The sequence below is a fragment of the Dermacentor andersoni genome, chromosome 1, assembly GCF_023375885.2.
Source record: "Dermacentor andersoni chromosome 1, qqDerAnde1_hic_scaffold, whole genome shotgun sequence".
NCBI lineage: Eukaryota > Metazoa > Arthropoda > Arachnida > Ixodida > Ixodidae > Dermacentor > Dermacentor andersoni.
Window position 1 is genome coordinate 142368692 of NC_092814.1, and position 208141 is coordinate 142576832.

Genomic DNA, 208141 nt, shown 5'->3' on the forward strand with positions numbered 1-208141 from the left:
TGAGCCAGACATTGCTTTCTCGGGAAGCCACAGTGTTCAGCAAGATAATACTTAATCTTAATGCTTGGATTAACTTTTCACTGTCACTCCGGAACAAGTTCTGAGTGCGAAAATGAAGCCACTGAGTGGTAAGGCAACGTGAGATTCCATGGCATCCAGAAAAACGCGCAGGTTTCGAGATAACCGCCACAAAATGAGTGCACCTTTGTGATTAATAAAGTTTTGGTAACTGGCAGGTTTCAAATTTACCACCAAAATGCACACGTCCAAACGAACATCAAGATACTTTAGTGAGTTTATATTTACGCCTTGCCAATATTTTAAAAACAAGCTCAGCGAAGGCAGACGACCAATGGCAAAGGGAACTTACGACCGAACAGCTTTGTAAATACGGGCCCTGATTCACTGCCGCGTGAACGTCGGCGCAGCGAAACTGATGTAAAGTTTGTTGGCGGCGTATTTGCGTCCGAGCTAAGAGCAACCCGTTTTTCCCCCTTGAAAATCAAGTCTGCCGCCTAGCGCTGGCGCTGGACAGCAACAGCAACACCAATTCACCTGATAACACCCCCCAGATACACAATTTGATTTCACGAATCCGACTGCACTTGGAAATTGAAGAATTTAAAAAAATATATAAATCAAGATTGTCTGCAAATTCTAGGTGAGCATGTACTTGCATAATTTCAAGTGAGATCACCGCCAAATCGTAACAGTCTTCCGCCGTATACATATACGGTCTAGGCAAAACGTAAACTAAAATACTGCATGCAGATCTTGTGTTATGAGTCGGCAACGTAAGTATACTCAAGAATATGGGATTAACCGATTAATCGGTTTTCTACAGTCTCTTCAACTAATAGTAGGCTCTCTAAATATTTCGACAAGAACTATCATTTGGCTTCACTTCAGTACTTTAAATATATACGGGAAATTTGTGTGAGCAGGTGTAGTTTACGCCGACGGATGCCTGCGATATGATTGCGTTTCGCGCCCTGACGCGTTCATAGAGCTCATATTCACAAGTCATCACGAACTCAGACCAATAATACTCCCGAGTGTGATTTGCATTTTCCCTTACATAATAGGCCAGCGTGCTATAAACTTCAATAATAAATATTTTTTTATCCATCTTTTTACTACTAGTACTATCTGATTTTTATTTAGTGTATTTTTATTACGAGTACTTGCAGAACTCATTCCGGATGTTGGTCTTTTGTTTGTTTATTATTTACCTATAGTGTCACTTGTCATTTTTATGGTCACGGTTTCGATTACAATCAGACGTAAGTATTTTCGGTGTTAGACACGTAAAACGCTGGGTATGAGTATGCTTCACTTACACTGTGGCTTCACCCCATACGTAATCTTATAGTGGAGAAGCCAGCTTTGTCGAGCACTTTCTGGCGAGGACACGCACGCACGGTCTTTGTGATGCAAATGCACACTGTCGACTGCCTTTTCGACGAACATCATTATTTCGAAATGACCCGTATAGCGAAGAGGTAATCTTAGCCTCGCCACACTCCTTCGCATGTAGTTTGAGCGCCGAGACAATCGAAAGATTTACAACGAACTTGCCCGTTTAACGAAATAATAATGAGCCTTTAATAAACAAAAATAATAATGAGCCTTTAATAATAAAAAGACTTTCATGAAAATCGCGCTTTCACAGCTTTCACTCCGTCGAACTGGCTTTACTTTTTTCTCTGGCTATTTATGCACTCCAGGCACTATGTGTGTGACGCTGAAGCGCTACGTTTGTGGCGTCAGGTCGCTGGCGGGGCTAATGACACCTCCTGGAAGAGGATGGCACGGACTTTTGTTTGAATTTTGAGCCGCTTTTGCCACGTTACATCGGTCTAATAATTTGTAAACACTATCGTCCCCGCGGGACCTAGGCACCACGCTCGTCTTTTTGCAATGCTCATACATTTCCCGACACTAAGCGTGAAGAACTAACGAAAGGATGAATACGTGCCCAAGGGCGCATGTACGTATATCACAAGCGCGTTCTTACGCTAGAACTGTTCGGGAGAACAGACGCCAGCCTATCATGATGTTCGACATATGATCAACGAACGCCAATGGTAAACAAAGCTTATGAAAGAAAAGCTTCGTGAATTGGGCCTCATGTCTGTAGGCAAATGTGTGCAGAGGAAAAGGAAATGCGCCAATTGGAGGCATTCACACAGACGCTCACACGAGCTATGGCCCCACCATAAAACGCAAGTAATGGACTGAACGACTCTCGACCACTTGCGATACAATCTGTGCCCCCTCCTCATGGAGTATTCATACTGCGCCCCAGAACTCGTCTGGCCGCCAATACGGGCCCTAGAATAGCCATGGTCTGGTGATGTCTATGATGTCGTAGGGAGCTCTGCCAGCCGGGGCGGCTGGGGAGTAGGATGCCGGTTCAAAAGCAGCCGCTGCTCTTTCTGGTCAAGTGTTCGGGAGCACAGTTCGAGACGTGCCGGAATTTAGTCTTTAGGGGTCTATAAGTCTCGGCTTAATTCACACTATAAGTTCTCGGCTTTGATGTAGGTATCCCTCTCACTGAATTGAATTCTGGGGTTTTACGTGCCAAAACCATGTTTTGATAATGAGGCACGGCGTAGGCGGGGACTCCGCATTATTTTGACCACCAGGGGATCTTTAACGTGCCCTCAATGCACGGCACACAGGCGTTCTTGCATTTTGCAGTGAATATGGTGTTGCGCTGCTAAGCACGAGGTCGCGGGATCAAATCCCGGTCGCGGTGGCCGAATTTCGATGAGGATAAGATACAAAAGCGCCCTTGCACCCCATTCGACTCCAGGTGGTCAAAATTAATCCAGAGTCCCCTGCTACAGCGTGCCTCATTATCATATCGTGGTTCTGGCACGCAATACTACAAAATTTAATTTAATTAATTAATTGGACGATGCCCAGAATAGCCCCCATGGCCACAGATTTCCTCTAAGATACGGCGCACGGGCCCTGCATGCGCTCAGCCGCGCGAACAATCATTCGCAGCCATGACGGGTAGACGAGCGGACGAGCGCTCTGCTACCCTACAGCACTGTTATCCAAGTGACCTGTAACATTGGGCGCGCATCAAGCCACCATCCTTGTCGGTTCCCCTTCACGTGCTTTCCATAGCACCCAAAGTGCGGCCACGGCGCGTAGTCTGTCCGGATACGCAAACATTGCGCCTGTTCATGTTCTGTATATTTGTTCAATAAACAAATACCAACAGCACTGCGCACGAACCACTGAAACGTCCGTGCTTAAATATCAGCGACTGAATGTGTCCACAAGGCGAACGGTGGGCCCAAATATAGGGATCAGATGGTCGCGCGAAAAAGACCGCTGGCGTTTTTCCCACGCTCCGCGACTGACACGACTGTGAACATGGCGCGGCTGCCCCGGCGACGCTGACGGCACCTCGCGGATCGAGCTCAGTACGTATTCCCTATGCAGGCTGTCCCAACTATCATGCACCAAGTCTTTAAAAAAGAGCGATCGCGTTACTCAAAGAAAACCTGTGCGTATTGTTTCCAGCACTGCATTAGCCACCAGTAATTTTTTCGCTACTTTTTCGCAAGGTAATTGTAATTATTTTCCAACTCGAGAATGCTGTAATAATTAGCAGATTATCAATGAGGCATTTGTAGGAAGAGCGAACGGACATCTAATTGCGGTATATTCAGCTACGTACTAATTGCGTACAAATTTTTTCTGACTGATAAATAAACCCCGCTAATTATCGAAAATGCGACGTAACTGTGCACCCACCCGCACCATGAAAGCAGCGCCCTCGAACAGGCTCCCTCTGAGTTAGCCAGAACGAAATGAAGAAAACCATCGTGATCGACCTATTGTCTCATCTACCGCGCCCCGGCCGAAGCAACACGTCGTATTTGGTGTTAATTGGAAACAAGCTGTGATAGCTGTTGTCTTAGCTAGATAAAGTGCACTGATGGTTCTTTTTTTTAAGCCTAACACCACAAAGGCGAATTGACAACGTCAGTGCAAAGGTTTTAATGTTCGTTTTGTCTCGTCCCATTCGCCATGTCCTTCTCTAATGAGAAGGAGGCAAACATGATCTTTGCTTTGGGAGCTGCAAATGGCAACAAGAGGAAGGCCGCTACGATATATCACTCATGGAAGTCTGGTGGTAGACAAAACACATCGACGATCATCAGAAATGAGGAAAACTTGAGACAAACCGGCAGCTTCAAGAAACAGCGGCGTAGTACTCCATTCCTAGGAGTACTCCAGTCCTAGCCTACGCACGGATATTCTAGCATTTATGGCCTCAAACCCTCATGCTAGCGCGCGGGAGATGGCCGCCCAGGCACCACTTTCCAAGTCAGTAGTTTGGAGGATTCAATGACTCGTCCCTTCACCCGTACCACCTTAACTTGCACCAATGCTTGGAAGATAGGGACCTGCAGTGTCGTCTAGATTTCTTGAACCCACTCGACCTCAAGAGCAACCACCTCGATGGTCCGAATAAATGTTCTTTTTTCTCTCTCTCTTGAACTGAGTCCTCACAAAACTCAATGACTCACTGGACATTTTGTGAAACGTTATGTGCACAGATGAAGAAAATTTTTGCAGAAACGGCCAGGTAACTTTGCATAATGCACACTATTGAAGTGATTCCAATCCACACTGCGTTTAAAGCGCACTCGGCACCAGTACCAGTGGTCGTTCATGTGTGGTGCGGAATTTACGCCGGTGCCATTGTGCCCATCTTCTTCGATCCCACACTGATTAGACAGCGTTACGTGGACGAAATCCTTGAAGGAGTGGTGGATGAGTTTCTCAGCGAAGTCCCGCTGTCACATGTTCCACTTCTGTGGTGTCAGCAAGATGGGGCACCAGTATACACAGAAGCTGGCGAGCACGAAACAGGCTGGAGGCGACTTTTCATGCGCACTTAATTGAAGGCACGGGCCTGTCAATTGGCCGGCTAGGTCCCCTGACCTCTCTCCACTCTATTTCTTTCTTTGGGGTTATGTGAAAGATCGTGGTTACATGATCGAGACGACGACGTCAGATGAGCTCACGGGAAGGAGCTCACAGGAGCACATTCTCTAGGCGGCAGCTGGTGTTCAACGGCGCTTACGAAAGCACACATAAAAATGTGTGCGTGCGTGCGTGTGTGTGCGTGTATGCGCGTGTAGGTCGTGGATAATGATTGCCCAAACTCCTGAATACCAACAGTTGACGTAAATTTGGCATTAAAGCATAAACTGACTCATCCTAGTTATTGGGTTATCCATTAGAGAAACTTCGGTATGACTAATTAGAATCCTAAATGCAGCAATGCACTGAACGTCGACATTACAAGATAGGAGCGCTTCAAAGGCGAAATTCGCCTAGCGATTATAGCAAGGATACTTACAGTGTGTGTGTATATATACAGGGTGTTTCAGCGAGATTTTAAACATTCTATGCATATTCCATTTCTTTTCCCGTTTCGTCTGTAGTCAGAGCGATCATTCGGTCGCGTTACTTCGGCCGGCTGTTGGGGCTCCTTCCGTACAAATATTAGGGTGATGCGCTGTCTCAACGAGAGAGAGAGAGAGAGAGAGATAGCAATGGAGATAGAGTCCGGTTTGCTACTCTACACTGGAGCTGAAGGAAAGAGGGAATATAAATAAGGAAAGAAGAAGGAAGTGTTGACTGTGTGTGCAGTGAAGCACCGTGACACCAAAGTGGAGTTCCATCTATAGCTGGTGATCTGCGTTGATGACATCTGGGACAACCAAAGAGCCAGTGGTTATGCCCGAATAGGAGGCGGTGAGTGAGCTATGGGGCTTACTGGAGACTTGCAAGCACTGAATTAAAAACATCCAACAGTTGCACTGCACTTCGCCCTGACGGAGCATACAACTTTAAAAAATGTTATGGGGTTCTACGTGCCAAAACCAATTTCTGATTATGAGGCATGTCGTAGTGGGGGACTCCGGACATTTGGACCACCTGGGGTTCTTTAACGTGCACCTAAATCTAAGTACACGGGTGTTTTCGCATTTCGCCCCCATTGATATGCGGCCGCTATGGCCGGGATTAGATCCCGCGACCTCTTGCTCAGCACCCCGACACCATATAGCCACTAAGCAACCTCGGCGTGTCAGTATGCAACTTGCTGAAAAGTACACGAAGGGTATTGATGAGGGACCGAAGCATTACAACCACTTTCCGGTCTTCTTCAGACAATTTATCGGGAGTCCGTGATGTGGACTCCACCGTGGTGCGCTGCATCCTTTGATGTGACTGTGGCTCCGGCTGTTGCTCCGGCTGTTGCTCCGGCTGTGGCATTGGCTGTGACATCGGCTGTGGCCTCGGCTGTGGTACCAGCTGTGGCTTCAACTGTGGCATCGGCTGTGCCATAGGCTGTGGCCCCGGCGGTTGTGGCGGGAACTGTCGCTTTGGTAGCGCGGACCTAGCTTCAGTGTTGGTGTTGTGTGGCACGACCTTAGAGTCGACTCCGCCAGGCCTATGGGGCAGAGGAGGAGGAGTTGTCGGATGTAGCGCGCTCTTCACGGTGGCATCTGCGTTCTTTGAAGTCGGACGGCGTCGGGAGCGTCGCTTTCTAAGGGCCGCAACAGCTTCCCGACGAGACGAACGGTCTCTCGCCATCTGCTTCTAGACATCCCCTTCCTTCTTCATTTTGGGGCAGGCATTTGAGGTAGCATCATGGGACCTAATGCAATTGGGGCATTTGAGAACCGTGGCTACGCAGGAATCTGCAGCGTGGGGCTCTGCGCAGAGCGAGCAAACTCTCGTGTTCTCGCACACAGCGCTTACGTGCCCCAGCTTCATGCAATTGCGGCATTGGAGTGGCCTTCGGATAAATGGTCGTACGGGGTGTCTAAAGTGGCCTACCTTGACGTGTGAGTTAAGAGATTCGCCCTTGAAAATTACCTTCACACAGCTGGATGCACCGAGACGAGACACGTGAGTTATGGCAAAGCCATCAACGGCTGGCTTCACTAGTATAGGCAATAGCGCTGGAGATGGAGACATTCACGTCGTAGATGACATCAGTAGTGGTGTCACTGTCCAGAGGAATATACGAGCGGACCTTCATGTCGCCAAGTTCCGTAAGTTTTCTCAAAGTTCGCAGTGCAGTCTGATGTACGACGTCAATTGCCAAGATATTTTTTAGTGTGTTAACTCTGACGTCCGTGACTTGATTTGGCGTCACTGCTTCAAGGAGCACCGAGACAAACTGTCTGTTGAGTCACCTCAGGTTGTCGGTACCGCTGAATATATCGCAGTTAGAGGTGATTCGGGGGGGGGGGCTAAGAATGTCTTAATGGCACTTCGATAATTAGGACAGCACTTCTCGAGTTAGCAAATTACAATTACCTAATTAAACATCAGTAACGAAAAAATTACTGGCGGCTACTGCACTGCACTGTAAACAATATGCACTACAGTTGCTTTGAGTAAAGCAATTGCTTTTTTTTTTTTAATCTTGGTGCATGGTAGTTGGGACACCCTGTATATGCTCTGAGCTTATTTATTCCTTTAGGTTTATGTATACATTGTAACATTTGCCGTTTCTTTCTTGCTGATTATTAGAATATAGTTTTAGCTGACCATTTGCAGTCCGTTACGATCAGGCGCGTGTGCCCATTCAGGCTGCAAAAACCCTCCAAGTGGAATCACTAATCAGCGTGTGCGAAACCGCAGTCCCGGCACACTTATCTCAAACGTGAAATAATGCAGTCCACTGCGGTTTAAGCACGTGGAGTGTGAACAGAGAGGACAGCAAGCGGAACCATGGAAACAGCAGCATGCATCATACGGCTTTTTAAATTGCAGTGATTGAAGAAAAAAAATCCGAGGACACCTATGCACTTATGAGTTGTGAATGGGAAAGCATTAATGTCCAATTGAACGCTGCTGAGCCGTCCTTCGAGTTTTGCGCAGCGAGTAATGTTGTCGAGTTTATCTGCGCGGCATATTATTTACTTTTGCGATTAAATTGGTGCGGGCTATTTATTTTTGCAGTTTCTACGTTCTCACCATGCTACGTAGTCGAGTATATTAAGCGCATCGAATTCCAACACAGGGGCAGTGCGCATTGCACGCGTTCTGCTATGGCTGAATACGGCGCTGATCAAGAACTCGGCCTGCACATGCAAGCCTTAACGGAGCAGAGCGGGCGAATAAGAATACCCGCTGTCACGTTAGCGCGCCAGGTGTTGTGCGAGGGGGACAGGGAATCGCATCAACGTGCCCCTGCCTCTTCGCTCGTTTTGCTGCGTTCGTCCGCTCCCTTACTTCGTCTGCGGTGTACTGGCGTGGACGGCCACGTTTCGCTGCCGCCGAAGTTGCGGCCGCCGCCGATGTATACATGGGCGCTTCAGACTCCACAGCGGTACACGTGCTGCCCGAGCCAGCAAGCAGCGGCAGCCTACAGTGCAAACGCCACGTGCCAGCGACGTCCTGCGCGAATAGAGACCGAGGAAACAGCAGCGGCCACCAAGGCCAGCAGGCGTGCGCAGCAGCTAAGCCCAGTGGGGGTTAAAGAGAGGCGGCGATACCACCTACAATCATGCAACACCTGGCGAGGTAGCGCGGCAGAACGTGTTCCGTTTCGCCTGATCTGCTCTGTTAAGCGGAGCTCGTGACGTGGCGTTGCAGCCAATGGGAATATAGGTACTGTTTCGCTGCTACAGACGCAGGCTTTTTCGCTCAGTGGACCATTTGACGCTTTCGCATCAATAAAATAAAATGACCGCAAGTATAAACCACACTAGCGATTATGTAAAGGAATGCCGAAATATACATACAACAATTCCGTACAATTAGTGTTGCGAATCAACCCTATGAAACGACCTTTGTTTTGAATGCACAGTAACCTTTCCTTCTGCCGCAACCCCTTCAAGTCCTGTCAGCGCTGCCCTCGCAAGCCCCGTCGTATGTTATACCAAAGGGGTCATTGAACTGGCAGCGCTGGTGAAGTTGTTTTTAGTGCGTAAATTTTTGACTACGGGTCCATGTGCCGTCACGAACCCTGCTGTGATGACGGGCTGCACAAATAATTCGCTTGCTTCTAATATACACCAGCACTTGACTTTCTGCATCGTTGAGCTTGTGGTGCTGGTAACAGGCAATGAATTGCGATAGCTCAGGACGCCCTGAATGCCGATCAAACCAGGTACACTCTCTCAAAAGCTGGCGCACATTTGATTACTCTGAGCAGGGAGTCTCATCTCTTTCCCACCCTTGTTACACGCTCTGGTAGGTGCATCCGTGCAGTGGCTCCGAGGGCAACGAGTGGCCAGATGCACATACAACCGGGGTGCACAAGTGTTTGTGCTCTGATACGTGCGCTAGGTGCATCTTTAGCGTTCTGTGTACACGAGAAGTGGTCATATGATGGCCTCAGAATTTCCCAAAGTAATCCCTATGAAGTTATCAAGACCACGTGTATAAAAAGGCCTTTACAGTTGTTCCAAAACTGGACGTATGGTTGGCTGTCGCAGAGGCGGCGGCGTTTCGGCCCGTGCTAAACCCATGCCTACGATCTGCTACAGTGACGGCTGCTGGCGGTGCTAAACGAACAACTTCTTGCTGTCACCTTGATGCAAAATATGACGCTGAGAAATGCGTCTATAGGAACACTTCACGAGGCGTGTTTCGCTTGCTGCCACTGATGAAACCATTTTGGCCATATGCGGCGTCGTTATACGCTTTCGACAAGATATAATAATGCAAGAATACAATGCAACACGCAGTTATAACAAAAACAAAATATATGCTTTATTGATACCGGGATCCCTTTAAAAATGTTCGAAGAAATAAGCGGTCGGTTAAATACACACAGACGCAATATCCGCCTCTAACAATTCCACATATACACTTCAGTTCACTCATTAGGGATCACAGGGTCCACATGTTCACGCTAACATGCGTGGGTCACACCTCATGAACGGCCATAACAGAGCGGTAATTCGCGACAGAAACATATAGCAATTGATTCACAGTGCCGCGACACAATATAACAAGCAGGCACAAGTGTTGCTTTGCGAGTCATCAGCAACAGCAAACGCCCCGCAACGTTGACTTGCATAGCAGATACTCATAGACGTACACACGTTCAGATATGCGAAATCAACGCTTCATTGCACGAAAGTAAAACTCCTCATAAGAGAGACACAGGCACAACAAGTTTAGCGCTGAATGTTCTACCGTTTCTTCACGGCGGGTCACAAAAGAGGGGTGCTACGCTCGGCGCTCAACAGGAACGTTATAAACACTGAGAGACGACACATGTCATTTTAAAGTGTTTGCTGTACCTTGCAGAGAAGCACTTCGTGGCATTAACCGGACCAGGAAGCGAGCTCACGCACAAGGAAGATCCGGATACTGAATACGGCCGCTCAAAGAAAACGACACGCATCAAGGAAAAGCACGCCCACTGATGACAAGATTGCAGCAGGCATGTTTCCCTTTTTGTTCTTTTACATGAGAACAAAAATAGCAGGGGCTTTTGTCTTTTCCTGCGCACAGCGCAGATTATAAAGCCAAGGAAATATAAACTGCTCGAATGTAAAAGACCGCACCCTCGCACGGTCAGAAATACATGTACAATTGGTCGGAAATATACAAGCACACTTGTGAATCACCAGCACAGTAGCGTCAGCATACCTAGAAGAGCTAGACCTAGCTCCCAATGTTTACTGCGAAAGCATATGCTTTGGTCATACGTACAGCAAAATAGAAACAACTGAAACTAGCCCTATATTGTGTTCTTGCAGTGATCACCGTAGACTTTCAAGCAGGAAGCTTCGATGCACATATATTTGCAAGTAACGCTTGTTCAGAGTATGTGTACACATACAATACTTGAACCTAACTATAGGCTTATCTTTCAAGTTTCTTTTGTCGACGCTTCGGTTGATGCTTAGTTTATTCTCAAAACACAACTGTCTCAATAAACAACACTTTCTAGCCGCGCTCTCACTGATTTCGAAGATATCTTAAAGGTGAACATGCAGCGAGTGCAGATACATTCTTGAATACTACAGCTGCTGCGAAAATTTCATCGTCACCGCAGTGTAACTGTGTTATTGGTTAAGCGGACATTAATAATAAACATTCAGTGCAGTGCAATTCTAAGTAATTAGCTTGAATGCGTCAACTTTCTATTGCTTCCTTTGTTTCATATGCATCTATTACAGTGTTCAAGGTCGTACTTAGGAAACGAGCCCATTCCATAAAAGTTTCGTACGGAGAACACACTTCAAAATCGACTATCGACCAAGATCACTAAAGAATATGGTGCACAAACGTTTCGGCAAGGATGCAACGAGGAAATGCCGACGTGCGCATACTGGCGCGCGACGCCGTACTATCCCTACCCGCCGGAACTGATTAGAATATACCGGCGGGCTGTCTGCAAGGTTTGAGTACGGTGGGCATGTAGTGAAGAGCAGCCAGGTGTTAAACTCCTTCACGCATATCTGTCGCCGTCGTTACTTCAGCACGTGCTCAGGATCATGTAAACAGAGCTCGCTGCGGCCTTTCCATGCGCATGGGCAACGTGAACTCTGGCCACGATGACACAAGCGCGGCAGTCCTCACGTCAAATTGGGGCGGGGAAAAAGTCGCATAGCGAACTATGTTCCCTAACTTGCACTGTCAGGAGAACTCCAATGGTTTTCGGTATTCAAGGCCTTGAAAAACGTGATCCTTCCTTGAATGCTGAACTTGCGCGGATAATGATTGCCCAAACTCCTGAATACCAACATTTGACGTAAATTTGGCCTTAAAGCATAAGCTGACTCATCCTAGTTATTGGGTTATCCATTAGAGAAACTGCTGGATGACTACTTAGACTCCTAACTGCAGCACTGCACTGAACGTCGACATTACAAGATAGGAGCGCTTCAAAGGCGAAATTCGCCTAGCGATTATAGCAAGGGTACTTACAGTGTGTTGTGTATACATACAGGGTGTTTCAGCGAAGACTTTAAAAAATGTTTAAAAGTTGCGTGTGGCAAATATCACAATTCTAGTTCATGAGCTGGTCTACTCGAAGCGCTGGACAATACTTGCACAAAAAATTTAGATGCAAAATCGACCAATAATTAAAAATTCATTAATTAAGTTTGTAACCAATTACATTATGGCCCATATTGCAATTTACAAATTCTAGCCGTGGCGTTCGCAAGGCGGATCCACTTGTAACGAATTTTCAAGATGACACCAGCTTCGAGATATAAATTCCCGAATTTTGCGGAGACATGCATTGGCGTTCCAATTAATTTGCTAATAGAACGTCGTTTCATGCACTGAAGCACACAAGTAACTGGAACGCCACTGCATTTGTCCGCAAAGTTCGGGAATTTATATCTTGAAACTGGTGTCGTCCTGAGAATTCGTTCCAAGTGGATCCGCCTTGCTAAGTCCACTGCTACAATTTATAAATTGCAATATGGTCATAATTAGCTAAAAAGTTAATTAGTGAATTCTTGTTAATTAGCCGATTTTGCATTTCAATTTTTTCTGCAAGTAGTGTCCGCCGCTTCAAGTAACCGGCTCATGAACTGGAATTGATCTAGCTGCCACAGGCAACCTTTAAAAAATTTGAAAGTGTTCGCTGAAAGTGTTCGCTATTTTATGCAAGATTAATTATTTACATCTATGCGGCAGTTTCCGATAAGCCTTCGCGAGAGATGCTTGCCAGTGATTCGCTTCCTGCTATAAATTAAATCGTAATGCACTGAGGGAAATAAAGATAAACTTTCAGTATAAGAAACATGATAAGCTCTCGCAGGGAATTTTAGTGAACTGAGAGGTCCGTCTGCTCATCATCTCTGACCTGAGGTGGGACCTTCTGCATCACTGGTCCGAGAAGGAAAGACCACAGCGATGTTGAAAGAGGTGTTATTAGATTTGTTACTTAGCTTCATTACGTCATTTTATAAAGCGAGCTTTATCCCTTGTCAACCGAACATAATAATGAAGGCAGTTCTTGCAAGCCTGTCAGTGGCGAAGCGAAAAAACCACACGGGAAGCGCTCTGTCGGAGCTTGGATTGTTACCCAAGTAGGCCACGTCGGCGCGCGTTTTTTTTTTGTTTTTTTTACGCAAGCGCAACTTCCCGCAATCACTTGAATTTCTAATAAACACACGCCAAACCTTTAGCTTCATTAGCGGTGATATAACCTGCTGTTGCAGTGGGCCATAAAACATCTCGCGCATAAGGCACCCTGTAACTTGTGACCAGATTTAGGAAACACTGCGCTTTCAGTAATACAGGTACTTTATTTTTGTTGTTGTCAGACCACGATATACTACCATATAAACGCCCAACTGCGAGTATGCATACATATGTACCACTTGCGTCGTGTGCCCACTCGTTCCAAACAAGCACTGCAGATTGGCCTTATACGAGAATCACAGCAGCATGCGTCTGTTCGTCATTGTGTACCCACAAATACTATATAAAATTAAAGGCCAGGTGGACATGGTCCACTCCGCTTCTTTCGTGTTCGCAGAATGAACACTAAGCCCCATGTACCCTTGCTCGTTGCTGGCATGTTAACACGAGATTACGAAATTTGTTTTGCAGGTTACTCCAAAGGAGATAAATGTTTCATGGGCCTTTTCCTAACGCCTATTGCGCATTTTTGACGTCAGCGTCTACGCATATTTAACAGTAAGGACACACAACGTTTGAACAAGAAGAAAGCATTTAGAAATCACTTTTCTTGTTTCCCAATGTTATTCGATTCTTACTGGTCTTTTCTTGGGCTCATAGAAGCACATCGGCAACGAAGATTGGACATGAACACGATTCACAGAAGTAGTGGTTTGCGAGACTAGTGCGTTTCCCCACATTAGGTTTATAATAACCACCACAAATACGTGTTCATATCGGCGATATATCACCGTTATGAAGCCGTTTAGATTGGGCTAGCGCGTACGTCAGCAACATAAATTTTATCATTAACTCTTAAAATAGCTGTAATGACATTTCCTGACAAAACGCGATGTGTTGCAAGTAATCTCTAATGATAATAAAAACACGGGGTGCGGGGAGAACAATGTACCTTTGGCACACAAAGCTTTTGTCACACACTACTACTAGGACTTTCAACTACAAGTCAATTTTACTCTTCTCCGCGTGTATATAGGTGACACTGAGGCAACTATTCGGTGACACCTTTTCAGGCATCTTACTACTAAAATAAATGAATCATATCTCTAATTTTCGAAGATATCTGTTTACGATTTGACTCGCGTGAAGGAATTTGAGGATATATGAATGGTCATACCAAGTGGAATCATAGCCATATCTTTTCTATAAGCCCGAGTCTCTCTGTTGTGTAAGCTGTGACTTTTAATATAACCCTATTCTTGGTGTTCTAATTATTATGCTTGTTGTCCTTTGTATAGCATTACTTTTACTGTGACATTAGTCGAACCATACTTCGCTACATTGAAGCAGTTAAATTCTTCGCTAACACGTGTTCAAAGCCTATTCCAAACGTATTAAATTCGGTCTTTCGTCAAGTCACGAAAAAAAGTGGTGTAACATGGCAGCGCAACTAGTGGCACATTATAATGGCAAGTAGGAATGCAAACGGTAGTCGACCCATCGTTAAAGCAGGAATCATAGCATGGTGGCAGGAAGAGCACGGTCTTAGCACAACTCATAATTCATTCACTCAAGTCTTCCATGCCAAGAACTGCCTCTGTTAAGTACTGAGCTTCTCATGTAAAAGATTCGAGATCAACTGTTAATTTTTGCTAAGATTTCGCAACATTCAGATGAGTAACTATAACTCCACCATGATTTCGCAAATAAACTTCACGACCACCATTCACAATGCGAGCCCATACGCCTGTATGAAATGTTACACAAAAGTAAGTGAGTAAGAAGTCAGAAGCGAAGCACAACTCATACCCCTGACACATGAGCACTCCAAAGGTCTTTCAACTATATAGGGAACTGGAAAGGCGTTCACGCAGCGTCACACACGACAAATGAATATATCCTTTTATGCAAATGTCCTTTGCCGAAAGGCAGATATGCTAACTCATTTATGGGCTCAAGTGTGTAACGTCGTGAACAGCCCTTCAACAACAGAAAACCTGAGGAAACACAATGGTGCCTTATTTATTATTTTCGTGCTTGAAAAAGAAAAGAATTTTATGATTATGAGTGAGGCAATTAGTCTGGAAGTGAATTTTGACTACAGTGATACTTTCAAACAGTCGTAGCGGTTGCCACAATTATGATCGCCACCGTCGCGTCATATTGGCCGTCGGCAGTTTCGTTGCGCTACAGGCTTCGTCCGAATGTGGCTTACATGGGGCAGCATAATTCGCATGGTCTCATCGAAAGTTCCGGACCATAAGCGACGCTAACCTCTGCTGTGAGAAGACTAAAATTAATTGACCATCTTTTTTTTTTCATATATTTTGCGCTGACTAGATATACATATTTTTTTTTACGTTTTGTCAGTTTCAGTTTAAGGAGTAGCGCCATGTGTTTTGCTGCGCCGAGCCGCGCGTCAGCGGCGAAACTCCTTTTCGCAAGGGGACCTACAGCCGGAAAGTGGTTTAACGGAAAGTGGTTTACTTCAAAGGACTTTAGTTGTCAGGGGTGTCAGGCCGAGTACTTAACTTCAGCTCGCTTTAAGTTGCACAGAAAAAAGCCAAAAGCGCGAGCACGCATGGAAACATCCCGCTTTGAATTATTCTACCTGCTACTACTCAACAAGTGAAATAATAATGCCGGAAAAGTTGCATTTATCCAAAAGCGAGATCAACCTAAAAATTGAGGCAGAGGTGAAAAACAAAGCATCAAGCGGCTTCTTACATGAAAACGTCGGTACACGGTAAGGTGAGCTAAACTTGAGCTACGCGCACGGAAAGCAATGCATACAAGCGAATGGAGAACGCTCGTCAGATCACTCTCGTGGACAGAGAGCTCGCGCTAGTTCTAAAACTTTTTTTTTTTTAGATCTCCCACATTCCGCTCGAAGCTACTCTCCAAATCGAGAATGGTAATCGCGAGCCATGGTAATCCTCACACCTTAGACAAGAGATAAACTCTATTTGCGAAAGAACAATGACAAAAATAAAAATAATATATTTGGCAGCATACTATAGATCATCTCGTTCCAGCCTTTGTACCGTGACCAGATAACTGGCAATGCAAGCTGGCTCAGAAAAAATCACATGCAATACAGCCGCTTTGACGTTTCCGAAGCTTCCCGGCCGCAGCTTCGAAAAACCGTGGTCCATTACTTTCCCTGTGGTTCATGATCGCTGGCCGTCTGCTAGAGAGAGTGATATACCCTGAATCCTATGAAACATTCGGAGTTTGTCAAGCGTTGCTGGCAAGCGCCCATGCGCTAGACGCCGTGCCAACACTTCTCGTCCCATGGCCACTGCTCTTTGAGGGGCGGGGAGTCGGACAGTGGAGCGTCGGCGCTCGGAAGCGGAGAAATCCAGCCGCACGTCGTCCCGATCTGTCCAATGGTGACGGGTCGAGGACAAGGCGCGAAGAGTGTCTTGGATGTTTGAGGCAACACGGTGGCGGTTCCGCAGATGAAACGGCAGCTTCCGATCACGATAGCTGAATATGTGAAGCGGGTGTTTAATCAGAGCGGACAAGACTTGGCGACGCTCCGCAGGTAAGGGAAGCCTGTGCCGAGCCCTGAACCGAATAGAGGGACGCGCGTGGTAGTCGCTTGCCCAAGGTACTGTAGCAGGTGCTTGCCCGGACGTGGAAGTGTACTTTTGCTCTTTGTCGTTGACACTTGGTGCGCGGCCTCCTGCAGCGCCACCATAACCATAATTATTCCAGTTATTCATAGACGGCGAGGCAACCTTGCGATGACTATTCTTGTGCGATGAATGATGCGAAAAGTGATCGGAAGACGATGATAATTGCCCGCCGTTATTGTCACTTGGCGAGTGATGGTACGTATGATGGATGAAACTGTCAGATGAGTTCATTTGAGCAGTATTATGAGCATATTGCGATCCGTTGCTCGAGAAGGAGTCAAGTTGCTTCTCCTCAGTTTTTTCAGCCGAAGGCTCGATAAGTGTTTGATCCCCCGACGACGACCGAGTCAACTCCGGTGGCTTCCGTCTGTGATTCGATGTCGAAGACCTTGGGCCATCGAGGTCGAAGGACGACAAGTAATGCTTGCAGCATTTGATATTAAGTAAGCGGGCAGGAATGCGCTCCGAAGGCGCTGAGCAGAAAGAGTTGCGCAGGGACCGGGACAGTCGGCGGCGTCGCGCTTCCGTTGAGCAACTTTGTGTGCAAGGCGCGGCACTGCGACGACTTCCTGCGCAACTGTTTTTCCGCTTCTTCCTGGCCGGATGCTAGGGGTTCACTTTGAAGCGACCACTGCTGCCCTCGTAAGGGGTAACCACCTGCAGAATGTTCTTGCTGTGACCGAAGTGCCGGATCCTGTAGACGCCAGGTGCGGCATCTTGAGGGATTTCCCACATAACTGTCGCCTCGCTGTGCCCCAGGATGGCCGAAGTGCGGCGCCAGTAGAACCTGCATTTGCAGAGAAAGCACAGCGTCAGTGACGTTTCTGCGTGCATTGATGTATACGTAAGCAGTTTTTGCCTGATGTCCTAACGAACCAACGGTTTTTCCTTTTTCTTAAACAAGCACTTGGTTTTTGCAGGGTTCTACACTGCTGAAATGCATCACAAAAATGGCATTAAAGATTTTGACTTAAAAAAAAAGACTTTAAAGATAAGCTTCGCCACTCAAAGCAGACCCGCAAAATATTATACTTAACAAGAACAGCAATACATTTCACTTGTGAAAAGCTTGTCAGCTGAACCCTCACGAAAGTTTTTTTTTTTTTTTTAAACGAGTTGCAGCATGAAAAATGAGCGCGACAGAGGCCCACATATACGGCGTGCACAAACGCCCACTTGAAACCGTTCCACTTGGGAGCCGGCGCCTGACTACGTGACATGCGCGGTTCATTGCCCTATATATTCGCGCTGCAGAGGTCGCTTTCCAAAAGCACCGGAAAGACTTCGATTCAAGCACCCACATCAAAGGTTGAAGATGATGATGTGGTTTTTATAAAGTATTTAGAGCTCAGCATTAGGAGCGAAATAAAAAAATATATGTAAATCAAGCTATTTGTTCTTTTCTTTATGCAAAGCACATCATAAAACTGCCTCAATTCCTAAGTATAGAACTGTTAAAATAAAAATTATGAAGATTCCGCACACTGTGTGAATAAATGCTATGCGAATTATTTTGCATGTAGCTGGCTGTCTAGTACTGTTACGCGGGGAGTTCAGCAAAGTGTTGCCAGAAAGCACAACGTATCCGTGTAATGCGAGCAGTTCTGAGCGTGATGCGGGCGCGTGAGGCGAATGGCAAGGCGAATGCCCTACGACGATCACGGCATGACGGATGTTTTAGTGTACTCTGCCGAAGAGACGTTGCAACTTGTTATATGACTTAGGCCGATCGCGAAGGCGGTGTCACATAGCATCTAAAGGCACCAGCTGAACTGCCACGAGGGAAGGATGAGTGAAAATGGCAAGCTCTCGCTTTAATAAGCAAATAATTGCCGTGCGACGGGACGCATGGATGCGCATATCGCGTCAAGGAGCTAGCTTGAAACGAGAGAAGGAGAGTGGTAAGGTTATTATTCTCTCAAGACACGTATGGGCGTCTGTTGCCCAATGAGTAGACAGTTTTATAGGGTTAATATAACCTCTGGTCGCAGCACTTGAGGACCCTGGTTCAGTCCCAATATCACACACGCAATTTGTGTTTTGACGAGGCCCAAAAACGAGGCGAGACAGGAACCTACACAGCTGCCGACCTAACGCAAAGTGACTGACATAAAAGGCAAATAATGCTTCGCAGTAGCAATCAATCAAGTAATACCTTGTTTCCCAGTTGCCGTCCGTGGCTATAACTGTCCATGATTCACCATCGGCGTTCAGCTTTTCCACGGTCAGGTAAGTGCTCTCCAGCTAGAAGAATTATTACAATGGCATGGTTGTCTAGGCAGTAGACACCTAGTTTTTAAGAAAGATGAAAATGAACACTGTACGCAACTATAGTGCAATTAACGTCACTTGTGTGCATACTTGGACGTTTAATATGTATAGTGAAAGTAGAAGGTCGTAAAATCGTAACCACACAGTTGTAACGTAAGAAGGTTGTCCTCACCATCAAGTTGTTTCTTGGATGACCAGAGACAAACGTCACAAAGACTCGTTCTCCCTGAAAACAGTTAAAAGAGCTATTCAAGACCGACTTTTCTATTAGTAATGACACTAAAGCATCTCCACACAAAAGTTCCGCTTCTGTTTTCAAGAGCCTTTTTTTTTTTCTTTTCACTGATAAGCATTTCATTCAACGCTGTTTCCACTAGTGACCCAAATGACGACAGGCACTAAGTTCTAATTCTTCATCTTACCGACTGAAATCCACACATGGATGTGAATGACGCTGTATAGTGGAGGTTTGAGCAAGAACTAGCGCACGAGGACTGACCCTGTTGTACGCGGGCTTGACGTCGGACAGCACCTGGCCGAACACTTTTCCCAGCGGGGCGCCGTCGAAGACGACGCCTGTCTTGAAGGACACCTGCTTAGAGAGCAGGTTAGGCAGAGGAGGCCCAATTGGCCGGCTCGTGTTGGTCGTCAGGCTCACAGCCAAACCTTCGAATTGCTTTTGGTAGGCCAGCAGAGTGTGCGGCCCGTATAGCGTGGATGCGCCCTCGTAGCGCTGCACCTGCAACAAGTACGTCGCTGTGTAAGAGACAACTGTCACAACAAACGCATCACCAACAACAGGCGCTGAAAAGTGCCATAACGAACACTTTTGACATCTAAAAGAACGTCGTAAGTTCAGTTCTGATACAGGTCCTGCTGTAGCTACGGCCACGCTTCGGAAGAACCATCTTCTGTCTTAAGCACAGAGCAGAAAGTTCGACAATACTAGCTGTCTTTTCTTGTACGCCTGTCGCAACCATCAAGACATCAAGCGCACCATTACTTGCTTCTTTATCAATAAGGTTCAGCAACACAGCCCAGAAATATGGCCCATATGCCTCCATTTGCTACAGTCGATCGAGGTGTCCGCTGCACACTGGTGGCTTAAATGAATTGGCAACTAAGACCATCCTATAGCGAAGTCTCCTCCTTCGCAGAGATACTTAATGCAATTAATCGATTCTTGGCACCCTTAATGACGTACAGCGAACAACAATAAAGCAAAGACCTGGAGCCGAATTCACGAAGCTTTTCGTTCGTAAGTGCTGTTTTCCGTTCGTCGGCCGCTTTCGCTAATATGTCCGACATCACGATCAGCTGGCACCTGTTCTTACGAACAGTTCCATCGTAAGAACTGTTTGTGAATATAGGCCCTGATTTGCATTAAGAACCGCCAGTTATCATATATTTGGCGTAGAGTTAAAAAATTAGGCATTGTGGAACATCGACAGGAGAGCTAAATAAGAAGTGTAGGTACGGGGCGCTTTCTTTCATATCGGGCCAACCTATACGCACTTTGAAAATTGTTTAGAGACAGTTCGGCAAACTATACTTCCGTTTGTACAGGAATCGCGTTGCTACTTCTAGAGGAAATGTTATGAACACTGCTAGCGCTTCGCTGAGCCGTCGGCGCACCCACCCCGGCGGAGGAAGCGCGCCCCTATTTTCTATGAAATTCAAGCAAAAGTCTTCATTGAAAACATCTGTGACAAGAGGAGAAGCAACCTACAGTTGCAGCTGAAAAAACTGCTTGTTTTCTCAATTTCTCACTACATTTGGTAATAGTCAATTACCCCTATTGGGGCATAGGCAGGTTTTCGAGGGAGGTTATCGTCGCCTCACCGCACGAGCTGGACGTCTTGTGCAACAACGTCGTCAGCCGAACATCTATGGGGAGATTCTTATGCCCCCCCCCCCCCAAGCTGATAGTTACAAAAAACAAAACAAAAAAACAGACAAACAAAGCAAGAGAGTCTTTGGTTCGCAAAGGCATCATAGCAGCATCTGTTGTTTTGAAAGCGCCAGGCATATTTGAACTCTCAATTCTTCTGACTAATATCTAATGAAGCAGAGAAATATAGCTGAGAGCAGGTCAATTTAAAGCAGTGACGACACCTTGACGAAACCTTGCGGAGAGTGCTCTCCAAGACAATCTGAATTTTTGTCATTCGTTTGTTCGCACGCTGTTGTTGTGGACTTCGGAGGCACGACAACGCACCTGGTACTCCTCGTACGTGGCCACGTAATGCGTGTACGTGTTGGAGAGGCCAGCCAGGACCACCATGGCATCGGGGTCTTTCATCTTCACCACCTAGAAATATGCGAAAATGATTCTTAGAAAACTCGGTGCGGAAACCATACAATACTCAGCGGCAACTTCACTTGGCAATGCTGCCAAAGCTACGGACCCGAAGCGCTATACGTCGCCTCCTTTATGCAGTCAGATAGTAGTCATCTCTGCGTGTAGGTAACACGTTATTACATCACCAAATAGTTTAATAATTGAAACTTATATTACGCGCTTTACCTGTAAACACCAGAAAACTAATTTTAGCACTTCCCCTGTCCAATGTTTGTTTCTATCGTAGCTTTCCTCCCACACCCTCACCGCTAAAGAAAGCGTCTATGTTTTTACACGGTCATTATCTCCGCTCTTGTCATCATCGAGCATACCTGCTTGTGACGCAGAAGAGACAGCATACATTTGTTTGTTGAAGACGAGGAGCAATTTTATAGCCACTAGCTTTTACCTTTTATACGGGCCGTCAGAGTGAACGCGCACGTGTGTTTAAACTGCAGCTGGCGAGCTTGTCAGACTGCATGGATAGCGGCAGTGCAGCGACTGGGCTCAACGGTGCCCCGATACCCTAGCCCAGCAGTGTCAAAATACTAGGACTGCACATTCAGAAGGATTGGGGCTCGGCCTCACTGTGCAGTATGTGGTTAAACAAGGCGAGCAAGTGCTGCACATGATGCGCCGTGTCTCCAACCACACCAGATGCCTCAAAGAACGAGATCTGCTCCGGCTCCTTGACGCCTTGCATATATCACGACTCCGATACCACCTCCCCTACATGATATTACATAAACAAGACAACAACAAGCTTGACGCCCTTATCCGAAAAGCGACTAAAATTGTCATGGGACTGCCTCTCTGTGCAAACAGGCAGCTTCTCTCAGATATGATACACCGGAGCATCGTCGAAGAAATCATAACAATACACCGCAAATGCCAAGAGACTCTTCTCCCGCTCATTATGTCGACACATACTGCGCAGTATGGGTATCGAACCGCCGCCCCCCCCCCCCCCCCCCGAACCCCCTGCAGCAACCCAACTACTTCCACCAGCGACTAGATCTCATCATAACATAGCCCCGTTACCCCGACACAGGCACCCCGAACATGACAGTGCAAGCAGACAGCAACGAGTCGCATAGTACGTGCGCTACACCTAACAAAACTCCAAGGGCATGTACTACTACATACGTACACACACAAGGGAAAAATGCTCGACAATAGCCATGGTTGACCACTCCCTTCCTACCATACGCACTTCCCTCGTCCTAACTCGTGGCCACACAACGGCAGAGCTGCACGCTATACATTAACAAATCAGTGCCTCAGCCTGCACTGTCGGTTACTTAGAAGCCAACCGGGTATTTTCAGTAGCTATCTTCAAGATTCCCAAGCAATTACTCCAACCCGACGTTCCCGTCACGAGCGCAGTCCTGCGCGGAACAAGGACAAATATGCATGAGTTTCCGGCTTTCGATTTACTAATACACAAAACAACGGCTGATCAAGGTAAGCAAGCTGCTGACATGCGGTAGACACATTCACCATGGCACAGATATGTAAATAAATAAAAAAGGAACATGAACATGCAAGGACTCTATAGAAGGTTAACTAATCAATGTTCTGGAAGTTTGCATACACTGCACAAACCGTCTCAAAGCCATATTCTGCTTATTCGTCCGCAACCTCTCCGTCCCGGTTTAATAATAATAATAATAATAATAATAGTAATAATAATAATAATAATAATAATAATAATAATAATAATAATAATAATTACTCCTAACTTATAATTCATCTATCAGAACTTCTCAGATAAGCTGCATGCAAGGTAATAAATGCACATAGGGAGCTTTACGTCTCAGAGCCACAGTATGGCTACGGGACACGCAGAAGTAGGAGGAAAAGAGAGTGAGGGCGATGGGACTGCTGGAATAATTTTGACCGCATGGGTTTTTTTAGCATGAACCCGAGGTCAGCCCACGAGCGGTTTCACATTGCGCCCCCTAAGAATGCCGCCGCTGCAGCTGGGACTGAAATCCGCGAACTCGTGCTCAGTAGATGAACGCTGTATAGCCACTGGGTCCCCGCTTGGGACGGGAAGCATGCATAGCTGTGTTTTATACAGTCGTTGTGAATTAACAGAATACCTAAGGAGTCTACTGTGATCGCTCAGCTAAATGCTAATTGGGCTCTTTTGCGAACGTCATCCCCCTCCATTCGTCAACTGCCAACACACTCGACCAAACAGCCTCCGTGCAATACATATAATAAGCATGCGAGTCCGCGATAGCCAGCCGGTGATGAGCAGCCGTGCGTCGTATCATTCATTTTCTTTCAAACGGACTGCCGATGAACATGACCCGCTCTACCTTTCAAACAAGCCCACCATTGTTGGCTTTCACGTTGAATCACGGGGTAACGCGAATGCTGATACCGCGGAGAGGACAAAATATATTGAAGGACTGAAACATCGTGAAGTACGAACATGGGTGTTGCCCATTCGGCTTATGATTTTGGAAGCGAGGTATGCAAAGCCGCCTTTCTCACCGGAACATGCACTTAGTTTGTCTCAGTCGTTGTAACAACAAATCAAGAACGAACCCCATGAACAACGATGGCGTGCAAACAACCACTTACCCTTTCCACAGTAGCGCGAAGTCGTCTGCCAGACATGGTGCTGCATGTAAAAAAAAAAAAAAAAAAAAAAAAAAATCAAGAATAGTCGGTGCAACAGTTAGTGAACGCAGCTAGACAACAAACGTAAATATAAAGGCTAACGGGCTTCTTTGGTTCAGCTTTTTAATGCGTTCAGCATTCTTTGGGAACTAACCGCGATTTCGAATGACTGTCTAACCGTTTCCTGGGCATATTCCAAAGATAGTGCAGCTAATGCAGCGGTAAAATCAGCACGGTGGTGCGGCAACACCATGCCATAGTGTCGGTTGTAGGGGGAGGGTTCTCGCATCCTTCCCTCGTGACAGCGAGCGTTTCGAGACGCTGTGTTGAGACGCTGCGTCCGTTGGTCGCAGACGCCGCGCGGTTACCGAACTGGTCCTTGAGGAAGTGCGACTCGAAGTAGCGGTTGGCTCTCGCGTACAGATAAAGCACGGTGATATGGGAAGCGCCACCTGTAACACATAGTGGCACAAATAACCACCTCCCAAAGCATACCGAGCGAATTCTTGGGTAGCAACGAGGCTTGGCTCTTCATATTTTTCTGTAATAGGAACCCATTTCATTCAGCCGTTATCGTTGCGCTGAAGATGGCGTAAAGGGCTCAAAACAATTCGAGGAAAATAAATGGGGAAGATGTTCCTTAAGAAAACGTGCATTATATTGAAAGTTCAACTTCCTATACTCCTCTTGGGTACGACAAGTTGAAAGGACATTATCACCATGTTAGTGCACGTCCCATGTTAATGGCTTCAAAGGACATTTAACAAGTATAGAAAAAACACTTTTAAACACTCTACTTGCTACGCAGCAATGATAGATAGCCACTGTTGTGGAAAGTTATCACGCGCTGGAACTGCTATTCTGGATAGCTTTTGCGAAGCCGATCGTAGAGACACATGCCGACAATTACTGTGATTTGCAACGGTTTCAAAGGTACTTTCGTGATGAGGGCTGAAGTATTCAGAAATACTAATGACTTAGCAATACTCAAAGTTCCAGAAAAGTCGTAAGGGTGACATTTCAAACGAAATATTTAGTTGACGTCTTAAAATACTACTGAAACTCACGCGTTTAAAAATACAAACGTAACTAGGACACCGCGTTTGCTTTTCTGTGCACGCATGGAGCCCAGTTAAAGGAAGCAACGTTTTGGGCGCAGTTTAGACATACTTACGTAAACTCTCCAGGAGCCGCAATAATGTACAGCTGGCCGACTTTCAGAATTTGAGTAGGAACGATGCTGGCAACCCAAGGGTATGGAAAGTTCATCTGATGATAGAAGAAAAACAAACAGACATTTACGATATGTATTTCATCCAAATCAAAGTCTACCTGAAAGTGTTGTTGAAGATTGGATGCATTGATTCGGCCTCATTACAATATACTATCGGAAAACTGCAACAGCAAATGATCTGCCGCCATCCAGCTCAAGACAAGTTCTTAAAGACAAATGAAGAATTAAGTTTGCTGTGCCTGTAATGGCTGATCCCTCAGTTGTAACACATTAGTGTGGTGGACATCATTTGGCGTATTACGTGAGTAGAGGAAAATATTACTAATACTATACGCCATAAAAATTAGCGGTGTAGCTGTTTGGCCAAAACCGTAATAAATGCGAGTGCCGTATCATAATGGTTTTCGCAACACTAGCAGCCTGTCTACGCGATCATATTACGCAGTAGTACACGTATGCATGCCCCATCAGTTTACAGATTGTTGAGCGAAGCTAAAAACTTTAACACGTCAGTAAAATTTTGATAATAGTTGCCACTACGACAGTTATCCCAGACATCGATAAAGAAATGTGCAAGTAACTCTGGTAAAGTATATTGAATGCCAAAAAGACATCCGCGCTTCATGAAGAGCCACAAGAAATAAAATGCCGCGGCTACACTTCTAATAGAAAATGCATTTTCTTTTTATTAGATGCACTGCCTATACCTGAAACACTTTATATACCTACGGCATAAAATTAGCACCCCGGCAGCAGCGTTTCGAAACCGTTGGTGAACATAAAGCACTTTTCCTGATGCAAGTGGCAAGTACTTCCGCGATATCTCTTCACAATTAGGGTACTGACCAGCTACCGCGCTGGTGCTCCTTGTGTGCTGGTCTTGAAAGAACCTAATACCTCTACGAACGGCGCTACTTTTGCAGAAAATGCAACATAAGCTTTCACGGCCCTTTGTACGTCGGTAGCACTTGTAACACTATAGAAGACGGCTGCAAGAAGCTCACGCACTTACCTCGCCAACGGGTAGCAAGATGGGCTTCGGGTGATGGCATCTGATGGCCTCCTTCGACGGCGCCGCGATGAAGTCGCGCACGAAATTCCAGAATGGCGTGGACTTCGTCGTTGCTGCATTAAAGTCCCGAAGAATTCATAAGGCAAGCATTTTATGCTCACTATGAAAAATTATTGTGTGGCTCGCGGTTCGCCTATCATGAGATCTGGACCAAGTGGTCGAAGAAGTTTTTTTATTTTTTTCGACTCACGTTATATTTGCGACGACATCGTCAACTCCCTATGAACAAACTTTGTTTATTCCTAAATATTCATTTTCAGGAAATTATAACCAAAAGATACAAATTAATTGTGAAAGTCATTACGGTTTTGAATCAAATGAACCAGGCATCCGTGATGGACTAGGCATCCCTATGGCGAAACGTTGTCACAATTCCTTAGGTTTAGGCACATGACTGCACAGCCGACAACATTACTGCGAACTGAAACACTTGAAGCTAGCCTCGATTTCTTCTGATTTTTCTATTTCTTCATCCTGATTTCAAATATATTATTACGATATCATCGAGCGATGCTCAAGAAACGAGCCGCCGCGAGAACGACGATGAAGTTGGTCGGTGCGCTTGGCGCGAGCAAATGTCGGCCTGGCTGCCTGGCTCCAGTGTAAATAGCCTGCAAATTGCCTATTCTGTCTGTGTCTTTCCACACGCAACATTCTGGTGGAGGTCAGCGATCCCCGTCCTCACCAGGGAACTCAGAAGTGGTCGGCACACCGAGCTTGTCACCATGCCTCCCGGTGACGCGCCCACCTCTGCAACGGCTTCGGCTTGTCCCACTGCTCCAATCGTCACGGTCGCCCCACATCGCGACCCAGGTGTGTTCTCTGGCCTGGAGGGCCAGGATGTTGACGACTGGATCAAACTCTATGAACATTCCAGTGCTAATAACAGGTGGGACCCAACGATTATGCTCGCCAATGTCATCTTTTATCTCGGCGGCACCCCACGCGTGTGGCACCAAACGCATGACGACGAGATAACCGGTTGGGACAATTTCAAAGAGAAGCTACGGGAACCTCCTCGGACATACACCGTCGCTTATTCCCGCACCTTTGGACCTTCCGTTCCCTATACCACCCGCCATGAATCCACTGCCGCTGATGCTCCTGCTCCGAACCTTCGGTACAGCCGCTCGCCCTCACCTCAACGCCATCAGTCTCGTTCGCCCCAACCCCGTCGCTTCTCTTTGCCGCCTATCGCCTCCCGGATCCAGTCGGAAAACTAGGCACTGCAGCTTCTGGAGGTGAAGCTGCGTTGTCGACCCTGCCCTCAAATCCTCTGCTCACGTTACCCACGAACCGAAACCTTCTTGACGTTGACGTTGACGGCTATCCTGTCACAGCACTCATCGATACAGGAGCACATCTTTCAATTATGAGTGCTGCCTTCCGACGACGACTGAACAAGCTCCTCACCCCAGCGTCGGCACGCATCGTCCGCGTTGCGGATGGCGGTACTGTGCCTATCATCGGCATGTGTACGGCACGCGTCAGCATCGCCGGCCGCCACACTCCTGTCCTCTTCAACGTAATTGCTCATTGCCCCCACGACCTCATTCTCGGCCTCGATTTTCTCTCCGCACATTCTGCTCTTATTGACTGCTCTTCCAGTACCCTTCGCCTTGAGTTGCCGATGCTCGCAGAACCTTCTGACGCACCCTACTGCCGCTTACGTCCCACCGGCTTTCTTCGCCTGCCGCCAAAGTCAACAGCCTACATTGAACTGTTGTCTTACCCACCAGTCCCTGATGGCGAGTACCTCGTCACTCCTCTGCCCGACATTTCAATAAAGTATGACGTTACAGTGCCTCACAGTATACTTAATATTACTGGGAACCGCACTCGCATGCCTGTCTGTAACTTTGGATTGGCAAAGCAAATTCTACCGCAAGGTATTTGCCTTGCCACCGTTGATTGTCTCGGCGACCAATACGTGGCAGCGTTATCGACCGATGGTTCTCGCGCGCTTAGCAGGCCCCTCGCGCCAGCCTCGGGTGCCGATCCCAATATAAAGAAAATGGTTGCGACGGACCTGTCCTCGGCGCAGGCTGAAGAGCTTTGCCAAGTATTATCGTCCTACCGAGATATTTTCGACATCGACGATCGCCCTTTAGGCCAGACGCTCGCGGTCAAGCATCGGATTCTTACTGGCGATGCTACGCCTATTCACCGACGACCGTATCGAGTTTCTGTATCGGAACGCCGAGTAATTAAAAACGAAGTCAACAAAATGCTCGATAAAAGCATCATTGAGCCTTCATCGAGTCCCTGGGCGTCACCTGTGGTGTTGGTTAAGAAGAAGGACGGCACGTGGCGCTTCTGTGTAGACTACCGTCATCTGAACAGCATTTACAAAGAAGGACGTCTACCCGCTCCCACGTATAGACGACGCCCTTGACTGCCTGCACGGTTCCAGCTATTTCTCGTCTATTGATCTTCGTTCGGGATACTGGCAGATTGCTGTTGACGATATGGACTGAGAAAAAACCGCGTTCATCACACCTGATGGCCTATACCAATTTAAAGTAATGCCGTTTGGATTATGTAACGCTCCTGCCACCTTCGAGCGTATGATGGACTCCTTGCTCCAAGGTTTCAAATGGTCCACATGCCTCTGCTACCTCGACGACGTCATCGTCTTCTCGCCAACGTTCGACACTCACCTTGAACGTCTCACAACTATACTTGATGTATTTCGAAAGGCGAAGCTGCAACTTAACTCGTCCAAATGTCGTTTTGGCCACCGGCAAATTACTCTTCTGGGCCACCTCGTTGACGCTTCCGGAGTACAGCCTGATCCCGACAAAGCTCGCGCTGTCGGAGAGTTTCCGGTTCCGAAGACAGCCGCAGACGTTCGAAGTTTTGTAGGGCTATGCTCGTACTTTCGTCGTTTTATTCAAGATTTTGCGGCAATTGCTAGACCCCTCACTAATCTTTTGAAGAAAGGCGTACAATTCTCGTGGGGTACTGCAGAAGTCGCCGCCTTCTCTCGTCTCGTTACTCTTCTCTCCTCACCACCCATTCTCGCCTACTTCGACCCTGATGCCCCTACAGAATTGCGTACAGATGCCAGCGGTCATGGCGTAGGTGCCGTCTTAGCCCAGCGTCAGCATGCCCAGGATCGTGTTATTGCTTATACGAGCCGCCTCCTCACACCATCGGGGCGCAACTATTCCATTACGGAACGAGAATGCCTTGCTGTAGTCTGGGCGGTTGCGAAGTTCCGTCCTTACCTTTACGGTCGCCCTTTTTCCGTAGTCACTGACCATCATGCTGGCTCTCTTCGCTAAAAGATCCCACAGGCCGGCTTGGTCGATGGGCTTTGAGGCTACAAGAATTTTCATATTCCATGGTGTACAAGTCTGGCCACCTGCACCAAGACGCTGACAGCTTGTCGCGTTACCCTGTTGACGACTCTGACTCCTCTAATATTGCCAGTGCTTCTTGCGCATTCTCTGTGTCACAGCTGCTGCATTTCGCCGACGAGCAACGCCGTGACGCCTACATCAGAGCACTCATCGACCGTTTTGAGCACTCTCCGGCCGATGCTACTCTACGCCTCTTCGTCCTCCGCGACGGTACTCTGTTCCGTCGTAACCTTCATCCGGACGGCTCTGAGTTCCTGCTTGTAATACCTAAACACCTCCGCTCCACCGTTATAGAAGAGCTCCAGGACGCGCCAACGGCAGGACATCTCGGCGGATCTCGAACCTATGACCGTGTACGTCGCCGTTTTTTCTGGCCGGGTCTTACCCGTTCCGTACGACGTTACGTCGCCACTTGTGAAGTTTGCCAACGAAGCAAGAAGCCTTCCCAGCTCGCCGCTGGTTACCTGCAGCCGCTCGACATTCCTGCCGAGCCCTTTCATCGTGTCGGCTTAGACCTTCTCGGCCCATTTCCGGAATCTACATCAGGGAACAAGTGGGTTGCAGTCGCGGTGGACTACGCGACCCGCTACGCCGTAACCCGTGCTCTTCCGACCAGTTGCGCAACTGATGTTGCGGACTTCCTCCTACATGATATTATTTTGATGCATGGTGCTCCGCGTCAATTGCTAACAGACCGTGGCCGTACGTTTTTGGCCAAAGTCATCGACGACATCATGCGTGCCTGCTCAATACGGCATAAATTTACCACCTCCTACCATCCCCAAACGAACGGCCTCACTGAGCGCTTGAACCGCACCCTTACAGACATGCTATCCCAATACGTTTCCGACGACCACCGTGACTGGGACCTGGCTCTACCTTACATTACCTTTGCAACTGTTGGCTTTTCCCCCTTTTACTTCTTGTATGGCCGCGAACCAACGCTACCACTGGACACTGTGCTTCTGTCCGCCACAGCTTCAACTAGCGATTATGCCCGTGATGCAATCGCCCATGCTGACCACGCTCGCCAACTTGCGCGCGCTCGTCTACAAGTGTCTCAAGACAAGCAGAAGCAACGCTACGACCTCCGTCACCGTGATGTCCATTTTGTGCCCGGCAGCCTCGTGTTGCTTTGGTCACCTTCGCGTAAAGTTGGCCTATGTGAAAAACTCCTTGTTACACAGGTCCCTATCGCGTGCTCCGCAAAGTGACCGATGTCACCTATGAAATCTTTCTAGCCACGCCCACTACGTCCTCCGCTGTGACAACCAGTGACATTGTCCACGTCGCCCGACTCAAGCCCTACAACTCTCCATGCGCCTTGGGAATTTAACAGCACCGTGACGGTGCTTTTGCCGCCGGGGGGGTAGTATTACGATATTGTCGAGCGATGCTCAAGAAACGAGCCGCCGCGAGAACGACGATGAAGTTGGTCGGTGCGCTTGGCGCGAGCGAGTGTCGGCCTGGCTGCCTGGCTCCAGTGTAAATAGCCTGTAAATAGCCTATTCTGTCTGTGTCTTTCCACACGCAACAATATTAAAATAACACATCATAAGAAGCCAACAAACAATGACCCCAAGGAAAACATAGGGGAAATTACTTATACTTACTAATTGAATTAAAGAAATGATAAATTGATGGATATGAAAGTGGATGAATAAACAACTTGCCGCAGGTGGGGAACGATCCCACGTCTTCGCATTACGCGTGCGATGCTCTACCAATTGATCACGATGCTCTACCAAAAGATCACGTAGTCGTGACGCCTGCGGCAGAAAAGATGTTCCACATCCGCCACCTAGGTTTGTGAGTGGTAGCGCTGGCTAGCCCTCCATGGATTAGTTCTAGTAGTAAAACATAAATACCCAAGAAAGTGGATAAGAAAGCAGCGCCGCGGTAGCTCAATCAATCAATTTATCATTTCTTCGCTTATTATTCTATTATTAAAAATCGGGCCCCTCGGTTAAACCCCTTTCTTCTCGTTTATTAAATAACGAGGGCCTCGAATCCGGCAACATTGATGCCTTCAGGTAGCATAGGTCGGTTTATTGACCAGTTGCCTTCACCCTTCAGTTGCCTTCACCCAAAACGCAAGTTGATAGCCTTTAGCTGCGTCACAAGATAATGCAGCAAAACTTTGAAACACAAATAGAAATGAATTAGAAAGGTGTTAAGATCATCTCAGTCAAAGCTACCGGACTCTCAAGAGCGGTTTGGCGAGCCAGCGCGAATTTCTGTAGAAATTTCTGCCAAAAGGCGATCCTTTCGCGAGTACTAGGATGCATCGATGCTGGTGTTAGCACTCGACAAAACAGCGATAGAGGTCTGTAAGAGGGCAGCCGCGGACAGGGAAACCGTTTCGGAGAGTTTGGGTGCAAACCCTTCTCGACGCGACGTTATCTCGGTTTCCGCCACTGGTCGACCGCGGAAGCAGGAAGTGCCTAAATGGTTGCAGACTTCCGGAGTCACACTGACGCCTATGCACCAAGGCGGCGCAGTGCATGGGGCAAGTGAAGAAAGCGGCAAGTTCAGCCCGACCACAGCTGCTAATAGATGCTTGCATGCACGACGCCGCAAGTGCCGCGCCCCTGTCGGTCTTTGGTACCAAACTTGACATCTACACGACGGCCATATCCTATACGTCGTCAAAAGTCGAAGCCATGGATAAGTGCAATCGCTTGATCGTGCGCGCGTAAGTTGCTGATCACGCCATCTCCAATTAACGTTATGTGCATATAGGACATGCAAGTGGCCCTCCTATGTCCTGTGTGCACATAGTAGCATCGAAATCGTTCAATTTTCTCGTGACCATTACACTTGCTATACCAGCTGAGATATTGTACAAGTTGGTCGCCTTGGTACTCACGTATTGATTGAATCTATGGCGTCTCTCGTCGAGAAAGTATAGCGGCGCTAACAAATTTTAAGCTAATAAACCCAGCCCCCAAACGTTCACATCACATTCTTAAGCGTATACGTTATAAGCAGGGTTCTGAATTTTCGCATAAATCGGATGAAATTCCAAAAGCACTCAGTGGAGAGAATTATGCACACACCGATTTATGATAAAAACCGCAAATTAAATTATTCCTTGGCCGGCCAACCATCTGACTATTATCTCTTCCTCTATTTTACCTGGAGCTCTTCTGTAACAATGGTACTCCGCCATACAGACACCCTGAACCCTCTTGGCAGCACGGCATCGTCACCGAAATAATAAGCGCAGATGTCTGCTGCACCATAAAGATGTCGCTGCATCGAATTCCTTTCTCCGTATGAGCACTTAGGCCCGATTTCCATTTTCATTTTCTTTCAAGATCGTAAGGCGCAGAATAGTAGTCAGCCGGAAATCTTGCGAATTTCCAAACACTGCAAAAGAATGCGCCGCACCCATACCATAAGCCACATTACTTCTGTCCAATGTATCACCAGAAATTTTTCCTGCGTGTCTCAGAAAGCAAATCACAAAGTTCCACGCCAACCGACGTCTACTAAGCTATAGCCTATATCGCTCGAACAGTGCAAGAAATGTTTTGCGTCGCTGCTCAGTTAGAGATGGGGGATGGGCTCCCGTCATGAGTGTCGTATATTCGACTAAAAACCACGAAAAGACCTGCTCACACTGCGTGAAGTCGAACTGGCCCGGTCCGTCAGTCGTTCCTGCTGCAAAGCTGTAGCCCAACGCTGCAGTGCACGTTGTGATCTGAAAGAGTTCAATAAAGGGCTGACTGCACGCATTGAGAATTTTGCTCTAATATTCTAGGCTCTGACGGTGGAATTTAAACAATGCCTAATTAGCGCTCCGTGCGCCACACTGATGCAGGCGCTATACACTGCAGCACCGCAACCCAGCAGAAGACCTTGAGAGGTGCAGGCTTACGCTCAAAAGAAGCGCACACTCGTTTCAAAGTCTCAAAATCTCCAGCAAGCCTTCTTGAGAATTAACGAAATCTTACAACGTAATGAGGGGCGCATAACAATATGGCGAACAACCGTGGTATAGCGTACTAGCGCGTACGGGATGTGGGTGTGATGCATTGTACTAGAAAACAGCACCTGAAGCGTGCTGTAGTTCCATTACCAGGGGTTATCCACATTCAAGTGAAGCTGTCCCCGACAGTAACTCATACAATATGTTAACTTGGAACCAACCTGCGAAAAAAGAAAACTCAATAAGGAAACGGACATCGGTCTTGACCGCAGTGCTTCCGAAACGGTTAGTGGTTGAGAGCCTCACAGGTTCAATATTCCCTGCTCGAAGGACACGCAGAACTGGGCCCTTATTCATAGAAAGATGTTACGCTAGAATTGTTCGTAAAAGCGAATTTCGGCTAATATGAATGCTGCACATATTATTAGCGAAGACGGTTGGCCAATGGCAAAGAGCACTTACAAACGTAGCGAATTAGGCCCCTGAACTTTAATAGTTGTCGGTGACAAAATTTTCTACTGGTGATCCTCGAAGTAGAAACCATTATTCTTTGGCAACTTGTAAGCAATTTGAAAACAACTTGCAATGCTTGCTATTCATTAAGCATTCTCCTTTCTTCCTTACTTCTACAATGTGTAGATTTCATGTGGGCGAAAAGCCCTTCAAGAGAAAATATACGCATTTCATGCGCCGATTAGGGTTGGACAAGACACAGCATCTGCAACAACATCCAAGTCTCCTCTAAACGCATTGCATGTATGGATGCGAGTAAGATATAATCGACGAAAACCGGGTAGTTTTTCTCTTCCTATGCTGGCGCAAAGTGCCAAGAGCTAACATATTTAAGTAGTGGGTATAACTCGGCGTTTATATTGACCTGCAAACATTGAGCGTTAGCACCATTTTCGCAATACCTGCAAATACATTTTTAGATCTAACGGGCCGAAAAAAATTCATCTTCAACTTTCATGGCAAAGGTCCGCCGGCGCTTTATTATCACGAGCTCCAGCAGCTTTGTTTTCGTATGAAGGACTCACTGCTAATCATTCTGATACTGACTTTTTGTTGATGAACCTAAATGCGGCTTTCTCATTACAAACATTGCAGCCACTTCTTAAGGGCTCATATAGAATACGATTTCTTATAAACACACATAGTTCGACATGACACGAGCTGCAACACAACGTTTTTCTGTTGTGTTGAAAATATTTGCTGCAGATAAGCACGGCTACCAATAGAAAATGAAATTATGATTTATTCGAACTCGATCGTTCTGCTCGCGTGGACGCTTATAAATGATAAAAAAAGACGCATAAAAAGGAAATAAAAGACGGGAGGGCGGGAGCACTGCGCTTGCGTTTACCGGATCCGCTTCGTTGTCGCCGACTTCGTATTTCCCCATGTTCGCCCTCTGGTACGCGAATCCAACCGTGCCGGAGAGCTTTCGTGAGGCCGAGTGGAACAGGTCCTGCAAATCGGGAAACGTCGCGCTGTCAGGCGGCCGTCAATTCCGGCCGCACTTTGCCCGACACCAGCGCGTAGCCAACAGAACGAGGCGGGCGCGCTGACCGGTGCTGCGCGCGCCCTCAACGCGGCGCCAGGAAGTCGGCGCCGACGGCGGCGTCAAGTCGCCCCAATGTACGCAGTCAGCTTTCCACGGCTGCCAGAGGCACTTTTCATGAAAAGAAGTTGCGCTGCGTGCGCGCGTGCGTGTGTGTGTGGAGCGGGGAAAGCTATGGTTGTAGTAAAAGATAAAAGATACTGGGCCTGTTCACAAACTTTCAAACGCTATAACGATTCGTAAGAGCAGCTACCAGTCAATCGTGAAGTTACATTATTAGCAAAGGCGGTCGGCCAATGGCGAAAAGCATCGCGACCAAAAGGTTCTGTATATTTGGCCTCTGATGAGCCGGTTTTCCTCGTGTGCGCCAGCGCAGCGCTAATTGGAATGAATGGTTTTATGTGTACCATGAAAACAGTACTATACACTATCATAAGAAGGTACACCAGGCAGGGTGCGCATAAACGTAGGCTATTATTATAAATGCGCTAAGTAGGCCGTCAAAAACACAATAAGAGAAAGTACACACAAACTCTCCGTCCTCTTAGTGTGTGTTTCGCGATGTCACGCCAACTAGCCTCGTTATCTGATCTAGCATCATTTTAGGCTAGTTGATTTCGTTATCACAGGAATGAACAGTGCGAAATACGGAACGAAAAGGCAAGACGGGCGACACCAGCTCTAGTGCGGTCCGCCTAATCTGTTGGCCCTGTATTTCACGCGATTTAGGTTGACGAAAAGCTTCATCCCGGAAAGAGATTTCAATGTCCCAGCTTATCGCTGTCCCAGGTGATCTGTGTGCGACACAGTGAACGCCTACTGGGCACAACCGGCAGATTTCTTGCGCGCAAGCCGGTTATGTTCGATACGGGCTCGACGGTCGGTGCGTTTACCAACACTAGACTGCGAAAGGCACGCGCGAGTATAGAAGTACAGTGAGCTAGGGCGCGAGAATAGCGCATGAGTCTGCTTCAGTACAGAAGCTCTTTCGTTTTTGCAAGCATTTAGGCGTCAAGAAAGTTTCATTTTCTCGTATACTCTAAGCCCCAATGTGGGCGTCTGCGTCTATGACCTCCTTGTGCGTTTTCCATCAGCTCCACGACAGAAAAATAGAGCGCATTGAGTCTCGTCACAGCAGCACCTATGTTACTTCAGGGGCATGTAAGGAACGACGTGACAGCGGTCGACGTCCCTAAATTTATTCAAGGAAGGCAATGCAGAGCCGAGGGGCGGCTGCGGCGTCTACAGCCCAGTCGGTGAGAGTCCCGGTACAGTCTCCTTTCGTCGGTCGCGCTCTGAGCCACGTGAGGCGACCAGTGATGATGATGTAGCACGATGACGAACGGCGGTTACGGTTACGCTACAACTTAAGCTTCTTCTAGGAAGGCAAGACGATTTGCGCGTGGAAAAAATGTGCAACATTTGAGGCTCGCAAGAACTTTTCGTAGTAGGGATCAATCAAATTGATGCTATAGTTTATAGCATAAACGCAAGTACGGCTAAGATTTGGGTAGGGCTGCTGACCGCGTAATTGTGGGGATTAGGTTGCTTCATGCAAGACGAATAATTCGAAATAACTGAGGTGGATTTTACCCTGCAGTGGACATAATTAGGCTGGTGATGATATGGGGGAAATGGTGCCGAACCTAATCTGACTTTGTCAACATATAGTAAAGGAGGTTATGTTAATGTTTTGCGCTTACTTTGTGCTACTGAGAGCTTAAATATGCAAACACACTTCGTTTTCTTGTTTTTGTGAGAATCCAGTAACGCATATATGTGCGCTTTTTATGTGTACTTCATGGCACTATTTATGCTACGTTATATGTACAGCACACTGCCTGTCAACCTTATTTAGTTAGCTCCAATACCACTCAAGTAACCATAAGCCCGCTTCTTTTTTCTTCCTTTCTTGTAAAAAAAAATGGAATAAATTTCGAACTTCAAAGTAGTGAGCTGTGTGATTCTTAGCTGCATGCGTTGCGAGGTGCAGCACCGAGAACCCGTGCACGCCAATGCCATGACATGTCCTATGACAGTAATACACCAGTCAAACAGCAAAATACCCAATTATCAAGACAGGCTTAAGTGCGGGGTGGGGTATATGGATATGGAAGCAGAGCCCGCCACTCTTCTTTTCTTGCGTAAAATATGAAATATTTCTCCAAGCTCGTAGTAACGTACAAAGGAACGGAAATCCAGCGTGGTCGCCAGTATTGCGAACGGCGAGGTTTTGCTCGCTAGAACATGCAAACTGTATGTTGGTTTGCATATTGGTTGTCCAAGTCCAGAAGGGTAGTTGGAGCGTTCAGGAAAAAAAAAAACAATAAACGAGCGTCACTTAGCTTTGATAAAAAATGCGGGTAGGTGACATAACACCGAGTTTCGAAATACTGAAGGACTGTTAAATCAGAACATATGTCTGACGAAATCACGCTTCTGTTGTAAAATATGAGAAAATGGGGCGAAAACATGTTAGTGGCAACGCAGAAGAGAACTTCAGCTTAGTACGCAAGTTTAGCCGTATCCCCTACGCACGATACAGTGATAAGTTATTTGACAAGACAACATCGTGTTGCCACTGCGATGGCAAGGAACGAATACACTGAGAACGTCATGGCTTTACCGCCGCAACTTACCAATGCCTTTTGGAGCTGACGTTCCCCCAGAATTTTTGTGCTTTCAAACATGTCTTTACCGGGACCAAAAGCGATGCATTTCTCAGTCTGAAATTAAAAGAAAGAAGACATGCCTAATTACATAAAATGTGGCTGCAGCGGCACATGGCCAGGCCAATAAAAAAAATTCAATGTCCCGAAGCGCTGCCTTCGTTGGTCGACATCAATACATATTGCTCAAAGTGACAGGGACAAGGGGCCAGCAATGAAAGTTAATGTTCGAATTGTGCTATACAAGAACAACTTGCAGTTGCGCTTCAGTGCGCAAAGCATTGCAGGCTCATGGAGAAACACGCTGAGGTCTGTATGCCTACTGTGATCGACAAGTTAAATGCACTGCGCGCACGAGCTGTCACGGTGCCGTTTAACAAACCATCAAAGCGACTTTTGTCAACATTTAAAGATGCCTTCTCTAAAATGAAAAATTTCAACACAAGCGCATGTGGAACCGCCTGCACGTATATGTCATAATTAAATGCTGTCTCGTTCTAATCGGCTAAAATTGAAGCCATGGCTGTCACGAACGCCGTAGCTCAATGACACCAATTATGTCTACGATAAATAAATGTTACGACCCTTTCGTGTGCGTTCAAATGTTTTGAAGATACATTACGTCACCGGGTTTCTGGTAATTATCGCTATGCTAGAACCACCTTTTTCTGTTAACATAACCGCCCTGAAGAGAAGTATCGTGGTTGCTAGTGACTGCATATATTTACAAACTCTTATGAGTGTTACTAACTCTTAGTGATTAGTGCCGCACGAGACGGGCAGGGGGTAATTGATATAATTACTCTTCGTTGCTGTGGGGAGAAAAGCTACGATACTATAGAGGGAACAGCGACACTGTTGACGGATGTGGCATCATGCCGCATGCCGGCTGTTTTATTTCTGCCAGCCTATAGCTATCAACGATGCTGAATCAACGATAAAGTGCATATCACATTGACCGCAAATAAAGACGGGGACAGCGGAAGAGAGCACAAGAACAACACGGGCGGTTTTTTGTGTTCTCTTCCGCTGTCCCCGTCTTTATTTGCGGTCACTATGATATGCAGTAAACACCAACTAGGCCAAACTGAAGTTCTCCTGTAACGATAACGTGTCGCTTGCTAGCCGACACGAATGTTTGCAGCATACTAGACAAGTTTGCGCGGATAGTCCGGCCATTCAAGCAGCGAGCACACGCGTTAACCGTTTCGATAGGAGCGCTGCCAACTGTGATTATAACAACGACACATGTACACACGAGTTGTGTGTTGCGCCGCTCGTCGCCTTCTTGTTGTTTGTTTTGCGTCCCTCAGTCTGCGTAGCACGGCTAGGTTGTCATTGTACGAACACGTTCGATACACTAGCGAAAATTGAGAAGTGATGCCGTGTTCGGCACAGCACTTCTGACGCACATGCGTTCAATGTCAGCGCGAAATACTTTTTTATTATTTCTAATTCATTGTTTTTAATTTTTCTTTTATTTGGTGCCACACAGCTGAATCGTCTTACTCACCTATTAATCGGCGTGTTCGCTCGGCGGCAGATATCAAAGCAACAGTTACACTAGGATTTTGATCTAGTTGAATTACTAGCCCTATCGTTCCTGTCTAAAGTTAATGAGCAAAATGCGAACAAGGTGAAAGCAGGAGCCAACGTTTCGACAAGTGGACTTGTCTTCTTCAAGGCGAAACGTTGGCTCCTGGTTTCACCTTGTTCGAGTTTTGCTCATCGTCTTCAATTTCCATCTCCCGCCTTTCTTGTCTTTTTCCTGTCTAAAGTTACTTAGTCAATAGGCTGGCACAAATGTACTAGTTCTTTTTTTCTTAGTACGCATTATCTACTTATTTATTTTCATTACTACACGTTCAAATTTGGATTACGCATGGCGTGTTCTAGCTAAAATAGGAAAAAAACAAAGTGACAAGCCTCACCCGGCCGTTGCAAGTAGATTTCTCAAAATCGCAGGGCAGGCCCGTGTCGATGCAACGTGGCCCTTTCAGGTTGGGGGACACGTCGCCCTCGTTGGACTGGGCAAATGCGGCGATGAACGGACCCTGCAAACCCAGCACCCGTCGTTCACAGTGCGCACACACACAAGTGCATACTCGCCCCAACCCCATCCAACGCCTAAATAAACCGTCCAGGAAATCGAAAGCCCTTTAAAAACGCCTTTCGGTTCCAAAAGGGCAACCAGCGAAGCACTGCGCTTACGGTGGGCAGCGCGGCCCATGAAAGGAAGAGAAACGCTAAAGCGAGGATCTGTCATGGGTTGCTTGCGAAAAAAAAGAAAAAAAGGTACGAACAAACACACTACCCTCGGACATGTGACCATGAAATGGCAGTTATATAAGCGATAGAGAATTGGCTGAATGTGGCCGACCGGACGACTGTTTTAATGACTGCAAGAGTTTTTTTGCAGCTTGGAGAGTTGTGGGATATTCAAGTACGGGCGGGCAACTGTGTGCTCATATTTTCTGCAAAAGTAATGCATTCTTTTTAGCTCAGCTCGCAGTAGCAGAGTTAAGAGAATTAAATAATCACTGGAGCCTGGGTTTTGTTTCTAAGGAGCAGAGCTTAACTATAACAGAAAGTGCAAAACATTTTCTCGCAAGCTTGTGACAAAACATTCATCCCACGTGAATCAAGGATATCACGAAAACTGGTCTGGTCGACAGTGATCAAGGCACAGCATAACGGACACCGAGCACGGAAATCAAAGTTTAAAAGAAACCAACGACCTTTCGCTACGAGAGCCGAAACATTGTTTGCTTCTTTTAAACTTTCGTTTCCGTGGTCGGTGTCCGTTATTCTGTGCCACCACGTGAGTGTGATACAAACTTTCTCTTACGATTGCGAGGCGACTGTTAAAGAGCGTAAATGTAACACCTGATGCTGTATGTGGCAGAACAACTATTTCCGGTCACGTTCGCCCTATGGACGCAGCTAAACATTTCAGGCACGAATACTGCGCAAGCTTTGATGAGACACTCGCAGACTGGTAATCACCTAGTCCACTGTACAAAAAAAAAATTCAATGTTTCGGACACCGGTTTGTCAAATCTGCAGCCTCATAAATATCCTAGCCTCAGCTTTATTCCTTCAACCTCTAAAACATGGACGAACATAACGCGGCATCCCGGCCGCGGCGGCCGCATTCTGAGAGGGGCGGAATGCAAATGCGCTCGAGTACTTAAGTTTGGGCGCACGTTAAAAAACCGCAGGTGGTCTAAATCATTCCGGAGTCTCCAACTACGGCGTGCCTCATAATTATATCATGGTTTTCGCACATAAAATCTTAGAACTTAATTTTCAGAATTTGAATAAACATAGCGCCTTCACTGAAAGACCTGCAGGCTTCTTTATGTTGAGTGCGCTTTGCCTACAAATAGTTGAGCGCGACTTGTAAAAGCAATGTCTATTTCTGATCACACATGCCGCTTCCGCGAGCCTGCTATCTTGATAACCGATGCTCAGAGTTTAAAAAAATCATGAGGTTTAATGGCCCTAAACTGAACAGTTGGTTTTGAGGAACGCCACAGTAGAGGGCTGTGCATTCATTTTGAATACCTGGGGCGCTGTAACGTAAAGCTATTTCAGACTTTTCTATTCCAGTTCTGCAAGCAGCCATCCACGATTGATCCAAAAATGTTTGAGACACCACCCACGGTACCTGTCTGTCACGCGACGTCACGAAAACCGCGAGAACGCCCAATCTGATACAATATGGGCGTACTGGTTACGCATGATTAGACAAAACCAAAGAAAATAATAATTCCTCATTGGACGCCTTCTTCACCATTAGCGAAAAAGGCGTCGTTTGACCAATTGCTATAGGTCAAGCTTTTTCGGGCTGCGGCCTTTTTGCCTGTCTGTCACGCGACGTCACAAAACGGGGAGATCTCCCCGCGTCAAAGTGACGGGTGCGCGTTAAAGACACATTAATATGCCGAACAATACTGAAAAGTTTTCTGAATAGCTGGAGACTTCCCCGTTCCGAAAGGAAGAGAAGATGGCTGCGCACCTAACGCTGTGGCATTGGCTACTGGGAGCTGCCGGGGTAATGGCTTTATATGCGTATAATAAAAGATTTTGCGGGGCAGTATAACGTTATCGGATCAAATAGGGCACCACTGTAGGTTAAATGAGGCGTACAACTCCTGCGGGACCCGCCGTGGTTGCTCAGTGGTTATGGTGTTAGACTGCTGAGCACGAGATCGCGGGATCCGACCCCGACCACGGCGGCCGCATTTCGATGGGGGCGAAATGCGAAAACACCCGTGTACTTAGAATTAGGTGCACGTTAAAGAACCCCAGGTGGTCGAAATTTTCGGAGTCCTCCACTACGGCGTGCATAATCAGAAAGTGGTTTTGTTACGTAAAACCCCATAAATTAATTTTTAATTTAACTCCTACGGGGACGGTAGAGTATCCGTCTCCAGCGCAAGAAGACCGTGATTCAAATCCCGGTGCCACGCAATTCTCCACCGGAAAATACAAAAAAAAAACCGTGTGTTGATAAAATTGCACAAACAGGCCTGGAGTGCGGCCTGATCCCGGTGACCAGAACCGGTAACGCACTCTCTCACCAGAGCAGGATTGGCCACCCTGGTGCAGTACTTGGCCACAACCTCCTATATGAATACAACAATCGAACCCCGGCCCTCAGTCCCCAGTAGCCGCGAAGCAACTGACCACGGCGGCGGTCAGATCTGTGACGCTGCAGAGGGTGCTAAGAATACCTGGCTCCGGGCAGGCCGCCATTGGAATCTCAACCTGGCAACGTTTAACGTTAGAACGCTATCTAGTGAGGCGAGTCTAGCAGTGTTATTGGAGGAATTAGAGGGTAGTAAATGGGATATAATAGGGCTCAGTGAGGTTAGGAGGACAAAAGAAGCATATACAGTGCTAAAAAGCGGGCATGTACTGTGTTACCGGGGCTTAGCGGAGAGACGAGAACTAGGAGTCGGATTCCTGATTAATAAGGAAATAGCTGGTAACATACAGGAATTCTATAGCATTAACGAGAGGGTGGCATGTCTTGTTGTGAAACTTAATAAGAGGTACAAAATGAAGGTTGTACAGGTCTACGCTCCTACATCTAGTCATGATGACCAGGAAGTCGAAAGCTTTTATGAAGACGTAGAATCGGCGATGGGTAAAGTCAAAACAAAATACACTATACTGATGGGCGACTTCAATGCCAGGGTAGGCAAGAAGCAGGCTGGAGACAAGTCAGTGGGGGAATATGGCATAGGCTCTAGGAATAGCAGAGGAGAATTATTAGTAGAGTTTGCAGAACAGAATAATATGCGGATAATGAATATCTTTTTCCGCAAGCGGGTTAGTCGAAAGTGGACGTGGAGGAGCCCGAATGGTGAGACTAGAAATGAAATCGACTTCATACTCTGCGCGAACCCTGGCATCATTCAAGATGTAGACGTGCTCGGCAAGGTACGCTGCAGTGACCACAGGATGGTAAGAACTCGAATTAGCCTAGACTTGAGGAGGGAACGAAAGAAACTGGTACACAAGAAGCCAATCAATGAGTTAGCGGTAAGAGGGAAACTAGAGGAATTCCGGATCAAACTACAGAACAGGTATTCGGCTTTAACTCAGGAAGAGGACCTTAGTGTTGAAGCAATGAACGACAATTGGTGGTAACGCCGTTAGACAGGAAACCAGTAAGCTATCGCAGGAGACGAAAGATCTGATCAAGAAACGCCAATGTATGAAAGCCTCTAATCCTACAGCTAGAATAGAACTGGCAGAACTTTCTAAGTTAATCAACAAGCGTAAGACAGCGGACATCAGGAACTATAATATGGATAGAATTGAACAGGCTCTCAGGAACGGAGGAAGCCTAAAACAGTGAAGAAGAAACTAGGAATAGGCAAGAATCAGATGTGTGCGTTAAGAGACAAAGCCGGCAATATCGTTACTAATATGGATGAGATAGTTCAAGTGGCTGAGGAGTTCTATAGAGATGTATACAGTACCAGTGGCACCCACGACGATAGTGGAAGAGAGAATTCGCAACTTTCACGTACGGTGGCGCCGTCACGCGGCAGCGGCCGGAATCAGTCGAAAGATTATAACTGCCGCCCATTCGCGTAGCGTGTTGGTGCTGCCTACGCTTTTCCTCTATTTTTCGTTAATGTTTTAACGCGTTCAAAGCTCCAGCGGGATCCTCGAGGACACTTAACGTGCTCAGAATGAGCAACCATAGAAGTAACCGCATTTTTGCTGTGTGCCGCAATGCAGAAGTTATGCGGTAGGTGATGTGAGCCTTCACTCATTCCCACCGGCAGTGTCCATGAGGAAGAAATTGATTATTAAGCTGCGGATCGGCAAAGCTGTCACAGAAGCGATGAATGTTTGCAATGCGCACTTCATGTAGGACGTCTTTTTTTGGAGTACGGCTGATGAGTGACGATTACTAGCAATTGAAATCGCGAATAGACGCACCTCCATGAAGACGCAGGCATAGCAATGTATTATGCGCAGGGAAAGAAATAATGCGCAATCTTAACTCAGATGGGTTGTAGTATGATTGATGCTTGCGTTTTTGCCACCCATGCCTTTGCGGCTACGTTGGAGCGCAAACATTCTCCGTGAAGTCTTGTACTTGCTTCAAAATTTCTTGTTCTCGCTCATGAGTTCGTGCTGTGCAACGCCGGCTTGACATTCCACCATTTTCTAACAAGAGATGAGTTTCTCATTTGAGCATGGAAGCAAACTGGCGCAGGCGTAGAGGGACCTGGAACTCGTGCTTGTCGTCGTCTGCCACTTCGATGTGCGGCCGCAACGTGTGCACAGGCGCACATGACTGTACTCGTAAGGTAACAAATCCTAGTCCAACAAACGTTAAACTACTGTGCAGTGTTCGCGTAGCGAACCCTCAGCTGATTTGCGTGTATATTATTTTATAAAGATAACTGAAAGAATGAAGCGAGCATTACCGCGGACCGGTAAATATCGGCTATGTATTGCTCGATCTGTCTATATGCAAGACGTGGTAGGACTGACGCAGGCTGTTGAACTACCGCAAGACTGTAGCTTGCACAGCGCGCGTATAAAACGCAATAACTAAATTACAAGGGTGAACGGTCTTCGTATTAGCTCGCAAAAGCAGTCATATATGGGTTTTTCTTTACTTCTCGTGTTCAACATCCAGCTTTGTGAACACAGGCAGGGATAACTAGACAAGAAAATTTGGCTCACAAAACACTGCTTTTCACGCCGTCGATGTGAAGAACTTGGGTCGTGGAACACCAGGAAGATTTTTTTTTCTCGACACGGCGGCTTATTCAAGCGGTCCAAGTAACAACTTGCAGAGAGCACCGCACCGTAAAAAGGGTCATGGCACCCGTTCAAAGCGGTCGAATTAATAGATTAGCAAATAGAAAGCACGGACACTTCTCTTTATAACACCGTCGCGGTAAAACTGAAGCCACAGCTCATATAGTTTGCTTCGAAGCCGCGAAGTTTGCACGCAAAGGCCTTCAACAGTCACGGAGGGCGACGTGCACGCTTTTATACCGCCGCACACAAGATGACCAGCGTTTAGGACTTCCTCGCCTTCAAGCAGGCTTCGAATTCTGCGTTCTGCTCGCCCAATGTGAGCCATTACGCAGGCTAACGACTGCGGGCGTGTAAACTGAAGAGACATTTGAACATGACGACGCGAAACAACATGTCACTGAGCAAGACGACCGCAGCACTGCACCGATTGCTCTAGTTCTTAATCTCTCGGACAGCCATGTTGGATTTAAGGTGGCACCCCCTATAGGCCGTGAAAGTTGCGAATAGCCTAGAGGAATTCGAAATCCCACAGGTAACGCCAGAAGAAGTAAAGAAAGCCTTAGGAGCTATGCAAAGGGGGAAGGCAGCTGGGGAGGATCAGGTAACAGCAGATTTGTTGAAGGATGGTGGTCAGATTGTTCTAGAGAAACTGGCCACCCTGTATACGCAATGCCTCATAACCTCGAGCGTACCGGAATCTTGGAAGAACGCTAACATAATCCTAATCCATAAGAAAGGGGACGCCAAAGACTTGAAAAATTATAGACCGATCAGCTTACTGTCCGTGGCCTACAAAGTATTTACTAAGGTAATCGCAAATAGAATCAGGAACACCTTAGACTTCTGTCAACCAAAGGACCAGGCAGGATTCCGTAAAGGCTGCTCAACAATAGACCATATTCACACTATCAATCAAGTGATAGAGAAATGTGCAGAATATAACCAACCCTTATATATAGCTTTCATTGATTACGAGAAAGCGTTTGATTCAGTCGAAACCTCAGCAGTCATGGAGGCATTACGGAATCAGGGTGTAGATGAGCCATATGTAAAAATACTGGAAGATATCTATAGCGGCTCCACAGCCACCGTAGTCCTCCACAAAGAAAGCAACAAAATCCCTATAAAGAAAGGCGTCAGACAGGGAGATACGATATCTCCAATGCTATTCACAGCATGTTTACAGGAGGTATTCAGAGGCCTGGAGTGGGAAGAATTGGGGATAAAAGTTGATGGAGAATACCTTAGCAACTTGCGATTCGCTGATGATATTGCCTTGCTTAGTAACTCAGGAGACCAACTGCAATGCATGCTCACTGACCTGGAGAGGCAAAGCAGAAGGGTGGGTCTGAAAATTAATCTGCAGAAAACTAAAGTATTGTTTAACAGTCTCGGAAGAGAACAGCAGTTTACGATAGGTAGCGAAGCACTGGAAGTGGTAAGGGAATACATCTACTTAGGGCAGGTAGTGACCACGGATCCGGATCATGAGACTGAAATAACCAGAAGAATAAGAATGGGTTGGGGTGCGTTTGGCAGGCATTCTCAAATCATGAACAGCAGGCTGCCACTATCCCTCAAAAGGAAAGTGTACAACAGCTGTGTGTTACCAGTACTCACATATGGGGCAGAAACCTGGAGGCTTACGAAAAGGGTTCTGCTGAAATTGAGGACGACGCAACGAGCTATGGAAAGAAAAATGATGGGTGTAACGTTAAGGGATAAGAAAAGAGCAGATTGGGTGAGGCAACAAACGCGGGTAAACGATATCTTAGTTGAAATCAAGAAAAAGAAATGGGCATGGGCCGGACATGTAATGAGGAGGGAAGATAACCGATGGTCACTAAGAGTTACGGACTGGATTCCAAGGGAAGGGAAGCGTAGCAGGGGGCGGCAGAAAGTTAGGTGGGCGGATGACATTAAGACGTTTGCAGGGACAACATGGCCACAATTAGTACATGACCGGGGTAGTTGGAGAAGTATGGGAGAGGCCTTTGCCCTGCAGTGGGCGTAACTAGGCTGATGATGATGATGATGATGATGATGATGATGATGATGATGATGATGATGATGATGATGATGATGATGATGATGATGATGATGATGATGATGATGATAACGTTATCGAGACCTTTCGGCACGTATACGACATTGCTCTGCCAACTCTTCTTTGTTGAGAATTCATTTTAGCGGCATTTTTAACCTTCCGTTGCATGCCGCCACGATTTTCGACCAGCCACCGCAAGCTAAGTAAGAAGAAGCAGACCAATCACAGACACCGGCACCACCTTCCTCATCCGGTTATCTACTTTCATTGTGCTGGCTCGGCCCCATCGAAACTCTCTCCACTTGAGCGTGCCCTTCGCCTCTTTTCAGTCAATTAGATAAGAAAAACTGCTCAATGTAGGCAATGCTATTGGTTTCGAAATCTGTGGGTATTGTTAAGAATAGCCAGCTGCAGTGCAAGTTTGCCACCCAGTTGCTACTGTGGAAGCAACATCTGGGGAGCATCGCCGCCAACCTCTAGCCACAGCGTGACTAAATCGACTTTGTGTCGGGGAACAAGACGCGCATCCCCCACTCTCCGTCGCTTCAGCTAGGATGCGTTCGGTGAAGCAGGCTTTGTGCTGAAACCGCCGCCAACCTCTAGCCTCATCGCCGTTGTGACGGAATGAGTTCGGCGGGCCAACTATTGTTCCAAAACTCCCCAACGCGGACCTGATCTGCTACGGGTGCGCGAGTTGCCGCGGGAACGCCGTTTGGCGCTGCTTCCCATGCACCGACCAAGACGCAAGACAACGCGCTACCCGGAACGGCTCCGAGTTCTACGGGGCCCCTCTAACGTCGGTTCCGGACCTTCGCACGTGTGTGCATTTGTGTGTGTAGACCGTCCAGCGGGGAGGCGGCTAGTTTCCGATGACGAAACGAACGTTCGCATCACCTTGTATCGGGAGAGGACCGAGTGTTTAAAAACCGCTGTTGTGCGGCTGCTCAGTACATTCTCTCTCAAGCAGTCATGTTAGACTGATGTACTTTCTCAAACAGTCATGTTAGACTGATATAAATACTGTAAATAAACCCATATTCCTCGTTCTCGATGAGAAGCAGTCCTTCCCTTCATCAACGTCCTCAGCGTGGATAAGTTGGACGACGGCATGGGCCAGCTACCTTCTAATTCATGCCCGACTCCAATCTTGGCAACGGATCACGAGCGATGGGATTGAGCCCCCAATTCTGACAGTATGCGTCTATTCTCTGCTTCCCAAAAGCGGAGAATAGACGTTGAATAAGGCTTTATGCTTGGACAACAACGCCAGTAGGTCCTCCGTCTGCTGTGGCGTCATATCGATGTGGATTGCACTAGCGAGAACGGAAGCAGGAACCGCGTCTATAGCTGTAGGTGGTTGTCTTATTTCAATATTCAAGGCAAGCACAGAGATAGGCTGTGTGTCGACGACGCACGTGACAACAGCGCCTTTAGGAAGCAATATGGGCTCACTGGTTGTGTTCAGTACAGCCAAAGTGGATGTGCCCTTAGTGAAGCGAACAAGGCTGGGCTCTAGTGCAATCCCTTTGGGTAGGCAACGGGGTGACGGCACAACTAGAACGTCACCACTGGTGATGCCAGAGCTAACTGCAAGAAGTTGCTCGTAGCCAGATGCCACCACACATCTTAAGTGGAGGCGCCACTGGTACACGTCGTCTGAATTGTTGGTGTCTCTCAAACGAACGAGGCATTGTCGGCAAGAGATGAAATCAGACGCGGAAGAAAATAAGTCCCACCCTAGAATAAGCACGTGAGCACAAAAAGTCAGCACTGCGAACTGAATATGATATCGTATACCGTCAATGGACATTCGAGCGGTACACTGCGCCGATGGCCGAACTATGTCATTTCCACCACGTAGAAGAGGTCCATTGTAAGGTGTGGTAACCTTGCGTAGACGAAAGCACAAGTGAGTGTGAATAACGGAAACAGCAGCTCCCGTGTCAATCAGTGCTTGAAAAGTAACACTTTCAACAGACACTATTAAATTGTTGGCAGGGCTTCCTGGAGGAATTGTAGTCTGTACGAGCCATGCAGCTTTCGCTCCAAAAAAGCACCATCTAGTTTTTCGATCGGTAGTCAGGGGTGCGGCTGGCCGCCTGCAGGGGCGATGTCGAGCGTAGGAGAGGGGAGGGAGAGCGGCGACGGCCTGGACGGTAGTTGCGAGGCGCTTAGGGAGGCGGAGGCGGAGAAAAGGAGCGTAGTGCAGGTCGGAGCTCGTATTGACTCGGAGGAAGCAACGGATCTCTTTCGTAGGCATCGTAGCCACGGCGTTCGTCCTGTTGGCGTTTTCGACAAAACCACGATATACGGCCGATAAGAGCGCAATAACAACAAATTGGCCAGGGCGAACGCCAGGTAGGGTAAACTGCAGGGGCAGGTGCACAGGGTGCTAGAGACGCGATGAGGTTACGAGCAGTACCAGGGGCAGGAGGCACTGTCTGAATGAAAGCTGGTTCTATGGCCGCAACCTGAGCATACGAGGTGTTGGAAGGGCGCAGCTCGCGGCGTAGGCCATGGAGGAGAGTTCCTCTATGACGATGTCGCGCAGCCGAGGAACCGAAGATTGAGTTTGGGTGACGGGAGGAGTGAGCAGGCCATGAACTTGGAGCTCTTCGCGTATGAGAGCTCGAATAAGCATACGCAGATATATCCGAGGAAGGACGTGTGCCACAGGCGCCAGGGTGTAAAGAGATGGCCTGCAGTGCGTCTAGGGCCGCTATTTTGTAGCGATGCCTTATGCCTTATTCTATGCTATTCTTATCATCCACCACACACGGCCGCCTGATCCCGTTGATAATGTGGGCAGACCATCGCTCTGACCACAGGCATCGCTACGAAATACCGGCCCAGGAGTTGGCAAGTCGCGATGACATCGTCAGCGGTCGTGGGATTCTTGATCGCCAGTGCGTTGAGTGCGACGTGTCCAATGCCTTTGAGGATGTGACATACACGATCCTATTCTATCATGGCGGCGTCAACGCGGCGGCAAAGGGCGAGAACGTCTTTAATATAAGAGGTGTTTGTTTATCCAGGAAGTTGCATGCGTCCATCGAGCTTTCTTCTTGGCGACCTCAGAGAAGACGTTTGGCGCGTCAAAAATCTGCCTAAGCTGGTGTTTGAACGCGGCCCACTCAGACAACGCGGTTTCATGGTTAAGAAATCAGGTCTTGGCAACGTCAGTGAGGTAGAAGGCGACGTTTCGAGGATTGTGAAAGTCATCCCACCAATTAAAGTCACTCATTCGGTAGTAATTGTCCAACCAATCTTCAACGTCGTCACCACAGAGGCAAGTGAACATGGTAGGGTCACGCGCTGGCGAGTGGTGACGGTCAGTGAGGGAGCGTCCGGTTGGGCAGAGACGGTGACGCAGATGGCTCTTCTTGGGCCATGACGGCGGAAAGGCGGAACAAGCAGCGACCTGAGCAAAGCTCCAGGGACACTCGAAGTCGCAGAGGACCAAGGGGTCGAGAGCAACCTCGACCACTCGCGAGGCACCTGTTAAATCTCGACGCTTTATTCAGCGGGGTCAGGCGCTCAAGCGCATGACGCTAGCCATGACGATGAATATATGCAGATGAAGAACATGAAGGGGAACTATAACGCTCACTATGTGTGTGTGCGCACGCGCGCGCACACACACATAGTGAGCGCACGCACGCACGCACGCGTGTGTGTGCGTGTGCGTGTGTGCGTGTGCGTGTGTGTGTGTGTGTGTGTGTGTGTGTGTGGAATTCAATTAAATGGAATGATAAATAAATGAAAATTAAAGTGGATGAAAAGCAACTGGCCGCAGGTGGTGTACTAACCCACGTCTTCGCATTACGCGTGCGATGCCCTTAACCATTGAACTACCGCGTTGGCGTTTCCCCGGCTACTTTCTTGACTATTTATGCAGTACTAGTAAAAATAACCCTGGGAGTGTTAGCCAGCGCCACCCCTCACGGCCATGGCAGTGGCTGTAGAATACCCCATCCACCGCAGGCGTCATCTACTCGTACATATAATTTTGGTGAGTGCTGCTAAACCAACAAGAAATACATGACTGCATTTTTTTTTAAAGATAAACATGTTACAACTACTGAATAATGTGCCGTTTTTTTTTTGTCAACCAATTTATGAGTTGTCCTCTGCGAAACAAAAGCACCCGAGTTTCGAGCTATAGTTAATGCCAGGTTATTTTTTCACAACCTACCTTTCCGGGAAGATTCTTGTTCATCGTGTATTCGAACATGAGCTCAGCGTACCCCTTGTTGTCACCGCTGATGAGTAGGTTACTGTTGTTCATGCTGGTAGGGTGAACGGCGAACCAACTGAAATAGAGCGTGCCCTGTAAAACATTTGCAATAGCCCTGGAATTTTGAAAGGCGGTGTCAAAAGATATCCTAACGAAACCTCAAGATTTAGAGTGCCAACGATGCAAGACCAATTAGCCCCAACTGCGGCATTGTTCCTCGTTTCGTATCTACATTAAAATTGCGCGCAATATAGTGTTTCGTGATCTTACGTTTTTTAGATCCTATGTTTTACATGCCGTAGATAGTCGCTGATTTGCATACAGATGTTAAGCCATCCGCAGTGATGTCAGATCACGCAATCCTAAAAGCCTACACACGGTTTAATTGGAGACACTAATGCTTTTTCTCAAAGCTTAATTTACAATGAGTGCAACAACTTATATTCCCAGTTCGCGCTTCCTTATCCGGCGCAATTCCCAGCAAAGCAAGAACCTATAAAAGTGAGCGAAAGATATCGCCGAACACGTAAGATTAGCATCACTGCAGTTATTGTATCAAGTACCACGCTTGCTTAGGAATAAGAACTGCACGTTTATCAATATCCCTCATCTTCCCCCTCCCCTTTTTTTTTGTTTGTACTGGTAAGCTACTTCCGTTTTTTCTTGTTTCTTCTCTTTCTTTCTTTCTTTTTTTCTTTTTTGAAAGCACGCTAAGAAGGATAGGTTTTCTCTTTGTTCAAGAAAATTTGTCACACACTGAAAAAATTTTGATTAAAGAACATGAGTACAAGCTGTTTGACCTAAGTTGCGCCATCAGCTTTAGGACCTGAGTTTCTTCTTTTCCAGCCGACGCCTTATAACAGAGAAACAAAAGTGACTGACGCAAACATGGTAATTCCTTACTTTATCATCGCTACTGGGTTGTTCTGGAGATCGGTGAACTTGAGAAGCAGCATTTTCGTGTCCGTGTTGTTCTTGTACCTGCGGTAAAAGAAGCATTATGATGCGGCTGCTCTCATCTATGCCAAAAACACTGCACAAGAGAGAGAGAGAGAGAGAGAGAGATCTGTACAATTTGCTGCTGCAACTGCCAATTAACCTACGTCAAATTATACGAGAAGCTAAAATCTACGCTTTCGATTTGAAAGCAGTCATTCCGTGGAAATATTTTTCTGTTCTAGTAACAATAGAGCTCCAAAGAACTTTACATATAACTAATATTTCAGCCTATTTCTTCTGACGGAAAAAAAAATAGCAGCGGTCTGTGTTCCGGCCCATTTGGCGTAATATAATCACGAAGAAAATATCTAGTGCATGAAGAAGTCCAAAACCCTCAGTGCGTGAAGAAGTGACAGCGATAGGATTCACAACGTTAGCGCATTTCGGGCGCACTAATTCGTCGTCATCGCTCCTCTTCAAGCGTGAAAGTGCCGTGAGAGTAACACTCGCCGTTCGTAGAAACTTCTTGGTCTTAGTTGGTCTTAGTTCATAGATGCGGGAATGTTGGAAATGTTCGGCTGTTAAACTTCTTCGCAGCCTCGCTCGACGCTGTTAAGAATGGCGAGCTGCAAGGAAAAATTGCCACCCAATTACGACTGGGGGACAAGGCGCGCATGCCCCACTCTCCGTCGCTGCAGCTAGACTGCGTTCGAAGAAGCGGGCTTTGTGCTGAAAACCGCCTCCATCCACGAGCCCCATCTCCGTTGTGACGAAACGGGTTCGACGGACGAACTATTGTGCCCGAGGTCCCCAGCGCGAACCTGATTTCGCTACGCATGAGCAAGCCGCGGCGGGACAACGAGCTACCCAGAATGTCTCCGAGCTTCCCGGAACGACTCCCCTCTGTCGGCGGCTCCAGTCCTTCACACCTGTGTGTTTGCGTGTGTGTGGGCGTAAACGATACTGCGGAAGGACTCCCCTCTGTCGTCGGCTCCAGTCCTTCGCACCTGTGTGTTTGCGTGTGTGTGTGCGTCACCTTGTCGCGGGAGGCGGCTAGTTTTGCGATGACGAAACGAACATTCGCTGCCTTGTATCGCCGAAGGACCGAGCGTTTAAAAACGGCTGTTGGGCGGAGGCTCGACACACTTCTCTCGTGCAGTCAGGTTGGACTGACACACTTTCTCTTGAGCAGTCATGTTGGACTGATACTCTTTTTCTTAAGCAGTCATGTTAGACTGATTTAATTTCTGTAAATAAACCCATTTTCCTCGTTCTCGATGAGAAGCAGTTCTTCCCTTCATCAACGTCCTCAGCGTGTTTAAGTTGGACGACGGCATGGGCCAGCTACCTTCGAATTCATGCCGGACTCCAATCTTGGCAACGGATCTCGAGCGATGGGATTGAGCCCCCAATCCTGACAACTGGCTGACAGCGGTGAGATGGACTTTGCGACATGGTGCTGTATCTGCGGTGAGTGCTTGATTCTTGCTTTGACTCTCTAGGCTTCATTTTGTGGTTGTTCTGTTTAGAACTGTAGGGAAGCTAGATTGTTGTGTGTTAGCTAGGTTGTGTTTTCCTAGCTAGATTTAGAGAGCAGAATCAAGGCAGTAATGCAGCAGTCATGGGGTTAAGGACACTGCTGAGAGACGAGTTGTTGATTGTTGGTGAGGAACTGGGCCTAGATGTACGCGAGGAAATGCTAAGATCAGAATTATTGCATATCATTTCCGAACAGGCCAGTGAGGAAGATATTCAAATGGGATTGGAACTTCTCAAAAAGAGAGAGAAACGGGAAAGAGAAAGAGAAGAACGGGAAAGAGAAGAACGCGATAAAGATCGCGAGTTAAGAAAAATGCAACTTGAACTTGAAAGCAAACGTTTGGAGTTGTCTCAAGGAAGTGAAGGCGCTCTGGGACGATCAAGTGAGGCAGAATCGTACCGCATTGACAGGCTATTAAAGCCATTTGCGGTCGGGACCGACATAGGCTTGTTCCTAAGCAATTTTGAAAGGACTTGCGAAAAGATGAACTTCGGCCCGAATACATGGCCACAGCGGTTGCTGTCTATGTTGCCGTGTGAGGCGGCGGAAGTAATCGCCAGACTGAGTGCACAGGATGCATATGATTATGCAAAAGTTAAGGCTAGTCTCCTGAAGAAATACCGCCGTTCAGCCGAAGCTTTTCAGCAAAGGTTTAGGAGCACAGGCAAGAAAGATAGCGAGAGATATCCGGAGTTTGCATATAGCTTAAAGGCCAACCTAGTCGAGTGGCTTAAAAGCGCGGAAGCGTACGACAGCAGAGACATGATCATTGAATGCATGTGTCTAGAACAGTTTTACAAAACCATCCCTCAAGCTGTGAAACTGTGGGTGCAAGACAGAGGTAATGTAAACACTGTGGAAAGGGCGGCTGAATTAGCCGAAGAGTACGCAACCCGTAGAAAGTTGAACGCCGAGGAGGGAAACTGGGACGGTCGAAATGGACCGCGGAAACCATTTCCGTTCAAAAAGGGTGCGCAGACTAGACGATCGGAGCCTGTAGACATGGCGGAAAAGCCCGCAGAAAAGAGCGAGGAGAAACTTAACGGAGAAACCGCACAAAAAGAACAGAAAAGAAAATTCGAATCTTTTAGACCAATGCGCTGTTACAAATGCCACAAACTGGGACATATAGCTGTAAACTGCGAGAAGTCTAGCGTAGTTTTCTCCTACGTGGAGGAAAAGGATGAGAATATGGAACTTTTAAGTCCATATCTTCACGACCTGCAAGTTAATGGAAAACCATGCCGAGTGCTAAGAGACAGTGCCGCCACGATGGACATTGTCCATCCGTCTTACGTGACGGTAGATGACTTGACCGGAGAAGTAGCATGGATAAAACAGGTTGTAGAAGAACACAGCGTGTGTCTGCCCATGGCCAAAGTCAAAATCAATGGACCGTTCGGGGAGCTAGAGACTGAGGCTGCAGTTTCCAAATTTTTGTCACTGCAGTATCCTTACATCTTTTCGAATCGTTCGAATCGGTTACTGTGTGACAAAGGGCTCAAACTGGGAGAGGGCATAGTACAGGCATTGACCCGAGGCCAAGCTCGTAAGATCGCGGCGCTTTCGGAGGAAAATGCACACGCTCCTCCAGCGGAAGCAGAAAAGGGGATAACTTCAATACCCGAATCCGAGCTAGGCCCGAGGGACAAAAGAACAGTTGAGGAGAGCCTGCCAGCTGACCAGCTCAATGAGAGCGTAGCACTTGAGTGTCAAAGTTCTAGCCTGCAGGAAGAGCAAGCTGACGCACTCACAAGCGAGACAGGGTCGTTATTATCACCGGCCTCAAAGAACTTTGATCAGCTCTTACGTGTGGATAAAGAGCCACTGGCAGCTGAGCAAAAGAATGATGAGAGCTTAGCTAAATTACATGACACAGCTAAAGAAGGCATTGCTAGGCGCAACGTGACGATACATGAGAGAGGAGGTTTGTTGTATCGGCACTACAGAGATCGAAAGGGTAGGATTTTAGATCAGTTAGTCGTACCTACTAAGTATAGGGAGGACCTTTTGAGTCTCTGTCATGGAAATGGGTGGTCCGGCCACCTAGGCATAAACAAATCAAAGGAAAGATTGCTTATGGAATACTACTGGCCTGGCTGTTTCAAAGACGTAGAAAACTTTGTAAGATCATGCGACGCCTGCCAGCGTTCGGGTAAACCAGGAGAGACATGGAAAGCTCCACTGAAGGTAGTGCCCTTAATAACAGAGCCTTTCAGACGACTTGTAATAGACACGGTAGGGCCTCTTCCAAAAACAAAATCGGGCTACAGGTACTTGTTTACCATGCTGTGTCCGGCTACCAAGTTTCCAGAAGCAATCCCTTTGAGAGAGCTCAGTTCCACCGAAGTAGTAGACGCGCTTTTAACAGTGTTTGCACGAGTTGGGTTTCCAGCCGAAATTCAGGCGGATCAAGGGTCAGTATTCACCAGCGCACTGACTTCCACATTCTTGCAAAAGTGCGGGGTAAATAAAGTTAATACACAGTTCCGTGCATCACCCTCAGTCAAACAGTGCAGAGAGGTGGCATTCAGTGCTTAAGCGAGTTTTGCGTGCGCTCTGTTACGAGCACAAGGAGGACTGGGAGAACTGTCTGCCGGCAACTTTGTTTGCTTTGCGAACTGTTCCACGTGAAGCGACAGGGTTCTCGCCAGCAGAACTAGTGTATGGGAGGACACTCCGTTCTCCACTAAGAATGTTAAGAGAGATGTGGGAGGAAAGAGGAGAGAGTCCTACAGTGGTTGAATACGTGCTAAATCTGCTGGAACGGCTAAGCGCAACCCAAGAACTAGTCGGAAAGAACATGGGAATAGCTCAAAAGGACGCCAAATTCTATTACGACAAGAAAGCGAGGCTTCGTACGTTTAACGCCGGAGACCAGGTAATGATCCTCAAATCTCCAAGAAAGAACAAGCTTGAAGTTCACTAGGACGGGCCCGTTAAAGTGTTGCACAAACTTTCAGGTACTAACTATGCTCTGAAAATGCCCGGTCGCAAGAAGGAGGTGAGGATATATCACTGCAATTTGATGAAGCCGTATGTAGAGCGGAGCGGAGTCGTTAACTATACCATCAAAGAGCAGGATGGCACTAGTACCAAGTTTAAGGAGTATAGGGCGACCTCCAACTCTGAAATCGGCCTAGAAGAAGTAGTAAAACATTCGGTAAGCTCGCACGCTCTAAGACCCGAGCAGCTAGATGAGCTAAAAGGGGTGTTAGGGGAATATATCGACAGGTTCAGCGATCGGCCGGGTACAACCGAACTAATAACGCATGAAATAGAGCTGATATCAACCGAACCCGTAAGATCAAAGCCTTACAGGGTGTCTCCAAGACAGAGAGAAATTATGGAGGCAGAGATACAGCGCATGCTAGAGTTGGGAGTTATTGAGCCCGCTGAGAGTGACTGCACGTCGCCGCTAATACTGGTAGAAACCCCTAACAAGGACCCTCGTCCGTGTGTTGACTACAGGAAGTTAAATGCCATCACTAGGGATCAGCTGTACCCGATACCCAACATTGAGGAACGAATTGAAAGAGTTAGCGCTGCTAAATACATTTCAACTATAGATCTCGTGCGGGGGTACTGGCAAGTTCCCCTTTCAGAAAGTGCCAGCCGCTATGCAGCATTCATCTCGCCTGTAGGCACTTTTCACCCTCTCGCACTCAGCTTCGGGCTGAAGAACGCGCCGTTTAGCTTCTCTAAGTTAATGGATATTGTCCTAAAAGACTTGCAGGAGTTCGCCTTGCCCTATCTTGATGATGTGGCAATTTTTTCGGACAGCTGGGAACAACACGTATCGCACCTCAAACAGGTGTTCTCACGGTTGAGGGAAGCCGGCTTGACGATGAAAGCGGAAAAGTGTAGGTTTGGTTGTTCGCAGGTTACTTATCTGGGCCATGTTGTCGGTCAGGGCATGAGACGGCCGGCGGAGCTGAAAATAGCTACGATTGGAGGATTTTCTCAGCCGCGCACGAAAACGGACCTTCGTTCATTTTTGGGACTTGTGGGGTACTATCAACGGTACATTCCTAATTACTCGCAAATGGCAAGTCCATTAACAGACGCCCTCCGAAAGGGAGCACCAAGTAACGTACACTGGGATAAGGACAAAGAGAACGCTTTCCAAAGTTTGAAAACGCTATTGGTTTCTCGCCCTGTGCTTCGCGCGCCAGACTACACAAAGGAATTCATAGTTCAATGCGACGCAAGCGACAGAGGTATGGGCGTGGTACTTAGTCAGGTCGGCGACGATAACGAGGAGCATCCTATCCTCTATGCCAGCCGTAAACTAAATGTAAGAGAGGAAGCCTACAGCGCTTCAGAGAAGGAATGTGCTTGTTTAGTTTGGGCCGCACAGAAGTTGTGTTACTTGTACGGAGCGAAGTTCATCTTCGAGACCGACCACTGTCCTCTGACGTGGCTCAATCAAATGTCACACAAAAATGGCCGCTTGCTCCGATGGAGCCTCACTCTCCAAGAGTACAACTTCTCCGTTAGATATAAGAAGGGAAAGTTGCATAGCAATGCGGATGGTTTGAGCAGGCTAATTTGAATTCTGCGTTTGAGGGTCCCGCCTAAATTTTAGGGTTACTAGTGCTAATTTTATTAAGCGAAGAAGATCCCCTCTCATTTAGCAGCATTCCCTCCATGATTGCTGAATTCGTCAGCAGGGATTTGCTTCAGAAATTGGCATAGCGAAATGCAGCATTTTTTGTTTCTGCTCTTCTGTTGTTGTTGTTGTTTTTTTTTTTTTTTTGAAGCCTAGCGAGTCTAAGGTGAGAGCCAATGCACGTCATCTCGGCGCAGAGCCGTGTTGTGGGGTTCATTTTGCAGTTGCCTGTCCTTGTTGGATGTTTTGGGGCGGTGACATCAATACACAAGTGGTCGCTGCGAGCCAAGACATCAATCCCCCCCTGACCACCTGCCGTTCTCTTCCTGCCTAGCGGTTGTCAGCGCTAGACAGTCGAGATTTTTCGGGCCATGGAGGCGCTGTTAAGAATGGCGAGCTGCAAGGAAAAATTGCCACCCAATTACGACTGGGGGACAAGGCGCGCATCCCCCACTCTCCGTCGCTGCATCTAGACTGCGTTCGAAGAAGCGGGCTTTGTGCTGAAAACCGCCTCCATCCACGAGCCCCATCTCCGTTGTGACGAAACGGGTTCGACGGACGAACTATTGTGCCCGAGGTCCCCAGCGCGAACCTGATTTCGCTACGCATGAGCAAGCCGCGGCGGGACAACGAGCTGCCCAGAATGTCTCCGAGCTTCCCGGAACGACTCCCCTCTGTCGGCGGCTCCAGTCCTTCGCACCTGTGTGTTTGCGTGTGTGTGTGCGTCACCTTGTCGCGGGAGGCGGCTAGTTTTGCGATGACGAAACGAACATTCGCTGCCTTGTATCGCCGAAGGACCGAGCGTTTAAAAACGGCTGTTGGGCGGAGGCTCGACACACTTCTCTCGTGCAGTCAGGTTGGACTGACACACTTTCTCTTGAGCAGTCATGTTGGACTGACACTCTTTTTCTTAAGCAGTCATGTTAGACTGATTTAATTTCTGCAAATAAACCCATTTTCCTCGTTCTCGATGAGAAGCAGTTCTTCCCTTCATCAACGTCCTCAGCGTGTTTAAGTTGGACGACGGCATGGGCCAGCTACCTTCGAATTCATGCCGGACTCCAATCTTGGCAACGGATCTCGAGCGATGAGATTGAGCCCCCAATCCTGACAACGCCTATTCGTAAGTGCGTTCATGAACCGTTAAAATAATCGGCAAAAAAGAAATTCGCCCTACGAAGCCTGATTGGCGGACCACAGAAACCTGCCGATGATGAAAGGGATTTCTTTTCTTGTCAGTGCAGGTAGTCTGTAAGGCGCAGCACACCCACCTTAGTGGCTATGGCATTGCGCTACTAAGCGCGAGGTCGCGAGATAAAATCCCGGCCAAGGCGGCCGCATATCAGAAATGCACAAACGCCCGTCTGCCATGCAGTGCGTGCACGTTAAGTAACCCCAGCTGGTCCACATAAATCCGCAGTGCCCCCACTACAACGTGCCTCATAATGAGATCGTCGTTTCGGCATAGAGTTTCATACAATAAGTACTACAGAGAGCTCTGGCGCTGCGATCGTTCGGACACCATGGGAATGATGGGAAGTACACGCATTTGTCTGATATTCGTACTTCCGGATTCAGACGTTCTCGTGGCTTTGTTTATTACGCTTGATGTGTCTTCATTGTCCTGAATTTCAAAGCGATATGTGCTTTTCTAAGTGCAGAGTACTCGGCGAACACGCACAATCGCCACTAATTGCAATGGTTCAGACTGTCAAGCTGGCCAATTCGAAACGCGCCAAGCGTCTCAACACGCTGGCTTGCCCGCAAGAAATTAGGGCGTTCTACGCCGTGTGTCGTTGCATGCGTCCGTGGCGTAACGGTTTCAATATGGGGCTTCTGTGGTACAGGTTCCGTGCTCGAATCATGCCGTCGGACAATTTTAATAATGTTCATTTAATTATTTATTACACGGTATTTTGTTGCAAATGGCGAACTTACAAGGTCGTGGAGCCGTTCGAAGCCGACAGGACGAAGTTTAGGCAAATCCATATACTTCCCACAATTACCACGCTGGCTCATCAACTCCCATTGCAGCTTCCGCAGACATTAGCGCCAGAATTGCCTCTAGTAATTATTGTACGAAACTCTAAGGGTTTGCACGAGTAAAAGCCCAGGCTTTCTTAGTGCAGCACATACAGCTACCGCAATGCCTTGCGGGGCTGGCCCGGCATTCATGTCAATGCTCTGCGCATGGCGGGTTGCAGCGCTTCTTTCTTATCTCACTTTCTGCGGGTGCTCTGGCGAACGCGCTCTGCCCGCAACGAGGAAATCAGTAATGGTGCGAATTTTCAATGACGTAAAAAGAACACATCTTGGCGCTACAAAATGAAAACGTCACAAAAGTTCCACAAGGAAAACAGCGGTGAACATGGACGTTTCAGAGCTCATGCAACTCGAGCAGACACGTGGATCCGTTTTACCCCGCGCCCTCGTGAGCGCGTCGAGTATATACTCTTCTTCAGCCAGCTGGTTTGCAGAACGTACGTGAGACGATCCCGCGTCTCGCCGAAGGAAACGTGGTCGCGCTGCCACTATACGATAACACACACACACACATATATATATATATATATATATATATATATACTTTCGTCGATTTATTCCTGGTTTTGCTGACGTCGCTTATCCTCTGACAAGTTTGCTACATAAAGACGCACGGTTTGAGTGGACACCCGAGTGCGAGTCTGCATTTCGTCAGTTGAAGTTCCTGCTGACCTCCCGACCTATCCTTCGCCACTTCAATCCTACTGCGCCGACAGAAATCCACACAGATGTTAGTGGCGTCGGTCTGGGTGCCGTCTTGGTCCAACGTTATGACGACCGTCATCACGTGATTGCTTATGCAAGCCGCTCATTAAGCAAATCTGAACGAAACTACACGGTGACAGAGCAAGAATGCCTCGCTGTAATCTTTGCAGTTCAGCGATTTCGCTCGTACTTGTACGGACGCCCATTCCTAGTCGTCACAGACCACCATTCCCTGTGCTGGCTCGTGAACCTTCGCGACCCTTGTGGTCGCCTTGCGCGCTGGGCTTTGAGGTTGCAGGAATATAACTTCACTGTTTCCTACAAGAGTGGCCGAAAACATGCTGACGCAGACTGCCTTTCCCGTATGCCGCTTACCACGACGGACTGCGACGCAGACGATTTTGATCATCTCGTCGCTTCTGTGACATCCGCTTTTCCAGATATCGATGCGTTCAAAGCAGAACAACGGACAGACACCAAATTGGAGCCACTCTTCACTTCTGACCATTCAAGTGCAACAAGCAGCTACTGTCTACGTGATCGGCGCCTGTACAAAAGGAACTACTCAAGCACGAATGCACGCTTCCTTCTAGTGGTGCCGGAGCGTCTCCGGCCAGCAATACTTCAGGCTATGCACGATGACCCTACCTCCGGTCACTTAGGCACTGTGCGCACCCTTTATCGCATTCAAGAACGCTTTTACTGGCCCCGGATGCGACATTCGGTCGAGTTGTATGTCACCAGCTGCATACAGTGCCAACGTCGGCAACGCCCAACCACTGCCCCATCTGGTCTCCTTCAACCTGTGCCGCCACCCAGCTCACCCTTTCGGCAAGTTGGAATTGATCTGTTAGGCCCTTTTCCAAAGTTATCTAAGGGGAACCGCTGGATAATTGTCTGCGCCGACTATTTCACGCGCTATTGCGAAACGGCGGCTATACCATCAGATACCGCCACCGAAGTGTCGCTCTTCTTACTTCACGCTGTTGTTCTGCGACATGGACCACCTGGTGTTATCATAAGCGACCGGGGACGTCAATTCACGGCGGATACCATGGAAGAGCTTGTGCGTTTGTGTAACTCGCACCTCAGGCACTCGACGCCGTATCATCCGCAAACGAACGGCCTCACTGAGCGCACTAATCGAACAATCACCAATATGCTTTCCATGTATGTTGCTTCCGATCACAAGAATTGGGATGAAGTTCTACCGTTTATTACTTACGCCTACAACACCGCCAAGCACAAGACAACCGGCTACAGCCCCTTCTTCCTTCTATATGCTCGGCCGCCCCGGTATACGCTCGACACTTTCCTCCCTTTTTACCACCACGACAATCCTACGGTCGCCGATACGCTATGCCTCGCTGAAGAGGCTCGGAGACTTGCGCGTCTGCGGACTTTGGCGTCACAAGAAAACTCCAAAGCCCGCTACGACGCACGACATCGGCCGGTTGCATATCACCCTGGTGATCTCGTTTGGCTTTGGACTCCCACAAGGAAGCGCGGTTTGTGCCAAAAGCTGCTGGCAAACTACGATGGACCGTAAATTGTCATCGACAAAGTCGGCGAAGTAAACTATACTCTCGCGCGCCTCACGAACACTGGTAGACGTTCTGCTAGGACACAAGTCGTGCATGTCGCACGGTTGAAATCATGCACGCCACGACAAGCTAGTTGACTCGCCCAGGGGGCTTTGTCTGCGAGGAGAGGTAATGTTACGTCCAAGCGCGTAAAAGGGACGCGGGGATCATGAAGGGAGAAGAAAAGAAGAACGAAGACTGTGCAGCGGCCATTCCTGTTGTTCGTAGCCTGCCGTTCCTGCTCTCGCACGCCTAAATAAACCCCTTTTCCCCGTGCTTGTAACAACATATATATATTTGAATGTCTCAACAGAAGGTACACTGTTTATACGCACTGCTTCACACGCCGGGACTAATTACGAATATTGCTGGAGCAGCCCGACATACCGGTCCCTCGCGCGCGCTCCAGGCGTTTGCGACCTCATAGCAACAGCCAGCAGCAGATGCGTTTAAAGCGGGTCCCGGATGGTAAAATTAGACGCTTTTGCCGCGCTTTGCAGATCGTCACCCCGGTGCTCGTAACTTTTGTTTACGGACGTTTTTTTCCGCCCCTGGTACTCGTTTATTTTTGCCCGTACTGTTTATTCAGTTCTCCGGTGCACTTGTAGAGAGGCTCACCGCATCGGCGCAGTGACTAGCGGTTGGCTGCTCAGGATGATGTAGCGGAAGCGGCTTCGATCGCCCGCAATGACGATCACATTTCTGTGAGCGGAATAGCAATCATGCTCGTGTACTTATATGCAGATGCGAATTAAACAATTTGAAATGGTGAAAATTATTTCTAAAAGCTGTAATAGCTCGCATAGTATCTGATTTGTTTGGGCTTTAAAGTGCAACATTGGCGTTTTTTTTTTTTTAGCATGTTAGAACAAATGTCTTTTTAGTTAGATATATTTTTTGTCACCTGTACGGTGGGGCAATTCGCTCGAGAACTTGGAAATAAATTGAAATAAAAAGTATCGAAAGCAAAGATGAACTGGATATCTTGGACCACGACCTACTGAGCTCCAGACCAGCGCAAATGTCCCTTCTCCATCGCGCCTGGTCCAGATCAACCCTTTTGCCGCTTGGGACAAACGTACGGGCAGAGTGGCGCTAAGTAATAACATGTTCGCTTTTCTCTGCTTCCGCGATCTGTTCCAACACTCGTGCTGCCATTCTGGAAGCTACAAAGCGCTTGCATTGGCGGTGAATGCATAAATTTACAAATATAAAGAGAAAACAAGATTTGCGAGTGTTTGCGTTTGAATAGTGAGATTAGAGGAGGAGGAGCGATGCAAGAAAGATAAACTACCAGTACATATGGCAGACGGCATAATTTTTCCTTTCTTGCCTCTGTAAGAAAATGAAAAAAAAAATGTTTTGAAAGATTCATAGTATAAACTAGCTTTTTTTTAGTTGATTACATATACCCCAATGTCAGAGATGACATTATAATTTATTGCTGTGTGCCGTAAGGCAACAAGAGAGATGATCTGGCATAAGTTTTGAAAGTAATTCCTGCGCCCGATGTAACAGATCGAGTCTCTGTCAAGGAAAGGCGAGATTACTTTTTTTTTTTTTAGTAATGTTTGACGTCTCGGTAAGTTCAAAGCTTGCAAAAGGTATCCCAGTGTTTTAAAACGTGCCGCACTGCAGGCTTTGTGTCACGGAACTATTTTCAAACTGCGAAGCTAGCTTTTCTGTGTGGTACGGCGGCAGCATAACGGTGGTGCGAAAGATCCGTACACAGTGAAGCTGTACCCGTAGTTCTCCTCTTGAACTAACGACATACTCACGGGCAACTTTTAAGGCTTAAAATAAGTGGTAATCGTTCTGTCCTCGAACGTAAGTAGCGAACTTGACAAATTAAACAATGAAACTGTTGTGAACTTTACGAACTCTAAAAACACGGTGACTTAGTGTGCAAGAGCTGCGCGGTTTGTTACTGCGTGCAATAGGACAATGGGAGCGACTATTTAACACTACTTTACGGAGCAGCGGACTACACGCACCGACATTTTTTAGTGAACTTTTGGAGGCAAGTGACCGATCAAAGACTCGTGACATCACTGTCACTGTGTTCGCAAAAATCGTCAACCATGCAAGCAGTTCGTCACGACACAACAGCCGCCGTTCTAATCCAGCTCTTTCATTTTCCTGTGCTGCCCTCTGCCACACGCCGCTGAAAACGTATTGGAAGGGTCCCGGGGCTTTCACCGGTTGATTTGTGTACCTGCGCCCACGTTGACTGCGCGTCGGTTGTGCGTTTCGTGGATCGCTTCTTCGGGACAGCATGTCGTTCCTGGAAGCAATGCACTCGCTGATTACTGGGTGAACAGGCCTGAGTGCGCTGTTCTGCAAACAGTGCGGCCGATAAAAGCACGCTGAGTTCCGTGTCGCGGCACGGCTGCCTTGGAATTTGTCACTGATTTATGCACTTGGACACCGCTTTTTGTATTCTTCTTACACATTATTTATACATATCGCATATTCAAGAAGTCTTCGAGCGCAGCCTTCTGCGTCGGATTTATTAAAGCGGTGCACTTGTTTACACCGACATCTACAGCCGCAGGTCGTTGTTATCGTCAAATATTGTGGAAAAGGTCCATCGCTGATATGAAATAGTGTCAAAATATAGCAAAACATGCATATCTGCGCATATGTGCCATGGTGTTACACCCTGAGACGAGTCAATATGAGCGGCCAAACCACTTAAACAACGGCAACTGTGATCCAGATACATATATTAGGGGCTGTTAATTAACTCATTCTCGCTTTTCTTTAAAGGGACGCTAAAGTGAAAAATGATTTCTTATGCATCACTAAATTACCGTTCTACAACAGCAAAAACACCACTCTTACAACGATAAGACGTTTAGTAAGCCAGAAAAAGCGCAAAAACGAAATACGGGTGGCGACGCCTACTTAAGTTCCCGCACCTGGGGGCTGTGACGTCTTGGATTTTGATGGCATTTTCTAGGGCCTATTAATTATATGTAGCGGTACAGATTGACTACATTGTGTTCTAAAGGAACCAAATATTAAGCATGGCAAGTTTCGGGAACCTTTATTCGGCCAACGCGGCCCAAATGCGAAAACATACTTTAGAATCTCTGACGTCACGCTGACGTACCGGCGCTGGGATTTCGGCGCGAAATACTAATAGTGATACTTGGAACTTCATTTTCTCGTCTAATAATCAAACTATCTTTTTGAAATGACTGCCTGCAGGGTTCTCAAACAATGCTGCATTAGTCTAACCTGATTTATTGTTTCGCTTTAGTGTACCTTTAACTCCATCATACTTACAGTTTTAGCGTGCCATAGAGCATCTTTAGAGAAAACTGTGGTCGCATAAGTGTTCATTTGTAGACCGTCTTGTTCTGTCACGAAAACGCGCGGATACCATCGCTCACACAGCGTTGGTATAAATGAGCGAGGCGGTTGTTTATGCTGCTGTATACCGAATACACCGTCTCTTGTTTGCCGCTTGACGCAGAGGCAAACAGTGCATCTCTGAAATTTAGAAATGTGTCAGCAAAGCAACACGTACAGGCCCACCCATATACGTAGCGAATGCGACCGACAGCCTACAGGTGCGGTGACGTACAGATGTTGGCACAGCGCTGTGTCGCCGCTTACCGCTTATTGTGTACGCGCCGTGCGAAGTGAAGTGTAGCTGATTTCAAATCGCTAAGGCCAGAATTGAACTATAAAAGCAGTTTCGTTCGACCTAACTGCTTACATTTCAGTTCAGGTCCGCCGGTATGTGCACGAACTCGACGGCGCCAGGTTAACCTTCGCTGAACAGGATCGACATTGGCTCAAACTTAGTGGGCACGGCTTCAGAAGGTTAAAGCTTGTGCATTTCAACTTGGTAGGCGTACTTGACTCATTTTGAGCACGATTAATTATATATACAAGCGAAGACGCTGTCGCTATTGTGTTGTCGGTTCGACGGCCGATCGCGCGAGGTTCGGTCGAACGATGGTCGGCATGCTGATTTTGCCGGTGCCTTCGACAAGAAAGCCTGTCGCAGTACTACTCGCGCTCGTCGGTTGCGTCGTTGTCGACCTGGTATGATAAAAAAGGTTTCAGTGACGCACAATAGTCGCTCAATCATAGGAGTGAGCGTCTTGTCGGTCTCGTATCGACCGAGTGTTGCCGGGCCTTACGAGTACGTGCAGTCAGGAACGCGTTGCCACCACCGGCAAGTGAGGACCGACGCTGCAAAAAGACTTCGTCAGCAACGTGATGTACTTAAGTGTCTCCCAAGTGTAACGCACGGCTTTTCGTTAAATCAGCGAGCCATTCATGAAAGGCGGCAACTACCTGGCTCACGGTGCAGTCCGGACAACTCGGACAATGCCCTGGCCGCTTTCTCTTTTAAAGTGGAGTTGCGGTCTTATGCCCCAACCACTGGCACGCGCCGAAAGCTTCGGCGCGCGCTGGCAAGCGAACGCGTCGCTTCGCTTCGGCTGGAGGGAAAGGGCGCGCAACCACTGGAGACAAGCTCCGACGCACGCCGAAGCTCGCTCCTCGGCTGCGGCGCACTGTTGCTGGACTATTCCGTCTTCATCCGTCAAAGTCCGGCCTAAAACAGCCTGCTGTAAACTAAGCTTGAAAGAATAAGTTAGTGATCTGTACGCGCTTTTAGATATAAAAAACACGTTTGAATAATGAATATACACCTGCCGCAACAGTTCTTTATTTTTGAAGTAACAATAGTGTACAAAATATCGACATCAGCGCTCGCGCGTCGTCTGTCTGCAAGATCGCTTTGCAAACACCTGCACGACGATGCCATATATCAAAAACTGTTGCACCATTTCATTTTTTGGTAGCTTATTGCACAGCCAACTATGTAAGAATTAGGCGTGCAATGTATAACTGAAAAAAATCTGTGTTGGAAATATTGCCACGTAGTAGTGACGGTAAATAAATAGTGCCGGCTCAATCGCAACGATAGCGGCGTGCAATGTCGGCAATCGTAGAAAATCTCATCTGCGGGTCAAGCGCGTCGGTTTGCATACATCAGTCGTCGAAAGTTACAGCCTGTTCGCTGGTGCACGCGCGCCTTCCAGAAACTACTATACAATTCGTGTCGCGTATGCAATCAGATTAGCAAGGTTCGTCGACAACAGACAGAACCATCGATAACATTCGCGAAACTTCCGATACGTTCAGGCGCATCCTGCACCGAGAGATAACGTTTAACATTATTTAGCCGGTGAAATACGGTAACCAGATACAGATAAAGCATCTGTGTCAATATAATTATGCTTGTTGGTGCATGAAAGGAACGTGAAAAAGTGGGTTCTGAGAAAATCAGCAAAAAAGAATTGAAACACCTATAGCACTCACGAAAAAAATCTAGAATAGCTAAAATTTATGTAATTCGTAGCTTGTCTTCCCCCGATTCTTCATTCTGTTAAATCCAGCCCATGGATCACCTCTATTATTCTGGGTTGTTTTGATGCATCAACACCGCATCCGGAGACCTTCACATTGAGTGTATTGCTACAAAACATTTTCACAGTGTAAGGGCCATGTTCCATTGTAACTGGTTTTCACATGTCAAGTTTATCTTTATTTACATTAATGAAGTGACATACCGTCAGATAATACAAGCTTGAGAATTGGAGGGTTTTAATAAGGGTCTTTCGTTGCCCTTTGCCAAGTCGTACTATTGAAGCGCTTATTCGAATGTATGGGAGCAGCTCATTTGCACAGTATAAGAAATATATAAACAGGTTATTTTCACAATTTATACACTTCGTCAACACAAAAAAAAAAAATTGTTTTATTGTTTTCAGCCTGCTATGATGTTTTGACTGAGGAAGATATATTCAATTTGTTCTGCGAGGCACGCAATAATTGCTGTGGCATATTTTATTGCACAACACTGGATGCAGTAGCTAACCATTATTACTACTCAGACTAAATTAATAGCACAATGCATATGATCGGGCACATAGCATATTATTATTGCACTTTTTTAATTCATGCCCTTTTTTTAATTGCACAAAAGCTACTACACTGAAATATTATACTAGTACATACTTAAAAATCACGATTTTATACTACGATAATAATAATCATTCAAATGTTTATTGTAGTGCCCAGGAACAGCTAGAGAGCCTTTGTACTGGTGCACTTAACGAGCACTATGCGAGACAAAATGTACAGAAAACATGAATGTGGTAGACAAAAAAATGCAAGATAGAGAAACAAATAAGGAAAGAAGGAAAAGAGGAAAAGAGCAAAAGTAAACGGGAGTTAATCCTACGTGATTATCTACAGATACACAAAACACAGGAAACGAACTCTGAAGTATGTTTTGGAGTCGAGTCTTATACAGCACAATCTTGCAATAAGGCCAGGCAACGAATGTGGAATGCTACCTGGTATACTGTTGCGGCACGAACAAATGCATATGATCAAGAAGCTTTAGGGAATGCATAATGTCATGGACCACCTTATACAGGAACAAAAGGTGTGATTAAGTCTTGAATCTAGAGATGCGAGTTGAAGTATATTTGAGAAGGCTCAACTGTGGTCACCAGAATGGCAAAAGTGGTGCTTTAAAATATCAATTTATTCTGGATGCGTTCAATGAGGTCAGAATTAGATTTGCTCGTAGCACCCCCTCCTACAGAGGCATACTCTAGTAGTTGGCGGCACACAGCAGAATTTCAGAAACACAATAGGCGAGTGAAAATCATGCAATATACGGCATGCAATTCCAAGAGCGTGAAGGGCGTGTTGTGTAATTATCTATGTCAAGAGAAGCTTAGCATTTTATCGAAGTACACACCAAGATCTTTCATTTCATCGACCCTATGGAGTGGAGCATCACGTAGGGTGTATCAAAATTTCACATGGTGCGTTTTCTGCATATAACTTAATGTCATAGTATTGGAAGCATTTAGGAGTACTTATTGTTTCTGCACCAGTTTGAGAGTGAAAAAATGTCTTTTTGGAAGTCGATGCAGTGGTGAACACTGTTCACAGTCTCAAATAGTTGTCAGCACACAAAGTCATGCTGTTCATTTATTAAAATACTCTTAGCACTAACAGAAAGCAAGGAATCCAATATCGATTCAAACACTTTTGACGCACTGCAGAGGATAGATATAGGTCGGCAGTTAGTAACTGCACATCTAGCACCTGATTTGTGCATGGGCAATGTCCATGCTACCTTCCGAGTGCTAGAAAAGGTACTAAACTTTAGGGAAATATTGAAGATGTTTGTGAGAACAGGGAACAAGTATGCTTCCATACGTCCTAACCCTTTCAGATGCCACTTTATGCCGTTGATTGAAAAGTTGCTTTCACCCAATCTCTTGCATTTTCAGAATCGTAGAAAGTGTACAGCTGCAGAAAATATTAAGAATTTTCAATTGTTTAGCGAATTTTGTCAGGTTTACAAAATTTCAACTCCATGCGAAAACTCACTACAGGAACACAAAATATGAGAACATGTACTATTTCGTGTTTTGAAAAGCTTGAAAAGCACTTATACAGCCACTTGAAAATTATGCCTGGTGCATGATATTGTAAAAAACAATGAAAGAGGTGAACCCGCTACATACAACATACTGACACAGAGTAAGAACACCCAGCCGTCTAAATTCCCACTCATTTTGCTAAAACATTCTGCACGTTATTCAAAACTGCAGCACAGTTACAATAATAGGTGTTTCAAGATGTATGAAACACATTTTAGATACCATTACTTTCATCAGTGCTTTTGCTATTGATGCACTCTCCTGCTGTGCACAATTGTGTAGACAGCGTCTGAAAGGGTTAAGCTCTGCGGAAGAAATACCATCAACACCACAAGAAAGAGAAGGTTTAAGGCACTTCATACACTTGAAAACAAGGTTTTCATTGACTGATAGCGTACACAATGTGCCAGACTGAGAAGGAAAGTTACTTGAAGCATATTTCACACCATATGGCAAACAGAAATGCTCTGCAAAGGCACCAGCAGTGTTCGAGACAACACCACCATTTTCATGAAGAAGACGTACATATTTGGCACTCTTTTTAGAAGAGTGAGAGCGCACAAAGCTCCAGAAATATTTTGAATTATGTGTCACGCTGGCTTAAACACAATCAATGTGGTCGTAGTGATGATTCTAATAATAATAATAATAATAATAATAATAATAATAATCTTAGTGGTAACTTGGCACTCTAGACAAAAAAAAAAAGGCTGATGCCTGTATGTTAGAGCTTCTCATAACCAGCCATCTAGAGCAGGAATTTGCAGGATGCAGACGACACCTCCTTCCCCTCCACGTGCACACACACGCACACACACACACACACTTGCTCAATAACACAGCACGGCACACACGCACACATTCGACGGGTGCACAACACACAGGAGTACCAATTCAGTCTGGTTCCAAGGAAGGAGAATCCAAATGGCGAAGGGGGGTGAAGAGAAAGCTCTGTATGCCAGATATAATCATGGAGTTGCGGTGTCGGGCCATAGAGACACGATGAGGGCGCGGGCTGTGCTGACTACTTGTTCAGACGAACTGAAGAAACATTAGTGTTGTTCAAAGAGCTGCCAAGCACCCTGCAGTATAGACTAGTGCAATGTTGCGCTGGTATTGCAGGGTGTGCTACTTGAGGGGTTTGACGCAATCCTCGTAGGCTGGCATGAGCTTGCGACAACCGAAAAGACGAGTAGAGGGTGCGTGTTGTCCGGCGCTGAACAAGCTTAAGTCCGTTAGCGTCGCGAGTTTGGTACGGGAACTATACCGATGAGCAGTGCTCAAGTCGTGACAGAATGATAGAAGCGTAGAGTGCTCGGAAAACCTTACGTCATCAGGGAAGGGAGACACGGGACACAAACCCAAGAATGGGCCGATACTTAGATACAGTGCTGGTGACATATACGGAAAAGTTGAGAGAAGAGCTAAATGTTACACCCAGAATGGGAAGAGCCCGAACCGTCTTTATAGAGGTGCCTCCATGGAAGTAGGTTGGACGTGCAGCAGTTTTGTTGTGGTTGATACGCATGGCAGCGCTTTTCGCAGTGCTACTACAAAGTTTGTTATTATAGGCCCAGTCGTTCACCTTTACGGAATGTATTTATTGCAAGCACATATTCTGTGCATCGGCATACTGTTGTTGTGGAAGTGTTAACTTCTTAATCAAACACATTCTGCGCAGATGCATTAGTAACTTAGTTTTGAGTAGATCTTTGTCCTGACTACAATTTATAATATCGCAGCAAGAAACTTTTTAGTAGAAGCTGAAGGGATTCCAGCAGTTTAAGCATACAGACTGCACTCACACAATGCACTCACACCAGCTACACTTTCCATAAACAAAAAGTGAGATAAAAAAACCAATTACACTTTCACTGACTCAGTACTTGCTGCTTCTGAAGCAGGCATCGAAGCAATCATGGTATACGCTGCTACATGCATAGGTCTTGCATGATGCAGGTCCTGCTATGCACTGCACACGGGGCGCACGTTGCAAACAGATTTCTTTTTGCAGTGCTCAAGTATAAGGGCACACTGAATCAAACATGACTGCGTTGTCACGTATGCTTCAGTGCGTCAGTGTTCTTGATTGCTACACGAGCGATTTATCTCCAACTAGCCCAAAAGACGGATGCACTTGAAGGAAGTGAGTGAAGGAGCACAGTGAACTTGTACTGAACTGGATTCACATGTTGAATAGAATAGCGCACTCTCAGCTGAAACGAACGGCATGGCTGATGACGTACGCACTTCCCATTGTTCGGCTACTAGTGTCTTTCGCTTTCGGAAGTTATCTTTGCCACTGGAAACAGCGCAGAACTTGCCCGTTAAACTTGAGTCACCCGACACCACACGAAACACGCCGCGGTTGACCACCCCAAGTTCCACACGGTTCATTCACCACATCACACATCACACGACGTCAGTAGTGTCATATTTTAAATCCCTGCAGCACCAAACGGACCTGAAAATCAATTTCCTTCGACAGAGTTTCTCAGCTGGGTTCCTTCACTCGCCAGTTACGAACTCGATGGGCGCGCTAGGCCTACGCGTAACGTAAACATCGGCGATAGGCGAGTGCTGATTGTCCAGACTTCGGAGCTCGTAAACATGTCTCCATTCGTTTTGAGCACAACAAAATACACACACAACAAGCACAGACGTTGCGGCAATCGTGATTCGTTTGGCTGTTTTAGCAGAAGATCGTACCAAGCCCGGCGGAACCCAGTGGGCAGGTTGGATTAGTCGGCGTCGTTCGAAGTCGCTTCGGATCCACGTCGCGCTGCCACAACCCACGGTCGTCGGTCGGTCGGTGGTGTCGTTGTCGGCCTACTATTACAACACTGTCTTTGAGGAACACTGTCGCGCGCGTCGTGCGTCCAAAGAACTCGGACGATCGTTGGTGCCGGCGCCTTCGCACGGTCGGCCACCATAGGCATAGCAGCCGGAGGATTCGCAGCCTCCGATTGGTTGACGCTTGCGACGCGTCGCAGCCTCTCATTGGTGCACGCCGGCGCGGCGTCGCCTCGCGTCGGCATACTTCTAGCATCGGCAGTAGACATAATCGCTGCGCGTCGTCACGTTTCGCCGTGTTCCCGACCGACGCTGTTGACGCTTTGGCGCGTGCCGAAGCTTTCCGACGCGTGCCAGTGGTTGGGGCATTACGCTACGCACGTTTTCGGCACCACGCCGACATCGAGCTACCAGTATAATTTCAACGCGCTACACGGCACGAGTGTTTGCAGCAGCGCGCGTCCGAGCCCCCGCCCCCCCCCCCCCTTTTTTTTTCGGAGGACTTCCCAGCGCGCGGCCACGCGCGCGACCCTTCCAAAACGTTTCGTGACTAATCCGCTAGGGCACGGCGCACGCGCCGTCGCGCCATGAAAGAGGCGGATTACAACGCCGCCTCAGTCAACTGTAGAGTAGCAGACGAACAGGTCATAAAAGCGACGGCCAACGGTTGAACGAAAGTGGTAGCAGGCGGCTCCCATACAAGTGGGTTATCTGTGCAGGTCTGGAGTTCTAGTAGGTCGTGGCGTATACAGCCGCTTTATTATGACGTCAGAGAGTGAGGCCATAAAGGAAAGACAGGGAGGCTAACCAGTTATGACGTCAGAGTCTACCCTTCACGAACGCGAAGAGCGTCAGCATGAAGACCTCCTTCAAATGACATAGTTTAGCCATACGTGCCCAAAAGCTTCCATGAAATTCAATTATAGGTAATTTAATAAATCAGAGACCGCTCCATATGATGCGCATTCCATTAAAAGGTATGTGCACTTTGATGCCTACAGGCCGAAAAACAGTCCTTGCCACGACGAACACTAGCGCAAAACGACTACTTGGGAAAAACCAGCACCTCGGTCGCTATCGCCTGTTGTAGAAGGGGCTGACGTCAGAAAACACAGTCAGGAAAAAATAACACATTAGCTTGCAAGAGTGGGAAGCATGTACGATAACCTCAAAAATTGATTTTATTGAAACTACGTAATTTTCAGTCGTGCCGTTTGCTACACATGGTCAGAGTGCCAAAGAAAGCACGCAATAGAAATCTCGTTAAGATTCGGAGTTCCAAAAATTCGCAAGAGTTGCCCTTTTAAGCACCCCCCCCCCCCCCCCCCCCTCCACCCCAACCTACCTTTAGTCAGTTTATATCTGTACAATTACGTTTTCAGTCAACAACCTAAGTATCCATGTCTTTGCATGAATACTCCCCCTCCGCCATCGCGATCGCAACCGGTGATGTGAAAACACTCCCCAAGGCAAGATATACGCACACATGTATACATACAGTAGCGAAAAATTTACTGGGCGAAAGGACAGCCGTCGCCGCAGCTTCATTCGTGGAGCACCGCAAGTGTTAAGCGGAGATTATGTGTTTCGATACCGTCAGATTTAACTGTCAATTTGAAAAAAAGAAAGGAAGAAAAAATAACAGTTCCTTTGCACTAGGCTTTCTTTAACTTCATTTTTAGTTTCTTCATATACAGGGTGCACCACGTTAACTTGCGCCAAAATTTAAAAAAACATGCGAGTACCACGTAGCTATACAGAAGCAAGGTAGTATAGTTCGCCGTAGCTTGAAGCAAGTCAGACTACTTGTTGCATTTGGCCTAATTACATAATTCGTTATTATTAATTAATTAACTTCTGAAACATTACACTGAAGCAAGATCTTGAATGAGAAAATTGTCGGCCATCGTGAGAAATTACAGATCCATCTTTGTGTTGCCCTATACGTCTACATAAATGTTTTTTTTTTTCATGCTTACATACATACATACATACATACATACATACATACATACATACATACATACATACATACATACATACATACATACATACATACATACATACATACATACATACATACATACATACATACATACATACATACATGTCTGAGAGTGCATGCACGTACATGCTCGTCGCCCATTTAACTTCAGTTATGCGAATAGATAAAATGTAGGCCAAAGGTCACCGCGCCAACTTTCGTTAACCTTCTTTCTCCATGTGTGCCTTGATCTAATTCGTGATTACTAGGTAAAAGCCCTCTGCAGCCGTTAAGCGAAGAAAAAAAGGACAAATAACTAAGTGAATGAAAGAACGGAGCTTCGCCGCTTAAATAGCCCTCGCGATACCAGAGGCAAATATATGCGCTGAAACGTGCCCTCATTGCTTTGTATACCCTTGTACGTCACTGCGTTTGGATGCGTATGCTTATGGCAGCAGCGACCAGAAACCCATACAGCGCCTCTCACTGAAAGTATAGACCTTGCTTTACTGATTTATTTTTCGCTCAAAGCGATATGGTGAGGCACGCCGTAGTGGGGGACTCCGGATCATATTTCGACCAACTGGGGTTCTTTAACGTGCACTCAGTGCACCGTACCACAGGCGTTTCTGCATTTCACCCCCGTCGAAATGCAGCCGCCTGAGCCGGGCTGCGATCCCGCGCCTTCAGGCTGGTTCACAAGTTTAAGCAGACAAGTTGAAATTATTGGAAGAGCGAGAGTGACTTGTCCCACTGGCACTCGCGCACCAAAATAAATAAAAAAATAATAAATAAATAAATAAATAAATAGGGTGTGTTAGCGACTCTATTTTCACCTATTGTTTCAGCTTGTAACACAACGGCCAGCCAAGTATCACACTCGCCGGAGTGGCGTAGTGGTTTTGGTGTTGCGCCGCTAAGCCCGAGAGCGCGGGATCGAAACCCGGCCGCGGCGGCCGCAATTTGATGGGTACGAAATGCAGAAACGTCCGTGTACCTTGCAAAAGGTGCACGTTAAAGAACCCCAGGTGGTAGAAACTGATCCGGAGTCCCCCCCACTACGGCGTGCCTCAATCATATCGCGGTTTTGGCACGTAAAGCTCCAGAATTTTTAGCCATTTCGCCACATCACCTGTCCTCACCAAAAAGCAACGGCTTAAGATACGCAGCTGTTGAGACCAGAGCGAATTTACCTCGATGATAAGGCCTGCGTAGTTGACGCGCACTTCGAGCACGGCTTCTACGAAAAGTGCAACAGTAAGACAGCTTGATGACATTCTGGATGGCTCGCGCGAAAGCTGCAATTCAGATACGAGTACGCCCCAACTGATAAAAAAGTAATTTGATGGGCTTGCAAGCTGATCAGCAGAATGCCCACTTACAGAAGGACAGATAAAGAGACAAAAATGTCGGCGCCACGTCTTGATAGCGAGTATGTATGCGCGTGCGTATCTACTTCGAGCGGCATAATATACTGGCTTTGTCCGCGGTGCGTGATATCCGGCCAGAAACCTCGCCACTATTTCAGAAAGTGACGCAGAAAAAGTGCCTGCGCGTGTCGTATTCGCAGCCATATATCGCCGCGTCACTATTTGTGCCAACTACAACCTGACGACGACAAAGACGACGACCGGGCGGCTCGAGAGTACGAGAACGATAAAGGAAAATACGTTCTTCTGTGCTGGCCTTCATCCTGCACGTCATTCTCGAGTACAACGCGCTACTGTTACTTGCCACAATAAAGCCCCTGTGCTTCGTGACCTGCGACAATATATGCAAGCACGGACAAACTCTCTCCAAGCAACAAAAGGCCCGCACGGGGAAGCAAAAGCGTGGCGTCACGTATATGTGCAGTGCGAAAGCAAACGGTGCCCGCCGACGAAAAGGGCGGCCTAGCGAAGGAGGATATCTTTTGCTCTTTTTACTTTGCGAGACGCGCATGGCAGGAAACTAGAGCCGCATTCGCCTAAGCGTTCTGCCGTAAGAAAAACACTGGCGGCAGCCAAATCCGGCACATCGGACAATCAGCTCTAGCAAAGGAATACGCAAATGGCACGACATCTGGTCCAATCCTGCACAGCGCAACTTCAAGACGGCGTCTATACAGGGGAGGGCTATAAGGGTGAGAGGGGGGCGTTTCCCCCTCCCCTTTTTTTTGACTATGCGGAATTCTTAATAATCGTTTATGACAGATAGCATAATTGCAGCCCTTCTTCGGCTGGATTGCTGGAAGCGGCAGTCATTGCTTGCATAATAAATGGAAATGGCTGATCGACTAACATATGATGACTAATTATGTTTCTAACTAATTATTTTACCGCACATATTCCAATTCACTAATTGTAGCCGGTGAGTTTCCAAGGTGTATGCATTTGGAACGAATTCTGAGGATACAATGGGTTTCTAGATATGTGCCATGAAAGTTGCGGTAAAAATGCACGGCTGTTCCACATACCTTCTTTTTAAAACAAAAATGCATTGCAGCCAAAAGTAACTGGAAGGTTCATGTATTCCGTCGCAGACTTTGGGAATAAACATATCAAAACTGGTGTCATCCTGAAAATTCTTTCTAAGTGGTTGCGCCTTGCGATATTACCGGCTACAATTCGTAAATTGCGACATGTGGCCATAAAATAATTAATTTAAAAGTTAATTCGTGGATTTTTATTAATCAGTTGATTATGCATATCGATTTTTCGTGCAAATATTGACCGCCTTTGTGAGTAATCCAGCTAAAGGGCTGGAATTATGCTACCTGCCACAAGCGATTTATTTATTTATTTATTTATTTATTTATTTACTTAATTATTTATTTATTTATTTATTTATTACCCTCAGGACCAAGGACATTAAAGAGAGGAGTGAGTAACAGCAAATGAGAAAAAGAAACAAATATAAGCAGTAAAAGGGTAGCTATAGACAGTAACAATTCTGCATAGCAAAAAAAAAAAAAAAAAAACCCGAAGATCCCACGCACTGTGGGAATCGATGTCTTTCTGTGCTGTTTGCGTCCATTGACGGTATTTGGCGGTGATGTTGAAGGCATGTGACAGTCGTCATGTAATGTAAAATGTTACCTTGCCTGCAGCACTTGTGCTCGTCCGCGTAGTACAATGAACACAGATAGAAGTGTAATTCATTGATTCATTTACTCCAGAGAGCCCCAACTGAGCAATGCTTTCTGACCACGCGTTTTCCTTCTCCCGCGTTATGTTAGCTGAACTGCCGCGAGCGCCGAGGGGTACCACCCGTTTCCCCACTGCGTCGGTACGGGATCCGGATGTACCCATTCCCTGTCTCCTCTCTCTCTCTCTCTTTACTCCCTCTCTAACATTCTCCCTACCTCCTTCCTGGACGGTCGCTGCTGTTACGCGGGAGCATGTAGGTAAGCGCGGAGGCTCCTGCAATGGTTTGGCGAGGGTCACGCCTAATTACGACATCCTGACGGCATTGTTGCGTCCCCTAGGGAGCTTCAGAAAGCCCTGTGGCGTCCCCCCAAGGCGCGTAAGAGGGCATTGTGGCCGCGCAGTGGCGTAGCCAGAAATTTCGTTCGGGGTGGGTGGGTTGGGTGGGTGCTCATGTTGGAGCTCGGCCTGTTCCTTACATAATTTGTCGAGGGATCAAATACATTAATAATAACTGCATTGCCATTGTCAAAGATGCTGCAAACGAATTATTGGACGCTACGTACTGTCACGACAAGTAAAATATGTATTATTTCATAAAAGTATATATTCGTCTGTCCCAAAAATTGTGCCATTAACTGATATCAGTGCTTCCACATTTTCTATCTATTTATTAAATAAAGAAAATATCACAGGAACTATAGAAGTATATCAGTTCGAAACTAGCAAAGCAGTGCATGCCGCTGATATGATAAATGTAAAGGCCGTGAAAGGAACGAGTTGAAGACAAATATTTTAATGAAACTTTGTCATTCAAGAGCCTTGTTTACATTCTTGTACATATGCAACGGCCAGGGAAAAATGTCAATGACGCTGTCCTTCCTTCCAATGTATTGCGCAGGATCAGCTGTCACCGGTCGTGTATTGTAATTGCACCGAAATTATAGTCGCAACAGAGATCAAATAAAAAAAAGCAGGAGTTCTCCAACATAGAGATTAGAAGTGCGAAGATACAATGGAATACACAAATGCGAAGATAAAGCTTGATAAAGGGCAAAAAAGTGCCACTGGAAGCAAAGTTCACTGCATGTATCCACAAAACGTCCCGACACGATATTTAAATATACGTATAAGTCTCCAATAAATCTACGTATCTAAGCAGAATTCCCTGTATACAGGTTGTTTCAGCTAACTTTAGCCGGAGTTTAAAAATATGCTGATGCACTCTACGACGGACGCGACCAAATGCACGTTGCTCATTTTTGTATGTAGTGTGTCACGCTATTTCTTGTATTTTGCTTAATTAGACTTTTAGTCAAGAATAATTAACCAACTTCTGAAGTAACGAAGCTCGGAAAAAAATTCAAATTAGGAAGATTCGGAGCAGTTTGTAAAAACGCCCGAGTAAACAGCTTCTGTCTTTCTATCTTAAGCATTTGTGTATTTCAGCTTACTGATGATGCCCACGAAACACAAAACGCCACGTGACATGCCCGCTTGCACGTCGTGATTGCACTGCTCCCAAACGTTCCGCGCCCAAACAGCCATAGGCGCGCTGCCGCTTAAAAGGCGACAGGGCAGCGACGTAGGCGTTGGCTGTGCCATTTACGCCAACGATATGCTCCCCTCGTGACAGTTCGTAATAGCGATAAGCAGACGCGGCGGATATTGAAGCAACAAGTCCGTCATTTCGCGATAGCTGTAAGCTAATTGAACATCCCTAAATAAAATAAACTCAGTTTTCAGAAGGATAAAAATGGTAGAATAAGAGTATCCTAAATGGCCAGCCGCCGTCTTTCACTGAATTTACGTTTATTTTTCATGCGCTTTCCCAGCTTTCCCGAAGAGGTCACCTTCTGCAGCGATACAACACTGGGATCTTCTGAGATGGCTTGCTGTCGCTGCATTGAGCACCGTCAGTGAAATGCTGTGACAGGCTTCAATTATCTTCTCCTGTAAGGCTTCTGGAGTCGTCGTTTGCGTCGTGTATACGTGGTCCTTAATATAGGCCCACAAGAAAAAGTCAGGAGAGCTGAGGTCGGGTGACCTTGCCGGCCACAGGACAGGCCCGTTTCTCCCTATCCATTGCCCTGGGAAGGCAGCATCAAGCCATGCTCGTGCTTGATTGCAGCTGTGGGCTGGGGCCCCGTCGTGTTAATACCACATTACGTCAAGCCGGGCTAGCGGCATGTTGCAGCAGAAGTCTTCAACCGGCCCTTTGAGGAACTCAAATACCTATTGCCCGTCAGAGTGTTGTTAAAAAACACTGGGTCAATGACTGTGCTATCATATATTCCGCACCAAACGTTAAAAGACCACTGATATTGGTGGCGGAAACTTCCTAGCCAGTGGGGATTTTGCTCACTCCAATAGCGTGCGTTGTGGACATTTACTTGGCAATTTCGGGAAAGGTTCGCCTCGTCAGTCCAGCGTACCTTGGTGAGACAGTCAGAATCCTGCTCCTCCTGAATCAAAATCCAATTCGCAAAGTCGAGTCTCTTTTCGAGATCCCCTGACTCCAGGCACTGATGTAACTGCAGATAAGAAGGGTGCAGTACAGCTGTTTTCAAAATCCTCCAGGTAGTTGAGTTGGACACACCGAGTAGTGCGCCACGCTGCACGTATTAGCGTCTGGATTCGCCGCCACGAAAGACAAAACGTTGGAGCGAACCCCATTATTTATGACTGAAGCTCTCTGCCTCTTTCTTGTGAAGCTGCCGGTTTGCTTCAGCGACTCGTAGGTGTTGAATATTGTCATCGAGCTCGGTCTCGTACCCGGGTGCCAGCTTCAATATATTCTTGCAGCCTGCCGTCTCTGTCCGCTTGCAGCTCCTAGGACAAGGATCATGTCTACTTTTTCCTGGTTGGAAAAAGGGCATCACAAAATTGCTCGCGCTTTAACAGCGATGCACGATAATCTGTTTATCGCTGTCTAGAACTACCACCTACTACCACCACCACGTCCGTCAGTCGATTAAGGCAGCGCAAGCGATAACGGTTGCTAGCTTAAATCGAACAGCCAACGCTTGCGTCGCTGCCCTGTCGCTTTATAAGCGGCAGTAACCTATGGCTGTTTGTGCGCAGAACGCTTGGGAGCAGTGCAATCACGATGCGCAAGCGGGCATGTCACGTTGTATTTTTTTTTTTTTTTGTATTTTGAGGGCATCCGCAGTAAGCTGAAAAACACTAATAGCTAATAGATAGAAAGACAGAAATGGTTTATTCGGACGTTTTGCAAACTGCTCTGCAACTTTCTAATTGGATTTCTTTCATAGCTTCGTTTCTTCAGAAGTTGGTTAATTCATCTTGACTAATTATCTAATTAACCAAAACACAAAAAATAGCGTGACGCAGTGCATACAAAAGTGAGCAACATCCATTTGGTCGCTTCGTGTTAGAGTGCATCGGCATATGTCTAAACTCTGACTAAAGTGCGCTGAAACACCCTGTATAGTGCGTCAAACAAGGCAAATAAACATGGTGCGCAATCACAGATTCACAGATCACAGAATCCTAAGGTACACCCCCCCCCCCTTCCATCCCTCCACTCGCTCCGATGCATCGTGCGCGACGGAAGGCGGCGCGTTTCCTCCCCGCTTTTCTCCGTTGCGCACACAAAACTGACCCACCGTCGCCGGCTCACCCTCACTTCAAGGGGCTTAAGCTCATCCCCCCCCCCCCCCCCTTACTTCTGCTTTCACAGGCACTTAAGAGGAAGCTTTAGCTCGGGTGCTCCTATCTAAATACATGTAAAAGGAGAATTCATTTTTCTCGGCAACTACTGCACCAAATTTGACGGGGTTCACTGCATTTAAAAGAAAAGCTTAAAGTCTAGTGACTGTTGGTTTTGAATTTTCAATTTAGGTCGTCAAATTTTTATAAAAATTTGGCAAAAATCGAAAATTTTCAGAAAACGAAACTATCAAGTTTACAACTCCGTAACTCAGCAAGAAAAATGACATCGCAATTCTGTGAATTGTACCTGATAGCACATCTAAAGCGGACAAAATTGATATGTTACACATGAACCTCAAAAAATGGAGTAATGTGTAATTACAACTTTTGCAGAACCTTCGTAAACAACGTAACAAATTCACGTAAGATGTAAACTGACATATCAAATTTGTCCGCTTTGAATGATCTAATGGATGCCGTTTACAGAATCGCGATATCTGTTCTTGATGCAGAGCTATTAGCTTGTAAACTTCGTGCTTCTATGTTTTTCAAATGTCTGAATTTTTGAAAATCCTTTTAACAAATCTCAAGCCCTAAATAAAAATTCCGCTTCCAACAGTCACTAGAATTTAGCTTTCTCTCTCAAATGCAACAAATTTCATTAAAATCGGTCCAGGGGTTATCTCAGAAAAACGTTTTTGCGTTTTTACATGTATTTGAATAGGCCGCGTTGGAGTTGGGCCCGAGCTAAAGCTTCCTCTTAAGGCATGCGGCGCGCGGTGACGATGTTATCGCCCTTGGACTTCATACGGAGCATGACGGCGACGGCGACGACAGAAATGCGCCTTGAGTCCATGTAATTGCTAGTTGAAGTGAAGAGCCCATTACTTTCCGCAAAAGAAGTAATAAAATCGAACTTTCACCAAGCGGCAATTCGCTGCGCCAGAACAGCGTCCTTTTTTTCCTCTTGTGGGGCGGGGGCACCGAAGTGAAAAAAAAAAACGCAAAGGAAAGCATGTTGGCCACAATCGAATGCCTACTTTGGGCACCTAATGTGGCTACCGAAGGAATACCGAAGAAAACGTGAGACACTTGGTCCACAGAGAACCATATGTAGGCTGCTCGTTATCCTACACTGGTGAGACAAAAGACTTTCCAGAGAGGTTGCGATAACATCGAAATGAAAGTGATGCCCTCAAGCGAACGTGTTGCAATCCGTCGAGTCCCCGCAGTGGTGGCGGCGAGCGACCATTGCTTCTTTTTCTCGTCTGCTTGCCACAAAGCGTCCAAAACTCTGTGAGGCCAAAGTCCACTCGGCCAGAGAAAAACGAACGCGCACTGAAGTGCGCTGCGTGGTTGTCAGGGCAACACGTGAAAAACACATGCGCTCTGGCTGGCTGTGGTAGCCCGCGGTTAGTGAGAAGAAGAAAATTGAAGAGGCTCAATGTGTCCTCGCGAATAAATGTCAACGCAGAAAAAAACAAATAAGAACGTAGTTACTTTTGCTGACTTTAGTGTCTTGACATGGATGCATTGGCGCAGGTGAAGAAAAAAAATGTTGATATTATATATCTTCTATGACATGACGGCACAAATGAACCATCACAACGCTTCGTCTCATCGGACGTCGCTGCGTGCTTTGTCAAATTGTCTGATAGTGTGTTGATTTGGATTGTCTCGTTGTATCGTTCCATGTACGACTTTAGAAACGTCAATGCACCTTTGGCGTCCAATGTTTATAAGAACATTAAACCCTCAAAGATACGGAATTGAAAACCTAAAGCACGACTTTGTAGATGCCAATGCACCTTTCGCATCAAAAGTTTACGCGATCTTTATACCCATAAAGTTTCGGAATTGAAATCCATGCGCTCCGTAGATTCCGCGGCATCCGCGAGATGCCGCAACGAGCCCGCTCGCCATCCAAACGCCCGTGAAACTGTTCTCGGATGGGGCTAATGCGTTATGTGACTCCAGGTGCATGAGCGTTGCCACGAAATCCAGCTCAAGTTCACATTCTTCGCGCCGAAATGTATTTTCGAGCGTGAAAAATACATTCTAGACAAAATCCGGAATGATTTCCGGCGCCGGGGCTTGTTTTGATCGGCGGTGCATGACAGCCCAAAAAAATTTCGGGGGAGGGGGGGGGGGCTCAAGCCCCATAAGCTCCCCCCTCCCCTGGCTACGCCCCTGTGGCCCCGTTCTACCGAAATGTCGTCTTCCGCACCCGCGCCGTGTGCTCTCAACCACTCCCACGACGCGGCGTGCAAGGCAGCAGCAGCAGTGAAAAAGTCGAAGGAAGAGGCAAAGAAAGCTCGTGCATCTGCGTGTGTGTGCATGGCGCATGGCTGCAGCATCTACATACATAAATCGCGAGTTCCAAGCGCAAGATAATCTCTCTTACTGGCGCACGTAGTTCGACGTTCATACGTTGCTGTTGACATCCATGTTTTCTACTGTTGCGATTACCAGTTAGGTCCAGCATGATAGTCTACCTAAAATGCCTGTGTAGACAGCAATGCTTGTCGGTCGAAGTGCCACGTTAAAGCTCGCGAGAAGTACGCTTATTCCTTCGTTTTAAATATTTTTTTTTGTTGTGAACCTTTCTCAAGCTACCGGTGATCTTTCCATTTGGCTTTGTGGCTTGTTTTTTCTTAGTCTTACTGTTACGTGAAATGGTCTGCAAAGCAGTGCTCAAGAATGTCGCCAAAAGAGCGTTCAAAATGTACTAGCCGCTAAAATTCTCTACAATGATATTCAACGAGAAAAGCCAGATATATTACATAGACATGCTTGAAGCCTGCAAGATTAAATTATTGACGCCGCATATACAAGCGCTTGTCAATTAGTTTTCTTTTTCAAATGATGTACCCTGTTTACAATAGATACTGCCCCAGAAGATGTATACGAAGTCATTTCATTGCAACATACATAGCAAAGACAGACGCTTCAACAAATTGTGACCGCGCCACTAAACAATCTTCCAAGTTATTTTTAAGCATTTCTTTTTGTGTCACTGATAAAATCCACAATAAATGAATTCTAAGGATTTCACGTACGCACCAAAACTACGATTATCAGGCACGCCGTAGTGGGGGACTCCGGATTAATTTTGACCACTAGGGGATCTGTAACGTGTCCCGAGTGCACGGTACACGGGCATTTTTCCATTTGGCCCCCATCGAAATGCGGCCGCCGCGACCGTGATTTGATCACGCGACCTCGTGCTTAGAAGCGCAACACCATAGCCGCCAAGCCACCGCGGCGGGTATTCGTAATGAATATTTTCAAAGATGTAGGCCAGATGTAGTAAGCATGCATTGTTGAATGCCCGCAGGCATAAATTATCATGACAGCTACGCAGACAATATAAGAAATGTGGAACGGAGACCCTCGTTTACGTCGGCGGCAAGGAGATAATTGAATAGCTTTAAAAGAAATTAAATTCTGGGCCAATACGTGCCAAAACCACGATTTGATTATGAGGCACAAGCTAGTGGGGTACTCCGGAAATTTGGGCCACCTGGGGTTCTTTAACGTGCACCCAAATCTAAGTACACGGGTGTTTTCGCATTTTGCCCCATTAGAAATGCGGCCGCCGTGGCCGGGATAACTGAATAGCTTTTGAAAAATGCAGTTTTTTTTAGAATAGATGTTGGGCGTTATAACGTAAAGCTATTTTAAACTTTTCTATTCCAATTCTGCAATCAGCCCTCCACGATTGGCAAAAAAATTTTCAAGTGCACCCACTGCGCCTGTCTGTCACGCGACGTCACGAAAACCGCGATGGTATCTGGTATGGTATCTGGTATGATATGTGCTAACTAATTATGTATGATTAGACCGAACGAAAAAAAAATATATAATATCTGATTCGACGCTTTTTTCACCATTAGCGAAAAAGGCGTCGTTTGACCAATTGCTATTGGTCAAACGTTTTCGGACTACGCCCACTGTACTTGTCTGTCACGCGACGTCACAAAACCACGAAAACTCACCACATCAAAGTGATGTGTAAGCGTCAAAGGCGCATTAATATACCGAACAAAACTGAAAATTTTTTTTCTGAATAGCCGGACATTGCCCCGTTCCAAAAGGAATAGAAGATGGCTGCCCGCCGATCTCTATGTCACTGGCTTCGCGGAGCTGCCGGGGAGCATGGATTTATTTTCGTACAATATAAGATTTTATGTGGCCGTATAACGGTTATCGAGACCTTTTGGCACGTATACGACATAGCTCTGTCAACTCTACTTTGCTGGGGATCCATTTCAACGGCATTTTAAACTTTCCGTTGCACGCCGCCGCGATTTTCGACCAGCCGCCGCAAGCGAAGTAATGGGAAGCGGGCCAATCGCAGACGCCGGCACCACCCTCCTCATCCGGCTATCTACTTTCACTGCGCTGGCTCGGCCCCATCGAAACTCTCTCCATTTGAAGGTGCTCCTCGCCTCTTCTCAGCCAATGAGATACGAAAAGCTGCTCAATGTAGGCAATGCTATTCGCTTTGAAAGGAAAAGAAAGTGACATCCTATAAACGAGAAGCGCGTTTGATCGGGCTTTTCAAACAACGCTGCGGGCTACCGCCCGATGCTTGCGTCGGTGCTTACGTAAATTTGACGTCAGAAGATTGGAATAAAAATAGATTTGAATACTTTTACGCTATAGGGCCCATTGTTACGAACAGTCACCTCGTCCCAACGCACATGTCAAATACAGTCACTGTTGAAATTGCGTTAAAGCGAATGACTTTATTATACCCGCTCTATTTCTGTAAAAAACAAATTGTACATCCAATATTAGTCTGCTATGGAGATTTTCAACGAGGAAGGTCAGGTATTCGTATTCAAATTGTATACAGCGGCGCTGTATATAATTTTGGATGGACTTTCTGGCAATGAAATGCGCTGACTGCAGTGACTTGGAAATGTACTTTCCCACAACGTCATATTTTGCACGAATAGCGCAGAGCCTTCCTATATTTTATGTGAGAGACGCAAGAAGTCACAGACAACAAGGTACTCGCACTAATGGCAAATCCCATTGGGCGAACAGGAGCCCTCAAAAGCGTCCCCAAAGTGCACTCTCGCGCGTAGCTGCGTCCCAGTGGCAGAATAGGAGCAGTTCATTGGCCCCAGGAGTAGTCGAGAGCAGTTCGGGCTGATTCAACACCCTCTAGAGAAGTTAAGGCCTTCTGGCTGTTCCTCATCCCCCCCCCCCCCCCCCCCCGAGCTACGTCACGCAAAGGAGGCCCACATAGAAGTGTTCCGTGCAGCGTGCTACGAACTTACTAGCGTGGCAGCTGTGTTGAAAATGAGGCGCGGAAGACAGAGTGGGCGACGACGGCGATAACAGTTCGATTAGTTCTGGGAACCTTGCCGCTCCATGAATAGCTTCGGGGTTAGAAAAGTCTGGCATGCTGCGACATGCTTTCGAGCGCATTTTTTTTTTTTCTGGGCGTGAACCGTGTATGTAGTCTCTGCGCTTGTGCTGCGATTGCGGTTGTGTGTCCGGCAAGCCTTCATTGCCGCAGAATGTGGATTACGCTCATGCCAGGATATGCCTAAAAAGTGCTGCGTGCCAATTGCCGGAGCAATTGCACATCGGGGCCGAAAAATCATGTGTTCATGTTTCCGCAAGATGAATGACAGAATATTGGATGTCAATGCTAAGGCAAAGAAAAGAAAAGCTGAAACCCTGCTGAATAAGGCAGCTGTACCATTGTAAATAGTTGCACGAATGTTTTGTATCTCCATTGCTAAACTCATTTGAGGTGTTGTAAATATGGTGGACTGCGGTACTGTATGTAATAATGCCTCGAAGGCGAAATTACTCGTTTCACGCCTAATCTAGACTGGAATAAATACATGTGTCCCTAATGTGAAGAAGGAAACACCAGTGAAGTTGTCATGAGATATGTGTTATGGTGCAGTGCTAAGATTTTGTTGAAGGACTTTTGTGGTCGCATAAATGGCAAACTCTGACGCCGACGAAAAATCAAGGCAAAGAAGCTACTCTGAAGAAGAGGGCAGCACTGTGACTTTTCGATATAAGCCATGCTCCCTGTCATCATGTACCCGAAATTCGTTCTCAATCCTAAGGTTGAACCATTTCATTTTTTTACGGACGGGCTTTTTAATAATGCAGCGCGTAAATTGTTTTGCACAAACAAAATAATCTTGGAACACCCTCTGTGCTCTGCGGGCCATCTGTTCAACTATGCCTAAAAAAGAAACAATAACTGCGCTCCGGTTAACGTCGCACGTAAGTGCGCCATCCCTTCATTCAACCCGTATCCCCAAGCACGCCGCTGGCTTCCGTGACGTCACTCACCGAGCGCTCAAGCCTTCTGTTGCCGAGGTGGTGTTGGCAGATCCCGCGCGAAAAGTGGACAGCGGAGGAATTGAGTCACGTGGCGCGAAACTCGTGATAGATATCCTTTCACAGCGAAGCTGTCTATGCCCACCCTCCGGAAAAATCGTCGCGGCGAATAGAACACGCCTTGCGGCAAAGCCCACTTTCTCGCGAATGCTCTGTAGCTCTCAATCTAATGTAGGTATACCGGAAAAAATCATACTGAAATTGGCCGCTAAGACGACTCTATCATTACGCCGAGTTTCATTTACTTATCTAATTAGTTAAATCACAGTGAAGTTGTAAATGTTACAAAATTCCCGTCTGCGCTCATACATGGGCGTTGTGGGGTTCTCCTCCGTGCTCTTGGGACAAAGGAACGACAACACAGTAGTGCAAACAATCACAAGGGCATTTATTGCACCTTTCATAGATCAATGCCTGCTAGCCGAGTTGCTCTCCACAAAACATGCCGATGGGCGCGCGACAAATCTAGAAGTCCGACTCACCGCGACCGGATAGCGAGCGAATATGTTCGCCCCATGCTGGATCCCAACGCCTGGTCGTTCGCGCGTACGGTCACGCGAACGGTGGCGCGTTCGAAGGCGGCCACGCGAGACGGTCTCGCAGAAGCATGGATCGGCGCACGCGCGGCACGGCACGTCCGCACTGCTTGCTCTCCCGAACCCAAGAGGAAGCGCCTTGTCTTTCGGTGCCCAAGTAACCCCGCCTGTCGGCGGCGTTAGCAGCGCAACACTCACGCCATCTCTCGTACTGCGCCTCAACCACTCCGACCGCCCCGGGCGCCAGGCCACGCGAGCCGTGCGGGAAAACAACATATCAGGGGACGCGTGAGAGTCGCGCATCCCCACAGCGTCTACGCAGGGAGTATGGTCACAGAAAAGGGCTGTAACTATTGTTTTATCGAAACTATCCCGAAACAAATTATCTGAAAGCTAGCCGCTAAGACGACTCTAACATTACGCCAATTAAGTTTCATTTACTTTTCATAATTACGTAGTTCACAGTGAAGTTGTAAATATTGCGGAATTCCCATCTGCTGTCAATACATGGGCTTCTACGGGAGGGATACCGACAGCCCCATGTTTGTCGCTAGAATAAAACTCTAGTCCTTCCAAGTTTCATTCAGCTAATTATCTAGGAAGTATGCTCAATCGCAAATTACAAACAAACGTGTTTTGTTTCATGCACTGATTTGGACTGCGCCCCTGTCAACGCATAACGTCGCTCACGTTGAGGCTCGGTTTAACGGCCACCTGCGTCTAAACGGCGCTCCGTCGCAGCTGCGTCAACAACCCCTGCGTCTTTAGAGCGGCTTCGCAAAAGCCCTTCCGCGGTAGCTCTGTGTATGTATGACGTAGTGCGTGACATAGTGCGCGCCTGATATTTATTTGTATTTTGCATAAATGACATATACATACTTATGTATAGTTACATGCCAACAGAACTCTATACCAACATAATTTATGCCACCATAGCAGTTTCCATGGTCAACCACCTTCGCAGGTTGGAATACCTGCTCAATTGTTTAATGTTTGTTGTGTTTCCATCGTTTTTGTTCAGTGTGCGGCAGCAATGGCGGCTGAGAAGCCAAGTTCGTTTGGCCGCACAGAATGCTGGGAAGGTAAACAATCTGGTCACGTGATACACCTTCGCCCTCGCGTCTGCTCTCGGAGCGCATGGAACGCCTCAATGGGGGATCAAGCAGTCGCACTCTCGCTGCGCTATACTTCTCTGCTCCTCTCTGCCGCCGCTTTAGTTCTGCCACTGGAATGCACCATAAGCCACACAACCTGTGTTTCCGCACTTTATTATTGCTTTTTCTGCGTGTTCGGCTTAAGTACTGCCGACAGTGCTGTCGCGTCAATTAGTTAAAGCTACATTTATTTGTAATATCTTGCCCTGGTATACAGAAGGTAGCGTTCAACTGCTATAGCGGTGCGCGAATATTCAAACTATCGAATACGGCTCGCATATTCTTCGCTATTTAATTCGTATTCGATTCAAGAATTCAGTAGTCAAACTTGTCGAATATTCATTGCTGTTCGAATATAAGGAATGACAGCACTTGTTACAGTCTACAGGGAGAACGCCCGATGCACACGGCGATTGTCCTCAGTGATTCTGCTGCAGGCAAGCGACGGTTGCTGCGGAGAAGTACCAGTTCTTGGATGGATATATTTTCAACACGCGCTAAAGAAGAGGCATGACGAGAACGAAGGAGGCCGGACAAACGCTAAACATCAACTCATGTGATGCGCTGAAACCGGACACAAATAAGAAACGTCAGAAACATCGAACTTTTTTTTTTAAGGCAAAGCAGCGCTCGGGTTAAGCCGAAACGCACGTTATCTTCCATAGAAGAACACTCTTGTGTATTGAGAGCCAGTGAACTAGGCTGGTAGGCAAATATTAGGAGCGTTTTGCATTTAAAAAGCGGGTGATGTAGGTGTGTAGGCACATAACAGTCAAGTATCACACGCAAAACTACGGATATAGGCCTGGGGCCGCGTAACACGGCCTAATGACCGGATCTAACATATCACTTATCACAGTAACGTACACCGTATCATGCAAATATAAAACTCTCTATTTTGAAACTGAGTAACAACTTTTCTGGTCGCTTCGAGACTCGCTGCATGAGCCGAAGAGCTGAGGAGGAAGCTTCTGAATAGGGGTGTGCGAATATTCAAAAATTTCGAACACGAATAGAATAGTCCTTGCTATTCGATTCGTATTGGATTCGAGGTTTCACTAATTGAAACCATCTAATATTCAGTTCTATTCGAATATCAGAGATAAGAACTCTTATTAACTTTCGAGGGAGAGAGATTGAAGCAAGTGCAAACTGGTCCGAAGGATTATGCTGTATGACAGCCGCGGATCTACGGGCCAGATAAATTGTGCTAAATAATTTCCACTTGTTCAATAAGAATGCCTCCCTTTAGGTAGACTATATACGAGTTAGCATTCAAGTTGTCTCAACTTAGGCAAATCAATTTGTTATTTGGCCAATCTCACCATTTTCGCATCTCTTTAATATAATGCGGGATGCTGTACTATTAGACTCCTCTCCTTCAGAGAACACAGCCCTGTTCATGCATCTCGTGACGTGCTGTTCTCTTGTTTAGTTACTGCCGTTGTCATGGCGCACCAGATAATTGAAAGTCATTGTTTTTAATTTACAAGACCGTCAGTTAACGAGACGTGTAGATGCAAACGGAATTATATGCACGTTTCTGATAACCTAAATTACTCTCCCTCTCTTTTTTTTCACAGCGGACTCCACACGCACCTAACCATTAAAAAAAATTTTTGTTTAGTGTAGAAATGAGAAAATATTCGATATTCGATTCGACATTCGTAGGGCATCTTTCTGTAATATTCATATTCTACCCAAATCAAATTTTTCGCTATGTGAACATCCCAAGTTTAAAATTTTTTAAGGCTCGGAACATTCTAATTGACCACCGTACAGTTTCCTCGCAAATCGCTTTTCCCTGCGCAAAAACCACCCAACTTTGTACGGTTGCGATAACCTCTTGTATGGTACCGTAACGTTCTGGCGGTCTTTATTGCAACAAAAAAAATAATAATAATGATAAATAAGGCACTGCACATGTCCTAAGTCTCCCCCCCCCCCCCCCCCCGAGTCTGCCAAAAGAACAACGCATCTACTTACTTGGCCCTCTCCTCGGGTGGGTTTGCGTCGTAGGCGTGAGGACTGCGGTTGATGTTGGCGTGCAGGATCTCGCCTTCGCTCCAGTAGATGTAGCCCCTCCGAAGGCTGTCGTGTGCTTGGTCGATACTCTGCGAGGACGAGTCACGTCGTTCGCTGTACGGTCGTGGTCACAGTTAACGCGAGGTTGCATGCGTCACCTGTTGGGTTATCAGCTTCTGAATATTGCAACGTTATACGTTGTCTCACTTTACAGCACGATGTACGCCTCAGCGCGAGCACCCTACAGTTATTCGCGCTGCGGGCGAACGGGCACAACTGTTTGGCTGGCCTTTGAGTAAGTCACGAGAATTGCCTGTCCGGAACGGCTCGTGACGCTCGCAGCTGACATTAGTTGATCGTTAGGCCTCCACATGCAGCTGTTCTTCTTGGCATTGACCTGCGGCTACTGACGGAAATGAGTTCGTTCTCACTGCGTCCGAAGCTCTAAGATGAATAGATTTTCCTTGAAATTCCATTTGACAAGTTTAGAATAAACTGGCAGGTGCACTTTGCAATTCTGTCGCAGCGATACCAACTCGCGAGTACTCGACGGTTCACGCACATTTTACCTACGTTCTCTGCATGGTAGCCCACCCAGTATTTGCAGGGAGTTTGCATATAACACGGGGGCCAAGGTTTTCTTTCGAAGCCGCCGTGCTTGCTTAATGGCTGTGGTGTTGGGCTGGTAAGCACGAGGTCGCGGCATCGAATCCTGGGCACGGCGGCCGCCTTTTGATGGAGGCGAAATGCGAAAACACCCGTGGATTTTGGCGCACGTTAAGAAATCCCAGGTGGTCCAAATTATTCCGGAGCCCCCTCTACTACGGCGTGCCTCATCATGAGAGTGTAGTTTGGCACGTAAAACCTCATAATGTTTTTTCTTTCGTTTCGTAAAAAAAAAAAGATTGTCATTGGCCACCTACCTTCGCTAATATGCTCGGAATTGGCCGACGCCACTCATAGAACCGCTCTACAGCATACGAAGTCCTTTCTGATCACGGGTAGAACTGTCCTTTATTTTAGATCTTTTTTTTTTGTGAAAACCCATTTTGTCTTACTGTGGCAGGCCCAAACACATTCCTTATTAGCGAACGTGTGCTACAGGGGAAAAAAATTAATCGGCAGAAAATAGGCTAATTCTCATATCATATTTGGTTAGTCAGAAGACCGAAAGGCTGCCATTTTTCGTTGGCGCCAACTTCTGGCAAAGAAAGTTGGTGTCCATAAACAAACAAAAAAAGAATTACTTCTAGGCTATAAGCCGCGTGTTCTGCAAGTCTGTGCGGTCTTCGCCGCTTTGTGTCGCCGCCTGCGCTGACACAACGCCTCCATTTAGCCGCATATTTCAAAGAAATAAAGCTAAGAACCTGACGGCCAAGCCGATGTATAAGCACTACCTTTTGGGCGTGTCCTGAGCCATGCTTGCACATTGAGTCGAATTAAAGCATGCGATTGACCGATGTCCCTCGCGTCCATCCGGTCCGACCGTTCGGAAGGAGAACGCAACGCGAGGTAACTATGATATCCCCTCGGAATGCGTAGGTTTACCACAGGAGCAACGTATTTATCCCTAATAGAGAAGCACACAGGAAGATATACAGGACGTATAGGCAAGAAAACGTACAGGATACGTATAGAAAAGATCGTGCTGGTTTCCCAACGTTTGGACGAGACGCACCCTGCATATGCCGTCGATTTGTACGTCGGCCACCTGGCGGATGAAGCCCTGGGTGTGGATGTTGTAGAGCAGGTACTGCATGAAGCCGCCCACCGACGCGTGCGTGTGCGTGGCCGTCAGCAGGATGTTCTCCTCGCTATACAGCGACGAGCCGTACTTGTCCTGAAGGCGCTTCACCACCTGCAAAACCACGATTTCAGTTCAGTTCATCACTCTGCAGGAAGAAAAAGATTACGCACTTGCACCGATGTGTGCGGGTGCGCGTGCTTTTGCAAACGCAGTACATACGTCGCTCATGTGCGAAGCAACGGTGGTCTAATGAATACTATTCATTCAATAAAAGCAATGAAATGCAAGCGCTAGCGCAATAGCCACGCTGGCAACTAGAGTGTTAGGCATGGCCCACGTGTCGGTGGTGGGCTGTGGAAGGCAGCGAACGCGGTGGCCATACGAGCAGAGGATGTTTGAAGGGCCGGTGCTTCCATACCTTCCCTGCCCACATCCTGAAATTCTCGAATCAATATTTTAATTATACTGTTTGTTTGTTTTTCAAAAGTTTCGAAGCCACTTGGGGAGTGATAAGATTTGCCGCTGACGTTGTGGAAAGGCATTGTTTGTAAAGCCTGGTAGGCCGAACTTCAGGAGAGTGTCAAGATTTATTCCTCTAAAATTAAGGGGCTCGAAACAACTGAATCCACAGGGTTCCAGCAGACAACCTCACGCAGGTCGGCTCATAAGTACAACGGCTTCGAAACTTTTGAAAGAGTGCGTGCTTCACTAATGCATAGGTTGCATGCTGGAGCCATTTTCCAGCAAGACCCCGACTTATCACACAGTACGTTCAGGGAACTGTCGTCGTATTTTTGACAGCTCAGATAGACAACGTTTGCTATACATTAACAGTATAGGAATAAACGGGACATAGTAAATCGTAGCTTCAACAATGCGTACTTGTCTTCCGTGCGTTTCGGAGCTTGCACCGCCTCGCGACCAATTTCTTCTGCGCTTGACGCTAGCGCGCCCTTCGAGCAAGGAAATCTGCGAAAGCGGTTTTTGCATCCCACAAAAAATTACACGACGCTTATGAGCGCGCAACGCGAATGTTTAAGCGTTAGGGGGCTGTGGTGTGGGCTAAGCGTTTTCGCACCCGTTCTCGAGCTCGCGAATCGCTTGAAGGTCTGAAGGTCCTGCCTTCTTCCATGACGATCATCAGTGTATAAACGATGTTTTAAAGTGTTTTGTTTTACGGTACTACGTTTTTATCCGATGCTCGCGTGATCGCCGGCTTTCTAAGCATACACTAGAGCAGCCGGGTGCGCAGCAGCGCGCTGAGCGAGCCACAGCCACCGGCGCTACCGTATAGACAGCGTCTGTTTAACGCGACGCGGCTGCAAACGTCGGCGCCGCCACCGTCTCACGAAGCGAAAGGGGAGGCTTGACTGAGCCGCGCCAAAACTTCCACGATACTACAGGCGCAATGGGTTTGTTCCACCGCCCTTGATTCGCGGAGGGCAGCACCACCAGGTGATGTTCCAGGAAACCAAGCACTGCGTCACGTGACCGAACTGTTATCTCTAATTGGTGGAAGTGCACACGATGACACGTGCGCTAGCTTCCACCAATGAGAGAGGAGAGTGGATGAGGTCTGAGAGATGAGCGTGGATGTCTGCGGATGGCGACGACACGAGACTAAGCAACGAGCTAACGAAAGCGAACGCTTTAAAATCACACTTGAACTCCGCGAAACGTGCCTTCACGTGTCTATCGAAGCGATACGAGTTCACTCCCGCAGAAAAATAATGAGAAAGCTATGAATTCCGCACCGACAAAGAAAATCTGTATTATTTTCTCTGGCAAGAAAATCCATTTCATGAAGCTTCGCATTTGTGTAGGTAATTATGAAATGGCCTTCCGCGCTGGCTCGGATACTAGCATCGAAGAGTTTCTTAAATTGTTGTCGTGCTCTCTTTTTTTTCAACTTTCGCATAAGGTGATGAGAGCGATGCGGTGCTTCTATCGGGTATAAAATTGCGCCCAATTTGGGCAATATTAACATTAGCCAAGTCGATTGTTTCTTAGAAAAACAACCTGGACAGCATGCAGATGCATACGTTTCGATACGTAGATCATTACTTGGAATGCGTCCGGTCGCCATTCTGAAAGCTTTTAGTGCAGGCATTCCAGGCCTTCCTTTCATTTTTCAATTGCCAAAATATGGCCGTTTGCAATTTTTGCAGTTGCAAGTAATGTTGGAGACTAGCGTAGTATTTGCTGGGTAGGCTGCCTTGAATCGTTAGAGACGCTACTGAACTTCAACTGAACTTCAGGTCAGTGTACTCGATCAACACTAAAGAAGTCGATAGCTTTGTCTTATGTTCGGTCTGTTCTTAAAAAAAGCTTACACGCATGCCATTCGAGAAAGCTTTCTTCTTTAAACAGATAGACTTTTAGCCTCCCGCTTTCATTTTTACACACTGAGCGCTGCTTCTGAGAGGCTACTGAAGCTTGTAAAAAGTGAAGTAGTGTCCCGAAGCGCCTATCAAGGAAACCGCCGAGATGACACCAAGGCGAAATAAAGCGTAGCGGAACTCTGCAACACCATTAATTTCCCGCGAACGGGGAAAACGGGTTAGCAACAGCCGCCCGTTCGGCCTGAACTGGACAGGCCTGGGGAGGCCAAATACCACCATGTGAGGCGATGACGAATTTTTGTTCCATCCGTGCAACGGTAGTCGGCGGGAGACCTAAACAAAAACCATTTCAGCAGTAAAATCTGCACAAATGTCAACTAGGAGCTCCCTAAATAAAGAGCGGTCTTTGAAGCATGTTTAAAATTTTGCTTCATGTGCAAGCCGACGTCGTCTACCAGCTCCCCACGAGTTGCGGAGGTGTTTATATTGGCGAGACGGGGTGCTACTCAAACATATGATTAAGAGAGCATGAAAACCATTTACGCCCTGGTTCTAAGCTTCATCTGGGCCGTTCACTGAAAGTGTTGTAAAGGGGGACCTGTATTATTGATAGAAGAATTGCCGATGCAATTACATAGAGTGTCTGATGTAAATTAATTGTATACATATAGCAATTGCTACGAACGGGTGGATGCCTGATTTTCCCTTTATTAATTATTATCTTCACCTTGCGGGCTTCCGCAGAACTATTACGTCACTCTTGCCTTCGCTTCGAGTTGTTGACAAATTCGACTTCGACCTGCCATCTGCTAGCCGCCTGGTAAGCTCAGATGGTAGAGTGGCTGCCCCGGGAAGGCGGTGGTCCCGGGTTCGAGTCCCGGATCAGGACGAATTTTTTATCAACTGCGAGGTTTTTCTTTCGAGGAACCCGTATGGCTTTCCTTTGTAGCAATTGCTACGAACGGGTGGATGTCTGATTTTCCCTTTATATATTGACTTTAGCTAGTAACTCACGAGACCCTTTTTCTAAGAGTGCAGGGTCAACCGTCACTGCATTCTAACGATGTTTCCAGCGTCCGATTTATGAGGCTGTGTACAGCCTGCCAGCTGTCAGCCTACAACATGTATAAGGTACACACAGATGCGTCACAAACATTCATCACTGCGACTTTAGCCGAGGTCCCGGCGATACGCGCATGAACGGGTACACAAAGGAAGAATGCCTTTCGAAGGTTTCCTTTGTAGCTGGCTTCCTTCCCGCTACAGAAGCACGATGGAAAACTTGCTTACAAGAACCCCATTTTTGTGGCCAAATGATCAGCTCTAAAAGAGCGACCTTGTCAACTATCGTTTCTTCGCACGAGGTGTTTACACGTATTCTTGATATACTGCATTTGAAGTACAAGGCCTATATCTGGCTACAAGAACTAAGCACCGAATGCAGGAGCGAAATTCTCCAGGATATTTGCGCCTAATGAGGCCGGTTAGTGATTTCAAAGTATACTTGCGCTATCATGCAGGCGACACCATATTTAGCAGCACTCCAGACGAGAACATCTTTGTCACTACCGCCTCAGAATCGTTCGTCTCATTTCGAATACGCAAAATTACTTATTTGGTTCTCAGGGGTAGCTTTTTTTGTCTAAATTAGTATGTTCTTCACCAACAGTTTCCTAAAGCGGTCATCTGAACTGGACAAGAAAAGAAGTTTGTAACAAACGTTGGTTTCAGTCAACCTGCATATAACTGTTGGAGGCGAGAGTAAAGACTTTATTTTCTACAAGTTCCTTTCTCTTTGTCTCTCTCGCTCTGGTCGCGCGAGTAGAGTAAGTGCTACTTCGCCAATGTGTCCCTCATAGTCGCGGCGTTTCACGCCATTTGCCCTCGTATTATCTCGTAATTTCGCAATCGGTGAGTAAACTGTGAATGACACAGAATTTATGTCGAACATATGTTTCCAGCATAGTGCCGCTCGCCATCGGCGCCCCTATTTCACGCCACGCTACATATATCGCAGCTGCAACACGAGCCATGAAGTTTAGGCTTCCGAAGGTAAACCCACAGAACACATGCTGTGCAGTAATAAAGCGTGGCAGCGTAAACGGAAAACGCCGACGCTGGGCGACACCCCGCCGAATATGCGTGTCATATAGTATATGCTTACTGCCTGAGGGTTTCGTGGCGCTGTGCAATACTATATTTCCGTGTGCAGCAGTCTAGACGCCGCACACGACGCAACGAAGCCACCTGCGACGTCCCAACACGCCCCTAATCCTCCACGGGGCTTTCGCGCCCAAAGCAACGCGGCGACTTCGAGAGACACCATTCAGGAGCGGGATCGGTATTAGTCGTGGCCTCTTGGGGCTCCCTAAAGGGACGTTAGAGCCAACGCTAAATAAGTTAAGGCTGGAGGGTCATTCGTTCGAAATTCTGTCAGGCATTTCTTTAATGGAAATAGCGTTTCACTACTGACGCAGAAATTGAAGGCAAAGCTGTCCTCTTTGAATGGCAAGTCCCCGACCTCGGCAAAGATGGCGTCTGTCTGATGTCACGGTGCATAGGAGTTTACGCGTTTCTGCCACTGGCCCTTTGTGCGCAGAGGTTCAGTCTTTGCTATGGAATCCTTGCTTTTCTATTAGATAACAATTAAATTGTGCATTAAGGAGATGCGACGAAAATGTTTGACGCTGCAGCAAGCTGCTGAGGAAATTTTCAGGTGATGTCACCCCTCCTCGTTTGCATCTGCGCCCTCTGTAGCTTACAAACCTGCCGCGCGCGATAACACTCGCCTAAATTCCCGAGTTACAACTCGGGTATACAGCAAGCACAGACGCGAGGAAGATTTCTGCTACGGCGCCGGGTCTGCGATGTTCGAAAAACGCGCACTGAGACGCTCGTCCGAGTCCGCTGCCCGACTAATGTCATGACGGTTTGGTCAATGAACTTGTCGATGCTATAGATACTGGCAAGTTCACTGCAGTGGAAAGGGAGTGGTAAGAAGCACATTAAAAAAAGCATGGCATATGGTCATGTTTGTGTTATGAATTAATGCACTGGATTACAAAAAAAGAAGCAGCGAGAAAGCGCACGCTGAGAACGCCGATAAACATATAGTGCGACGGAACTCGAGGAATAATATTGAAACGTCCAAGAATTTAGAAAAAAAAAAAAGATTGAATCTTCGCGACGTCACATCACAGTCCCAGTAGGCGTCGAAGTCTCTACAATGAAATTATGTTTGAACAGCTCTAATAGCGCCCACGCAACAATAGTTGCTTGTATACTGTCAAATGCTCATATTCTGCGGCCTAAAGCTCATGGCACGGTGCGAAAACGCGCACGCGGCGAAAGCGAAACAGTGCGCGGGCAAGCATGCAGACGCGCAGTCGGTCGCTGCGAAGCTGTGCTATCGCTGCATTGAGGCTTCATTCTATTACGCTCCATTTAGTTATAGAAACACTATAAGAACATATTCCACATAGTTTGCTCTCAGCGTTTGCCTACCTTTCACGCAAGAAGCCGGTTTGGGAGACTCCATCGCGGCGACCGCGCACAGTGGCGTTCACTGTATGTATTCGGTAAAGAGATAGCGTCTGTAAACGATTCTGTGCTTTCAGTTTGCCCAAGATTATTATTTAGACAGTAAAAACCTTCTCTCGTTTCGAAAGTACCTACAGAAATGTCCGGGAGAGCTCCCGAGTGGTGTTTTCAGTCAGCGCTGACAGCAAGACCTATGAGGAGCACGCCGCGTGATCCCTCATACTACGCCAGCGAGGCGCTTCCGATAGATGGCGACTCCGTAACTCCTCGCCGCCAATACGGAATCAGCTACGTCACACGGGAGAGGGGGGGGGGGGTCGTTTTTGCGTCAAGAACCTGTGAATATACGAAACTGACGTACAAGCATTGAACTTTATTATGAATAATTATGAATATCTCGCAACTGAAGTACTCTAGAAGTATCAAACAAAGTGGAATCGTCTTCGAGTATATAAGTCTATGTCATAAAAGCGAAAAAAAAAAAAACGTTAACAAAGCTTTGTTACTTATCTACTTATTGACATTACGTGGCCGGCGAAGGTTGGGTCCGCCAAAGCGCATAACCCATTTCTGCAAACAGCATTTGGGTAGTTAGCACAACCACTTTATCAAAATTAGTGATGGTTTTTTGAAGGTCCTGTATAAGACCGCGAATGCCAGCGCAGTGTCTACAACGTTATAAAGCTGAATTGATTCCCGGCCGCGGCGGTTGCATTCAAAGGCTGGCGCAGTTTCTCAACGACGCTGCGACCCGAGAAAATGGGAAACGCATATATATATATATATATATATATATATATATATATATATATATATATATATATATATATATAGAGAGAGAGAGAGAGAGAGAGAGAGAGAGAGAAACAGAGACAACGAATAGAGAAAGAGAGAAACAGCCAATCTATCATGTCTGTCTTGTTCAATGATTTGAGCTTCCTGCTTTGATTACTAAGTTTCGTGAACTAAGCTAAACAAATAATAGAAACAGCCTAAGTGACTCATGAAACCCTGCTACGTAAGTCGATGCATCCCTTCCCGAAGAATAATGTCACATAATATTTCGTGCAATATGAGCGCTCGTTTTTATAGAAGCTCATTCGGTGAGTACAACGCGGCGCAGCCCGCATAATGCCCCAGACAGGTCACATAATTGCCAAGGAAGTTGACCCGTGGCAAATTAAAACCCCTGCTGAAACCGTTCCCAGCCTAGCAAACTGCTATTGAGGTCACAAGGTTGGCACCATTTGCGAAGTCAGCGCTGTTTACGTTACCCCTGCAGTTCGCGGTCGACGTACGACTACACGCGGAACGATTCACTCGGTAACTGCGAGCGCGGTTTGCGCGGCATTCGCGTCTACCGTGGGTGCGCGTATACGATTATGGCGGCCCTGCCGAAGTAAGCGTGTGACTGACCTTGCGTGAAAACAAGCCGGCCGTAGCGGCAGCCGAAGAGCGTGCGAAGAAAGCGGGAAAGGGAGCGAACGGAGAGGGTGGGATGGAGATAGCTATGCACATCCTAAGCGGTGATATAGGCTCATCAAAAAACAAGCGCGCTAACCTCGCCTTCAGGCGAACGACGGAATTTTCCTCCGGTGAGGGGCGAAAGCCCGACTTCGCTGGTTGTCGTCGCATATGACTTTCCCGGCAAGCACAAGTCCCAGTCAGTGTTTAGGCGAGAGTCAACGAAACCGCACCGCCGCCGTATCTGTCATCCGCTAGAGTGAGCGCTGTTTCGCTGTGAACCTTTTAAATGAGAGAAGGCCTGCCCGCTTCAAGCATCGACGTCACGGGCGAAGGCAAGGGATCACATTGAAAAGCATACATTGCCAAGCAGCGACGAATGCTTTCAAAATAGTAAAATTTTTGCGAGCAACATTTTGTCCTCAAGCATTCAAACCAAGCCTCAAAAAGTAAAGCGGCCCCATTGAAGTTGTCAAAAGGCATGTTCAGCCGTCCTGCAGAGCTCTAATGTCTGTTCGCTATAGGTCTCCAGCAAGCCCTCTAGGAATATCATTCTGTTTCAGCGTAAATCGGATATTTAGTGCTCCACCTTGGCATCTATTTACTCGAAAGCCACAGTGTTCATCTCCTCCCCCTATTATCTGCACTGCAACAATGCTAGCAACTCTCGCCGCCAATGCTTCTTCATTTTTTCTCAGCTGTTATTCATACTGAAGCTCTATTTTTGCCTTTCGTGTTTCAAATGTTGACCACCCCGTTTCACCTTGGATTGCTTCATTTGCTGAGCTGTCATTCCAGATGACCTGTCCTTAATTTCGAGGCTGTCATTGGTGTCTGATCCCTAAAACACTGCATTTTGCAGACGCTATTCCCGGTAGAACATTGCGCCATGTCACATTTCGCGAATTACATCCTAATAATAGTCACCCCAATATACCCTACGCTTCATTACTGCAGCATTTTCATTTATTGCCTATTTTCTTTCTCCCTCTGATCTCTCATGCAGTTTTCCCATTATTTAACCAGAGACCAAGGTATTTATACCTCATTACCACAGGTACATTCCACTCACTGCGCCATAATTGTGTTGCTTTTCATCATTATACCTGTGCCATAACCCCCAACTTTTCCTCACAAAAACGTAAGCCTAATGCGATATGCCTCGTCTCTCCAAATTCTCACCAACTCTAGAGATCGGTTCTATTGCCTGCCGCAAAGAGGAGCATTTATCAGCTCTGGTGATAGATGCGCCTCTAGTTCGCTTAGTCGTCCGACAGGATAAATTAAAGCCTACTTCGCTGAATTCTAGCTTTCTTGCAGTATCATAGTGACACATAACGTTAAAGCCGAAAAGACGGCTTGTACAATCAAGACAAAAAAACTGTTCTTAAACGTTTTGTGGCTATGCCTTCCTTTTAATATTATATTTAGACTATATGGTGATGCTGCACGCAAAGTTTACAGTGTAGCTGGCATTGCGAATCGATGCAGTGAAGAATATCCGCACGAAAACGTACTCTCCAAACACCCGCTCTACAAGCTGACGAAAATTCGTTGAGAGAACCACTGAAATTATAGCGCAGTAAAATTTCGGATGCAATGTTGGAAATGTGACAGATGATGTGTCATCAAAGTGACGGCTGTGCGCGCCATAATTAGGCACGCTGTGAAAAATTACAAAAATTCCATTTGCACTTTGGAGTTGTGTCGCGTATTGAACAGAGGTACATCGTCTGAAAAACACTGGGCTTATCAAACTAGATTGAAATAAATTTTACTCTGGTGGAGACATGTCGGCAAAAAGTCACAGTTATAGGTACTTTGAGGTTGCCGTAGGAAATTATTAAAACTGTTCTACTTGGCGCTCTTCTAGATGCTTCCACGGGTACTGAAAAGTTAGTGTGCCATTCATGAACTAGTATAGGCATGTCAAAGCGAAACCTCTCAGAAATAAAATCTGCGTCAGGAGGGACATGCTTGAGAAACGTTAGAGCTGCACGTTTATGGCGGACTAATAAATTATTATCGGAGGCTTTAAACCGTTCCTTCGAGAAATCCATTACGCTTCATAATTGCTAATATAAGCGAACGACCCAGTAATATTTCTGCTTGCAACTCTTCGCACCCTCTACGGACATAATGAACCTTCGAAGATATCTTTATAGGATCGGAAGTATTGATATTAGAGCGTTAACTAACAGCATGCGGTATGCATGTGACTGTGAGTTCTGACTCTCCGCGGCGCGAGGAGGCAGTGAGGAGGGCACACGAGTGCTAGGAGTTTTTTTCACGGAAACCGAGCGCTGCGGCCTCCGTCTCATAACTCTGCTTCCCTGGAATTCGGGTTGTGGTTCAGCGAGGTGTACAAGCGTGCTGGTTTCTTTTTTCGAATGATTCAGTTTTAATCCGTAGGCATGCACTGTTGTATCGTGTGAACAGATGCACTAGACGATAAGTTGTTAGACGCAGTAGGTGACACGCACGCTCACCTGACGATACCTGCTCTCTCACTTCATTCTGCAATAACTATGACGAAAATATATTCCGCTAGTCTGAGCACGAGGTCGCGAGTTGGGTTACTGGCTGTGATGAAATTGCATGTAATAACGCCCACGTGCCGAGATTTCGGAACACGTTAAGAGCCAAGGTGGCTGAATCTAATCCAGAGCCCCCTCCACTATATATGCTTTCATAACAGTTCAACTTATATTCTCGGGACGTAAAAATAAATCATTCTACAACGCTCGTGAGCTCGGATAACTGTAAGCCAACACGAATGGAGCCTCAGGCTGCGTCCGTATAGTGTCTTTCGTGAATCGCTACAAATTCACTCTCTTGAGATCCGTTGCACGGCCTGACCTTCGTTACTGCATGAGCAGTAGAACGCAGCCAAAGGGGAAAACCTACTGTATATCTAGCGGCAGCATATTGGTACGCCTCGAACGCTTCTCGCCAGTTGCGCAATATATTTTCCAATTTCGCAATCTGGGAGCTTGATCGAGTCGAAGAGGCGCCTCTCCTGAGAATCGGTCGCCGCGGCTGTTTTCTCTTTAATTCCGTCATCGCTTTCGCGTGGCCATGGCCACTGACGTCATACGCCTGCGTGCGCCATGTACTGCCGATAGGAGCCCCGTCACTCTTTCCAGCCGACCAGCGTCGCCCGTAAACATCGGCGCCATAAAAGCTGCGGAGAAGGCAGCGTTTCAGGCGCGGAGCGCTACGCGATGGCACGCATGCCCGCCGTGCCGAACATAGTTCGTACCGGTGTCACACGGGGCACTTTCGGTCGCGACTGTGCCCAATCGAGATCAAATTTCCCGATCACGATTGGCTCCATTGCGGCGGCTGAGGAGGGTTGCCAATCACGAACGAGAAATTCGATGCGGATCGAGCTCGATCGCGATATAATGCGGCTCCGTGTGACAGTGCATTAAAACGCTCCTTAAGCGCACTAAAAATGCAAGAGAAAACATAGATGAGGTGATAATTATGGGATCACCTAAAGTGACATCAGGTGAAATTTTCACGTGCGCTACGCCATGTTCGAAACTCCCCCTACGTGATGTACAACGCGCAGGCGGATACATCTTCGCGAAGGACGAAACCACAGACGTTATACAGATACGGTACGTTTAAATTTGGCAAAGCCAGCACGCCAGAACCACCAAATTCTGTAAAGCCGCTTCTTTACAGTTATCACAACATTAAAATAATTGAAGCGGCATGCATTCTATGATGCCGTGAGCACAAAACGTGCACTACACCATCTGTGAAAGTGACAATGGCTCGAGAATTCCCGCGCCTAAAAAATTACAAGCTACAACTTGCAAAAACAAAAGGAGGGTACGTTTGTAGAAACAAGGCGCTGCAATTCTCAGAGTACTTATTCAGGCGTATTGCATAAAAGGTGGCGTTCGTTCGATCTCTAGCGCCCCTTCAATGCGCCCACCATAGAGCTTCGTATAGATTTTAGCTGTCAAGAACAGCGTCTTTGCTAGCAACACTGCATTCTTTGCGATGTCCTCGTGTCAAAGATACATTGCCGTTCGTCTAAGAGCATTTCCACTGTACAACGCGGAACATCCTGAAGGGACCTTACTCCCAACAACGAAGTGGCGACTGCAGAAATGCTGCCGCTAAGGTTGGCAATTGTTGAAAAATTATTACCAACTCCTTAAAAACCAAAATGTTTGCCAGTAAGGCGGCGGTCACGTTGGCTGCAAACCAATTTTACGCTTCGCTTAAAGGTCGGAGTGCGGCAGCACATACGACGTGCTCAAGTGCGCTCGTTTCACAACTACCCCGCGACGTACGCCTACTCTGCGCCGCTGCTGTAGCGCAACGCTTTCGCGAAAAAAAAAGCAGTTGGTGTCGTCTAATAGCACCTGCAATAACGAAATCTAATGAAAGCGTCCCTGTGACCGCATATGCCCCGTGCAGACGCGTAGTACGCCCAGCAACGCGCTTACAGCAGCTCGCTACTTTGTTGACGCATCCGGTGTTTTTAAGTATTGTTATTATTGAAAACAAACGTACTTTCGTGATGTATGTACTGTACAGACGAGTAAACATCCGCAACCTTGCGGAAGGCGCCAAGAACTTCGTTCAGACCCGCCGCGATAGCTCAGTGGCTATGGCGTTGCGCTGCTGAGTTCAAGGTCACGGGATCGATCCCGGCCGCGGCGACCGCATTTCGATGTGGGCGAAGTGCAGAAGCGCTCGTGGACTTCAATTTAACTTAAGGAACCCCCGGTGGTCAAAATTAATGCTTAGTCCCCAACGACGATGTGCCACATAATCATATTGTGGTTCTGAGACGTAAAACCTCAGATTTTCATTAATTTAGGTTTTTTACATCGACCGCCCTCCTCCCAAGCAGACATAGTTTACTAAAAAAAAAATACGGCCTATATACTAAAATGCAAACCATGGTAGAAAAGAAAAATGTTCAGAGGCTCTGGAACAACGCCGATATCAAATGACTATCGCTACCTAATTTAGCTACAAAGGAGGAGGAGCATTCCTTGCTATTCCTTAACGGCACTGTTAGCCTTCACGATGCATATAGGACCAACTGATCAAGAGGTTTACGTTGACAGACGTGAAGATGTGGGCCAGTATGTCCGATTACGTCATGTGTAAAATCGACAAAGTAAGCGTTGAGAATCCGACAAATGCTATAACAGCACCTTACCACTCCAGCACACCCTTGGAAGTAAAGCGTTTTGACATGTCTCTGCTAAATAACAAACGAAAAGAAATGTTACGAGAGACTTTTGCTCCTGTAGTTTTCTTACCACGGACGCGCCACGTGATACAGAAAGAGTCCTGTCCCGCAGAATGAATCACAATTGCACTCTTGGCCGATTGCAGGATTGCAGTAGGTCAACACTGCTCGAACGGGTCAGTGTTTGAATGGGCGATTGCGGTAGCATCGAACGGCAGGCGTAAGATTAGTGGTGAATGGTTATTTGGCTGACCGCTGACCTAGGCATGCGTGCAACTATCCTTAATGTAACAATCGTGTGTTTAGCTCCATAAGTAGATAGACTGGGAGGTATTAGAACACTTCGTATAGAAGAAAAGGAAAATACGAGAGCGCAAGAACCCTGACGTTGGCACTTTAAATACGAGTTTACATATCTCGAAAAAAAGTTCTTTAATAGCCATTTTTGTGACATGTCGATGCGACCGCACCTTGTGCACTTAATAATTTGTGGGCGCCTTCCGCAAAACAGTGTTAATTGGAGTGTTCTGTTCTACGTGCTTCTCTCTTGGGGCCTTCGTCTTCATGGCGCAGTTAAGGCGAAAGCCTTAGACGGCTCATGGGATGAGCATTTAACCTTCCGGCGTTACGCCGTGTGCGGTTATGGCCCCAAAATCCAATGATAATAACATTGGGAGTCGAACCCTCGACCTTTGGTGGAAGTCGAACTCGAGACCTTGGGGCTAATTACGGCAAAGTGAATTAAGGCACAGTTCATTGGGTTAGAGTTAATTAAGGCACTTGAACCCGGGACCTTTGGAAGTCGAAGTTGATTAAGAGACAGTTAATTAAGCAACTCGAACCCACGACAATTGTTCGGAGTCGAACCCTCGACCTTTGGTGGGAGATGAGCCCACAAACCTTAGTGTTAATTAAGGCGAAGTTAATTAAGCCACTCGAAGCCACGGCCCAACATGGTGATATGGGCAAACCGGCCATATCTCCAAGTTGGACGCTAACGACGCTCCAAGACGATAACGTTGCGCAGCAAGGCTACAACTTCCGCGCTCTCCGGTACAAAAGGCGAAGCATGAGGCGTATACAGAACACTACGGTCCAGTTTGGGCTTCAATGTTTCGCTCACAGGTGCGCTTTGTTTTACTTCTGATGCATTCAGAATGTGTTTTTATCAGTCAGTCAGGAACGCAGCCGACAAAACCACGCTTCACAAGTTTCTGTAACTTCAGAATGCCTTTATTTAACTGTCGTCTCTGGAAGACGTCAAGCAGACAAGAAGGAAATTTCGTGAATTCTGTGTGATTACCAGTTATGAGCCTACGCACGATTATCCTTTCGTTAAGAGTTCGTGTTTTTTTATTGACTCTTTCATTATTTTCTTAATTTTATTTTCAAAGACTAAGACAAGTAGAAGAGACGTTTGCCCCGCATTACTTACTGGACGTCAGCGCCATGCCAGTGTATGCGAGAGTAAAACACGAGCCACTTCACTTCCGCTCACGTTAACAAGTCCTTCTCATGGGACGTTGTTAGTTTGTGCGCATGTATACTGTGATTCTCTGCGATAAGAAGATCACTTTATCTCTAGCGTGACAGCATCACGTGACCAACTGGAGTGTCTGCAGTTAGGCACAGGTATTTGAACAAGACACTGTAGCAAAAACAGTATACAACGCAGTGATATTTTGTGATCTTGGCATGCAAGGCGCAAATGTATTGAACAACGACAAGGGTGCACTCACCTCGATTTTCACGATGTCGCTAATCATGCCGGAGTCGACGTTCACGATGACTACCCTGGACTCGCCATGTTTTATGATGAACGCCCTGCTGTACACGCGGAAGTGGATTCCGGCTGAAGACTGGCCGGTTTTGGCGTAGCCCAACTGCAGCAGCACATGACAGACCAGATGGCGCGTCAGCGAAGGTTTGTTACATGTATGAACGTACATGCATTTACATCTATGAGACACCAAGACAATATACACTATCCTTTGGCGACATTGAAGAAAACACAGGTCCCTTCTTCACACGGAAATGTCTTGTTTGGAAATCATTAAAGCTCACTCAGCCTGCTTAAGGTTTTTCCTGAGTGCCCTCGAGTATTATTAATACCATGTTTTAAAATTGAGAAAGTTATGTAAGCATGTATCGCTGCACTAGAGGCGATACATTGCGTAAGCGCACCTGCAGCACCTCAAGCAACCTGCAGCATAATCATTATAGGCCATAAAAACTACATTATGGGGTTTTACATGCCAAAACCACTTTCTGATTATGAGGCACGTCGTAGTGGAGGACCCCGGAAATTTCGACCACCGGGGGTTCTTTAACGTACACCTAAATCTAAGTACACGGGTGTTTTCGCATTTCGCCCCCATCAAAATGCGGCCGCCGTGGCCGGGATTCGATCCCGCGACCTTGTGCTCAGGAGCCGAACACCAAAGCCACTCAGCAACCACGGCGGGTCATTATAGGCCATAGCGCATTAGAAAAACAGCACGAAAAACATGTATTAATTCACTCAATATCAACAATTCATTCGGTCCCTTTCTAGTGGGCGACAAAGCAAGAAGAACACTTAGTTTCGTGAATGCTGTTATTTTATGGAAAGTGATTTACAGAGCATCATTACAACCAGTACATACAATGTTGTCGCGATGGGAAGCAGAGGCTCCATTTTAGCATTTATTAACGTAATCGCCAAACAAGGCAGCACGCCTTTATTTTTTAATTACTGTGGCGAAACCTATCACTGCGAGTTTTGACGAACAACAATGCAGAAAAGCAATTTGAAAATTTCCTCTTAGTCTTACTAAACAAATATATTACCGACAGTAAGGTTTGTTTAAGACTACGAGTAAGCCCAATTTCCATGCTATTTTTGTTAGGAATTACTAGCGTTCTTTGTACGAGCTCTCTCTATTCTCAGCCCGCGCATGACGGTTAGCGCTGCCACTGCGGCATCGTGAAAAGACGCGCACACCTGTGACATGTGTCTTTTTTGGCAGGATATTTTTGTGGAAATGCGTCGCACTTATTATGCACCTTCAGAGAACCTTTGCGAAAGAAGCAGGCTAAAATGTGGGACAACCATAGGCTGCATACATGTGGGCCAACAATCAGTCGCTTTAGCGCTTCTGAACAATGAGCGTTATCTTAGCGACTGAAACGCTACCATAACTTAGCCACGTTACTGTTAGTCTCATGATTAAAAGGTGTATAGTTCACGCTTTCCTTCCCTCCCTTCTTCTCCACCCTTAAACTGGCTCTATTAACTACTACACACAGAACAAAGCAACAGCGCGCGCATTAGATCCCATAGATGAGATGAATATTTACAATTAGTATTAGGGTTATAATTATATTCGAGTGCTGATTGGTGTGCTATCGTTTGTTACCGAAGCTTTCCCTCAAGTCTAAATATTTTAAGGCAGTTGTCGTGTGCGTATCATGGCTACGCACGCTTATATCGCATTCCGTTTCTCTACCACGGGTGCGCTTTAAAACCACGGCGCTGCAGTTTTTGCTTTTCTTTTCTTTCTTCTTCTCCGCCCTTAAACTGGCTCTCTTAACTATACTACACGCAGAGACAAAGCAACAGCGCGCGCATGCGATCCCATAGATGAGATGAATATATATATATATATATATATATACATATAGAAAACTATCAGTCATAGCTCTCGTAGTATAGCCCTCTGGGCCGTTTCCTTCTTTTTTTTTTCGAAAGTAGTCCTATTAGGGTTATTATAATTACACGAAGGTATTTCGCCCTCATCAGCAGCAGTCCTTGGTATAATTATTCTGGCGGCTAGCTTCCCACGCTATGCGTGCCGCCATCGCACCTGGTTAAGCTTTTCCTAGACGCTAGAGTTATGCTTTGTCCGCGCAACCTTGAGCGATCGGAAAGCGCGTTTCCCCCTCTTGGCCGGCGGAGAAGGGATGCTTCGTTCCGGCCGCGAAGCTCTCCACATCTCTGTAAGGTGCCTTGGGGTGGTCCCGTGCTGAAGATGCCCTCTCGGTGAGCGCATATTTCCCCCTCATCTTTTAAGAGGTTCAATACATACAACCATTTGTCTCGCAAACCAGATTTTTTTCATGGGAATTTTCCACGTCTCAGTAATTTCTCTCGTCGTATTCGAGTGCTGATTGCCGTGTTATAGTTTGTTTACGAAGCTTTCCCTCAAGTCTAAATATCTTAAGGCAGTTTTCCTAGCCTCTAAAGCCGCTCGAGTTCGCTCTTCTCCTCGAGCGGCCATTTTTCCTAGAAAGAAACCGACTATCGCGGACAACGTGAGTCTCTTTCCACGTAAGTGTGAGGCTTGGAGCAGGAGCTGTGGCGCTTGAAAGTAGCCTGGGGCCTGACGAACCAACCGACTGAGCTATCTTTCCGGGCAACATCGAAGGGTCACGAGTTCAAATCACCTGTTATGTTCCTTTTTTTTTTCGCCGCATTTCTTTTTTTTTTTCTTTCTTTTAATGCCTTGTCCTTTATTTTATCCCTGTACGGGAACCCTCCTAAAAAAAAAAAAAAAAAAAAAAGAACGATATATATCTTCAAATATGTATGGCCTCACACTCACATGTGCAGGTCATAAATACCAGGTTCTGTAGCCGAGTGCCATCCATGCGGTATAACCGAGCTCAGATTGGTCCACCTTGACTGACCAAATAGGGCACCACTGTAGGGTAAATGAGGCGTACAACTCCTGCGGGACCCGCCGTGGTTGCTCAGTGGTTATGGTGTTAGACTGCTGAGCACGAGGTCGCGGGATCGGACCCCGACCACGGCGGCCGCATTTCGATGGGGGCGAAATGCGAAAACACCCGTGTACTTAGAATTAGGTGCACGTTAAAGAACCCCAGGTGGTCGAAATTTTCGGAGTCCTCCACTACGGCGTGCATAATCAGAAAGTGCTTTTGTCACGTACAACCCCATAAATTAAATTTTAATTTAACTCCTACGGGGACGGTAGAGTATCCGTCTCCAGTGCAAGAGGACCGTGATTCAAATCACGGTGCCGCGCTATTCTCCACCGGAAAAAAAAAAAAAAAAACGTGTGTTGAGAAAATTGCACAAACAGGCCTGGAGTGCGGCCTGATCCCGGTGACCAGAACCGGTAACGCACTCTCTCACCAGAGCAGGATTGGCCACCCTGGTTGCAGTACTTGGCCACAACCTCCTATATGAATACAACAATCGAACCCCGGCCCTCAGTCCCCAGCAGCCGCGAAGCAACTGACCACGGCGGCGGTCAGATCTGTGACGCTGCAGAGGGTGCTAAGAATACCTGGCTCCGGACAGGCCGCCATTGGAATCTGAACCTGGCAACGTTTAACGTTAGAACGCTATCTAGTGAGGCGAGTCTAGCAGTGTTATTGGAGGAATTAGAGGGTAGTAAATGGGATATAATAGGGCTCAGTGAGGTTAGGAGGACAAAAGAAGCATATACAGTGCTAAAAAGCGGGCATGTACTGTGTTACCGGGGCTTAGCGGAGAGACGAGAACTAGGAGTCGGATTCCTGATTAATAAGGAAATAGCTGGTAACATACAGGAATTCTATAGCATTAACGAGAGGGTGGCATGTCTTGTTGTGAAACTTAATAAGAGGTACAAAATGAAGGTTGTACAGGTCTACGCTCCTACATCTAGTCATGATGACCAGGAAGTCGAAAGCTTTTATGAAGACGTAGAATCGGCGATGAGTAAAGTCAAAACAAAATACACTATACTGATGGGCGACTTCAATGCCAGGGTAGGCAAGAAGCAGGCTGGAGACAAGTCAGTGGGGGAATATGGCATAGGCTCTAGGAATAGCAGAGGAGAATTATTAGTAGAGTTTGCAGAACAGAATAATATGCGGATAATGAATACCTTTTTCCGCAAGCGGGTTAGCCGAAAGTGGACGTGGAGGAGCCCGAATGGTGAGACTAGAAATGAAATCGACTTCATACTCTGCGCGAACCCTGGCATCATTCAAGATGTAGACGTGCTCGGCAAGGTACGCTGCAGTGACCACAGGATGGTAAGAACTCGAATTAGCCTAGACTTGAGGAGGGAACGAAAGAAACTGGTACACAAGAAGCCAATCAATGAGTTAGCGGTAAGAGGGAAACTAGAGGAATTCCGGATCAAACTACAGAACAGGTATTCGGCTTTAACTCAGGAAGAGGACCTTAGTGTTGAAGCAATGAACGACAACCTCATGGGCATCATTAAGGAGTGCGCAATAGAAGTCGGTGGTAACGCCGTTAGACAGGAAACCAGTAAGCTATCGCAGGAGACGAAAGATCTGATCAAGAAACGCCAATGTATGAAAGCCTCTAATCCTACAGCTAGAATAGAACTGGCAGAACTTTCTAAGTTAATCAACAAGCGTAAGACAGCGGACATCAGGAACTATAATATGGATAGAATTGAACAGGCTCTCAGGAACGGAGGAAGCCTAAAAACAGTGAAGAAGAAACTAGGAATAGGCAAGAACCAGATGTGTGCGTTAAGAGACAAAGCCGGCAATATCGTTACTAATATGGATGAGATAGTTCAAGTGGCTGAGGAGTTCTATAGAGATTTATACAGTACCAGTGGCACCCACGACGATAGTGGAAGAGAGAATAGCCTAGAGGAATTCGAAATCTCACAGGTAACGCCAGAAGAAGTAAAGAAAGCCTTAGGAGCTATGCAAAGGGGGAAGGCAGCTGGGGAGGATCAGGTAACAGCAGATTTGTTGAAGGATGGTGGTCAGATTGTTCTAGAGAAACTGGCCACCCTGTATACGCAATGCCTCATAACCTCGAGCGTACCGGAATCTTGGAAGAACGCAAACATAATCCTAATCCATAAGAAAGGGGACGCCAAAGACTTGAAAAATTATAGACCGATCAGCTTACTGTCCGTTGCCTACAAAGTATTTACTAAGGTAATCGCAAATAGAATCAGGAACACCTTGGACTTCTGTCAACCAAAGGACCAGGCAGGATTCCGTAAAGGCTACTCAACAATAGACCATATTCACACTATCAATCAAGTGATAGAGAAATGTGCAGAATATAACCAACCCTTATATATAGCTTTCATTGATTACGAGAAAGCGTTTGATTCAGTCGAAACCTCAGCAGTCATGGAGGCATTACGGAATCAGGGTGTAGATGAGCCATATGTAAAAATACTGGAAGATATCTATAGCGGCTCCACAGCCACCGTAGTCCTCCACAAAGAAAGCAACAAAATCCCTATAAAGAAAGGCGTCAGACAGGGAGATACGATATCTCCAATGCTCTTCACAGCATGTTTACAGGAGGTATTCAGAGGCCTGGAGTGGGAAGAATTGGGGATAAAAGTTGATGGAGAATACCTTAGCAACTTGCGATTCGCTGATGATATTGCCTTGCTTAGTAACTCAGGAGACCAATTGCAATGCATGCTCACTGACCTGGAGAGGCAAAGCGGAAGGGTGGGTCTGAAAATTAATCTGCAGAAAACTAAAGTACTGTTTAACAGTCTCGGAAGAGAACAGCAGTTTACGATAGGTAGCGAAACACTGGAAGTGGTAAGGGAATACATCTACTTAGGGCAGGTAGTGACCACGGATCCGGATCATGAGACTGAAATAACCAGAAGAATAAGAATGGGTTGGGGTGCGTTTGGCAGGCATTCTCAAATCATGAACAGTAGGTTGCCACTATCCCTCAAAAGGAAAGTGTACAACAGCTGTGTGTTACCAGTACTCACATATGGGGCAGAAACCTGGAGGCTTACGAAAAGGGTTCTGCTGAAATTGAGGACGACGCAACGAGCTATGGAAAGAAGAATGATGGGTGTAACGCTAAGGGATAAGAAAAGAGCAGATTGGGTGAGGCAACAAACGCGGGTAAACGACATCTTAGTTGAAATCAAGAAAAAGAAATGGGCATGGGCCGGACATGTAATGAGGAGGGAAGATAACCGATGGTCACTAAGAGCAACGGACTGGATTCCAAGGGAAGGGAAGCGTAGCAGGGGGCGGCAGAAAGTTAGGTGGGCAGATGACATTAAGACGTTTGCAGGGACAACATGGCCACAATTAGTACATGACCGGGGTAGTTGGAGAAGTATGGGAGAGGCCTTTGCCCTGCAGTGGGCGTAACTAGGCTGATGATGATGATGAGTTCACGCTTGCTTACTATATACAGACACTTCTATTTCGATACCCGCCGTCGTGGCTTAGCGGCTACGGTATTGCGCTGCTAAGATAGAGGTTGTGGCACGAAATTTCGATGGCCGCATTTCGATGGGTGCGAAATGCAAAAACGCCCGTGTACCGTGCATCGGGTGCACGTTAAAGAACCCCAGGTGGCCAAAATTATTTCGAAGTCCCCCACTATGGCGTGCCTCGTAATCAGATCGTTGTTCTGGCACGTAAAACCCCCGAATTTATTGTAAGGATTTATTTTTCGGAAAGTGATAGCGTGCGTGCGTATGCAGATGTGTCTATGATTGCATTGCTTGTACAATGCAGCACATAAGCACGGTGTCGTTTACATTTTTTTTTTTTTCTTTCTTCTGGATGTGAGGTCACAATTTTCTTTTTTTTTTCCTAGCAGAAGCATACCGTCCCGCAGAGCGAGTCGATGTCCATGAACCGCTACGTTCGGAACGCACGGACTTTTATGATGATGATGAAGCAAAATTTACTGGGCCCGAAATAAATCCGTGGTGCACGCAGGCACCAGACGGGGTGGTTCCCTAGTTACGGGGCCCATATGTTCCCAGCAGCTCCTGGCCCCTGTCCGTCAGTGCGAGCTGAATCGGTAGGGCGGGGCTGGATAACAAGGTCTCCCATCACTCAAGGGGTTGAGGATTGGGGGTGTTGGTGGGAAGGGGAGCAGGGGGGGTCTTGAGTTCTGTGCACTCTGCCAAGATGTGCGGCAGGGTGCCCTTTTCTCTTCTGCAAAAAGGACAGAGCATATCGTATTCCGCAGGGTACATGCAGTTCATCAGTACGGGATGCGCAAGCGATCCCGCCTGCGCTCGACGCAGGATCGTCTGTTGTTGCCTGGTGAGTTTGGGGTGCGGTTCTAGCAGTCTGCACCTTTCCTCTCGGTACATGCGGGTAATGTCGCGAAAGCTGGTAACCGAGTGCGGTAGCTCTTCCGGCTCGTGCTCGGCCCGGATTGACATTTCTCGGACATGGTAGTGGCGAGTGAGCCTGGACCCACACGAGCTCTATGGCTCTTCCCGGAGGCTTGTGCTTGGCTAGAATGGCTCGGGCCGCGGAGGAGATTACCTCCCTGCGGAAGCTTCTAAAGGGTGTCTTTGAGTCGGTGACTACGGTGTCCCCGCTCGGCTGTGCGAGTGCGAGGGCCACGGCCGCTTCTTCGGCAACTGCGGGGTCTGTTGTCTTCAGGGACGCGCTGACGATCAGCCTGTCTTTTGATGTAACCACCACCGCTGCACGGTCACTGTGTTTTTGGAGCGAGGCATCCGCGTAGAGGACGCTGGGGTTCTGTTCCAGCTTCCGGGCTAGGGCTTTGGCTCGCGCGGTGCGCCTCTCGTCGTCCTTGCCCGGCGTCATGTTCCGGGGAAGGGGTTTGGTCTGAATGATCGTTTTCCAGTCTTCCGGAAGGGCCGTCTTGATGGGTACTGGCTCGATCTGCCATCCTATCTTGCGTAGGACGGCTCGTCCGTGTTCCGTGTGACTGAGCCGGATTCTCTGATTAGAGAGGTGGGCTTCGATGAGCTCCTCCACCGTGTTCTCTATACCACGCAAGCATATATCTTGCCATCACTTCTTAACCCGGTAACGCCCAACCTATCATGCTATGTCCTAAGCACGATATCTCTAAATTGCACGGATACTTTTCTTTTCGTTAAGCTTCCTCTGAGCACCCACTCTCTGAGGGATACATACGCACTTCATTAACAATATTTTACCTTTCGACGCAGCACACAAGCAGCAGCCACCTTATAACGGCAGAGGTTCACAAGCAAGGCGTTGTAAGTACCCTTCGGGCATCCTTTCATCATCAAAAATCTTCCAACAGTAAGTTCAGAGAGGACGGCGAATCTTATACTCGCGAACATAATTTATTTTTCGTAAAACTTGACCTAACATCGTAAATTCGTAAAGGGAGCCCTAATTTGCAAACTTTACGAATAATTCTGGAGCATTGGCAGGTATGTATGTGCTATGGAGCTACCTCCTCAGCTAGCTAAGCTGTATAGTACGTTACGGATGTGACTGTCAGTACACAAAGTTGCGTCACTGGTTTCCTATACTGTAGCGTTACGTGGAAATTGCATGGCCAGCCCAAAGTATATCGAACGACGCTGGTGATCGCTTGGCTAGATGTACCACAACCGGCGTTAATCCTCAGACATAATACGTTAGTTGTTCGATCATCGAAGCGATGACTCTCGCGTCTATCTACCGTCGCTTAGAAATCGCTGCAGCTCGCTACAAGTGGTTCGAAGTTAGGCGTTTGAGCAGTGAAGCGCGCATGGTTTTCGACCGAATTGCGGCTGCAGAGTCGTAGAAGGCATAGCAAAGTAACGCAAAGCGAATGCGGAGCTATAATTGAGCTAGTAATGCTTTAAACCCAGCGCCATGGTTCAGCGGCTTTGGCGCTGTTGAGCATGAGGACGCAAGTTCAATGATCGGCCGCGGCGGCTGCATTCCGGTGGAAAGGGAGTGAATAAACGATAGCGTACTTAGACTTTACGTTCAGCTTAACGTATAGCCCATTAGCTGGTTGCCTCTATTACGGCTGCTCTCATAGACGCTGCGCTGGACCGTCCAACCAGATCAGAGACAATGTAAGTTCGCTCAGCCCTACAAAGAATGTAAAAGCCGTTATAACCACGCGATTTCAAAGGTGCCCGTGTAACCTGCGCAACGTGACATTAGAGATGGAAAGCTAAAAAAACTTTTATGGTCACTACAGCATATTGACCACCATCATCGACGACCACAGCTCGCTGAACCACGACAGAGTTTCAGATGACGCGGTAGCTGAGATCAAAAGTTAATTATAAGTGCGCATGTATTCCAGGCATTTCTGTCCATATAATTTCTCCGCTGTCGTCTCAAGTATCACGCACTCCCCAGTGTCGCTGTTAACCGACGCGCGGCCCATCTCAGCCACGAGAATTTTCGTTGCAATATTCTTAGTAACGAAGTTCTTAGTTACGGGAATATGTAACAGTAGCATTAGCAACAATCATAAGTTCGAAAACTTATGGTAACTTAGGGAAGAACTGCCGTTAAGTTCCCTAGGAAGAGGCGAGCGAGGCAACACCTGAGGGAGACGAACTAAAGGCGAAAACTAGCAGAACGTGTTGCGTGTTGGACAAACGTGCGTCAAAGCACGCGTGTCGTTACCAGTGCGTAATCCCCATTACTACAGCGACCAATGCCTTACATTCATGACAGTAAAATAGAACACTACTGAGTATACATACTGCTTGATACGCTCGTATCAGGCAGTGCACTGCTCGTATGCAGAAGAAAAAAAAAACACCAAGAAAGCGACGAGCGACACATTGTCCACAAATCGTTATGCTTATATAGAAAACCATTTGTTATTTATAGCCACACCTTAGGGGGCAGAGATCGGCACGCGGTGGACAGCTGCGTAGATTTTGCTAGGTACACGGCCACCTACGCACGTTTGTCCATTAAGGGGGCATGGTAGGGTAAATTGATCACCTTGGTTTCAGCTTTATAAATCGGGATATGTTACATACTTCATTGTAAAATTTCGCGTGTTGGATAAGAATGCTTTTGGCCTTAAGTTGGTGTAATTTTTTGCTGCAACCTGTTTTACTTTTTTTTTTGTATTTGAGAACCAGATTTGGGGCTGGGGTGTAAAATTAAATGTACATTTTCTCAGAAACAAAAAATAGTATGACCGAAAAATTTTGCACACTAATTCTACATGATAGCGGCTTTAATCCGAACCCCCCGAAAAAATGAAATAGGTTGCTACATTAATATAAAAAAAAAATAACATTGCCTTCACTTGTCACGTGCCTAAGAGAGCCTTATCACTAATTACAACTCAAACGGGTTTTCAATGTTTTAGGTTCCGACTATTTCCAAGAAATTTCAGTATAATCTGAGAAAATTTCTGCGTAATCGGTCGGATAGTTTTCCCGAAAAGGTACATCAGGGTTCGAAAAATTTCAAAAAAGTGATCTTAAGAAAAACGCAATTCTATGCTTGCTCACAACAAAAACCAACGACTGCGCTTCAATGCGCTACAAAAGCATCCCTGGTGGGAAAATTTACAATCACAACTTTTGTAAATGGCAGAAATAGTACATCTTTAATCGACCTAGCCATATATATTATCAAAAATACATACACAAAGAAAAAGTGATGGAAAACGACATGTAAACAAACCTTCAAACGCCAGGAGGCGCGGTTTTGTGGCGCCATGTTTAAGTGACTTCGAGCACTCCTGCGCACTGGCCACTGCACACTTTTGCTCTGCACTGTATTATATTTTAGTAATGAAATTAAAAAAAATATCTTTGTTTCTTTATTTGACAATTTACCCTACCATGCCCCCTTAAATGTGCTGATAGCAGAACGTATTAAAAGGTACACAAGTGAGAAAAAACAATGCAGTAACGCTGTCATCAATCTAGACGCGCCAGAACCACCATATATACGACCATAAAATGTCCGCCTCCATTCCACCCTTGAAAGTGGATGTACAGCGAAGCTGTTGGCCACGGTAGACGAGTAGCATCAGCCCAACTGATTTCAGACGACGTTACGCAAGCACGACCGCCAGAAGCGACGTACGTCACGCGCGCACGTACGTGAGCCGGAAGTGCAGCATACATCCTCATTCTTCTAGGCCGTCCGCCAAGCGCCTCATTGAACTAAATTAAGGTTTAAACGTAAGTTGCGTCAGAAAATGCGTAAAGTACGACTCACACACAACCTGCACTCATGACAGCTTCGGATTGTTATTCAAATACACAAGAAAACATAAATCAGTTACGCCGACACTCAAAGACAAACCACTTTTCCATCTGCCGTTTGAGGTCTGTCTGAGTGGCCGCGGCTGCTAGGTTGCGGTAACGTTAGCACAGTGTACAACCTCATTCTTGTAGGCCCTCCGTCTAGCGCAAGTGCGTTATTGAACTAACTGAATTCTGTTAACATAATTCGGTTAACATAATTCTGTTACGCGGAAACTCAAACACAAAACCCTTTTCCAGCTGCCGTTCTTCTTGGGTGAGCACGCCAGTAAAAATGCCGACGATTGCGAGCGCTCGGCGGCTGTACGCACAGGGCTGCGCGCCGACCGCCATGACGTCATGTGCGCCGGCTCGCAGCAGCAGCAGCGACAGAGGTGGGCAGCCGGCGCTTGCCGGACGTCCGCCTCTCATTGTTCCGCGAGCGCGCAACCATGCAAGGTGCAAGGGCGAGCGACTGCACGAGAGGCGCAATTACATAAAAGTGCGACGTCAACTTGTTCTGTAGTCGGTTTCTAACGATGGAGTAGTCGTCCAAGTGTACAATTGGAATAACGAATTAGGCCACGGTTTCGAACGCAGTTGAAGCTGCAAGTGAAACAAGGCGTTGTAGTTTTGTCGAAATTGTTCGCGCTGAAGTTTCTGAACAATGTGCAGAAACAGGGCGGCGATTTGCACGTTGTGTCGACCATATTCATACGCTGATACGGGTTGTTGAGCATTGCGCAAATGCGAGCGTACGCATATAACGCCTGTGGCGTCCGTTCGGCGTCTGCTCCAGTCCACCTTCTACTTGCACAAGCGCTATGGTGCATCCACTGCGGACGCTATACGAAGCCCTCCCATAGCGTTATGCGGAAGTTTCATGACCAGATGAAAAGTATTGAAAGACCCTGCTACTACGATGCCACAGCGAACGCCGCCCGAGAGAGCAGCAGTACGAAAATGGCACGATGCCTTTGCTCATCGCCCGCTAATCTCGTCTTCGTTTTTCCGCTGTGCCATAAAGTACTAAAAAGCATAACTCTTTTCGTCTTTTCGAATGAGCATCTGCTTGCTCCGTTCCTTTCTTCTTTCCGCTTTCTAGAGAAAATGGATGGGGACAGCGCCAGGCTTTAGGTGCTGTCCTTTCGCTGACATGAACCCAGCAAAGCAGGGCTCATCTGGTAGTCACTGTGCTAGAAGTGTACGGAGCACAGAAAGTCACGGTTTGACGGTACCCATGATGGCTGAGACGAACGTGCAGGGCGAATCCATATCCTCTGAAGCTTCGGCTCCGCCGGAAAAGTATGACACGGCTTGTCTCACCCGACGATACTTTTCCCACACCTTTGCGCGCAGCATTCTCCTGCGTTATGCCAGGTACTTCAGTGATCATATTACAAAGCTGCACACAGCACGAACGGCAGTTTTGAAGACTCGGGCACGAGCTCCGCTTGCGAAAACAAGTATGCGCACGAGAGCAAATGCGCTGTTGAGACGTCGTTTGCTGCCGTACGGCGCCGTCCATGCGGGTGGAGAGACGCGGGCGATGGCTGGCACGCCGGTATCCGGCACCAACAACGTCAAAGGAACGTCACTTCCTCTAGTTCACGGCGCGGCCACTAGACGCGGTATTTTGCGAAAAATGCATGAAATTCATTATTTTCCGCTAGTTTCTGTCTGAAAACAAGGTTGTCAACACCCAAGCTTTCATTCGGGCTACAAACCTAGGCCGCAATAGTTTTGTTCAGTAGCACTTTAAAGATGCATTAATATGCCGAACAAAACTGATTTTGTTTTTCTGAGTAGCCGAGGCACTGGCTACTCTCACCTTCAGGAGAGCATGGATTTATTTGCTTGTAATAAAGTTTTTTTCGTGGCAATTAAGGTTATCGAGCCCTTTCGGCACGTATACGACATCGCTATGCCAACTCTTCTTTGCGGAAGATGTTTTAACGGCATTCTTAACCTTCCGTTGCACGCCACCGCGATTTTCGATTAGCCACCGCAAGCTAAGTAAGGGGTATCGGACCAATCGCACACGCCGGCACCAGCCTCATCATCCGGTTACCTATTTTCACTGCGCTGGCTCGGCCCCATCGACACCCTCTCCACTTAAGCGTGCTCCTCGCCTCCTGTCACCCAATTAGGTAAGAAAAACCGCTCAATTTAGGCAATGTTACTCTTTCTTAAAGGGCCCCTCACCAGGCCCCATAGCAAATTTTGGTTATACGCTGGAAATTCTTACGTGTCCTCTAGGAAGCGTTCTGCCGCAAAACGTTTTCAAATCGGCTCATTAATAGCCGAGATAGAAATATTTCAGTCCCGCGAACCCATGATTTCAGCAGGCGGGCTCCACTGCCAAGCAAGATGCTCTCTGCACTCGCCCCGTCTAGCCTACGCAAGCGAAATTCCTTCCCTGCGTTCTCCCATACCGAACTTCGAGGACCGCGTGACGCAACGTCACGGGCCCCGCCTTCATTTTTTTTTACTCCTCCCTTTTTTTTTTCGGCGCTATGCACTTCCGCCGACGGCGTCGCGCGTGAGCTGTTGTCTCGTTCGCGAAGCGCAAGATTTTGCGCGCTGTGCACGAGGAGACATGACTAGCGGTATAATTCAGTGCTACACGAATACTGAGGCAGAACAAGCTGATCGCAGAGCATGATCACGCGCTGGAACACGGGAGAAAATGGCATAGGTTCGGTACCTGCGCACGTGACCGCATGACCGTGGGAACAAGCAGACGAAGCTAAAGTACATATCTCTTGCTTAGGTGCGAAGAAAACCAAAAAGCACGCAGACGTTCCGTTTGTGTGTTTTACTATTTCTCTAAACTTCAATTCATTAATTCAAGCAACAGATCGCACAGATAACAGCTGTTGTCTTGAATAATTCTCGAAGTCACGTGTCACCACGAGCGCCGTCACACAGCGAACACGACTACGTAAGCGCAGGGCACGACTACGTCACCGTCCGGCATGGAGCGCGGCGGCTGCGAGGACAAGGAAAAACGGCGTTCGGTTTGAAATTTCAGATCCTTCCGCGGCGTGTAGCGATGTAATACTTTACAGACACGACCGTTATCGCGCAGTGTATGCTCTGCGCTTGTCAACTCAATATGGGCACACCTGGTGAGGGGCCCTTTAAAGCAAGCAAAAGTGACCTCCTATAAACCAGGAGAGGGTTTCATTCTGCTATTCAGACAACGCTACGGGTCACCGCCGGACGCTTGCGTCGGCGGTAACGTAAATGTGACGTCGGGAGATTGGAATAAAAACAGATTGGAATAATTTTACGTTATAGAGCCCAATGAAACAGTACACACAATGCGCCACTAACAACTGTTTTATTGAAGGACGACCGAGACTGGCAGAACCTATTTGTGTTGGCAATACTTCCTTTTGTATGCATGGCTTGCCAAGGTCTTGGTGAGCAAGGAGTAAGCGTGGCATTATTATCATTACCATTTAAATATTTGCAGTTCCTGCATGGAGTTCCTGCATGCGCAGTATAGAGCACAAAATAAACTACTGCATATAAATTCGACCGTCCTTCAATATAGCAGTTGTAAGTGGCGCATTGCGTGTACGGTACCCCACCTTGTGTCCATGTCTTTTGGCGCCCATTTCCTGCATCACAAATAAAGGTCACGTGAATCCCATTTGCTGAGCACGCATAGCGGCAGCAACTGCGACAAGCGACCGAGGCTCTCGCTCGCCTCTACCAGGGAGCGCGCGCCGACTTGAGATTGGCGCCCATACGTGATAGTGCGTGGCGTGATGGGTTTCGGCGCCACGTGGCAGTGATTGCAGCAGGTGGTTTAGATGTACCACGGTCTCTGAGACGATCTCGCCGGCCATCGCGATTAAACCTAATTTGACGCTAACTAATTTTAAACTAATTAAACTATAGGGTGTCAAAACAACGATATGATTATGAGGCACACCGTGGCGGGGGACTCCGGAATAATTTTGACCACCGGGGGTTCCTTTACCTGCACCTTAATCAAAGCACATGAGCGGTTTTTGTATTTCGCACCCATCGCAATGCCGGCCGAATGACTGATGGTGCGACATAATTGAGAGACAAAAATGAAACTTCGCTTGTCGTGCCATCGTCTATCGCCTGCTGAAAGTACTCGATGTGACAAGTCAGGACAAAATAAAAAAGTGCTGATTTTACATTGTTCATACATGTATCTCCTTTTTCATGTTGCGCGGTACTCGGAAGTTGTCGCCGCTCTCTTTTTTCTTTTCTTTCTTCTTTTTGGGGAGCGGAGGGGGACATAGGTAACGCGACAATTAGCAACCTGACAACTACACTTTTACAGGTTGTTCCGTGATAGTGCTACGACTCCATCGTGTGCCATCTTGCATTAATGGATATTTAAGAGAAGTTGCGTTGTCATGCCGATCTTTGCTACAGCATTTCTTGCTCGTTGTTTAAATGAAGTAAGCAAAATAATGCATCAGCCCCTTCGCTGTTTACAACGAAAGGCTCCGGAAGACCTCCGGTATCAACTGTGGAACCGCTAAGTTTACCATCCCAGAACGCTCACCGAATAACAGATGCCGCATGATCACAATTTTGTAAATGTGTTCCGAACTAAAACCCACAACACTGGTACATACATGAGGTCATGGCACGAGGCGTATTTTTTTCTGTTTCAACAAACGCGTCACAACATTCCTTATAGTAGAGTACAGGAAAGAAGCCTTTTTCTGTGTGAAGTCGAGTAATAATGAGCTGCGACCGGAAGTTGTCTGCGGTCGCAAGCTGCAGCGGCGCCGAAGAAACTATAAGAATGCTCGTGACGATGCTTCCTTTACGCTGCACAGATGCATGCACTGTGCAGTAAAAGCAAGGACGTAACCAAACGGGTGAAGAGGAAGAATGCGCCGGAAGGCACCAAAACATCATTTGCTTAATATCAATGCATATATATATATATATATATATATATATATATATATATATATATATATATATATATATATATATATATATATATATATATATATATATATATATATATATATATATATATATATATATATATATATGTATGTATGTATGTATGTATGTATGTATAATGTGACCAGCGTTAGATGAGACACTCTTGTGCGTTGATCTCTAGCGCCCTCCTAGACACGAGTAGCGAACGCGTCCTGCGACACGCCACGGAGTGATAGTTCGCATGAGCGGTCATCCCGACTTTTTTCATGCTGGGAAGTTTAGTGTACACATTACCTGTAAATCACGCGCGTTCACCAAAGAAACAGGTGTAGCGCACAACCATCAAACATACACTCCAATGACTCCGCGGTAACTAAATGTTGCGTAAAGGTGTACTGTTCATCATGAGTAGTGGCTCTCTAGTAGGTACTAATCTACTACGCCAGCGCGAATGAATATGCATTTATGCGTGGCTAGTTTTCCAAACTACCGCGGCTTTAATTCAAGAACACTCGTGCAATGTGGTACTATCCAGACGCTGACGGCTCCGGGCATATCAGACCCAGCTGAGAGCCCATAAGAGCTACCGCTGTAAAACTATCGCTATATATTATAAGCACTATGAGTGACAACCATATTTGCCAAAGCACCCTTAAACTGGTAGGTGCGTGGCGTAAATTGTCGATATGCGAAATCTGAACGCTGGGACGGTGCTTATGGCCATGTAAATACACGCTACTGAAATAACCAAAGTGGTCGCTTTGGTTCTCGAATAGAACTTTGCCTAAATGAAACACAGACATCTTTTCGCAATTATTTACTGACAAGGTGGACAAAATACTCAGTTTCACACATGCACCTTTAAATCCAGGGCAGCTAATACGCACAAAGTTTGAAAGGTACGTCACACTGCGCTATATATAGTACAATAGAAGGCATGGAGCCACGATCCGGGTATACGTTTATGAATGCTCACCTCTGCCCATACACAGCTTTCACTTTCCCCTTGGTGCCCACCGAATTTTATACCTGCTAATAAAAAGCAATGATGGTATTGTTTTTTATTTGATCCCGCTTATTTGTGTGCACAGCACAGGGAAGTGCAGAATACCTCCAACGCATGCAGACGTAAATGCGTAGCCAGTAAGCCAATACTTTAGGGAAAGCATTCGCAATTACGTGGATCAAAAAGCTCGAAAACAACCTGCAACGTGATTGCCACGCATTCACTCGCTAACGAACATCAAGTGAGTTCAAATGCATTCGCAGAAGGCGCGCTTGGAGTTTCGAATTTCGTGTAACTATCGTGAACCATGATGATGAGCAAAACGAGAACAAGGTAAAAGCGGGAGCCAACGTTTCGGCAAGTGGACTTGTCTTTTTCATGTCGCCTTGAAGAAGACAAGTCCACTTGTCGAAACGTTGGCTCCCGCTTTTTTACCTCGTTCTCGTTTTGCTCATCGTCTTGAATTTCCATCTCCCGCCTTCTCCGTGTTATCGTGAATCATGTCTTATTTGTATCTTAATTGCATAGCACTGTATAAGGTGAATGATTCTGTGTAGCTAACCCTGAAACGTGTAGTCGGTGCACTGCGACTCAACTGAATTTCGACGGTTCTTCGTCCTGGCGAACATTCCGGGCGTATAGGTTAATGCTGTGAATGCTCTGAAACAATGGGACACGACCGTCTGCGCCAGGTAACTTGTGGCAGGTTTTCGCTGAAAAGCGAAGAAGAGTGCACCGCCAGGCACACTACCATCATCTACCGGGAACTCCCAACAGCTTCTGGCCTCCGGGGAGACCACATGCGGCAAGTATACCATGCGTCGCCAAACACTCGCCTCCAAGGAGCAAAGAACTTGGATAAGCTAGCGTTCGGTGTGCAAAGAACGGCACGTAAGGCTTACGCACAGTGTAAGTAACGCCACATTAAACCTTGGGCGCTATAACGTAAAGCTATTCCAAACTTTTCTATTCCAATTCTGCTATCAGCCCTCCACGATTGGTCAAAAACTTTTTTCAAACACCCCCACTTCACCTGTCTGTCACGCGACGTCACGGATACCGCGATACCTCCCCATCTGATATGATGTGTACACACTGATTATGCATGATTTGACAGAAAAAAGAAATACAGTTATTTCTGATTCGACCCCTTTTCGCCATTAGCCCTCGGCTATTGGTAAAAAGTTTTAGGGCTGCACCTACTTCACCTGCCTGTCACGCGACGTCACAAAACCGCAAGAACTCACCGCGTCAAAGTGACGTGTACACGATAAAGATGCATTAATATGCCGAACAAAAGTGAATTTTCTTCGGAATAGCCGCAGGCTGCCCCGTTCCGAAAGGAATAAAAGATTGCTGCCGCCGATCGCTCGGACGCTGGCTACTCGCACCTGCCGGAGAGCATGGGTATATTTGCGTATAATAAAGCTTCTTGCGTGGCCGTGTAACGTTTTCGAGCACTTTCGGCACGTTTCCCCCTCATTCTGCCAACTCTGATTTGCTGAGGGTCTGTTTTAGCGTCATTCTTGAGCTTCCGTTGCATGCCACCGCGATTTTCGAGCAGCCACCGCAAGCTAAGCAAGGGAAAGCCGACCAATCGTAGACGCCGGCACCACCCTCTTCATCCGGTTATCGACTTTCAGTGCAGTGGCTCGGCCCCATCGAATCCCTCTCCACTTGAGCGTTCTCCTCGCCTCTTGTCAGCCAGTTAAATACGACAAGCCGCTCAGTGTAGGCAATGTTATTCGTTTTTCAAGCAAACAAAAGTGACCTCCTGTGAACGAGGAGAGCGTTTGATTGGTCTGTACAGACAACACTGCGGGTGACCGCCCGGTGCTTGCGTTGGTGGTTACGCAAATTTGACGTCAGGAGATTGGAATAGAAACATATAGGAATAGATTTACGTTATAGGGCCCCTTGTCTTTGCATAGGTTTTTACAGATGATATCAAACACTGGTATGCATGTTCGGCTCGCTCATTCAGAGTGCCTTGCTTCCGGTTTAACGAGTGCGTTAAAAGAGGCCACATATACCACGACGATCATGATACATGCGTGATGGTCGGGCAAGTTCCCAGACAAAAGTGCTAGCGGCAGAGAGCGAGAACTTTACCAAACCTCGCTGCAAAACAAGCCTACGTCAACGGCGGTTCCGCCAACGATGTTCGTGGTGGCGAGAACAGAAACCCGGTAATTCTACGTGTCCGCTGCCCTTCGTGCCGTCGAATCTACGTATATAGCAGCATGTCTTTGTATACCCTCCAGCCATCGTCAGCTCGCTCGGCCAAAGGCGCAGCTGTGGCGTCGATCTATGTTAGCATGCTCAGCGCGATTGCGCCAGCAGCCTGCGGCCCTTCAAAGAACATGAGCCCCCACAACTGGTATGTGTAATCGCAAAAGACGCCATACACGAGGCAAAGCTGTCAATGCGACTGCCCACACCCGGGACCGACGCCGTAGTTTATTGTCTGGTGGTGCGAAGCTTGTACTGGTTTGTAATCCTTGGGCGTCGCTGACGTGATGTAGCACATGTCCAAATGTGGATTTTTTTTTCCTGACGTGAATACACCAAGTGACCGTCGCAAGTGCCTCCAACTGCTTTTGCGAAAATGGCGCATGTACTGACACTGATAAACTGGCATGTAACAGTAACGGGAAAGAAACCGCTGCCGCTCTTCTCAACTTGGCTTCTCCGCAGATGAGGACGAATGTTCGACCGCTATGCAGCGCCTTTATGGCCACCACAGAAAAAAAAAAGAAGGAAAGAATCTCGGGTGCGGCCAAAGGTGTCAGAACACGACCACGTGCTTTCTCGCGCGCACTTTATGCTAGCCTCCCAGGACAGGACTTGAACGATCCGTGCCAGAAACAACGTAAATCAAGTGCACCCTTTGACAGTAGCGATAGGACAATTCGTCTTCCCCTTGCTTCCTCGGTCTGGGTTCCCGTTTTGACGTCCGTACAGTGCTTCTGGGGATACATGCGCGTGAATGCACTTCGAACTCCTAATCTGGGACAGAACACTCCATGCTGTCAGCATTACATTTCGCAACAACGGAACAACAGACGTTCTCGCAGTGAACCTGTCATTGATATGCATAGTATAAAAGGCTCGTTACCAATAGTGCTCTTCCAGAGCATGAAAAGGCTTCCAAGGAATGTTACTGCCCGCATAAAGTAGTCTCAGTTTCTATCGACGCATGTAAGGGCCCTCTCCGCTCCTTCCTTCTTTCCTTCCTCCCCCCTCCCACGCCTGACACGGGGCGCTTACATGAGCGCGCCGGCAGTTTGCAGATTTCTTATTTGACACATCAAAAGATTCCAAAGCAAGGATAACCTTGTGCGCTTTTTTGACAGAGCAACACACGCGACAAGCGTAAGGATCGTTCCTGTATACGGGTTTATGATCCTTGCGGCGCTAGGATCATGCTAGGATCACCTAAATGAGGTCATTACACATACATACTGGGTTCTACGAAAAGTAGAGATTTGGTTTGAACATAAGATAACGAAGAATACTCATTGGTTAATCTACTTTTCCCATTTCATTAAGCCACCCTGTATGTTATGGGCTACAGGGGGCGGAACAATAGGACAGTATTTGCGCAAGGCGGCTCGGTATTTCTAGGTGGCGGCTAGATTTCGCCGTCTGAAGTGGTATTCTGCATCTGCGACTGATTTCCTTCGCAATCTCAGTCGAGTAAAAAATACCAGTATGCTGCATCTAAGTTCCCGTGATTGAGACAGATATTGCACCATGCAGGTCCCAACGATTCGTCGTATACCTGTAGTTTCCACCACGTAAAATTCAAGTATTTCTCAAATTGAACTTTTGCTCGAATGCCTGCTTGTTTGACTGACTGATTTACGGGGTCTAACGTCCCAAAAGCAACACTTAATTGGGCTGTGAAAACGCCGTAACGTGGAGGCCTCCGGATTAATTTTGACCACCTGGGGTTCTTAAACGTGCACCCAAATTTAAGTATAGACTAGTTTTTTTTTTTTTTTTTTTCCATTGAAAGGCGGGCACTGTGGCCTGCAATCGAAACCGCGACCTCGCGCTCATGCAGCACACATAGCCGCTGAGCCACTGCGGCGGGTGCGGAATGTTCGTCGCATTTGCCGCTAACGCCGTGGACGGTCTCCGAGTGTGTGTTTTGAGCAAACGTCAATGAGACAGGGTCAAACGTAGCTTGCCGCTACCACAGAGGGTTTCGATCGCAACGAGCGCATTCCAAATGAGCACGCATGCGCACTCTCTCTTGTGCGCCTGCAGGTATAAGGCAGATTATGTGTGCCTGTCTCGGCAGCATTTCCTATAGCTCGGCTCGGCATTGCTTGTTACAAGCTGTTCTACTTTTGTTTGCTTTAGGCGCTGGGCTGCTCGTAGTGTTCCGGCCGCTTTCGTTCGGGTTTCACGCGAGCCGTACGGGCACGCATATCGCGTCGGGTGCACGTTCTCGTTTCTTCCACCATGCACCTCATGATTTCATGCACTAACCGCGCGTCACGACTTTTCGTTTTGAGCCGCATTTGACCACAACAGTTATACACGTTTAAATAAAAATACAGCCCATAAAATGTAATCACCGACTCCACGAGACACAGCTCATCCAAGTTGTGTGGGGCGCCTGAGTGAAGGTAAAACAAACAAACAAACAAACAAACAAACGAACGAACGAATGAATGAATGAATGAATGAATGAATGAATGAATGAATGAATGAATGAATGAATGAATGAATGAATGAAATCGCCTGACTTGTGCACAATCCACACGCAAATTCCAATGAAACAGAGTTCGACCGAAACAAAGAGGTGACAGGATCAGGCGCGCTTTCTTGCCAAAGAAGTTCCTGCAGAAATCATTCAGTGTTCTTGCACTCTTCTGACTAGGGTGCCCGCTAGCAATCGGGCACCCAATTCCTCAGCGCCTTCGCGCTCCGCACCGTCATCGTTGCTGCGCCGGAGCTAGCGAGGTTGAACGCACGGCCGCATACGATGCAAGCGTTCAACATAATACTTCCTCGATGAAAAAGATAATTTACCACGGTTGACGCTAAGCGTAGAGGGTCTCCCGTATACGTGTGCAAAGATTCAAACAGGTATGCTGAGCCGTCTGCTTAGAGCAGCAATTCAAGTTTTAAGACTACTCCAAGGAGCGTCTTAAAGGCTCCGACGAGATTTTGGAAACTTCCTACACCGCGTCCGCAATGCACCTGCGGCTTTGAAGTTTTGTCAGCATGCATATACCTCCCTTGAAACACATTGTTTTTACCAACTGAGTAGCATACAAGAACTGAAGTTTGGGAGTGTTTGTAAGAATTCACACTTGACTTAAGGCACAAAAAACGAGGATACAAGACAGAAGACCAGAGAAGACGAGCGCTACTTCAAACTAAAGTTTATTCTCGGAAAAACACGCCTATTTATCAGTCGACACAGATCAAAAGCAGAGTACGTACATGATTGCGCAAGCGAGCTCCAAACCCCCATGGATAGACCCTAGAAATCACGACCTAATGTTGCAACTGCGTTAATTTTTTTTTTTTTTTTTTGAGAAGGGAGGGAGGGGCTTTCAAACAGACTGGAGATCGTTTGGGCAATGATGTATTCGCTTTTTATCTGTGTCGACTGATAAATAGGCGTGTTTCTCCGAGAACAAACTTTAGTTTGAAGTAGCGCTCGTCCTGTCTGGTCTTCCTTCTTGCGTCCTTGTTGTTTGCGCTTCAAGTATGAGTAGCATAGTTCAAAAAATACACAGTGTTAACAATCTCACGAAGTTCCGCAGTGCAATCAACAGAAATTTATCAATTTCCCACAACCAGCCGAATTATCATATGCGCTTCTTTATCCGCACTTCCCCTTGGCGTGCGGAAGATCCCCTCCAAATTTCGTTGCGCTCGTTCCAATGGTCCTCTCGGAACATGTTGGTCAACATTTTGAGCGGACGTTTGCAGCGCGCTGCAAAAGAATACTTGCCGAGGGACGGCGAGAAAGAGCACGAACGTCGTGCGTGGCAGCTGCGCGGTTCGTGCACCGGCCGCAATGATCGAAGGCCACCGAGGTCGCGCGGCGGCACCGCATTTGGAAAGGCGACTTGGCAAGGTGGAACGCTTCCGGCGCTCGATAGAGATCCTTGGTTGGGGGGGTGTAAAAGGTGGGGCTAAAAGTGCAGCGCGGTAACTGTCTCTCAATAGAGGACACCTGAACCGCACAAGGGGCAAGGGAGAGGAAGGTGGGGTTGGCGTTCGATGCGTAATTGTCTCCGTGCTTCGCCACGGGGAGAGGAGTGCAGCGGAGACCCGCTTCCAATTCCTCGTGGCCGCCATGCAGTTCCGCGCCCGGAGGCCACCTCTGGGCGGCACTTCCTATCTCGAGGAAGCGGCCTTTCCCCAACTTCACAAACTCTTCCGGAATCTATCGGGTTCTCCCCTACCCGCTCCGAGGTGACTCCGGCCCTGACAGACGGCCGGCCGGGTAATCACGGCCGCCAACAGACGCTCGACTCGTCGTTCAGCCCGACCGAGCCTCGCGAGTCAACCTCGTTTCTAGTATACGTGTGCTTAATGGTGGCACGGAGTCGCCGGGACCGCCAACGGCTGGAGGTCGACCCCGCCTCTTCACATATGTCCGCCCACGCTCGACTCAGCCAGGCCGAGACAGCCACCCGCGTTCGCGTCTGATCGATGGCGGTCGCCACTCGAACGTCCTCTCCGTGCGGCGACACGCCGCGGTCATGTCGAGCGAACTACCACGGTGAACGAGTTTATTTTTCGTGCATGCAATTTTCATGTGGGGCTGGCGCCGTTTTGTTCGACACTATTTGCAGTCGCTATCGGTAAGGCGAAGAGGAAAACAGTGGAGGAGAGGCAGTTTTTCTCAGCGGTGGGCTCGTTCTAACTTTAGCATCCGGACAGCGCCAAAATCAGGGTTAAGGCTGCACGATTCAAACGAAGATAAGATCGAGCGATTGCGTAGTCTCCATTCGCGCGTCCGTCGCGCTGTCACCCCAACTTGTCGAACTTATGGCTTATCTTTTTGTGAGTGGAAACAGCGCAAATTTCCAACGCTCTTCATATCGCAACTGGGCGCGGCTCCGTGCTAACAAATGACTAACGAACGAACGAACGAACGAACGAACGAACGAACGAAAGAAAGAAAGAAAGAAAGAAAGAAAGAAAGAAAGAAAGAAAGAAAGGAAGAAAGAAAGATAATTAGAACATTCGTTTTAAAATTTGCGGCCGGCAATATTGGAAACCCTTGTTGGTTGTTTTGAGAAGGGCGTTACAAAAAAAATTAAACTAGGGGGTTTTACGTGCCAAATCCACGACCCCGTTGCGAAGCACACCGTAGTGGGGGACTCCGGATTAATTTTGACCACCTGGGGTTCTTTAACGTGCACCTAAATCCAAGCACACGGGTGTTCTTGCCCCACCGAAATATGGCCGCCGTGGACGGGATTTGATCCCGCGACCTCGTGTTTAGCAGCGCTACACCATAGCCACCAACTAAGCAACCACAGAGGGTCGCGCGTTACAAGAAGCTGAGTGTTTGAATTCGATAAATCGGCCTCAACGTTCCAAATCATCAAGCAATTCCTTCGAATATCGTAATTCACGTTCAAATTTTTACTTCAGTGTGGTTCTATAGTTCAAACATTGCACGGCCTACTTGAAAGAGGTTCTCAGCCGCAAAGCGTACAACCACTATGCATCTTGTGCTGCTGGGTGAGCGTATTCTGTGTATCGGGACATTTCCAGTTCGTTAACAGTGTGAGTACAGTATGGTTTTGCGAATAAAAATGCACTCTCCCGATGAAAACCGCGCTAGTTGACACTGGCGGCTTCTAGAATCATCGCCGATTGTTGACGTCTGGGATGCCTGACATCAAATGCGCAACGAATGTGATTTAAATGACATATTTGCGATCATGTTCACGGTCCGTTGACATGTGTCTGATAATAATAATAATAATTTATCCACAAGAATACTTTTACACTTCCTCGTCCTTGCGCATATTTTAAATAATTGATTAGGTAAAGCTCACGGGAAGGCGCAATCAACAAGTCAACCATGCAGTATCTACGTTGAGCACACTGCACAATGTGTGCGTTGTTCTGGTGTTTGCTTCCCGAAAGGTTCACAGTGGTTTTAGACATCTGCCTAAATAAAAATAAATATGAGTTCAGAACTTGACACAAAAGTTCCATTTCGTCAACGTGGATGCTGGGTCTAGTTAGTGTAGCATCTTTTTGCGTAAAGTACGCACGTTTGACGAAAACACACAAACAAGAGGGCACTGGGACGGGCAACCCTCACAGCAACCCTCTGAATCCGAGAGATTGATTGTGGAGAGGAAGAGGCGCTATTTTCTGCAGCCCTTTTGGGCGCACGTCTCAGCGCCTTTGAACCAAACTGTCTACGCTAAACGGGACAGCCTTACTGTGCCCCTTCACTTTCCCTCTCTCTTTCTCTCTTTCCTGACAGGAAACAGGTGCGACGCTTTCGCTCGTGTAAAGGTGTTAAAACCAATCTCACAATGACTTGTTTCTGGGCTAGTTGGTTTTGTTTGATCGTGAGCGTCTTTTCGCGCTGCAAGACGTTCACCATGCATGTCAAAACAACATCCGAATCCACACAACAAATAACACCACATATTTCTTTTTTTTTCCTGCGCAAAGCTACAAAACACCAGCCACTGACCAAAGCGTTTACCCTCGAAGAGATGGTCAATAAGGCCTTACCTAAAACTTTGTGCGGAAGGTGCTTTTAGTAAGCACGACGGGTTAGCTCACAAGCACCACTTCTTCGGCATCGCGACGAGGAGGGTAAAGATCTCATTTCATACGGGCGTTATTCCACGTTGATCCATGTGGTATAAGAAGAGCCAAATGAAGCGCGGTAACGCCTACCCGACAAAAAATCGGCAAGAACTCGCCACACCCGTCAATGCATTTACACAGCGTAAGACAAATACTTTACAAAGTCTACTCGATAAGCTCTTAGAAGCTTGCCATATAGTGCGGTGCATCAGACCGCAATGCAGCCGCTTCGCAAGTTCTTAGCGTGAAACACAAGTGACTTGTCAACTGTAACACTGCACTTACATAATACTCAGACGCCTCCCAGACAATGGTCGAGCTGTCCGTACTTCTTACTGACACCGCTTCGCAGTCACATTTCGCACCTACAACGTATACATTGAAAATTTATGTACACTGATGTCACCTGTACATACGCAGTGGTTAATTGTCTTTGGTTTTCTTACGTGCATGTCGCAGAAAGTTAGGCTGACCGCGATCAACCTACAACATAAACTGGCGTCATTTATAAGTCGACCGTCACTAACATCACCTTTTCCGAGAGTCGCATGGCTGCCACGAAAGTAAAGGCTGATAGTTGGTTTGATTCGGGAAGTGACGTCTACGGATTTCTGAAAAGCTTTAGTTCGCACATCTCCAAACAAGACGTGGGATGATTGGCAGATCCATATGACTCAAACAAATCATATTCCGATACCCTTATGTGGTAACTGGTGCCTATGTCACTGAGAGTTTAGCAGCGACTTTCATGTCGCACAGCATGGAAACTGGCAGGCATTTGACCTTTCGCCGTGAGTCAGGCCTATGCGCCCCGCGCCGAGCCGGGCCTGGTGATAACACCTGACGGCATGCAGCATTTAAGCGCATTACCAGTACCAACAGTAATTAAAGCAGAGGCTACAGCGTTTAGGGTGCAACCGTGATTTCACGCGCAGCATCAAGAGTGGCACCAGAGCATAAAATTGCCAAAAAAAAGCAGGGCCTACGGCATTTCAACAGGCGAGCATTTACCGTGCTAGTTCGACGGAGTAACAAACACGTGCAGCCAGAAACGCCTTCACCGCGCGGTACAGCAGTGGTACATGTTTCCTTCGCCTCGGCGTGTCCGGCGCCAACGTGGCATCGCATATAGGCCCTTCCGCTACGCGCAGGAGTTGGCCGTGCACAAGTCGGCACGTGCAGCCAGGGCGCTAGCGTCGTGCATTCCAAAGCGTCAGACCAGTGCAGAGATAGGAGCCTGATTTTTATTCTCTTTACGGCCGTTTACTTCCCAACAGTGCGCCGGAGGAAAGAGGGCAGCGGAGCGCGCCCGGAAAGCAAATGCCAAGAGCACAGGAGCCGCCCGAGCAGAGAAGAGGAGAAAGAAACGACAAGGGACCCGTGGCAATACAGCGGGGAGCAGGAAGCCGCCGCTGAGCGGCGACGACGAAGAAGAAAGTGATTCGGAACAAGTTGTCCCAGATAAGCTGGGCCCGGAGCGTAGCTCATCGGCGGCTGGCCGCGCTGACGGGCAGGCCGCCCGAACACCGAATAAGAGCCCCTGGTTCGCGGTTTCGGAGGCCGTCAGGTCGCTCGAATGCGTCGCCAGGTTGAAAAGACGGGAGTCTTTGTTGTGGCGAACCTCCCATTCCTTTGACCACCTTATGTGCAACCAGAGTTCAAACCCGGAGAAAAAAGAAACACAAGTGCAAGATCTAGTACAAACGCGGAAGATTTCGCCTTTGTTCGATGGACTTCCTGCACTGGTTCCTGCCACAAAGATTACAGAAAAAAAAGGGGGGGGCGTTCAACACTCGCAGTTCGGCGCTTCCTGCTTCGATACGCATTTGTGGGGCCAGAGTCCCCTGAAATACACCAGCTGTCTGCGGCTCCTGTTACTTGGCCAGGTGTTGGGTGGCATTATGCTTTTTTAGGCTTATTGGTTGATCTCCTAATTATTCTTGCGCCTGCTTCATCCCAGGTTGATGTCCGAAAGCTCCCCTGGCAAGGGCTTTTCCCCTTGGACAGCATCTATTCCGACAGACGAACTACCCCTGGATTTGTTCACGCACAGTGGCGTGAGCAGCATCCCGGTGGCTCTGGTTCCTTCCAATGGAGGATCTATACGGCTGACCAACCCCGAGTCTATCCAGTAGTCTCTCCATGCTGCTACCTCTGCATACCAGACCATCACAGAAGTGAGACAGTTTGGCCGCGGAGGTATCGTGTGCAGATCACCAGACCAGACCTGTGTCGCGGATTTGCTTAAGTGTTCATCATTCGCGTCACTGCCGGTGAGTGCCTTCATCCCTGCTCACCTCGCATGCACTAAGGCAATAGTCAGAGGTGTCGATACTGATCTATCTCCACCAGAAACATTAGAGAGATTGTCTGGTACTGCAGTAATTGCTATTTATCGCTGGAATCGAGTGGTAGACAATAAGGGGGTCCCAACAGAATCGGTGATTGCAGCATTCGCAGGAACTTCCTGTCCATCAGAACTAAAGGTGTGGCCCCTTGTGTTCAGAGTTGAACCTCAGGCATCGGGTCCGCTACAATGCGGTAATTGCTGACGATACGGCCATAATAGTGCAGGATGCAAGTCTAGTCAGCGTTGTTGCAAATGCGGGAAAGAGCACGATCAAAGTTTGTAGTGCCCAAGACGAGCGATGCTGCCTCTGTGTTGGAAGTCACTCAGCCAATTATTCTAACTGCTCTGTTAGGGCTCAGGAATTGCAGATGGTAGAAATAATTGACAGACGACGTTACTCTAGGAAGGAAGCAATAAGCATTGTGAAAGAAAGGGCGCTTGGTTATGTGGGTGTTACTGGGATACAAACTCTTACCTCGGACGTATCGCTAACTGCCACTTTAGAGGCCGCTGTGGAAAAGGCAGTTACAAAAGCTGTGGAACGGCTGGCGATGAGCCTTGGGTAATGTATATCGCAGACCATCTCTAGTCACTTATCTCATTTGATGCAAGCTACCTGTCTTAGTCCTGCAACGACCCAAACAGTTGATCCTAAGCCACAAACTAGTGATAGAAGTTCAGGTACCCATCCTTCTAATGACGGTGTCGAACCTTCGACTTCCTCTTCCGTGGGGCCTGCTAATGGTAATCTGCAGACACAGCTATGGAAATGACAGATGTGGAACAAAACGCTCGAGCGTATAAAAGAACAGTGTCATCAATCAGTAATTCTCTCTTCGGTCCTCACTCAAAAGCTAAGAAAAGTCAACCCAGTGCTATACCAAAAGAAAGTATTCTACGGAAGGCAGTTTCGGCTGCGGCACTTTCTAAACCATATATAGGGTCGCTGAAAGTACTCCAGTGGAACTGTCGCTCTTCATATTCTGCTTCAGCAGATTTATCTTGTCTAACTACTCAACTTAACCCTGATTTAATTCTTTGAGAAGAAAGTTGGTTAAATTCTGTAAAATATTTTCAAATAAAATCTTACAGATCATTTCGTTTAGACCGTCCTACTAGAGGTGGCGGATTATTTACATTTATTTCGTCTCAAATTTTCCATAAGGTCAAAATTTCATTTCAACTTTCTACTCCTGAGTGTGAAATCCTAGCGATACAGCTGAATCTCCCTGGATGTTGCCCCTCTATACCAATGCATATTCTCCTTTTGGCGTATACAGGACACACGCACACTGGATAGGACTGGAGGGGTTGTGGACGGGACATTTATTTATTTATTAAGTACTGCTAGCCTGAATTCCAGGCCTTAAGCAGGAGTGGGTTACACTTCGGTACAAATGTACCTGAACAAGAAAAAGAGCACACATACAAACAAATGGAACTGGAGAAAAGCGACTGGTGTGTCAAGTACGGCACTGAATTATATAATTTCAAATGGTAAAATGTTATATATATGAACACACATCATATCGCAATAGTAGATATATGAACACACATCAAGACATATTAGACAAGTGCGTTGCTCCACAATTGACAATGTGAAGAAAACAAGAGAGAAAAAAAGTATTTGATTCGATGCGTTACACATGTCAATGCGATGCACAATATAAAGAAAACATAACTGTAAAAACATCAAAATAAAGAAAAGCAGGATATAAGTGCGACGCTTTCATGAAACGTTGCTAGAACATTGGTGATAAGACACTATCATTTCACATTTTGAAGTGCGGCAGTGAAAGCGGCGACAGAAGAGCTCTCGATTACTTCTCTGGGCAAACGATTCCAATCACGGATGGTACGGGGGAAGAAAGAATTCATGTAAGTGTTGGTTCTACAATAAATTTCGCTAACGATAAAGAACGAATGGGACGCTGCGTAAGAGGTTTCAACTACGTGTTTTTGTCGATTCCAAGGTTATCATTGTATATCATGTAGAATGTTTTTAGCCTTTCGCGGTACCGTCTTGTTTGTAGCGATTCTAGATTTGCAGAAATTAATAGAGCAGTTGGCGATGTTTTGCTGCTGTACGAATTAAAAACGAATCTAGTTGCCTTTCGCTGAATGATTTCTAGTTTCCTTATATTTGTATTTGTGTGCGGATCCCACACTGCCGCGGCGTATTCGAGTGTTGGCCTTATATATGTTTTATAGGCCAAAAGTTTTACATCGCTTGAAGCTTTGGGAAGTGTTCGCCGTAATTAGCCTAGTTGTCTCATGGCCTTCTTGTGTACGCATGTGATGTGATCATTCCATCGAAGATCAGATGTAATAGTTACCCCTAAATATTTGTAACTTGAAACTAGAGACAGAATGTTACCGCTGATGTTATAAGTGATAGTGAGTGGATTCATCTTACGCGTAAGTCTCATTGCTACCGTTTTGCTGTGGTTTATTTGCATCTGCCACGAAGTACACCAATTTGTAATCTGGGCTAAAGATTTGTTAAGAGAAACCTGGTCGTCAGAACTGTGGATTTCATTATATAGGATGCAATCGTCCGCAAATAAGCGGATTTTTACCGGTATGTCTTGAGCAATGTCGTTTATGAAGATTAAAAAGAATAACGGCCCAAGAACAGAACCTTGGGGGATACCTGAATGAATGTAGGCAGAATCTGAACTGACATCGTCGATGGACACTGATTGCTGCCTGAAATACAAGTATGCTGCGATCCATGCAAGGAGGGAATCGTTTTTGCGTAGAGGTCTTAGTTTCCAAAGAAGTTTAGGGTGCGATACACGATCAAAAGCTTTCTCGAAGTCGAGGAATATGATGTCAGCCTGACCAGATTTATCCAACGCTGCGGCAAAGTTGTGAATGCTCTCTAGTAGTTGCGTTTTTGTAGAAACTCCTCGTCGGAAACCATGCTGGCGACTATCGATTATTTTGTTATCTTCAATGAAGCTGGAAATATGTTTAAAAATAATGTGTTCGAATACTTTAGCACAAGTGCAGAGAAGAGAAATTGGCCTATAAGAGGCAACAATGGATGGATCACCTTTTTTGGGTATTGGAGTTATTCTGGCGCATTTCCAATCACTGGGAATTTCGGCGTGTGACAGCGATTTCCTAAATATTAAACATAAGAATTTTGCGCACCACTCAGCATATCGGTGTAGGAAAGCGTTAGGGATTCCGTTTATTCCAGATGACTTTTTGACATCCTAATGTCGGGTAACTTCAATTCTCGCCATATATCGTGGGGATTAAAAACAGATTTGTGCGGCACCAGATTATGGAACTGGTCAGTGGACAATGGGCTAACGTGTGTAAACTTAGGATCGATTACGTTAATGCGGGGTAGATCTTACTCTACAATAGATCTCACATTTTGTGACCTGAGCCTCTCCGTATCTTTTTGGTCGACTGTTGAGCATGCGACAAGCAGTAATCACCTTCCAGTAGTTTTTGAAGTAGCACGGCCTGTAACATTTATGAGTGATCAGGTGCGAACTTTCATTAATTACAATATATTTAGGATATACTTACGAAATGCTCCTTCATCACTGTCTGACGCGTGCACTGAGCAAAAAACCACGATTATCTGTACCGCTTTGGAAGGTTCTCGCAAAAAGTCTGAATTTGAGATTCGTCTAAATAACAGAAATTCATACAGCCCTTGGTGTAATGAAGAATGCGCTCGTGATTATAGAGAAAAGCCGTTTGGAAAAAATTATTACATAACCAGAGTCCCAAAAATTGGAACGATTATAAATATTTTCTAGCCCTCTTTAAACATACAGTTTCAAAAGTCAAAGTCGAATACGACTGCAAGCATTTTGACTTCCTATCTAACAATAAAAATAAACGCGCGTTGTTCAGTTTTCTCCGCAGAAGGAAAGTTCTGCGTCCAATTAATATAAACTCCATAGTCTTAAGTAGTAATGAAATGAAGCAGTCCCTAGAAGAAATCGTGAAGGGATTAGAAATGAGATTTTCTTCAACATTACTCTAGCTTACGAAGGGCATCAGATGATTTTGTAGAAATTACATTGCTAGAATTGGCTGAAATCGTGGAGAGACTGGCAGATTGAGGCTCCCGGCGCAGATGGGGTAACCTCTGCCATGATCAAAATTTTATTTAAGGAAGCTCCTGATGACCTTTTAGCTATTATAGATCATTCACTTCGATTTTCATGGATTCCATCTGCATGGAAAATTGCTAAAATAATTCCAATTCTTAAAAATCATGGGGAAGGATATACAATAAATAACGTCAGATCAATCGCGCTAAACTCAAATTTGGTTAAATTAATTGAAAGAATACTATATGCCCGTATGCTTAAATTTGTAGAGAACAAAGATTTGCTTAATCTCTGCCGAATTGTATTCCGATCGTGATGTTCAATCTGGCATGCTCACGTGGAGTTAGAAAATAAAATAAAACTAGCATGGCGCCAAATGCAGATAGGTGCTATTGTGACACTAGACATCTCCAAAGCCTACGACAATGTAGAATACGTAATTTTATCGGATATATTACGAAATATAGAGTTTCCAAATTATCTCGTAAACTGGGTATATGAATTTTTAAATGGGAGGAAATTCTACTGCTCTTTAAGAGGTTTTTCTTCGAGCATACACAATCAATCACGAGGTGTTCCTCAAGGAGCCGTCACTTCTCCATTATTATTTAACGTTGTGATGGTTTTCATTCCTCGGCATCCAGATGTACAAACATATGTATACGCAGACGATATTCGTTTCTATGCATCAGACAGTGATATTCACTCCCTATATTATCGACTGCAGAACTATCCCTACGACATAGAAACCTGGTTAAACAAGATTCGCCTTTTACTTAACGTGAGAAAATGCTCGATATTGGTCTTCCCCCTTAACAATGCCGTTACCATATCGCTATCCTACCGAGCTAGCGATGCCACATGTGTATACAATGCGAAAGAAAAGGCTGTCAATCCCTGCACGGGCCTCTGTTCGCCAACAACGATCTACACAAAACAAAATACGCGCGCAGCCTGAGCGAATAACACGTATTTATGGCCCGAATCGCACGTCGGTCCTGGCAGTCGAGAAAAAATTTGGGTCATGGCCGTGGCGACTAATGGATGCCACAAGGCCACTCTTGGAGATAGCTGAATCGGCACTTGAGCCGCCCCCGCATCACCTATATCCAGTATGCACAGCTACGAATAACGCGATTCGCTGGAGTGCCAGAGCAAGAGTGCAGCTTCTGTAACAACGACCATGAACGGTAAAAAAAATGAGGGCCTTCATGTGTGGTTTGTAATTCCTGCTTTTTGATTCTTGCTTATTTATTTCTTTTCTAAGGCAAATTAGTAAGCCAGTAACTTGCCGCGAAGATCTACCTGGGAAGTCTGTCGTTAGTTTTGGGCATTTCATTTACAGACAGCCAGACAGGAAACTATACAGACAGGACAGACAGCCAGAAAGGAAACGCGTACAGCATATCGAGTCGGGTCGTGTAGAACGTACATTCGTCATCAAAAGTTTCGAAGCGACTGCGCACGCGACCAGAACAGCTGTCGAGCCACCTGCTCGAGCCTTCGTAAAGCTTTCGACTGTTCCGAAGCCTCAGAGTTTAAGAGCAGACACTGTGCGTTACTCTCTTCAGATTCACGGAGGCATGAACATGCTGCAGAAACCTCGAAACAGAGCCCGACGGTGCGTCATGCCACTTCAACAAAGCGTCTTCGACGTTGTCCGATCCTGTTTGTCAAAATATTTGCGTGCGCTTTCGGTTCCTATCTAAAAAAAAAACAAATTAATTTTACATGGCACTATTTTTACATGACACCATTAGCATCTGTGTGCGTGCGGGAGCGCACGTGTGTGTGTGTGCGTGTGTGTGTATTAGTGAGAAATTCCTCTAATTATGGGTAGCGTTGTGTAGAGAATGAAAAATGAGGCTGGTGTCATGAGGATATGCAAGTGTACTTGCCGTAAGAAGCGACAGACTGAACGGGAAAGCGACGACTCAACTGCAATAAGAAGCATGAATACGTGTTATGTTAGACGTCAAGCAAACTGCGAGGGGAAAAAATGTATTTGCGATCTTTCGCTTAGTTATGATCGCAGCATACCTGTCGGCTTAGTATGCAATTTCACGGCAGAAACTAATCTAGGGTTAAAATTAAGCAGGATCATACTTTTTGTGTTTTATTCCAAAATACGTGTCAATATGACGCGAAAAGAAAAGTAAGGAAAAGCAAGAAACGAAGACTGCTATTTTCAATGTGATAATAGACGTCGGACATTGTATAACTCGCGATATATTACAGCACATGTCAAGTCTTCTCTCTCATTTTTTTTTAGTTACTATATCGTCACCGAAAGCTGAAAACGGACCCTTCTCTGTTATAATCGAAATTAGTAGAACCTGCATCACTATTTTACTGTTATTATGTGCGTGCGGTTCATAGGACGTGGCCACTCACACTCGAACATTGGCACGTGGGCGCCCGCCAACGCGGTGGAAAAAGCACAGAACTGTGAAATATTTCAGCAAAGAAGATTGGCGGTTATTTACAGTAAAAGGAGCACGGCGACAAGAAGGCGCTTTTTATCCGAGTCATCTTGACCCGTAAGACAAGCAAAAGCCTCGAAGAGCCGTCTACAAAGGATTAACTAAACGCCTTCACGTCTACGAAGGATTGACTAAACGCGTTCGTGACCTCAGTTACACCAGTGAGCTAAAGCTCAGAACGAAGAAAAAATATACAAATAAACAACACTGGCCACCTGCGAGCAGGACAAAGAGCGCGTTTGCCCGTCGGTTGCATCACCGCAGAAGATATATATATATATATATATATATATATACGTCATTTGAAGCATGCATACAACAGTGTGCTGCCTTTCTATTCCCCTTTCATTTCTTTCTTTAGACCGCTGTGGCGTGAACAGCTCGGCAAGCCCGCCGCGTGCCGCCGTCCAGCAAGTTTCGCACCTCGTCTTTCCTCGAGCTGAGAAAGGGAACGTAGACAGCTTTTCCTCCTTGGCTGCACACTTGCCAAAGCCGACTGACTACCAGGCAGGCGTCTCTCGAAGCGCATGTGTTCAGGAGAAGCCTCGATGGACAGCAACAGCAGAGATGTGAGGGCACGGGTGTTTCGCTCGCGTATACCTACACGTCGGGGTTTTTGTGCCATTCCTGCAGCGCGCCGAAAGCCCCAGTGAGGCATCAACTCCACGGCGGGATCCGTCCGAGCTCCAGCATATACGATTTCTTTGTGTTTGCGAGGAATGCTTAGAAGGGCTCCGTCCGCGTTAATTATGCGGTGGAATCTAGGACGTGCGCATCGCTGCCTTATTACATTAAGGAGTTAATATTCAACCAAGACCGACCACTTTTGCGCGAGGAGCAGAAGGCGGTCTGAGTAGAAACGCGCTCGCTGCACTATCGCCAGCCAAAGCTTAATACATCCCACGCACAAGTCTAGTTAATTACTATCACGGCAATCTCGTGACCGAATGACACACAGCTGCTTTCGCAGAATATATTCCGAGTCCATTTGCGGCGCTGTTCAGCCTACATTCGCTCGCAATATCCTTGAGTGCAGCTCTACTTTCAGTGCATGTCTCTGCTAACACACGCGCCTGGCTACATGCGGCGTACGCGCGTACTGTCGCCTACACCACTTGCGCCTTTCACGCGCAAGTGGCGTAGGACCGCTTACGAAACGTTTCGTAACCACCGCAGGCTTGAAAGCGAGACGTCAGTAGCAAGGACGAAGACTGCGTTTGCACTCGACCACCGGGCGAAGCCGCCCGAGCTACGGCAACCCGAGGCCTTCCTCGCCGGACACAGGAGACACAGACCAGCGATTTCTGGGTGCTTCAGCTAAATTATTTGCACAGGCTCCAATCTTGCTGGTGAAGCCGAGTTTCAGGGAAAGCTAGCACACGCCCTAGAATAAATATTTATAGAATTAAGTGATGGGGTTTTATGTGCCAAAACTACGGTATAATTAGGAGGCACGCCGTAGTGAGGACTCCGGAATTATTTTGACCCCCTGGGGTTCTTTAACGTGCACCCAATGCGCAGTACACGGGCGTTTTTGCGTGTCGCAACCATGGAAATTCGGTCGCCGTGGCCAGGATTTGATCCCACGCCCTCGGGCTTAGCAGTTCAACGCCGTAGCCACTACGCCACCACGGCGGATAAACTATAAATGCGTTCAGCCCAGCCAAATGAGGCAGGTTTGTCGTTAAAATTATGGTTTTCACTAAGTCGCCTTCACGTATTTAGGAAATACGTGTGCAGTTATAATAAACAATGAGGTAAGTCCCACTTTGGCTATAATAGTCCATGCGTGAGCGTAACCCGCGATATTAGTGATAACCGAGAACAAAATATTCTCACGAATTATGAGCTTCAGACGTCCAATCATGAATATGGTTCACCGGATCCATGCACGGAGAAAGGGAGGCAGGTAGAAAGGTGCCAGCGCCACCGACCACAAGTCATCCGCTGCAAAGCCAGTCGATCGCGCTCTTGCCAGAGGGAAAAATTGACCCGTGCTCTACGTGCGTGTACTTATATGTTGCCTTTAACAATAGCCCCACTTCACATCCTTTTCCCGCCCATGGTAGGACTGTTTGCGCCGCACGATGCGCAACCTGTGCTCCGGCTATGGAACACTGGCTTTCATTCATGCATGCAGCGAGCACCGATTCAGCAGTAGCAAAAAAAAAAAAGAGTACTTCTCGAGAGTTAGTCGAAAAATGCCCGCGGCGAAAGACGGCTCTCGTCTGCCACGGTAACGCGTGGCATGTGACAATGCAATGAACAATGGGAGCTTCGTGGCATCGTCGTCGATACAGGACTGCGGTCACTGTGGGGGCAGCAAGCGTTTTCCTTTATCGTGTCGATACGGTCGAGCAATGTGGCGTGACAAACGACTGTTTCCGTCATATAGAGTGCTGATACATACAGCTGCCGGTAAAAGCTGCTCCTCGACTCACGTGTACACCGCGCGTAGAAGCAACCGTTCAAATCATTAGGTGTGCATGAAGCGCTCTCCGGCTTTCCAATCATGCACTCTATACACTGATCCCGGATTGCAGAAAAAAAAAGTGAGAGAGACAGAGAGAAGCTTACCAAGTTGTAAAAGGTCATATTTACCCCCTAGGGGTGGAACTACTTCATTTCTTTCGCCGTTCACAAGCAATCATATGTAGCCGACAAGCAGTTAGTGTATTCGTTGTTAAAATGTTTTTATTCTAATATTAGCACCGATACCATGCATCCGCGTTTGCTTCGCAAGTTACTTCCAGTGGGGTAATGTTGATACCGAATACGAGGGCGAATCAGAAAGTCCTTGCCCTCCCCCCCCCCCCTATTTTTATTACCCAAAATAAGTGATAAGTTCTATGTGCCTTACACTATCTTTCCACATAGTCCCAAAACGGGTTCAGACATTTGTCCCATCGCAGCACTAAATTTGAGATGCCCCTGTGTCGTCAGTCAGCGACGCACACGGCCTCCCCGAACCCTGCAAGCCTTCACGGCCATTTTGCAAACTCACAACACCACCACGTCACACTTCTCAAAGCGAGACACCTTTCCCCATACGTGGGCTGCATTTCCCTGTTGATTTTGATGGGCGTTCGTCCCTTGCTCCATAGAAAACGAATCACACTTCGTTGCTCGTACGCCGTGGGCTGACAGCAGCGCCGTGCCGCGGAGCTACCGGCAGATAAGGCCGGGCCGGTCCAAGAAAGGGCCACCGCTGCGAATGGATATGTTGACTTCGCATTTACAGCCGTAATTAGGCTAAAAAAATAGGTGCAAGGACTTTCTGACTCGCCCTCGTATAAACATTTAGTCAACCTGTATATGAATTGCTAACAAAACCTTCAATCAGAACATTGTCACCATACGGCAGTATTTTCTCTTTATCCACACAACCCACCTAAAAGTCCCTCAAATCATTTATATACTGAGACACTAACCTCGTCCTTTACTATGAAAAAGTAAGTTTTTGCAAGCTGCTCCAAGAAAAAAAGAAAGAAGAATAAAACATGGAAATATCCCCGTGTGTTCTTATAGCAACGCATACGGCTTCGAGGTGGCTTAAATGTGCATACGAGAGCGCGATGATGATAATGGTGAACTGGAATGGTCGATCTGGAGCTGGTTCTTCGTATTGATGCGAAAGCATCAAATGGGCCATTGATCGGAAAAGCGGGCGTCTCAAGCAGCGAAACGGCGCCTAAATTCCCATTGGCTGCGACGCCACGTCACGTGCACGCCTCAACGGAGCAGAGCGGGCGAAAGGGTACACCGGTGCCACGCTCACGCGCCAGGTGCTGCGCGAGGGGAGAGGTAATCGCCTCGATGCCATGACACCCGAGCTCTCGGAAGCCTGTGTTACCCGCGCGGTCTTTGTCGGCGCAAGCTCTTGCTTGCGTTATAACTTCGTCTCGGTAATCGCGATAAAGAAATTATGTATAATAAAACAGAATAAACTCGAAAGGAAAAACCCCGGCGGTACTGAGTTTCGATCCTACGACCCAACGATCAGAAGCTAATGGGCTAAACTGGCCAAACATCTCAACGCTCTCGCTTGCCCGTGAGGAGTTCATAACTCGAACGACCACTCAGCGGCATCAAATTGGACATTAATGCTTTTGCATTCACAACTCATATGAAGTGCTTGGGTGCCCTCGAATTTTTTACACTTTAACGGGTGAGCTTTTATTCGTTCTCACTGGGCTCCCCGTCAGGGCGCGGACTTGGTCGCAAGCACAGAGGAGATCTTCGTAACTTTCGCATGCTGAAGACGAGCGTCATTTTAGCATGTAGTTGTAAGCGACTTATTTATTCGTTTCTTTCTCTCCCTCTCGCAAGTCTATTTAGAGGAAGGACACTTAATCTCGAGCCCAGTCACCATCCGTCGGCGCGACCCGCGCTGGGTCTGCGCATCAGCTGACGACAAAGCCACAGCAAGAAACGCCGGCGGCAAGCATGTCAGATAAACAGCATATGTAAACAGGCTGAGCAATATCGCGGCCGTTGGTTCCGCCTGCTCTCGTATAGTCTCCAGCAAAAGATGGCTGCACCCGCAAGCGCTGCAAATTCAGGCTCTGTCCCTCAGCCAAACTGTCCTCTTCTTGCGTGGCCATTGCCTTCGCTGTCACTGATGGGACTCGATTTGAGAGTCACTCCATTAGAACTCAGGCAGCCAGAACCACAACATTGCTACAATTGTGGAAAGATAGAGTGCGGAAGTCAGGCCCCGTACCTGTAGCCCGCAAGCGCTGCGATTTGGCACGGAGCATTCTGCTTGCTGCTGGCAGATACTGATCTGCGAAAACCGAACGCACACTCGCAGATTCAGGTAACGCTTCCAGGTCGACTCCACGATTCACAGTGAATCATCAACTTAGCCTTCCAGTTAATTGCATGCGAGTTATTTGGTCAAGGAACGCAAATGCCCGTGGACTATGCATGCAGTCAGGGAAACCAGCAGGTGATGATGCAGACTCGTCGCAGAATAAGTCCTAAATGTGTAGCCGAGGAATAAGGACATATTCTTGGATTGTAGCGCGAAGTGACAAATACACAGACTAGGAGAAGACAGGACGATCGCTAGACGTCTTCGTCCTGTTCTTCTAGTCTGTGTGTTTGTCACTTGACGCTACAATCCAATAATATGTTACCGTACCAACTCGCCCAACTTTCTATCCTTTTAAGTAAGGACAAACACCCAAGCACGATCGGACACCACCGCGTAGTGCCTGCCTCAATTGTGTGAGCAAAAACAAAACACCAGCGTTTTTCTCGAACTCCTGGTGATGCTCCAGAACCTCCTCCGCCACGTGGCTGTATAGACTCAAAGCGGGACTACATAACAAGGCGCTCAGAAAGGCTGCACATAGAAGGTGCCGTATGCATCACCAAGCGCTGAGTCGAGTGTCTTTTGCTGTATGCAGACGTCATCTATTGAAACCATGTCGAGGGATCACGTACACTGGCATATATGGCACAGCGCCGACATGTACGACTGGAAGCACACGCGCGGTCGCGGACGAAACTCGCGGCTGTTCCGGCCGTTCCAAGGCTGTTCTGTGTGACGCTTTAACCTGTTATATGCCTAGCGCCTCGTGCCTGAATCCTATTTTCTCTCGGAACGGCATTTGTGTCCCCGTCACCGCGACACTACATTACACGCGCGCCGGTGCAAGGGGTAATGAGGGAGCCTTCGTCGAGCAGCCGCGCTACAACCCTGGCCAAGCTGTGCATTCGTGACCGCTATCCGGCTCGCAAGTGGCGCGGCGTTTGCCTCAGGCCACACGCCCTGTTGGCCTGCTTCGCGTCGCTCAAGCGCACGAGCTGTATACGTTGCACGCAGTTTTCTCAAGAGGGGCAAAGCATGCGGGAACTGTTTCAGAGATGCCACTCCGGCCAGTGATGTCTCTGTCCGTAAGATTTATCAAATAGGAACGCATTCGCTTCCTTAATTAATTTCGAAGAACAAGCGGAGTGTTTGTTTTGTTTTTGTTTTTCCTGAACTGAAATACAGTTAGACATATTTTTTCGTGTAGTAAAGGAACACGTGCATTCAACGTGCCGCCACGGACGCCATGCTAGATCTCCTTTCTTAAAATCTGCAGAAAAAGTAATAATAATTCATGGGGTTTTGCACGACAACGTTGCATTGCGGGTTATGAGGAACGCCGCAAAGGAAGGCTCGGTTTGTTTCCTTCTCTATTTCTATGCCACCCAGGGTGCTTTCGCGTGCACCAAAATCCACAGGCGTTCTCACTTTCGGAATGCGGATACGCGACCTCGTGCTCAGCGATACAATCGCAGAAGCGTTAAACATATGCCACGTAGATAAAGGCATAGCTCTTTACTGTGCTAATAGACCTCCGACATGGTGACCGCGATAAAGCCGGCGCAAGCCACGTATAAGTTCGTGTCTAACGCTTAGAAAGTCCTTTATGTCGTCTAATGTTTTCAAAATTTGGCTCCGTTGGCCCATTTTCGGCTCAGGATTCCGTGGTACTTTTCACTAATGACAAGAACAACCGCAATGCCCAAAGCACACAGACTAAATTGTTGAGCTCCTTTGCACGAGCTGTGCTACATTGGAGCTTAACGTACATGCAAGGCCATTCTCCTCCATGATTTCAGCATTCCGCGCAATAGAGGCTGGTCGCAATGGAGTGAGGGGCCACCCGCCGACGTTCTCGAGCCGCGATTACAAGGGGCAACACAACCGGCTGTGTCCGGAGATCACGAAACAACAAAACGCCCCGATGTCCCCCTGCGAACCGCCATAAGGTGACAAAAGTACCGCTAAACATCTCGCATTTCATGGAACCTCTTTTATCTTCTTGTGTGGCATTCAGAGTCTGTTGACTTTTCATTTGGAAGTACCGCCGCAAGCATGCGTCGGTCGGCCGCTGTCAGCGAGCTTAACCAAGCGCAACAATCTGTTTACGCCGCTGCCGCGTGCCATTCTCACACCTTGACCTGAGAAGCGAGCGAAATCGTTCCGTGCCGACGCGGCTATTCCACTTTCTTGTTGTTGTTTTCTTTCATTTTCTTCCCCCTAGGTAACCAGTAACCCTAGTTGCACGACTCGCCACGGAGATCCTGAACGATATACGTATGCACCAGGCGCCGACGCCGTGCCGGCTTGGCAGTGCGCAACAATCGAGTAAACGCGAACGCGGATGGCGTGTGTCTGTTCAATACGTAATATCTAGTACGTGCTTGCACATCCCCCTGTTCGCAAAAAAAAAAAAAAATGACGCACCAAATTTATACTGTACTGTACTGTAGAGCTGACAGCACTGTAGACTGTGCGCACTTGGTGCGCACAGTTGCAGCTCTACAGGCCTCGTCCTGTTCCTCCGGGGCCGTCAACGCTATTGATGCGCGATTTACTATCTTTCGTTCGCGCTCATTATAAGGTATCGGCAATAAAAGTACACCTCGTACAAAGTAGATGTCCAGGGACGTATTGGCAAAGCTGTCTGTACGTAACAACGGTTCGCAAGGGCAAACCTCGGCCAATCGTGATAGCGAGCAACGAGGCGCCTGGCCTGGCAATGGCAAACAGATCTTACGTTGGAAGATCTATTACGTGGGAATACGTTGCAAGTATAGACAGCACCATCCTCTCTGCATTGCCGCAAACAATATGCTCCGAGGCGAGCTGCACATCCGTCACCATTTTAGGCGATATTTGAAGGTATTGCGCGTGGGGTATCAGTCCAAGCCACGTGGGCGAAGCGTTCTTGTATTCAATGGTGCAAAGAGGAAAAGCAGGGGAGAGCGGGAGCTTCTCGCCTGTCAGCCAATTTGTTCTTCCTTTTTTTCTAATTTTGCCGATACGCTAGTTCCGGGGCCTATAATAAGGCTTACTGAAGCACCTTTGTTGCGCAAGGCAACAATGCGTTCAAAGGTATGTAACAAATACTTCCGCCGCTCGACAGATGAAACGCGCACCGGCAGATTTTTATTTTCTCGCTGTGCCCGATTCGAACGGTGACTGGTCGATGCACAAAAAGGAACGCCGATTACCGACCACCCGTCTGGTTAGGAATGTTCCTGGGTTTGTACGTGTGCGCTGCAGCTACCCGTTTGTTACGCTAGACCCAGGAAGGATCCGCATCGTCTGGCTCGGTGTTAAGAATAAACCGGTCGCCTGTTTGTTACGATAACCACGTTCCCTTGTTAAGCACCGAGGCGGTCTCTGCAAGGCCTTTCCTCCCAGCTCACAGAACCAAGATAATGTTGCTTGCCGTCGCTTGGAGACACTCAAACATTTCTTTTTTCATTCCGCCTAATTAGATAATTAGTTTTAATTAACTTTTCGAATATTATAGCTAGATGAAAAGTGTCAATGAGGAAATTGTAAAGCATCATGAGAAACTCCCAATACAGCTTTCCGTTGCTCAGTGCGTGCTACATAAAACTGTTTTTGCGGGAGTAAAAGAAGCCCGCGAATACACGCAAAGTGCCTCGAGCGGCCAGTCGCGCGGCAAATTTTGCCTGTATTCGCGGGCTTCTTTCATGCCCGGAAAAACACCTTTATGTAGCACGTATTGAGCAACGGAAAGCTGTATCGGGAGTTTTTCATGTCGCTCTACAGTTTTCTCATTGACACTTTTCATCTAGCTATAGTATACGAAAAGTTAATTAATTAAAGCTACTTATCTAAATAGGCGGAATGAAAAAAAAATGTTTGAGTATCTCCAAGCGACGGCAAGCAACATTATCTTGGTTCGGTCGAGTTACGTGACATTTGCATATCTTCAAATCTTGGTGCATGACAGTTTGGACATTCTGCATACGACACCGCTGAACACGATTTGCGAAAGCCAGTAAAATTCACTATTGTGTGTGTCCGCCGTTTGTATACTATCACTATACACCTGTTGAAATGTCTCGGCATCGCGCCTGTGTACAGTATGACAATAGTACCTATCGCACTGAAGGCAGCACATTGAACCGCAAAATATATATATTTTCGTAGCGCTCATCTTTGCGGCCAAAGAAAATTTCTTTGCGGCTGCAAATGAACTTCCGGTGTCACAGCTTTCTTTCGGCATCTTCCTCACAAAGCGGCATGGTGTAAATACATGGGCTGAAGCTTAGCGACGGTGTCATCATAAATTAACGGTGCCAAATCAACGTTAGAGCTGTGATGAACGCCGTAACGAAGAGTTGCGGAACAATTTCGACCACCTACGTGTCTTTAATCATATTCAAATCTCAGAACACGGGCGATCCTTCATTTTGTCCACATCTGAATACGGTTCGCTGCACCCGGAATAAATCGAACTATATAGCGCGCTTTTATTACGCACATATTCACGTCACAGCCGCTAAGTTACCGTTACTGCAGAAAACACACGTAGTTGCTGACGTGACAGCTAGGATTTGGTACTCGACAAATCCTTAATATGCGAACACTGTTATTAAACATTCATTTGCAAAAATATTTTATCATCTCGTCTGAGATCTACAGCCACGATAAATAGCGCGATGTTTAAAATGCTGCAGTAATGCGTTATTTTTTTCAGCCACTTCCATTTCCATTAATTTATAGTGTTTGTTATTTCATTTATTAAGCACAAGTAACTTCCTCTATGTTGTCCTTGGTGTCAGTGTTTGTTGGCTTCTTATGATATCGCCAGTAATGAGGAAATTCGTGAGAGGCCTAGCCAAAAGCCTTTTCTGCGCCAAAAAGAAGAAGAAAAAAAAGTAAGCATGTCACGAAGCAACAACATAGCAGTATTTGTTCACCTCGTTCTCACAAGTGGAATTTGTTGTTGAACTGCGAATATGAACTATAATTATAAGCGAAGGCTGCCTTACAGACACAGTATGTTAGCTCCAAGGCATCACTAAAAAAATGAAGCGCGCACAGACATGGCATTCGTGTTTCAAGGTTTGGATATAGTGGCATTCACTCCCTCATTAAATAAGTTGCATAGCATCCCTCGCCTGTCACGGGAAAAAGCCAAAGATGAGACGTGAGGAAAGAACCCAGCTCGAACGCGCGCTATGTCCTTTCGTACTTGCTAGCGTTTCAGAGGCATGATATTGCACCGACAGTACAACTTGAAGCTGCAGTCAAATAATGGAGTTAGACGCACGTAACGTCAGCCATAGCTAGCTCCACCGCGGTGGGTATACGCACAACTTTGCTGCGTCATCCCTGCCTGCTCTAGATTTGGACAGCTTGTATACTGAACATGTCAAATACTGTAGTTGTGCGAGGGACTCTCCAAAACAAATAGAAAATAAAAGAACACGAACGCCGAAAACGACTAAATAACAGAGTTACCAGAAAATTATGCGGTTCTCCGCACTGTGCGGACAATGTGACAATGCGGATGTGGACAGATCTGCACGTAAACAATTACGTGTAATTAATTGTAAACTATTACATTGTTTGTAGTTTTGTAAATTATGACATTTTTTTTTCTTTTACTCGGTAACGCTCACTATAATTCAATTATTATTTTCAGTAACCAATTACATGTAACCAGTTACTTTGTTTATAAGACCAGTCGTAACAGGTGGCACACCTTTGAGCAGTCGAATTTGGTGGGGACTACAGGAGAAGGGCCGACGTGGTGCCACGCAGCGGCATCGCGGATGTTCCGACAGGCAAACCCGGGCGCTCAGTATTTCTTTCCTCGTCTTGACGGCTCCACCAGATGATGACCGAAGAATTGAGCAGGCGCTGCATGGCTCGATGGCGACTGCCGCTTAAGACGTTAATGCCAGGAAATCACCTACAGACATTCTTTTCTTCCTTTTTCAGGTTTTCATTCGCCCTATACCGGTAACGCACTTCACTGAGCTAAAGCAACAATGAAGCTCTCTTCATAGAAGGCCCAGATGCAAGCATCCAGGCATTGAGCTACCACGGCGAAAACGCCCAAAAACTGAATCTCAGCCACCGGCGTTGCATCGGCAAAGCCGATGAAGTTCAAGAAAACACAAATGAAAATTCGCCCACACTGCAACGCCGAAAACAGGGCAGTCAATACGCGCACAGCCTGCATACTGTCAAATGCTTTGGCCGTCCGCGAACTGGACAAACACGTTTTCCTATACGTGAGCTGGGCCAAATAACGGTTTCTCGGGCACGACGAGCCATACGTATCGATCCCGAGCAAAGTGGCCCTCGGCAGTTACGCTGGCCACGCTCGAGCCTGCCTAGAAGACCGGGCGCTCCTCACAAGAAATGGTTCCTTCCGGTTCCCCGCCAGCACAAGCCATGCCGCGAACTTCCGGCACATGTATGTGCGACATTATTGGCTCGGGCGTTTCCGCTCTCCGATAGCGTGTCGCGGGTGCCGAAGGCCAGCGGTCGGCATCAACAGGCTGTTAGCGGTGAGCCCATGAGGCTCTCCGTGTTCTGATAGCGTCAGTGCTCTGTGTGCGTGTTCGTGAGAACCATTACGGTGAAGTTACAGGGCTGGCTCGGAGAACAAAAAACCCGATGAGGCTGATGAAGTTTCTCATTTGCATTATTTTAAAGCCTCGCAATGTTATCTCTACCTGAAGAACCTGTAAATTGCGCGTTTGAGCCGGCTCTCACTTCCATGAGAGTCGTATTTGGCTGCAAAGTGGTTTAAGCCATTTGTTGAAGACTATATGTCGGAATCAAACAAAAAATTCCCTGAGCACACGCTTCATTTGTTTGCTTCGGCCAAGTGTGCCTTGGCGTAGCAGCTTTAATTCCGTACAACAATCCTAAGAGTCGCACGAGTTCAGAAGACATGACAAGGTGTGTAATACTACTTTATTATAATAAAGATGTCACGGCAAAAATAAAAGCGGCTCGGGGGGTTTATTGCCCAAAAAGAACATTGGGATTGCTAGAGGCGCCACAGTGAAAGCTCTGGATTAATTTTTTACCCCCCCCCCCCCCCCCCCCCACCTGAGGTTCTTCGCACCGAAATACCGGCACGCCAGCCTATGTTGCGATTCCAACACCATCGTCGTCCAACCAGGAATCAAACCTACGATCTCTTGAGCGTGGGGTACACCTTATTAGGGCCCCTGTGGAACTCTAGAAGAACATGAAAATTTGTTTACGTTTGTAACGAGCGGCTGGGCGAATGCAGTTTCGTAATGTTGCATACGACATTCGTGTGTGGTGCTTCATGAGTACCAAAATGCATCCACGATTCCTTGCGTCACAGTGACTTTAGAAATTCTGCATCCGACGACCAGTGCCCGAACCGCTACTCAAGTGAGGCAGGTTCCAGAAGGAGATTTTTGATGTAACACGGTGCGCCATAATCACTGCGATTCGTCTTTCCTGCTCACTTGGCCAACTATTTAGGAAATTTCTTTGTCTACGTATCTACATGAGATGTGAACGTGTCTGCGACGACAGCAAACACAGCGCCACAAAGAAAGCTAGAGCGCACAATCTCCAAGAAAAAGGCACGGCCTTACAAGGACACGAAAAAAAAAAAAAAAGCAGGACGGGAGAAATATCCGTCGTTGTTTGTGCGGAAAGCACGTGGGTATACTGCCTTCGAAAGAAAAAAAAAATCGCGACAGAGTTTCACTGCTTCCGCGGAAGCTTCACTGCAATTCACAGAGCTGCCGTGAACTTGCTGCGACGTCATAGTTTGCCGACATGGCCATTCGGTTGATGGCGTGGGACTACCCACCGGACCTCAGTCGTAGTTTGGATTGGTGTAGTAGAGGCGTTGTCCTCGCTTTATATTATGGCACCTCAAGTGAACGCAAGCACAAGCACCGGCCACGCCAGTCACGCATACTCTTCTCGCCATAGGTTCACTTAGGCGAGTAGTCCAGAACGTTCGAGGAGGACGGGATTCAGCCGCGCAAGCCCAAGTATAGTTCCAGAAGAGGTGTCGCGCGAGCGCGCGCAAATTCATCTACGTGCTCAAAAATGGCTGGCAAACTCACACGACGTGAACCCGACAATTTTCCACGTGTGGTATTTTTGACGCGCTGTTTGGCACCCAACAGTCGCGCCAAGGAGCACATGCCGTAAAGCGCGGACGCTCTCGAGCAGTCCCTGCTCGAGATCGGGGACTGCTCTCGAGACATGCGCTTTGGGTGCACATTAAAGAATCCAAGGTGGCCGAAATTGTAGACCGATGACCTTAACTACGACATCTCTCACAACTAGTCGTTTCTTTTTCTTTTGTTTGTTTTAAGGTTCAGCCGCACAAGTCAATAGGGAGTTGTATCAATTACACACCCAAGGACAATTGGGTGTGCGTGTGACCCCAAGCACCACGGCACTGCTTACGTTCTTTTTTATACCTTTTTGGCGTTCTTTTGTACGTCCGGCTGTTAGCGTCCCCTAACTTTGGGCATGTAAAGCTTAAAGCTCCCTAATTTAATTTGTTACTTAACTAAAATATCTAGGACCATAAGCAAAGGTTTAATACGCCCCTCAGTAGGGTCTCGACTGTAGCAGCCTCGATGTCTTCAGGTAGCACTTCAGGGATTATTGGCTCGTTACCTGCGCTTAAGATCACGTACTACGCGTGACACACACCGTTCAATGGATGTGTCACATCTGCCGCTACGGTCCGCAAGTGGCCCTGGCTAACACTCCCACGGCTAGGCTATGCAGTATGCGTATTAAAGGACGCTCTTCGGCTCCCACCGGTGGTTATTTTGTCCCTTCATCCTCTTTCATTTCCCTTTGCCTTCATTAAAAACGTGACGATTTTTCGAAAAAAGAAAACCTAACCGTCATCTCAAATTGATTAGACAGTCCAATGAAATAAACAGTTCACATTACCCTGTCTTATTTGACTTCAATGTGTGTTGGTTTCTATGCGTCTTGCTTGACTAAAATGTCGAGCCTCCTCGGTTCGCCTTATTCTTATAAAAGCTTATTTTTGTTACACAAGTGTCGCGGCGAAATGCTCATCATGGAAATTATCTGCTCAAACGTAAACATCGATCTTTCCTTTATTCATTTTCAATGCAAGTAGTAAATTCACAGTTTAGGCCAAATAAGTGCTTTAAGAAATGACCCAAAGATTACGTAACATGAGAAATATAGGACCATCGACCAGCGAAAAATAGCCCCTGCCACGAATGTATATATATATATAAATGAGGGGGGAGGCAGTTTAACAATGCATGTGGTTGAAGTCAGTATGATTAAATATCTTTCCGCTTTCAGCTGAACAATGTTCACCGTTAGCGCGGGAGAAAAATCCTGCCACGGAAGGCTTCAGATACGCGAAAGCTATCATCGCTGTGCTTTTGTAGTTAGTTGTCTTATCCTCAGCCGAGTACAATGCGCGAGTTCATCGCACTCGCACGCACGAGTCCAAACGCCGCGCTCGTCTTTTACGCACAGAAGCCAAGCCAGACTGACCTCGATCGAATACAGCGACAGTGCGATATACCTGTTCTTGTCAAGGTGGCTCTCTATGCGGTTCACAAAACTGCACATTTTCTCTTCTTGGCCGGTTGAGCTAGAAGGCACCAAGCAACATTTCAACGCGATGGCGTTAAGAACCCCGAATCGCAAAAAAAAAAAAAAAAGAAACGAAATCCGATGTCGGCGTCGGACGTCGCTTGGCGAAAATTAATTCCGAACCACAACCACGCAGGCCCTCCACGTGACGCATATGCGTTACTGAACTAACTGAACTCCTCAGAGTAAAATACGTCAGAAAAATCGTAAAGCACGACCTAAACAGAACCTATAGACATGATAGCGTCGGAGTTTAATCTGAATATACCAGAAAACTTAATTCGCTACGCACAAACTCAAACAGAAACCCCTTTCCGAACGGTGTGGCCCGCTCGGTTCCTTGCAACACCATCGCGCTCGCCTCCGCACAACCGCAAGAAAGCAGCAGTTGCCGGGAAGCGTGACAAGTATTCAGGGATCTTTGGAACCTATCACGTTCCACTTTTATAGGCGAAGTGTCCTCCATTTCCTCTCTTTTCTTTAAGCATGTTGTATGATCCAGGCATTCATATGGTGTGTATGGCAAGACAATGAAGCAGTGTGACTGCCAAAATAGCCAATTTTTCAAATATTTGAACACTTCGAGTGCTTTTGGCATCGGCAAAAGCGAGTAAAATTGGAATGTTTGAAATTTTACCTGCAACGCACGACAACCCTGAAGGCACAAATTAAATATAGAAATAAACAAAAAACATAAACATCTACGGGACTACTGCCTCTGTATTCAGGTGAAATTAGGTTATCTATGGTTTTCGCTTCTTCCAATATGCGCATTGAACTCATTTGTGATTGTCCATGCATAGAACGGTCACATCGGGCACACAGGTGCAAAACGACACGGTGTCTAGCATCTTAACATCATTTTGCAGGCAGGACCGCCTAACCCGTCCTTTCTGTCATGGCGCTTACCGCTTAGACCATCCCGTCTTTTCCACCATGTATCACACCGCACGAGGAACCGGTGATGCCGGTCCCCCATGCGATATGATACATGGCGCATCTACTTTTTTTAACTTTCTTTTTGCTTCTTTCTTTTTTTCAGGCGGCGCTCGCTGCGGAAAGAGGACAGGTATAGCACCCCGCCATTTCCTCCGAAGATGGACTTCTCGTTCCTCTCATGGGACTTCGCGTCACGTCTGGTTCGAATCTGGTGCCTGACGTGCGTTCTCCTTCCAAACAGGAAGATGCGGTGCGCGTGTGCGTGTATCATATGCGCCTCTTCTAACGCTATCGCGATGGCGATACGACTAAAATTAAAGAGTTCTTCACAAATTTGGAGTATCTTCGGAAAGCAAAGTAAAATTGTACGAGTGGCAACGTTCTTGGCGCATGTCCTTGGTTTGTCCCCGCTGCCTCATCACGGTCTCCCCCGCGAAGACTACAGAGAGAAACCAAGAAACCAAAACCAAGGCCGAGAAAGCAAAAATCGGTCAAGGGATGTTCCGCTCCTCAAACCCTGTACGCATCCCGGACGAAAGTTGCGCGTGCCTCCTTTTCCGCGTCGTGCCCCCGCTGCCGGCCGCTTACGCTGTACTATACACGCCGTCTGTAGGCTTGCACAGCAGAGCAGCGTTCGCGGGGTCCTTTATCACGCGCCCGTTCACGATCCCTGTAACGGGCGGCCATAGGAAGCACTTCCTTCCAGGAAGGGCGCCGCTGCAAAGCATGCAAACAAAGGCAATCATCGCTAAAGGAGCAAACAAGAATTAGGCAAGGCTTGCCTCCCCCCAAAAATAGGCACCCTTCGCTGAGGTCCCAAGTTTATGAAACTGCTGCGCCGGCCGTGTGCGCCTTTTTTTCCTGCTTACGCCTCAGCCGCGCGCGGAGTCGTCGGCAGCGGCTCCGAGACGGATCGGATTATGCGCGGCCTCTTCCTCGCGCCCGACAAAACTGAGAGCGTCACTCGGGCCGCGTGTGATTACGGCCCGGCACCACATTACTCCTTTCGCTGGTCCACCGCCGAATTAGGCGCCTGTTCGCATGCTCCATTTCCTCCCGCACGGCCAGAGATTAGGGCGCGAAGGAAAGTGCGCGCGCCGTTTGAATAAACCTTCTCTGTATCATTCAAAACATATAACGTGAGGCATTTCCTCTTTCGTTGAAAGCCAGCCGGTTAGAAGAGGACCACACGCTCCTGGAGCCACCGAAAGATGTTCGAACCGATAGCGTTCAGTCAGCGGGCGGCACGTGCTGGAGCGGTCCACGCAACTGCCGCATTCACACTCTCTGATCGCAGCGCCGAGTCGAGCTCCTTTTGTGAGTGTCAATCCCTCCCCAACAAGGCAAGGCCTCAATGATGCGCGGACTGTCGGCTGGCCAGTAGCTTGTTCCATGCCGTACGCACTTGTCCGGGATGTGAGGATCGAGATATACGACGCAACAGCTCCTGTGTCGATTACAGGAGATACAAGTGCTTTGCGACCAGGCCCACAGAACGTGCCGCATACAAAGTTGGCAACTTCGCATACAAATTTTGAGAAAATTGCCGAACGCAGAACTGCATGTTTCAGAGCAGATTGAAGTGTGTTTTCTTATATAAACGATTGTATGTGCGCCCAAGAATGAGTGGGTAGCCCGCTGTTGTGGAATTCAGGTGTATAATTGTCGAGACGACAGTGGCCTCAATTCACTTGCTATTGTACGATACATTATTGCGGATAACCGAGGTAATGTGTCGGCTTGTCGAACGTTTTCCCAAAGCACAAGCCCTAAGCCCTACACATATGTTACAAGTGTCCCGTTGCTATACGTGCATCTTCCCGCACGCTACAAAGGGATTGCCGGACTCTTGCGACAACGTAAGGGAGGAAGCAGCCTACAACCAGGCGGCAGGCAGAGTGCTCACTTACGCTGTCGCGAAAGGATGAGGTCACGCAGAGGAAGCACAGAAAGAAAAAACAAGCGGACAAAACAGCGTCGTCGCATCGATGTGGTGCTACCTGGCGCGGGCCAGCTGAGCGCTCTCCGAGCAGAGTGCATCACGGAACTCTTACCGGAAACCTCCAACGAAAGGGGAAGACGAGGCCGCGCAAGGTTCGCGTCCGACCGTAAACAAAGCACCCTCATGAGGTTCAGGTACGCGCCGTGCTGTGCACGCGGTTAAGCGGGCGCAGGCGCTGGGTGTCAAGTACACTACACGACTCTGGCGCGTCGCGACGCCTTGAGGAAGCGATGTCGCGTGCTTACCATTCCAATTTCAGCAGCCGGACCGGTGATGTCTGCGATGCCAACGCCGAATTCGTACTCCTCGCGGTCCAGACCACCGATGATCCGAACAAGGAAGAGAAGAGTGAGGAAGACGTAGTTCCACATGGCGGTGCCTGATCCCCACGGCGTGCTCCAGCGGAGGCAGCGGCGCGGCTGGCAGCGGCGAGGCTCGCGATCCAGGTTACGCGACGAATTTAAAAGTGAGCGGCCCTCCCGCGCCCGCCGGACGAGGTCTTCGTTCCCGCAAGGCGGGTTTCGCGGAGAGGGCAATTTTTATGGAACGATACGACTGACGCCGCCGACTGTGGCGTCCCCTGCCGGCTGCCACGCAAACAGTCGCAGCGCTCGCGATCCCTCCCGCGACCGCGTTTCTTTCAGCGAGCGCTCGGCGTCGGTGTCATAGAGCGCAGCTTGACAAGCCTCTCTCTATGGGACCTCGTTATCAGCCCGTGGGAAACAATGGACCGCTCGACGGCTGCTTTGCTCTCTGATAAGAGGGTCAGCCGAAGCCTTGGAAACATTTGGGCCCCACATACATTGTGGGTCCTCTATCATATCCCTTTCTTTTGTTTTTCTCTGGTCATACGTTTCGACTCACGTGGATTCTCTGCCAATTCACTGCTTTGGTTCACTGCTAATTGGTTGCATTCTTTGTTAAAATAAATATATGTCTCGCGGATAATTAAGCGTCCAGATCGCGAAGTTGAGCATTGCACATCTGAAGCTTCGGCATGCCGTGCGGCTGACCGCAGACACCCCGATCTGTGTGCATCTGGTGCGAGAGCACGGCACGAACACAGACTCATCTTGGACTTCGACTTCGCACTTCATCCCTTGGGCTTCGTAGCATGGCGCATTGCCTCTTGGGTGGGGTGCACTCGAAAACAGGGCCCGCTTTCAGAAAAAGCTCTTACGATAGAATTGTTACTGAGAGAAAATGTTGATACCTAACATATGATATATATGTACCTACAAAGGAAATATAGAAGTATTTAATTTCCAGGACACGGAAGCTAGGCGCTTCATTATGATATTTGGCACCTCCAGGTAACTAGGCTGCACTAATTAAGGTAGCGGAGCACCACGATAAAGGACTTTTTTAACGCTGACGTAAGTTGCGTTACAGATATTGAGATGAAGTTCGTGACAAAATACCCATATTAAGCGTGAGCGCTGAAAGTATTACCTACCACGAGACCGGACAGCAGGAATGGCGAAAACGAAGAAGCAGCGCACACGTGATACATCATGTGAAGGAAAGAAGAAGAAGAAGAAGAAGAAGTAATTAATGATTGGAAAATGTAAGAGGTCGGCCGGATAATGGAGCATCTGGCCTGCTACTCTAAGTAAGGGAAGGGGAAGAGGGGAAGAAAAAGGGACACAGTGGGGGATGAAAATGGGAGGAACGAGGTGAAGGACACATTACACAACTGGTATGACAGGCGTGAGTCCAGGCCCGTGTCACCTATAGGAAACGTGAAAGAGCACGCATTGTCTCTGTCGTCTGCCAACTCTGTGGCCATGCGCCTAGCAAGAGGTCCTCCGACAGTGGTCCATTGTGTAAATGTCTCAAGGTATCTGCCATTGTCAGTCTTTCGCGCGCATAGAAATAAATGCAAGGGACGGACGTATTTCAACCACTCACCGTGTTACTTTCTTTCTTTTTCTTCTTTTGTTCTTTTCTATTCCCTGAACAATTTGTATATTGTTAGACTTTTCAAATAAAGCGATGCTTTATTTTTCGTTATTTAACACGTGTTTGTTAGTCTAAACTCTATGACTGGCAGGAATCTGAACACTCGGTTCCACTTCTCATTCTTTGTTAGTTTAGACTGAGTCGGTCTTACTTCTCAATTGCGCATTATTCTTGCTTTTAGCATCTTTTATTTTTGGTTTCTCTCTCTCTCTCTCTCTCTCTCTCTCTCTATCTCGAGTACTTGTCATACTTAGAAGTTTCCTCCTGCCGCCCGTTTCTTCGTCATCCCCCAGCAGTGGGTACTTGCCATAGTTGAAAGCCTCCACCACCATGTATCGCGTTCATGGGACACATATTTTGGATGTGAATAATTATTTTGGGGGGATTTGTAAGATCCACAATCCCCACTAGCTGTGAATATGAATTCCGTTCCGCAGATCGAGAAGCCACACACCTACGTCATAAGCCAGTTTCATTGACCTGGCGTTAATAGGCCCTGACAAAGCCGGCCGCGCATTCACGAATAATTGCTCGGTTAGCGAAAATTTCTCATTAATGCGAAATCATTATATGCCCCATTACGCGAAAATCCGACGTTGTAGTCGGCGGCGTGACCCAATGATGGTACCAAAAATGGCTGATGGACAAGAGTAAAACCACACCAAAGAATACTCGAGTAGACGTCAGATTTCTCAGAGAGGTTCCTGTTAACGAAGTAAACTAACCCATTTGAAAAGACTGCTAGTTAAATTTCGGTCTGGGTCGGAATCGAACCCGGGCTTCCAGGGTGAGAGACGAGCACACTTCCCCGACTTCACGGAGGCTCCACGGTTCTGGTTGACTAAATATGTGCATATGTAGAGTGCGTGCGTCATTGCGCGCGCCACGTCGCAGCCACCTGGCGGACGCGTGGCCGAGTGCGTGCGTCATTGGGCGCGTGACGGCGCAGCCAATGGGGAGGAGGAGGAGCAACGTCGTGAACGTATGAAATGAGTGCATAAAATAAAAAGCATTAACGTCCAATCGAATGCCGCTGAGCGGTGTTTTGAGTTATGAACTCCTCGCGGGCAAGCGAGAGCGTTCAGACGCTTGGCTCGTTTCCATTTGACCTCAACCGAGGCGCAGTTAAAATGCAGGCGAGAGCGTGCGCGGACAAGGAACGCACAGGAAAAAAAAAAGAGCATTTCACCAAAACGACTATAATGTTTTCGCATTCCCACACGTAAACAGTCTTAAGTGTCTCTGCCGTTTTTTTTTTTTTAAATTATATATTGAGCGTAAACGCTACATAGAAAAGAATTACTGATACACGTTTTGCTAGAAGCATATTCTGAGATTAATAACATCTGGTGCCTGTACAATGAACGCCTTTTAAGCAATAATTGCGTAAGAGAGGGGATAATTTATTAATTAAAAAACGGGGAAGTCGTCCTGAGCTAGTATGTTCCAGCCTGTTACTCTGCATGCATAGGGGCAAAAGGAACGGGGACACGAAAGATTGGCCATTTTCTCTTCGCCTCCCAGACTTCGTATAAATTTTTCCAGCAGAATTTTTAGCTGTAATTCTAGCTCTTCGTAAACAAAATACATTAACACGTTCCACAGTGGTCGTTACGGATTCTCTTTCTCTGTGCTCCTGCCTCACTGCTTCTGATGAATCCCTGATTTCGCAAGCTTTCAAATCGTTAGTACCACCTCATTCACCTTTGATTAGATTGGTTTGGGTACCAGGACATAATGGCCTAATTCTAAACGAAATGGCAGGTTTGTTGGCGAAAGCGTCCCTGGATGGCCCAGTCATTGAAATCCTACCGGCATCAGCTTTCATCATAGGGGAGAAATTTCGAAGGCAAATGACGTTGATTGAACTCCACGCCCCTTCTTTAACAAACTCCACAGATTTTCAACAGTTGTCACTTTATTGGGACAGAAACTATTTCAAACGCGAGCACTTGAAGTCGCAATCACTAGACTACGCTACCGAACTCAGTTTCTAAATGTTTACCTACACAGAGCTGATCTGGCTCACTCACCAAACTGTCCCTCTTACGGGGAACACGAAACAATAGATCATTTTCTCATTGATAGTCAAAGATATTCTGAATTGCGAAAAATGACATTGGAAACGGTGCTCCGCCTTCTTAGATTGGACTTAAATGTTCGAAATTTACTATCTTTGTGGGGCTCGACCCTTGAGCACAGCGACAGAGAGTTTGGCGATGCCATCCAGGATTTTATTGTAGGGTCAGAAATATTTCGACTACAAAATTCAAACTTAAGGTTTTGTTATATTTCTACAATATCTATTATATTAGCTGTATTTCTCTTTTCATTTATTTCTGCATTCTATTAAAATCACAAGCTTGAATCTACCTATTACTTCCCATCTACCTATTCACCAATTTTACCCGATTGTTACCCGGTTCTTCGCCAATCTCCCAAAATGAGTATGTAGGCTCTACATCTACCATCATCATCATCAGCCTAGTTACGCCCACTGCAGGGCAAAGGCCTCTCCCATACTTCTCCAACTACCCCGGTCATGTACTAATTGTGGCCATGTTGTCCCTGCAAACGTCTTAATGTCATCCGCCCACCTAACTTTCTGCCGCCCCCTACTACGCTTCCCTTCCCTTGGAATCCAGTCCGTAACCCTTAATGACCATCGGTTATCTTCCCTCCTCATTACATGTCCGGCCCATGCCCATTTCTTTTTCTTGATTTCAACTAAGATGTCATTTACCAGCGTTTGTTCCCTCACCCAATCTGCTCTTTTCTTATCCCTTAACGTTACACCTATCATTCTTCTTTCCATAGCTCGTTGCGTCGTCCTCAATTTCAGCAGAACCCTTTTCGTAAGCCTCCAGGTTTCTGCCCCGTAGGTGAGTACTGGTAAGACACAGCTGTTATACACTTTCCTCTTGAGGGATAGTGGCAACCTGCTGTTCATGATTTGAGAATGCCTGCCAAACGCACCCCAGCCCATTCTTATTCTTCTGGTTATTTCAGTCTCATGATCCGGATCCGTGGTCACTACCTGCACTAAGTAGATGTATTCCCTTACCACTTCCGGTGCCTCGCTACCTATCGTAAACTGCTGTTCTCTTCCGAGACTGTTAAACATTACTTTAGTTTTCTGTAGATTAATTTTCAGACCCACCCTTCTGCTTTGCCTCTCCAGGTCAGTGAGCATGCATTGCAATTGGTCTCCTGAGTTACTAAGCAAGGCAATATCATCAGCGAATCGCAAGTTGCTAAGGTATTCTCCATCAACTTTTATCCCCAATTCTTCCCACTCCAGGTCTCTGAATACCTCCTGTAAACATGCTGTGAATAGCATTGGAGATATCGTATCTCCCTGTCTGACGCCTTTCTTTATTGGGATATTGTTGCTTTCTTTGTCGAGGATTACAGTGGCTGTAGAACCGCTATAGACAGCTTCCAGTATCTTTACATATGGCTCATCTACACCCTGATTCCGTAGTGCCTTCATTACTGCTGAGGTTTCGACTGAATCAAGTGCTTTTTCGTAATCAATGAAGGCTATATATAAGGGTTGGTTATATTCCGCACATTTCTCTATCACCTGATTGATAGTGTGAATATGGTCTATTGTTGAGTAGCCTTTAAGGAATCCTGCCTGGTCCTTTGGTTGACAGAAGTCTAAGGTATTCCTGATTCTATTTGCGATTACCTTAGTAAATACTTTGTAGGCAACGGACACTAAGCTGATCGGTCTATAATTTTTCAAGTCTTTGGCGTCCCCTTTCTTATGGATTAGGATTATGTTAGCGTTCTTCCAAGATTCCGGTACGTTCGAGGTCATGAGGCATTGTGTATATAGGGCGGCCAACCTTTCTAGGACAGTGTTCCCACCATCCTTCAACAAATCTGCTGTTACCTGATCCTCCCCAGCTGCCTTCCCCCTTTGCATAGCTCCCAAGGCGTTCTTTACCTCTTCCGGTGTTACTTGTGGGATTTCAAGTTCCTCTAGACTATTCTCTCTCACCTTATCGTCGTGGGTGTTACTGGTACTGTATAAATCTCTATAAAACTCTTCAGCCACTTGAACTATCTCATCCATTTTAGTAACGATATTGCCGGCTTTGTCTCTTAACGCACACATCTGATTCTTGCCTATTCCTAGTTTCTTCTTTACTGCTTTTAGGCTTCCTCCGTTCCTGAGAGCTTGTTCAATTCTATCCATATTATACTTCCTTATGTCAGCTGTCTTACGCTTGTTGATTAACTTAGAAAGTTCTGCCAGTTCTATTCTAGCTGTAGGGTTGGAGGCTTTCATACATTGGCGTTTCTTGATCAGATCTTTCGTCTCCTGCGATAGCTTACTGGTTTCCTGTCTAACGGCGTTACCACCGACTTCTATTGCGCACTCCTTCATGATGCCCATAAGATTGTCGTTCATTGCTTCAACACTATGGTCCTCTTCCTGGGTTAAAGCCGAATACCTGTTCTGTAGCTTGATCCGGAATTCCTCTAGTTTCCCTCTTACCGCTAACTCATTGATTGGTTTCTTATGTACCAGTTTCTTCCGTTCCCTCCTCAAGTCAAGGCTAATTCGAGTTCTTACCATCCTATGGTCACTGCAGCGCACCTTGCCGAGCACGTTTACATCTTGTATGATGCCAGGGTTCGCGCAGAGTATAAAGTCGATTTCATTTCTAGTCTCACCATTCGGGCTCCTCCACGTCCACTTTCGGCTAACCCGCTTGCGGAAAAAGGTATTCATTATCCGCATATTATTCTGTTCTGCAAACTCTACTAATAACTCTCCTCTGCTATTCCTAGAGCCTATGCCATATTCCCCCACTGACTTGTCTCCGGCCTGCTTCTTGCCTACCCTGGCATTGAAATCGCCCATCAGTATACTGTATTTTGTTTTGACTTTACCCATCGCCGATTCCACGTCTTCATAGAAGCTTTCGACTTCCTGGTCATCATGACTAGATGTAGGGGCGTAGACCTGTACAACCTTCATTTTGTACCTCTTATTAAGTTTCACAACAAGGCATGCCACCCTCTCGTTAATGCTATAGAATTCCTGTATGTTACCAGCTATGTTCCTATTAATCAGGAATCCGACTCCTAGTTCTCGTCTCTCTGCTAAGCCCCGGTAGCACAGGACGTGCCCGCTTTTTAGCACTGTATATGCTTCTTTTGGCCTCCTAACTTCACTGAGCCCTGTTATATCCCATTTACTGCCCTCTAATTCCTTCAATAGCACTGCTAGACTCGCCTCACTAGATAACGTTCTAGCGTTAAACGTTGCCAGGTTCATATTCCAATGGCGGCCTGTCCGGAGCCAGGGATTCTTAGCACCCTCTGCAGCGTCGCAGGTCTGACCGCCGCCGTGGTCAGTTGCTTCGCAGCTGCTGGGGACTGAGGGCCGGGGTTTGATTTTTGCGTTCATATAGGAGGTTGTGGCCAAGTACTGCACCAGGGTGGCCAATCCTGCTCTGGTGAGAGAGTGCATTACCGGTTCTGGTCACCGGGATCAGGCCGCACTCCAGGCCTGTTTGTGCAATTTTCTCAACACACGGTTGTTGTTGTTTTTTTTTCTGGTATTTTCCGGTGGAGAATTGTGCGGCCCGGGATTTGAATCATGGTCCTCTTGCACGGGAGGCGGATACTCTACCGTCCCCGCAGGAGTTAAATTTAAAAATTAAATTGTGGGATTTTACGTGACAAAACCACTTTCTGATAATGAGGCACGCCGTAGTGGAGGACTCCGGAAATTTCGACCACCTGGGGTTCTTTAACGTGCACCTAAATCTAAGTACACGGGTGTCTACATCTACATCTACATCTAAATCCAGATTCTTTGAATGAAACGTCTTTATTGGTTTATTTTATTTTTGACCACGGCTGTTAGCACCCTCTGTTGGAGCCTGGGGTTCAACTGCAATTTGGCGCGATGGAACACCTTGCGAGGACCGATGAGACAAACCGATCCTGGCGGTTCCGATGGGAAAGCGGCCCGTATCCTTAGGCATGGGTACAGTGAACTAGAAGTATTGGGTAGTGGAAAGAGCGGAGGGCTGGGCGCACAGGCAGCGTGAAGCCAAGAGCGAAGACTCCCGCTAGGGGCGCTGGTGTGCTCTTCCCGAGGAGACCGTGCCGGTTGGAGCTCGCGTTGCCCACGTGCGCTTTACCGCGTCATTCTTAGTGCTACGAGCCAGCGTGCTTTTCGCATTTTTGCTAGTGAAGCTACTGAGAGTGCCGAACGTGACTGTTGCTCAGTTCGATGCAGCCCTGTTGTTGCTTTTTGGATAATGGAAGAGAAGAAGAAAAAAAGTGATACGCATTGTTATGCGCCCGGATGCAAGATCGGCCGGGTATCCTGGTTTTCGGAAAGTAAATGGGCGCATGTTCTCTCTTTTTGGAGTGCCTAAAGACAATGGGCGAGGAATCTTCACCGCAAAAATAAGCCACTCTCCGAGACATCAAGTGTGTGTGAGAGGCACTTTGAAGCGCATTTTATTTTGCGCGACTATGCTCATTTCATCAACGGTGAGGAAGTAAAGATTCCTCGAGGTAAACCGGCGCTGACCGACGACGCGGTGCCCACGCTCCTGCCCGATTTGCCATCCTACCTCTCAAAGGAAATGCGTCAGAGAAAACCAGAGAGAAAACGCGTTGCTGTGTGCCGAGCTGCACGTACGAAGAAGGTGCGTTTGTCTCATTGCGACGTTCATGATTCATCATCCCTAGATCATGGTGCGGATGGCAACGACAGCCTGGATGTGGCAGTGCCTCAGCATGATCTTCAAACGCTCGTAAACAGTGTGACCGTACCGAAGAGGTGGACACGACTTGATGCGGTAGACTTTGATGGAGTCCTGTTTGCCACGACAAGTGTGAGAAAAAATCCATTTGCTCTTTTTCACAAAAGAGTGCTGATGTTTACGACTGACTGCGCAAACACAGTTACCGCCAAGCCGTGCGGTAATTTCCAAGCCAAGCCGTGCGGCCAGAATCTGCTTCTGTGGAAAAGCTTCTTTCGTTTTTGACGTACCTAACCGAATGGGAGCTGCATGCAGGTGGTCGAGGTGGATTCCTGTCCGCATCTACTGCTGTTGGCCTGAGAGTGACAGTTGCAAGTGTTCTGTTGTTGCTGACCTACCTGACAAAGAATTTTAGCTACAAATACTTAATGACCTCAAAGCTGAGTCAGGACCTAGTTGAAAATCTCTTCGGTATAGCACGACAGTCAAGCGGTTGCAATCCCCATCCAACATCCCAACAGTTTCTCATTACTGTGTCTTGCCTAAGTTTTTATGGGCTTGCCAGATCTGTTGCTAATGGGAATGCTGAGCCTGGTGTTCTTACAGCCCTACTTGAGCCAGACATGATGGAAGGCCCAAAACCTGGCAAAAGGGACCTAATCCAAAGCGTTCTTGATGATGATGACATTCCCACTGCAGAGCATCAAAAGCAGAGTCCTGTACCAGACCATGTCTCATGTGCTCAAGCAAAAAGTGACGACCGGCTCATTTTTTTACATTTGTGGTTATGTTGCCAGGAAGTTTCTGTTGAAATTAGAGTGTGATGAATGCCACAAATTGCTTCTCACAAAGAAGGAGGATGTTCGTCGTCTTGCTGCCGCTCAGTACACCAGGCTGCGAGACAGTGGTGGCCTACTGTACCCAACCGGATGGCTTTTCAGGTTTATTCGAAGATCAGAAAATCATTTCACAGCCACATTCAGCACACAGGAGCTGCATCACGAGAGTGTTATGGATGTTATTGCTCTTAATTGTTAAGAGAAACCGCCAAGACCGGATAGGGTGCGCCAGCCATGCAGAATCATTGACGGTGAAGGTTGTAGCTTTGTATGTTACCACACGGCTGCACTTTTTTGTGAAGTCCTTAAACCGTTCCAAAGGTAAGAGTCAGGAGACCTCAAGATATCTGAAGTTGAGCCGCTATACATAAGTATGTGAAATGGTATTGTGTACTCCCTACCGTGGAACTCTTCTGTTGCAGTATGTTTCTTGAAAATGCCTCCCCCTACCCACCAATACTGCGACTGAAATAAACCGTCTTCAGGAGGCTCATGCTTCTGAAATGCGCATGTTCATCGCTTGCTTAAATCATCATGATAGAATGCAGCAGTATGCATGCATTCAGCACAAATAGATTTTCTATGTTACGAACGGGACTTGTTACTGCTGCAGCTGGGTAAAAAAAAAAGAAGTTAAATTTTAATGCTAGAAGTGCACTCTGCCGCTGCAGGGGGAGGGGGGAGCACGAAGTGCGTGTATCGCGATAACAGGCATTGCAGGTACGTGCCGTGCCCTACCATCCCATGCTACAGATCTTGTGGTTGCTTACATAAAACCATATTTACATATTTGGCTTGAGGAAAAATGAACGCAGCATTCTGAAACTCTGTGCCGCCGCACTCGCTTGCTGCTCTCTGCCGCATGCTCCCTCAGCCGGTGCTCGGGATGTGAGCGCGCGCGCCATCTGGTGAGCTTCTACACAACATGCCTCGCGCCCGGGCCGCCGCTTCTTCCACTACCCAATATATTCTAGTGCACTGTAGGCATGGGCTTGTCGGTACTAGCGGAGATCCGGCCCAGTATCCCCTTATGAAAGGCAGGTGGCAGAACTAGACACTATAGTCGGGACAATTTGCTCTCCAGACCCGTTTCTCGCGGGAAATTTGTATGGTTTCCTGGAAAATTATATATTGGACCTGTATTAATGCATGCTCGGGATTCGAGTATAGTCTCACAAGGTGTGAGACGTTGTTTCATGCTCCCCTGCCCCCTCAATAGCTTGAAGGCAAGTCAAATTATATACAGTAGTTGGTGCATGCAGTTTTTTCTTTCAGTTGAGAAAACCAATAACTACAAATTAAGCCAAATACATTTTCCTTTTTTTTCTCCGCCTAATTTCACTTGCCCGGTGAATGCATTTGCGGCCGCCCCGTCGCAAGAGTGCCCAACCTAACTGGGCCTACATTCACGTAGTTGCGGTTAAACACATCTTCGTTACGAAGACTAGAGGAACTCATTGGATACACAAGATGGCCCGTAGGCTGTCACTTATAAGGATGCACACAGTGTAGCTCTCGACTGTCTGACTATTGTATTGTTCTAAAACGAACTGAAATAAATGTTTTTGGAAAGTCCTCAAAAAATGGCTGAAGGGTTTAGTAACAGGTTCATGAAGAGATTTAAGAAGCCCGCGACTTCGGCCGTGTTTCTTCGTCTTTGCAAAAGTGCGTGGAAGAAAAAGATGACATTAATTGCTTCTATTCCTCCGCAAGAGTTACCTGTAGATCTGTTTCTACGCAACGGTGTCACATCAGTTCCTGTGGCTCTTGTTCCAACCAATGACGGAGTCATACGGATGAAGAATCCAAAAGCGATTCAGGCGGAACTGCGATCGGCGACGGCCCATTTCCAGAACATCACTGAGGTCCACCAGTTTGCAAAGGAGGTATCCTCTGCTCTTCCGCAGACCAGTCCTGTGTACAAGACCTTTTAAAGTGTTCGCTGTTTGCTGCCACTCCGATTAACGTATTTATTCCTTCCCACTTGTCATGTGTGAAAGGGCTTGTCCGCGGCGTCGATGTGAACATGACACCGGCATAAGTACTAGAGATGTTTTCACCGGCGGGTGTAATTTCAGTTTATCGGTGTGGACGTGTGGTCGAGAAAAACAGGATCCCTACTGAGTCGGTCATAGCCACATTTGCAGGGACAATTCGACCATCAGAGATTAAGGCATGGCCTCTAATCTACAGAGTGGAACCTCTGTCCCCTCCAATGTGTAAAGTTCTGGCGTTATGGACACACCTTTAAAGGATGTATATCTGCTCCCAGGTGCCAAATTTGTGGCGAAGAGCACAATTCTAGCGAGTGCAAAAGCAAGGAAGAAAGGCGCTGCCTCTGCAATGACGCGCACTCTGCTGATTATTCTAATTGCTCAGCAAAGGCACGGGAAATTCCAATCCTGGAAATCGTTGAACGAAAACGTTGTTCCCGTAGAGAAGAAGTAACTGAAATTCATGCTAGGACACAGGGATACGCCGGTGTCACAGCCCGCAAGGCGGCAGCAACGGACGCGTCTCTTTCACTTTCTATTGCTGATTATTTTATTTATTTTATTAATACTGTAAGCCTTTACAGGCTCTTACAGGAGTGAGAACAACAAAGAAAAACAACAACGAAAAGTGCAGATTGCCAGCAATAGAAAAAAAAACATCCGAAAATAAGAAATGAAAGAAACGAAAGTCCTAAAACAGTACAGACTGTTCCTGTACTAAACAGTACAGGAAAGGGTGCGCATTATACACTGATTTCGGAATAACTGCAAGCGGCATACACAGTGAAAGCATACACTACAAGAACTGCGATCAGCATACACATGAAACATACACTCCGTGCTCAGCCCCTTTGTTTTCTACAACGGCGCAACCTGCTGATCAAAAAAAATTTCAATCTTGACAGAAAATGGGATGACAGATTCCGAGGACACAATGTCGTGTGGTAGTTTATTCCATAATTATATGACTGACGAAAAGAAGGAATACTTGAATGTATTACAGCGGGAGCTATATGGCCTGATACTCTTGTCATGGTTTGTTCTGGCTGAGCGCTGGTATGGTGGTTTTAGGTACTCGTGTTTGCTTATATTAATGCTGTCATAATAAAGAAGGTAGAGAAACTTTAAGGCAGCAACGCGTCGGCGAATTGCCAATGTTTGAATGTTTTCCCGGTTGCGTAGTGCGGTTATGCTGACGTCACGTGAATACTGCGAATACACAAACCGGAGAGCTTTATTTTGAATTCCCTCCAGTTGATTAAGAAGGTAGATTTGGTGCGGATTCCAGATAATACTGCCGTATTCAAGGATTGGCCTTACAAGGGCCTTATAACTTGCTAGCCTAACTTTGGAAGGTGCCAGTGAAAGTTTCCTGCGAAGGTATCCCAGCTGTCTATATGCTTTTGTGCACGTCTGTTTAATGTGAACGTCCTATTTTAATGTGTTTGTGATGGTAACACCCAAGTATTTAACCGTGTCTGCTTCTGTTTCATGTAATCCCATTAGATGATATGCAAATTTTTAAGGGTACCTTTTTTTCGAGTTATATGCATGGATGAAGTTTTTTGCTACGTTAATTTCCATTCCCCATTCTTGACACCATCTGGCAATGTTAGTTAAGGAGGAATTAAGTCGAATCTGGTCGTTAATCGTCCGCACTGTGGTGTAGATGACACAGAAATCTGTAAATAGCCTTGCTGTTACGTCAGGTTCAACTTGAGAATGAATGTCATTAACAAAAAATTAGAAAAAGAATCGGACCCAGCACAGACCCCCTGTGGAACACCGGAGTAGACATCTAACTCTTCAGATTCAGTGCCATTTATTTTTAACGTACTGACTGTGGTTAGAGAGATAAGCGGTTATCCAGTGTACTATGTTAGTGTCAATCCCAATATTCTTAAGTCTGTCAATTAATTTTGGATGGGGTACCCTGTCAAATGCTTTGGAAAAGTCTATGAATATTGCGTCAACTTGAAGTCTCGAGTTAATTACTGTAGCAAAGTCATGCGTTATTTTCGAGGAGTTGAGTGACGGTAGAAAGACCTTTGCGAAATCCGTGTTGTTTGGGGTACAGTAGATTGTTATCTTCTAAGTAGGTGGTAATTGCTTTGCTAATAATATGCTCCATCATTTTACAACAAGAACTAGTGAGTGAAATCGGCCTGTAAGTGTTCACCAGTAACTTATTGCCTCCTTTGTGAATCGGAAGGACCTTGGCACGGAGCCAGTCCATCGGCAGGGTGGTTGTTTGAAGTGATACTACGAAAATTGCATGCGAGAAAGGAGTTATCTGTTCTGCATAACGCCGCAGAAAAGCATTTGAAAGATTGTCAGGACATGAAGATTTTTTAACGTCAATCTGAAGCAATAAATTAAGTATTCCTTCTTGGGTTATGACTACTTCAGACATTAATAACGGAGGATCCGTCACAGTTTTGCTTTCTGTAAGTGCAGGGGTACGTGTAAAAACGGACTGAAAGTATCTGTTGAATGTGTTGGCGACAGTGTGAGCTTCATCAGTTATGATTCTATTTACATCGATTTGAGTCACTTGGTTCTCGGGCCTGGATAAGTAGCGCGAGAACTTTTGTGGATGCTGTGTCATAAAATTTATTAGTGTTGTTGAAAAAAAACATCCCTTGCCTTCCGTAAAGCAGTTTTTAGCTCACCAGAAAGTCGGCGAATGTCTTCAGGATTACGTTTTTTCTTCCGCATCCTTTGCAGTTTTCTTTTTAGGTGGATCACACTACGCGTAATCCATGGGTTTCTGCGTTTTGTACGTTTCAGTCGCGTGGGAACGAACGTTTCCTCACAATGTGTTATTATGTTTTTTAGTTTAAGCCACAGATTATTCACTGTACCATAATTTTCAACGGAAAAGGTTTCCAACGCTACTTCAAGGTAGTCGATGATGCTGACGTCGTCAGCTCTATTGTAGTTTTTATCAGCTACACGTGATTCTGGAACTGGTCCGCTAGCACCGATAGTAACTGTTAGCAGCAGCAGTTTATGATCTGATATGCCCTCTTCGAGTGGGATGTCGGCTGTTAGATGATTAGAGACAAATGCAAGGTCTAGTATTGAAAATGTTTGCCCTTGAATGCGCGTTGGCTCTGTGACAAGCTGAGATAACGAAAAACTAAACGCCATGTTCAAAAGCAGTTCGGAACTACTAACATCTCTGCTGCCGGCTGTCAACGTACTCCAATCAATAGTGTCTAGATTAAAATCACCAGTAAGAATTAACTTAGTACGATCTTTCAACCTGCCACAAAGGAAGTCGTGAATTTTTATTATGTAGTCCTCGGACGCGTTTGGTTTCCTATAAAATACCGCCTATGAGCACAGGTGAATCATGGACATATACAGTGCACCACACACTTTTAAGACCTGGAATACCTTGCTCTTTGCGAAAAGATAAGCCCTGCCGTACTGCTATAGCGACTCCGCCCCCGCGACTGTCGCGGTCGGAGCGAAGAAGAAAATAAGAAGGAGGAACTATTTCTGAATCATGAATACCAGCTTGCAGCCATGTTTCCGTTATGACGACAATGTCAGGAGAGTAAATTAACAAGATATCTTCTAATTTTTGAGTTTTATTAACAATGCTCCTTGCATTAAAACATACTAGCGAAAGTGAATTTACAACTCCTGCTCGTCATGCGTTGTCAGCACTGGACTTCCCGGCGTCATGGCGACGTAGGCTGTTCAAAGGTAGCCGGCATTTCTGTAGTTCATTCCATATATATATATACAGTTGATCGTTCACTTTAAGCTTATCAAAAAGAAGTGTTACCTTATCACCAGCGTCACGTTCTGTTTTGGAGGACTGCCAAAGTTTCCTGCGTATGTCACGTACTGAGGCCGAGAAGTCTTCCGATATAGATATCGAGCAATTTTTCAGCTTTTCGCAGTTACGAAGAACAGTCATTTTTTCTGTGAAATTGTAAAACCTTATAATTACAGGCCTTGTGCTCTTCTCCTTTTTCCCAATACGGTGTACACGCTCGACTGATCTCGTTTCTACACCGAGTTTGTCTTTGAATACACCGTTGACTACCGCTTGTTCCAGATCTTTACTAGTTTCATCGCTTTTTTCTTCCGACCCATAAATAATAATGTTATTCCTACGGCTTCTGTTTTCCATGTCGTCTATTTTTTTGCTCAGGCTCTGGATATATTTGCTCATTTCGGTGACGTGCTGTTCGCACTGCTCCAGCTTTTCACGATATTGTTTAAGCGATGTAAGAGTAAATTCAATTTCTGTCAATCTAGATTGAACGCCTTGCAATCCTTCTTCTAAAGTGTGCTGCGAGGTTTGAATTTCCGTAACCCTTTTTAAGATCTCATCGAGCGTATTTGGGCCTGCATTTTCCTCGATGTCACCACTAAGCAGCAACAGCGAACGAACAATGCGGAAGCACTTGCAAACACAACACAAAATACACTCAGGGCCTGGTAGCACCACAAAACAAATAGCATCACTTTCGTAACACTTAGAAAAAGGACATTTCTTTCTAACCTGTACAAGAAGAAGCAAATGGTTTTTCATGGCGTCCTTCACGGTGCCACCAAGCCCACTGAAGAGGGCCTGCGCTGGCTGCGGCCTTTTGTACGCTTCGTCCGATGTCGCTGCTGTCACTGATTGGCCGAAGGGACGGCGCAGGTGCGGCGTGGCGATCGTGATGTATGCTTGATCCACGTGCGGCAAGATTGGCGTTGTCAGCCGTGTTGATAGCCCAGTTGGGTGCTGCTCATGATGATGCAGGATAGCCAGCGTTCCGGAATCATGGTGTCGAACAATCGAAGACCGGTCGCAGTTCCGAGTGGTCCCTGTCAGTCCAAGCAGCGTCTGTACAAGAAGAAGAAAGTGGTTTTTCATGGCGTCCTTCACGGTGCCACCAAGCCCACTCGAAAGGGCAATGGAAAAGCTATGGACCGCCTAGCTGGAAACCTTTGCGAGTCCTTGACACAAATTCTAACTAGCCATATGGCACAGATATTCGGAACAACAACAGCTGTTGGCATAGCTTCTCAAACATCTGACTGTCCACGTCCTTCAAATGAGGAAGTAACCGCCAATTTCACGTCGCAAGATGCCCAAATCGTAGGCGCATCCGTCGATGTCAGCCAGAGCCAATGCGCAGGCTTCAATGATAACACACAGGGCTCAGATGAAATAGACATGGGTCCTCGATCGTTAAAACGATGTAGATCCCCTTTGTCAAAAAAGCTAGGACTCTAACTCAGTCAAAGACAAAAAAATATCTGAAAGACAGCCTTACAAAGGAACACTTCTTAAAGGAAAGCATTTTAAGTAAGGCAGTTCCTGAGTCCATACTTTCCCAACTATAGGACTCCTCAATATTCTTCATCGGAATTGCCGATCAATTCACTCTGCAGCAAAAGATTTATTGTACTTATAATCGAAATTCTCCCCGGATAATATTGCTTTGCAAGAAGCATGGCTTTCAGGTCATCAATATTTTCAATTAAGTAACTACCGATTTTTCCGACTGGACCGTCCTTCAAAGGGCGAAGGTTTAGCTTTCTTTATCACTAACAAAATTAGCCTTAAGGCAAAGATTTCATACAAGCATATGTGTCCCGAAAGTGAAATTTTTGCAGTAGATATAACCATACCAGGGTGTCTACCTTTCTCGTTAGTAAATTTATACTTTCCTGCGGGTGTGCAGAACACTCGATGTTTGGATTCAGCAGTGACTTCATGGTGCAAGGACAAAATTATTGCTGGAGATTTCAACTCCCATCACACGTGTTGGGGCTTTCGAACTGACCAATGTGGTAAACGCTTGTGGGATTGGACAATAGATAATAATCTGTCTTGTCTGAACTCTAAAATTCCTACATATATTTGTAAACAGTCCCGCTCAGCATTGAATTTAAGTTTCGTAAGTTCGTCCCTCACTAGCTCATCCTGGACAATCTTGGACTGTGCCACCAACAGTTACCACTTTCCAATAATGTTTTAAATTGCCTGCCCGATTATGTCATCATGCTCTCAGGTACGCGTATTTGTACATTATAATAAATTTAAATCCGATCTTAAGGTACATTTGGCTTCCTATTCTGAAGAGCGTGAAGGCACTAAGGTTATGAAGCTTTGTGTAGTTATTAAAAGAACATACAAAAAGGCTGAATATCGTGTTACATCTGCAAAGAAAGCATCTTATAACCCTTGGTGGAATACCTGCAGACTGCACGCGAGACCACCGACGCCGACAGGCAGCTCGGAAGCAGCTCCTTTACAACCAGTGCCCCAAAAATTGGTCTGATTACAGCTTTCACGCTGCTGCATTTAAATGTACAGTGGCTCAAGCTAAAGAAGATTATGATAGGAAACACTACGATTTCCTTTCTAAATATAAAAACAAAAAATCGTTGTTTAGATATATGAGATATCGGAAAATTCTGCCATCGCCAATTAATATTGATTATGTCAATCTGTCGCCCGATGAAATGAAAAAGATCCCTTGAACTCATTGCTAGAGGCTTGGAGAGTATATTCACGTCATCGATGTCCTATAATTTGCAAAAATCAGCCCCAACATCAGTGTTTACTGAAGTTACATTGCCTGAATTAGCTCAAGTCTTTCGAAACTTACCCTTGTCAGCCCCTGGTCCTGATGGGATTACCGGTCACATGATAAAAATTTTATTCGATCTATCTGCTGGAGACCTTCTAAACGTTATAAACTATTCCTTAAACAAATGTTGGATACCTTACGAGTGGAAAGTAGCTAAAGTAATCCTGATACCTAAAAAACAAGGGGTAGGTTATAACATCGAAAATATCAGACCTATTTCTCTTACTTCTAATATGGTCAAGCTCGTAGAGAGGGTATTACATTGAAGAATTACTATCTTGATGACGGATAATTAATATTAAGTCCAAATCAAATAGGCTTCAGAGCTAATTGCTCAATATGGTGTGCCCATGCTGATTTAGAGAGCCGCATCCAACTTGCCCGGAAAAGGAGATAATATTCTGCTTTAGTGAAATTAGATATAGCTAAAGCTTATGACAGCGTTGAACCTTCAATTTTACTGGATATTCTGCAGCGTCGAAATTTCCCAAATTAGATTATCGCGTGGTTGGCAGAATTTTTGCGATCAAATGAATTTTATTGTTTCAAGGACGGATGTTCCTCGTCTAAACTCAGACAGACTCGCGGTGTTCCCCAAGGAGCAGTCCTGTCCCCAATATTATTTAATACGTTAATGAACTCCATCCCCACTTGTCAGGACGTGCACGTTTACGTGTATGCAGATGACATTGCATTGTTTGCGGCTGACAGTGACATTAACGATTTATACCAAAAATTACAAAGATACACGAGTATGCTTGAGGCATGGCTACAGACAATTCGTATGTCATTAAATGTAAGCAAAAGCGCAATTTTAGTGTCTCCGGTCATGGATCCCATTTCAATTTCTATAGCTTATAAGCCCGAACCCATTCCACAGGTTGAGTGTCTAAAATATTTGGGGATCACATATAATAGAAAACTAAACTGGAGCCCACGCATAGAAAGTGTAGCGTGTAAGGCACAACGTGCTTTATGTATTCTGCACAGAATGAGTAACCGACAATATGGACCACGTAGGGATTCACTGTTAATGATTTATAAAATGTATATGCGTCCCATATTGGAATTTGGGTGTGTCTTGTTCTCAGGCGGCCCTGTTTATAAAATAAAGCCTCTGGTTCTTTTGGAGCGTGAGGCCCTACGCCTGTGTCTGGGACTCCCAAAGTTTCATGCTGTTAATGTTTTCTATCAAGAAGCGCGCCTTCCAACGTTGCCCTGCAGATTTCGCATCTTAAAAATTCAAGCATTTCTGAAATTTTACAGCTTGCTGCTTAGACGATCTAAATACGCCTTTATTAATGATCAAAATTCCTTCTTTCTTGCTCATTGGCCTCGTTTTCACACTCCACAGATTGTATTTGTATAAAAACAATTAGATAGCCTGAATGTGAACTTTCGAGAGGTAATTCCATAAACCGAATCAAATTAGAATATTAAGATAGATTTGGTGGTATTTTCCCCCAAACACTAAGTTTCAATCAGCCACTTTTTTAAATAACATGTTGCAAGATTACCTTGCACACGTACAAACAAATAACATAATAGCTACAGACGCTTTAGTGAACAACGAAAAGGCGGGCGTAGGCATTTTCTCGCTTCCACTTGGCTGGTCATTCTCCTTGAGACTGCCAGATTTCACACCCGTTTTTGAAGCCGAGCTTTTATAAATGATTTTAGCGCTTCGGAAACAGCCTTCGAACTCAATAAGTGCGGTTATTATAACAGATTCCCTTTCGGTCTGTACTTCCCTTACAGCTTCATCCAATTCGCCAACTCTAAAAACGTTTCTAACATTAGTTCCTCCCCGGTTGAATTCTCTAAAACCTGGTACCTGGCCACTGTGGCATACATCCCAATGAAATGGCAGGCTCATTAGCGCGAGCATCCCTGAGTGGACCTATAATACCGGTTCTTCCAGTAGTGGCGCACATAACAGCAATTAGATATAGAAAATATTCAATTCATAGAGATGTCAATGAACCAATAATAACATGGACAAAGTTTCCGCACTTAGAATTTCCGGAAAAAATCCAGTGGTATCCATCAAGACAATCAGAAGTAATGATCACGAGGTTACGCTGCCCTGTCCCTCCATTAAACCTGTATTTACACAGGAGTGGTCTGACGCTATCGCCTCTGTGTCCATACTGCCAAGAAACAGAATCACTAGATCACTATATTTTGGTGTGTCGGCCACACAAACGTTAAGAAAAAGACATCTAGAATGGAATGGAATGGAAAAACTTTATTTCTCTATGTCTCAGAGAGATTGGCGGTGGGCCGGTGTCTTCATGTTTTGAGTCCTGGCCGCTTCACAAGGTCGGCGCCCCTATTCCAGGGCACCGCTGAGTCTTGCTGCCTCGCAGGCGTGGTGCACAATTGCCCGTTGGGCTGCGAGCTCGCTGCTGGTGAGCAAACCCTCCCATTGTTCCGCACTTGGGTTATTTACTTTATGGAATGCGAAATTACGCTTGCATTCCCACGTGATGTGGTATAACGTGGGGGTTGTTCCGCACCACGGACATGTATCCCTGTACTGGGTAGGGAGCATTTTGTGTAATGTATGCAGGTTGAAGAACGTACCTGCTTGCAGTCTTCGCCAGCTTACTGCCTCATGTTGTGTGAGCGATGTGTGGGGTGGGGGGTATTTACGTCTCCTTCCTCTGTAGTGGTTAAGTATTTCTGCATACGTCGGCTCCACCGTTAAGGGGGCCTCTAGGGTTTCCGACTGCCCTGCTCGGTGCGTGAGTTCGCGAACTAGGCGGTCCACCCTTGAGTTGCCCTCTATCCCGGTGTGTGCCGGTATCCAGAAGATCCTATGTTTTATCTTTTTGTTAGGAGGCTCTCTTTTGAGGAGGATTATCAGTGCTTCCTTACTAACTCTGCCTTGTGTGTAGTTCCTGCATGTTGCTTTGTAGAACTTCCGCTTGCTAAATTAGGCTTAATGTTATCATCACAAATCATACAAGCTTTCGGTGCGTCAGTTATAGGGGTCAGCCGCAGAGACATGTTTGATGCCGTTTGCGGTTACATACAATCAACAAAACGAATAACTTTTTGATTGTTCTTTCGTAATTTGTTTGTTTTTGTTTGTTTTTGTATGTTTCCTTTTCTTTCTTTCTTTTTTCATCGAATATGTAACACTTCAAAAGAATAGGTAATCGTTTCAGCACGCCATTCTTGGCCAATCGCCCAGTGTGGGTATGAGCCATAACATGAGGCCATCATCATCGCACAAGCCTCGTGGGATCACGCGCTCCCCCATGGATAGCCCTAACCCTTGAAGTGCTTTGGTTGGCGTTCCACCACTCGGCGAACTGTTCGAATAACACCGTACCAAGAACAGCTCGAGTTTCAAGGCTCCGGCTGGCGCGCCACTGCTGTCCGAGGGAGAAAGTGAGGCCAGCCGAAGTGGCGCGACGCAGACCCGACAGAGCCACCTCGTAGCCGGCTTCCAGCAAACCAGTGGGGCCGAGCCATGGACGATAACCCGCACTGTACGATCGAGGCAGATGCCCAGATGTCGCAGCGCGTCCACGTCGAGCTGAAAAGGGTGCCCGAACCGAAGGCACGAAAAGCACTGGCCTCTCTCAAGGAGGAACCCCCTGCCGCCATCCCGAAGCGCCGCGGAGGCACCGAGGCTCCGACGGTGGCTCCGTCAACAAGGTGCGTCTGAACGTGAAGGCGGCAGGTCGCTCGCCGCCGGGCTTACGTGAACGCGAGAGCAGCCCGTGACACATTTCGAGCGCATCTTTAATCCGACGCGAACGCCGTCGACTATGGGCATATACGAGGTGTTTCCGCGAAGACCTTAAGTAACTTTTTTAAAAATTGCCTGTGGCAGATAACATAATTCTAGCCCTTGAGCTTGTCCGCTCGAAAAGGCGTACACTTGCACCAGAAATCGAAATGCATAATTGACTAATTAGAAATTCATTATTTTTTTACTCGCTACCTTACCATTTATGTTGAAAATTACAAATTGTAGCCGGTGGGACTGCAAGGCGGATCCACTTAAAAGTATTTCTGTGGATGACATCATTTTCGAGATATGCGCCCTCCAACTTGCGGTAAACATGCATACGCTGTCGTTCCACTTACTTTATTAACTAAACGCGGTCGGTTTTATACATTGAAGCATAAAAGTAGCTGGACCGGCAATCTATTTCTGCGCAAGGATCGGGAGCTATAATATTTCAAAACTGTTGTAATCCTGAGAATCTATCCAATTTAATTTGCCTTGCGAACTTCCCGGCTATAATTAATGAATTGCAACATGTGCTGTAAGGTAAGTAGTTAAAATTAATTACCGAGTCTTGTTAATTAGCTGATGATGCCTTTATATTTCTTGTGCAAGTAATGTCCACCTTTTCGAATGTACCAGCACGACGACGCGAATTGCGTTATCTGCCACAGGCAGATAGTCTTCGCATTACTTAGTCTTCGTAGCAACACATGGTATACAGGGTGTCCCACGTAACCTGTGCCAAAATTCGAAAATATGCCAGTGCCACGTATAGCTGGAAAGAACCAACTGTTTGCCGTCGCTATAGGAGCAAGTCGGACTATTTCTTTTTTATTTAGCATTGCATAATTCGTTATTATTGATTAAATAACTTCTCAGATATTATATTCAGATCAATATCGTCAATGAGGGAATCGAAGACCATCCTGAAAAATTCCCGGCTCAGCTTTCTGCTGTTCAATGCGTGCTACATAAAAGTTTTTACCAAGCCTGAAAAGCCCGCGAAAGCCCTCTAGAAGTGTTGTGCGACTACTCACGTATCCCTTCTTTATGTTTTGTGGGCTTCTTTTACTTTACTTTCTATCTAAAAGCTCAAACCACACCGAGAATGAGCATAACCAATGAAAAGAATAAAATATTTTGCGGAACCTTTTTCAGTAACTGTGGGGGGGGACTTGAGGCAGAAACACTGGAAGTAGGCGTCGCGCGAAGCTACCTATATCCTTTTTTTTTAATTTTTGTACAGACAGCACTCTTCATATGTGAGCCATAGGTGTACTTTTGATTTCATTTCCATCAAGTATGTGACTCTACTTCAGCCGCAGATCTAGCAGCAGTCTGTCTCCTCTGACCGTGCTTTCAAGAGAAAGCGAGTCGCCTGCAAAACTCCTTCTTCCTCACCCTGTGTTCCTGCTCTTAAGTAAAAAATGACGTTTGATTCCTGTCATTCAGTGTTAGCTAAATACATTTAGTCAGAAACTTCGTACTCGATGGTGAAACTCAGCAAGAAAATATATATATCTTGTTTGAAAAAGGTTTGCAGTCACTGACCAAGTCAAACGAAAAGAAAGACGTTTCGGAACCCGTACGGGTTCCTTGTACGGATTCTTGTAAACGTTAAGGACCGCCTACCAGATAACTTCCCTGGTGTTGTCTACCGGATTCCTTGCGGCGGTCGCGGCCAGGTCTATATCGGCGAAACTGGCAAGTTCACACGGCGACTCAAGGAGCACCAGCGCGACGTCAGAAATGAAGGTATCGCTTCTAGTGCGCTTGCCGAGCATACGCATACGTCCGGACATCACATTGATTGGGACAATGCGGCAATTTTAGCCAAAGAACGAAATCTGACAACGCGGCTTCTTCTTGAGTCATCCTCCATCCAATCGACAACCGGGACCATGAACCGAGCAGCAGGAAGCATGCCAATTATCTACAATCAGTCATTACGTCACAAACTTAGCCTTTAATGTGCCACTACTCGTCTTGTCCGCCTCATTGGGAACAAGGAACCCGTACGGGTTCCGAAACGTCTCTTTTCGTTTGACTTGGTCAGTGACTGCAAACCTTTTTCACTTCAATGACTGACCAGACGAATTTTCGTCGAAACCTTGACTATATTTTGTTTGTACGTTGCCTCTAGGCAGCACTCTGCAATAGAGGGTGGAAAGATACGACAGTGTTTGATAGGTAGAACGTAGGAAGTTCCGTAACATAATCCACTGACAAAGAGCAAGAATTAATATAAGCAACCTCATCCTTCTTTTCAATGTTGTCCTATACAGCAAGTTTTTATGAACCAAGAAAAAATTTCCGTGTATCCGGTTTTAGCGTAGCAAAATAAAAAAAAAATACGGTAGTCGCCATTCTCGATTGTCACTGCGAAAGATGTCTACCCTGCATGTGGCGCAGTGCCCGAACGAACTGGAGTTCTGGGGAAACGCTCGCTCGAGGACCGCCACATGCGCGAGTCGCGACACCCCGACGACGTACGATCGGAACCAGTGGCGCTCGCATATGCTACGCGCCGCAAGGACTTCGTCTTCGACAAAGTGCATTTGAAAGTACGCGTCTCTGAAGAGCCTTTGCACTCTTATGCCCCTCTTCCACTTGTTACTTACGAGGGCCCATTGTTGTGTGTGCAAGCAGAGGCCTACACGCAGCATAGCGTACACCCGTACCGGCAAGACAGGAGCCACCAAGCGAGTACCCACCGTAGTGATATATAGTAGTGACGTGCGAGCGGGCTTGTGGGAGAGCGCGCGCATGCGCGCCAGGCAAGGAGGGGCCGAGTCAATAGCTAGTGGCCGCATGGGACTGCGCATGCGTTGCCGACGAACTCTGTTACCTTGCGCGGCCTCGCGTTTGACCTTGTCTTTGACAAGCTAAGAATTGCGAACAAGCACCTCCCGCAAGAACGCAGGCACCTCTGAGAGAGAGCTGGGACGGCTTGAGTCCGCTCACAGTTCAATTACTTTGCTCTTCTAATGTAAGGGCTAGGCTAATTGAAAAAAAAAGGTAGTTGTTTCATGCAAAAATGTTAGCTATGGCTGAGCAGTGATATCAAGATCACCCATAAAATTCGCCCTAGACGATTTATCCTGAAACCAGTGACACCAAGTCCGATCTCTGCGGGAAAAAAACAGGTGTTTTTAACACGCTAAACCGCTTGACGTCAGGTTAATAAGCGAATCTAACTGACTGGTTCAAGTTTGCCAGTGTACATATAACCTTGTAATTCTTAGGTTGTGGCCGACTATAAGCAAAGAAGCGTATCGCATTTAATAATTGGCACACGTACGAAAAAGCGTCTTTCCTAACGTTTCGGCCTTGGCACGACCTTCGTCAGCGTAAGCAATGTGTTACAAGGGAGGCCGCTAGATGTGCTTTGTTATCGATAATGACACAAAAATATCTCGTGGTGTTAAAACAACCACCATAGTTACAATGATTAAAACAATAATACCTGTTGACGTTGAACAGGCCGCGTTTGTAAAGACGGTCAGATAAAGTGGCACAGAAACTATAACGCTGAGAACACATGCCGTGAGTAGCGAGGTCATAACAAAACGCAAAATCGGATAGCACCAGAATGAAAACCTTGAAAAGGCGCCATGAAAATTAAAATCATAAAAAGATGTTGATTGTCAGACTTACAGACATGGTCACTGTGACTGCAGTGAAAGGGAAGGCATTTTTCCTGTACTTTCTTTAAATAGCGGTTGAATAGCGTAATGTTGTGTATTAAGAATGATTCCGTAACTTCTCTCTCATGATGCGATTTGGAGCCTGACTGCAGAATCTTAGCTTTAATTTTGTCAAAAGAGTGGCCAGGCGTGTTAACATGCTCCGACAGTGGAAGGCCTGGGATGCTTCTGACATGCTCTCGGTGATTGTTGAAATGAAGTGGAAAGCTGGTTTATGCCTGACCAATGTATTGCGTACTGCACATTGGGCATTCAAGCAAGTAAAGTACATTAGCGCTGTTGCAATCAGTCACCGTTGGTTGCTATTGAAGAAGTAGTAGTTTTTAATGACTGGAAAATGTAGAGAGGTCGGCCGGAAACTGGAGCATCTGGCCTGCTACTCTACGTAAGGGAAGGGGAAGAAGGGAAGTAAAAGGGTCACAATGGGGGATGATAATGGGAGGAACGAGGTGAAGGACACATTGCATAATTGGTATCACAAGCGTGAGTCCAGGCCCGTGTCGCCTAAGAAACATGAAAGAGCACGCGCTGTCTCTATCGTCTGCCAACTCTGTGGCCATGCGCCTAGCAAGAGGTCCTCCGATAGGGGTCTATTGTGTAAATGTCTCAAGGTATCTGCCATTGTCGGTCTTTCGCGCGCATACTCAGGGCACACGGTTGCTATTGAAAAGTCAGATGCATTGCTAGTAATCATTATGGATGTATTCAAACTGCGCACCACGGTTTCTTCCAAGAGTGACAGCCAGTATGCATTGAAATATTATTTTTCATTGACGCGAGTATGTCGTGAAGATTGCGCGATCGTCGGTAGACTGCTCGGGTTGGTTCCTTGTGAATATGTTTTTAAGCCGTTCACTTTGAGTCAACAGAGCTTTTATTTTTTCAGAATATGACTTACTTTTGGTTAGATGCCGAATGTGTTAAAACGAGATTTGTTTGCGAGCGTGGCGCATACTGTCTCTCGCCACTGGGTACTTGCCCGCGACCGAGGCTGTCAGCACGCTTAATTGGGTCGTCAATAATTTGTGCCGGGCATTTCGGTTCCGTGAGTGCTTTTCGCAGATCTTTACAGTTTTCCACAAAATTCGTTATCCGAGCATATTCTCCTAAACAGAACGGCCGGCTTATACGGGATACTCGTTTCACTGTGCTTTATATCACTACTGTGAAAATGGAGGTGCTTGTGCCGATCAGTAGGTTTCCTGAATAGTTTAGTCCTCAACTTGCCGTTATCCAGAGGGATCGTGACATCAAGAAAGGGGTGACTAAAGTGCTGAGGGGTGACTAGGGATGCGAAAGAGTGATATTAGGAGGCGCGTTATTGAAGTCGGTAATCAAAGAAAGTAGCTCTGATTCACCATGTTGCCAGATTAGGAATATACCATAGTCAAGGAAACGTTTTTAATAGAGTGGCTTAAGAGGAAGCTTTAGCTCGGGTGCTCCTATCTAAATACATGTAAAAGGAGAATTCGTTTTTCGCGGCAACCACTGCACCAAATTTGACGGGGTTTGTTGCATTTAAAAGAAAAACTGAAAATCTAGTGACTGTTGGTTTCGAATTTTTGGCAAAAATGGCAAATTTTCAAAAAAACGAAACTATCAAGTTTACAACTCTGTAACTCAACAACAAAAAAGGATAATACAATTCTGTGAATTGTATCTAATAGTAGATTGAAAGCGGACAAAATTGATATGTTACACATGAATCTAAAGAATGTAATGATAGGGAAATACAACTTTTCCAAAACCCTTGTAACCAACGTAACAAATTCATGTAAGATGTAAAATGACATATCGAATTTCTCCGCTTTGTATGGTCTAATGGATTCCGTTTACAGAACCACGATATCACTTCTTGATGCAGAGCTATGAATTTGTAAACTTCGTGCTTCTATTTTTTTGAAATGGTCAAATATTTGAAAATCGTTTTAAGAAAATTCAGGCTCTAAATCGAAATTACGATTCCATCAGTCACTAGAATTTAACTTTCTCTTTTAAATGCTACCAATTTCATTAAAATCTGTCCAGGAGTTATCTCAGAAAAACGTTTTTGCGTTTTACATGTATTTGAATAGACCGCGTCGGAGTTGGGCCCGAGCTAAAGCTTCCTCTTAAGGTGTCGGCTAATGATAAATTCATGTTCCAGTAGGCCCTTAAATATATTAGCGTAATTTCGTTCGATTTTCGTTCCCATGAAAGTGCCGCTAACCTGAACGTAGCGCTGTCCGTCGAATTCAAAGTATTTTAGCTTTAGAACAAGAGGGAAAAGTATTTAGCGTAGATTAGTCAACCTGCCTATTAACGCTGCACTCATTGTAGGGATGAAGAACCGCCCATTATGTCTGAGCAGCGAAGAATTCACTTCATAAAAACATGCAAAATTATGTGATGCGTCGCTGATGGCGATGGTAGCTTTTAATCTGAGATGAAGCTTGGATGAAAGATTCCAGTAATACCAAAGTGTCACCAATTTCTTTCGAGCATGTCCCTAAATTGGGACACATAAACCACTAAATGTTCGATAAATATTGCTGTAATGTCGCTAGAATTATCGCTAAAAGTGTCGAGTGAACATTGCATAATTCAAGCGTTTTTTAAAGAATATAAGATAATGGGTTTCTATAAAAATGCTTCACGTTCATCTAGTGTCCGTGCAAGGGAGGAATCAACAGCGAATTTACCATCAGGGTGTGGCAGACACTTTTCAATTTACTGACACATATTTACGAAACAATGGATAATGACTACTGACTTCTGCGTTTACACTCAGACTGCAAAGTTACAGATCCAGCATAGCTACAAAAAGAAAACGCGGCTAACATGATTTTCCTAACACGAAAACACACAAGGTCTACGTTATACTTGCAAATCATATATATAATAAAGAATTAAATAGAAAAAATTTCTCGCTAAGTAGACGAAAAAGTCAGCACCATTTAGCGACAAGATCGTTAAATTTGCAGCACTGGCTCTAATACCCCTTCATTATTAGTGTCAACCGTATTTTGCATGTTCTTGAGCATACCTATACAAACAGGAAGAGGCGGAGACATGACATACATCGTTACCACTCACTTCTTTTTTTTTTCTCTCTTTCTCTATTTGGCGTTTCTCCTTTCCTTGCTACATTTTTTTTTCATACTTAGGCCTCTATTCACACACACAGTCGCGTGCGTTCGGTGTGGTTAGATTACACTGTTTTAGAGTCATATGCCGTGTTGAACGCTTATCCAGGCCACCAAAGCCACCGAAGCCGCTCAGGAGAAAGCTCCGTCCGGTAGCCAGGAGTGAAGACGTGTGCGAAGCCTCCACCGCAGCTAGAGACAGGCGTAACAAGCCGACGGTTCGCACGGACGCTCATTTAAGCACTGTGGTCATCCAACCATGGGGCTCGCATGACGATGCCGCTCCTAGCAACTTCTGTGCCATCAATGAGCGAACGCAAGTTATCGACGAGGACCTCTGCGGCTCTCCAGCGAAGGAATGTACTTTCGGCAGCGCTGAGGACAAGCCCCGTTACGCATTTCCTGTTGAAAGAATACCTGCCGTTGGCGTGAACGCAGCTACAAAGGGTGCAGCGACAACGGCACTCAAGTCTCGCAAGGTTCGCCCATCGAATTTGCCCGTCAGATGCGTTCCTCTCCAAGAAAGGTGAGATGTAACGTTACTTATTGGTGCTGCAGACTTTACAACAGCGAAGCGGTGTGTACATTGAGAGGCCCGCATGTCTTGTAGTCAATATTTCAAGTGATATAGAATAAGCCCTCTGCGCCGTCTTCGCTGAATCGTGATCGTTCGTGGCATCGTTTTCGGCTACATCGTGATTCAAAACCCAGTGGTACTTACCTGTTAGAGTTAGTGCCGAATCCGCAGAACCTGTCAGTGTCACCCCCCTACCCAGCTCTCAACTACTCACTACATCAGCGTAATCAGTTCTCCAATCCAATAAGCGCACAAGGTGGTTTATTTTTGTTACACATGGCTGCATAAGGAAGATAGGTAATACTAATGCCACGCAACGTCAATCGCAAACGACCTAAGACGATCCTAATATGGTATGGTTAACAAACAACTAGACGATACTGTATTTATAAACTTGTTTTCATTTCAATAAACTTCTGAGCTGTGAGTTCAGTGCCTGTCCCGTCACCTCCTAAGCTCTTGCCCGTATCTGTGTTGTGCTGTGTACCCAAGATGTCGACGATGCTGGTTATCGAAACGTTGCGGAGCTAAGAGAAGGACGCTATAATGCGTCGGATACGTCGTTTACAGATCCCTGTACTACAGCAGGCATACAGGAGCATCACGAGATGACCCAAGCATCCTAGGGCTGTTGTTCTCACATAAAACGGGAAGTCAACATTCCTATACAGGCGGGGAAGAGCATGTGCACACGGCACAACAGCAGCCTGAGTCAAAGGGTATACGAACAGGCTAGTTGGCAATCCACACTGAAAGCGACTGCAGTTCAGAAACAGGCGCCGAGCGTGCTCATGAACACAAGACGGGACAGACAGCGCTTGTGTCTGTCCGTGTTATTCGTTCGCTTCTGCGCTGTAGTCTCTTTCAGCAGTCTTAGAGTTGGCACTAAGTTTCGCTTTATTTCTGGCGGTGGCTGGTACATGCACCCATCGCCTGTCTGCCGCGAATGTTTCAAAACTGAAGAAAAAAATAAATTGGTGACTTCACCGGAAGCCCGTGCGATAGTTTTAACCTTGTGAATGCTTCGCTTAAGGTATCGCTGACTTACTTGCAATTCAAGAATTAGTTCAATCCAAGTTAACCTAACTCCAGTTACTATTCCTTTAACCTTAAGCCCACCGTTTGTGCAGACGTTTTCGCATTGCTGTTAATAAATATCTCTTTATAAGGTTTGAACTGCACAGTACAACCAGTGTTTGCGAAGCAATCTTGCCGCAAGCGCTTCCGGTGTGCGCTTTCATTTTGATATTGCTTAACTGAAATGCTCAGATTAACGTGCAAAAAACGGAGAATTGTAACGCGACCTGCGCGTTCTACACCGTCTGTCATCAAGGCGACACTGCGAGAAACACGTCCAGACGAGACCCATGTAATTAATGAGCGGATCCCGGTGCCGGCAATGGCTTGCGGGAAACGGGAGGCGCCGCAGATGGATGAATACTGTCACTTTTATCGTCACGCATGACAAAACGTGGAACTGGGAAGTATTTGCAGCATTTTATTTTCATCTTGCATTCTTTTTCGTTTTTCATCGTTGGCTAGCGCCGAAGCCACGCCCTCCACCATAGGCGCCGACTACGAAAGGGGGAGGGGTTGTATTTTTGTATTTTCACTGGATTTCATGTCCATATCTCGTACGTTGTTTTAGGAGTCTATAGGAAACATCTAGATTAGCGGCAGTATGACACCCTGGAACGGTTCAATGATTAACTTTCTACAAAGGCTGTAATGAACCTACACAGAATAAACATAAATCGGTCGTCCCTCGGAACATTGTTTCGTACTTAGAATAAATATAAACACCGTGCCCCGCATATTTTACCGAGGATAGCGGGGAAAAAAACAGCTAAATGTCGTGTACAACGCATAAAAAATTGGATAAAGTTACCAGCCAGTTACTGTTTTCAGAGTACATAAGCAATTCTTACACAGTACAAATTTTCGGTACACATCGCCAAAAAGTGGCCCTCATTTTTTCAAAATACGAAATATCTGCTGTGTTTGTTCCTGCCGGGAAACAAGTAATAGTGTAGCTATTATTTATAAGCAGCCTGAAAATGAAATCGTCAGTCAGAATTGACGCACGTCTTCATAAATAATTCAAGTCAGTGTTCTATATTGGTATTAAAATGGCTGTGCGAGTTCAACGAAGGTCATTTTCACGAGCATATATACAATAAGTCGTGATTACACAATGAAATTCGACAGTTATACCTGTAAGAGGTTTGATTAGATTTCTCATGGTGATAAGATACTGAGACTGCAACGCTGCAACGGACAGAGATTAAATAGTTCCAGCATTTGATAATCCAACGATTTCAGGCCGTAAGGCACACCAGTCGTTGAGCGCGGCTGATTATACCACTTCATCCGGACCTGGCCCTCACCCGCAGATTAAATGAAACAAGCTGATTGTATTTTAGAGTACGGATATAGCGGTCCCCGAAAACTGGGCATGATGCAAGTTGCGCAAGCTGACAGTTTGTTATTAGGGCGGGAGCTGCACCGCGCCAGGCGTTCTTCGCAACGCGAGCGTGTAGGGCGAATCCCACCCGTCATCCGCTACAGGGCGTCCCAAGAAGGCACAGAAGACAATCGTTGTTGTTCAAGCAGGGATATGCGTAGTAAAGAAAAGCATCACTTATGTGGGCACTCTACTAAAGAAGAAAAATTAGCTTCATCTGTAGTTTTAATTGACTTTCCAGCGTGCAGCAGAAAGTGCCAGTGCGCGCTTTCAAAAGTGTGTATGTGGGGGGGGGGGGGGCAAATAACATACTTCGCTGACCCCCCCCCCCGGTAGATACGGCTATGGCCGACAGCCAAACCTATGACGAGCGCGCCGCGTTATCCCTCATACTACGCAAGCGAGTCGCTTCGGACAGATGGCGAAGTCCTCGCCTCCAATAGAGCACGCTCCGCGTCGATTGCTGACGTCACCATGCAAAAAACGAGAAGGCCGCCATGAAGCCCGTGCCAGCGAAAGCTTGCCCTACTGTTGATCTGCACTCGCAATGGCAAGGATAGAGAGTTCGACGTCACCGGTGCACTATTTCATATTTCTTTCGGTACTGTCATACTGGGCCGCCCGCAGTGCCAAAGTGCTGCAGGCTCTAGCACTCAAGACGATTTTGTTTAGAGAAGAAGGTTTCGTTGAGTTAATAATATGACTTTAGGTCCTCAATTCCCGAATTGCAATGTTTCCTCTAAATGTGCTAATTAAGCAGTTATTTAAGATATCCGCAATAATTATCTGCCATATTTTGCACGATGGACGTCAGACTCTGGAGTTTTGCAAGACCCGTAGCGCCACCTGCCGTTGCGAAGAGGCAGTAATTGAGTAGTGCGAAGCCCGACTCCCTTGCTAAGTTGCCTATGCAGCTAGCAACTGCGAAACAACGATTTAACTAGATTTTGGTCCACATTGCCAGTGTTTTGCGCATTTAACACCCAGACAGAGAGCTATGAATTTCTACGCTAGTCGGACGCGTCGCTGAACTGCCATAAAGCGCTTGCTGGCTCACTCTTCAGACTGATAGCGGAAACGACGGCAACCGCGATAGCTCCGCGCGCTACGAAGAAACGCCGTAATCGACACTACTGTTGTGTTCTAAATTGCCATGAACGTGAAGGACGGAATAACAACGTTCAGTTTTACCGATTTCCATCGCGATCGTGTGAAGGGGAAAGGCGAGAGCACTGGATACGGGCCGTTCAACCTGTTGGGTAATCGGATTACTTGCATGCCCCACAACATAGCCGCTCGCATGAGAAAGTGCGACAATTTTGTTCTTCTGTAATTGTGTTGCGTAGCCCTGACGGAGGACCGTGGTAACCAAGCGAAAACTCAAGAATCTGCAGCCGCCACTTCGTTGGTAATAGAAAAAAAAAAAAGAACGTTGCGAACCATCCTGCTTATGTGCCATCGATATCTTCACCTTTTTACAGACGTCCGCCTCTGCTTGACTCAACAAGTGGAACGGAGAGATTTGGCAGGTCCGCTTAACCAAACATTTTGGTTCGTTTATGAATTCAAAATCCTGTTCTAGAGCATCGCTGTATCGCGAGCTCATTTCTACTTTCGGTATTTTGTATGTCCTGCGCCGATACAACAAGCACGCTTCGCAATGTGCTGAGCCAGCTCGACTGTGTTTTTCAAATGGGAGCAATAAAGTTGCTGTAGAAACACTGGATAAGTAATTGCGTAGTAACGCACGTGTGTAAAAAAAAAAAAAAATGTCGCGTTTATTTACATTTATTTGCGCGCGCTTATTGCTCGAAGCGTCTGCGAAAAGTTCAAATTAAAGTATTGAGCGATACTGTAGCTCCTGCGAGAAAGAAAGATGCAGCGTGTAGGCACTGTAGGAAGCTTACTTTGGTTATGATCGCACGCTGTTTGCTGCCCTAGAAAAGGCTATGAAAGTATTTACTCTCTGTAAATAATGCGAGACAAAACATTACGATAAAATACATAAACATATAGGATATACTTAAGTCTTGTGTTCAGGACATATTATAAACCAATTTGAAATGCTTAGATTTCTATGCTGATATGACTATAGACAAACCTGATGCTCTCTGTACTTGCGAGTTGCAGCCCACCGGAATAACACTTGAGACTTTATTTTATATTGTACACGTACTTCGCCCTGCTGAGCTTCCTTTCCGAAGCGTGGATGGGCGGAAGAAGCTTTCCAGGTCCTTGATCTTTAGAAAACCGTGCCTCAACACAAACGAAAGAGAAGAGTCCATTGTGGCCTATGCACCTCGCTTGCGGACAGCTCTCCTTGCACTACTCAGTTAGCGCCAAGACTGCGATGGGGGCGCTGGTGACGGGTTTTTCCGCAGCGCCGCCTGGGCAGAGTCTGAGGTCTATACCGGGTTCATAGTGGTAATAAAAACACATAACCTCATAGAATATTGGGAAATATCCTCACAAAATTCACCTTTTTGTAAAATTCTTTGCAGTTGAAACAGGACACTATTTGTGACATTAAGTCACACAACAACAACAGGAGGAGGTTGAGGAGGAGGGAAAGAGGGAAGGAAAGGTAGGAAAGTCAACCAGACGCACATCCGGTTTGCTACCCTACACAGGGAAAGTAGTTTAACGAAAGAAAAGAGAGGAGAGGGAAGGAAGAAGTTACTGTCAGTGTGAATACGTGCGGTTGTCTATAACTTCACACCTATAATTGGTCACTGAGGCTAGTCGATTTCCTGAAACGTAGCAATGCCTGCGTCGCTTTGTAAGCCTGCGACACGTGGGGCCATGGTCCGAGAATCTTAGTCTGAAAATGGTCAGCTATCTAATCGGTTTAACACCCTCCGAAGAACGTCGTGTTCGATATCATAGAGATTATAAAAACGCAACACGTGCTCGATCGTCTCTTCATAGTTGCATGAGTCACAAACCGGTGTGTCGGACATTTCAATAAGGAATGGTATCTTTCGTAAAAGCCACCCCTAACCAGAGGCGGCACAGTAAAGTTGCATCTCGGCGGGAGGAGTTCTATGGAATCTGCAGCTTCGGTGTAGGATCAAGCCGGTGGAGACGGCAGTTGGAGAAAATTGAGGTGTTCCACAAAGTTTCAATCCCGGTTTGAGCAAGTAAATGAAGACCCCTCGCAGCGACTGCCCTTGGTAAGAGTGTAGGAAGGGTCAGGGTTTCTTTATGGGCTGATCGGGCAGCATCATCAGCAAGGTCATTTCCGACGATACCACAGCGTCCCGGAAGCCATTGTAAGATGATGTCATGTCCGTTTATGAGGGCTTGATGGAGAACGTTTCTGGTCTCAAATACCAGTTGTTCATGGGTCTTGCGTCGTAAGGCTGGCTGCGTACTCTGAAGGGCTGCCTTGGAGTCACAAAAAAACGACCCACTTTCGACGTTTGGCTTGTGCGATCTAATTAACAGCGGCACGTACAAGGGTAAGTTCTGTTGCCGTAGAGGTCATTATGTGGGACACTTTGAACGTAACTGTGACTTGTAAGGCCGGGATGATAACAGCGCCTGTGGAACTGGTGGCTGAGACAGATCCATCGGTGTATATGTTCGTTCTTTGTTCATAAGCCTCGTTCAGTAATGACAGTGTCAACTGACGTAGAGTGACTGTTGAATGAAGGGTCTTCTTCGTAACTAACGGAATCGTGAGATGTACTTGTGGCTGTCGTAGGCACCAGAGGGTTAACAGTGGTCTTGCTGCTGGTGTAAAGCCCGACGGAAGGTAGCCTTGATGTGTCGCAACAAGTTTGGAAAATGTGGCTTGAGCTCTTTGTGCTGGCAAAGCAGCAATATAGTGACTGGGTGCGCGACACAGATGTCGAATGTGTGCTCTAAGGTTGTCAGTCGTTATATATTTTTGAACGTTATATATTTTGAAGCAATCGTGAGTGTTGCGTGAGTCGAGGCGTTTCGTGGTAGTCCAAAACATGTCCGTATATAAACCCAGAAACAGTGTTCTGTACAGCTGCAGCACGGACCGTACCGACGTGCCCCACGTTTTTCCGCACAGGAACCTCATTATATGCACAATCGAATTAGTCTCCGCTTCAGGTCGATGCAGTGGGAGCTCCATGAAAGGACCCTGTCGATAATCACGCCTAAGAAGCGGTGATACTTCTGGTGTTTGATACCGTGGCCATTGAGAGAAACAGGGTACGGTGCCATGGGTTTTCGCGTAAACGCGATTAAGGCGCATTTTTCGATGGACCCTGTAATGCGTGGTGCGGAAAATGGAGCTCCTGTGGAGCCGCTCTTCTAGCTTAGGCTGCGACTGTGCTGCGTGTGCCGCGCAGGCCTGTGACTTTTTGGATTCCGCTCTCATTGGCAGTCAGCCCCGACCTGGTGCTCAGCAGAGCGACGCCGTGACTATACTGAGCTGACGCGGTAGGTGCCGCTAAAGATCCCTTGTTTTAATTGCACGAGAATAAATGTTGTCCTCCTTGTTTACTTGACACTGCATGATCCAGAGCCTAAGAGAGAATAATCAGTCACGACCAGGCAAGTGAAGCTGGCTTATACACGAAATATGTCATATTTTCATGTAGGAATTTCTATTTATAATTACAACCTAAAAAATAAAACGGCATGATTTTATGCACTGCTCCAAGATGTACGATTGCCTCGTTAGTACCCTAGCAGCCCACAAGCGGCGCGCTTTTTTCTCGTTTTTTTTTTTTTTTTGCTTTTGTGATGTCACACTTGGTTTTCTTACATGGGAAGTAAGCAAAGTTACCTCTTATAGATAGTCACTTGCATTTTTATTCCTTCCCAGGAAAGCAAACACGACTTTTCGCACAGCCTGATGGAGTCAGGAGCAGCACGCAATAAGTCAGGCCTTGTCCGTCCGCGACCAAAGGATCAACGCCGGAGACAATGTCAATGACGCACTAAATGACGCATACGAAAAGAGTTCGATGTGTCTCATCGCCCGACAGTCTTTTCCCAGCGTTCAAAGCGTGGGATATTATCATATTTTAGAGACGTCGAGCCGCAGGTGCAATTGGATGTCCCAACATGTTTCTAAGAGAAAAGCATAAAAGATTGGTGTGCGCGAATTTATTTCAAATATTTGTCCATCGGCTTGAAGCCGTTCTTGTGACATAAATGCTTTCAGCTATAATTTTTTTAAGTCTTCTTCAAGAAAATGAGATATAGTGACTGCTCCTTTTTTTTCTGCTTCCAAATTGGACGAACAAGTGCATTCGAAAAGGTGCTCTCTCAGCGGAATGTAAATCAGTGCTATACTTTGAGATATAACCGCTAGAAACAATTCTGAACAGGTTCATTGCGTTTTGGTGGTGTAGCTCTCCCAAATGGGCTCACGTGCTATTTGTAATTAAGAATTAATTTCACAGTTACGAATTGCGAGAGCCAATTGTTACAAGCTAATACATTTTGATATCTGTGAAGTTGAAGCCAATGGTTATTTACACAGCACTAAGTGAGCCATTTACTTGTGTTGATATTGCAGGCTATTGGAGCCAACTAGAACAACGACAAACAGAGTGGCTGCCGGCATCATGCCCACGTGTGTTAGTAGCGACGAAAACAGCGTGAAAAAGCCCCCGAAGAACCGGATCATTGTACAGTGCACGGTGGACAACATGCCTTTGACTGACCCAGATTGCGGAGTATCGCTCCCGCGGTTTCCAGCACCCGACAACGGCACGACCGACGGCAAACCATCCAAGCCACAGTCTTTCAACACTCGGCGACCACGAAGCAGGTCTTCGGACTGTCGGGTCAATGACGTCGGTTTTATGTCGTCGCAATACAAGCTGAAGGAGAATGAATGCCACATTTTTTCTCCCAAGGTAGCGGGGCCTTCATGGAGCACTGCAGCCGAAGCCAGCAATTCCTTAGAACGCGATCTGGAGAATTTAGTGTATGACGTGCATGCAGAGCAAGGTGCGGAGAAGATCGCCACCCTAGCTTGCGTTGACTCATCCGCAAAGGAAACACCCGTGTCGACGGTCAGTGACAACAGCCTTCTTGAGACGACAGTCTCCGGTGATCTTACAAGAGCTTCCAGCAACTCTCAACAACTTAAAAAGGAACTGCTCGTTTTTCATGCCATCATTCTGGTGGCTGTCACCGGAGCTGCCGCACTGGCGATTGCCTTCTATCCAGGAGCAGTAAAATCAAGCTCGGGATTTCCCTTGCTTATCGAGCGTGGGTTTCCGGTTTCCGTGCCACCGGCGTCCACGGTAACGTCACCAAAGCCTCCCATGGACGCTCCAGAACAGGTAGTACAACGAGAGCCACTGTATGACGTATGTTCTACAGAGACATGTCAGAAAGATGGCGCTTACATAGGCGCTTTGATCTCCAAAGACATGGACCCGTGCGACGACTTCTACAAGTTTGTCTGCAATCGCTGGAAAGGCCTTAATGGCTCCACGAGCCCTGATGATGAGCTGGTCGTGAAGCTCGAAAGTGACATCTACCACGTCCTTGCGTCACCGCTGCCTCCCAGTGTTCAAGACTCTGACGTCCTCTCACCGCTGAAGCGAGTAATGACCGCTTGTATGAATGGCGCGAACGGGACAAATGTTGACCCTGTTCTTGACCTACTAGCGGCCGCTGATCTCGAAGGCTTTCCTTTTACTCCACCTGTGCGTAGCAGCATTTCGCCATGGAAGACCGCCGCCAAGGTCTTTCTTCTGACGGGCACATCTGCACTACTTCGACTTGGAGTGGCCTTGCATCCTTTTGAGCCGGATAGAGACATAATAACTGTGGAAGTTCCAGAACCGTTGATCGTGGGCCCTGAAAAAACAACGACCGCTTATAGAAGAATTATGCAAGCATCCATGAACGCCCTCGGCAAGCGTTTTGTGCCCTCATCCTACGCGATGGAAGTGGTCGCGTTTACGCAACAGCTTGATGCAGCAGTCGCTTCTGGGGAGTCGCAGCGCAGAGATGAACGTTTGCATCGGGTCGTAAAACTTAAGGATGAGATCGAACTGCAGATATACCTGCTTGAAGTTTTAGGTGACTTGCAGCTTCCTCCAGATGAAGGAGATCGCGATGTTATGCTCCTTTCTCCAAATTTTTCAAGAACACTTGTCGATCTGCTACGCAAGACAGACGTTCACGTCGTTCTCAATTTTCTTTGCGTGCACGTGCTCGTGAGGTCTTCTGTTTTCGTCTCAATGTCCGACCCCGATTTGGAATGGGCGGTGTCTGCTCAGCTTTTCAACCGTCCAGTCCGCCACGTGCAGCGATGGAGGCTTTGCGTCCGGGCTGCCGCAAAAGCGCTACCAGACTTATTCCTATACGCCAGTCATCAGGTGGTGAGAACAGCAGACACCATGATCCGGGGCGTACTCGACAACGTGCTTAAGCAAGTAATTACGCACGTGGAATCTCTCATCTTCTTGGACGGCCAAACTCGCGTGTTGGCGAAGAGAATTCTGTCTGACGTTCGTTTCCTTGTAGGCCTACCTCATTGGCTTAGCGACATGTCAAAAGTGTCCGCATACGTGGCAAAGCTCCCCTTGTTTACTAGTCGGGGCAGTTTCTTAAGGTGGCTTTCTGAAGTAAACGAAATGGTACAAACCTCGACGCTTCGTCGCAGCTCAAAAGAATTTTGGCGAGCTTCGCCCTTTGAGACTGACTGTTGGTACGATCTCCAGCTAAAGACTGTGTACATTCCTGTCTTACTAGCCAACTGGAGCCTCTATAGAGTTGACGAAGTAGGCTACTTACAGTTACCGCGCCAAGGTCATCGTACGGCTCGATGCCTACTGAGAATGCTTTTCGAAGGTGTCTCGTCATTCTTTAACCGCGAAATATTGACTCGCAGCTTCTGGTCTTCTTCAGCAAAGACGTCTCTTCGTCGTGCACAGCTATGCTTGCAGGAGCAGGCCCATGTTCCAGAATCAATGTCTCTGTCGCTTCTGGAGGACCACACGGCGCTGAAAATTATCCAAGAACTCTACCAAGGCAACCTTCACCTCGCAAGCGCAGCCACGGCATCCGGAGGGGTTCGTGATGTTCGTTTGCCAGGTGCTGAGGACTTTACGGCAGACCACCTGTTTTTTATTTACTACGCTCTCTGCTTCTGTACCAACGGTCTTCGCGAGGAACAGCTCGAAGACGAGGCACGCCTTGTGAACATCCCTCTTAGAGGCTCACTAATGTTTCATGAGGTCTATGGCTGCCGACCAACGTCTAAGATGGGTCCGTTGGATAAGTGCACGGCTTGGGTTGCAGCCGCTAAGCAAAGTGCTCCCATGAGATCCTGACTATGCGGCTTCTATTTGTCGTTGACGGACGTTATCTTTCAAACAGAAAATTTACGGCTTCTTACACGAAGAATACATCTGTTAGTGCAGCCAGATCTAGTCGATTCCTTCGTGCTGTGGAAAACACTATGATGGAAGCGCACGTGTGATGTTGTGTGCGGTGCAGCGCTTCACCACACGGCGCAGACATGTTAAAGCGAGTAACGCAATGAACTGTTCTATCAGCACCATTTTTGTTAAGTAACTCCTTTTCGCTCAATAAAGTGGTTTGATGTTCACGACCATTGTGATGTTGTGATGTTAGTTGCTGAATTAAACTGTTTTGATAAGTGATCACACTTGTAGGCGTCTGAGCTCTCTCTTTCTTTATATATCTCGGATATATATATATATATATATATATATATATATATTGTAAGATGTGGACCCGTCGATTTAGTGGGACGTACCCATAAGGGGGCCAATATATATACTGATCGGATGAAGACGACGTGCTTTGCTGGATATTGGCTAGCTTCCATGTTGGCCAGTGCTTGCTATCCTTGTAAATACACCGTGTAAATAGTTTCGCTACTGTGCTTTCACGTAACATTTATTTCGTGGAGGTGCGGGGTGCTTCTGACGACGGAGCTTCGCAGCGGACGCCACTTCGAATCTACCGCCATGCCTCCAGGTGATGACATGTCGCCGCCACCTACGCCTGCGTCCACTACGCAGTTTATCGCCCTCGCACAGCCCCGCGATCCCGGGACATTTTTCGGGGCGAACAGTGTTGACGTAGATGAGTTTCTCGGCATGTACGAGTGAGTCAGCAAACAGAATGGCTGGGATCCATCTATAATGCTGGCTAACGTCATATTTTACCTCGGCGGCACTCCTCGCGTCTAGTTTCGGACCCACGAGAACGATATCACCAGCTGGGACACGTTCAAGTAGCTGTTCCGCGACCTTTTCGGCAGCCCATTTGGTCGACAGCTTGCCGCCAAGAAACAACTGGCGATACGTACCCAGACGTCAACTGAGACTTCACGTTAGTGAAGACAAGCAGATTAAACGAGTCGTCCGCAATACCCTTCAAAACGGGGCGATCTTATCAGTCTCGGACATCATCTGGTCAGCTTGTAGACACAAGGCCAGCACGTCCGTACATTACTTGTCGTACATACAGGATCGTACAGGATCGATGTCGTACATACAGGTCGTACATCTCGTCAGCGGCGGTCGCATTCCGATGGGGCGGAATGCGAAAACGTTCGTGTACCATTCATCAGATGCACCCAGCTGGCCCAATCCAGACGGTCCCCCAGGTGGTCAAAATTAATCCGGAGTTTCCCATTCTATGAATGAGTAAAGGCAAGGCGCAAAAGACAGGACTGAAGAAGGACACAAACGACAGGACCGGCGTTTGTGTCCTTCTTCAGTCCTGTCTTTTGCGCCTTGCCTTTACTCATTCAAGCATGAACCAACTAGCCCAAGCAAGAGTTTTACTTCCCATTCTATACAGCGTGCCTCATAAACAGACCGTTGTTTTGACAAATAAAAACATGAAATTTTTGTATAAATACTTAAAAACATTATTATCACCATGCATATTACCGTAATCTACCGAAGTCAGCAAATACTATTTGACATAGTACGGACACCGCGTTCTGTACAATGCAAATGACATGCCTTTGCGAAAACAGCTTGTCAAATTCAACAAATGTGGAAGAAAGGTAAAATAGACAATAGTTATAAAATCTAAATAATGGGGTTTTACTAGCCAGAACAACGATCTGATTATGAGGCACGCCGTAGTGGAGGCTCCGGAATAATTTGGACCACCTGGGGTTCTTTAACGCGCGCCTAAATCTAAATACACGGGTGTTTTCGTATTCCGCCCCCATCTAAATGCGGCCGCCGTGGCTGGGATTTCATCCCGCGACATCGCGCTTAGCAGCCCAATACCATATCCACTTAGCAACCATGGCGGGCAAGACAATAGTTCCAAGAAAGTTTCCCTTCTAAGGCCACACTTGCTTCGAAACATCACCATATTGTCGTTGTCAACTGCAATTAACAAAATAAATTATCAGTGTTCACCGAAAAAGCAGCATTTGAAGTCACACTTGCTGGTCCTAGAGGGGTACTGACAACAAAAATTTGTATCCCGTGTTTTGATTTTTTTTTTATATCAGATAGCTGTCGACTCCGTAACTATGTTGCAAGAATTCCTTGAGCGCGCAAAATATTTCCAGTATATCCTCTTTTATAATGACCATTTCAGAACGCGTGCCAAATGGAGCGCGGCTTCTTGGCCTAGAGTTTGTCTACGAGGCCTCACTGCACGTCACAAAAATCGGAGGCAGTGGTCCCACACCGCTGATGCATCCGCCCGTCAGCCTGGTCCAGTGGTCGCAAGCCACACAATGACTGTGTTTCGTTGAAAGCTGGACGCACGCATCATAAACCATCATTTCTTTTGTCACTTTGCACTTCTCATTACACACGGGATAATTGGCTCCCTGCTGTCGCTTCTGTCAGAACGCCTGTTTCTTCCTTGTCGCACCTTCTCTCGCCCATTATCTCGACGTCTAAAGCATTGCACGGGGCGATGAATATGCGTCTGGTTCATAATATGCCCATGTCCTGAAGGATGCGCTCCACAATCTCCTATTCTATTAAAAATATATAGGATAATTAGTACGACAGGAAAAGTTTTTCTACGAAATGACTGAGGTGAAAAAGGAAAAAAGATTTTTGTAATTGTGAGACCCGGCGCTATAACGTAAAACTATTCCACACTTTTCTATTCCAATTCTGCAATCAGCCCTCCGCGATTGGTGAAAAACTTTTTTGGACCACCCCCACTTCGCTTGTCTGTCACGCGACGTCACGAAAACCGCGATAGCTCCCCATCTGATATGACGTGTACACACTGATTATAAATGATTCTAGGGAACAAAAGAAAAATAGTTATTTTACATTCGACACCTTTTCGCCATTAGCGCTCGGCTATTGGTCAATTGTTTTCGGGCTGCACCCACTTCACTTGGCTGTCACGCGACGTCACAAAACCGCAAAAACTCACCGCGTCAAAATGACGTGTACGCGTTAAAGAGGCATTAATATGCCGAACAAAACTGATTTTTCTTCTGAATAGCCGCAGGCAGCCCCTTTCCGAGAGGAACAAAAGATGGCTGCCGCCGATCGCTCAGGCACTGGCTACTCGCACCTGCCGAAAAACATGGGTTTATTTGCATGTAATAAAGCTTTTTGCGTGGCCGTGTAACGTTTTCGAGAACTTTCGGCACGTTTAGGAGCTCGTTCGGCCAACTCTTCTTTGCTGAGGATCCGTTTTAGCGTCATTCTTAAGCTTCCGTTGTATGCCCCGCGATTGTCGACGAGCCACCGCAAACTAAGTAAGGGAAAGCGGACCAATCGCAGACGCCGGCACCGCGCTCTTCATCCGGTTATCGATTTTCAGTGCAGTGGCTCGGCCCCATCGAATCCCTCTCCACTTGGACGTGTTCCTCGCCTCTTGTGAGCCAATTAGATAAGACAAGCCGCTCAGTGTTGGCAATGTTATTCGTTTTTAAAGCAAACAAAAGGGACCTCCTAAGAACGAGACGATCGTTTGATTGGTCTGTTGAGACAAGCCTGCGGGTGACCGCCCAATGCTTGCATCGGCGGGTACGCAAATTTGACGTCAGGATATCGGAATAAAAGCATATTGGAATAGTTTTACGTTATAGTTTACGTTATTTGAATTTTCTCAAACGGCGCCAAACCAAGCGGGAGAAAATATTTGCCAAAACTCAACTATTACAGCGAAGCTATGGCTAGCCGATTCGTTTGTCCATCCATCGATCCGTCCGTGTGTCGGTCGCCTGTACGCAGAAAAACTCCTCCACGGCGCAACCCCATGCGCATGCGCGAAAAAAAGAAAAAGAGGCGCGCGATTATCCAACACCACCTAGATAGCACAAGGCCTGTTTACTCCGATCCATGACGTCACGCTGCCTGGCTCGACATTTCCATTGACAAGGCAGCGTGATGAAAGTGGTGACGTCAAGATCATTGTTGCCTACTCGGGAGCATCCCCATTAGATTCTACAGCAGTCGGGCCAGGTAACATGACGTCATGGATAGGAGTGAATAGGCCTTGTGCTATCTAGGTGGTGTTGGATTAGCTGCATTAGTAGTGACGTCGTGGTTCTCCGTCGCAGCCGAGGCCGTGCAGCAGTTTCTCTCCGGCTCCGAAATGGGTAGGCCACGCGTCATACGTTCTCCTGAGGAGCAGGCAGCTTTCGTTCAGCAACGCCGCGAGAAGAACCCGGAGCGAGCTCGTCTGGGTACAAGAACGTCTGGGTACAAGCCTGGGTACAAGAACAGGCTCGTGCAGCCGAGCACAAGCAGCAACTACGTACCGAGGATCTGGCAGCCAACCAAGCCGTCGTTTAATGAACCGTCGGAATTAACCCAGTGATAAACACCGGGGCCGCACGTTTCAGCTTCGTTGGTTAACCTTCGCTGGTACGGAGTGCTTGGCCTGTGATTTTGTTTCTTTATTTCCTTCACTTCCTTCTGGCTAACTCAGAGGGAGCTTGTTAGAGGGCGCTGCTTTATGATGTGGGTAGGGGCGCAGTCACGTGGCATCTTTCATATTTCGCGGGGTTTACTTATCAGCCGGAAAAATTGTATGCAATTAGTACGTCGCTGAAGATAGCGCAATAAGATGTGCCTTGGCTGTGCCTAGAAATGCCTCATTGACACTTTGATAATTAGGAATTAGGATAGTACATCTCGAGTTAGATAAATATTACATTTACGTAATTAAATCTCAGTAATGAAAAAATTACTGGTAGCTTCTCCACTGTACTGGAAACAATATGCACTAGGTTTTTTTCGAGTAACGCATTGCTTTTTTTTAAATCTTGGTGCATGATAGTTAATTGGGACACCATGTATATATTTATGACCTCTGCATGCACGTGACAACGTTTCCATCCCTAATGAATGTTGTAAATTATTAGAAATGTTTTTAATGAGTCCTTAGCTTTGCTTACTGGAAAGAGAAGTGATACTGCTACGCTTATCATCCACGTGCATTTCACACGCCATTGATAAAAGAGTGCCGAAGGGGTCACCAAAATCTACAGGTTTTTTTTTTTTTTTTTCAGGGTCAAAAAAGCACGCGAAGCATTTTGAAGCGAGGTGAACATACAGCCACATATTCATTCTCTAGGCATAAGCTTTCCATACCTTTAGAAATAATTGTTAATTAGCTACCTCCTACTCTTTAAACATATAATAAACTTTGTGCTGTGTATATGTTTAAATGCACTGCATATGTACATGGTGTTTACAGTGGAAATTTAAAACAATGTTGAAGTGAGAAAGTACGGATGAGGCAGCCGCCGCTGGTACTTCTAATGCGCTTGTCCTCCTTTTGTCAGGATTCGCACAAATAAAGCAAAGTATGAATTAAAATTCGTACACCTCCGCGCGAACAATGATGCAGTCAGCTATTAGCCACAATAAAATGTTAAGGGAAAAGGTCGAGGCAAGTCAAAAGAAAGCTCAAATCATGTGGGTGGCAAAACTCGGGCGACGACATGCTAGGTGGGGGGGGGGGGGGTAGGTACGCTTTGGCATCACCGGGGGGGGGGGGGGGGGGCTCAGTCCCGCCGGAGGGGGCTAGGGCCCCGGAGCTCCCCCTTAGTCCGCGCCTATGATTTCATGTGCGACAAATGTAATCTACCAGGTCGTTCTGTCCTGCGGCAATACCTATATTGGACAGACTTGAAGGCGAAGCGACGTCAGAGTACGACAGCACCAGAGAAAATTCGAAATAATGACCGATTTCGGATCCAAACCTAGTAGCACACAGCGCGAAGCATCAGTGCGAGCCACTCTTTAAAACACGGCGACATGAACAAAAGAATAATCCTAGAGATTTGTCACATAAGCAAAAACAGTACGAAGTGCATCAGCCAGCCGTCCATCTCCTTAAGCGATAAGGAGATCGAATTCTTCAAGAACACGCATAAATGGTAAACTGATTGCGTTGCCTTTCGTGTTTTCACTCCTTCTTATCCCGGCTTCTGTTGCGCATGTGTATTCTGAAAACATTCGCGTTTACGTAGTGTGCAATAAATATTCAAATGAAAGTCAGCGCTGTCTGTGTGTACTTCGTCCGGGTTGTTTCCTGCGCTGCAACAGGTCTATTCAAAGATGAAGCTGCAGGGAAGAGCTTCAACTTTTGCACAAGGTATATGTAGACTTGTAGCGAAGTTTCCATAGAAGCCCACATGTCAAGAAAAATGGCGGCTCTCTGCAACCGTCGCCACCTATGTATTTGGGGGACAACTAACCGCAAGCAAAAAATAAAGGAATAAAAAGCGATGTCACATTCGGAACTTGCAGTGAAGTAAATATCTTATGCTGCTTGGCGCGAAAGTTTGAATTTCTTTAGCATCCGGCATTTCGGCCGCTACGCCAGCAGTTATATTTCTTTTGAGGCTGAGACGAGCTTGCCACTCGCCTCAGCTGAAGCGCCAACGTGTCATTGAACTGTAGGGCTGGCGTATGTCTTAATGTTAACATAACTAGGCTGTTATTGACGGCAATTGCTCCAGTGGGTTCCTTAGGAAGGTAAGCGAGCACGTTAAAGAACCCCAGGTGGTCAAAATTTCCGGAGTCCTCCACTACGGCGTGCCTCATAATCAGAAAGTGGTTTTGGAACGTAAAACCCCATAAAATTTTTTAAAGGAAAGTAAGCGAATAGGATGGAAATAAATTACAGTGCCACAGAGGTTTCAAAATGAACTTCACTTTTATTCGTCTAGGAATAATCCAACCAATATAATTTAGCGAACAAAACATCTTTCAATGGATGAAAATTACAACGTACAGCACACAGTCCTAATCTATAGTAACATATGCGAAACCTTTTCACAGACTCATTCGCAATTCCGTGCGGCACCACTTTGCGGGCACCATGTAGAGTGCAGAGCGCGCGAGCGGCCGGATGGATGGATGGATGGCTGGATGGATGGATATGTATGTATGTATGTATGTATGTATGTATGTATGTATGTATGTATGTATGTATGTATGTATGTATGTATGTATGTATGTATGTATGTATGTATGTATGTATGTATGTATGTATGTATGTACGTTATGAGTGTCCCGGCCCTTTGGAACGGGGCGGTGGGTTGCGCCACCAAGCTCTTGCTATTATACTGCCTAATGTCCTACCTAGGTTAAAAAAGAAACAAAGAAAAAAAACTATGAACTCCCACAACCAAATTGTCTGACCCCCTATTGCAAACTTTGCTTTTGTACGTCTCCGTTTCTTGTCGTTTCCCTACTTTTCTTCCACCGATCTTTCTATCGCCTCTTACTAATCTCTATTGCTGACATGTTTACTTTTCCTTTGCTCTCGCTGAACCCAAGGGCTTCAAGGAGGCCAGTGGTGACTAAATCGTCCGCTGGGCAGATGTCTTCACATTCTAATAAAACATGCTCCATAGTTTCCCTAGCTTTACCGCAGCAAACATATGCTTCTTCTTCCTTCTTATATCTCGCTTTATAGATGCGTGTCCTAAGGCATCCTGATCTCGCTTCGAAAAGTAATGAGGTACCCTTTGAGTTATCATAAATTATTTCTTTCCTGATTTCGTTTTTTCCTCTTAAGTAGTTACTCATGGCAGGTTTCTTTTCA

General features: G+C 46.7%; 1 protein-coding gene across 1 annotated transcript; it reads right to left on the reverse strand.

The window, feature by feature from the left end:
• Positions 1-9749: 9749 nt before the first annotated feature.
• On the reverse strand, positions 9750-160912 carry CDase (neutral ceramidase). The gene is made up of 18 exons (XM_050192048.3): positions 160621-160912; positions 108075-108218; positions 93694-93873; positions 91977-92104; positions 52331-52408; positions 51386-51503; positions 39773-39895; positions 37812-37898; positions 34975-35079; positions 33302-33383; positions 26253-26365; positions 25181-25275; positions 23968-24007; positions 21250-21342; positions 19531-19770; positions 19204-19257; positions 18916-19004; positions 9750-17547 (listed from the first exon to the last, which is right to left on the reverse strand). The coding sequence occupies exons 1-18, from the start codon at positions 160744-160746 to the stop codon at positions 17367-17369; spliced, it is 2076 nt and encodes a 691-aa protein (XP_050048005.1). The 5' UTR covers positions 160747-160912; the 3' UTR covers positions 9750-17366.
• Positions 160913-208141: the final 47229 nt, after the last annotated feature.

Bases quoted from the DNA above. Each gene is read 5' to 3' on its own strand.
- CDase (XM_050192048.3), bottom strand. From the start codon at position 160,746: ATGTGGAACTACGTCTTCCTCACTCTTCTCTTCCTTGTTCGGATCATC. The intron at 33,384-34,974 runs GTAAACGCAAGC...GAACTCTTTCAG, and splicing joins GCGACAACGAAGCGGATCCG to ATCACAACGTGCACTGCAGC. The intron at 19,258-19,530 runs GTCAGTCCTCGT...AACTGTTTTCAG, and splicing joins TCAAGCCCGCGTACAACAGG to GGAGAACGAGTCTTTGTGAC.